This window comes from Mytilus galloprovincialis, chromosome 2 (assembly GCF_965363235.1).
Source record: "Mytilus galloprovincialis chromosome 2, xbMytGall1.hap1.1, whole genome shotgun sequence".
Taxonomy (NCBI): domain Eukaryota; kingdom Metazoa; phylum Mollusca; class Bivalvia; order Mytilida; family Mytilidae; genus Mytilus; species Mytilus galloprovincialis.
In genome coordinates this window covers 92,857,679-93,110,426 of record NC_134839.1, presented here as the reverse complement: position 1 = coordinate 93,110,426, position 252,748 = coordinate 92,857,679, and the positions used below count along the sequence as shown (strand labels likewise).

The following is a 252,748-nucleotide window of genomic DNA, read 5'->3' as shown; positions in this document are numbered from 1 at the left end:
AAAGAAAATCATATCCAATACAAACCCCGGTTGTATGCTCGGGATTATATCATTCAACATTGGATGCTACCGTAGCAGTAAACTATCTTCTTAAAACTGTCAAATATGAGGATATTATAAGGTAAACGGACATAAAGTCACAAATTTGGTAGGACAAAAAGTCACAAATAATCTGTTGACAATTGTTTGAATATATAAGAGAAATATCTTGAAATATTTACTTTTTAATACATATATTCATATTAAAGTTTAGGAAATGTGTCATTATACTTATAAAATTAAGATTTATTTAATTTTTATCATGCAAAAGAAAGATTTCTCTGCACCATGAAGCCAATTAAGTGTCAAGCCGTTTTGATATTTTGTTTATTTAACAATTATTTGATCATCTTTGTTATTTTTTTAATAAATTTTGTTTATAAAGTTGGTTTATATACAATAGTTCAAGAAAAATACAAAACTATTTTTTAGAAATAAAAATTCAAAGAAAATAATCAGAAAAAATAAATTGTGACTTTTTGTCTGTGACTTTTTGTCCGTGACTTTTTGTCCTACATTCTATTATAATAATTCAGAATTATATAACCTCACAGCGCCCAAGAGGGAAAGAGACACTGCTATCCGTTGTAAGAAAAATATTGTGTGTTCCATTGAGGCAGGGGACATAAATGCCTTATAATGAAGGAAAATAAAAACAGGAGAGACAAGTTATTTTGAGCTCTTATGCACAAACCAGAAGGTTATGAATGTGACACACATTTTCGCCATAGCGGGAAATGGTTGTCTAGAATTGACCACATACTACAAAGTAACCATCAGCTTTTCGATCGTGAATTTAGAAAGAGGTTATATGAATACATTACAACATGATCCTGTTATTGCTATTGGCAGAATATGTATCACTAAAGCTGCTATTTGAAAACGTAAACATATTAGATCGAAAAAGATAAACTGGGAAAAACTCAATTTAACACACTACCAGTCTATATTGTCTAAAAAAACTAAAACCCTTGATATTGACAATCTTGATATTAACATAAGCAACGAAAATATCTTCACGATAATGCTCTGTATCATCAAAAACACGTAAAAAAACGAAAAAGCATAAAATCCGCTCATGAAAGAGATAATTGCATGGCCAAATAAAAAAATGAATGCCATTTCTGGAATTGGAGGAAGGCTTGACGACCAAGAGAACGGGAAAACGTATATTTGAAAAGTATACAAAATTAGGTTAACCCAGAGACAAGAAGAAGCGGTAGCCAGAAAACAAATATTTGTCAACATTATGACAGCTAGGGAAGGCGACCAAAAACTCTTCTTCAAGCTGTTGAACAGTTAAAGAATCAACGAAGAACTGGTATGGAAAATACCTCGCATTTGAGGTTTACGAACAGTACCTACGACAAGCCTTAAGGGCTGATTATTTTGAAAAACTGCCTTGCTTATGCTCCAATAGTAAAGTTATATCATACAACTACAAAATGGAGCTTCGATGTCTCTCATTTGAATATATCTCAAAGTTGCAAACTAGAGAAAAAATATGTGAAGGAAGACCAGTTCGAAGAAGTTATAAGACATTAACGAATGATAAATCAGACGATTGTGGAAACTTGACGAGTGAACATTTAAAGAATGAAGGACCAATAAAAATGATATCAGCAGTAACTCATCGTATCAATATGAGTGTCTTATCGAAAAAGTATCGTAAGCAGTATTCTAAATAAAACCTTAGAAAAATCTTATTTTGATAAGAAAGATAGAAACATTCCAAAAACGTACACTAAAAAGGGGTTTCACTCGAGATATATATCTGGTCAATATGCAGCCTTCGTACAAAAGTATTTGGCTCAGTTCGACACAGCTCACTATTACGAAAGCTTCATCAAAGTGGTACTGAAAGCGACCCATGGCTTATGTTAAAGGAATTGTATAAAGATTTAACATCCAGAAAAAAAAGTGAAAGTGAGCTATCAAAATTTTTCTCTGAATATCAAGGGTAACGACAAGGTGGAGTTACCTCCCCTGCAACAGATAAACTGAAGCAAATAGATGTACCTTAGCTATGTTCGGAAATATAATTAGGAATCTACAGTGAAGTTTAAACTAGCACGGAGACAAAAATAAGGATTTACAAAGCTGCTTTATTTACATATAATATCCTTTATTTCTACCAAACCTGGACAGAAGCTTGTTTATGATCAGAAGTAAGTCTGCAGAAGTAAGTTTTGTAAAGCAATATCCTGTTAATCCGTATTTTACTCATAAATAGACTTAATTTTTCTACCAATTATCATTTTCTGTCACTCAGTGAGCGACCAACCTGCTCTCAACATTTTTCTATTTGCTTAAGGTTATTCCTAATATCTGATCCAGTCTACTCCTGGTTTTTTTACCGATTTATTTAGGACTGCTCTTCATGTTTTTAGAGTTGCCTTCAGCTACTTTCAATTTTTTAGAATTGTTATGATTAGTTGCTTTCCATCTTCTCTCTGAATTCAAATATAAGCCTATTGAATTGGTCTACCTGGTTTGATTATTTGTCATAATGTTACTGTGTCCGAAATACTCCGGCAAAATTGTTTCGATTATTGTTTCGTTCACAATGTGCTCCATCAACTTACAACAAATACAAAAGTTAGTGTCTGTTCGAAGAGATTTAATGTTGTTCTTGTGAATTAGCTTTATATCATGAGGGTCTATGGTTGACGATGATGAACGTTTTTAACGACCTTGACTAGCTATACAGCCCTTGCACGGTTGCAACAGTATACAAGACACAACTTTGAAAACTAAAGACTGACCAACACACATCAAATCAAAAGTTGGGCGGGGGTGTTCCTCGGAGTTCTGTAAGGGCGAGCAGATTTTACACGTGTCAGCCGTCGCTGAAGATAATCTTATTCAGAGATGTCAATTCGATGACCTGAGGACGGGGTTTTGGTCTAAACAGTTCGATTATGATTGAACAGATATCCAATAACGCTGAACCACTCGTGATTGCGTCCTTAAAACTTTCGAAGGGATCAACTAAACTTCATCAATATGATTCCTGTCTTTAATAGCTTTCCTGTAAGCAACAATCATATATAAATCATATCATGTTTGAACACAAAATGCTATTATATCGTACCAACATGGATATACTAGTATATATTCCATATGCAGGCGCTGTTGCTGTTGGAATGTTGCTACAAAGAAATGGAAGGTTCCCAATTTGAAAGCCTAATTCAACCCTTTTGTCTGTCATAAAGTTTTTTTGTCCAGCAATCTAGGTGCACTTTAAGAAATAAGACCGACATAACTGTAGCTTTTAAACTATTTATTTCAAGTTCGATGAAAAACAAACATAGTACCAAACATGTTACCTTGATAGCTACAAGCGCCTGATGATGTTAATTTGTTTAACGAAATATTGCATGAATATATAAGATATGTACAAAGTAAAATCACAAAAATACTGAATTCCGAGAGAAATTCTGCCTCATACGAATAGCGGAACTAGTCGGCAAGAAGAAGAGCACAGTTTTTTTCCGTTTGAATAACGATTGTTTGTTAAAAAACATCTTCTTAAAACGTAACAAATATGTTATCAATCAAACAGCCTTGGTACTACGTCAGTATCAGTACATTTTTGTAAGGATCCGAGTGGGTTTTTTTTTTACAAAGTACGATTTTTCTCTCCCTAAAATAAAGATATTTGTATCAACGTTGCCCATTCTATTTCACGAAACGAAGTAAGCCAATTATTTCAGTTTGTCTTTGATTTGAAATGGTGAATACTTGTGTGAAGGGCAGAACGTCAATTGTTTTATATAATTGCGAGAGGAAATAAACTTAGATTGTATGCATGCACAGGTCTTTGGAATGTGATACAAACTTTGCACTTTACAAACCATGCCACAATCTGGTGGTCCTAGATCTGTACCAACCGACGGAAGTTATCTAATAAACTCATAATTAGGCTTAATACTTTGTACGTAAGACTAGCTTTTCATCTACAAAGGACTTACCAGAGAAGGTCGAATTAAATTAGTAAGTCCAAATAAGGTACAAAGTTCAAGAGTTTTGCCAAATACAGCTAAAGTCATCTATTCCTAGGGTAGAAAATCTTTAGTATTTCGAAAAATTATAGCTTTGGAAACAAATGGATCTGTAAATTATTGAATAGTTTATCGACCTATAAATAAAGGCAACAGTAGTCTCATCAATCGTTTGAGAACAAAAAATCCGGGTTACAAACTAAAACTGAGGGAAACGCATCAAATATAAGAGGAGAAACACTACATTAAAATGTAAAACACAGAAACGAACTATAATACAACAATGGCCATTTTCATGACTTGGTACAGGACATTTTAAGAAAACATATGTGTTGATTGTTCTATTCCTATCAGTGGGCGATGTAGTAAAAAGATAGCTTGGGGACACTCAGCTGTTACCATCTGTGTTATGGACATTTATGAAATTTTATCACATGTTGTTTCAAAAATTTCACTCATCCTCCAAGAATTTCTGGGGATAAACTGTCAAATTTCATACAAATTCATTCCAACACCAATTCAACATCAACACTACTAGTCTTCCTCATAGCCTCCTTATAGTTTTGCTCATTGTCTCATTATAGGCTTCCTCGTAGCCTCAAAGGCATGATAGCCTTATAGGCTTCCTGATAGCCTCATGCATTTATTTTGAACCATCGTTTCAATTGGATTGGTGTGATGTCAAGCCAGGGGTCTATACTTTGCTATTTTTCAGTATGCCCATAGCTAGGCTCTTAGTTTAGGCATGTAGCAAAAATTTTTTTTTTTAGCTGAGTAGGTTCCTCAAGGGCCAAATTTATAAGTGATGTATATATATAATATAAAATAAAAGTTTCAATTATACTATGATTTATGTTTAATTCAAACATGGATACCAATGGCATTGCTACACAATATTTCCCAGGAGTTTATTTACAAGATAGGATATAGCAGGAAAATTAGGTTGATAATCTATATACTATTAAACGAGAAGACCTCATTTTGGGTGTCGCTTCTCTTCCTTCCACAATAAATCAATCATCATGCCTTTGTGTCCTATAGGTAACATGCATAGTCGCATTTGTCATCCATTCTTATGATTATTCAGACTGAGTTATTTTGGGAGAAAAACGACAAAAAAGGAATCCGGATATGATTCCGTCATCAGACTAACTTTTAGTCATAGATAAGACTTCCAGTTTGAAACATGGACAAATACAACCAATCGTATGATAGATAACAAAAATGAAAAATAGATAAGCCAATCAGAGCGTACTCCATATCATGGTGTTTAGATCGCAAGAACCACAACTATTTTACTTCCTTAAGAGATGGCAAAATAAATTTATTTTATTTTTCGTGTTTATCTACATGTAAACTACGATTATACTACTTTAATATATAGAGACTCTCTGTATTCTGTCTACTTTTTTTTAAAATGTTTACTATTTAAGGGTTCATACCAGTTGCATATATATTAAAATAAGTAAAACATGTGACACAAGTACAACCAATCGTAGAGCATTCTCCATATTATGGTGTTTAGATCGCAAGAATCACAACTATTATACCTACTAAGAGGGGACAAATATTTTTCGCGTTCATGTAAACTACGATTATACTACTTTAATATATGGAGACTCTCTGTATTCTGTCAGGGAATTTCTATGTTAGTATAGAAAGTCCCTGATTCTGTTTACTGTTTTTTTTTAAATGTTTACTATTTAAGGGGTCATACCACTTGCATATATATTAAAATAAGTAAAACATGCTCAACTTCATCTAAAACTACCTCGACCAGAATTTTTTTAATGAAGTGGGACAGGCGGACGAGACGGACGGACGGACGACCGAACAAACGAACGCACGGATGCACAGACTAGAAAACATAATGCCCATAATTGGGGCATGACAATTTATTGTTAAAAGGAAAAATAGTGATTTGGCAAAAATGAAAGTTAGGTAGAGATTAAAGGAGGCAGAACGTTTTTCGGGGTGTCGGGATCGGGTGTTTTTAAGCGGGATTTGGGATTGATCCTTACGGGATCCGAGAATATATTTTGCAATTTCGGGATAAGAATTTCTTTAAATTCTGCATCTCGGGATATCGGGATCAGAACCCATCCGACAACCCTTCAAATTAGCCTTAGTCGGTATTAGTCATTTATGTATATACATGATTCAAATCCTACCATTGGCATGTTAATAAGGCTCTCAAAAAAAAATCACTGATGGATTGTCATAGAAGCATATTTTTTAGACTAATAATGGTCTATATATCAGCTCATGTTTGAAACGGTGCAAATTTTTAATTTGATTTGACTTTTACCAAAAGAAGCAGTGTAGCAAAGGAAAAGAATAATTGTGGTCGTAGGCCAGAAACACGAATATAATTGAATTTAACAGAAAGGAAACAAATATCGGACTTTGGAAAGGGAGAGGGCTCTTGATACCTTTTATGTTATTCTCCATACATAATATCTTTTACAAAAAATCATCCTACAACAGTTCACAAGCTGTATATGTCCGCGATTTCGCGGGTGTCTTCTATCATCATGCCTTTGTGTCCTATAGGTAACATGCATAGTCGCATTTGTCATCCATTCTTATGATTATTCAGACTGAGTTATTTTGGGAGAAAAACGACAAAAAAGGAATCCGGATATGATTCCGTCATCAGACTAACTTTTAGTCATAGATAAGACTTCCAGTTTGAAACATGGACAAATACAACCAATCGTATGATAGATAACAAAAATGAAAAATAGATAAGCCAATCAGAGCGTACTCCATATCATGGTGTTTAGATCGCAAGAACCACAACTATTTTACTTCCTTAAGAGATGGCAAAATAAATTTATTTTATTTTTCGTGTTTATCTACATGTAAACTACGATTATACTACTTTAATATATAGAGACTCTCTGTATTCTGTCTACTTTTTTTTAAAATGTTTACTATTTAAGGGTTCATACCAGTTGCATATATATTAAAATAAGTAAAACATGTGACACAAGTACAACCAATCGTAGAGCATTCTCCATATTATGGTGTTTAGATCGCAAGAATCACAACTATTATACCTACTAAGAGGGGACAAATATTTTTCGCGTTCATGTAAACTACGATTATACTACTTTAATATATGGAGACTCTCTGTATTCTGTCAGGGAATTTCTATGTTAGTATAGAAAGTCCCTGATTCTGTTTACTGTTTTTTTTTAAATGTTTACTATTTAAGGGGTCATACCACTTGCATATATATTAAAATAAGTAAAACATGCTCAACTTCATCTAAAACTACCTCGACCAGAATTTTTTTAATGAAGTGGGACAGGCGGACGAGACGGACGGACGGACGACCGAACAAACGAACGCACGGATGCACAGACTAGAAAACATAATGCCCATAATTGGGGCATGACAATTTATTGTTAAAAGGAAAAATAGTGATTTGGCAAAAATGAAAGTTAGGTAGAGATTAAAGGAGGCAGAACGTTTTTCGGGGTGTCGGGATCGGGTGTTTTTAAGCGGGATTTGGGATTGATCCTTACGGGATCCGAGAATATATTTTGCAATTTCGGGATAAGAATTTCTTTAAATTCTGCATCTCGGGATATCGGGATCAGAACCCATCCGACAACCCTTCAAATTAGCCTTAGTCGGTATTAGTCATTTATGTATATACATGATTCAAATCCTACCATTGGCATGTTAATAAGGCTCTCAAAAAAAAATCACTGATGGATTGTCATAGAAGCATATTTTTTAGACTAATAATGGTCTATATATCAGCTCATGTTTGAAACGGTGCAAATTTTTAATTTGATTTGACTTTTACCAAAAGAAGCAGTGTAGCAAAGGAAAAGAATAATTGTGGTCGTAGGCCAGAAACACGAATATAATTGAATTTAACAGAAAGGAAACAAATATCGGACTTTGGAAAGGGAGAGGGCTCTTGATACCTTTTATGTTATTCTCCATACATAATATCTTTTACAAAAAATCATCCTACAACAGTTCACAAGCTGTATATGTCCGCGATTTCGCGGGTGTCTTCTAGTAATGTTGATGTGAGCACTAAATCCTTAATTTTACATATCATGAGTTCAAATGGTGTGAAATCAGGGGTAATTTAATTATTTAAATTACTCCTCCATAGACATAGAAATCTTGATTTTTTTCAATGTTTTTCTCGTTTTACTTTTTTAAACTGCACAGACATGACTTTTAGATTGTTTTATTCACGAAAAGACAATGTTATTTCTATATGGAAAGTTGACGTGACAAACGCAGACCGATGTACTTGAAAACTAAAGAAGTGAAAAATAGGTATATTTTGGGAGATTAAAACTATGTGAAACTCGGGAATTTTTTTTTAACAATATGCAGCAGAGATTAACATTTTTTTTATATTTCAGTTTCACTAGATTCTAATGCAATTATATCTTTAAATAATAGAAAAAATTAAACATCATATATTTGCATATGTGTTTCTTATAACACAGTTTAATACATACTTTCTGAAAGCTGTATGATTGTTGTTTGAAATAATTTTTGTTCAGTATCGTCATCGGCATTGTTTTACTATTTATTTTTCTGGACTTTTTCACTAGACGAGTGAATTATTATCTTTTTCCCTCATTCATCGATTTTGCACCAGCCCAGTAGTCAACACTTCGGTGTTGACATGAATATCAATAATGTGGTCATTTTTATAAATTTCCTGTTTACAAAACTTTGAATTTTTCGAAAAACTAAGGATTTTCTTATCCGTGGCATAGATTACCTTAGATGAATTTGGCACAACTTTTTGGAATTTTGGATCCTCAATGCTCTTCAACTTTGTACTTGTTTGGCTTTACAAATATTTTGATATGAGCGTCACTGATGAGTCTTATGTAGACGAAACGCGCGTCTGGCGAACTATAAATTATAATCCTGGTACCTTTGATAACTATTTACAACACTGGGTCGATGCCACTGCTGGTGGACGTTTCGTCCCCGAGGGTATCACCAGCCCAGTAGTCAACACTTCGGTGTTGACATGAATATCAATAATGTGGTCATTTTTTATAAATTTCCTGTTTACAAAACTTTGAATTTTTCGAAAAACTAAGGATTTTCTTATCCCAGGCATAGATTACCTTAGATGTATTTGGCACAACTTTTTGGAATTTTGGATCCTCAATGCTCTTCAACTTTGTACTTGTTTGGCTTTACAAATATTTTGATATGAGCGTCACTGATGAGTCTTATGTAGACGAAACGCGCGTCTGGCGTACTATAAATTATAATCCTGGTACCTTTGATAACTATTGTCACTGTCATTGTAAAAATACAATTTCAAGAAGAGCAGTACGTCAGTGCTTTTATATCCATTTCAATATCCAGTTTATTTATAGCAATTCGAATAATTTCGTGGTAACGGAAGTAAATTAGAAGTATAGGTTCCATCATGGCGACCTCCAAGCCATTTGATGGTCAGACAGAATTATTGACTTGTCAAATCTGCTATGAAACTTTCAAGATACCAAAAATATTACCATGCTTACATACATTCTGTGAACAATGCATACACGAGTTCATAATATCAACTGGACGCAAAAAAGAACCACATTCAAATAAAGAGTTTAGTTGTCCTACCTGCAAAACCCTCGTCAGGCCAACAGATGCAAAGTCGGATATTGATAAATGGGCTGCTAACCTGCCTCATAATGTAAGCATTCAGGAAATGATTGCTATGTCTAACGGAGAAAAGAGAAAGTGCAGTGCTTGCACACGACATGATGAAATATCTGAACCAAAGTTCTGGTGCGAAATATGCCAAGAAGCTCTCTGTGAAAAATGCAATGATATGCATAGTCGTATGAAACTTTCTGCTTCGCATAATGTAATTCCTGTTGAAGAAGTTGAGTCCTTTACCTACGGAATGGTTGTTCATGCGATATCTAATCATTGTTATGTTCATCCTTCAAATTTAGTAGATGTTTTTTGTTGTGATCATCAGATTATTTGTTGCGGTTCATGCGTATCTACGGGACACAGAAGATGCAAAAAAGTAATGACTATTGCCAGCCTTATGACAAGTGGTAAATACCAGTCTCTCCCAGTAAAGATAAATGAAATTAAGCAAGCGGTTGAAAATCTTTTAAACGAAAAGAACCAAGAAAAAGCTGATACCAAACTCGCAACAGAGGACACAGAAGAAGAAGCGAAAAAAATGCTGGAACAGATTAAATGTAAGCTTGATAATTTGTTTGATACATTTGTTAAATAACTACACATATTCCGCGATGAAAAATATACGAGTTTTAATGTACGAACGCGGCTGTTGGAACAATTTGGAAAGAATTTAGATCATTGGATTCGTTCAATTGATGTTGTTGAAAAATTTGGAACCAAGACACAGTTGTTCATTCTTGTTGAGAAAATAAAACATCATATTGCATCGAATGTAAGTGCAATAGCCCAAGTTACCCAGAGCAACACATTAGTTGAGCTAAGCTTTCAAAAGAAAGACATTTTCAGCCAGCTTGAAACAATGGTAGAAATTGGAACATTTGAAACATTTGAGAGACCGATATTTGGTCAGATGACTGATATTTACAAGCACTGTGCAGGATTAGGTTTGAATTGTTATCCCAAATTTAAAAATGCGTCCGTGCAGTTCGTTGAAAGTATTTGTGTTGTAGGTTCAACATTTACCTGTGGGGTATGTATAGATGAAAAATATATAGTAGTTGGAGATGCTGGACCTCAGAATAAACTGTACATCATTGAAAAACATTCAGGTTATATTGTCAGCACCACAGATATCCATAGTGATGTCAAACGTTTATGCTATGATAAAAAGTCGAAGCAGCTGTTTATATCATGTTATAGTGAAGAATTATATAAAGCAGAAGTTAAAGCTGAAGACATAATTAAAGTTACAAAAATTCCTTTTAATGAAGATCATATTAATTTTTTTGGTGCATTGTGTACTTCAAATAACGAAGTGTACGTGGTTGTCAACAGAGCAATCAAGAAATTCAGCATAAATGATGATTCGAACCAAATGAGTAAATGCTTCAACACTAACACAGGTTGTCGTGGTCTAAACGGAATGAACGTGATAGGGAAATACATTGTCTTCACAACAGCAAACAACGAGATCAAATGTTCAACATTACAGGGAAAGAGAAAATTTTGCTATAAAAACGATGAACTGGAAAGTCCTGAATGTATTGCTGTTTTGTCTTCCGGATTGACTTTAGTAGTTGACAGAGCAAATGACGGATCATTACATCTTATTTCGCAAGATGGATTAAAACACCGAAGATTACTAGAAAAGTTTGAAAATGTAAGCAATCCTACTGATATTTGGTTAGATGGCAACGAAGAACTCGTGTACTTTACAGGAGGAAAGTATATTGATACATACAGAATAGTCGCTGATCAACAAGATGATAGTACGGAAGCCTAATTTTTAACTGGTATACATTTGTAAATGAACCTTAGTTGATGAATAAAACAAGGAACTATGGTGGGGTTATCGAAAATTTCTTTTCTTTAACGTTCTAATTCCATTTAATTTTCTTTTGTTGCACGCTGCTACCTTACTTAGACAAACTGTAAGATTATTAAGTTATTACAAAAAAGACATCTTCAGAAAAGGCACGAATGACTTGACTGTGTCTTTCCTGGTCATCTAAGTGAATGGCCATTTCATATATAAAAGGATAAGAGAGAGGCGAAAGATATCAAAGGGACCTTCAAACTCATAAAGTGAAACTGAACTGACAACTTCGTGGCTAACTGAAAAAAAAGTCAAACGGACAAACAACAGTACACAATGCACTACATAGGACCTAACGACTGGGGAACACGAACCAAACACCTGGAGTTCTTCTCAGGTGCCCCTGAATGGTAATCAGATCCTGCTCAACATTTGGTACACGTTATGTTGCTCATGTTGATACGACCCGGTAAAAAGTTGAATTCGGTAGGGGCACATTCGGGGAAAAGGACGGGGTTGTAGCTACGAAATTTGATACAAATCCGCTATCATCTGTGAAATGGATGTTCCATAACGGCCGACCAATTCATAGTGGCGTCCGTAAAATGTATGAAGGGATAATTTCAACTTCACCCTTGCAATTCTTGGTTTAATAGATTCCTTGTGAACAGCAACCAACTTTCAAGGAGAAACAAGCCCTGGAATATCGTATCAACTGGCAGGCTCTGCTGGAATGTTGCTGCATAGAAATGAAAAGTTCTCAATTGGGGAGCTGAAATAATCTCTCTTTTTTGCCTTAAGTTTTGTTTTCAACAGACCCTCATTGTTAGTTTGTATATGTAAGTCAAGATATGAGACAGACCTTACAATATCGGTTGTATCCTTCATCTCAAGTTCGATGGGATAGATGCGTTCAACTTAGTCAAATTTGAATTGTTTAGTGAGAGAAAATCTGCATCTACATAGTGGAAAGTGAAGTTAAAGGATACTGCTAGCTTCTTTACTTTCTTTCTAAGAAGTTCCTATATGATTAAAGTAACAAATATGTTGTCTATCAAGAAACCAAGCATCTTGATAATGTCAATTTCGGATAATGTTGTGTTTGCTTTTATCTACGTTTGCCATTCTATTTATGAAACAAAGCATGACCAACTCTTTTAGTTAGGAAAGGGGAATACTTGTAAAGTGTACAAAAGTCAAATGTTTAATGATATTGAAATATAAAAGCGTCTTATATTGTATGTACTCTAATTGATCTTTGTAATCTATTAGTATCCACATCTGATTCACGCTCAGAGGATTCACGCCAACCTTTAGAAAAGATAGTTTCACAATATCTTTTTAATTCTGTCTTTGATTGCTGATGATTTTGATGTTAATAATTTAGAAAGAGGTAGTGTAACACTTAGAAGATCCATCAATATAATGTTGTTTGTACGGAGTAAGGACACTTATGTAGTTAATGTATTCAAAACAGTGGTGGGAGATCTAGTTCTTCATCTTTGGTTGAAATTTCAAAGGAACATAGAACAGACCTATGATTATCCAGGATTTCCTCTTTGGTAATTGTCGTCGGGTTTATGCTGAGTTTCAAAGTGAAATGTTTATACTTAATTCATTTATCAAGCAGTTTGTGTTGTAATTTACACACAATAACACAAAAACGTTGTTTAACACAACATATTTGTTATGGAGGAAGGACAAGTGTTTAACAAAATTTGGGTCTTTAAAGATTGACGAAGCATGGGTATTCACAGACCCATTCAGTTTCTTAATTCTGATTTGTATCAACGACGTCATAGCCTCAATCCATTCTGAAAGAGTATCTTCGTCTTCTTTCTTGCGATTAACCAATTGCCTGTCATAATCATCGACTGAATCCGTCGGTATTTTGAAGTTGTGTTTCCAATACATTCATCATTCATCATAGATACCAGAATTATAACGTTCCTGGATAATCCTGGATAATCATAAGTCTGTTCTATGTTCCTTTGGAATTCCAACCAAAGATGGAGAACAAGATTTCCACAACTGTTGGATTGATTTAGGCTCACGATATATCAGGCCTTTTGATAACACAGTTCACAGAGTAGAGTTATTGATAATGTTTTTAAAGTCACCAGTTATGATTGTAATAAGATAAGATATTGTTATTCCAATTAAAGGGCCCATGAAGAGCAAAGTAAATGGCAAAAGTAAAATTGTATATGAATGGGAAACCTAGCACAGGTGCAATCAGCGGACTGATATTCAAAATATGGAGGTATTTTCGAGTGAACTGATTTTTGATGAGGATGTTGCCCATGTTGATGGCATCGAGATCTCTGTTGACAATGGAAGGATATTTTCTCCTTTTCATTTTTCAATGTAAACTGGTTTGAAAAATCTGTGACGTACAATATCCGAAATGATAGCTGAAAGTTTGTATTGGTCTGAGGAGTTTGTAACAGTGGTTTCAAAACAAAAATTGTACAGAGAATGAGGTTTTGGAAAGGGTTAATAGATAAAGATTCGTGCGAATGTGAATACACGAGTCTTTTGTATTAATGATAGCAGGTAATTAATAAGAAACAGCATGAAGAGTCGGTGATGTGATAAGATATATAGTAGATATTTCCAATAGAGGACCTATTATGGGCAACATCAGTACAATATTTAGAACCTGAAGTATTTATGATACACTGTAAATATAATACTACACAGCTACTTTTGCATAGGTACTATTTCTGTACTTAAAATCTGTAGAACTGGAAATTTACTTTTACTGTTTAGTATTATTTCTTTACTTTGGAATTATTGTAATATTTAGGTACTTGTATTTCCAGTACTTGATTTGTACTTCAAATATTGGTACAAAAATAATACCAACAATGATCACAATATTCCATGTTTGAATATCCTAACTTTATGAGATTTGAAAAAGACAAACTTTCAAAATGCCGAAAATGTAACCGTGCAACCAAAAATCTGCAGTACTTAAATTTCAAGTACAAATTAAGTACTGTAAAATACAGGTACCTAATTAATACAATAATTTTAAAGTAACAAAATAGTACTGAAGATTAAAAGTAGATTTACAGTACTACAGATTTTTGGTACAGAAATAGTACCTATGCAAAAGTAGCTGTGTAGTAATATTAAAAGAAACAGTTCAAATATGAAATATAGCCCAAGTTAATAATAAGACCATCAACCAATATATGTTCAGTGTTTGTTGATTATGCAATAGAATCTTTCTTTTGTGAGTTGTCATCGTGGCTGATGAGAGAACAAATACTATTCTTATCCAAATATAGGAGTCAACCAAATACACATATATACTAATTAATTTTATTATAAGTACTCTACAAATTTTTAAAGATTTATAATCTAGTCCTTGTGGCTGATGCAGATAGAAATCTATAAGAAAACAAGTATTATTGCAATTATAATTGCAACTTAAGGTAGCACAATACAAAGATTTTTCATCCCCAATCAGACATCTTTTTTGACACAGTTTTGGAGGTCAAGCTGTGTTGTACAAGAATCTATAAAATATTTGGGGATGCTATGAAGAACAAATACGCTAAATTCATTCAAGTGTGGACATCACAATATAGCAACTTATTACATAACAATTGATTATGTAATTATTATGTCATAATAAATTTATCACAATTTGAAAGATTAATCTTTCTTCTTTCTTTTGGTACCTCATTTATAAAATATAAAGAAGGATGAAATGAATTACATCAGTTTAAAGTTGTTTGATTGGGAGTGAACAAATCTTTGTATTGTGCTACCTTAAATCAAGTTGGAGGAGTAACGCGAGGAAGATTTTGCAAATTATGTTTTTCATTTTTCACTGTTAAAAGATAAAGAAAAAAAAAATGATATTTGCGCTGAAAAAATATATAATTCATTGGTTTTGTTTTCATTCGGAAACTTTGTACATATTATTATAAAAATAACGTTTCCGAAATCGAAAATAAAATCTTGATAGCCAAAAAAAGGTTAACACGTCTGGCGTATTACATTTCAAGCCTGGTACCTTTGATAACTATTTACACCACTGGGTCAATGCCACTGCTGGTGGACGTTTCTTCCCTGATGGTATCACCACCCCAGTAGTCAGGACTTCGGTGTTGACATGAATATCAATTATACTAGAACACACCCGTGATATCGCGGGTCCGTGACTGATTTAAGTATATAACTATGCGCAAGCCTTATTTTAGTATTATTTTTTATCTGATAGTCATGCCGATTATAAGATACACAGTTTTCTCTGCTTTCAAATCTTTCTGTTTGAACCCGTCGAACTGGAACTTATCAATTATTGGTAATATTAATTATTTGGATAACAAAAGATCCTGGAATGGAGTATTTTTTAATCAACAGCATTGTCCTATGTTAGTTATAAATAAAGTTGAATTCTTTGATTCACTGTTTTATGTCATGCCCGCTAACAAATTGAAAACGGTTCATAAATGCACCTTATTTTTAGTCCAGATTTTTAGTATTCGTATTGTTATCTTGGAAAGTCTTACTGATTAAAATACTACAATAGGTAACAATTTAGTAGTGTCAACCCTGTGATTATGATCCGTGTATATAGCATAATCCCAAATACACCGTTTGGTGGTGCACCTGTTAGATGCGGAACGTACAGATAAGGTAATAGGTAACAGGTAAATATACTATTGGTATCGGTATCGGACTCGACCCGGAACTTCTTAATTATTGGCAATATTAATTGCGTGGAAAACAAAAGGGCTTGGAGTGGTGTAATTTTTAATCTACACCTTTGTACTATATTAGTTGTATATAAAGCTGAATTCTTTGATTCGTCGTTTTTACGTGATGACGGCTGACAAATTGGACCTCATAATTTTAGTATTATAGATGGTAATTTTTATACATTTACTTGCAAACTATAAGTTATTCGAAATAGCAAGGATTTTCTTATCCCAGGCATACCTTAGCCGTATTTGGCACAACTTTTTGGAATTTTATGTCATCAATGCTTTTCAAACTTTGTATTTGTTTGGCTTTCCAACTTTTTTTTATCTGAGCGTCACTGATGAGTCTTATGTATATAGATTTAACGCGCAGAGCGCGTATTAAAATGTAAGCCTGGTACCTTAGATAACTATTTACACCACTGGGTCGATACCACTGCTGGTGGACGTTTTGTCCCCGCAGGTATCACCACCCCAGTAGTCAGAACTTGGTGTTGACATGCATATCAATTATATGGTCATTTGTATAAATTTACTATTTGCAAAAGTATGAATTATAACTAAGGATTTTCTTATCGCAGGCATAGATAACCTTTGCTGTATTTGGCACAACTTTTTGGAATTTTGGGTCATCAATGCTCTTCAACTTTAAACTTGTTTGGCTTTTTAACTATTTTGACCTGAGCGTCACTGATGAGTCTTATGTAGACGAAACGTATTAAAATATAAGGCTAGTACCTTTGATAACAACCAATAAATAATGTCAATATTGACAGTTTTGTCAGATGCACACTTAAAGATCCGCAGAACCTATAAGCGAGTATTACAATATATATGCCCACTGTTATAGCGAGAGGTGAACTATTTGTCCATCATCAAGCTCATGTATATTGTGGGTAGTAAATGTAAAACGGTGTTCAGTGTTCCTTCTTATTCGCTCGCCTAATTTATTGAAGAAATATAAGGTTCGGTTTTATTGTTAAATGTTCTCTTAGACATTATTGAACTCGTAAATGTTTAATATAGGTAAACACATTCTTCCAATTCTTATTCTGATATAATGAACATTTTGCCAAGTATCCTTTATTCCTACTTCGGTTTATTGATCAATAAAATTGAATAATTTGTTATATATACACTTCTACAAAATATTTGGCATGATTTTGTACCTAACAGCTGTTTCTGAATACATAAGTATAATTTGTTGTATATATTTATATATATGTAGTGGCAGCTGTATATGTTTTGCTAGTAGTAATTCTGTGTGATATTATCAAAAGGAAGACAAGTGATCTCCTTTAGTGTATGCGTTCCCAGATGTATCAAGAGTCCTGTCGAGATGAAAACTAACTGAACGTTTTCAAACGCATCTTACTTTTTCATTTGAATTCCGATCTCTCAAATATTTTCCATTCATTATTGCTTTCGATTGTCTTTGAAATATTGTATTTGTAACGAAACCGTGTAAAATTATGTTCTAAAGGCAGATCAAGCCATTTTTATAAGGGTTTCCAACCATAAGCATTGATCGTCAAAAAGGTGTGTCAGATGTTCCCAGGTTCTATCCTCTCGGAGCCTCCCGTGTACAATAGTGTATATTTTAAAACAAGAAACAACTAAATAGGTTCGCAATTTTTATTGCAAAAAATAACAATGAACTCTTCACAGATCACTCATAAATATATCACTCAGACACTCATGTCAATTGAACCGTATGAAAGACTTTGCTTCAAAATATATTTGTGTTGTTTTGAAAAATTCGGATCACTTAAGAAAGAATGTGTTATTTCTCAATATGATCAGAATTTTGCATCTTTAACAACACCACCAACATACCCGTTGAACATGAGACAGATACGAACATTGACTCAATATTTGACTTTCGCCAATCTACTACTCTCACCAATACATAACTGTGTTTTACACTCACATTAATCTCGCACAAACAATAATAAACGTTCAGACATATGATTGCACTTTAAATGGATAAGATTCTTAAACTCCTACGAAAAGGAAGGCAACAAATCCTCCTTGTCAGCTATTTAGCAAAGAAAAAATAACAATCCACTTCCATCATGCAGTCGCTTTTAAAAAAGTGTGTAAAATATAAATATCTAAAACAGGGTGTCTCCCCCTCCACCATTCAACAGTGCAAAATTTGCTTTAATGATCTATTATTTGTTACATTAACCCTTCCTGGTCAATTGTAATATAGATAGGAGATAAAACTTGTACATATATATATATGCATTAAAGCGTGCAATAATAAATAACACATTTTGGCAAGGCGAATCTGCAACAATGGATGGGTGTTGTTTTGTCAAACTTGTCTTCTAATACTACTAATCATATATATTTATCTCTTAGAACAAACTATAGCAGATCATATCAATACATTCTCTCTAAAAATTGTAAGGCATTCCTATTTTAATATAGAAAATGTTCATTCATTGCACATGGAAAGTTCATCCACCCATTTACTGAGATCATTAATGTTCAGTCTTGTATCACAGACATCAAATATTTGTAATACAACATACTATTTTGTTTTTATATTACATCTACTTAAGATATAATCATATAAAAGCACAAATAATGAACAATGATTTTCATGACAGCACCTATAATATCTTCCACTTAAAAACTTCCGGTTACATTTTCGGTACTCTTTGTGTGATTTAAATAAATTATGAAATCAAGAAAAATAAATAATGAATGAGCATGTTGTCTCTTTGGTATGACTAGGAATTAGTGTATGAATGGCCTCATACACCAGTTTACATCACAACACAACTTTTCGCTGCTTCTTTCCGCAGATGCATTTTGGCCTCTCCAATTCCACTGAATCTTTTACGTCTGATGAAAGATCTCTGGCGACGTAAACTAGGACTTTCTGTTGATGTTTTATTTCCAGCAGACGATAATGCTGCTACTTCTATAACGTCACTTACACTTCGCTGAGAAGTCTTTGAAGAAATTTCAGAATACACTAATGCTCCTATATGCTTTGCTGTTTTCAGACCCTACAACAACAAAAACATACATATTATTTGTTAATTATAAAGTTTGGTGATTTATAACCAAAATATATAAACAAGATGTAAAAGTATACAGGCATCCTTATAAAGAACAATGAAAAATCATATCTTAAATAAAACAGACAGCAAAACTTTACATATGAAATGTGATAAATTGCCAAAAGACATTGAGTTTATTAACAACTAGATAAATGAATTACCTGATCATAATTAACTAATTTTGATCCTTCCTCTTGTTTTGGTATGTCTGGACGGACATCTGTTTTGCAACCCACTAATATAACAGGTTGTTTGGGACAATGTTCTCGTACCTCGATTATCCACTGTAATGAGAAAACACTTCAATAAGTACAGGCTTAAAATTAAAATTTTATTTTTGATTTTTTGGGTTAAATTTCAAATATACCACATCTTAATTTCCCATACCTAGACTAACCAAACTCTAGCAGAATGTGTCTGGGAGAGTCCAAAGTAAACTTTCTATGTCTGGGAGAGTCCAAAGTAAACTTTCTATATCTATCATGACGGCAAAAAAGATTTGTGTATTCCTTTCCGGTTCATCTTTAAGTGCAAATTCTATTTATTCTTAAATCATAAAGTTGAACATGGTTTATCTATCTACCTTTGAGACAACGTTGGCCATGGATTCTGGGTCTCCAACAGAAAAACATATTATGACTAAATCAGCATCACTATACGACAACGGTCTAACTCTATTGTACCCTGCATCTCCTGCAAAATAAAATAATACCGTTAAGGTTGTGTATCAACTAGGATTGTATTACTATCAACTCATATATCAGTTTGCAGACCCTGCGTTGAAGACAAAGGTCGTACATAAAAAGTCGGAAGTTATAGCAATAAGAACTCCATAAATTGGATAATTTTCAAGCCCCCTGAACGTTCTGAAAAAAATGTTGACAAAGCATGTCGATATTTCAACACAAATTGACGATAGCTGAGGCTACAAGGGTATATTTTTTGCTGATATAAATTCATGTAAGCAGATCACAATTTATCTGTGTATTGGGGCAGAAAATTAGCTGTAGTTACTGGGTGTAACCGTTATCGTCTGAGTAGGTAAAAATATCATTATCAGCTGAACATCATAAATATCCTAAAGGAAGGCACCTGTTTCTGTCAGACAGAAAACCTATTATACAACCTGTCGGATTTACGAGGTCAAAAACAGAAAAAGGTGAAATTTTAGATCTTTATCATTCACCTTACTCAACATTTTGTTAATCCAAAAATTATAATGTATTCTAAAATCCTGTAAGATTTAATCAGAAGAATAAAAGGGGAGAAGACAAACGTTTATTGATACAATCGAATGCCAGCTACTTTTTCCGGGGTTTGAAATATTTGAGTTTAAAACACAAAGTCATTCTACAAAATAGGTTGTACATAGGCAGTCTTGGGAGATAAACCTTTCATCTCCCGGAAGTTCTCGACACGAGTCTGAAACCCAATCGTATTATCTAGAAAGTTTATCTTGTACATGTTTTGTGAATAACCAGTCAATGGATGTTTCCGTCGCCAATTGACCAAGCCATCTGTTAACCCCACCCTTAAACATTTTTGCTCTTCTGTAATCCATGTAACTTTCTACCCTCATCTTCGATTTGATCACATATTGTTTGCAAGAAATATGAAAGACTACATTAAATGTATTTATAAATGTTCAATGTTCTAATTTTTTAGTCTTTTTTAAACCTTTGAAAAATCTCGTGGATTTTATTTTGACACCAATCGCTTTCGTACTGTTAAATACCAACCCGATTCGGAGAATAAACGGTTTAATGATTTTAAGGATTGTCAGATTTTTTTTTAGCATACCAGGGATTTACTATGATCTGAATGACCGGGTTTAAAATAAATCAGATTAGCATATTTGCTGGATTAACCTAATAGGATTATACAGGTTTACTGTACATAGTTGTGTCCTACGCAAATTTGCCATGGAAAGAAAAATTTGTTTGGACCTTTATAAGCAGTTATCTTCCATTTAAAACAACTTGTTCACTTAAAAGGCTTTATACATAGTTATTTTTTATTTATTCTTTATTCATATATTTAAAAAAAAATAAAGTACCTAAATGTTTTTGTTGATTCTATAAAGGAGAGTTCGTTGATCACCGTCCGTATAAGTTCATGCACTTACTAAGGCATCTCACGTTCACAAGCAAATTTCAATCATAAAGGTGTGTCTTTACTTTTAAAAAAAATCTCTTTCCAAACGGGACATTTTTGGCGTAAAATTTATTTATTGAAATCCGATGATTTTGTTTTAATCAATTGATGTCACGGGCTTGTAGAAAACACAAGAATCTTACTAGATATGATATCCTCACATATAAACCTTCCTGTTTATATTTTTTCTACGCCTTCAACTACTAATCATCCCCTATTCTGTTATGTTTGCATGTAATTTAATTCTATGCTCTGCAGATTTTAATAAATTACATAAAGGATAGAAGTTTTTTAAGGCGTTTTAGCTAACAACACTGTGATTTTTATATACAGAAATAAAACCACAAGTTATATGAGATTTATTATCAACCGTCTGCTTAAGGGGTGGAATGCGGATAGGTTTCAACTTGACAAATATTTATCTAACATTGTATGTAGTGGGAGTGTGTAAATAGATGTATTAAATTTCATTGAGAACTAGAGCTTTTTGTGTTTTATGAGTTCCCATAGCAGACGATAACGACTAAAGGTATGGATGAAATACGAAGACCTCGTCTGCTTATAAATTTTCGTGTGAAAAGACATATACAGTTCATAGATACATGCCGATATTAAAATACAAAACATTTGAAATATTAATAAACTGTCATGAACTGGAATGAAATTAGCAAATTCTAAAGACTAGATGGTCTTCGACGCTTTACAAAATGTCAAGCTCTAAATCGTTTTGAGTCTAGAAAAGTTGTCAATCGTTTTACACAGGCTACCAACAAAACTCAGCAACACAAAAACTACTTTAACTGAGACCCAAAAAAAAACCTAGTTACCACTTACTTACACTTATATGATTTTTTTATTGAAGTTTAGTTGTTGCTTCGTTGTTAATATCATTTTTTTCAGTCATGTGTCCTCTGTGGTACAAATGGTGCAGAACTAAATTCCAATGGTGTCACTTAGTTTCACATTACTCGGTGGAAACTAAGGATGGGAAACTGGTGTTTATTATTGATATGGATTTTTTAGATACGGATTCATAGTGCATATCGTTCTACATTGTAGCATAAACAATGCATGTAAAAAAAGTCTTGTCAAGTAGGCAGGGATTGAGAAAATTTCAAACGGGGTTAAGGTTTGGAAATTCTGCAAGGAAAAGATTATGAGGTCTTACTTAATTTTCATCGATTTTTAAGTCATTATAGAATAAATTCCGGAGAAGGGAGGATCCAAACTTGTACACCATTAATATACTTGCAAATGCTTGTTATAAAGTCAATTAGGGACAGACCATGAACGACATTTAGTTATAATGACGACATACGGAGATGCATGATTACTATTCTGTCTATCATATAATGCCAAATTAACACAATTTTCTTCTGGATAACAGTAATTTTGTTTTAAATAGGAAATAATTGATGGATACTCAAGTAGAACTATATGACTAATGTAAGGAGAGATCAAAGTCGTTAACAGTTAATGGGTCGAGTACCATCAAAGTGGTACTTATAAATCAGAAACATATGTAATAGTTGTGTAATGGATAGGATAGGCTAAGAATACCACTACGTTCTGCACAAAATTCTTTACGAATTCCATCGTTTGTCGTTATAATAAAGTGGGTAACCTTGATAAAGGAATTGTAATCAAATGTCTGGCAGACAAGCACACCTACTGGCATGAATCATGGTGGTATTCAAATCACAAAACATATGTTTAAAAACAATCCTCAATGTATAGATATAGAAAGATGTGGCATGAGTGCCAATGCGACAACTCTCCGTCCAAGTCACATTGTTGTTTTTGTATTGCTTGAAAAAAATGCAAAATTCTGACTTGTATTTTAGTATTTTTTAGTGTTTTATATTCATAGAAATAATGATAAAATAAAGCCTAAGGGTTTCGGCAGATGAAATGATGTATGAATTTATTAATGTCTTATATTTATTTTCTGCAAAAACTTACCCGACGTATCCCATATTGACATGTGTATCTTGTATGTGTCTGATACATGATAAGTTGATGTGTATGTATCAAAACCAGTTGGTGTGTATGTCTGAAATGTAGAAAAAAGTAGTTAAGTATGCGGTCAATGCTTAATATTTTAATCACATATGACGAATGAGCACAGAGAATATAGCAGCCAAATGACAATGATGTTGATCAACAATAGTTGGATGCATGATCAGTGCGGATATGCTCAAATTTTCAATTAATTTGTGGATTTATACAGCTTGAAATAAATGGTTGTAAAACTGCAAAGACATAGCAAAAAACAAATGTATTAGGACTACAGGGGCAAAGAAGCACACACTCGCCAAAGTAAAAGACACCTCTGTCATATGAAAACAACAGACAAAGTAACCCCAACTGACAAAGACTTGAACCCGACAATGCAAGGTTTCTAAGTCTATCTTTAACTTTTATCTATATTACTTATTTCTTTCGAATAAATTGTTCACCAAACAAACGTTTCCCACAATTTGGAAAGGATCAAGCTAGCAGGGCTTATGAAACATGTCAGAGGTATGCCATACTGAGGATTGATTGCTGGCACATGTTAAATATTCCTACAACCTGCACAAATTATATTGATATCGCAGACATAATCAAGATAATATACCGCCGTATCATCAGATAAACATTAATCTTTACCTTCTTCAAAGAATAGCTTTCATTTTCGGTATATCAAAATACCGTAAATAGTTATGTTTACCACTGAATACCCTTAGAGGACAAGGGTTGCATTTCATATCAACTGTTAGTGCAAAGATTTTGCAAAATCACCTTTGCTTTTGCCTATCATGACATTGGCATTTGCTTGTACAGAATAACTTCATTTCCGGTCTAAATTGCTTTAAAACTTCTTCATTTGACGTTTTAGGAATCGCATACAATTGTAAAATATCGTAACACAATAATTTACCGATTCTTTTTTTTTGTCGGAAATTCGTTGATTTCGTGTAATGTTTTCTCGAACTAATTTATTAGGACTCGGAGGCAAAACATTGAAATGTTCGGGACATCAATCAAAATGATAACGAATAGATTACAGAAAAGAATATTCAAGTGCAATCGTTTATTTATTCTCAGTTGATGGAGTACTACAAATGCCTGTATATTTAAAGTGGCATTCTGACAAAACATTTATTCTGAGATAACAAAACACTTTTCTTATCAATTGTATAGATAGGTATTGTCGGTCATGTTACACATGTTAAAAACTGTTTCTCATAAAACCAGAACAGCCTGATTGTATCCTTCGAACCAGTTGCTTCTAATCGGGGTCACTACAGGGAAAAAACTACAGGCACTTTTTTTTTTAACTTTTCTGGTATATATTTTTTGTTCATTCATTTGTGGATAGGATTAGAGAACAACTAATACGATTTCTATCCTTATTAATATCATTATGTGGAAAAATTAATACTAAATCACTGAAGCGTGTTAAAATCAATTCCCGTGACAGTGTATCAATGAAATTCATTATGCGAAACATTTATTCATAAGGGACATACCAGTCCAATAAATTACTATTATAAAATCTGCGGTATTAATTAGTTGTGGTTTTCAGGATTGGCCCGTAGAAACAGACAAGCGGAATAGTGTGGTCTTCATTTTCGGTGAACTATGATAATTTTAGGTGTGAAATCATGCGGTTTTTTTTAAAGCAAAGAGCCTGTACCAAACATTAAATCAAAGGAAGAATTTTCGGGTGTTTTTTTAATTCTATTCACCAAAACCGTCTAATGGACAACTTATACTTATACAACTCAAATTTGGAACCTGTCCATTATCTTCTGTTCTCCGGAATTTGACAAGAGTTTACATGTAGAAAATGCATGCCAAAACCAGCTGATTGTTCATTCATAATTCAAGTTCGCATAATGTTAAGAAAAGACTAACTGATCCGCTCAGTGGTTTTTTTTTTCTCCATTGTATTTTTTTTACAGTCTGATGAATACCCAACTCCGCTCTTTATCATATCGAGATCATTCTGACAATCATTCTACCATTAATATTAAATATTATTTCAAACATTTTGCTCAAGTCAATTCGGACTTCCCATTAAACATTTCAAACTTATCCTTAATAGTTACTCGACTCAAAAGTATTGCATAGCTTCTGAGAAAAATAATCATTCTATATATATAAACTGCATAAGAATTCCATTTCTGTTATCAAATATGTTGTACAGGCGTGTGTGATTAAAGTCAGTATGAAAGAACTCATTTGGGTATTTGTACAAGGGTAACTAACATAGTTCTCATGGAATGAGAGAAGGAAGAGGAAGGCTTCGTCATATCAATCTATTTACATGTATATTTATTTAGTAGATTACGGTTAATTGGCATCATGATAAAACAAACTTCCTCTGAAATGTGGACCAAAGTAGTATATACCATGTTAATTAACAATTGTAAAATGAATCAGAACACTAGGGTATCCTTATTAAATCTATTTGAAGTATAACAAATTACACCTACACCTACGAAAGACCGTAAAGGTTAAATTCAGTTTTATATATTTTATTTAAATGTAACAGCCCCAACATATGTAATAAATTTGTACGAAAAAAACGCTTACAGTATACTAATAGGTCGTTTCCATAGTTTTTCATCGGCATTTTCATTGCGTGCTAACGAAATTTGGGAGGGTAAACATTATTTTATAAGTTAGACAAAACATAATCAAAAGATCTGCTTTACGCACAAAGTTTGCGCCTTTTAACCGGTACTGAGTTGGGAGGTTTCTTTAATATAGATTCTGCAATTCTTAACGTATGCAATCCTGAGGAATTTAGGATCACTATCAGATTTTACCTGTTCTTATTATTGACACTTAAATACTCGACGTGCTACTTGTCAATTTTGTGAATGTAATTTCGTGGATAGATATTGAAGGTTTAATCTATTATTATCTAAAATTATCCTATAGACGACATCCCCTACCAAGCATTGTCCAAATTTAGGTCAATTTCAGCGATCTTATATTTAATTTAAATGGAATCAAATGAAATCATTTTAAATCGAAGATATATATGGTAAGATCAGGAATTCCATTTTAAAATAACAAAATAAGCTTTTTATCTTTTCTTTTTTAATAATCAGACTCATCTTTATTCTTGTGGAATTATAAGTTATGTTGTATTTTTTAAAGTTGTAAAATATTATGCAAAACTACAATTAAGTAAAGCCAAAGTTACTTATATAATAATATACATGTAACAGATTAGAAACATTCTTTCATGTCGAAAACTTAACATTTTTTTTTCAATTCCATGAATATCATGAACATATCTAAAACCATGCGCTATATAATTTTATTACAATCAAACCTACGATGCAAAATAAGTGCTACATAGCGTAAACATACTGTCAGAATGTATATGATTACAAGTGCATGGTAAACAAACAGCTGTCATTGAGTTAGATATTCTACACCCAAAATTTCAGAAACTGAGGATAAAGGTTTTATGACCAACCCCGATGTTATTATTTATTGTCCATAAATAAGGTTAGCAGGAGAATGGATAACCGAGTTGATCCATATTCGTCGGACTTCAAAATGATTCCAAAATTATATATTTATTCGATTTATATATGACTTCCTTGATTAACATGAAAAGTCCTAAACCCATTGAATATTAATTTCGTTTACTACATACAAGCAGTCAAGTTGGTTCTTATTTTTTTACACGATCGATGTCTCGAAAATTAAATATTAACATTTTAATTTTATAATTTGGAGCTCAAAATACGGTCTTCTGACAGTGGACATGGCTGGACATCATTATCTTTGCAAAATGGTGCTACTTGAATAATGTAAGCCCTTACAGTTTCAGGTTCTATTAATGAGAGCTATATAAAGACTGGATAATTATAATTGGTAGATTTTGACTGAGTTGGCAAATTTTACCCTATACATTATATCTATGTATCTTGCATTCCATCTGTCACCCTTGACATATCAAATTTAGAGCAGACGATATTCTGTCGGCCATAAAACAATGATTACATTATCACCTGTTGTGGGGATTTACTGTAGTTTAAGTATACATCTGATGTAACGTTTTGACATTCATTATACTCAGGTAAATGATCAGGTGTGTTATCAGCATACCTGTGGCTCTTTCATTTAAATCATATCAGTCTCAAAATCTCTTCAACCCAAAATATAAAATATTTGATTTCGATAAGCTTATGAAATCGAGAGAAACTATGGTCTCTTTCTTTTTATATATTCATAAAAGAAGAACGTTTTCATTTACAACTTTACTGACACTATAAAACCGTATAAAAACAAGCAAAGATGAATTATAAAGCATGTTAATTAAATAAGATTTAAAAACAAAACTAACACAAAAGAGCGTGTCTACAATGATTCACATGTGAAGGCTAGAATCTTGTAGTTAACTTTAAAATCAACAAATTTAGGATTTCCTCCTAGAAAAAAGTTTCAATCTAAATTAAAACTAGTTTATAAAACCAATCAAACTTCGGTTGAAATTTAATTTACTGTAGTTTATTTGCCACTTGGTTACCAACTTATCATATAAAAGTATAAACATGTAATGTATCAAGTTAGCCAGTGACTTTCTATAATAGTATAGAAAATCTCCGAGTTAGCAAAGCAAGAAAATAGCTTACCTCTGAAAAGTTTCCCTTCACATATCTATTGATCATAGAAGTTTTGCCGCACCCACAATCTCCGACTACCACTAATTTAGATTTTACAGTTGTCACCTCTGGTTCTTCGTTCCTCTGTCCCATGATATCATTTGAATCTATTTGTTAACACTTTTAATATGTTCTTCTTTCATAAAAAATTACTTTTAACACATGTGAATTTCTCTGTTTTCCTTGTTAAAAGAATCGTCCAGCAACACAGAAGGGGCGTAAGAAACTTAATTAATGCTAGAAAAATTCCGAGTCAGAAGACTGAGTAGTTATAGATTAAACTTTCACGAAAATCGACTATTTCTTTACGTTTCCGTCGCTTTCACAACACTATATACATTGCTTGCATGCTTTCTCACGAGTCATTCATAAACATAGATATTCAACGGAGCATATCGCGCATGTGTAGTGCAAATTACATACCCAGCCAACCAGAGTATCCAGAAATATGACGTTGCTGTCTCCACCTGAAAGTTTCAGAGGTTCGATACAGGATAGTCAGTGAAAATTAAACATTGTTTCAACTTTAAATTGAATAATAATGTAAAAAACTCATCTACCATTGCTTTATATGTACGCTTTGTGAGTTTTCAATTTTTAAACATCAACTTATCTTGTATTTGTTTTAAAAGTATGTTATTCCCTTATTTGGGACATAACTATATTGACATTCTGTCCGTATACTATTCCCAGCTTAAATGTAAATAATTCATATCCGGTGTTCATTCATGTTTAGAGATTTTGTGATGAATAGGTACAATACAGGTGTGTCAAATCGGATAATAACTTAAACAATTAAAACGAAAGATAACTTAAGATCACTTAAGGCCACTAACCTAAACTATGTTAACTTGAAGAATAAATTATACTTGTATAAGTACTGTATTCTTACTGAATCAAATCCTTGCTTTAATTTTCATTTTCTAGCATTGTAGGTGGACTGCTCTAGGGACCGCTACATTTTTCAGTATTACCAGTAGTTATAACTTCTGTACTAACAAGATTTATTATTTGTTGATAAATTTAGAATTGTGAAACACTTGATTAAAAGTAAATATTTGGTTCAACTGTTATTTTTCTTTTTAGTAGTATGCGGAGAGGTGGAAGTATCTATAAAAATATTATTATACTATTATAAATCATATCAGTCTAAAAACCTTATTACAAATAAATTCTTTATTACAAAACAAACAAAAAAGACTGCTTCATAAAAAATATTTCGATATTATAATAAAAGTTAAGCAACATTGAAATTTTAATAGATACGAAAGCTTGCACGAAAAAGTACCCTCATTTCTTGTAAATGATTCTCCTTTCTAAATCTTGTCAATTTTCAATTGGGGATATGTTCTTTTAACAGATTCATTCGCGTATGCTAACAATATCAGATTTACGTTTTCTCACTATTTTATTCATTAAACGTTTCGGTATTTTGTTAGAAATTCTATATCTAGAGAGATTTTGTTAAAATATACTTGACTGTTTCAATATTTATACATATAAAACATTTTAAGCTATATATATATATTCTTAGCAGACTTTATAAAATAATATTTCATGAATACAATTTAAGTCTCCCACAAAGTTTTATGTGCAACCTGAGTAAAATTGTTTCTTTATCATGAATGATATATTTTAAATCAAACAAGTCCGCTTTCTTCTTGATCACCGACCTAAATATTATAAAGTCATAGACGACTGGGAACGATGCTATTTATTCATGTATCAAGGTTAAACAATGATAACTTGCATCAAAGATACTGGTAAGAATTCCATGGTATCTTCCTAAAGACATTTCCACAACTGAAAACGATAGTGGAACCAATCTATTCAAGGTATAAATGATCTGAATATACGTGTACATTATCGGTAAATATTCGAATACACACATTTAGAATTTGAAGAACATATTTGTCATTTAATGTTAAAGATGGAATCTAAGTTAACAAAAATATATCTCACCCAAACTGAAGAAGACGTAAAAGCTAAACACAAATTGTACACTCTAAGGACCTTTAATCGTTTATCTGACCATCACCCATTGTAATATTTACCCCTGAAAAAACCTTCGTCTTCTGAGAGAAAATTCCTTTCTTGACACTTCTATTGAAATATGCAGTTTCATCTTATTTGCTATAAATATACCTATGAAATATGAAACCCCAGAACAATATTTAGCTAATTTAATATTTATTTTACTTGTAGATAGTGGTATTCTTCTTTCTATAGTCATATTCTTTTGACGCCTATCTTCCCTCATCGCTGTCGATCTCTGACGATACTTTGGTGAATTCAGATGGTTCCCACCTTCACCAGATGTTTCGACACTGTACCATTAAATCCTCCGGTCAGCGGGTCAGTAGAGGTGGCAAAACCTCTACTCATTAGCACTCAGCTTCCAGCTTAAATCATCTCTGCGACGCCATAACCAACAAGATGAACATTCTGCTACTTCCATTAGCTGTCTGTTTTCCTTGCTTTTACAAATACAATGTATTTCCATTGACTGTAGCATTTCCCATACTAACCGTGCAGGTAATCCTCGGCAGGCTTATTCTACTGGGAACAGCCACGCTTTCCAACATCTCTCTCTATATGTTGTCATCAGATATCTGGATAGTCTCCTTCTTCCGCTGGTATGATATGTCTCTTCTAAAGGATCTGTTAATTTTGCTGCTATTGTCATCTTTAACTCCTGCAGTGATCAAACTACAATATCGGGGCGTAAGATTGTCTATACACATTCAGGAATCAAAAACTTCTTCCCAATGCCAGCCCTGATGTTTCATTCACAGCCCTTGTCCAAGATGAAGTGTTGTTGTGACTTTGTTGCATGACCAGTATCTTCCTCTCAAACTAATCAGATCTGCTTAGCCTCTGTTGTTTTTGGTCTGATTCCTTCTATCAAAAAAGGCAGCAGTATACCCTGTTCGAAATACATAAATCGATTGAGAAAAAAAAAATGTGAGGGAAACACATCAAATATATATATAAGAGGAGAACTAGACACAAAAGAAACACAACATCAAGGATCTCTGTCAGATGTTTTAGAACCTTGTCACGCCATCGATATATTTTCTTTGTCAGCGCAACCTTACAGCCTGAAAGTAAGTGTGACATCGTACCTCTTTCTCCACATAACTCGCAGCCTGGTTCTTTTATCAGTCACAACTGATGTAAGTTTAAATAGAAAGGTAGTGTATCGTAGACTGACATAATCATGAATGAAATTATGAATGGTTCAATCCTCAATAACTCTGCCCATGTGATCTTCCTTCCTGGCAAATTCAACTCCATCCATGCTCCTTGACGGCTGAGCTCTTCTGCTTTTGTCCTTCTTTGTCTTTCTTCTTCTTGTCTTTTTTTCTGACTGTACCATGCTGTTCTCCTCTTTTTGTGTTGCCTTTGACCACTGTTGGAATTAGTTATCAAAGGTACCAGAATTATAATTTAATACGCCAGACGCGCGTTTCGTCTACATAAGACTCATCAGTGACGCTCTTATCAAAATATTTATAAAGTCAAGCAAGTACAAAGTTGAAGAGCATTGAGGACCCTAAATTCCAAAAAGTTTTGCCAAATACAGCTAAGGTAATCTATTCCTCAGTTTTAAGAAAATTTATTAAAATGACCATATAATTGATATTCATGTCAACACCGAAGTGCTGAATACTCGGCTGGTGATACCCTCGGGGAAAATGTGTCATTCTTAAGTCCTGTCTACCAGTACAGGTGTTGATCCCTATGATGAAGAATACGCTCTGCCTGGTCAACTGCAGTTCTCGTTGACCATTTTTGCCCAGTACGCGTCTGGATTCCAGTCTTACTGATCTTGCTATCCTTTGAGTCGCTGCGAGTCATAACAAATCTGCTTTTTAATACCTTGTATTCATCCAAAGTTATGGTAAAGGTATCTGAATTTTTTAAAGATCGACTGTAAAGACCTATATGGCTGCAAAACTCGCTGGTACTCCTAGTCTTCTGAAATGACTGTTTATTTTTTAATGTTAGCTAGCTTCGACTGTTGGTATATCAAAGCCCTAAACTTCCCAGACAATTCACTCTTGTCTACCTTCTTAAGCCATTCTGCAACCTGTGTTTGTACTGTCTTACATTGGTATCGTCTTTTAGGGTTTCATCAAACCAATTTCCAAGCAAACAATTTCCAAGGCATTTAATAGGGATTTCTGGTATTTGTATCCCCTTGGACCTTATCCTTGAATGTTGTTGTAGTCTGACCCTTTCTGAGTATTATTGATCTTGACTTCCTTGGCTTACATTTCATCCTGACCCACAAGACTACTAGTACCTTTTCCAGTGTTAAAAGTATCCATCTTGCTTGAATATGTGATTACTTTATAACTGTAAGGTCATTCATTCTCTTTCAGCTGCCTTCATGGTGATATTTATGCTCATATCGAATAGTATAACAGTTGTTATCCATTCGTTTGATGTGTTTGAGCTTTCAATTTTGCCCAAGCTAACTATGATTTACGTGTGCAACTTAATTGATGTGTTCTCTAAATGTTGAGATTTTATATATTTATATGTAATGCTTGTTATGTTTTCCATGAATGTTGACTTGTTTAAAAAAAAAATAACTTTGACATTGTCCTATGTGTATTTTATTTCATTATACATTATTCATTGTATATATTCTTAGACGCATTTGTAGAAACCGTCCCTGCGAGTGTCTCCGGTGTAAAGGGGTAGTTTCTTTGTAAATATAAAAAATATATATTAGGGACTTTCCGTTTTGAAATTTCCTTGAAGTTCGGTATTTTTGTTATTTTTCTTTTTATGGTACAACCTGTAACTATTTTCTTTTCTAGCTTCATGTATTAGTTTTCTCAAAACGCAAGTATGTTTTACCCCCTGAAAACCCTACAATGCCTCCTTTAACTATTTTCTTTTCTAGCTTCTGCTCTGCCATAATGTTGTCATTTTATCTACAGTAAATGACAGCTGTATTCCACCAAAGTAATTTTGAACTGTCTTTCTGATGTGATCTGGAATGTGGTAGTGACCCATTGGATCCCAATTGCCACCTCTATCAACTTATATGGTTCTGAACCATATGCATTTGCCAGGTCTAACCATACAAATGCCAAATTATTTTTTCCAGTCATCGCTTCATGTATTAGTTTTCTCAAAACGCAAGTATGTTTTACCCCCTGAAAACCCTACAATGCCTCCTTTCTGCATAGCTGTATCGATGTAACCATTATCTACCATATACTTTGTCATCCTGTTTGCCAATACCAAGAAGTATATTTTCCCCTCTATGCTCAGCAGTAAAATTGTATTTTGAATCCTTTTCCTTTGGCAAAAAGCACCCTTCTGCATTTTGTCAGCTGTCTGGAATGGTCCCCTTTTCCATTTTGTACGGAACAGCTGCCCTAGTTTCGACACTTATTGTAGACTTTGTATGGTACACCACTGTATCCTGGTGCTAATCCTGTTCTTGCCGTTTTGATTGGTCTTTTTTTCCACTCGTAGGCAATATCGCAAAGGTACCTCTCTCTCTCTTTGGCTGAGTGTGTTTCATGCAGATACTTTTCGACTTCTTCCTTACTACAATGCAGAATTCCTGTTCTTTTCACCCAATAGTGTTTTTTGTGTATTTATGTGGATTCTTGATGATTTTTTCGCTTTCTTCTTATTACTAGTTGTTCTGTCCTTCTAGTTCTTCTCGACTAATTTCTAATACTGTATGTAGGCAGGTTTTCCTGACTGTTTTATCTCAATGCGTCTCTTGTGTCGACTGTTTAGTTATTTGCGCGTCTTCCCTAGATGATTAATTTTGTATTCTCTCCCGTTAGGTTTTGGCTTGATGTGACTCCCTTCTTTCCTCTCATCAACACCAAATATCACTTTCCTGATGCTATATACTAGAGAAGGCAGTGTTTCTATCCTCGTTCTAACACATCCTGAAAGTAATGTTTCCAGAATTACTCCTAATAATCGTTCAGATCTATCCTTTTGGTTTCACCGTTCATCTTTTGCCATGCTATCCGTTCTTTCCGGAGTGAAGTCTCTTTTGTCTTTGCTGTGTAATGTGCTCGTCAAGCTTTGGCTGCTGTCGTGGGATGATTCTGCTGATGAGAGATTCCTTGAACTATGGTTTGTGTCCTTGATAGGATTCTCCTACGTATAATATCACCAGATAAATCTGTGCTCTGCTCTTTGAAAATTCCTCGACTGCATCAAGACATTGACAATAGTGAATCTTTATGCCTATTTGGTTCTTGAAGATCTTTTCACAATGGCATTTAGCATCTGCTTTCTCTCCTGTCAAAGTTGTGTGCACCATCTGTGTGGCTGTCCTTATAACCAGGTTAAGTTATGTCCCCTGTACATTGCTTTAGAGGGCGAAGGTGTTATTCACTCAATGATACTACTAAAATAAACTTACATTAATTAGGCAGTTAGTTTTCTCGTTTGAATTGTTTTACATTGTCATTTCGGGGCCTCTTATAGCTGACTATGCGGTATGGGCTTTGCTTATTGTTGAAGGCCGTACGGTGACATATTGTTGTTAATTTCTGTGTTATTTTGGTCTCCTGTGGAGAGTTGTCTCATTGACAATCATACCACATCTTCTTTTTTTTTTATATTTGTAGCATGAAGTTCACTCTTTCAGTCATATTAAGGTTATGATATGACAAAAACAAACAACTTTGAACTTGATATATTAAAAAGAAGATGTGATTTGATTGCCAATGAGACAAATCTCCACAAAAGACCAAAATGACACAGAAATTAACAACTATAGGCCACCGTACGGTCTTCAACAACGAACAAAGCCCATACTGCATACTTGTAGTCAGCTATACTTGTTAAAAGAGGAGACCGCTGTCATTTTCAGTGCTTTGCTACTAGTATTTTTTATGAACTTTACAAGCCAGCGTGGATCTCTTTATAGAAATACACTTAATCACTGGTCAGTTTCGAATTGTTGTTCCCCCCTTTTATTTGAGATATTAGACAACTTCGTTAGTATCTTCAATTCTCAATCTTAAGGAATCGTGTATCGTTGTATCGATGGCAAAAATTTGCAGTCTGATGTGTTTTCTCTTTGCAAATCCTGTCTCCTCTAATATTGGCGCACAAGCTAAGATTATGGTTGCAATCTGTAGCCTATATCTACGAGCGTTGTTTATGATTTTGGACATTATCTGTAGTTTTGCTCACATTTCTTCAGGGTGAGTTTGATCTACACTAATTTTCAACAATACATTTTTACTATTTTTGATCAAATGCAATTCTCTAATATATAAAGGCAATAGAAGAATAACGCTGTTCAATAATCATAAACCATTACCATATATATTCGTTAACCAGAAGTAACTTGAAAACCTTTACTTAATTTTTCCATGGATACAAAGATTTGGTTTTGCTGTACCTGTAGGAAACTGCTTGCAAACGGGATATCACATCCTGATTGTTACGGTAATGTTGTTTACTGATTCCGTAGACTAAGTTACGATCCGAGTGAACGTATTAAGTCCTTTACATAAACCTATTAGTCCTTTATTATATCCTCAATTACAACTTCAATTCCTTCAGTGTATGATGTGTTACCAACACCTTCAAATCTGCATAGTTTAAAACTTTCAGAAACACAAGATTATTCCCTGTGCGGATAAAGAGTACAACATGCACTTTCAGACTGCAATATCTAACACGGGGGAATATACATAGCGACTAAATCAAGCATCCCGGGAATTTGCTGAAGTGATAGCGGATCAGAGGAAAGAAGCAAAACACCTACGAAATAAACATATCAAGATCCAGTTTGTGAGGGGGAACGATGCGAGAAAAATTAACAAAATACGCCAGGAATGTTAAACCAGACAAGTGATCGGCATTTGGATAGAGATCTAGGAAATTAGCTGGAATTATCTGATATTGTCTCAACTAACAGTTACATAAGGCCTGGTATGGTTGACTGGTCTTCATGCAGTAGGAAAGTAGCAATTATAGAGCCAACAATTTCCTTGGAAAGGAGGTGTGGTGACGTCAATGAAAGAAAGAGGACAAAGCATGATGGACTATTGGAAGAGAGCAGACATAGAGAATGGTTGACATGAAACTTTCCTGTTGATCATATTGCAGAGAAAGCATTTTGCTAGAAGACGAATATATACAGTTAAGTGAGCTGGACACCCACCACCAATGCCCATTGATTGATCACCACCGGGGACCTCCATCCCGAGTGTACAACGCTACGTCGAGACACATGATGGTGGATGCATGGTTATGACCTCGGATGATTGATGGTGATTCCAGTAATTCCACCAGTACTGTGGGTAAGTAGCTGTATCAGTAACAAAAATAGTACGTCTCGGACTGGATCTTTTGGCAAACGTTTATACAATTTATAAGGCGATGTTATATAGGTACTTGAATGTTTTCCATTTTTGAAATTTCATCAGAGTTATTTTACTTTTTTTTTGTTTAAATCGTGCAATATCGGTTTAACAAGAACTGAGATTAAGTAAAATTTAATGATGGCAATATCATCAAGTTGTAAAATCTACAAAGAACTGGGTTGTCGATCTAACGATTTCATATCAGCGCACAGAGCAAATGTCACATATAGTCTGGGGTTGAGCCTGGTTTTCATTCTCTACAACAGTTCAATGCGTCATCTACCATTCAGAATTCTCCTTAAACGATTGTAAGTTTATAAACTCCATTCACTATATACACTAAAGCTTTAACTTGTCATGGTATAAAAGGTATATCGTTCCTCGGTCTAAGTTTTTAGACAAAGTTTAAATATTTGTTTAACAGATTTAATTAACCAAACATAAAAAAATGATAAAGTAAAAATTTTAATCTAGCTTTAATGGACATGAATAATGGGCATATCTATATATATTGGTATCCTATCAATATGAAAATATTTGACAAATACTACATTTATATATATAATGTATACATGTAATAATTGATATGGGGACCAACGTAAGAGAGAAAAAAATTAAGTCAAGTCTGAACAAAGCACCTTTGGTACTACTTCTACGGGGTTGTTAAACGACATCAACTACATTAACCATGCGGTACTCGCACTATCGGTAGGAGATTTAGAGTCGAGCTCGAGCTCGAGAGAGACGACGACGATGTTCAAATCTCTTGAATCTATTCAGAAGCGACACATCAAAGTAACTAGAAATATATGAGGGAGTTGATTGAACATGTTAGTCCACACTCAGTCAAAATGTCACAATTTGGCATTGTTTATCTAGTCTCTTTAACATTTACAGAAATACCACTTTTGAGATATAGGTCATTAGAGGTTAATAGTACTATTAGTCCGAAATAAAAACAAAGGATAAGATTCAGATACATTGTATTTTCAAACTGAAACCGCGAGTCAAAACGAGAAAACAAATTAAAACAAGACATAGAACATTCAGGATCACGCCAGACTAATAAAACAAAACTTTTGTGTTAAAGTAGTGTCAGCTCACATAAACAAGACAAAACGTTACACGTTATGGAGTTAGCAAATAATTTAATATTACGCCTTCTCTCTTCCTAGAACATATTGTATAACTGCGAGCCAAGAAAATCTCAAAGAAAGCACTTACAATTTCAAGTTGATATCATGAGCTCCATGACATCGTCCAACATAAAATATTACATGAAAAGAATTGTGTTAGCTTTGTATGCTTGGATTTCACCCATTAGTTATTATCATCGACTATACACGTCCTTGTGTCATCTTCACTGTAAGTTAAATCATTGTATTTTACTTATTCAATCTTATAATGATGACATAATTTGCCCATAAGAGACACTGGCATGAATACATCAACCGATAAGAATAGTTTACCAGCACTTAATTTTAAACCCTTTTACAATGATATGAGTATCTCACAGTCATCATACAAAAATAATTTTATATTCATTAATATGAATTATTTCGGTATAACTTACAACTAGCCTCAACAATTAGTTATTCAATGATTGCAATTACATGACTTTGTATTAATGACAATCGATATTTGTCAAGAGGCACTCAGTTGTTAGTTGTGATGTTAGAAACATAAAACACGACCTAAATTCTAACCTAGTTTCAAAAGATATTTTCAACACAGTAACATTTTTCCTCAGCATTTTCGTATCCGACATTTTGAACAAGAATAATCTTTTTGGAATGCTGTGGCACATATCTATAAACATTAATGAAAAGATCTCAAATTGAGACTATTTTGGCAGTACATGCGTTCATTCCTCTAAACTTCAAATAAAGGATACCAGAGATGTTGGATTGTCATGTATTAGGTAAAGGAAATGGGGATATCACAAAGCTCGCTTTGCTAAGGACATCTGATGATAGAGGGAGGCAAAAAGAGACCTAGCGTAGAAGGGTAAAAACGGAGGTGCGAGACCTTGGAAAAACCTGGAAGGAGATTGAGAAGGCAAAATAAACTGAGGAAAATGTGGCGAGTACTGGTTGAGGCAGTATGTGCTGATAGACACGAAGAGGATGAGTGAGTGAGTGAGAGGTATATCTAGTGCTTCATACTTTAAATAGAATCAACAATGTAACGGAAGATCAGAGCCTACAGAAGAAAGAAATGCCCACAATTGTCTTTGCAGAATGTAACATTTTTGGGATAAAATATACATACCAGACATCTACAGTGTACTAGACTAAGTATTTGTAGAGATTTTACAACTTACAAGTACCTAGTAGATACATTTTTAGTTAGATAAGAGACAACAACCAATCCAATTTTATAGGACATCCGATATATCATCTGATTTTACCTTTATTGAGCACATGAGATCATCCTGGTGGGTTTTATTGAGTTAAGAGTTGATCATGATTTATCTCGCGCTCTTTTTTTTGTGGACTTTGTTGTAATTGCTCTACTTCTGATTAATAATTGTCTGCTTGGCATCTTATATATTTTTTTTTAAATCAAATATTAAAGATATATAACATTTTCCGCATTTAGTGCCAGTATTTGGGTGTTAACCTTTATAAGAATGCTTTGAGTAACATTGGGAACAAAACACAGAGCAGTATAACCAAACAGGCATCAACAGAATGTTGAAAATTCAGAAATAAATGCCAAGATTTAAGTGGCTGTCCAAGTAAATATCAGGCAAATCCTATGATATAGGTGAGGCTTGTTTAGGGGGGGTATCAATATCCCATATCCCAATAAGTTTTTATCCCAATATCCCGTATCCCTATAATATATACCCCTAATATCCCAATAAATATTTTTTACAAATATCCCATATCCCTAAAACTATTTTGAAATATCCCAAAAAAACATTATAAATTCATTCCCAAGCCCATTTTTTTCCTCATCATCACAACGTCAACCATTTTGACTGGGAAAACAAACTGTGTTAAAGGAAATTTACAGTGCATACTTTCAGTGTTAAATAAGAATATATGTGTCCAAAAGGTGAAGTGTTCCATCTTAGAACCTTGTATAACGAACGTAACTACAATCTCTTTTTATGTGATCTTAAACGATAAATTTAGTTTAAGGGGTCTAATTTCAGACTTTTTTTTTAATTGTTCAAACCGTGATGCATATGACTGTAAAATTTCATTTTGATAGCATTCTTCTTTCATTGATAAGAAACTTCATCCTACACGTTAACCTATGTTGGAAAGAACAGAAGGACTCAACCCTGTCTCTTGTCCGAGATTGTTCTGACATCCAACGGCTGTTTTGCCATACAAGCTGAGACTGTGGGACGTCAGAGCACGTCCATATCAAAAAGTGGATATTCAGCATGCAAGTTCAATAACTCAAAATTGAACACAAGGAAGCTTTCTGCTAATGTATAAAATGTACCTACATTACACCTAGCTGTTGCAATATTTTTACAGCAGGCAAAATTTGCACAGCCTTGATTTGCAAAGAAATAACACAACATTTGACTCTGTGATCTTGAACTTTATGAATTACATAGATCCCAATATTTTTGTTACTTTTTTTTAATTTCCTTCCTCATAACACCAGTAATAGAAAGAAAATATATTAATTTACATTGATTATTTAGTAATTATTCGTTATTATAAACATAGTTTATACGGCAAAATATCTACTTTTTGATATGGCAAAACAGCCGTTGCACATCAGAGCAATCTGTGAAACGTGGAGACCTCTGAAGATCCTCGCCACGTAAAAAATAAGAGGTAAAACACTAGAAAATATCCTGTAATCATATAAAGCATCAAAATAAATAAAAACATTGACAACAATAAGGCTTAACTCATCAGATGGATACATCTAACAAAAATCTATGATTATTTCAAGAAAATTATCAATGCATATGAGCATATAATATAAAAAAAGATGTGGTATGATTGCCAATGAGACAACTCTTCACAAGAGACCATGTGACACAGAAATTAACAACTATAGGTCACCGTACGACCTTCAACAATGAGCAAAGCTCATACCGCATAGTTAGCTATAAAAAGTCCTGAAATGACAAATGTAGAACAATTCAAACGAGAAAACTAACGGCATAATTTATGTATAAAAAAAACGAAAAAAATAAATATGTAATACAGCAACAAACGACAACCACTGAATTAAAGACTCCTGACTTTGGACAGACACATACATACAGAATGTGGCGAGGTTAAACATGTTAAACCCTCCCCTTAACCTGGGACAGTGGTGTAACAGTACAACATACATTGTAAGAACGAACTATACAAATCAGTTGAAAAAGACTTAACTCATCAGATGGATACAATAGAAATACATCTAACAAAAACAGAGAGTGGACGTGACCGAGTACTTGTACATCCCATCAACAAAAAGACACTAAGTACAGATCTGAGAGTACTCGCAGTTACTGACAGCTAGTTCAAAACCAATTACAGCGAATAAAAAGTATTGCATCTGAGACTAAATTATCAATCATTACACATCCAGCATCCAATGGCACGTTAAACAACATCTCCGTAAAAATGAGGATGTGCTATTCCGTTTGAAATAAGTTTTCTACAGGTAGAACCAAACTTCAAAACCAAATCTAGAATTTAGTAAAGATTTTAAGTGATTTGTGGTAACGAAATCCCTGACTCAATAATTTACCAGTAATACATAGATTTCGTTCATTAAAATCCAAAACGTTACAACAGACACGGGCATGTAGCGGAGGAGTTGTGATATACAAACATCGTAAGATAGTGTCAAAGGAACATCATCATCCAAAAAAGGAAAATTAACAATAAGGAACGAAGTATGGAAAGCAAAACAAATACTTTTAAAATTATCAGTACATATGAGCATATAAATATCGAAAATAGATCAATACTTTTCGCTTGGGTTTGGATGACTTTTAAATAAAACGACCATAAACTCAATAAAAATCAACAAAACACTAAAATGACCTTTAATATTAAACTTTTTGGGGCAATTTTATTAAGTTAGACATAAATATTTCTGAACTTAACTTAAATTCCACTTATTTTTTTCCATGTTAAAAATTCAATATCCTTATAAATGCATCAATATCCCATATCCCTAAAATTAAAATGGCAAATATCCCGTATCCCAATATACCCTATACAAGCCTCATAGGTGGTACAACATAATTTTTTCCCACTGAATTTTTGGCTCCAAAGCAATGTTTACATCATACAAAGGATATATATGTCAAAGATATTTTTGAATCAACAGTGGATGGCTCAGAAAATGATTTTAAAGTTTACTAACAATACAACAAAATGTGTACAAAATGAACAGTTATCTCCCCTTTTCACTGAATATTTAGTGCTTACTATGTATTTTTTTTCTCTTTATTTGTTGCAGTAAATAAAAAAACAAAATTTAACTTTGAGAAAGAATGAACTTGTGATATGAAATTCATGAAAAAAATTTGAAAACAAAAAATGTCCTGTGCCATCCACTGCCTGGTTTTTCCATGGACACCCTCTTAATCGATAACAAGTTTACAACATATAATTCAGTATCTTGTTATTTATATTTTCGAGCCTGAGATTCTGACTCATTTTGATTGTAAACTGTACTATGATTATTTTTATTTTACCAATAATCTGATCATTTGACTAGATAGTAGAAAATCTTTTCATTGGTACAAAAAATGTAGCAGCTCAACTTTCTTTTTACATTTGGTATCATTTTGTCAGTAGTTTTGTTTTGACTATTTGACCTATAGCTGTTTATATATAGTGTTGCCTATTCTGCTAATTGGAATCTGGTTCATTCAGTTAGAATCTTATTGTTTTGTATTTCTCTGAGTCATCAGAACTTGAAATTCTGTTGACCATGCAGCTGAAAACAGTGGCGGATCCAGAACTTTTCCTAAAGGGGGAGGGGGGGCCGCTCAAGTCATGCTTCAATGATTCCCTATATAATCAACCAAATTTTTCCCACGAAAGGGGGGGCCCGGCCCCCCAGGCCCCCCCCTGGATCCGCCTATGGAAAATAACCTTTTACATATTCTCCCAATAGCTATTTTAACTGTTTGATCTTGTAGTTTAATGCATTTCCAGTAAACTATATACAGTGTAACCTGCCTAATCCGACACCTGAGTATTCCAACATCCTACTTTAACCAACACATTTTTCATGGTCCCAAAATAGGCCTATCCCTACAGAAAAACCTGAGTATTCCAACAACTTGTTTAATCTGACATTTTTTTTCTGGTCCCCAGCATGTCAGATTAGACAAGTTCCACTGTACAGATAAATAAACCAAAAAAACATTATAAAACAGTGATTTATTGTCTTTGCATCAAATAACAATATTCAACAAGATCACATTTTTTAAAGTCAGTGGATGGAATTTAATGCAGACAAATCTATCCATGTTCTTTACTTTATGGTAAATTGCACAACTGAAAAAAAATGTATAAAAACTTCTTGATTCTGTGACCAAGTGACTGTATGAGTTACTTTACTTTGTAGTATGATCGTCTCCAGAGGACAAAGGATGAGCATGAAAACAACTAAACGTCACTTCTATGATTTCTTTGTAGCAACTTTCTTTTGAAAACACCAAATTGTCAAAAGTACTATTAGGTGAGCAAAAACCTACAGAAAATAAACAACAGCATCATCAAATTATCTTTACAGCAGACATCAACTAACTTTTGAACAAGTGTACACATGGACTAAATAAAGAAAAGCGCAACACCCTGTATTTTCAGAAGGCAACATTTGAAACCACCATATCTTTCCAATAACTTTACAATTCATATATTAATTTTTAAAGGGTTCCAAAGCAAACTTAAAAGCAGAAAATAGTTTTGAGATTGCCTAATTTTAAGCTATCTAAAAACTTAAACTTGATTAAAAAAAAAAAGCTCAAAAGAGTAAAAGGGCATTGGGTAAATGTCAATAAGATATGAACCAAACAACAACAAAAACAAAAACCAACAACCAACAACAGCCATTAAGAAATCAGGATTGTTTTAATTCAGTTTTTACACCACTTTTTGTGTATTTTTTTCCAAATTAAAGTTTCATTCTCTTATCATCTTGTATCTTGTAGAGTTGAAAAAAAACCAATGATATAATTAATTAAAAAAAAAACAAATCATAAAAAATCCACAACATATTTGAAAGATAATTATAAACTTGAAGTATTTGTTATAAATTTGAAGTCAGATTACTTTAGATCAGTTAGCACTTATTTGAAATCATTTAAACCTATATCACAGATTACAGTAAACAACACAGTTGGGCATAAATGTCTAATTCAATGGCTGTCCAACATTTGGACCATGAATTTGATTAAAGATTAAAAAAAAATGTTGAAATAAATTTGTATGCACAAAATGTAGTATCAATGAATTTATAACAATACTTATCACTGTTATGAGAGCTTTGTTCAATGCATTTATGAAATGAAATATTTTGACAAACACATTTATCTAATCACTAATATGAAGAGTAAACACCATAAGTTAAATCAAGATATTCACACAACCATTTCTACTGATGATTTTTTAAATTTGTTTCGATGAAAATATGTTCAATATTATGCTAAGAAAATAAGTGCACCATGTCTAGGATAATGCCATTACACACAATAAAATTTAATATTTCATGTAAAAATATCTTGACACATAACATTTTTAAGAAAAACATGTATAAACTGTCTAAAGAAATAATTGAATTCACAGGGTCTCACATGTCTTCCATTATACCAGTTACTTATCTGATTTAATTGTCTATATTTCATACACTCAAAGTTGATAAATTATCTGTTTTTTAATCATCGAGGTGTCATTACTTGTATAAAGATAAACATCAATGCAGGAAAGTTTAACTGATTCTAATCAATTTGAAATCTCCAGAAAAATGATCAGATTTGGCTATAAAAATGCAAACACTACAGAAATTTTCATAAAGAACATTTTTTCCTGAGTTGACTGATGTCTTCTTTCCTGGCCATATCTCCTGCAGATTCTACCTTCTTCAATACTGTCTCTATATCTAAAAAAAACAAAGGTTATATGTTACAGTTTAATACTGAAACTTTACCCCAGAAATGACTTATCCAGAAATGATAAAGTAACAAATCTGGCACATTGGATTTTTATATAATACTAGAACACACCCGTGATATCGCGGGTCCGTGTTTGAATTAAGTATATAACTATGTGCAAGCCTCATCTTAGTATTAGTACTGTCATCTGATAAAGTCATGCCGATTATAAGATACACAATTTTCTCTGCTTTCAAATCTTTCTGTTTGAACCCGTCGAACTGGAACTTATCAATTATTGGTAATATTAATTATTTGGAAAACAAAAGGTCCTGGAATGGAGTATTTTTTAATCAACAGCATTGTCCTATATTAGTTATAAATACAGTTGAATTCTTTGATTCGCTGTTTTACGTCATGCCCGCTAACAAATTGAAACTTATTTTAGTCCAGATTTTCAGTATTCGTATTGTTATCTTAGAAAGTCTTACGGATTAAAATACTACAATAGGTAACAATTTGACAATTTAGTAGTGTCAACCCTGTGATTATGACCCGTGTATATAGCATATTAATCCTGAATACACTGTTTGGTGGTGCGCCTGTCAGATGCGGAACGTACAGATAAGGTAATAGGTAACAGGTGATTATACTATTGGTATCGGTATCGGACTCGACGCGGAACTTCCTAATTATTGGCAATATTAATTACGTGGAAAACAAAAGGGCCTGGAGTGGTGTAATTTTTAATCTACACCTTTGTACTATATTAGTTGTATATAAAGTTGAATTCTTTGATTCGTCGTTTTTTACGTGATGACGGCTGACAAATTGGACCTCGTAATTTTAGTATTATAGATAATGAAATAAGTGACATACTCATACATATCATGTTTTGCCTAACAATGTCTTTTTTAAATAGATGTTCTTATCATTTAAGATTATTATTTTCTGAAATATGCCATCTACCATATGTGAATGAAATCAGACTTACAGCTGATATCATTTCATTAATTATTGAGTAAATTTAATATATTATTAAAGTTCTTTTGATATCAATATAGATAAAAAAAATTGTCAGAATTACCTATGTGCCCTGTTTTCAGCCACAGTCCTTACAAAAATACTTAAAAAGTTATCCCTCAATTCAGATTTCCCTGAAATCGGTTCCATCCATGTTTTGTTTAAGAGAAAACTGTTCTCCAAATTAAAAAAGAATCGTACATAAAAATGAAGGCACAAGCAAGAGACAATAACGTGGTGGTAGCAGGACTGACATGTCAAAATCTTAATAAAATACCTTCTTCAAATTTATAATGTGGGAAATAATACATTATAGCAGTCAATGTCCTCACAGACTACTGTGTCAATATGACATTCAGTGAACAACATTTTCATAGCATCATGTAACATTACCTTTCTTTTCTTCTTTAGACATGAACATGGCAATTGTTTCAAATCTTGGCACCTTGCTCACGTTCATCAATATCTGATAACTTGTAGACAGATCATCTACAAAAGATCAAACACATTATGTAAAAACATTGAAAACGGGCAAATTAAATACAAGTCAGTTTCACAAAAAAACTTATGACTAAGATTGATTGTATATCATGAACAATTTAGTGTACTTACAATCAATCTTAGTCATAAGTTTTTTTATGGAACCACCTCAATATGTTTATTATTAAAAGTTGCCTTAGTATATGGTTTATTTAAGAAGTAGCTTATATTGTTAAAATTAATGGATTTCTATGAGACTATTCTCTATAAATATTAAAACTTTTGACAAATTATAACATTCTTTCTGAAAAAGAGACATAAACACAATGGCTAGGCTATAGGAAAATGTCTCCAGTGCTGTATAAATAAGAACATTAAGTGTGTCACTGTGTAACAATGTGTAAAAAGTAAAATCACAAAAATACTAAACTCAGAGGAAAGTCAAATCGGAAAGTCCCTAATCATGGCAAAATTCAAATGACAAAACACATCAAAAACGAATGGACAACAACTGTTATATTCCTGACTTGGTACAGGCATTTTCAAATGTAGAAAATGGTGGATTAAACCTGGATTTATAGCACTAAACCTCTCACTTTGTATGACAGTCTCATCAAATTCCGTTATATTTACAGTAATGCGTGAACTAAACGACATAATAAATAAAATAGTCAAAATCTGGGTACAGCAGTTATCATCGTGTTACAATTTTAAAAGAAACAATTGCTACATTTGGTGTCACTGTGAAACAATGTGTTATTGTGATACAAAAGTAAATTTATGGTAAAAAACCCATAAATATTCCCAAAACAAAATAGTGGTATAATGCAGTCCGTTAAACATGATGAAAATCAATCCCACCAAATATGAGAGATTTCTGTCAAATTGTCTTCACAAGGTTACACCTAAAAATACTCCTGAAAAGTAGTCAAAGTCCCATAACTCCTGTAAATTTGGTAAAATCAAAATTATGGTATAATATGGTTGACTAAACATGATGGCAAACAATCCTAGTGTGAAGTTTGAGAGCTTAGAGTTGGAGAGATTACAAATAGATTTGAAACAGTTTTTCTATCTGTTTTCTCCAAACCTCCCATTTCAGAAACATAAAGAGTCACAATGATGGCTGCCACCTATTATTTACACCTAATTAAAGTAATCAATATCACCCTTTTTCCCCCCACTCTCTACGATGTATCTTTATTCTTACCTTCACCAGTAAACTTTTCTGCAACACATTTTGCTATTTTGCTCAGCATTGCTCCATCTAATTTATTGCTGATCACTGAAAGATAATTAAACCAATGCTGACTTACATATTCAGCTGAAAATATGTTGTGTACTTTCAAATATATGTGTGATGATTTTTATTTGTAGGCAGTGTCAATGGTTATGGCTATAGGAACCTCAAAAACCTATGTTATGAATCATTTAAACTGGGATGCACATCTTTACTTCCAATAGAGAAGACAGTTTGAAGTTTAGTTGAATTCTGGTTTAACAAAATAAAATAAATTGATAACTGTTAAAAGTTTTACATTTGAAAAATCATTATACCTTTAGGGAGTTCTTTTGGTGGAATCTGTCTCAGAAGATCAGCATATGGCTGTAAATCTGTTGACTGTTTTAATGAATTCCAGGCTGTTATAAACTCATATGGTGTGGCTTTCTCTAGCTTAGGAACAGACTGTGGCAATCCAAAACTTGTTGGCTTGATTGTGGATGACTTTGTCCCACTAGAAGGCTGTGTTGATTTCTTTTCTGTTTGTTTTTCTTTCAATATTTCTGAATCTGTTTTTGTCCCTTGTGACTTTGTTTCAAGTGGCTTTTTTTGTTCCTGCTTTGAAGAAGACCCCTGTTTATCTGGCTGTTTTTCAACCTTAGTGTCTACCTTTGTTGAACTACTAGTTGATTTGGATACTTTAGGCTGGTCCTTTGAAACTGAAAGACAAGAGCAATACAATTTTGTAAATATTACAAAATTCTATAATGATATTCTTTAATTAATGTAATTAATAAAATGTTGACTAAGATATGACATATTTGCTAACTATATGTAATTTTGATACTAAAATGGCAATACTTTTAACATTTTAACTATGCAACGCATCCAAATTCAGTGTACCATGACTGAAGATTCAGAGCCAAATAATCTCAATTAAAAAGAGATGTGTTAAGCTCATACAACTGCATACAAAATATGATAAGTTTAATTGGTTTCATTTAATCTGACCCTAATCATAAATCAATTGTTGAAAATGCCACAGCAGCTAGAAATATCATGCCTAAATCTCTCTGTCATTTCAAGGAGTGACTGATTAAAAAAGTGTGATTTAGACAAAGACAACAGCACAAGTGATTCATGTGGGTCATTTCAGTTGGATTCTGTTTGGCAACACAATAAATCTACAGATTGATATTATGAATGATTATAATGTGTTTCATTGTCTTTTCATATAAAGGTTGCTGTGATATATGCGGTATGGGCTTTGCTCATTGTTGAAGGCCTTACGGTGACCTATAGTTGTTAATGTCTGTGTCATTTTGGTCTTTTGTGGATAGTTGTCTCATTGGCAATCATACCACATCTTCTTCTTTTATAATTTATGAGCTGATGTGACCCATACAATCACCTGATCAATCAATCATCGGTCTTGCCTTTTACAAAACAATTATAATTTGTTGAAACTACTTTTAATTGAGAATTTAAAAATATCTTAAAAATCATCTTTATATTGTCTAGTTTATGATATTTGAATAGACTTATTGATCTAACCTTCCTCCTCAGATTCTGAGTCTGTCTCCTCAATAACTATCCTCTTCCTAGGCTTGTTTTCTGCAGGTTTCCCCATCTCTTTCTTTAAGGAATTAAGTTCCTACAAGTTAAAAATAAAGGTTAATTTGTGCACATATTTATCATGAAGTATTAGTTAATTATCATTTTTCTTTAAAGTCTTAAGTCCTAATTCATGTATTTCTTACATTGCTCTCATCTCCTTAATATTGTAAATTCAGAAATTATTGCATGCATTTATTATTGCTAGATTAATTATTGCGATGTCAGGAAAATTTGCATACATATATATTTATCAGATATAACAATGCGATACTCACACAGTCACATTATTGCATTAATAAAAACATAGCAATAATTTCTGAATTTACAGTATCTAAGCTATTAGGATTTCTCTGCATGCATGATTACAAAGAAAAATTACATGGATAAAATATTATGTAATGTCACAATATTTCCATTCAATTCCCCCAATACTGACTTAATATTTCATTAAAAATTCATTTTAATCAGACAATTTTTTCATTAATCTCTTTCCTTTTCTCAAAGGAATTTTGATTTGATATATTTTTAGCTTGTGTCTTGAATATGTAGTATCTACCTCTCTCCATAAAGCCTTCACTAAATCCATTTCTTTTTTAGCTGCTGTATTTTTAGGATCTACTTTTAACAACTGATTTAAATCTTCTAAACTGGCTTTGTGTGTCTTCAACATCTGAAATGTATTTCTTGTTTACAACATTGATATAAAATCCTATTCTATGGAAACTTTCAATAACTGATTCATTTCTATGCAGTTTTTTTGTTCCTGAAATGCATTTTTTTATGTAAAATTGTTTTTTATAAATTGTTTTTTTAAAGCTTCTATGTTCTTGAAAATTTGGAATGATTTAGGCAACAGATTTAGAACATCTGAATAAAACTAGATTTAGCATAATATGGTTTGTTAATATTTCCATCATATTTCTGTACATTGTTTAGAAAGTTTACTAATCCTATAATTCTCATATCTGGAATTTTTTCTGTAATTTTAAAATCTAAATGTTCTCTGAGGGATCACTCTTTCATAGTTATAATGTTAATGCACAAATTCATAATTTGATTGAAATAATATTCCACATCATCATTTGTTCACAGCTATCAAATTTCAAATTGACTCTTTTTTTAATCTGATATACACACAAATACTCACAGCATTAACATATCTTTTTTAAATACAATTCTGAGAAAGGTATTTTAATTGAGAAAATATATTTCTTCACTGTATTTTACGTAGGTTGTATATATATTCATAGATCTTTTTCATAAAAACGTTATTGTATCTGTCACAGTCTAAATACTACATATATTAAAATCATTCGACATTTAGATGCAAGTTTTCAATGCATACAACATTTTATAAAAATCACATATACTTTCTAAAATTAAGATTGTTGTTTAGCTACTTTCTGGTAATCCTACCTTTCTAGCCTGAGCTCTTCTAAACAAAGCTTTCACATTATCTTTATCAAGTGACAATGCTGTTGTACAATCTATTTCTGCTTCTGTTGGCTAAAACAATAAATATCTTATCAGTGTAAAGCTACCAATTAAAACTCAACTTCGAACAACAACAAAAATAAAGGTTAGGTTAACCCTATTAGATCGCTGTACATTTAAAAAATATTCTACAGAGCAAATAATTCTTGCCTTTTATTGATAATCACTGCAGCAAGTAGAGGCTATAAGGAGCCTGTATTGTTATATCTTAAGGCATTTGTATGAAGCAAAACTGATCATTCCCTTCCATAGAAAATTTATTCCTAAAACAGTGAGTGTTTTAAAATTTCAAACCATTGGCAAACAGGAAGTGGCTGTGTGGTTGATATAAATATTGCTTACATACTACAACTCAACATTATCAAGCTCCATACAAATATAAAATCATTCCCTTCCATAGAAGATAAGGTCTAACTCAAGATTTCTACATAAGGTCTTACAGATTGGAGGATAGACTGAGTATAGCGGTTACTAGACCTGCTTTTGCCATTGGAGTCACAGATAGAAAATACTTTAAATTTTAATAGCTTAAATTCATCTCCTTTATCTTAATTTTTATGTTTTCTTATAATATTAATTTTAACATATATATCCTCATAAAGGTTTGCAATTTTCAATTTTAAATTGAACTAACAACCACCTTTAAAACCTACCTTTTGAAGTTTTAAATAACACAGAGATCTGTTTGTAAAACTGACAACCTTTTTTGGTAAAATCTCAATACATTTTGTATAACATGGCACAGCTTTCTGGTATTCACCCTTGAAAATAATACAAATGGTAATAAACTGCAATTGTTTATGTTATATGTTATATGTTAGTTTTAATGGAATTAACATCAATTAAGCTTAAACTAATGAAATAGCTAAAATCGGCATCTAGCATAGGAGTAAAGAGCTATTTCCTGAGGAAACACATGAGTGAAATCAGTATTTTTTTTAATGAACATGTATGCCCATTTTATATCAGTTGACATTGACTTGAATCAGATATTAATTTATACATATAATGCTCCTGCTGACCAAATATACATCTTGATTTATTTAGTGTATTTTGTATTCATTTGCTTAATATTTATTTGACTTTTAGGTGAATCTCATACTGGTATCTTAAAAATAAAATCTTTGTATAAAAATACCTTTTGGACATATGAATTACCCTCTGTCTTAAATTCTTCAAATTTCTCTTCTTGTGATTTATCTTTCACCTTTTCTGTTGTTTTAACACTTTGAGATGAAGATGGAACACTGTTGTTGATTGGCTGACTAGATGCTGATGATGTGAAAGATGTTTTGATAGGTTGAGATGATGCAGTGATTGGTACTGAACTGTCTATTATTTCTGGAATTTCCCATGATTGAACAGAAGAAACCCTGGGTAATTTTTCTCTCCATTTTGAACCATCAACTTCTATCAAATGTTTTGAACACCTTCATAAATAAAATAAGTAAGTTATCCAAGAAATTGCAAATAATACTTGTATGATATAATAACATAGGGTTATTTGCATGAATATTGGGGAATATTGTCCAGAGTAGAATTTTATATTGCACGAGCTTGCTAGTTCAATATATGTTCTACGAGGGACAATATTCCCCAATATTCATGCAATAACCCTTTTATTGTATAGTAATATAATATTTGAAAGTTAAAATTGGTTTAAAATAAGATTTTGTTGTTGATGACGTCATGAATTTTGTAGATGTATTGCACTAGTGCAATATTGGAATTTATTGCACGCTAACTTTTGGTTACTTTCTGTGGGAAGTATTATATTGACGTGCAATAATATCATTTATTGCTCAGAAATTCCTTATAATAAAATTTACATATTATCATTTATTCCAGCAAAACTAAGACAAGTTTTTGGATGAAATGGTGAAGTGTTCAAATTCAATTGTCAATTTAGGAAGCTGATGTGTACTTAAAAGAACATGTGTACACCGAGATTGGACCATTGTATGTATACCTAGTGTATTATGATATTTCTCCACTTGAGACAGTTAGAAGTTCCAATTAATAAAATGTCAATAGTAGAGAAATATTATATTGCACCAGATTCAGTTATGTAATCTTTTTCTCAAATGATTTCTAAACAATATAAACACAATTTTTCACTTTCTATTTCAACAAGATGTGTTCTTTATGCGTGACGCTATCAAGCATGCTCATCATTTTCATGATGTTATAATAGAAAATTCAAAGAATAGCAAGAAAAATAGCAAGAAAAAATATATGTCATAATTGAAATTGAGATTAAACAAAACCCACATTATAGATACAAAAATAATCAATAAGTTAACAAAGTATGATGTATCGGCTAAAAATGAGAGAAAAATAATATGCTTTAAGCAGATCCTGGCACATTGGAAATTTTTAAAGATAAAAAGATTTGCCGATAATTTCCCCAAAATAGTACATTCTGTGTTTCCTAGGTGACACCAAATTTGACTTTTATTATTACAATACTGATTGTATACTAAACTGATCAACAACAGGTGCAACATACCTGGCAGATCCCTGAAGTGCCATGTCCACTGAAGAGTCTATACTTAGAACATGCTTATAATCTGCATAAGCTGGTCGATATCTAAAAAACAAACATATTACATGAATTTAAATAATGTTACACTATTTTGCATAGAAGCCATATAGTTTGCTACTGAGGTTTCCTCCTTGAAAAAAAAGAAGAATGTGTCTTGGGGACACATATGCCCCAGCTATAGCTTCGTTCTTGTCCAAGTTAAAAAGGGGTAAAACTCTTGTACAGTAAAGGCCTCACTGTTGAAATTCTAACTCTGTGTTCTTATTATTGTGCATGAGTTTCATAAAATTTAGATGAGCAAAAACTTACAAGTATGCAGAAACAAAATGAGGCCGACAGACAGAGGGAAGGACAGTCAAGTGAAAGTTTAACAAAAACACTAAAATTGTTTTCCATTGAATTCAATGGATTTGCAATAACTTTCAGGAGAAAAAACTAAAACAATTTACTATTCCTGTCAAGTCCTTTTATGGCATTGATGATAGTGTAATATTAAATTAAAACCATTTTTGGCAAAGTTAACTTGTTAAAATAACATTATTTCTCGGGAAAGATGTCAATACCTAAAATCAGAAGACTAAAAATGTTTCCTTACTGTTTTTACAAGAAGCATTTTTCTTGAAATCATTTTTTGCTAATTAATAGATTTTTTTAAAAGCAGAAAACAGGTTATACTGGTTTACCGTTCCAAAATTTCATATGCATTGGCTCTTCTAAGCAAAGGTTTGATTGAGTGAGGCACCAGATCTAATGCTGTTGTACAATCTCTAATAGCATGTGGGCAGTCCCCTGTCTTCAAATAACAAGCTGCTCTGTTACTGTATATGAGAGAGATATTAACTCTCTGATCAGTTTTCTCTGAAATTGGAAAAATAAGTTCTTAAGTCATTTTAAAGAGCATGTATTCAAATGAACTTGAGAAATCATGGTCCGATAAATCTTTGGGGCACTGAATAATGATGTAAGAATTATTTTTTGTTGTTGTTCTGAATCTGTAAGACATATATGATGCCCATATGTGTTTTGAAAGGAAACAGTTGATTCTGGACAAAGTGAAATATACATCCATAGAAAAAAATCCTCTTGACAATGTGAACACATATTTTATGCATACAAACATTGTAGTAATTATTAAAACAAAACAGCTTGAAAACTGCTGGATATAAAATATACATTGGTATTTCAAGAGATTAATCAAAGTTTAAATATCTCTCATGCATGCAATCACAGAGCAAAATAAAAGTAAACAGGGCACACATACAAGCAGAACAATTGTATAGTGTTATCATTTTATATGATGTTTCTTTTGTTGATAAAATAAGATGTTTTACACAAAATATTTAAAATTATGCAAATTTTTAGACATGGTATTAATAGGATAGTTTAAATTTCAAGAGTCATCTCTGAATCCAACACAAACCACATGTGTTAAAGTTGGGATTCTTTTAGCAGCCTCTGTGATATATGGAAATATTACCTTTGAGTTCACTTATTGGTAGGGGAAACAAAATTAAACCCTCTATTTTCTTATAAAATATCAAATTTTCCATTTACAAATAACTGAAAACCCCTGCTATATGCACATTTAATAACAGATTTGCTGAGTCATTAGATATTTAACTGTATCAAATGAACAGATTCTTTAACTTCCTTGCTGAAAGCCATTTAAACTGGTTGACATTTAAAACCATGTAAGGTAAAAAAATGTTGTCATCTTTTTCTTCAAATACTAAAATATCCCAAAACCTTGGAAGTTGGAAACATGATTGTTGCATCTCAATATGTCTGGAACATATTAAACAGTTCTATAAAGAGACTTCACATTAACATAAATTTAGTATGATTGCTAGTTTAGTTTTCATAATATCAGTCCAAGGGCAGTAATCTTACAAATGTTTAAATCTGTAAGGTCACAGTTCTTACCTTTTTCCATTTTTTGAATGGCCACATTGTATTTAAGAATAGCATCACCATATTGACCTGCACGGAAAAATGTATTTCCTGACTCCCTCAGTTCTGCCACACCTTTGGATAATGGTCCTTGTACAAATTTAGGTCTTTCTGTAATTACATGTCCATTAGTTTCTTCTGTTTTAACAGTTTCTGAATTCCTATTTTGCCCACTGTTACTGGATTCTTTTCCTTTTTCCTTTTCCTTAGTCTCTCCCATATCTGATTTACTTTCACTGCTATCAGCTGTGCTTTCTGTCTGTGTTAGGGGAAAATCCAATTTATTTTCAGTTTGAGTATTACTTCCTTGTCTGGTATTTTTAGGAAGTCTACTTTCATTTTGACTTTTATTTGTTTCAGACACAGCTGAAGTTTCTACAATATCTTCTTCTTTCCAAATATTCTTATCATTATTTTTAAGAGATGTACTTTCTTTATTTTTGTTGTGTCCATTTTCAACAACTTTACCATGTTTGTTATCATCTTGCTTACTTTCACTTTTAATGCTTTTTTCACTGTCCACTGGTTTCTTATTGTCTGACTTTTCTTTTATAATTTCTGGTGTTTTTGGCTTTTGACCGCCATCAGAATGACCATAGACAATTTTTTGGCCCTCTTTTGGTGTCTTATCAACAACAATTTCATCATCAGATTCTTCATCAACTTCTTCTATCACCATTCTTCTTCCCTTTTCCTTTCTTTTCCTCTTTTCTTCCTCATGTTTCCCTTCTTCAATAGCTAAATCTTCAATAAGATCCTGTCACAAAAGCAAATGATTTCTATCTAAATAAATTTTATTTTAGGAAATCTGATATTGGAATAAGGGCATATAATACAGTGGCAGTAGCAGATTTTTACTTTCATACATTGCATTGGCAAGATTGCCAATAATATGAAGCTGAAATACCAAGAAAACCCTATGATGTTATCAATTCAGATGCAAACTGGCTTTAAAATTAAATACATTTTACATTCACCATATAAAAAAATCAAGGTAATTCAATTTTCAATGAATTCAAACAAAGTAAAATTTTGGACCTCAATATTGACCAATTTATAAACAGGGCCCAAAATCTTATATACAAAAATACCATTAGATTCAGCATATTAAAAAAAACAAGAATTCAAGGCTTTGAATTAAACCCCATTTGAAATTGGTCAAGAAAAAATTTGTAAGGGTTCCGCGGAATTGTGTCTATTTTTGCTGTAAATTGCAGGCTCAACAAAAATGAGGAAAAAAATCAATAAAAATATTCCTCTTGATACTATCTTTTGATTGTAAGAAGCTTCTGTCCAAGTTTGGAAAAAATCCTGGATAGTTTATGAATCTAATAAATGTTTTAAATACTTTAACTGCAGACTGTATGTAATGTTCACTGGAAGAAAAACTAAGTCCATTTATAAGTAAAATACAGATACACAGGTACAATATATTAACAAAATTTCCTTCTAGATACTAGCTTTTGATCATAAACATGCTTCTGTTCAAGTTTGGTACAGATTTAAAATAGTATAAGAAAAGGTATTATTTTTTTAAAAATTTAACCACAAAGTGAATGTGTTGTTTCCTGGCAGAAAATCTAAGTCCATTTATAAGTAAAATACGGGAAAAATGGATTTTTTTCTTTACAAAATTTACTTCTGGATACTATCTTATGATCATAAACAAGCTTTTGTACAAACCCAGGATAGATTAAGAAAGTTATTAAAATTTTAAAAACTTTAACCACAGAGTGATTATTTGTGGATGCCGCCGCCAACGGAATGTAGGATCAATTAGTCTTGCTTTTTCGACTTAAGTCAAAGGCTCGACAAAAAGCAATTTATATAAAGTATAAGAAACTTAGTGTTTTGACCTCTTTTTCCTAAACAGTTAACCCTTTCACCAAAATCAATCCCAAAACCCTTCCTTTTTCGTTACGAAACTTTGTGGTACAATTTCAAAGAGATCCATACACTATTACTCAAGTTAATGTCTGAAAACCAATGTCTTCAGATGACAGCAACAATGATGACACCACTGACAACGTCATAAAAAAAAACCCCAAAATTTGTATAATTTTTTTTCCATTTATCTGTGTATAATTGTACGAAAAACAAAAGAATCTGTAAGACATTGCTCACTAATTTAAATCTTCTTCAATGATGTTGACTGTATTCAATAGTATGAAAATTCTGGAATCAATCAAATTTTGGGAAGAGCAAAAGTGAGGAAAAGCCTTCTGAAAGTTGTGAAGACTAACATGAAGAGGACTGAAATATATAAGATTTACAGCAAACAGGTAGTAGATCATTGAAGAGTATTTTGCACATGGTATGACATAACTGATAAAGCTATGAAAAACAGTTGCTGAGAAATATGTCATGAAAGTTCATTTATGTGCATGACATTTCAAAGCTTCATCAAACAGGAGGTCGAACGTTAACGGAACTCAAAAATTGTCCTAATGGCATAACATGGTTCAAGCTTTGTGCTATATATTTTAAAAGAATATGTATTTTATTAAGATTATGCAAAAGACATGTTATCTTCCCAAAATCAGCTGTAAAATGCTATGTGTTTCCTTCTAAAAAATATTAAGTATTGACAAATTATATACTTGTGTTCTATTACAATTACCTGGGCTCTTTTATTCTCAGGTTCTAATTTTAAAACTTGTTTATAATCTTGTAAAGATTTACTGAACTCTTTAATTCCTTTGTAGGCTGTTCCTCTTCTTAGAAGAGCTGAAATAAATACAAAATTATTTAGATGACCTGATCTTTAATTCATTAATTAAATAAGAAAACAAAACAGTAAGCAGAGCTTACAAATTCATTCCCCTTACTTTTTTGTAAAGCTAAAACAAATATCTTTTATGTTTCTGTGTGAACCCCCAAAATTCATTAAAATAAATTCAATAAGTTGAACAGTCAGCTGTATGTACATACGTCCAAACAGTAAACCTTGCATTTATCTGATTTTTTAATAGTTGTTTCAATTAAACTAGTCGGATTTCAGTTAAAAATATGAAAGGTTAAACTAAATACAATCATAAAGATGGATTCAGGAGATACAAGGATGAACAATCATATGTGCTTACAAACCCGCACTCATAATTCAAAGTATTGGAAAACAGAAAGAGGGGTCCGACAGATCCAAAAAATCCTCATACATTACCACATGCTTTACGCCCTTGTGGAATGCAACCTTGCACATAGACATAAACTTGTCACATTGATTTATTTTTGTACATCATGAATGGCAAACACTGGAGACCAAATAACATTTACTTCTTACTCTTAGTAGAATTTAACTTGAATCAACGACTAAAGGAGTTACCTACCTTTGATGTTATCTGGTTCTAAATCTAGGACACGATTACAGTCCTCTGCTGCATTTGTCCACCCAGATATTTTCAAATCTAAATAAGAAATCAAGATAAGAAATTAGAGTCTGGAAATAACACTACCTTTTCAACAACTAAAGTCCTTTAAGAGAAAATGTGTACAATTTACAAAGTATAATTATGTTTAATTACCTGTTGGTAAAACTTTATCAAGTTTCTCAGAAGGGATTGGTATGGATAAGCTAAGATAGATAATAACTACAACTTTAGTCAAAGTTGAAAATGTTCTTTGAATTTATATTCTAATTTAAAAATTCTTGTAAGACAAAATTCAACTTTAAACACTTTATCTATACTGCTATGAAAAAATGTTCAGTAATTTTGTATATCCTCCTCTTTCCATCCTTCAAAGTAAGCCTAGATAAGGCTGTCAAAATTTAAAATGAATGTAAACACATTCATAATTACACTACCAACAATTTAACCCACATTATAACCAGCGTTAAGAATGAAACTTTATTTGTAAATGACAAACTTCTTTATCAATAAGGTATATAAAATCTACAAGATTTCAAAATAAATGACTTCCAAAAAAGTATACTAGTAAATTTCATCCTGAGATATTTAGACTTTGCCCAACAGTGTTTTAGTACATAGATTATATGAGATGATTAACAAAAAAATAGTTCAAAATTCAAAAATAAATAAAATGTACATGAGTTATTTCCCTTCTGCAATTTAAACAGTAAAATAACAAAAATACTGAACTCCAACAAAAATTCAAACCAGAAAGTTCCTTATGAAATGCTGTTATTCTGTCTTGCCATAAATATTGTTTTGTATAACTTTTTTAAAATACAATCCAAAACAAAGGGTTTCTACATTAGAGGTCAAAACATTTTTAATGTAATTCAAAAATATCTGGACATAAAATCTTAACTGAATTGAACTTGCATCCTTGAGTAAGCTAGTGAAAGTTCATAATGCGGTCCAACGATTTACAGAAAAGAGCGACGATTTACAAAAAAGAACCGAAAAGGACCAAAAAGAACCGAAAAGGACCGAAAAGAGGATACATATAAATTTATTAAATAAAGTTAAAACAATTCATATGTACACTGATTTCTTTTTATATTGTTAACAATTCTTCGTAATAATAAAATTGAATACAATGTAACTTGTTTTTTTTAGTAATATTTTTTTTAGGTCAGAGGAAAAGGAAACTGGCTGATAGGACAACTACGATAAAACGGCAACGCGTGCAGTAAATTGGTTTCAAAAAACAAACTGTGTGTAATTCAATGTATTTATATGTGTATTTCTCAGCACTAGCTACTTATACTTCTTGTTTTTCTTTTTATAGGTAAAATACACTAATAAACCTGGAGTACATGAGTCAATGTCAACACTAGTATTAATTGAATTATAGTATATTGCTATTATTTTGTTGCGTGTTTCCTGTAGTATTTTTTTTTTTATTACTCATATTACATATCTATTGTCTGTGTATTGCATATGTTATTGTTTGTATGCTATATGCCCTCCTAGGGGCCCTTATTTGGTGAATAAAACAAATCTTTTCTATTTTTCTATTCAATAAGATAGGCATCCGACCCTACCTGTAATTTTTCACAAACATGTGAGTTAAAATTAGTCCTTTCACAGTATAAGGTTTTCAATGATTTGCAATTTGCTTATTTCCTTCGATTACAAAAAAAATCGATATCCTTTTCGGTCCTTTTCGGTCCTTTTCTGTAAATCGTCGCTCTTTTCTGTAAGTCGTTGAACCCTTCATAATGGAGTACCTTACACAGTTACATGCTATAGCCCTCTGAGGCAGGTATGGAGGGCAGTTTTATACTACGAGTGTAGGTTTATAATGAAGTACTGTACACACTTACGTGCTATAGCCCTGTTATTGTATGAGGCAGCTGTTGAGTGTAGTTTTATACTACGAGTGTAGTATGCTATTGACTCCTCATAGTCTCCTGCTCTGAATGCCTGAATGAAAAAAAAAATCAGTATATCAAAATGTGTTCAAATTAGTCAAGCTTATGACATGTGATTAAGTATTCAATATACTATTTAATATTTAATTTGATTCCTATGAAGAAAATGAAGAAATCAAAATAATATCCTCACAGTAAAACAAAATAGCTATCTTTGCCAATTTTGAAATTTTAGAATTATACCAGTTCAATTCTAATCTATTTTAGATATATGAATATGCAGTCTCTACTTGAAAATTTTGAATTATACCAGGTCAAATCATACAGTGCTATTCATTAACGTTATACATCTACCCAATCAATGTTATAATAACTTAACTTTCATCACCTATGAAATTTTAGAAATGTACTAGCACAAATTGCACTAAACTATTCCTGTTGGATGCATATCTATGCAGTCTCTGTTTTAAATTCTTAACCTGTTTCAACTTTGAAATTTTAGGATAATATGAGTGTGGTTTGGTTTTAACTTATATTATGATAAAGATAGTTTCAGTTAAATAAGAACAGATTTCTGTGATTTATTTTATATCATCATAATCATACTGATTACCTATGATATCTATTATCTGAAATATTCATAGATATACTTACATTTATTAAATCCATTTTTAATATTGGTGTTGTTATATATATTTTCTAAGCACATACAAAATTTATCTATTTATCGTACAAAAGATCAGTGAATTATAACTAGATGTTAAATAGATATTTTATTACTTCTGCTACATGACAGTTTAGAAAAAAACTTTACTTCATTTCCTTTGTCCTTTTCCTTTCCTGCTCTCATTATCTTTTCCTCATCTGTCATTCCTAAAAAAATTAATGAAAAGTGTACAGTACCAACAAGGCTATGTTCAGCACTTTAGCTTCAGTTTTTTTAGGTTTGATGCTGGGCGATGTCCATGGATTTCAGATACAAATATTTTAAATTTGATTGTAATTTTTCATCAACTAAACAGTATACTTTTGTGCAAAATAGAGCAAGCTATGATAAACTTAGCATCCTTATAAAATGTTTATTTCTTATCACACTTAAAACCTCTGATTACAGAACTATCTATAACATTAATCTTAAATATCTATTATTTCAATGTTTTAAAGTGCATTGACTATTACATGTATAGAATATCCATCATTCAAATGATTACATTATTTGTGTATACTAGGAGAAAATGATTTAAAAAAGATGACATAGAAGAAACAATACCAAAAATAGAGCTGATTTTCTTTTGTCTTAAGATTGTATTTCATGCATTTTCAGAAAAGTCAGAGTCACTTCTTTAAATTGAAAGTTTCTTTTTTAATACTCTATGAGGACTTATAAATTAAATTTTTTTATAAACACCTGTTTCTCATTTAACATTTACAACATGTTTGCGAATTGGTCATGCCATCAGTCGAGAATTTTTTCATGTGACATAAGAAATTTATTTGTGTTTTGTCTTAGATACAGATAATTGAACTGTATTGAGAATCAATGTTTAGTTCGTTTCAATACTAACATACCAGCAGTATTAATGTTAGTATCTATTTGTGGAACAACTGTTGATGATTTGGTAGGTTTCTTTTCTTCCTTCTTATCCTTCTTGTCTACATCATCTAATTCTTTATCAATATCAAATCTATAAAGTAAGCAATTGCATATGTTAGTTCTGTATTTATTCTAGTGTCTATAAATTTTTCAAAGTGAATACATTAAATATAGGGACTACACTGGAACTTAAAAACTGGCTACAATAAAATCTCCAAAGTAAAGCTTTTGTCAGATATTTAAATTTTGGAGCACTGACTATGTAATTTAAAGTCATATGAAACAAGTGACTGGTTAAAAATAATGTTTAGCTAATTCTTGAACCAATGCATGTATATATCATAAACTTAGTCTTCTTTTTACTATTTTATAATTTTTTACACAAACATATCGTATAATTGTCATTTTTTTTCTCTCTGTCTGTAATGACTTTAAAGATTACAATCATTTATAAAAGTAGTTGATTTATCCGAGAAAATCTTAGATCCTTAAGATTTGCTTTATATATATTTTTATATATCTAAGCAATCTTTAAGTGTCTGTGTAAATTATGTCAATGAAACTTACTTATCCCATTCCTTGTAATCTCTTGGTGTTACTCTCTTACTTTTCTTTCCTGCATCTGCCTCATTACTCTAAAAATAGAAAAATAAACACAAATTTAAATCAAAGACAAATATCTGCCTGCTGTAGAAGTCCTCAGAAATCCCTACATCTCAAAGGAAGCAAGTAAAATTGTGTTGCTCCTGGTAAGGACTACACTTGCTCCAGAAAATTTTTCAAACATTGCAGTCAAATATTTGTTCATGAAAAGCAGCACTTTAAATCAATAATTGTATTAATAAATTAAAGTCATATGAATAAATGGAGGACTGAGGTACATATAATTGAAATATTTACCAAATTACACACAAAAATAAACAGCTGCGCCATGAGCGCATGATACGCCCGACGTCTTGTGTGGCAGTTTTATGCAATAATATACAATTACTGTCTTTTGATAAGGTAAATATGCGGTTTTATTGACTTTTGAAAAAATGATATTCACTGAGGCCGACGGCCGAAGTGAATATCAGTTTTTCAAAAGTCAATTAAACCCCATATTTACCGAAACAAAAGACAGTAATTGTTTTATTCCATATTCCGAGAAAAGAAAATGTATTTAATGACAAACATAATACCAAAACTAATTTTACACGAAACATTTTACCAATTAACGTTGCATGTAAAAGCGCGTGACGTTTAGCGCGGTGAAAAACACTTTCTCAGGTGAATATGCTTTTTTATTCAAAATGCAATTCATATAGAGAAACATACTAAAATAATACCAATATAGAATAATCATTAATATTTTCTGAGAAAGTTTTAAGCAATAACCATATATTGTTTTTGAGATACGGCGGGACATGTGACCCCCCCCCCCCCCCCACCTCTTTTTTTTTTACAAAAAAGTAAATATCACTAAAATAAATTTTTTAATCAAAACCAAAAAATGTACAGATCTTTAGATTAATATAACAAAGAAGTGTGTAAAGTTTTAAGCAATATTCATAAATTGTTTTTGAGATACGGTGTGACATGTAAAAAAAAACTCTCCCTTTTTTACAAAGTAATCAATAACTCAAAAATAAATTTTTCTAATTATCACCAAAAAGTATACAGATCTTCAGATTAATATAACAAAGAAGTGTGTAAAGTTTTAAGCCATAATCATAAATCATTTTTGAGATATGGCGCAACATGTAAAAAAACTCTCCCCCTTTTTTACAAAATACTCAATAACTCAAAAATAAAATTTTGAATCATCAACAATAAGTATACAGATCTTAAGATTAATATAACTAAAAAGTGTGTAAAGTTTTAAGCAATAATCAAAAATCGTTTTTGAGATACAGTGCGACATGTGAAAAAACACATCCCTGTTTTACATGTAGTTACAAAGTGCCATTACTCAAAAAGTTTTAATCTTATTTCCAGCAAAAAGTATACAGATCATTTGACCATCATAAGAAACAACTGTAATAAGTTTCATGAAATTTGGATAAGTCGTTCTCAAGTTACAGTGCGACATGTTTATGCTGGACAGACGGACGGACACAGGACATTTGTATACCATAATAGGTCCCGTCAAAATTTTGACGGGCATATAAAAACCCAAAAGACACTCAGATGTCAAGACATGTATAATCTTCAACAATATATAAGAATCATGTGAAATGTACAAGTGCCATGCCCTTCACTGGCACAATGCTGTTCATTGACACCTTGGTGTATCAATTTCAAGCTGGAGCACTGTCAGGCTCTTAATTACACTCCCTCATGTTTAATGATTACAATTCAGTAATAAATATCTTTAAGTTACCGGATTACTTGTGCCATTCATAAATCCTGATCTGATGGGAGGTAACTCTGGATCATCAAAACTATCAGTGTATCTTTTCTTTGAGGATTCTGTAGTTTTCATATCCATCTCCCAGGTCTGCAAGATAATTTTTTATTAGAACAATCAAATTCCATTTTATAAATCTACATTGAAATGAATTTCTGTAAAACGAATAACATTATCTATGTGTACCTAATAATTATGCAACCCATGACATGTAAAAACGCTTTTCAAAGAGAAGCTTGACAATTTAAGGTTAAATATTTTAATTTATATGACTAGAGGTAACAATTGTTTATATGCCATTATTGTGGCTAGTAGATTGAGGAATAATCTCCATCTGACCAGAAGTTCATCTTTTGTTATGGGAAACCCAAATATTACTTTGATAAAAAATGTTAATAACAGGTGCTTTATGTCCTGATGAGGAATATGTACATGTTTGGTAGAATTCTGTCAAGCAGTTTTTTAAAGAGTTGGGGATTAACAAAATTTGACATGAATGACAATGCCAGAAGTGATCCTTAAGTATTGCTGCAGTTTTCAAGCCAGGTGGCACATATAAAAAAAGATGTGGTTTGATTGCCAATGACACAATTCTCCACAAAAGACCAAATGACACAGAAATTAACAACTATAGGAACTGGACAGCCTACAACAATGAGCAAAGCCCATACCACATAGTCAGCTATAAAAGGCCCAGATACAACAATGTAAAACAATTCAAATGAGAAAACTAACTAATTTATGTACAAAAAATGAACAAAAAACAAATATGTAACACATAAACAACAGACAACCACTGAATAACAGGCTCCTGACTTGGGACAGACACATACATACAGAATATGGCAAGGTTAAACATGTAAATGGGATCCAAACCCTCCCCCTAACCTGGGAAAGTGGTGTAACAGTACAACATAAGAACGAACTCTAAAAGTCAGTTGAAAAAGGCTTAACTCATCAGATGGATACAAATAGAAGTACATCTAACAAAAACACAGAGTGGACGTGGCCGGGTACTTGTTTATATCCCAACAACAAAAAGACAATAATTACAGATCTGAGAGAACTTGCAGTAATTGACAGCTAGTTCAAAGCCACTTACAACTAATAACTAAATCATGCATCTAAGACTAAATTATCAATCAGTACACATCCAATGGATTTAGTGTAAAGCCCATTCTGCATAGTCAGCTATAAAAGGCCCGAAATGATAAATCTAAATTAATTCAAACATATTTGTTTTTCTTTTGAAACCCTTCACATATCCTCAGACCTAAACAATGCAGTAATGTTTCTGGAATGCAATTGTTTTCCCCTTTACGTTTATGAATAAAAGGAGATGTGGTGGATATGTAAATGAGACAGCATCCAGACAATTCACCTTCAAATCTGTATCTATTTTCTTCCATTCATCTTTTGCAAGATCTCCAGGTCTGCCAAGTGGCACTTCTTTCCTCAATACACGACTAAAGATAGAGAATAAAATATTCATATTTGATATGATTGCAGAGCGTAAAAAAATCTTAGTTTCTAACACTTTAACATAGCTACTGTTATTGTTTTGATAGAAATTAACCCACATTTGTACAACTTTAAAACTGTATTTAAAGTTAAGGTTTATTCTGAAAGTCATTAGCTTCTAAAATTGATGCTGTATGCTTAGGTTGTTGACATCGTAGAAAATAAAATCCATATTATAAAAAATATTTATCATCTCACTGAAAAGAAGTAAAACAATATCAGATTTAAATGAAAATGAGTTATTAGCCAGGATTTTTTCATTCTGATATATTTGTAAAATACTACATATGTATACGTACTACATACTGTTAAACATGTTGAAGAAAATAATTGTTTCGATTACTTAGTGAATGCAAAAATATGTAGGTGATATCAACAATCATTCTGAAGCATACTATTTTCAATATCAAAATTACAGTAGATAAAAAAATTAAAATGAGTGTTATTTTATAAAGATAAAAACATACCTTTTGGGATTTAATTTCTCAATCCTTTCTTCACAAAATGTCTCTAAATCTGGATAAAATCCTTCATCACCTGATCTGTTGAAGACACATGAAAAAGAAAATTTGGTGAATCTATTATCTCTATATATATATTTATATATATATATATAAACGCCTAAAAAAGTGTACACAACAACTCCAAATACAAAAAAAGGTAACTATAAATGTAATTATTTATAAATATTTCGGATAACAGATATCCTTCATCGGTATATATGATTGTGATGTTGAATGAATGAATTATCAGTCTACTTAGATTAAGCTGTTACAATCTTGAAATTTATACAATAAAAAAGTCAAACCGAACATCAGTTAAGACGCTTGCACCATTCTAAAAATTTATTAAACATGACATAGGTTATATGGCTTATTACAACAGAGAGTTCAAATATATGCTTTAAATACAAATAATAATGTATGATATGAACTAGTACAATTCTAAAACTTTAACGGGAACGACAATTATGATGGTACAAGAATGATTATGTCAATAAAATTACCAAATAGACAGCACTGAACGATCTAAATTTATAAATATTTTGAATTGACAGATTAAAGTAGCTGAAACAGACTCTGAGTATTTAAGCATCACGAACAAACAGCCGTTAAAATGTAATAATTAGTTTTGAATAGGTATAACTGGAAGAACGTGGCTTGGTACTTATATATCCCTCAAAAAATTAAGCAATTTAAATGGGTATCTTCAACAAGTTTATTTAATGGATGAAAAAGGTTAAGAAATTGAAACAGAAACTGTAATAATACGTAATATAACCTAATGTGAAGCACTACATGGAGTCGAACTACATCTTTTCATTTATCCCCTTTGGTGCCAAAGTTGTTAATTTCCTTATCCAAAACCTCTCCCGAGCGAGTCTTTCCTCCTTAGACCAAATAGAGTTGTGGTCAATGATTTTAATGGTCAGTTGATTGAGATCTGCCTTAGTGTGGCCAGGGGATCTCAAATGTCGACTGAGAGGGAGGTCTGGCTTGCATTGGTAGTCGCTACGATGGCCGTTCATTCGTTTGTGAAACGGCTGTTCTGATTGGCCAACATACTGTTTACCACATTTACACTGTAAGAGATACACAACATTTGAAGTCTTGCAATTAACATTGCAAAATATGGTGTATTCTGTACCAGTGGAGTGACTGTTAAAAGTCTGGGTATCCAGTATTTGTTTACAAGTCAGACATCGTTTATTTCCGCAACCCTTGCAAGAGCCCCCAAGAGTCTGCTTGAGAGGATACGTCAGCTCTCACTAGCAAGTCTTTAAGGCTTTTGGGCCTACGGAAAGCCAATACAGGTGGCTACATTTACAGTTACCTTTTTTTGTATTTGGAGTTGTTGTGTACACTTTTTTAGGCGTTTAATTTATTTATTGTGTACATGTATCATTACTCGTAACGATCCAGCGCCCTCGTGGGGAATATCGTTGACTACTATTCAGACGTTTTATATATATATATATATATATATATATATATATATATATATATATATATATATATATATATATATATATATATATATATATATATATATATATATATATATATATATATATATATATATATATATATATATATATATATATATATATATATATGGAACTATATATATATATATATGGAACAGATAAATGTAGTTTGATCAAAATCTTGATCCGGTATACAAATGTATACTTATTAGCATACTGAATGCTGAATTTGGTCATGTATAATCTGCTATTCTTTATTATCAATTTCAAATTGTCAGAAAGGGTAACAGTGTGAATTGTGCTAAAAAATTAAATATTACTTCAAGCAAGAAATGAAAGAAAATGTTAATTTTACAATGTTAACATTTGCTGCCAAGTTGGGGTTATTTTTGGTAAAAGAGGAGGTTGTACTAATTTCTTTTCAAATTCTTCAATTATTTTAATCTGCCTAATTAAAACATAAATTTTAATAAAAATATCAAGTATTTTACTGTTGCAAATATCCTTTTACCTAGCTCCACTATGTGTCGCCAAGTAAACTCAATTTGAGAAAGTAAAATCTACGTTTTTCGAAGGCCAAGCTTAAAATACAATAGTTATCTTCTAAATAGTAATTCAATTTTTGGTTTGTGACTAAAAAAAAAAATTTGTTTTTGTATGTGGATATTTTAGCTTAAACGTGACAGTTTCTTGTACCTTTAAAATTTTGTGAGGAGTCAAAATCATATAGTAAATGATCCCTGTTAATGATCTTTTATTCTTTTTTTGAAAAAGTAAAATCTAAATAAGTTAAAGAATTACCTAAGGATTCTAAGTATTCTCTCAAGTTCTTTGGTGTCTGTACATTTCTCTATGTATGGATAATCTAGATGAGTGAGAGGTATGTCATACTTCCTTGTTGTCTCTGACTGGAACAACACATTATCACTCACTGTTGACATGCTGACAATACCTAAATATATAAATACTTGGTGATATTTCACTGTCAATACCTTCAAATATTAATGCTTGGTGATATTTCACTGTCGATACCCTTTTCCTGTCGAATTTGTTTTGAATTTTCATAGCCTCACCGGACACAATTACAAATGATATTTGAACTGTGATTAATATTTTTTTATGTAGACTACTTTTCTTGAATTGTTTATACCATAGAATTTAAGATGTATGAAGGCTATCCATTTTGCATCATATCCCACATAATTTTTTATTCACGTTAGGATACTTTAGTAAGATTTGCGTGACCTCGTTTTACAGGTCAAGAGAGCCACATATGGACGCAATTCCGAACAGCACTATATTGATATATCTTGCAGAAGAAATCAATGACAAGTCTAGATTGATAAAGCATACATTAATCTTTATCTCAAACACATTTTCATAGGAAAATAAGATTCACAAGTTTGTTTTTTCCTTCAATTACTTCAGCAGTGGTTGCAGACGAAATGTCGGTCATGTGGAAAGGAAAGATTTCTAATTTGTTTTTGTTTTTGTGTAAGTTCCTCCTTTAAAGAAGCACTAAATTCAAGTTATCCATCTCGATTGTGTACTTATCATTCATCTATTGATTTTTTTTTTATATAGGTCAAAATTTTTTTCAGAGTTCTCTGGACTTTTCAATAAAATTAACATATTTGCTTTTTACCATAAATAGGGTCATAAGAGTCTAAAAAAACGTCAATTGTGCGGTTATTTGGGCAAGATAAAAGGCATCACGCATATGAACAGAATCAGGAGATATTTTTCTTTCTATATATTAACAAAAGAAGGTAATATGCACTTACCTTTATGCTTTTTTTATATAACTTGCAGGCCAGATTGCCGTTCTTATAATATTTTCGGAATGATTTTGTCATCGTCATCAACATTCACAAATGGCACATAAATTGTATTATCATGAAAACAAGGGAATTTTAATAGAGGGTGGTAAAGGGGGTGCTTGCACGAAAAAAAACGGGAAATAAGACATAATTTCACGTTGAACGTGAAATAGTTTCTGTAATGAACGTTGCACGAAAAATAAATACTTTTATGTGAACCTTTTGTGACTGAGTCACTGTCTTCTTGTATATATTGACTCTTTGTTTTACTTGATATTCCCGATTTAGTATACACATTTATGATATAATTGGCTTATGGCTTTTAAAAAAGTTTTTCTTGATGATCCCTGCCAAGTGTTTGAATTTTATTTGAAAAATACCGAGCACGCAAAATAAGAATTTGAAAATCATGATGCACGTAAAATCAAATAAGCAGAACACGTTGAACGAGACACCCGTCTTACACGACTGAACGTCAAATAAAAAAGTAAAAACACGTTGAACGTGAAATAAAAAACGGCGATCACGTTGCACGAAAATAACCCTTTACCGCCCTCTTAATAGGGTTTTTATTTATAAAAACATTTATTGATAAATATAAATAAATATGATCTCAGAGGGCAAACATTGGAAATCGTTCATAATTGTGTCCAGTCGTAATTGCATCCTGTGGGGCTATATAGAAAAGAATAGAATATATGTTAACAAAATCCAAGTGTGATCGAATCAACTGAGGCTGAAACGACAATAGCCGAACTGGAATTCAATTGTGGCCTAAACAACTCAGGCCAAAGTGGTATTGTGGCCAGAATTACTTGTGGACCAACTGGTTGTATAGCAGAAACGTCTAGAAATCATTGTCATTGACACAGTCAAATACTGAAAGTGAAATAGCCAAAAAAAATCATTCTTTATTGTCTAAAGGAAACTTATATTCCCTTTTTAAGTTTTATATGTCAGACTCTACCAGATATTGTTGGTATTTTTTTTTTGTTAAGGAAACTACATGTTTTTACCTGAAAGTAAATTTTAAAAGGGCAGTAACGTGTTAAGAAGTGTATCCAGCAAGTTCTAAAGCTGCTAAGGAAGCCTTTCAGTATATCTTTCGGAATCAGATCTGTCATAACAAAACGAACCTATAATTATTTAGAGTTCAATTTAACTGATATTTGTGCAAAGACAATTTGATTTTGTAGAAAGCAACTTATTTATATTTTTTTAGTGTTAATGTATTCCGGAACTATAATTTATTGTTTGAAATGAGTGCATACGCTAAGTTTAGAATATTCTTTTCTTTATTTTTTTAACAAATATATGCAAATAGTTTTCCCACGTGACAGAAAATGGCGACCTCCTGTTCATCGCAATCAGTGATATAAAAAGTTGACAAAACTTCACCAATAACTGCTATCCGACTCTTAAAACAAATCACAGGTTGAACAGTGTGTTATATAGTTATCTTAAACCTAAAATTATTATCGTCCAACAATATTCGTAAACATAATTTGTTCTAATATTTTCATAGTATCCTGATTAATTTAGCGGAATTTTTATTCTGCCAGCTAAATTTATGTCAATAATGATCTCCACAAATAAGAATCAACAAACTGATTGTATTGCTCATTTTGGTGAACATATGGATCCCATCCCAGTTCCCAAATTATTTAAATAAAGGTCATGTTTGTCACAAGAGTTTTTTACTCAGTAACTTCGAGGATACAAATTATCTCCTCAAGTTTAGGCTAAACTCAAAACTGGTAAAAAAAAAGGCAGTGTCGTTTATATTTCACGTTGTATTCCTGATTGGATTCCATTTGATTTTAAAACCCGATGCGTGTATACATAGCCTACAAACAGCACTTTCAAGTCTTTGACTATTCGTTTAAGATCCCGCATGCGGGTACGTGCAGACACTGCCCCCCCCCCCCCCCCAATTAAAAAGGAAGATAGATAATTCAATAAGCTACAACTTGACCTTGACTCAGCAGCTCGATGGGAGTCAGATTGGCTTATGGCATTTCACCCTGATAAATGTACAAACCTTTCCATCTCTCAAAAGAAAAATAACTACCGGCATAATTACATCCTCCACAATCACATTCTCGAATCAGTTACATCCACAAAATATCTAGGCATTACCTTACAATCAAATCTGAAGTGGAACAAACATATAGACAACATAGTATCAAATGGGAACAGATCACTTGGTTTTCTAAAAAGAAATTTAAAAATTACAAACACAGAAACAAAATCAAGAGCATACCAGGCACTAGTAAGACCCAAACTGGAATATAGTTGTAGTGTCTGGGACCCCCATATGAAAGAACAACATATACAATTAGAAAAGGTACAGAGACGCGCTGCTCGTTATGTACACAACAACTACGATTACACGAGCAGTGTCACAAACATGCTAAATCAGTTGAAATGGCCACCACTAGCTGAGAGACGCTTAAAAAACAGACTTATTTTATTTTATAAAGTAATACATTGTCTTGTAGCCATTCCATCGCATATTCTTGAACAAACAGACAGCAGAACAAGACAAAATCATACTCAGACATACAGACACATCCAAACTTCCAAGGACACATACAAATGGTCATACTTCCCGCGAACAATTATTCAATGGAATTTACATTTGTACTACCACAAACTGCAATTGAAACCACCACTGTTGACAGCTTTAGAAATCAGCTAACACCAGCTGTTCTCTCTAGCTTCAAATAAACAAATTCAAACAAAATATGTACATATATTTTTAATCACAATCTGTAAATACAAACACTCCAATTGTTATAAAATATTTTTATGAATTTTGTATAAATTTTTGTCAATCACGCATGCGCAACAACATGTATTCTTCAGTATTGAAGCCTTGTTGACCTTAAAGAAAAAGAAGAAGAAGATAGTTCTAATGCATGGTCAGATCACGTTTTCGTACATCATAAGAATTCATATTATGCATGCTTTTTCAATGGAAGTTGTGACGTCAAAATTTCTAAACAATTTTATGATACCTATCAATAATGTACATTTCATGAGGGACTATCATTTGCTTTTCTTTCATTTTCCTATTACATGTACATTCTGTTATTTTTTTTTTTTTTTGTCTCTCAACATGTATATATTTCTTAGTAACTCAGTCAACCATGTTTCATATAAGTTTCATATAATTACTCGCCAAAACGTAATACTAAAAATAAATTAAGGACTGAAAGTATATATACGTAATATTTATGTTATATGAATTTAAGGCGCAATTACTATATAAGTAAGCCACCTACCAAAACTGATAACAACAACGTCAAAATGCATTCATACATGTATTAGCCATGAGACGAGGATATTTTTACGTGTCCATAGCGCTTTTTCCCCAGAAAAATTTGATGATGACACATTTTCCCCCAAATGACTCCAGATCAACTAGGGCAGATCATTGAATAAATTGAGATTCGGTGTATTGTATGTAAATATTGTGTTTTTATCTATACATAGTTATACTTTTAAAATGGAAATCAAATTCTTTTTTGGGAACTTGAGTCTGGTACATGTAGTTCTTTTCACATCTGAACACAACCGCACACTGCTTTACATTGATCAAATCATACGGTATATAATACCTTTTCAGGGATTGCCTAAAGTTATGGTGGGTAAAGTTATGGGTTGTGAGGCGGTGTGAAAACACCCTTCTGAGTCTGGAAGATTTTTTTTATTAGGTTGTCCCTCCCTCCCCCCAAATCTCTGAGGGGAAGGACTCCAATGGGGATTACTGGTAAATGTATGCTTCTTTAAGCTGTGTTGTAAAACAAAAAGTCCCACTGGAAATTTATCATATCATGAAGGTATTTTAGAACCATGGTTTTTAAACCAAGTCAAGCTTTCCACCATTTTATCATCTTCCATATCCAAAGGTTAAGAGCTAGTTCCCTTCTCTCCATCATTGGTGGATTAAGATAGAATTATTGATTCCACAAGGTACAAAATGTAATGACCCTCTGCTGTTGTTTTTTATTTGGTCGGGTTGTTGTCTCTTTGACACATTCCCCATTTCCATTCTCAATTTTATTCATTGGTCTCAGTTGTAACAGGTTGCATCCAATCAGAAAGAACCTGGAAGATGACCACATGTAAATGTAGAACATGCAATAAACAATTTCCATGTGCTGATTGTCCAACAAGTCTTTAACCAAAAAACATAGGACAATATTTAGTGACAATTTGGAAGTTCTTTATCAATTAATTTGATTTCCTGGGTATGTTTCTAGTGCAACTGTTGGAATGGCAGTGTATATTTTTGATTTTTAATTTTACTTCACAAAATTTGTAAAACACTAGACACAATTATTTACACCTCCATGCTGAAGAGATATCAAATACTGTCATTGGTCGAGAATGATTTAGTCAGATTAGCCATGACTTTTATCTACTGATAGATGGCACAGTATTGTAATTTGTAATCACAAATGTTGCATTAATCTGCCAAGGGTGGAGAGGAGAAGACTGGATCATAACCATTGGCTAGTGAATATGACCATTTGTTGTAGAGCCTTCAACTTGTTGAAAAAGCGAGGCATAGTAATCCTACATTCCGTTTGTCGTGGTGGCATCCACAAATATTCACTCTGGTTTTTGAAATTTTAATAACTTTCTTAAACTATCCTGGATTTCTCCCAAACTTGGACAGAAGCTTGTTTATGATCATAAGATAGTATCCAGAAATAAATTTTGTGAAAAAAAAATTCTGTTTATCCTTTTTGTCCAGCCTTTCGACTTTAGTCGAAAAAGCGAGACTAAGCGATCCTACATTCCGTCGGCGGCGGCGGCGTCCACAAATATTCACTCTGAGGTTAAAGTTTTTGAAATTTTAATAACTTTCATAAACTATCCTTGATTTGTACCAAACTTGGACAGAAGCTTGTTTATGATCATAAGAAAGTATCCAGAAGAAAATTTTGTAAAAATAAATTTCCACTTTTCCTTATTTTACTTATAAATGGACTTAGTTTTTCTGCGAGGAAACATTACATTCACTCTGTGCTTAAAGCTTTTAAAATTTTTATAATCTTCTTTAACTATCCTGGATTTGTACCAAACTTAGACAAAAGCTTGTTTCTGATCATAAGATATTATTCAGAAGTAAATTTTGTAAAAAAAAAATTCACTTTTTCCGTATTTTACTTATAAATGGACTTAGTTTTTCTTCCAGTTAACATTACATACAGTCTGCAGTTAAAGTTTATAAAACATTTATTAGATTCATAAACTATCCTGGATTTTTTTACCAAACTTGGAAGCTTCTTTCAATCAAAAGACAGTATCGAGAGGGAAATTTTTATTGATGTTTTTCCTCATTTTTGTTGAGTCTGCGATTAACAGCAAAAGTAGAGACACTGGGTTCCGTGGAACCCTTACGAATTTTTTACTTATAAATAGACTTGTTTTCTGCCAGTTAACATTACATTCTCTCTATTATTAAAGTTTTTGGAATTTTAATCACTTTCTTAAACTATCCTGGATTTCTACCAAACTTGGACAGAAGCTTGTTAATTATCAAAAGCTAGTATCTAGAAGGAAATTTTGTAAAAATATATTTCCTGTTTTTATACCACCGCAAAAATTGAAAATTTTTTGGTCGTATATTGGTATCACCTTAGCGTCATCGTCCGTAGTCGTCCTCGTCGTTGGCTTCCGAAGACTTTTGGTTTTCGCAATATAACTTTAGTATAAGTGAATAGAAATCTATGAAATTTAAACACAAGGTTTATGACCATAAAAGGAAGGTTGGGATTGATTTTGGAAGTTTTGGTCCCAACAGTTCGGGAATTAGGGGCCAAAAAGGGCCCAAATAAGCATTTTCTTGGTTTTCGCACAATAACTTTAGTATAAGCTAATAGAAATCTATGAAATTTTAACACAAGGTTTATGACCTCAAAAGAAAGGTTTGGATTGATTTTGGGAGTGTTTGTCCTAACAAATTAGGGGCCAAAAGGGTCCAAAATTAAAGTTTGTTTGATTTCATTAAAAATTGAACTTTTGGGGTTCTTTGATATACCGAATTTAACTGTGTATTTAGATTCTTAATTTTTTGTCCCGTTTTCAAATTGGTCTACATTAAGGTCCAAAGGGTCCAAAATTAAAATTAGTTTGATTTTAACAAAAAAATAATTCTTGGGGTTCTTTGATATGCTGAATCTAAACATGTACTTATTTTTTTAATTATGGGCCCAGTTTTCAAGTTGGTCCAAATTGGGGTCCAAAATTAAACTTTGTTTGATTTCAACAAAAATTCAATATTTGGGGTTCTTCAATATGCTGAATCTAACCATGTATTTAGATTTTTAATATTTATGACCGGTTATCAAATTGGTCCACATTGAGGTCTAAAGGGTCCAAAATTGAACTTATTTGATTTCATCAAAAATTGAATTCTTGGGGTTCTTTGATATGATGAATCTAACCATGTATTTAAATTTTGGATATTGGAATACCACAAAGGGAGGGGTAATAGAACTGTCTTTGGGAGTTATGGCTCAAACCGTTAAGGAATAAGGTGCAAAAAAGGGGGGAAAAGGGTTTCCAGGTTAATGGACAAGTAAGTACAAAACATAATTTAAAAGCAGTGTAAGGTTGGTAATTGAAACTCATTTTAATATCTCACCTAAACTGCTCTTAAATTATGTATATTGGAAATTTGCTAAAAACTTTATTATTAATAAATAAATTCCATTGGAAATTTGCCAAAAACTTTAGTTTAATGAACTTCATTGGAAATTTACCAATAGAAAATGTTGCTTTGGAGTTATCTTTCTTTGTCCAGAATAGTAGTTAAATCAACTTAAATCATGACTGTATGACATTTTATATTTTATGATGTATTTAAATGAGTAGTTATTGTTGAAAACTCCGTTAGAAATTTGAATTGAGATCATTTTTGGAATACAGGAAAGGGAAAGGGGGAGGTGAAAAAAATTGGTGGGGTTCAATTTTTTTTATTTCAGATATCAGAAATGAAAAAGAAAATTTCTTCAAATATCAAAGGATTAATATTCAACAGCATAGTGAATTGCTCAAAAGCAAAAAAAAAACAAAACATTTTAACTTCATTAGACCACATTCATTCTGTGTCAGAAACCTATGCTGGGCCTAAAATAAAATATTGATTGTTTCCCCAATCCCGACCGACCGGGAAAAATCGCCGCGACCGGAATAATTTTATTGCCGATTTTGTGTAGAATTTTTTTTTATCGAAATTCATGTGGTGGTGCGGTGCTCCTATGAAATGGACAAGTCAAATACATAAGACATAAGGAGACGCTGTTCTTCAAAGCGCCTTTGAAATCGGCATTGTTGAAAACGCCTTGATGACGCGACTTGGCTTCTTATTCCACGTGGTCTCGGGTCTTTACGATATTCAGAACAATATTCTCTAGATTGTTCATACATTTACATGGACGCCGTTCTGTCAGTTTTTGTTGCCGTTTATTCGGCTGGAAACTTTTTGGAAAGATTTTCGAAGAAGGAAATATTTGAAGACATATGTGAGGACGTTATAGCCGATTTAAAATTGACTGAAGAGGAGGAGGATGCTCTTGACAAAAAACACATCCGTGTATCAAAACAAAGTGTTTCTACTGAAATATTTAGTCCACACAACGATGATGACATGAAACTTGCACTAGACTTTAATAAAGACTTTTTGTTTATGTAATTTATACATGTTTCTCGTTTCTCGTTTTTTTATATAGATTAGACCGTTGGTTTTCCCCTTTGAATGGTTTAACACTTGTAATTTTGGGGCCCTTTATACAAGCCTTTATAGCTTGTTTGGTGTGAGCCAAGGCTCCGTGTTGAAGGCCGTACTTTGACCTATAATTGTTTACCTTTATAAATTGTTATTTGGATAGAGAGTTGTCTCATTGGCACTCATACCACATCTTCCTATACCTATTTAAGTTTTGGAAATTTTGCATTGACATTAATATTGATGGGACCTCTACAGAAAAAGAAGCCTCCTCCTCAAATGTTGTCAACACCTTTGACAAAATGATGGGAGCCAGTCAAGCTGTCAACAAATTTTCTAAGGGAAAAGAAGAAGCTATTAACAACTTAACAGGTATGCATAATAAGTGACCGTCCCAACATCTACTTCTTGCAAGCAAAGGTAGACTTTTTTAGGATAAGGAGAGTCTCCTCACCTTTGTTTGCATTCCTTTTTTTGCAAATTTTCAAACCCCTTTACCTAAATTCCCTAATGATTTCCTTATGCCGTTACTTATTTAACCCGAGGCCTGAAAGCAATTGATTTAAATGATTCTTAAATTAATCATTTGGTCCCTAATAAAAGCAGATCACTCCACACTAGTCTTGTTAAAGCAGACAGCCCATGCATACTTCTCTAAATAGTGGTAACTGTTCGAGAATCCAGAGCATTTGACAGACTGCTAACCAAGTATGACTACTGTTGGGGATCTGTTATCACACCTGAAGGTTTGCTTTTATAGTATTACCAAAATATATTCTTTTCATTTTTAATATATAATAACATGGTCTTGCATAGCATGATTTTGTGACCCAACATTGAATGAGATTTCCACATTTAACAAACACTCTCAGTTGATTGTATTTTATATGCATGTTTCATTGAGTTATTCAGTGTTTGATATGGGTTCAATGTTCAAATCCTTCTTTCAGTGGAAAATTGCATACTTCAATGAACGGTTTAAACTTCATTCTACTTGAACACTCTCTGACGTTGAACTTGGACAGATTTCTGACAGATTATACTGCTTAATATAATAAACAGAAGGCTCAGTATTTTAGACATTTTCTTCCTTGAAAATTCCCAATATATATATACAAAGTACTCTAGAATATTATTTCTTATTTATTAAAGATCTATGTTGTTCTTTATTTCAGGTGATGCTGTTGAAGGCGTGGTGAATGTGCACCTACAAATAGACTGTGATGTACACATGTGGAATTTCCGTATTATGACTCTACCGTGGCACAGCCCGATATATGTGCCTCCTGTGCAGCTGTGGGGGCAACAAAGACTGTGTCATTATTGGAAAATTACCACTCAAAAGAAACCCAATTAAATAAACTATTTCAAATTATACATAGAGTTTTATTTAATAAGTCTGACATGAGGAAACTGATAGCTTAATACACTCTAGAATTTAAAATACAGCCCTATAATGATGGTTTGTAATTTCCTATTTACAAGTACCAAAAAACAAGAATGTGTCCTCAGTACACGAATGCCCCACTCGCACTATCATTTTCTATGTTCAGTGGACCGTGAAATTGGGGTAAAATCTCTAATTTGGTATTAAAATTAGAAAGATCATATCATAGGGAACATGTGTACCAAGTTTGAAGTCGATTGGACTTCAACTTCATCAAAAACTACCTCGACCAAAAACTTTAACCTGAAGCGGGACAGACGGACGAACGAACGGACGAACGAACGAACGAACGGACGCACAGACCAGAAAACATAATGCCCCTCTACTATCGTAGGTGGGGCATAAAAAAACAAATTTACCAAAAAAATAAAATAATTTACCTACCTACCTACCCTCACCTGACTTGATAGGGTCGGGTTTGGGGAAACAAACAAGTATTTATTTTTGGCCCTGTCCAATCCAAATTCAGAGCTGTATCCAGTTTAAATGTTGTGTCCATACTAGCCCCAACCGTTCAGTGTTCGATCTCTGCGGTTGTATAAAGCTGTGCCCTGCGGAGCATCTTGTTTCAGGTTGTTGTGACTTGTCTGTTTGACACATTCCCTGTTTCCTCCATTTTCTATTCTACTGATGTAATCTGTTATATAAAAATAAGAAAATGTGGTATGTTTGCCAATGAGACTACTCTCTGACAGAGACCAAATGATGCAGATGGATTGCAACTAAGGGCTGTGCATTGATTGACTCATTCCAAGCACACTAGTTTACTTTATAAAATTGTTATTTTCATAATTTAACCACCAAAGACGATTGATACAACATTGAACAATTAGTGAGATCAAAGATATAAAAGTTAATCCTAACACATGTTTGGTATTTGGTTTTGATATAGTATACATGTAGTTGCATGATAAATATGATACACTGCACAGTGGTAATCAGATGACCTGGAATTGTACTGTTATAGTCTACATGTAATTTTCTAGGGAGGAATTATAGGGGGTTAATTATTAACCAATCTTTTGCAAGAGTTTATTGATAGTTTACTAACTTATGTTTACCTACAATTAAGATTAATGTTAACATGATGTTACTCAGTTTTATAAGTTAACCAGATCTTTATGTTTTTCAGGGAGATGTCGTTAAAACCAAGAAAAGTAGACTTTGATACAACATGGTGTGTACTCCTGGAGACGGTTAAGAGTGTAATTACCTGTGCTAAGGTTAACAGAACCACATGGAATGACAGATTTTCATATCCTTTGTTATTTTTGGTCAATTTGAAACATTGAAATAAGGTCATGACTGAAAAAAGATGAGAGTTCATGTATGGTTTCTTGTTTGACCCTACTTGATGAACTTATATACATGTAATTATATATAAGGTAGAACAAAATCTCAGAGTTTTTGATATATATAATCCATATATTCTGAGAAGTCTGATTGCTTGGTATTTTGAAACGATAAAACTCCCTAAATACTTTCTAACTGACTTATAGTGTTTTGAGTTGTATATGACTCCTTAACAATGTACACAGATGTCTATGCATTGTGTGTAGCATGTCCAGAACCACTTAGTGACAGACTTTATGTAGAAACAAAACAATTCTTAGAAAACCATGTACAAGAACTTTATCAGGTATGTAGTCAAAAGATAAGTGGTCAATCTGTTGCTTTAACAACCAATTCATCTTAATTTGAAATTAAATGAAAACCTAAATTACCTGAAAATAAGTTATAGCAGTTAGATGATGACCAACCTCAAATCTGGCTTGAACCAAAATTTTGAGAAGCCAAATATATAAGACTAACTATTAGAATCTTAGGTCATTAACAGAACAGAATTCATAATTTCATCTCTCGCATACAACCAGCAAAAATGGGAAATTTTGACTGAATTATGTCATCTTGCAAATAAACAATCCTGAGAAAAGTACTGATTCCATGAAAGGTACCTATTTTGATTTCATTAATCATAACATCATATAAACATTCTTTTAACAGCTTGTGTATATATTAATTGTAATGTACAAATATTTCCCTTTCAGAATGTTATTCAACATGGTGATGAGAGTTATTTAAGCCAATACCATAAATACTGGGAGGAGTATAGTAGAGGCTCAAGTTTCCTAAATCTTTTGTATGGGTAAGTTACTTTGACTTATTGAGGTTCAACTGTTTATAGATAGAAAATTTATATTTTAGTTAAGATTCACACACCAATTTTAGATAAGTTAGATCAAAGACACATTTGGATGATAGCTATATTTATGGTCTCTGAGCATGTACAAATGTACTAGAAATCTTGAGCTATCATATGCATCCTTTAAGATTTTGAATTACCTTTGGAAATGTGCATTTATTGCAGATATTCCTCCATATTCTGCTTTTTTTGTGTGGAAGTGAGAATCAACATTTATCAAAGTAATACTGGTTGATTTTTTTTAGATTTTTTGTTTATTCATTAGAAAAATTGTATTGCAGCCTGGGAAAATTCCATTGATGGTCAATACTCAACTAAAAGGTTGCCTTTTCTTTGTGATATAGCAACAATGCATTTCAAGTATAGTTTCATTTATTCTAAATTATCATTTACATTTACATATTATTCATTTTCTTTGAATTTCATTGTAGATATTTGAATACTACATTTATAAAGAAACAGAAATATAGTGAAGCAGATCTTAGTTATGGAGGATTCTCTGTAGAGTCAGCTGATCAGAAATTAGAAATAGGAGAGGTAGGTTCTGATTGGTGGGTTCTCTGTGGAGTCAGCTGATTAGAAGTTAAAAATAGGAGAGATAGGTTCTGATTGGTGGGTTCTCTGTGGAGTCAGTTGATCAGAAGTTAGAAAGAGAAGAGGTAGGTTCTGATTGGTGGGTTCTCTGTGGAGTCAGCTGATCAGAAGTTACAAATAGGAGAGGTAGGTTCTGATTGGTGGGTTCTCTGTGGAGTCAGCTGATCAGAAGTTAGGAATAGGAAAGGTAGGTTCTGATTGGTGGGTTATCTGTGGAGTCAGCTGATCAGACATTAGAAATAGGAGAGGTACAAATGTAGGTTCTGATTGGTGGGTTCTCTGTGGAGTCAGCTGATCAGAAATTAGAAATAGGAAAAGTAGGTTCTGATTAGAGGTTAGACTTATTAGATTTGATAGTCATAGTAAAAAGATTAGAATTGCTTAACATCAAATTAAATTATAAAAAGTAATTTTGAGTTCTAATTTATAAAAGAGGTGCACCAGTTGATCTGAGGTCCATCAATATAAATTATTTTGTTCAACAATCTTTTCTTACTGTGATTAAATAAGTATTGTGACATTAAAAATGTACAGGAAAAGGCATGAATGAGAAAGTTGGCTATATAACATTTAGTTTAAAAGTATATATATAAAAATGATCAGATTCTTTTAACTTTATTACAGACTTTTCAAAAGTGTTAAAAATGTGGAGAAAAGAAGTTGAAATTATAAAATAATAAGTTGTGTCTTGCTTATTTCAGCTTGCCCTAGATACCTGGAAAAGATTTATGGTGGAACCTCTTAAGGATCCAATAGTAAAACTTTTGTTAGCAGATATTAAAAATGACAGAATGAGCAGTACTGTTCATCAAACAGTACTTCATGGTGTTATAAATTCATTTGTCAATGTGGAGGAATATAAAAAGAAACATCCATTACAACTTTATGAAGAAGTGTTTGAAGCTCCATTCAAGTTAGAAACGGGAGATTTTTACAGAGTAGAGGCAGCTAAACTCAAAGATGAATGCAACTGCTCAGAATTCATGGAAAAGGTTAATGTTCATTTCTGCAACTTTTAGACAAATTAATTTTTGTATAAATGATTTGCTAGTCTTTTTAAAAATCAAACATTGAGGGAAGGGTTATTGTTCATTATGTGAAATTGTTGGTGTTGTTATTTTGAAGCTTATATTATGATTTTGTAACTTTAAAATTAACATTTAATGTGAAACTTCAATCTAGCTACTGAGTTAAATATGAAATATAATCCTGGTGTTAAAAACATGCAAGCAATATAAAAAGTAAATGATAATAACCATCTTGCTGATTAATTTTCAGGTAATAATAAAATTAGACAATGAAGATTTTAGGAGTAGGAAATTTTTACATCCCAGCTCGTACAGCAAAGTAACACATGAATGTCAACAGAGAATGGTAGCTGATCATCTACAGTTCTTACATGGAGAGTGCAGAGAAATGGTCAGGGTAGAAAAAAGAAAAGGTTAGTATACTTTCTAAAATAAAAAAAATTGGCTTTACTTGTTACCACACATAACAGATTAAAAATTAAAAAAAACATAAATTTCTACTACTATAATCATCCATGTTTCATATGGTGCATTGCGTAACAAGACCAAATTCTGCACAAAGTTTAGAATCATTTTTTAACATTTTTTTCATTATTAACTTTAAAAACTATTTTTATGTCAGGATAGACACAGAATTAAAAAATTGAACAAAGCAGATCTTTCAGTCTTTCTGTTTCTCTAAAAAAGGAAATTGGAAGGAAATAAAATCTCCTTCTAATTTCCTATTTCTAAAAAGTTCTTTTTTTATGTGATTTTTGATTAAGTGTTATAAGTGAATATATAATGATTTTACTTGACAGATTTATCAAACATGTACCAATTGTTAAAACCAATACATGGAGGTCTTGGTGTACTGATACAGGAGATAGAAACACATATCAAAAACACAGGCTTAGAGGCTGTTAAAAATCTCAAGGGAGATAATGTAAGTGTAATGATTAGTGTCAATAACTCTGGATGATATAATGATGTTAGCACAAAGACTTGAAGTTTGTATCAGTAACACACATAAGGTTTTTATACAACCGCAAAAATTGAAAATTTTTTGGTTGTATATTGGTATCTCGTTGGCATCGTCGTCTGCGTCGTCGTCGTCTGCGTCGTCGTCGTCATCGTCGTCCGAATACTTTTAGTTTTCGCACTCTAACTTTAGTAAAAGTGACTAGAAATCTATGAAATTTAACACAAGGTTTATGACCACAAAAGGAAGGTTGGGATTGATTTTGAGAGTTTTGGTCCCAACATTTTAGGAATTAGGGGCCAAAAAGGGCCCAAATAAGCATTTTCTTGGTTTTCGCACTATAACTTTAGTTTAAGTAAATGGAAATCTATGAAATTTTGACACAAGGTTTATGACAACAAAAGGAAGGTTGGGATTGATTTTGGGAGTTTTGGTTCCAACAGTTTAGGAATTAGGGGCCAAAAAGGGCCCAAATAAGCATTTTCTTGGTTTTCGCACAATAACTTTAGTATAAGTAAATAGAAATCAATGAAATTTAAACACAAGGTTTATGACCACAAAAGGAAGGTTGGGATTGATTTTGAGAGTTTTGGTCCCAACATTTTAGGAATAAGGGGCCAAAAAGGGCCCAAATAAGCATTTTCTTGGTTTTCGCACAATAACTTTAGTTTAAGTAAATGGAAATCTATGACATTTTGACACAAGGTTTATGACAACAAAAGGAAGGTTGGGATTGATTTTGGGAGTTTTGGTTCCAACAATTTAGGAATTAGGGGCCAAAAAGGCCCCAAATAAGCATTTTCTTGATTTTCGCACAATAACTTTAGTATAAGTAAATAGAAATCAATGAAATTTAAACACAAGGTTTATGACCACAAAAGGAAGGTTGGGATTGATTTTGGGAGTTGAGGTCCCAACAGTTTAGGAATTAGGGGCCAAAAAGGGCCCAAATAAGCATTTTCTTGGTTTTCACACAATAACTTTAGTATAAGTAAATAGAAATCAATGAAATTTAAACACAATGTTTATGACCACAAAAGGAAGGTTGGGATTGATTTTGGGAGTTGAGGTCCCGACAGTTTAGGAGTTAAGGGCCAAAAAGGGGCCCAAATAAGCATTATTCTTGGTTTTCGCACCATAACATTAGTATAAGTAAATAGAAATCTATGAAATTTAAACACAAGGTTTATGACCACAAAAGGAAGGTTGGGATTGATTTTGGGAGTTGAGGTCCCGACAGTTTAGGAGTTAAGGGCCAAAAAGGGGCCCAAATAAGCATTATTCTTGGTTTTCGCACCATAACATTAGTATAAGTAAATAGAAATCTATGAAATTTAAACACAAGGTTTATGACCATAAAAGGAAGGTTGGGATTGATTTTGGGAGTTTTGGTCCCAACAGTTTAGGAAAAAGGGGCCCAAAGGGTCCAAAATTGAACTTTGTTTGATTTCATCAAAAATTGAATAATTCGGGTTCTTTGATATGGCGAATCTAAATGTATGTAGATTCTTAATTTTTGGTCCCGTTTTCAAATTGGTCTACATTAAGGTCCAAAGGGTCCAAAATTAAACTTTGTTTGATTTTAACAAAAAATTAATCCTTGGGGTTCTTTAATATGCTGAATCTAAAAATGTACTTAGATTTTTTATTATTGGCCCAGTTTTCAAGTTGGTCCAAATCGGGGTCCAAAATTAAACTTTGTTTGATTTCATCAAAAATTGAATAACTGGGGTTCTTTGATATGCCAAATCTAACTGTGTATGTAGATTCTTAATTTTTGGTCCCGTTTTCAAATTGGTCTACATTAAAGTCCAAAGGGTCCAAAATTAAACTAAGTTTGATTTTAACAAAAATTGAATTCTTGGGCTTTTTTGATATACTGAATCTAAACATGTACTTAGATTTTTGATTATGGGCCCAGTTTTCAAGTTGGTTCAAATCATGATCCAAAATTATTATATTAAGTATTGTGCAATAGCAAGAAATTTTCAATTGCACAGTATTGTGCAATAGCAAGAAATCTTCAATTGCACAGTTTTGTGCAATAGCATATATTTTCAATTGCACAGTATTGCGCAATAGCAAGAAATATCTAATTACACTATATTGTGCAATAGCAAGAAATTTTCAATTGGAGTTATCTTTCTTTGTCCAGAATAGTAGTTGAATTAACTTAAATCATTGTTTTATACAATATACAATGTATATTCACTTTTACTACCAACTGATAAATTAAAACTATCTTTACCATTCAGTGGTAACAAGCACATTATTATGCCCCACCTACGATAGTAGAGGGGCATTATGTTTTCTGGTCTGTGCCTCCGTCCGTCTGTCTGTGCCTCCATTCGTTCATCCGGTTAAAGTTTTTGGTCGAGGTAGTTTTTGATGAAGCTGAAGTCCAATCAACTTGAAACTTAATACACATGTTCCCCATGATATGATCTTTCTAATTTTAATGCCAAATTATAGTTTTGACCCTAATTTCATGGTCCACTGAACATAGAAAATGATAGTGCAAAGTTCAGGTTAAAGTTTTTGGTCAAGGTAGTTTTGATGAAGTTAAAGTTACAGCAACTTGAAACTTAGTACACATGTTCCCTATGATATGATCTTTCTAATTTTAATTCCAAATTAAAGTTTTGACCCCAATTTCAAGGTCCACTGAACATAGAAAATGATAGTGGGAGTGGGGCATCTGTGTACTATGGACACATTCTTGTTTTACATTTTAATATTTTATGATGTATGTAAATAAGAAGTTATTGTTGCAAACTCCATTAAAAATTTGAATTGAGATCAGTTTTGGAAAAAGGGAAAGGGGGATGTGAAAAAAAAATGGGTGGGAGGGGGGTTAAATTTTTCTCATTTCAGATTTCATAAATAAAAAGAAAATTTCTTCAAACATTTTTTTGAGAGGATTAATATTCAACAGCATAGTGAATTGCTCAAAGGCAAAAAAAATATTTTAAGTTCATTAGTCCACATTCATTCTTTGTCAGAAACCTATGCTGTGTCAACTATTTAATCACAATCCAAATTTAGAGCTCAATCCAGCTTGAATGTTGTGTCCATACTTGCCCCAACCGTTCAGGGTTCAACCTCTGCGGTCGTATAAAGCTGCGTCCTGCGGAGCATCTGGTTGTAAAATAATCTAAGACAATGTCATTTCACACAGCATAGGAGGCACTTAAATACAAATAGAGAATAGAAAAACAGGAAATTTTTTTTAAATAGTATAAGTACCATCTTGTCAAAAATCTCTGGGAAGTTGATCAGGTATCTCGCAATATTATGGGCTGTCTAAGTCTCAATCTTCAAAGATAGGATACAGATGTCTTTATCATATGTCAAGCTCTTTATTGCTCTGAATATAAAATAGAGGTAAATAAAGTCACATTTAGGAGCTATCAAAATAATGCCATCAACACCAAGTTTCAAGTTCTCAAAATAACAAAAAATATTTAAATGATTAAGATATAACAAATGACAACTAATAATGAGGTTCCTGTCTTTGTACAGCTCATGAATGTCATCTTAACAAAACTCCACTGTAGGATACCCTTTTTTGATTGCTAAAACATGGTGATTCAGTCTGTTTGTCCTGATAAGGGAATTTCACTCTATTTCTAGTTAATCTGAAAATTTATGAAAAATCTGAATGATTTTAAACATCCGATTATTGTACATATATATGTTACTTAGTCTTGACAAAGCAAAATAAGCATGCTATATAAAATATATATTGAAAGGTTTTATTTTACAGATACCTGGACAATTTGTAGAGTCAATCTTAGAAGTCCATGGTAAATATACAGAGCTGATCAAAGTTGTCTTTCATGCAGACCAACAATTTGTTGGGGCTTTAGATAAGGTATAAACCTGTGTGTTACAATCTCTTTCAATTATATTACTGTAAATTCAGAAATTAGTGCGAGGTTTTTATTAATGCGAATAATGCCACTGGTTGAGTATCGCAATAATAAGAACGCGCATTCTGAAATCTGATACACATCTCTGTATGCAGATGTTTCTGAAATCTCAATAACTATTCTGGCATTTTTGTCAATTTTCTCTGAAATCGCAATAATAAATGCACGCAATAATTTCTGATTTTACAGTATATAGAAATAAGAAGATGTGTTATGATTGCCAATGAGACAACTCTCCACAAGAGACCAAATGAAAGGAAATTAAAAAGTATGTGTCACAATACAGCCTTGAAAAATTTGAACCATAGCCATCACCTGGCAGCCAACAGTCTTCTGTTAATGAGAAAAATATCCTCGGAAACTAGTTGATGAATTGAAAGATTTTTCCTACCAATTTTAAAGGTTTTTAGTTTCAAAATTGGTAGACATCCCCACCAACATAGTTGCTGTAGCTATAAATAGAACTAAGGGTTAATCGGTTTTTCTGGTTGTATGTTATTTGTTTCTCTGTTTATTAATGCGTAAAATCTAAAAAGCAGGATAGTTAGGCTATCAGCAAGAAAACTAATAGTTTGAACTAAGAAAAAAAGAGTATTTAAGTTACTGGGTTAATGGATAATTGTTGAAATGGGAGACATGTGTGTCTGACACATAAGAACTTATTTTGTTATTGTATTTTCAGGCTTGTGCTGCTGCTATTAATTATAAACAGAATCCTAGACATGGTTGTAAATCCCCAGAGTTGGTAAGCTGTTCATATATTAAAGAATCTCTATTTTAAAACAACATACGTTTAATCAGTGTAGAAAGAAACATCTTTGGAGATATATTTCAATAACGTTAATGCTATGATAAACAGGGAATGTATGATTGTTTTGAAAACAGTCTGTTCAACTCTGTGTGTATTATCTAGGTTTTAGAGTTGACAGGCACACATTTATATTTATTTTTTTTGTCCATTACAGTCAAATGTAAGTCATGAGACTTTTGTAAATTAAAATCTAATTGATGGTAGATGACCAAAATCTAAATGTGCACATTCTTTTTGACTAGAAGAGAAGCTCTGCACTAATTTTGAATTGATATTTTGATAACAAAACATTATTTTGTCATTTCTTTATTGAAATATAGACACCTGAAATTAAAATTAAAGCAAAAATTATTTCATTGGTAGTATTGTATAAAATGCTTCTCAACCGAGAATGCAACATTTAGAACTAAGAGCAAATATTGGGGATTTATATACGCCCGTCAAAATTTGACAGGACATATTATGGTATACAAATGACTGTCTGTCCGTTCGTCTGTCTGTCCAGCGTAAACATGTTGCACCATAACTTGAGAACGACTTATCCAAATTTCATGAAACTTAACAAAGTTGTTTCTTATGATGGTCAAACGATCTATACTTTTTGGTGAAAATATGATTTAAACGTTTTGAGTTGCGGGACTTTGTAACTAAAACAGAGGTGTGTTTTTTCACATGTGCCATATTTCAGAAACTACTTATGATTATTGCATAAAACGTCACACACAAGACTAAGGGAGTATCATGCACTCGTGGCTCAGCTGTTTTTTTGTAGTTCGAATACTATGACAACTCTTCCTATAGACAGTTATTTTGAGAGCTAGCACATTTAAACTCTGCATGACAGTCTAGCTCGAAGCAGGGTTAATTAATATTAGTACCTTGCTATCATCTCCAATTTGGCCAGTAGGCATATTTTTGAGTTATGTGAATTAAATTTTATAATTCTTTTTGTTACAGCTTTCAAGATACTGTGATAATTTACTAAAGAAAAGTTCTAAAGGTATATCAGAGAATGAATTAGATGACAAACTAGCCAATTGTATAACTGTGTTCAAATATCTGGATGATAAAGATGTTTTCCAAAGGGTAAGAGTTACATTTACTTAATTCAAATAAGATTACAGCATAGATGCTTAAGAGAACAGCAATATTCAAATATTTGAATGAATGCTATCTTTCAATTTATCTTTCAATTTATATCTTATAGATCCCTGATAATAATAGTCATATAAAATGGAAAAGGATTAGATATTAAATGATCATTTATATAGTTCAATAACTCTCAAGTTTACACATGCTTTTCATTTTTTGCAAAAATATTGTTATTGCGATATCATCCCAATATGTGAGCTTTTGTAATTATGCAAAAGTATGTTGAACCCTATACTACTAATTTAACTTACTTTTGATACAAACAAGAATCAGATTTTCCTGCGCATTTTAAAGTTATTTACAAAACATGCACCTGAATGTTGTGGTTACTTTATTTTCTGTTTTGAATTGTTTCAGTTTTATTCTAAGATGTTGGTCAAACGTTATTTTCTGTTTTGAATTGTTTCAGTTTTATTCTAAGATGTTGGCCAAATGTTATTTTCTGTTTTGAATTGTTTCAGTTTTATTCTAAGATGTTGGCCAAATGTTATTTTCTGTTTTGAATTGTTTCAGTTTTATTCTAAGATGTTGGCCAAATGTTATTTTCTGTTTTGAATTGTTTCAGTTTTATTCTAAGATGTTGGTCAAACGTTATTTTCTTGTTTGAATTGTTTCAGTTTTATTCTAAGATGTTGACCAAACGTTATTCTCTTATTTGAATTGTTTCAGTTTTATTCTAAGATGTTGGCCAAACGTTATTTTCTTGTTTGAATTGTTTCAGTTTTATTCTAAGATGTTGGCCAAACGTTTGATATATACACAATCAGCATCAATGGATGCAGAGGAAGCCATGATAAATAAACTAAAGGTAAGAATACTAGTAATAAGCTGAATAAAAACACAAACAATCTCGATATTCCAAAGAAAAAATGCAAAAAAATCAATAGTAAATAAACAGGATATTGTGAAAAATACTACACAATGTAAGATTACAGTATATAAACAATAATTTGTCTGGTTTCAAGATTATAAGAAACACTGAACCTGACACTGAAAGAAAGACTGGATTGCAAAGGTTTTATTGATATAATGATCCTTGTGTTTGTCCTTTGAAAATACTTTTTGAACCATCCTCCTCTCTCTCCTAGTCTCTACTAAATACTTGTAGTTGTCTCATAGGCAATCATACCACATCGTCTTATTTGTTACCATTTTTATGGCCCATTTATGGGCATTATGTTTTCTGGTCTGTGTGTCGGTTTGTCTGTCGGTTCTATCTGTCCGTCCCACTTCTGGTTAAAGTTTTTGGTCAAGTTATTTTTTGATGAAGTTGAAGTCCTATTAACTTGAAACTAAGTACACATGTTTCTTAAGATATGATCTTTATAATTTTAATGCCGAGTTAGAGTTTTGACCACAATTTCACGGTTCACTGAACATAGAAAGTAATAGTGTGATTGGGGCTTCAGTATACTAAGGACACATTCTTGTCATTTTCACTGGTTTAAAATTTCAAGATTTTTATTTGATAATACGAAATATTTTGGCGGATATTATTTTGACGGAATCAAAACTTATATAGATACCTTTGCATGATGACTTTTTAAAAAGGCGAATTTATTTTGGCAATTTTGTTCTATCATCGATAATAATCAAAAATTTACACCACTCGAAAATAACAGCTATACGGTATTGTGAATTTTTTTTAAATTTGTCATTATTGAATCAAGCATTAGATGAATGATTTTTGTTGTAAAAGATTGTTTTTACTAGTTTGTTGGTTCCTATCTTTGTAATGAATACTGTTGTTCATCATTCTATGGATGAGACCAATAAATTGCATATATATAAAGTGATGACAACATTTCACTATGATATAGCGTTCTTATTTGATTTTACAATAACAATATTTTCAGCAAGCCTGTGGTTATGAATTTACAAACAAACTCCATAGGATGTTTACAGATATGAATATAAGTACTGGTTTGAATAATGACTTCAGTGATTTCCTTAAAAAACAGAATGTATCAGAACTGGGTGTTAACTTTTCTATATCAGTTTTACAGGTAAATACATTTATCATATGTAAATGTCAATCAGATGATGAAACAGCTTTTTACACAGAGATAAAGACATGATAAGACTCAAGATCAGTTAATACAGAGAAAATGAAAAGTGTGTTTAGTTTACTTTCATTTCATGCTTTATTGACTTATACTGTTTAATTAACTGATAATTAATTTATTAGATTGAGACTTAATGACCTACATTTCATGTCAGATTTAATTGAAATTATAATTGACTTCTATATTTAGTGAATAAAGATGGTTTAGAGAGGCTGTAGGATGCATCAGATTATTCCTGTTTATATAAATGTGAATATTCTTTATATATATTTTCTAGGCTGGAGCATGGCCAATTGGACAGAGTAATTTACCTACATTTGCAATACCTCAAGAGTTAGAAAAGAGTGTTAGAATGGTAATGTTATATTTAAAGTAAATTACATTAGATAACTTGCGGTCAAAATGAATAATATGAAATGCCCTTAAAGGCGTAAGCAAGGACTGACTGAGAGACTCTCATGGATAATCAAGTTTTGTAATCACCCCAGTAATAGTAGATAAGGACTGACTGAGAGACTCTCATGGATAATTAAGTTTTGTAAACACCCCAGTAATAGTAGATAATTTGTTGATTGTTATTATACAAAACTCAATAATCCTGATAGATGAATAATTTACTATTTGTGGTTCATTTTGTACATGCATAACTCATATTTTTTTCATATTTTTCAACTACAATAAATTATTATCTTTAAATCTTTGACAGTTTGAGCAGAATTTTTACCTGAAGTGTGTTAACTGTATAATTCACAAAACTAATTCTGGGCAGAATTGAAACTCATTATTCAAAAGCACATATAGAATAACAAGTAAAAATGTTTATTCTGTTAAGATATTTTTTAAAGTTTTATAATTAAATTCAATTGAATAATACTATCACCTAAAAGATTGATCTTGTTTTTTCAGTTTGAAACATTTTACAGTGGTAAATTCAGTGGTAGAAAACTTACCTGGTTGCACAGTTTTTGTAATGGTAAGTCTACAATTTTTATAACATAGACATGTGGTATAATTTCCAATCAGGCAACTGTCCACCAAAATTCAAATTAAGTGGATTTAAATTCTGCTATAAAAAAAATAGGACTTGTGGTATAATTTCCAATCATACAACTATCCACCAAAGTTCAAATTATGTGGATGTAAGCCATTACTAGCATTTAGTTTTTTTTTTGTGTTGATATTTTGATGTAAATAGTATTTTACCTGAAATGTTTGGTAAACAAATGAATTAATCATTAAGTGAATAGTGGAAATATTTTGATATTTTCTGATTAAATGTATTATTAAAATGTAGTTTGTGTGTCATTGTATAAATCATTCCATTGAAATTTGTAATGATTAAGTGCCAATCTGCCTTAGTGACAGTGGTGAAAACAAGTCAAACGAAAAACTCTTCAAGTTTACATTTATAATATAAGTTAAAATTTATAATGGTGCTCAAGTGCTCAAGTACAATATACTTTTCCTTTACCTGTTATGTTATTTCAAGATATAATTTGGTTGAAATTTAATAATTAAGGGTAGCTAACTCATTATTTTGTTATCGCTGTAAATAAACATTATCTACAGATTTTTACGAATTGCCAGACACGCAGAAAAGAAAGACCAATCATTTCTAACTCAGGATGACGGTAACTTCAAAGTATAATGGTTAGGTTGGCAGGGTTGTTTTGGTCATGTTTTGAAATTCTTCTAAATTGCCTGATTCTTACAAAGACTGACATTTAAATGTTGAATCATTAATTTTATGATCTAGATACTTGTAAAGTTAAATGAAAGTTAGTTTACATAATGTTGTAATTTCATACTTTTGGCACACAGCTTTGAGGAAAAGCTGTCACAATATTCAGCATAAAAAGAAATTACTAAAAAAAAAATGAACAATACAATAAACCACTTACCAATAACATCCGTCTCCACTTAAAAAAAAGATGCTAAAAAATGGACTCATTTTGGACTGGGTTAGATTTCATTATAGTCTTAATTTTGCCTTGGATATTGTCAAACAAAATGAAATACAGTTATAGATTCAACTACTCTACAGATTTTCATGAAAAAATTACTATATAAAAGTTTCAGTATCTATTCCAACTTGAAACACTTACAGCCTGTTGGCTGATAATTTTGCTAAAGAGAAAAAACATTAACATATTGAAGCTTATGGCATCACAACATTGTGTTGATTTGCTGTTGAAACATGGATTTATTAGCAAATTATATGTACTCACTTGCTTTCCTTAGTCTTTTTAGTTGTAAAATATTTGATTACGTTATATGTTACAAACATTCCTTATTATACCCCAAGCAACGAAGTTGCGGAGGGTATAATGTTTTTGACCCGTCCGTCCGTCCGTCCGTCAGTCCTGTTTCTTGTCATCGCAACTCCTCTCAAACCACACAACAGAATTTCACGGAACCTTTTCAGATGAAAAGGACATACTATGTAGTTGTGCATATCGACAGGAAATTGCGATTCAATTTTTTTTTATAAGAGTTACGCCCCTTTGAACTTATTTGCTTAATGTACTACTGCAACAGTTTGTCATCGCAACTCCTCTGAAACTACACAACAGAATTTCACGAAACCTTTTTAGATAATAAGGACATACTATGTAGATGTGCATATCGACAGGAAATTACGATTCAATATTTTTTCTAGGAGTTACCCCCCTTTGAACTTATTTACTTTATTGTACTACTGCAACAGTTTGTCATCGCAACTCCTCTGAAACTACACAACAGAATTTCATGAAACCTTTTAAGATAATAAGGACATACTATGTAGATGTGCATATCGACAGGAAATTACGATTCAATTTTTTTTCTAGGAGTTACATCTCTTTGAACTTATTTGCTTTAAGGTACTACTTCAACAGTTTGTCATCTCAACTCCTCTGAAACCACACAACAGAATTTCATGAACATTTGCAGATAATAAGGACATACTATGTAGATGTGCATATCGACAGGAAATTACGATTCAATTTTTTTTTCTAGGAGTTGTGCCCCTTTGAACTTATTTGCTTCAATTTACTTCTGCAACAGTTTGTCATCTCAACTCCTCTGAAACCACACAACAGAATTTCATGAAATTTTGTAGATAATAAGGACATACTATGTTGATGTACATATTGACAGGAAATTATTATTCAATATTTTTTCTTATACAATTTTTTTTTCTTACACTTATTTAATTTCTCCAATGACAATGTGGGGACGTGGGGTATGTGAGTGTGCTCACTAAGGTTCTTTAATTGCAGGTAGATTAATATATATATATATATATATATTTATCCTATGATTTATTTTATTTCAGGTGAATTGAAGTTTAATCATTTAAAAAGGCCTTATTTTGTGTCAATGGGGACATTTCACATGGCTATCTTACTGTTATTTAATTCATCAGACTCTTTAAAACTTAGTGATATAATGGAACACACCAAACTGTCAGAGGCAGAGCTCAAAAAACAATTACAAACCTTAACAGAAACCAAAATTGTAGTTTTAGAGGTAAGTCATATTAAGAATAAAAATCTAAATGAAAAACTAATCCAGTGAATAAAACAGCATTAAAATCTTAATTAATAAAAAATAAGGAGATGTGGTATGATTGTCATTGAGACAACTAGTCACCAGAAAACAAATGATATAAGTGACTACAGGTCACTGGACAGCCTTCAACAATGAGCAAAACTCTTGCTGTTTCGTCAGATGAATGGCCCCAAAATTACAAAATTTAATACATAGAGACTAATGCATTTGTCCTCAATATGCATTATATAATATAATCATATTAATGTCTGTTAATTGTAAAAACAAAATTGAAAATTTGATATTTGCAAATGTGACATTAAATATATATGATTTAATTAAAGCACAGGAAAATTTCATGTGCTACATATGACATAACCTATCTGCACCATACATTTAAAAGAATAAGATTTTTGAACGGTAACACATTAATATTTTAATTGATATTTTAACAGGATGATGCCTCTCTCGATAGTGCACTAACTTTGAATTTAAATTATAACAATAAACGTACGAAATTCAAGATTACATCTGCATCACAGAAAGAAACACCACAGGAAATAGAACAGACACATAATGCAGTGGATGAAGACAGGAAAATGTATCTACAGGCAGCCATTGTTAGAATCATGAAGGCACGAAAAATATTAAAACACACCATGTTAATACAAGAGGTATGTTACTGTTCATTTTTGGGATACGATTGCTTTCAAGCAATCTGTAGACTAATACCATTGACTCAGGGCCATGCCCTCACCTCAACTGTTTTATTCTGAACATTAATGAACATCTCAGATTCTTATGATTGTCTTGCTTTAAAAGGTAAAAACAAACAAAAGGATTGAACTTAAACAACTTTCCTATTATGTTCTTCTCATAATCTTCATGTTTGATATTTCCCTCGACTTATATGCATGTTTTTAACAACACGGAAAATCAGAATTAAGCAGTATTTATATATAGTGTTTTTTTTATAAATTTAGAAACACGTCTGAGGGAATTCTCCAGTTTTGATAAAATGCGAGAGTTCTCTGAATTCCGATAAATCTATTTCTGTCATATAAGAACTGAAGTGGAGTTTTTCTTATATGTTACCGTTATGAAACTGATATTTGATATTGTACTCTCATAAAGAAATGGAGAACTATCTAGGTCGTTTTATTATCATTTAATAAACGTTCTTGCTCCAAATCACAAGTCCAAGGTTTGTTTATGTAATTATGGGCATGCATATGGTTTTCTTGACTTCAAGGGGTATCAGATTGAATGGTAGCTCTGGATTCCCCACTCCATTGATTAATTTGAAACTCATGGGATCCTTTCTATGTCTGTCTGATATTGAGGGTTATTGTTGTTGCATAATTTTAAATCATATGCCATTTAAATTAAAATAAATGTAGTCCACATCGTAAAGGTGTAACTACAACACCCCTTCAGCCGAAATAGAGTCTTCCATATCGTTTCGAGTTGTCTCCCTTCGGTCAGTAACTTCCGTCAAAATCAAAATGCGATATATATATATGACACGTCGAGAAAAATTAACTCGTTAGATGACGATAAATGTCGTATTATATTAAAAACGATCGCAATTTAAACAGAGGAGTGTGTACGGAAAGGAGTCATGCCCACTGACCCAAAGGAAATTAAAATATTTAAAGAGTTAGAAATGGGGTTCCTCCTAGAATTAACGTAGGAGAATAGGTGATAAGGATACGAAGTGAAATACCTTCTCTCACTCTCAGTGACTGCTGTGGAAAGTAAACTTGGAATTGATAGTACAAAAATAAAACACAATAAGTACATTGCTCATACACTTGTATCCGGGATTGGCTATTTTTAAAGTTGAGTAACTATTCAGATTACGTAAATGGTAGCACGTAAAATACATTTTACATGTGCTGTTGAATTAGTTTTGAAAATAATACTAATCAGTTATACCAGGGGGGCCAAGTCTCACGCATTTAGCATGAGACTCGCGCATGTTCATGCTTTTTTGATGCATTATCCTTTGATCTATTGTTTTCTCTGATCTTTTCAATTTTGGCCAAATCTCACGCATTTGCTTTATGAAAAGTTGGCAGAACTGCTATACATGTGTCAATGAAAACAATGGCAATCGTATCCCTCAGAGCAATCTGCTCTTTGATTTTACTCTTTTTTGCCAAATCCATAAAAAAAAATCTACTGTGGATTCATTATTTTTTGTTGGATACCAATTTTCATGGATTTAATGGGTACAGGTGAACCAAATATTAAACGAATAACAAATTTTCCATAGGCTTGTATGCAAACTTTGGCAGAAACACAAAATTTAATGTCTATGAAAGTGTAAGTTTTGATCAATCCATGAAAAATTGGTACCCACGAAAATAAATGAATCAAATGGCAGATTGTAATATTAACGGCAAAATTGTCATAACATTTTGCTTATTCTCTGGAAGATTTGCATTCAATGAATTTAAGTAGTGAAGTGCTGATTGTGCAACAAGTCTTTAACCCCAAAACATAGAACCATAGTTGGTGACAATTTTAAAGATCTTAATTTAAAAAACTTATTGAAGTTCCTGGGTATGTTTCTCTTGCCAATGTTGGAATGTTAACATATATTTTCAGAGCCTGCTCCACGAAATTTCTAAACACTAGAGATACAATCATTTTAACACCTCTACATTTAAGAGTGTTCAAGTGCTGCCATTGGTAAAAAATTATGATGTTTGAATGGGCGTGACTTTTATCTACCGGTAGATGGCATAACATTGTAGTCACAAATTTTGGCTTTATCTGCCAAGTGTGGAGAGGAGGGGACTGTATTGTAACCCTTGGCTAGCGAAGATGAAATGTGTTGTGCATTTGTGATTTTGGGGCCTTTTATAGCTTGGTCTGTGTCATTTGGTCTCTTGTGGTCTTCTTTTTTATATGTACACCAAAGTTAATATTGTATGTCTTACAAAAAACTTGATTTGGTAATACATGTATACCCATGATAAAACAAAACAAATACCTTTGGTTTGTAAATTATGAATGACCCTTTACTTTGTGTATCTCACTCTTATCTTTGTGATAATTTATTAGATTTATAGTAATTACGATTTATTTCTATTTCAGGTAATCAGTCAAGCCCGAGCCAGATTTTCTCCTAATATACCCATGATCAAAAAGTGTATAGAAGCATTAATTGACAAACAGTATTTAGAAAGGACTAGCAATTCTACAGATGAATATAGTTATGTAGCATAGCATGTCTTGTGAAGACGTCATTTGGTAGTCAGCTGATTCAAAATAGTGATATTACAAGGGGGAATAACTGGATAAAATGAAAGCTAGTGTTTCAATGCAGCCTCAGGGGATCTAGTATCTATGATCCGCTGTATAAAAGTATTGTGTCAGCTGCACTTTATTTTAATATGATCTTTTGTTACAACATTTGATAATTATGAATATGACAGGAATATCTTTTAATAATTCATTACATATATCCTTCAGATAATTGAGCCTCCATAAAAACATTGAAAATAGTATGATCTGAAAAATACAAGCTTGTGGCATAATCCTTTAATATTTAGTAGTCATTTTTCTATTAAGAATAAGTTATCTGGTAGATAACAGAATGATCTAGGTCAAAAAATGATTTTAGTATGTTTTAAGAAAACTCTTATAATTTGAACTTTTTATGTTCAGAAATTTAGATTAAATTTAGACAAATATGATTTTGTGGATGTAATTATAATTTAAAAATATGTAAAGTTAATAACTGACTATGCTGAGTCAAATGATTTGTTTTGAAAACTATTATTAACATTGTAAGCAGAAATTACACATTTTCACAGTCATTTTAATACATATGTCAATACACGCAAATGTGGGATATACATAAATTACTGTGGTTGTTTACTTTTTTAAACTTTTTTTTTGTTTATTTGGTTATCAAAGATTTTGAACAATAAATCATAGACCTTTTTCCAAAACTTGTATTAATTATGTATGGGTTCAATCAAAGACCAGTATAAGCTGCTACATTTTGAGGAATATTGGTTTTAGACCTATGGACAATGACTGATGGCTCATTTAGATTAGGCCAAAAAAAAATATATGTCTGTTTCCTGTTTCCCGACCGACCCTGACTCAAACCCCCCGACCCTAGATCTTTTTATTCAAATCCGGAAAAAAATCGTTTCCGGTCCGATCCAGATCCGTATTTTACTATGCCCAAACAATCAAAATGGCTGCTCCCAGCACAAATGTGCTACAATTAAGGTTTAATAAACGTCAGCACTGGGAGGATTATTCAATTAAAGCTTCTTTAAAGGGATTAAATCATTTTGGGGTACAGGACTCTAACCAAACATGACATTTAACCGACTGCAAATCTGACAGGGAGTGCAAAAATTAAAAAAAAAAAAAAAAAAAAAAAAAAAAAAATCCCGACCTACCGACCCTGATTTATTTGCCTTGGAAGCAGGAAACAGACATATATTTTTTTTTGGCCTTAATGTGTTATTTAAGGATCTTCCTACAAACTATTGCCTTACAAGCATGTAAACTAACTAACCCAATCTGTTACACAACAGGGATGTCTTGAATTCTGTTTGTGATATTTGTAACCTGATGTTATCAATCAATTGTGTATAACTGTATAATGCAGTAAAGACCTGACTTTTATAGAAGCTGTTGGAGTCAACAGCTTGTGAATGTATCGCTCATTGGCTGCTTACAAGGACTTATAACACAACTCATTGGCTGCTTACAAGGACATATAATACTGTGGATTCATTATTATTTGTGTTATAACAATTTTTCGTTGATATCGTGGGTACAGGGAAATCATGAATTTCAATGTTCAATGATTTACAAATTTTCCATTGGTTTGTATGCATACTTTGGCAAAAACACGAAATCGAATATACATGAAAATGCAAGATTTCATCATTCCACGGAAATTGATACCCACAATAATAAATGAATCCACAGTACCAAGTATTATAAATCAATATCAAATTTACCGGTTTAGACAATTACATTTTCTGTCAGACATACACCTCTCATATAAAGAATACTAGTTACTGTATTACAAATGACTGAAATGTATAACTGACAAATGGCTGAAGTGATGTTATAGACTTAAAGGTTGTCATAGTAAATGTAGATAGTTTGCATTATTATGATTTGTATATTGTGATATACCTCATTAAGTTAATTCACTTCCTTGTATTGGACTGTTTAAAAGATGTGTATTTAAAATAAAATGACACAGAAACTCATTAAAAAGTTCTAAATATTTTCATTTCAAGAAATAATTCAGTTGCAGGGTTATTTGAATTTTTTTTAATGGCATTTTATCGACTTTCAGAAACACCACTGAGGAAGTCATCTAGTGATTTAGGTTTGTAAGGAGCTAGTGGTCTAGCAATCATGAAATTAACTGTTAAAGGACAATGAACATTTATTAGAATTTTATCACCCTTAATAAAAATTTACCTGAATATCGATGAATAAAAAGGCACCGATGTGTTTTGTTCTTTTATCCTTTCACTCAGAACAAGGACATACGCAACTAAATTGAACTCAGTTAAAAAAAAATTACTAGATTATAAAAATTAAAATATACAACATAAGATGTATCAAGCTAAAAAAAACCAACCCAGCAGTTACAACAAATATTTGCCAACATTTGAATTGCTGCATCTAAAATCTTTTCATTATATGCTAATGTAAACATTGGCAGAATATAGAGCTTATATGTTTTCACTTCAGAGTATTCATATTGTATAGTAGAGTTGTTTTTCATCAAATGTGTACACAGCTATTACACAAATACACAATGTTTATATTTACTTTCATTATTAAAATTGTAAATCATGTGATAAGTGCTTGAAATTGTTCCTTTTTATTAAAAAAAAATCTACAAACCATATTGTTTTTTTGATACTTATGCATTCAGTCAAATTCTTATAATCCACCTTTTGTCAGTTTTCCTACCAAGGTCGTGGTTTTCTCCACCAATGAAAACTGGCTGCCACAAAATTGCCTAAATGTGGTGCTTAAAAGAGGCGTTAAAACACCAAAAATCAAATCAAATATAATTGACATTTGTATTTTACCTGATTTAAGAAGTTTAGGAAGATAATGGTGTTCCGTGTTAACAGCAAATAAACATAGTCATATAATTGACTATACTGTTGCTTCTTGCATACTTATTCTATTCTAGTACCACTAGAATAGAAGTAGACATAGGTCATATGCTAAAATCAATGGTTTGATGATCTCGGAGACGATGACAATAAGATAAAGGTTACTTTACTCGTATTTCATAGTTTTAAGTGTTGACCTCATTACCAGGTAGAATTCAGTTTTTATACTATTTAAGTATCTTATTTTCTTCTCATACAACCTTGTCTAGGCCCAAAACTTTTTTATTACTTGGTATTGAATTAAGGGTGTTTTTTTGCATCAAGTTGTATACCATTAATATGTTGTGTAGGATATCTTAACTTAGACCTTTGAACCCAATTGATTTTTGCCTTGTCTATAGACTACATATCTGGCAGCTATCATATGACTTAACAATTTTAAAGGTCATATGGTCATTGTTGATTTTCTTCTGATTTTGTCTTATAAGCAATAGGTTAAATATATCGGGTGTATGGAATGATTGTAAGGAATACATTGGCATGTTCTTCTGAGCTTGACTGCATTTTCATGGGTCATTATTCATAAGATAATTCATAAGATAATGTAGTTTTTGTTGAGCATAAACTTTTATTGCGGAAAGCTGGACATAAGGATAGTGATTCTGCGGGGGCATTAATTATTTTCTTAAAAGCCTAATATTTTAGAAGGTAGAAGACCTAGATGCTTCATACTTTGTATATAGATGCTTTATGTCACAAGTTTCCGTCTGTCACATGTCCATTGTGCTTGACCTTATTTTCATGGTTCAGTGACTACTTGATATTTGTTGTATGGAAGGATTGTAAGCTGTAAATGTCTACCTGGCATGGTTCATCTGACCTTGACCTCCTTTTCATGGTTCATTGGTCAATGTTTAGTTTTCTTGGTTAAGTCAGTTTCTTAAAAATTATAAGCAATAGGTCAACTATATTTTGTGTATTGAATGTTTGTAAGGTGTACATGTTTTTCTCGTTTGGTTTATATGACCTTGACCTCATTTTATTGGATCATGTTAAGTATATGTGATAATTGTTGTAAAGCTTAATATTTAGGATAATCAACATAATATCAATGGTTAGTAAATAAGCTGAGACATTTTAGCATGTGCACTCTTTTTTAAAGAATGGATATAAATGTGATATTACCTATTGATATTTCAGTGATATATTTTTATATATTCTCCTCAAAACCATAAATTGCCTGCAATACCCTTTTTAATGCACCAAATGATCTGCGCTTTGGGTCATGCGGCACCCCTTTTATTAATAAATTGTTTATTACCAAAGATATGTTCAGATACCTACCCCTAACCCCTTGTATATTTTTAATTGATATTTCTTGTTCACTATGGGATTGTCTCATATCATTCAGGTAATTGTTAAATACATTTATGTATCTTTAAAACTTCATATTTCCACCTTTACATCATATTTTATATTTCATATACTTTTATCTCTAGTCCAATATATGGTTTTACCATACATAAAGGCTGATCTGGTTTTAGTTCATTTAAATATTTCTGGGTTTAGTATGACATCCATTATCACTGAACTAGTACATATATTTGTTTAGGGGTCAGCTGGATGTTGGATTTTATCGTTGTGTTGAAGACCCATTGGTGGCCTCCATCTGTTTTCTATTCTTTGGTTGGTTGTTGTCTCTTTCACACATTGCCCGTTTCCATTCTCAATCTTATTATCTGATGATTTATGAAGATTGTAGTAAAGTGTATTGTTTAGTGTTTTATCTTTTGTCAATACATGGAGTCATGAATAGTAACTTTCCACTAAGAACATTGGTATGAAGTAAAGAGTTTATTGTTTTCTTTTTTGGTAGCTTCTTTGAGTCTATTCTGGTCCTTGTTTTGTTTGAAATAGAAATATTACTGAATTAAAATCACTGTAACTACTGTTAATTCATAAATTATTGCATGCATTTATTATTACGATTTTGTCATTTTAGACTAAAATGTGGTTTAAATTTTTGCAATTTGAGAAGAACCCTATTTTTTCATTTGAAAAATTTCAAAATTCAAAATGCGAGTAAATTATTGCAATTCCAACCCTGTTGCATTATTCGCAATAATTTCTTAATTTACAGTAGTTGATCTTACCGTTTCTTTGACTAATAATTTGTTAAATATGACTAACACCGACAAAATCTGAGACATAATTTATTAAATGAGTTGCACTCTATCTGTGGACATACAGGTTTTACAAACCTGACAATAAATGCCTAGTCTTATCTATAATAATAAGCAATCACAATACACAATTTGTATACATATGCACACAATCCATGATTCAATGATAAACTTACACCCCAATAATCACTTATTTAAATAGGAAAATATTAAACTTAATTTGGAAAATAAGAGTAGAACCTCTCTTGAAACCCAAAAGAGAAAAAGTTGAGTTCAGGTTCTCAAATATCATGCTGAACTTATAACTATGTCAGACATTGAAATTTGTTGACTTGAGAACAATAGAAAAGTAACTTTTTTTATTAATGTTTTGTCTAAAGCAGACCACTAGAAACCATAATTTTGATGATTTTTCATCCTTTTTGATGCGTAGTTTGATGGAGCATGAATAGACAGTTGACCTCACTATACACATGGACCATTCAAATGCTTAACTTCATGGGAAAATATTCCGCAGAATTCCAGTCAAAAAAGAGGTTTTTTTATTGCAAGTTTTTCCTATTCTTGGGTGTTAGTTGTGATCTATTTACAGTAATGACAATTATGTTAGATAGATGTAAGGTAAAACATGTATAGAAATATACATCCTAAGGATGAGTCACATCAAAATTGGGTTTAATTATCAGTGTTTTCAGAGTAAATTTTATTTACTAACAAATAAGGATGACATACAAGCTCATATGGGCCTCTAAGCCAGGTGAGCTAGATTTGGATTTCCATAGTTCAACAAATTTCAATACAAGTGTGTGTATTTGTCACATTTCTTAATACTCACATTAAATATTAATCTTAAACCATAACAAAACAAAATACCCACTTACAGCTAAAAAGTATTAATCAAATAACAAAACAGCTGAACCAATAACAAAATCATATTTTGAGTTATCAAAATTTTAACGGTCATATACAGGTTTTTAAAACTTTCAAGTTTTGATCATAAAACTGCACACATTAATAACATTGGGTTCTAAGTATGTGTGTGTATAATTTTGAGTTTGCTAGTATTCTCTCTAGTATTTCTAATCTATCCATGTGAAAAACCTTTTTAATGTGAGGACAAAACATCCAGTCCAATTTTGTTTCTATTTTTCTATTTTAATAGTTTTTCATGACGAGACCATAAGATTTAAAAATTGGTCCATTGGTGTCAGTTCTAGAATAAAACAGTGCATATGACCATTCAAATCATTATGTAATTCTAACGTTAGACTTGAAGTGTTTCCATATTAAGGTATTTTTTCTAAGTGTTCGAAATTTCACTAACTGAGAAAAAATGTATGGAAAACACTAACATAATTTATATGCAAATAGATAAAGATAAAATAAACCAGTTTATATTTTGATTGTACTATTAAAATGTTATATAGAAAATGTAAAAGGTAAGGGTTTGCTTATAAATGCTGAAAAATATTCAAAACAAAAAACACATGTATGTAAAACAGTAATCAAAACATTTTAAAAGATTTAAAAAGTTGACAGTTTATAACTGATAAAAATGACTAGAATTTCAAAATAAATCATCATCTCAAAACATTTTCATTGTCAAAAATGTACACAACATATAAATATGCATCTAAAATTCATAAAAATTTGTTCTAATATGGCTATTTTTAAGAAACAGGAAGAATGCTTTCATTGGTTCATTTGGCATAGTAATTTAAAATGGTTTTGAAGAAAAAGTTCAAAATTATAGAATCCCTATATTAAAAAGACACACAATAAAAGTAAAAACCTTTGACCTCAAACTTGTACCCAATGTTCAATGGATCAGATTAACACATTATCTTGTATTTTTAACCTCAAAGGAAATGATAAAAAGATGTTTTTGATCGTAAGATGAAGTTCAGAATAAACCTCTCTAATAAGTAAAGTTAAAATCAACCCAAAAAACTTATCAATAACATTTTTCTTCCATACTTGTCACCTTTTATGTATGTCATGGTTACAGAAATTTTACACATATATATATATTTAAACAAACAAAGTATGACAGCACCTGATCACATACATGACATATATATTACAAATGTATACATGACTTATATGTGGAACATACTGAGACAGATTATACAGCACTATTATCTATGGATTGTAGAAAGTGAACAAAAAATATGGTTTTATGTTCATAAAATTCATCCTAATGTTAACATGTATTTCAGTCTAAAGTACTGTAATTCAGAACCTACTAACGTTACTATCCTTGTTCATATAAAGATCAAATATGATGGTTTTAGATGACTTGCCTCCCCTTTATAAGCTGTCCCTCAGCTATGTCTTGGGCTAATATCTAAGACAATACAGAAATCTTTTATGATAATAAACAAATCTTTTTCCTCTATGATCCTGTGAATTTGAGTTCTATTAAAATGGAATATATATATAAAAAAAAATGTAGCATTTAATGAGACAAAAAATATAAATGATCTTTTCATTTTTACATAACTAAAATGTTGATTTAGTATAAATGTTTGTTGTTACGGGCTGATATAAGCAAGATCAAAATGATTACAGAATCTGATATAAAAACTGAATTTTCAGGGTCCTGAGTTTACAAACAGGCTTTCAACTGAACAATTATAGAAAAATTATACACAAATTACAAAGATCTGAATCAAATTCGTAAAAAAACGTAAAAGTAATATGCTCCAATGACCCAAATTAAGACAAATTCCTTGTTTACATATTGTTCATAATTAATACATTGACTAGTTTATGTAACTTAAGTTACCTTTTTTCTCTGCACTATATTGGTTGCACAAAACATTAACATTATTATGTCATCTGAAACTAAACAAAAAATATTTCACTGGTATATACATACAACAGCAGTTACTGACTAGTCAAATGTGTTTCTAAACTCCTCTTTGGTGGGGGAGGAGGAACTTTTCCTTTCTTTGGAACACCTCCACCGATTCCCTCCAACAGTTCTGGTGGTGGCAGGGGAAGATCATTAATATCAATCAGTCCCTCACATTCACCCAAGTTTTCATAAAGGGGGTCATAATTTGGCACAGAATGTATATCAGCACTAGTAGTTTTGATTTCACTTGAAAGTCTTGTATTTTCACTCCGTTGAGGAGGTGGCGGTCTCGACTTATTGCCTATATTTGAATTAGGCCTTAAAGGCGAAGGTCCATTTGGGGAAGTTACTCCGAGTTCATAAGAATTAGCACCATTGTATTTTTGAATATTTTTCGGTCCACTATCAGGCTTTGGCAATGTAGCCGGAGGAACTTTGCCACCTCCTTTTTGTGGTCTCTGAGATAATTCTGATAGAAATGGTAATTGTTGTGGTAGATGATCGTCACTCGATGAGACAGATGATTGCACAGACATGTGATTTTGTGGCTGATGAGAATTTCCATAACTGTCATATATTGCACTTGATTTCCCAGACTGTGGAATCATAGAACTGTTTGATGTTGGCATAGAAGATGACATAACACGCTGTTGACCACATTGATACATTTGGTCATAAGGTCCATTAAATTGTGGTCCACTTGTTGTCATGGCATTAAAATGCTGTCCTTCAGGAGAATACATTGTCGGTGATATCACATTTTGAGAATTTTGTGAGTTGTATGCTTGTGTACTACATGATAATGGAGACGGTCTCTGTTTTTGTGTTGGCATGTTATAAGCACCTGGCTGATGATTCACTATAGGCGGTGACATCTGTGGAGCATGTGCATGAACAACAGTTTCAGGTCCACTTTTTCGTAATGGACTAATTCCTCCTATTTCCATGCTTACATAACGATTCTGCAACAAAGGCATTGCAGGAGGCATAGGTACACAACTCCGAGGGGTTGGTGGTGATGAATCATTTTGCATTGAATAACTGGATTGTATAGAAGCTGCTGTATGAACCATTGCAGGTGGAGCTGGGGAAGGTGGTGTAGCAAAGTCTGAGGAGACGGGAGGAGACATCTGTGAAGCAATCGGATGAGACAATGGCAGTGCATTCTGGGAGAAATGTTTAGACGCAGGAGGTGACATTACTAATTGGGGAGGTTGATGATGGCTGAGCATGGGAGGTGACTTTAATGCCTGTGGTAGTGTTTGCGGCATGGCTTTGTTTGACATTGCAGGTGAAGTCATGTGATGTGCAGCAGGTGAAGTCATGTGATGTGAAGCAGCCATTGACTTGTTTGACATAGTTGACATGAGTGTAGATGGAGGTTGTGGGTACGATGACATCTTGTGACACTCTCCAGGAGGGACTGGAAAATGGTCCTCAGTACTAAGATTGCTGTAATGACTAGAACTAGAACTTGACCTAGAATGTGATGTCATCTCTCGATTGACTGTAGGTGGTGACATAACTCTCTGGATAGGTGGCGGTGGTGGTGACGTCAAACGTTCTCTCATATTACAGATATTTGAATGTGTCGGGGGTGGTGGCGGTGTACAAAGCCTTTCCCTACTTGGTGTTGGTGACATTACTCTGTTTGGAGTAGGTGACAGTGGTAAACTTGAATAAGGCGGCATAACTTCCTCGATTGGTTGAATAGGTCTAGCTGGTGGTGGAGTTAGTGGTCGTTTATAATTCTGAGTTGATTGCACTTGTTTGTTTGGAGGGGGCGGAGAACCTGTTCGTTTTACATCAGTCAGTAATTGTTGCGCATGAATACCTGATATTTTGTCACAGTGATTTTGACGATTTAATGAATCTTGAGACGAGTTAGATCCCTTCCTTTCGTGATGAGATTCTTGTATGTATCTGTCATTTGGAATAGCTTGTGAGCGAACTTTTAATTCTCTTGAACCATCCGAACCTTTTCTATCATGCCGTGATTCATTAATTCCTCTTTCTGAGGGAATAATTTGAGAGCGAACCTTTAGTTCACGAGATCCATCAGAACCTTTTCTCTCATGTCGTGATTCTTTTACTCCTTCATTAGAAGCTTTACGAGAATGAATCTTAAATTCTCTTGAGTCATCAGAACTCTTTCTTTCATGCATATTTTCATAAAGTGGCTCTTTGTCTCCAGAAATTGAACGTACTTTAAATTCACGAGATGAATCTGAACTTTTCCTTTCATGTCGAGTTTCTTTCCCTTCTCCATGAATCACAGGAGCAGATTTCCTTCTGTCTTTTTCAGTAAAACTATGAGAATGAATTGGACTTGTAAGTGATGATTTCCTTTCGTGTGTTCCGTAAGATTCACAAGATGATATACTACTTCCATCCATTGTTTGTTGATACATTTCAGACATGTGTCGCGTGGTTTCAGTTGTAACTGGTATTCTAGCCCGCATTTTGCTTGCACGAGAAACACTATTGAAGCGCATTTCTCCACTTGAAATAGAATCCTCACTTGATTCTGTTGAAGAACTTGTTATTGAATCTCTGTGTCGTAAGGGGACAATTTCCTCTCCCTCAGAATTTATAACAGAATGTGTATTACTAAACGACACACGTTTAACAACAGGTCTTTGCAATTCATACATACTCTGTCCTGTAAGAGAGGATTTACGTTCATGATGTGAATTCAACTCTAAGCACATGATTTCATCTGAAGATTCACATATAGTTGTATCACTCCCCGCGCTATTTCTTACTAATGTAGAATTCTGAACGTGAACAATTGAATGACGAGATCCAGGTTCTGGCATCGACAAACGACTATCTTGTAAGCTACTTCCAGGAACAAATTCCAAAGTTTCATCAAACGTGTCTGGATCAGAAACACTTGACCTGAGTTCCCTTGAGTCCCATGTTGATACTTCAGTTCTCAGTTTCTCATAATTAGTCTGTAATTGTTTGCCATACTGAAACAAGACAAAATATAAATTAAGTCATCTTCACCAATTAAAATTAATGATGAAATTTATTCTACCTAAACTTACTTAAACAACAAAATGTTCACCTGAACTTTAAACATATTCTGTAGTTTTAACTTAAGTGAAATCCCACACTTTGACTTTGAGATGAAGAATGGCAAAAAGGCTGTTTCTTTGCTCTAGATTTTTTACATGTGTGTTTTGTGATTTTGTTTCATAAATTAATACATCAAATTCTTTCTTTTCCATTCAAAAGGAGGCTGTAATTTGTTTTGTAGTTTATTTTAATGTTTGTCCATTTTCACTTGTATTTCAATTGTACTTTACCCTTGTTTTATTATTTCAAAACAATACTGTTCTACCTTCTATCCCATACTGCCATCAAATGTTCAAGATATAGTGAAGTTGTTTCATTTAATCCTAGCGTAGTCTATTACTATAATTTCTGAAATTTTGTTTATTCATCATGGTATTTTTTTTTTACAAAATCTGAAGCTAAAATGTGATTGAAGAAAACAAAACATTACAAAATGCAATGAATTATAAATTAAGAGCTGTAATAAATGTAGTATTAAGTCTCATTTTATTTCTCAAAATTTTGAAAGTGTCAAACAAACTTCTAAATTTCACAGTTTACACAAGCCATAATGGTTTTGAACTCTGAATACAAGATTGTACAATACTATCAGTCATCCTATGTTTACCTTTGCCATTCTTATACCCATGATCCACTGGTCCAATGCAGCTTTGTTTTCTGTACAGAAGTAGCGTATGTATTTTGATGTTTTCTTTTGAATCTGAGGATGCTACAAAATATAAAGTCAATATTTTGTTAAATCATTGCTTATAGTATGCATCAGCTGTTCTAATAACATGTATAGTAAGTTACATTTATTAAAATACTCAAATCACTTCTTGTTTTACTAATTACCATTACAATGTCTTGATCAAATCTGTCATCAAACTATAACTCACACAAAATTGGTCTTTAAACTTTTAACAAAATGTTATTAAAAATGAAATTCTCTAATTTTTCATTTTTGATACCAGTAATCCACAAAATAAATGTTATTGATAATCCTGATTGCCTCCCTTAGACTTCAAATTTCTACTAACTTCTCTGACAAAAATCAAGTTTCATGTACAATTAAAATAAGGCATTGGGATTTTTTTGTATCAGATCTTTTAAAGTCATGCATTTATATTTGAATAAGAATGCTATTATCATTTGTGATCTTTGTCATCCCCATTTAAATATGATAGTAATGAAAAAGCAATACAAGAGTGCACACACTGAAATGTCTTGCCTTCTTTACTAATCATTGATATTGTGTTGATAGCCCTAAATATAAAGCTTTATTACAACTGTCCCATAAACTTAACATTAACCAACAAAACTAAACATTGACCAATGAACCATGAAAATGAGGTCAAGGTCAGATGAACCATGCCAACTCTATATATATATATCAAATATATAGTTGACCTATTGCTTATAGCTCAAGAAAAACAGACCAAAACACAAAAACTTAACAGTGAGCAATAAACCGTGAAAATGAGGTCAAGGTCAAATAAAATATGCATGACTGACATATATACCATAAAATATTTCCATACACCAAATATAGTTGACCTATTGCATATAGTATTAGAAAAAAAGACCAAAACAAAAAAAACTTAACTATAACCACTGAACCATGAAAATGAGGTCAAGGTCAGATGACACTTGCCAGCTAGACATGAACACCTTACAATCATTCCACACATTAAATATAGTAGACCTATTGCATACAGTATAAGAAAAACAGACCAAAACACAAAAACTTAACTAAAACCACTGAACCATGAAAATGAGGTCAAGGTCAGATGACACCTGCCAGTTGGAAATGTACACCTTACAGTCCTTCCTTACACCAAATATACTAGACCTATTGCTTATAGTATCTGAGATATGGAATTGACCACAAAAACTTAACTTTGTTCACTGATCCATGAAATGAGGTCGAGGTCAAGTGAAAACTGTCTGACGGGCATGAAGACCTTGCAAGGTACGCACATACCATATATTGTTATCCTATTACAATGCAAGCCCCCCCCCCCCCTCTAAATCCGCCTCTGACGGACATTGGACATGTGACTGACGGAAACTTCAAAACATGAGGCATCCATATATAAAGTATGAAGCATCTAGGTCTTCCACCTTTTAAAATATATAGCTTTTAAGAAGTTAGCTAACGCGGCTGCTGCTGCCGGAACACTATCCCTATGTTGAGCTTTCTACAACAAAAGTCGCAGGCTCAACAAAACCTAGTATGGAAACTGAAGTTAGTTAAAGAATTATATTCTATTAACTTTTGAATAATGTTACATAACCATTTTGTCTGCGAAACGCATCTTCATCTTTTTCTTAAAAAAAATTCTATAGCTTTTGCATGAGAACAATAGCTAATGATTCTTACATACAATGTTTTTTTTTAATATATCTTACTTTCAGAGCAAATCCATGATCTGTTGGAGCATGATATTTTTTCTTCCATCCGAGGCCATAGTACACATCCACATAAGCAAACTGTACCATGCATGTTAAATCTTTGGGAGCCTGCAAAGACAAAAATAAATTTGGTCTTCTGTGAAGGTCAAATGGTCAAAGAAAAGTTTCAAACAGTTCTTTTTTCACTTTTATTACGATACAACCTCTGATCTTAAACAAGATATTCTTTTAAAAGAAATTTGATTCTTACTAAACCAAACCTTCAGAACATATTACACACTGTTTACTTCATCAATTTTTACTATTACAACTGTTCACCAAAATATTGCAGGTTAGATGTTTAATCGCATTACAATTTTACAATTTTATAATGTGAAGACGTTTGGGGTTCAACTGAATTTTCTAACTAAAAATTTCCTTTCAAATCTGCATTGTGGTGAGTGTGTTCAAATAGTGCCTATCAAACTCAAAACACTTGTTTTCTGAAATTGTCCAATTATATTTATTTTAGTGTTGTTATCTTTTGTTTATTGTTAACCAAAGTTAGTTTCTATTCACGACTTACTAATCTTGCATTCTCATGTTGTGCATTTGCACCATTGTCTCAGGTTAAGGAATGCTAGAGCGCTCACAAACATGTTTAACCCAGCCACATTGTTTTTCCTTTGAAGACCAGATGGTAAATTCCACTTTTTTTTAACTCTGGTGTCTCATTGGCAATCCTTCCACATCTCCTTTTTTATATTGCAATGCATGAAAGTCAATGTCCAAAGCTAGCATTTTTTTATTATATCATTTGTACATGAAGGTATACGAATACTAACGGATAGAAACCTCACCTTACTAACTTTTCCTTTAGGATTATAGTACAGTCCAGAAGCTCGTAAAACAAAGTAAAATTTTTTCCATGCTTTCTTTCCTTCTGACTTCAGATACATCACACCTTCAACCTCTGGGACTTGAGCACTACCATTGAAGAATTCCTGTAAGACAAGAAAAAAAAATAAGACAACTTTTCCTCTGAATATTCTGACATGTCTTAAACAAATTTACCCAATAAAAATTTAGTTTGTTTCCCCCATAAAAGTTTCCTTCTATCAGGTAAAATACATGTTTGTCTTTAATCATTTTATGTCTTTGACATACTAAGAACAATCCACTTGATAATTTTTTAATGATGATCAAATAATTTGCATAAAAAAAAAAAATATTTTCTAGTGTACAAAACTACAATTTTCAGAATATGAACGAAATTTTTTTTGTTCTATTAACATCCTTCTGCCTTATAGTCTTACCTGTACAAGTTTGTGTCTCTGGTTCGGCGCCAATGAGGCACCTTTCTCTGAGGAGGAACTGACCAATAAATATTTCTGCAACAGAAATCAATATTTGTAAATATACATAACTTACCAGTTTCTTTAATTACAAGTAAAGAATAGTGATGGAAGCCATTACAAAGGTCCGCACTGCAAATTATACAACTTAACAATTAAGGTTGTTCCTTGAACATGTATATGCACAGGAATGTCTTATTGTAGCTAACTATTAAGGAATAACAGTACTATATTTGAAGAGATGTGGCCTTCAATCAGTGATTTGATGGTTGCAAATGAACAATTGGTAGCCTTCAGCTGTTTTCTGCTCTATGGTCCCCTTGTTGTCTCTATAACACATTCCCTTATTTCCATTCTCAATTTTATTCACAACATATTCTAACATTTGAAGATAAAATAGAGAACATTTGTATTTCAAACATAGTGTTTTAAATAACTATAAGATCAAATGTACCTCTGGTTGCCTAAATAAGTCAAATTTCTCTTGTCTCTCTTCAAACAGGATTCTATTTCTAGAATCCCTGGTCCACATTACCATATTCTCTACAAGACAGTCATGGTCCTCTAAAATTCTCTCTGTAATGATAAACAGGACATGATATTGCAGTCAAACAGAATAAAATGCTTTAATCATTCAATTTAGATGTAAAGAATATAATCATTCAAAGTACATGGGGGTTTACGGAGAAAAAGTAACACAACATCATTGTAGTGATGTTCTGTATAATACAGCAGAGTGGGTTTTAAATTTAAGAAATTTGCATTGATTTCAAACTATCTCAAAAGTTATATGAGGATTGAAAACATTTACTCAACAGTTCTAACTGCTTCTTTCAACATTCAGAACTGTATAAAAACAGTCTGACTAATATCTGGTACCCATATTTTAACTGTGATAGAAGATGCATAAATAAACCAGTTAACATGATTCAAATAATAATGGAATAAGCCTAAACTTTTAATGAAGATGTTAAGTTTAATCCCATATAATAGTTCCTACCAATGTTTGTTGCAGTAATTTGGCTAAAAATTGCAACGTCTGAGTTGACTATTGATTGGGTAATGAACTTCTTAATGATATCAAAAGAACTTTTTGTAATAAAATATTTACAATGTCATTAATATTTTGTATTGATTATACATTAGTTCAAAAAAATTCATGCAGAATAGCTACATTTGTCTTAAAACATATAAACAGTCAATACCGCTCAGATTGTCAATGATATAAACTTGCTGATGCAAAAATCATTATATACATTTACAATCAATTTTAAGTCCTATATCACAAAAGAAATTTAAATGCCAAAATTGCTTAAAATGTTATCAAGGCTATAAAATATCAAGTTTATTTCAATTTTTAATGAGTTATCCGATTTAAATAATAATGATCAAAAGGATCAAATGATACAGCAACGATCATTTCAATAAAACACAACAAATCCAATCAATACCTTAATATTTACTAACTTATTACCACAAAGAACAACAATACAGCCCATTGAGAATTTTATCACATTTATAAAAGAAAGATGAGAACTAGTATTGAATTAAATGATAATTAATAATTCTCACAATTTTATTATCATTTACTCAATTAATCAATACTATGACTGAATTTTAAAATTGTAAGTGATACAATGGTCTTAATATACTCATGTGTATTCTGATACAAACATTAAACGATAGAATTCTTTGTATTATGTGTGACTCATATAATATCTCTTTCTGACGAATACTCTGTAATACAGATGATAGCATAAATGTACATTTCAACTGTCTGCCTTGGCATATTTTCAACTGGGTAAATGGCAAACTACTTCAATTAAATGATTGTAAGAAAGTAAAATACATGTACTGGTAAAAGGGAAGACTATTACATGTAATTGCAAGTTCATATTTGCACAAGACAATCTTAAATTCTTATCATTGAACTTATTAGACTTCATGTCAGGAGAATTTTCCTCCAAACCAGGAAACAAATTATAAAACAATATCATCAATGTCACTGCAAAAATCAATGTTTATTTTCTGACAAAAACGTGACAACTTCAACAAAGTGTTGGAAATTAATTTACAATACAGATTTAGAAATCTTATTTCATGACTGGCTGAGTTTGATAATAAATGTCTTTAAATTTCTACTGGAATATCATGAAACCAACTAATGTGAGAACCGTCAAATTTAGCATGGCCTTAAAATTTGTCTGGAAATATAATACATTAATGTTCATTGGCAGTTTTTTATTATTGTAAAATCTCTAGAATTCCTTTCATAATGAAAATACATCTCATGCCCCAAGAAGATAATTTATTTCTACCTACATATGCCTTTTAAGATGTTCTTTTTTCTTTTTGACTTGCATATATAACTTGCTACATTTGGTCTCTTGTAAAGAGTTTTCTCATTGGCAATCATACCACATCTTCTTTTTTTATATTAGAGAAAAAAGGTTTTGTTTTGATAGACTACACACTGACACTGTATCTACTCATCTAACAAGTTGAACCAACATTTTTGTTATTGTATAAAAAGCAGCTAAATTAAGCAAGAATCCAGATACAAAACAATGAATTTTTATACACGAAACATCTGTTTTGATTTGATAGTAGTGGGTGGATACCTAACGGAAATGGGTTATGATATAATGAATAGTATAGAAATATGAAGATAACATTTTCAATAAAGCAATTGTTACAATTAATTAACATGGTAAAAAATCAAAAATGTTGTCTTCCAAATTCAGCATTTCAGGTAAAAGTTCACTTTCTGTCCTATTAGTCAGCTGACAGACAAACCTGACTTGACTATAGATCTTATAATTAACCATTTCATTGTTGTCTCCTGTCATAAAATGTTTAAAAGAAAAACACCTTCACCTACTTTCAATGTGTTATGATTCACTATTTAGAGAAAAAAACCTTTACTGTTTTTATACTATTGTCATCACAACTAGCTAATTAAATCTGTTGAATGGTTTAATTGTAAAAACTGCAATTTATGATATCATTCGTCAGCAAAAATTGTAGGTCTTTGCAATTAACCAATATAAAGTTCCAGCTTATAGTTCTTACCCATATAAAGATCAGGCATATGTTCTATCACAGCTAGTTTAGCATTCAGTCGTACATGGTTCTTGTCAGCCAGGATACTACATACTTGACCAATCGACATTTTCTCATCCACTAAAATACTTTTACTGCTTCCATCTTTAGCAAAGGCTCTAACAAACAACTGAAATAAAATACATACAATATCAAAACATATGATGCAATGTCAATTGTAACTCATTTATGTCTTGTAAATTTCTTTACTATACAAGTTTGATGTCATATTGTATTTTGATAGCTACAGCTATTATTGTTGACCTGTGTATCTATCACCTGTATTTTTGCATCTGTGACAAATCCTTGGAATTTGGAATACAATACATATATTACATAACAAAGCATACATATTGATGATTTATAGTGTCTTTCTATGTTGTGATGTTATTGTTTCAGGTAAGGGTGAGGTTGGTACCTATTAAAACATTTCAACCCGCTGCCTTTGTTTGCACCTACCCTAAATGATATAAATCTCAACCCGCTGCCTTTGTTTGCACCTACCCTAAATGATATAAATCTGGAACATGATGTTCATTGATTGATTGTTGGTTGCTTTAATCTGAAACATGATGTTCAGTGGTTGTTGTTTGTTGATGTGGTTCCTTAATGTTTCTCATTACTCGTTTTTTTATACGTATAGATTAGCCTGTTGGTTTTCCCATTTGGATGGTTTTACACTAGTCATTTTTTGGAGCCCGTTATAGCTTGCTGTTTGGTGTTACCCAATGCTTCCTGTTGAAGACCGTACTTTGACCTATAATGGTTTACTTTTACAAATTGTGACTTGGATGGAGAGTTGTCTCATTGACACTCATACCACATCTTCTAACTTCTAAATACAGTAACAGTTAACTCTGGTCTTATTTTCTTTTAAATATAAGCTTGTTAAGTATCTCTCAGATCTATCTCACATACTAAATATATCATTTATTTTCAACCCAATAAAAACATTGCCTGTACTATACAACTGCAATACCAGGATAACACACTAAAACATTTCCAGATTGCTGGCATTTACACTTCAGTAATTTTTCATTTTTAACAAACAAATTTCATGATTTAGAAACTGTCAGAAATCAATCTTCCCAAACTTTTAATAGCCATGAAATGCACCCAGTTGGAAATACAATACTTTTCTATATTAATCATCAATTTAAATCAATGTTTAATGTTTTACCATTTTGTGAATAACCAAAAAAGAATAAATGTACTATAGGGCTTTAGGTGTCGTAAACCAAAACAAAACCATTTAGGTACTAATATACACAGAGATCTATTAGTCATAGCAGAAAAATCCTGTAATCAGCAGTAAAATGATCAGCATCATATCGAAAATTGCAAAGAAAACATTAGCTTGTCATTTTTGTATGTTTTAACTTTTTGGGTTTCACTGTAGAATTAATATAAATTGAGGTTACATTCATAAATGTTTTATGTACAAATCAATGTTGGCAACATTTCAAACTAAAACATTTCTTACACCCAGGTTATAAAGTAAGGAGCATATCTTGAATTTTCAAATGTATCTATTACATCTTTATGATGCATTTTAGTTGTTACTAAATATTTGTTTTATTTCTTCATTGAAAAGTTTGTTTTTTGTTGTCCTTTACTGGGAGTGTGTGATTATATAAAATAAGAAGATGTGGTATGAACGCCAACAAGACCACTATTTATTTATTTGTTTGGAATACCAATAAAACATGTTTTAACCTATGCTAAAAATAACTGTAAATTTGAAAAGACCTTTGTATACAGTTCTTTATATATATTGAGAAAGTCAAGATTGACAGATGTAATTTCCTTAGTCTGTGATATACAGCAGTAGACTTCACTGATCAATGTCAGTTTGTTGTAATATGGAAACCCAAAATAACTCTCAATTGGACTTTTTCATCTGTTAATTTCACACCTTTGTGATGTGATCAATGATGAGACTTCCTTTTTTTTTGGAATAAATATTTATTGACAAATCTAGGTTATTATTCAACATGTTTGCTAAAATCTTTCAATACATAGAATTTTCTGATTCTCCTAGGATGAATGTTTTGAACTACCTTTCTAATTTTGGCTTCCTTGATCTTTTCTAAAGCTATTCGTATTTTCTCTGCTTTTAATCTTGCTTTCTGTTCATCCTGCAAAATAAAAGTAATGCACTGTGAAAAATCTAGTAAATGTGATTATGTTTCATAATCAGAGCGTATTTGTCTAACTTAGACTTAGTTATGCAGTGTATCAAAATCTTTTTCGAAATTAATGTAGAAGCTTAAGTTATTACCGATACCGGTACCTTATTGTCTGGTCTGAGAAACAGGAAAAAATTCAGATTTAAATAAAATGCAAAACCATAGATCATGCATGATTTTCATAAAATATATAATTGTCAACAAAAAAAAACAAGCACCAAACAAATGTTGTCAGCTTGTCCTATATATTTTTTTTTAAAGTACACTCCATAAAGGATGATTAATGGCAAGTCCTTATGTTCTAAACTATTTGGCCCAGTGGTCTGACAAGAAAAAGATTTGTTTTTAATTTTTACATCAGATGCAGGATGATAGGTGACAGACAAAAGTCCATACTAGCCCTCAAGGCAAAGTCATCCATATTTTAGAAGTTACCAATGAAAATATAATCAAAATATATCATGATGACGTTAAAGCAGTAACAGACACATCAACCTAATGGTGTAAAAAGTAGAAATGGGTGTGAAAGAAATATGATTATGCAAACATTTTAAGATTATGTTTATTGCATTGTGCAGAAAAACGTTGGCTGAAAGTAGTCTGCTAACAAAAATAAGTTGTTTTTCTTAACATGACATAAAACATGAAACTACACAAATGTCTGCATCAACTAAAATTGAAGAACTATGCTTTTTTAATTATCATCAAGTCATGGCTTTTGGCAGATGGTTTATTTTTAAATTTTAAGTACATTGAATTGCATCAATATAGTGAATGATAAAATTTTGTTTCCTTGCCCTCCAATATACATCCTATTTTTTACAGTAATATTAATAGCCTAAAATCTATTCTGAGATATGTAGAAACTCACAATAACATCCTTTGGTCTTTGGGGGGGAAATATTGTCTCAATAACAATTACACCATATATCATGTATAAAAGCTATAGTTTAAATATCCCCATTATTATGTAACGGTTCCTGATTATCTTTGCTGTAACATCTTAATGTATGTTTTTGTTTGTTTTTTATGCTGGTTTATCAATCCAATCATTTAAGGTCTACAGCTGCTTCCTAAACACCTATCAATATTCATGCATCATGCAACATTTTTTTATGAAAACGTGTGAAACTGAATGAAAAGTACATTTTCATCTGATTATTGTTGAACAAAGAAATAGTTTACAGTGAGATAAGTGTATATATATTACATGCAATGCTAATGGTGCAAAGATGCCATAAAAACTTGTAGCACCTAGTTAAATGGCTTAAAAGAATTCTGGGAAATAAACATGTAGTACAAATAATGCTAGAGTATCTAGTTGTTAGAAGTTAACTACATCACTAACAAAAGTGCCACTAGCAGTAGTGCAAACTTAGATGCCACAACTATTTACCAGGTGCTCCACAGGGCACAGCTTTATACGACCGCAGTGGTCGAACCCTGAACAGTTGGGGCAAATTTGGTCACAAGATTCAAGCTTGATACTGTCTGAATTTGGATTGTGATCAAATTTTTGACATAATCAAGTTTTTTGTCACAATATAAATGTGGTCAAAGATTTAACAAATCTATTGCACAATACTGTGCAATTGAAGATTTCTTCTTTAAACTTTTGAAAACAAGCAGTGTAAGGGAGGTAATCACGTAATCAAACATATATATAACAGTATTCTTTAAATTTTAATTGCATTACGGTTTTACCGCCCTTACACTGCTTTTAAATTGTCTAAATTGTCCTTAAACCAGAAAAACAATTGTTTTCCCCCTTTTTTTGCCCCTAATTGCTTAATAATGCGAGCCATAACCCCCATAACCATCCCTTTGTAGTATGGAAACTTGTGGTATAACTTCAGGGAGATTTATACACTTAAACACAAGTTATTGACTAAAATCTACAAAAATGCTTATTTGAGCCCCCTTTTTTGACCCCTCACTTATTGAAACCCCCTCCCACCTTGGGGCAAGAACCCCAAAACTCAATTCCATCCTTTACTTTACAGTAAGAAACCTTGTAGCATAATCTCAGAGAGATCCATTCACTTAAACCCAAGTTATTGCCTGTAAACTATAAAAATGCTTCTTTTTGGCCCTTTTTTGGCCCCTTACACCTAAATGTTCAGGGATATTAACCCCAAACTAAATCAAAGCCTTCCCTTCTTTATATGGAATCTTGTGGTACAATCTCAGAGAGATCCATACAGTTATACATAAGTTATTGTACCAAAACTACAAAAATGCTTGTTTTGGCCCCTTTTTGGCCCTCACTTATTGAAACCCCCTCCCACCTTGGAGCAAGAACCCCAAAACTCAATTCCATCCTTTACTTTGTAGTAAGAAAAACTTGTTTTGGGCCCCTTTGGGCCCCTAATTTCTAAACCGTTGGGACCATAACCCCCAAAATCAATCCCAACCTTCCTTTAGTGATATTAAACCTTCTGGTAAAAATTTATAAAGATCCGTTAACTAAAACTAAAGTTATCGTCTGGAAACTAAATGTGTCTTTGGACGACGCAGACGACAACATGATAGCATTATACGACGCAATATATAATAAAGGTCATCAGAAGATATAATAAAGGTCAATAGAAGATATAGTAAAGGTCAATAGAAGATGAAGAAGAGGTCATCAGAAGATATAGTAGAGATCAATAGAAGCTAAAGATAATTTCATTAGAATATATAGTAGAGGTCATCAAAAGATATAGTAGAGGTTAATAGAAGATATAGTAGAGGTCAACAAAGATAAACTTGCAACAGGTCAAGTGTCAAAAAAGCAGCAGCCATTACTGTTACAAATACACACAAGACAATCAACAGTTTAGCAGGATTCAGGACAGAATTAAATGTCATGAAAAGAAGTAAGAAAAGGAAAGTTTATAGAAAAGCATTAGTACAAAGTAAGGAATGTATAGTGTTAGTAGGGAATAGGTAGAGTAAGCACAACACAAGTGAACAGTGACACAGGCATCTAGACTTACAGGAGGACAATTCTCTTTATGGAGTTCTTCTTCAAACAAACTCAACTGAGACATTAAAAGTTCATGCATCTAAAAATATCCAAAAATGTCAAACATTAAAACAATAACTGTAACATATTAAAACCTGTCTTAAGAGGAAAATCTTCATGTTTATCGTTCATATTAATGTTAAAACTATGTACTACTAAACTTTCTTTTAATCTTTCTTCCTGAATGTCGGACTTTTGGTCTGACAATATACAATAGTTAAAACATTCATAAACATATCTCAGTCCTCTTAAAACAAGTTATCAAACTCTGAAATGTAAATAGGTGACACATCCACATTTCTAGTTGTAATAAAGTCATGTGCATCTTAATACCTTAATGAAATTGTAAAGGCAAACTATTAAATATGAAATGATCCTCTTGATGGGTTACATTATGTCTTGAAGCACATTATTCCAGTCAAGATGTTCATATCATATTTTCAATATGCCTTAAAAACTAAATTCATAAGCCAGATCAAAATGGTACTGTGCCATACAAATTCCAAAAATCATTACATATATCTAAATAATATAAATGACATTCAATAATGGGTGAATGTACATTATCTTGGAATTTATAGAAGACCCTCTGTCATGACTGAGTATACTTTGATGTGTGACTGATGCCTGTAGCTGTCAAATTAGTGAAGCCTATTTATTGCCTTTGTTTCTGGCAAAAATACAAAAAAATGCATTTTTTTTATGCTACACATTATGTCTGTAAGGTTTGAGTTTTTGTTCAATATTTCAGGTAGCCTACAATTCATAAATGTAGTGACCTTTTCATTTAAACTTTATTTGGCCTTATACAGACTGTTATTTTGAGCTCCTAGGGAGATTGGGAAGGTACTAATATCAAACAATAATGGTAACAAAATACATTTCTTAACAAAATAACTGAAAACTCCATCAATTTCAACACATCAATAATGTATAAAAGGATGTATTTCTAAAATGTGCAACCAAGCTGAAGCAGAGAAATTTCCATTACCAGTAGTTGCAGATTATATAATCGGATTCCCCAAGTCATTAAGGATACAGTGTTCCTGTCATTGCACTTTTAAAGCCAACAAATTACTTCCATGTTCTGAAGATTTATAGTAACAAAGAAATCTCATACAAATATGTATTTGTTTGAGTTCTCTTTCTACTATTATTCAAATTCAGTAAAAGAATATTTGTAATTTTGGTAAATCTTAAGCGATCTGAAAAATAAAGTTCAGAATAAATCCAATTAAAAAAGTCTGAGAATAAAAAAAAAATTGTTTCTTACCTAAACTGAAAATAAGCCATTTTCTTAATATCTATTTCCGAGTATTCTTGGAATAAATTGGGTACACATACACTAAACTTTGATCACAAAATTTAAAGGTAATAAAAACAAACTGGAATTATGAACAAAGAATTTTTAACAAAACTTGACACCCATCCTGCCTGTAATAAGACAGACAGGAAATCAGGTCTATACACAAATGAGAAGTTAAAGCAGGAGTTTCTAAAATTACATAGGTACTGTACAGAAGTTATAATACTGTAACTGGTAGAATTTTTTATTCTGTTCCCTAATTTTAAACCAGGGTCTAATTTTTTTCTTTCATATCTTAATTGAATCTTTTTATCTATATTTCAAGCAATTTTCATTTCAAGAGCTCTTAGATTATTTTTTCTAATTATGAAAATTAGGGTTGTTTATTTCATGCTTAATGTCCAGTGGCAAATATTTCATGAATCTTCAGGACAATGTGAATTATAAAGAAAGCAAAACATTGGCTAAGAAAGTATTTATCTCTCATCTTCTTCTATGAAAAATAAATATTAAACATATCATACAGTTTTTTGTAACAGTCCCGCAAACCTTAGACTTCATATCCAGGCAGTAAATTATCAACCAGATGCTCCGCAGGGCGCAGCTTTATACGACCGCAGAGGTTGAACCCTGAACGGTTGGGGCAAGTATGGACACAACTTTCAAGCTGGATTCAGCTCTAAATTTGGACTGTGATTAAATAGTTGACACAGCATAGGTTTCTGACACAGAATGAATGTGGTCTAATGAACTTAAAATGTTTGTTTTGCCTTTGAGCAATTCACTATGCTGTTGAATATTAATCCTCTCAAAAAAATTGAAGAAATAGCAATAACTACTCATTTAAATACATCATAAAATATTAAAATGTAAAAAAAGTGCTTGTTATCACTGAATGGTAAAGATTGTTTTAATTTATCAGTTGGTAGTAAAAGTGAATATACATTGTATATTGTATAAAACAATGATTTAAGTTGATTCAACTACTATTCTGGACAAAGAAAGTACATGCAACTCCAATCAATTGAAAATTTCTTGCTATTGCACAATATTGTGCAATTAGATATTTCTTGCTATTGCGCAATACTGTGCAATTGAAAATATTTGCTATTGCACAATACTGTGCAATTGAAGATTTCTTGCTATTGCTCAATACTGTGTAATTGAAAATTTCTTGCTATTGCACAATACTGTGCAATTGAAGATTTCTTGCTATTGCTGAATACTCTGCAAGTGAAAATTTCTTGCTATTGCACAATACTTAATATAATAATTTTGGATCCTGATGTGGACCAACTTGAAAACTGGGCCCATAATCAAAAATTTAAGTACATGTTTAGATTCAGCATATCAAAGAAGCCCAAGAATTCAATTTTTGTTAAAATCAAGCTAAGTTTAATTTTGGACCCTTTGGACCTTTATGTTGACCAATTTGAAAACGAGACCAAAAATTAAGAATCTACATACACAGTTAGAATCGGCATATCAAAGAACCCCAATTATTCAATTTTTGATGAAATCAAACAAAGTTTAATTTTGGACCCCGATTTGGACCAACTTGAAAACTGGGCCAATAATCAAAATTCTAAGTACATTTTTAGATTCAGCATATCAAAGAACCCCAAGGATTCAATTTTTGTCAAAATCAAACAAAAAGTTTAATTTTGGACCCTTTGGACCTTAATGTAGACCAATTTGAAAACGGGACCAAAAATTAAGAATCTACATACACAGTTAGATTCGGCATATCAAAGAACCCCAATTATTCAATTTTTGATGGAAATCAAACAAAGTTTAATTTTGGACCTTTTGGGCCCCTTATTCCTAAACTGTTGGGACCAAAACTCCCAAAATCAATCCCAACCTTCCTTTTATGGTCATAAACCTTGTGTTTAAATTTCATAGATTTCTATTTACTTAAACTAAAGTTATAGTGCAAAAACCAAGAAAAATGCTTATTTGGGTCCCTTTTTGGCCCCTTATTCCTAATCTGTTCGGACCTCAACTCCCAAAATCAATCCCAACCTTCCTTTTGTGGTCATAAACCTTGTGTTTAAATTTCATTGATTTCTATTTACTTATACTAAAGTTATTGTGTGAAAACCAAGAATAATGCTTATTTTGGGCTCTTTTTTGGCCCCTAATTCCTAAACTGTTGGAACCAAAACTCCCAAAATCAATCCCAACCTTCCTTTTGTGGTCATAAACCTTGTGTCAAAATTTCATAAATTTCTATTTACTTAAACTAAAGTTATAGTGCGAAAACCAAGAAAATGCTTATTTGGGCCCTTTTTGGCCCCTTATTCCTAAAATGTTGGGATCAAAACTCCCAAAACCAATCCCAACCTTCCTTTTGTGGTCATAAACCTTGTGTTAAAATTTCATAGATTTCTATTCACTTTTACTAAAGTTAGAGTGCGAAAACTAAAAGTATTCGGACGACGACGACGCAGGACGACGACGCAGGACGACGACGCTAACGTGATAGCAATATACGACGAAAAATTAAAATTTTTGCGGTCGTATATAAAAATCTGTCAGGTATATATTCAAGAAAAGAGATTCTGTATTATTAATGGGAAAAATTAAGTGCATACAAAATATTCACTTAATAATGCAAATTTTTGAATGCATTACTGTCAAACATTATGCGTCAACATTTATTAAAACAATTGATTTAAGACATCCCCTCCATTAGAAGCATGTAGTGGACTTTGATCAAGCTTATTCTCAATGTTAATTATTCATGTGAGATACAGTTAGTCATTATGTAACAGATTATTATCACTTGATTACTGATGCATGACAGAGTCGTTTTACAATAAACGGGATATAACAATACTTTATGCATGTGACGATTTCCCATCCATGACACTTTTTCTTTTGTACAAAATTCTGACAGAAAACTTTTTATAGCTTAAACTAATACATCAAGACCTTTATTGAATTGAGCCACAAAAGCTTTCTGAGAGTCATAAGTTATCAGGAACTTTTTTACATATAATCGATTACAGTTATTTTTGATAGAACATTTATTGATATTTTGGAGTTTATCACCACTTTCTATGTGCATGTGTGTCATCAATTATTAAATAGTGAATAAATGATATATATATATATATATATATAAAAGTCTATAAAAAAGACCAACCAGCAAATTTACTATGTACCGGATCGTCTAAAATAGGCGATACTATGCAGATAAGGAAAAAATTATATCAGTCTAAAGATTTGCACAACGGTACTGATATAAGATGTTATAATACGAAAATGTTGTTATTAAATCGTGTTGACAAATATTTCGGCTCAACAAATGGCCTTCTTCAAGTGTCACAAGTTTTAACTATATTGATACATAATGTATAAGGTGTAAAAAATAGATCAGTAATAATACAGGTAAGTTTTGGTCGATTGATTTTAATCCAAAATCCTGAATATCATAATATAAACAAAACACTATAATTCAATATACGTGACTGTGTATATTAACAATAAAAATGAGTGAAAAACAAAACTGTTAGTATTTCTTATTGATGCCGTTTGGATGATGTACATTAAGTTCCTTTATCCAAAAGCTTTCCCGAACCTGTCGCTGGGCATCACTCCAGTGAATGTTCTGTTCAATCACTAGAATTTTCATGCGGTTAAAGTCATCAGGTTTGTGACCCGACTGTCTGAAGTGCTGAGAAACTGGGAGAAGTGGCTTCTTAGAGATATCACTCCTATGGCCATTGAGGCGTTTGTGGAAAGGCTGCTTTGACTCACCAACATATTGGAGGCCACAAACCGAACATTCTAGTATGTAAATAACATTCATACTTTTGCAGGTAACATTGCAAAATATCTTATAGTTGTTTTCGGTTGCCTTACTGTGAAATGTTGATATATATATGATGTATATATATATATATATACGTTTTTTTAGTAAGATTTATACAAAATATTAGATTTTACTTAAATGAAGGAGAAAGGGTATGTACAAATAAAAAAAAAGTAATTTAACTTAACAATAAACAACTAAATGTTTGTAAAACATGTATAATTATGACCATAAGAGTCATTTTGGCATGATTTTGGAGACATATATCTTTAAGTTGAATTGTTCTGTAAAAATGTGATATCAATAAACTTAATTTGTTTTTGTTCACTGTTTTGTTCCATTGATTTTCACACATGTTTGCCAACTGCTCAATGAAATATATCACATTCCTACGAAAACCCCATCCAATCTACCTCCCACTCCAATCAGTGTTAACCTGATAGTAAGAGGGAAGAAATTTCAATGGTGTCACTTTTTATATTTTTATTTGTCACAAGTCTCCATTATCATTCTCAAGTGCAATGTTTATCATCACTCCATCCTCATAGAAATTTAATTAAAATCTAACCATAAATGGATCCCGAATTACCGTAGACTACATTAACATTTGTCAAGGACAGGTGTGAAAAATTTCATGTCCAAATTTCCCATTATGTACTAATCAATTATGGATGATTTTAATCAACATCAAATTTAATCAAATAATTAGGTGTGTTTTCATTAAACTTATCGTCATCCAAATTAGGAAAAAAACATACTTTGGGAAAGTTATAAAGGTTTTTAATTAAACAAAAATCAGAAAATTTCAAATTGATTATAGATAAAATAGACATTTTAAAAATACTTTGATAAGCAAAATTGAGAATGGAGGTTACAGAAAACTGTTCCAGACATTACTAAGGCTTTCTTGCATTTAAAATTATATAAAAATGTTTATGCTACCAGGTATTATTTGTAGGTAAAGTCCACTGTCGGAACAATATCAAAATTTGATTGTTTTTTTTTTTTACATGCTGCTTATTTTGTGTTTTATGAATCTATCACAATATAAAGTTCAAGTTGTGTTGGTTTTCTTTACTTGACCTGGCAAGTTTCTTTAAACAGTCACATACAAATGCCTTTAAAGGGTTTTATTTTTAACTATATCTGTGAAAAGTACCCACCTCTGAGACTTGAGCTGAGAATGGTGTTACTGTACTGGTACTAACTGTACTTCCTGAATCACCAGAGCCAGAACTGGAAGCTTCAGCAGACGACGATACTGTAACCATGGAAGTGAAGGATTCAGATGATGGAAGAGAGGCATTTTCTGAAAAAGCCGAATCTGTTTCACAAATATCGTGAGCATCAGAACATGATCCTCTGCGAGTAAGAAATTGGTCCGGTAATAATTCCAAATCACCATATGGTAAACTATGTCTAAATGATAAACTTTGTGTAATTTCTGAAGCTAAAGCATCTAATTCTGATTGAGCTAAATCATTGCCACTATCCCGATGTTCATCTTTGACGAGGCCCATGTTGTTCCGATCTAATTCATACTCTGTTGTGTTAAGTTGCATTTCCAGATCACATAATTCTCCAAGTATTGCATCGAAATTGACATCCTGATTTTCTGAAAAAATATACAAAATTTCTAATACATTAAGGCAGCTCATATAAAAAGATATTCAGCCATATCATCTATACATTAAAAGGTAATACTCTATTTTTTATATCGTAATTAAATTTTATCTCACATAAGAACTATTCCAAGATTTATTTTTTTAATTATTTATGCTGTATCAATAAGAAGTAAATACATTATAAGTTTTGGCTTCAGAAGTTTTTAAAATTAGACAGCAAATAAAGAAATTCTGTAAGATTATACAAAAGAAAAAAAAATAGACCCTATAACCATGATAACAGCTTTTGTCAAAGCCACAAATATGAATAAATATGGGAATAGAAACTCCGTAATAAGATCCAACAACTGATAATATTGGAAGAGAATTATGCCCATATTCACAACACATACAATTTTCTTGTCACTGTTCTATACAACACATTTCCACTAGAAGTCAAACCTTCTATTCTGATCAAAGGCTTTGTCTCTAATGAGAACCTTATGGAAAATTAGTAAACTTAATTAGCCTATTGGCAAACTGAAAAACATTTGTTTTAATGAGGAGGAAAAGTAAAATGATTCTCAGCCAAAAACTGGCGTCTAATATGTCTGTTTGATAGATCAAATGATTCTGTCAGGGATATGTTAACCAGGTGTAAACTACATCAAAGTTATAATCATCTTAGCTTATAAAAACTTGATGGTCAACTGAAATTTTGTTTTCTCCCTTTTTCCAAATTTTCTTGGCAATTTTACCAGCTCAAAAAACTCTCCTGTTTGAAAAAAAATCAAGTTAATTAAGTTCTGTGTTGTTGAGAGGAAAACAGATCAGACTTTTGACTTTAGAGAAGTTGATGTAGTTGCATTTGCAGAGCTCTGTAGTTTTTTTGCCTCCAGAAGCAGCAGAATCAAACCCTGTACTTGTAGCTACTTTCAGCAGAATCAAACCCTGTACTTGTAGCTACTTTCAGCAGAATCAAACCCTGTACTTGTAGCTACTTTCAGCAGAATCAAACCAATAGCTGTACTTGTAGCTACTTTCAGCAGAATCAAACACTGTACTTGTAGCTACTTTCAGCAGAATCAAACCCTGTACTTGTAGCTACTTTCAGCAGAATCAATAGCTGTACTTGTAGCTACTTTCAGCAGAATCAAACCCTGTACTTGTAGCTACTTTCAGCAGAATCAAACCCTGTACTTGTAGCTACTTTCAGCAGAATCAATAGCTGTACTTGTAGCTACTTTCAGCAGAATCAAACCCTGTACTTGTAGCTACTTTCAGCAGAATCAAACCCTGTACTTGTAGCTACTTTCAGCAGAATCAATAGCTGTACTTGTAGCTACTTTCAGCAGAATCAAACCCTGTACTTGTAGCTACTTTCCATTTTTAAGGTAGTGATCATCATGTTATAACATAACATTGGTACCAGTTTAACTGCAACAGATGGACATTACAAAATTTTGTATCTTCAATGAATGATGCTTGAGGCAAAAATATTTGAAAAACCGAAACCTTTGTACAAATGTTGTAAAACAGATATATCCATAAAGGACCAATATATGCACTGTAAAGGTTTTTTTATTGTATGTTTTTACGATATATGGTCTATTAAGATTAAGGGGGAGGTTTGTGTTTACATTAAACAGGTTTAACCCCAACATCTTTTTGTGACCTAACCAAGTCAGGCTAATTTGACCATGTGTTTTTTGTCTTTGTATGTTTGATGGAAGGGATCAGGTGTTAAGTGTTTGGTATGGTTTGTTGTACTGTGCCATATTTTTGGTGATTCCTGTTATCTGTTTAAATAGTATTGATATCTACTTGAATTCCATCACAGTGATTGCTATATTTAGACTTGGACACTACCCAAGTAAGATCTCTCATCTTCTGACAAATGACTTTTGTCTGAGTTAATAGCTTAGTATCAGCCAGGTGTTCATCTATCTTCTTAAAATACTCAGAAAACATCAAACTTTCATTTTGTCTTATAATATTCAATGCTTTTGCTGTTGTACCTTGCATTCTTAGGGAGTAATTTGACACCCCCTCTATTGCTGTAGAAATTTGTTTCTATTTGGGTAGATAATTTTTTACCCAAAGCTTTGGATTTTAAAACAAATATTTTTCTGATTTCTAAATTAGAAAGTCTGTCGTGGATTTGAGAGTAAACAGTAGCTAATGAAAAATAAAACTGTTACATAAAATTTGTGTTATAATTAAAATTCAATTACATTTACTTAAAGTATAGCAGGTGATAGAGAGCTAAAGTGGATATATCCGGGAAGTCTTTTTCAAATGAAATAAGTGCAATTGCAAGAAGCAATAGTTATAAAATCGTTAGCAAGTCTCCTTGAGTTCCATGGATAATTTTAGTTAGGAACAAAGCTTTATGCTTCAGTGATTTTAAACATAAACATTGTACAGCTGCACTCAGCAGTCAGGATGAGTCATTCAATCTAATGTCTTGAGTAAAAAGTGTTATGAAATTGATCAAGTTTGCAGAGAAACCACAAATTAGAAAATTAATGGTGCATCCCAGAAAACTGTTGCTATGACAAATTTCCACAAATGCTTGTATTTTTGATTGATTTTTAGGTAAAGTGACTGAGATCAATGCAAGTCTGGCGTCATCATGGCGATCTAGTCACAGAGATGTTTATATTGATGATTTAATCATTGAGTGACATTTTCTTGTTTTTTCACCACTGAAAAGGAAGTGATATAGTAATGTGGTCAGCTTTGTTTAGCACTGATTATATGTTTCCCATTTTAATAGTTAACACTTAAGTCTAAATAAATAATTTCTGTAAATGTAGATATATTATAATCAGGAGTACAAAAATCCATCAAATTAAGTCCATTTCCAGATTATGGGTGCATGTAGCTATGGGAATAGTATACTTGAAAGAAAGACCAACAATTATCAGTTCCTATCTTTTACTCAATTAAAATTACTAAAACATTACATATCTTTACAAATATTTTGCCAAATTTGAAAATTCACTTGTTAACACAAGTTATTTGCCACTCTTTTTATGTGTTTGTCAAATCTATGCTTTAAATTATATGTCTACACATAACAGTAATATACAGATCTCTACAAAAAATTGGAATCTTGGAACATTTATGTTGCACTTTTTTTGCCAGTTGAAATTAACATTCCAATGTTTGATATATGAACAAAGAGTTGAAGCATACTAAAATAATTATCCTCAATTTGTGTCATTATTGTGTGTCTAGGTCATGAATTATGTACACTGCTTAAGTTTAGTGTGTCAAGTAGATCAATTTCCATTTCCTAAATATGTTTATTTCAATACCATTTTCTACAGTCTACACTTAATACTAAATAAAGCCCAAAGTTGTTGGCTTTCTTTTTGTTTTGTTTGCTTTATTTTTTGCATTAAATTATGATCAGATCATGTTTTTGTACGTCATACGAATTTGTACTATGCATGCTTTTTCAATGGAAATTGTGACTTCACATGAATTCTTTAAAAACAGCATAAAAACCCATGACATTTTTTGTACAAATATATTGTTCAACAGCAAGAGAATACTAATTACAAACCATCAGAATTAAGAAAAGAGAAGCGGAAACTCTCCATGGCCATTTTAGGTGTCACAATAGTTTTGTTTCTACGTCGTACTGTATCTGTCCCATCGGAATCCAAGTTCTGAAATAAAAAAATTGAGATAAATATAACATTTAAGTTATAAATCAAGATATCAAGTTTTATTTGTCTATAATTTTAATTTGAGGGTAAGGTTGTTATTTTGTTTTTATGGGGTTACCAGAATTATAGAGACATATCCATAATCTCATGACTGCTACTGCCATTCTCAATGTAACAGCAAATCACCTCCAACCATTTGTTTCATAGCTATTAATTATACTTTCCTACCCTATTTCTTCTATTTTGCAAGTATGCAAAATACATAATCTGTAATCAATCAAGTAGTCATATAACTATTTGATTCAATCTAAACAGCCATCCACTTACAGATCAATCATACCAGCAAACCAAACTTTGTATATAGATGTAATGGAGAAACCAGGAGCTATATGATGAGGGATGACCAAGTGAACTCTAGGCCAAGGCTGTGCTCACTCCCAAGCAATTTAACATTGTTAAGTTTTATGCAAGTTTTAAGATGCCCACTAGAGTGGGTAATTGGATTGCATCTGAATATAACAATAAATCAACTCAAATGAAACCTGGTTACTATTTTAAGGCTGAGTGCTTTGATAAGAATCTTACTTTTATATCTTTTAATTACATGCTTCAATACATTTTTCAAATAGCCATGACTGACACTAAATATTAATTATTCAGAAAGATTATGACTGTCATGGACAAAAAAAGTCATATTTAGTGATAATCCATTAGCAGTAAAGGGTTCAACAGCTATATCAAGGAAAGGAAAGTTGTGTTGACAATTATTTCCAGTTATAATTTTTATACACAGATTATAAACTACAGCAAGAAATATCCTCTAATATGTAAATTTATAGTTGGAGGATTTGTTATCTGTTATTTCAGGAGTTTTATGGCTTTAACATGTTGTGGTTAAACAATACTGGAAACTGAAATACCAGTATAATAACATATATGGTAATTTGAGTGAAAATAGACAACAATGACAGAAATAGTTTATATTTTAAACAATTCTATATGCATACATACATTATATACATAAATAATTCTTACAAACACACTACAAGACAAAAAAATATCTGTAAAGCCTAAAACAACACTATCAGATTCAACCATTATGACAGGACATACCAAAGTTTATCAAAGATTAAGTGCTTCTTAACCTTCAAAAGAATTTCTTATCTGATGGAATTTCAGAAACTGTTTCAGTGATATTGTTGGCTTTTTTCAAAACTACCTCTACCTTTTTTTATTGGGAAAATATGCACAATTTTCACCAAATTGGGAAATTTAGAATAAATCATAAATTTGACTGAAACTTCAATTAACAATCCCTGCTTTGAAATAAGACCCCTTTATGTCAGTGATGATACATAAATAGACCCTTAAATCTGCACATATAGTCATTTTAGGCATGAAAAATGTATAAATGAGTGTCTTTCAGTTTGTATTCATGCACAATTACTACTGAAACTGCACTGTTTGGGAAAGAAGTCGTCTTTTTGGGAATATTTTAAGCCATTTTTTTTTAAATTGGGATTCTTCTCCAGAGGGAAAAAGCCTTTATTCTCCACTAATTTAAAGCAAACAATATCACTGTGTTTCCAGTTAGGTCACATGAACTTTCAGTCTACCAATCAGACTAAAAATAAATTATTACTGTGCTTCTTTTCACCCAATCTGACTGAATTTTCAGTCTTTTTAACAGAAAATTTTGGATATGATTGCACTTTTTGCACTGTCATCACTGTAGTCAAGAAATAAAACCATTTCTTTGCCATAGTATTGGTTCACTTTTTTGACATTCTGACTAACTTAATCATTAAAAGAGAAATTTTGTCATTAACTTATTTATTAAAGAGTTATAACATTTATGCTCAGCATTTATGACACAGAAGAACTAACAAAAAAGCATATTCACTCTGTCATACAGTCCCCTTAGAATTATCAGTACAATTTATTTTAAACTGCTATGTAAAAAAAAGATATAATTCAGTTTCTATCAAATTTAGCATCCATTTCTTTTTCACATTGCATTTCTTATAAGACATGTAATGATGTTAATCCTATATAGTCTGCCCTAGATTTCCGTTCAATATTGTCTAACTTGATAGAGACCTATCAGGCAAGGAAATATTATCTACTGAGACGTGAAATCATTAGTTTTCATTGGAAGAGATCAGGACCTCTCATTATATAATGTCTACAATCTCATCCATAAAGACAATACAATTATTTCTTACAGAGACATATACTAATGTAGGGTTTGCTTATTGTTACACTATTCACAGATAAAAATACATCCAATACATAGTCTTAATGGCACCATAAAGTTTTTACGAGACAATTCGTGTTACATGTAATTGTATTATAGCATAGAGCGCCAATGTAAATGGCTAAATATTCAGTCTTAACTTATTAAAAGAAGAGGCAATCTGTCATACATGAAATGGTATTAAAGTAAGGAGCGAGTATATAAGTAAATATGCAGTCTTGTAATAATAGGTTATAATCTCTCTCCAGAGACAGAGATTATCTGATATGAAGACTGTTAAATACTTTTAGACACATTAATTGTCTGCTCAAGTCATAAAGTTTCAATTCTCCTGATGATAATTGTTATAACTTTTCTTTTAAAACTTCAATGACATTGTCTAGCATTCAAACTTTTGAATAAAGATATCTTACTGTTTTAACATTTATTCACTTTTACAACTTGTTTTTCACTTAAGTCCCTAATTCTAAAGAAGTACTGACTTTGCAAGGTTTGTTATCCCCTGTTTAATGTCAATGGTTGTCACCAAATCCTGAGTTTGCAAGGTTTGTTATCTCCTCTTTAATGTCTATGATTGTCACTAAGTTCTGATTTTGCAAGGTTTGTTATCTCCTCTTTAATGTCTATGATTGTCACTAAGTTCTGAGTTTGCAAGGTTTGTTATCTCCTCTTTAATGTCTATGATTGTCACTAAGTTCTGATTTTGCAAGGTTTGTTATCTCCTCTTTAATGTCTATGATTGTCACTAAGTTCTGAGTTTGCAAGGTTTGTTATCTCCTCTTTAATGTCTATGATTGTCACTAAGTTCTGATTTTGCAAGGTTTGTTATCTCCTCTTTAATGTCTATGATTGTCACTAAGTTCTGAGTTTGCAAGGTTTGTTATCTCCTCTTTAATGTCTATGATTGTCACTAAGTTCTGAGTTTGCAAGGTTTGTTATCTCCTCTTTAATGTCTATGATTGTCACTAAGTTCTGAGTTTGCAAGGTTTGTTATCTCCTCTTTAATGTCTATGATTGTCACTAAGTTCTGAGTTTGCAAGGTTTGTTATCTCCTCTTTAATGTCTATGATTGTCACAAAATCCTGACTTTGCAAGATTTTATATCTCCTCATTAATGTCAATGGTTGTCACCAAGTCCTGTCTTTGCAAGGTTTGTTATCTCCTAATTAATGTATAAGTGTCAAGAAGTCCTGACTTTGCAAGGTTTGTTATCTCCTAATTAATGTATAAGTGTCAAGAAGTCCTGACTTTGCAAGGTTTGTTATCTCCTAATTAATGTATAAGTGTCTAGAAGTCCTGACTTTCCAAGGTTTGTTATCTCCTAATTAATGTATAAGTGTCAAGAAGTCCTGACTTTCCAAGGTTTGTTATTCCTTATTGTTGCATCTCACTGTCTTATAGTCATGTTTTTACAAGGTTTGTAAAAAGGTTTGTGTAAAGAAAAGTACATAAAGAAGATAACAGGAATTATAAAAAAAAAATTGACATTACAACAAATCACATCAACCACCAACAAGTCCTGATTTTACATGGTTTGTTATCTAGTTCCAACAAATTTCTCACTTGTCCTAGATTGGAAGGAAGAATAAAATTGAGAATGTAAATGGGGAATGTGCCAAAGAGACAACAACCCGACCATAGAGCAGACAACAGCAGAAGGTCACCAACAGGTCTTCAATGCAACGAGAAATTCTCGCACCCAGAGGCCTCCTACAGCTGGCCCCTGAACAAATATATACTGGTTCAGTGATAATGAACACCATACTAAACTCCAAATTGTACACAAGAAACTAAAAGTTAAAATAATACAAGACTAACAAAGGCCAGAGGCTCCTGACTTGGGACAGGCGCAAAAATGCGGCGGGGTTAAACATGTTTGTGAGATCTCAACCCCCCCCCCCCCCCCCCCCCCTATACCTCTAGCCAATGCAGAAAAGTAAACGCATAACAATACGCACATTAAAATTCAGTTCAAGAGAAGTCTGAGTCTGATGTCAGAAGATGTAATCAAAGAAAATAAACAAATTTAAATGACAATAATACATAAATAACATCAGACTACTAGCAGTTAACTGACATGCCAGCTCCGGACTTCAATTAAACTGATTGAAAAATTATGTCTTCATCATATGAATATCAGGCACAATTCTTCCCGTTAGGGGTTTAGTATCATACCATCATAACATATATGTGAAGAACATAACCCGTGTCATGCCAACAACTGGTTTATTAATAATAAATGTGTTTAGTTCCGATGCAAAGACCCTATAAGTGAATCAATATTAACGCCAAAATATGCAATCTTTAATGACCTGACAACAGTATCGTTTTCTTTGTTTATTTATTCCTTTTAATTAGTCTACTCTTTCAATTTTGTAAGTACGACTACAAACAGTAAGCATTCCCTTTCCATTGGTTTAATTGGTTTTGGGTTCCAGTAGATTAGGATCAGCAACTGCAAGTGATAATAACTACAAATTCCCCAGTAATCATCTACAATCTGTTCAGAATTTTTTAATCTTGATCTGTTTTCTATAAGAGTTTGACAAAAAAATCTTGCTTACATTTTGATTTAGTGAAGACAATTAATTCTTTTTGATGTAATATTTTGTCACCTCCTGGAAAAGATGTTAGACTGTTCCACTGAAAGTATGATGGTTTTTTTTCTTATTTTTAAGGACAAAGTCTTAACTCACTTAATTGATAACTGTTACATTATATTACTTGTTTTATTGGTCATAAATAGCATACAATCAATCAAATAAAAGTGGTAACACCCAGAGGTGTATTGACCTGATCAGGCTGGTTAATAAACCCTGGTATCTGCCCTCTGACTGATGAAATAAACCATTCTTCCCTAAGAACCCTTGGAGATCTGTCTTATCTTACTGAAGTCAGCATCAATAAACTGAACTGCCAACACAAGAGAAACACTGACCATACAATTAAACATTTTTGAATTTATATTTTCCAGATAACAAAATAACAAACAAAGAATAAAAAAAACAATCATGAAAGTTTTTAAATTACAACATCGTTGAAAATCTCTTTTGCAAGATTAAAATATATGCTGCAATGAGTTAAGTTTATCTCCAGACAAATTATTTTATTTTAGGCATTAAAAATTGCATTCTTTTACAATTTTGAATCTGTTTTGATAAAAAGTTCACAAAAATAACTTTCTTACCTTCCTTCACCTATGAAATGTCATGTTTTTTAATATATCTGAACTCTTATTTTCTCCTGTATTAAAACCAGCTTCCTGAGCCTGAGGGTACCAGTAATCACATCACAAGTATAGCACACCTACTACATAGGACAGGGTGTCAAAACACATTTTAATCTTGTTAGAAAACATCCATGTAACTCCAGGCCATAATATGGACAATTACCACTTCATAATGTTTATACTTGCTGATCATTTCCTTATCAATTTACATAAGAAAATAGTCTTAGGCCAAAACAAATGATTTTTAAGCTATATACAGTATTTTCAAACTTTCAAATTTCAAAGATAATCTTTTAAATTCATCATTTAGCACAAAACTTTAAAATCTTGGAACATTTTGGGGTTTGTCCGTTTCTGGTGACAATAGATCCAGAAATTTGCTTAAGATTCATTAAATTAATAAATTTAATTTATGGTGTTTTTAAATCAAATTGCCTTGTACAAGTAGTAGCTCATTAGCAAATCTTCTTCAAATCATGTTATGCATGCATACATGTATCACCTTTGAAAGGTTGTGTATTTGCCTAGACAAGATATTTCTAAGTGCATTTTTTTTTTGCTTTGTTTTAAAAGTGTCTTATGCCAACTTCACAAATAATTTAGATACTTGAGTCTACAAAACATTTTGAAGAGTGATAATTTTCCAAGTACCTTGTAGTAGTATGTATTTGCAGTGTTAAATTTGAAACTAACCAAAACATAGGTGTGCCCTAACTGACATACAAATGTTACATAAATCACATCATGGATTTACAGATACATGGATATGTAAAAATTTGATTGAATACATGAATATGCAATTACTGTATTGTATACTTCTTTCTAATTTTTGTTGTGAAGTGTCATTATCCACATTCCATCATTATGAGCAATCTTTTTCACAATTTTTCTGTATCAAATGAAACATTAAAAAAAAGTGCATGTAACTTTTGAGTTGCAGTTTCAGTTCTGTAAGATTTTTTTCTGTACTTGTTTGTCTCATAAAGTCCAATGTTATCTTTTATTATCTCAAGGAATTAGAACATACATTTTGGACCCTAAACCAATGCAGACGGGGACAGATAATACTAATACTGCCTGCCATTATTGTGTAATGATGGTTCAGAAGGGTAAGAAAAGAGCTGCCTATGGCCTGTTCAAGGAACAATTGCTGATTCAACATGTAAAGAGCATAGCATCCTCCATATATAAGATTTTGGTTTATTTTCCTAGTAACATTAGTTATTGATGCACATCTATACTTCCGATAAAACCAGAGACATCTCCAGCATAAGTCTAATGATCTGGAATGGAAGTAGTCCAAATAATCATAGTTTTTTACTGAAGCTACCCTTTGGGTTGATCCCAGTAGAATATCAAGTTCAAGCAGAGATGCCACAGTGATTCAGTCCAAATCATAATGATGAAACTAGTAAAAATGTTTAATTTCACATTGATGTTCAAATATAAAGAATGACAAAACTAGAAAAAATGTTACATTTTTATATACCATCAGTTTACTTTACCATCACTCAGGGCATTTTTACTAACTTATATATAGCTAGCCATTGAAATTCATAAAATTACTTTATTTACCAGACCTCCTGGTAATATTCTTTGAAGTTAAGTTTTATCTTGAAAGACCCCAGGTATTAACTAATTTAAAGTAACTTAGTTAGAGTGACCTTTTTATTGTCCAAAGGACCATGAAGTATTTTGTATTCATGTGAAGCATTAACAGTTGTGTTTTTTAATCATGCTGACTAAATATTTCAATGGTATATGCTAGCATGGCCAAGAAACAGCTTAATGTTAAAAGTAAAACACAATATGATGAACTTGACTCCTCTTAGCTGTAGCCATCAGCTGAAGCACATATATCATTGACTTTGAACCCACAAGGGAGAATATTTCATTATCATCAAACTCCCACTAAAGTCATGCTGTCCTTTGATAGATAATGTCATAGATATATAATAATGCAGTAATTGTCATCATTAACCTCCTCAGTCAGGACTACCAACATACTATTGTCTAGAAATCAATATACTTGTGTGTCATTTCTCAGTACATGTATCACTTTGCCAAAAAAAAATTAAATTTGACAAACATTTCATCTGACAATAAAGCTAAGTTAAATTTTGTATCTACCACCCATATTTATCACAACTGCTAGAGAATTCAGAAGCTTTACATTTGTAACATTTGATGAGGGACAATCTCAATTGATGCAGGAATCTTATGTGTCCACTGTCCAAGGTGCAACACCCACTGGAACACCAATTATATCTTATGGTGTGTTGTTACTCCACTGTCCTAGATGAGGGGAGGGTTGATATATCACAAGCATGATTAATTCACTCACATTCTTTAATTGCCTGTCCTAAGTTAGGAGCAAGCAATGGTTGTTTGTTGGTTTCTATCATACCTATTTTTTGTTTATTTTTTTTGACTACATCAGGTATTTTGTTTACCTTTCAATTGTTTCTCCTTTAGTCATGCTGCGGTCTTTATATAGCTAACCATATGGTATTCACTGGTTTTGCTCATGGTTGAAGGTTACTCAAGTGACCAGCTTATAGTTGTTTATATCCTCATCTTTTAGTCTCAGGTGAAAAGTTGTCATATTTGCAATCATACCACATCTCCTTATTTCTATATACAAGACAAAAAATCAGACTTACGGCAGTGTATGATAAAGTAATATCCATGACTTACGGCAGTGTATGATAAAGTAATATCCACTTTGTTTATATTCTGAATTGACTTGCCATTTGCTGCAGACAGTTCTCTATATGAATTTATGGCCAGACAAATACTCTTAAGTCAGAAATGTAAGACGTAAAACAAATAAATGTATATTTATACTTCAAAGTTATCTGTTGTCTGAAAACTTATATGTATATATGCACGGATGTATTGATTGCAGTAAAAGTCGACAGTAACAAAATTTGAACTTCATTTAAAGACAAATGCTTCAGGCTTGCAGACTTTCATACGATAATTACTTTTCAGAGTCATTTCAAAATCTAGGGATTATTTTTTTTAATACAGAGGCGGATTTAGAGGGGGCCCCCCCCCCCTTTTTGGGAAAAAATTTGGATGCTTATATAGGGAATCATTGAAGCGTGACTGGAGCGGGCCCCCTCTTAGGTCAGTCAGTGGGCCCCCACATATGAAAATTTCTGGATCCGCCACTGTAATACACACAATTAAAACATTACTCCTACCCCACTACATAGTACTGAACATTAAAACATTACTCCTACCCCACTACGTAGTACTGAACATTAAAACATTACTCCTACCCCACTACGTAGTACTGAACATTAAAACATTACTCCTACCCCACTACGTAGTACTGAACATTAAAACATTACTCCTACCCCACTACGTAGTACTGAACATTAAAACATTACTCCTACCCCACTACGTAGTACTGAATATTAAAACATTACTCCTACCCCACTACGTAGTACTGAATATTAAAACATTACTCCTACCCCACTACGTAGAACTGAACATTAAAACATTACTCCTACCCCACTACGTAGTACTGAACATTAAAACATTACTCCTACCCCACTACGTAGTACTGAACATTAAAACATTACTCCTACCCCACTACGTAGTACTGAACATTAAAACATTAGTTCTACCCCTCTACATAGTACTGAACATTAAAACATTACTCCTACCCCACTACATAATACTGAACATTAAAACATTACTTCTACCCCACTACATAGTACTGAACATTAAAACATTACTCCTACCCCACTACGTAGTACTGAACATTAAAACATTAGTTCTACCCCTCTACATAGTACTGAACATTAAAACATTACTCCTACCCCACTACGTAGTACTGAACATTAAAACATTACTCCTACCCCACTACGTAGTACTGAACATTAAAACATTACTCCTACCCCACTACGTAGTACTGAACATTAAAACATTACTCCTACCCCACTACGTAGTACTGAACATTAAAACATTAGTTCTACCCCTCTACATAGTACTGAACATTAAAACATTACTCCTACCCCACTACGTAGTACTGAACATTAAAACATTACTCCTACCCCACTACGTAGTACTGAACATTAAAACATTAGTTCTACCCCTCTACATAGTACTGAACATTAAAACATTAGTTCTACCCCTCTACATAGTACTGAACATTAAAACATTACTCCTACCCCACTACGTAGTACTGAACATTAAAACATTACTCCTACCCCACTACGTAGTACTGAACATTAAAACATTACTCCTACCCCACTACGTAGTACTGAACATTAAAACATTAGTTCTACCCCTCTACATAGTACTGAACATTAAAACATTAGTTCTACCCCTCTACATAGTACTGAACATTAAAACATTACTCCTACCCCACTACGTAGTACTGAACATTAAAACATTACTCCTACCCCACTACGTAGTACTGAACATTAAAACATTAGTTCTACCCCTCTACGTAGTACTGAACATTAAAACATTACTTCTACCCCTCTACATAGTACTGAACATTTTTTGTCTATGTTATCTGGCTGATTAAAAGTTATAAAAAAGATTTAAACATTTCAAGGATGTCTGAAACTTAAATATACACTAGGGTATTGTGTTTTATCTTTTTTAAACCATGCAAGTATGTTCCTTTTTTAAAAACTTATCAAATACATGTAGTGATGTTTTTTTTTTATATATATGTTTCCGGATCTGGTGTACTAAAAAAATATTGACACTGTTTGTTTGTGGCATAACATCGTGGTCACAAGTTAATTTTTTTCTGTTTAGTATTAAATTTATATTAAGATCCATTTTATTACATCTTGTGATCAATTTTATTTGGCAATTGCCAATGGCAGTCAGCAGGGTTAAAGAACATCAGTTGTTCGACCTGTTAGTCAAATGTGTTTTGTTTAAATATACTTTTTCACTTTTTTTGGTTTTTTGGAAAATGTTGTTTGTGCTGTTTTTAGACCCTTCTACAATGAAATTTGTTTACATGCACACGTATAAAAATTGCGGTTTTTATCCAACGCAATCATAGGTTTGAACGTAGTTTTCAATTTAGACTAGTTTATGTTTATATATATATATATATATATATCCCTTTTCAGATTATATTCACCAGGGTTTTGCTAAACTAGTTCCTGGACATTTATTTCCTTTGAATGAAAGAACATGGTAGAAAAGATGTTGAAGTCTCTGAGAACCATGAGGTTATTCTGTACAAGAGCTTATTCTTTTTTAAGTTTGAAGCAATTATGGTCAGAAATTGTTTTTGTAATATCTGTTTCAGACTTATCCTCAATCTAGTGAACAGAAGAAAACAATTTGAAATCCTTGAAAACTGCAAATTGCAAATGGTTATTCAACTCAGACAGTCAACAAACTTGTTTTCTTTTGTCTGGAAAAATGTAAAATTACCAATTTCAATTACTTCAGTCAAAATTTGAGGGCCTGGCCAGGGTTAATATCCATTTTTTTTAATCGTAATACATCTTACTGTGTTTCAAAGACATCCTTGAATTCTTTGCAGCCGAAAATAGATCATCCAAATAAACAGATCTTGAATGGTTTCAAATTTAAATTTTAATATGATAAATTACCCTAGGATTTGGCATTGATTCATACCAGAAAAAAAATCCAGAAGTGAAATTTTATCTGATACACTCAAATACCTATAATTACACCGATTTTAGTGTAATCAATATGTAATCATCAACATAGGTAATAGCATTCCTCTCCGCCAAAACATAATGTGCAGAATTACGTAATAGATCGTCTAAAACATTATATATCTCAAGAGAACATGTAATAAATGGACCATAATCACTGATGTTTTACTTTTGATCCTTTGTCTAGCTACACAGGGTTGTTGAGAACAAATGTACCTATATTAGATAGCTTAATCATAACCATCCAACAGCTGATGCTGAGGTGACAAAGAACCAATAGTATTATATAGGATGGCCATGTACTCGGAGGACTGATGCTAGTCATTTTTACCATATAATTCTCAGACTTATCTAACAGCTGAGGCTGATATATGTACTCCCAGTACAGACAGGCTTTTATGCACATAATCAAACAGCAGATCACATATGTTTTGGTGGGCAACCAATTCATTATCAAAAAGACACTTCCAAACAGTCCAAAATAAGCTGATTGATCTAAAGGTCTTAAATGGCCTCAGAAGAACCATGGAAGTAATATAATACTTCCAATGGTAGAACAAAATGATATTTTAGATATTCTGAAGACTTTTTAATATGAGGCAATGTAAAAATATATGTGAGCTTAAGTATTGTAAATTGTTTCAATAACCTTTACCAGAAACAACAAATGTTCTTGACATTTCTTTGTAAATTTATCTAAAAATCAACAAGACACCAAGCAGACAAGTTTTCATGTGAGATTATCATGATTATAGAATTCTGACTTCCAGATCTGCTATCAAATTAGCTATAAATAACATCAATACCTTTGTAATATAAACAAAACTACTGTTTTATTATTTTTAGAAATAATGTGAGTTCTTTGTAGGTCTCACTGATTATTATATGAAATGCATGCAGCTGGAATTGCCTTCACTTCAATTAACTGTCAATCAGCCTCACTTTGCTGTATGTTTAAATATGGCAGAGTTATTTCACCCCACTTTTATCCTGCATAGTTATAAATAATAATTTGAATCCAACCTCATACTTCATATTGTATCTATAATAATTCTTGACTGGAGATAGAAACAATATTTGTTTTGTTTTACTTATTGAAAATGAAGTAATTTGTTTGGATATCTACTGAAATTCTTAGATTAATTTCGATAAAGAACCAGTTTCACAGAAAGAGTTTTTTTATATATTATAATTTGATAATTCAATATTTTTTTATATCTAGAAATTCTGTAACCATGGTTTTCAGGTTTTGTCAGGTGATATATTCTGTGTATACGAAGCAAAACACTAAGATGGATGGAAACAAGAATGTCAAGTGTGTTCAAAACAATGTTTCTGATTTGTTCAGAATAATGGAGAACAATAGAAGCATTGTGAATCTTCAAAAAACACTGATAAAAGATATCCCCTTTAAAAAAAAAATCATTCAAATGAAACAACTGAAAACTTATGAATAAGCAGTGTGTATCCAGGAATGATTTCCACTATTACTGTGGGAAAAATGTCCACACATACTTTCTTGTTTAAGTATGGGTAACCTTCTAACATCTTATAAGTGATTCATTATGAGATTCACAATGTAAGTTATCAAATGGCTACAGCATCTTCTACCACATAATCATCAAAAACCAGCATACTCCAAGTTCCTGTATGTCTGAGCATTTATATATATATGAGAGATCTGATTATTCAATTAAAATTTGCACCAACCTTCTGTGATTAATATAAGTCTGCCATGTTTTTAGACAACTTCCATTAGAGAAAGATTCAAAATCTCCGACAAATTCAAAGAAAGAACATAAATAAGGAGTTGACAGTCATTAACGAACACATACATTGTAGTAATCCCCAATATAAGAATCAGTTCAACCTCATTGTTATAATCAAAGTAAGTTATAGTCCTTCTTTATTCCAATTACAGTTCTCATTTAACAAATATAGCACTGCCCTCCCCAAGTATAAATATACACTAGTGGTTTGACCTAGACATAAAGGACTTTCTTCCAATTTCCAGAAGTTTGAACTTAGACATACATTTGCAGGTCTTCAAAGTAGTTATACCCTTATTTTAGGATAACAGATAATTTATGTATTTTAGCGTTGTAACATACCTATCACTGTATATCACTTGAATTATTGTAAGTGTGTCCAAAGTCTCTTTCAAAAGACAAAACATTAAACCCCTCCTATAAGGAAGTGTATCCTCATTAATCTTATAACTATCTAATCCCATATTACAACACTGACGATATTTGTGGTGTAATATTTGTAAGATGTATTGGATATAATACATTTGTTTGTTACGATGACTAGTTCAAAATAAAAACATGTCATTAATTAAGATACTATGTACAACTTGGGAGAACTTAATTTCACTGAAATTCAAAATTTAAATTCAAGATTGTTTCACCGAGAAAACATTGTCAACCGAGGCAAGCCAAGGTTCACAATGCTTTTTCATGGGGTACCAATCTGCTCTATCACACATAATATGAATTGAACCCTCTTTAATATGCATGAGAACATTATCTCCTGTCCAAAGCCTGACAAAATTAGTTAGTGGTTAATTATTTATTGTCCTTGGCAAAATATGTTTGTTCAGTATAATGACAAGTTTCAAATAAAACATGTAATTAATTAGAATATTATGACACAGAAATGATTATTTTTTTGCAAAATTTAAAATGATGGAGTATAAGAATGACTGTCTTACCAGATAGATGATTATTCTATTTCTCTCTAAAATATTATCATAAATTACCAGAATTGTGAATATCTGTTTTAATTTTGCTTTCTTATCTCTCATGCCTTGTAAGTTTGTCTCTCTGGTTCTTAATAAATCATTCAATCTTCTATGGAAAATCAAACTAGAGCTAAACTGTAAAGATTCCATTCTAAATAAGCAGTAAAATTCCTTATCCTATTCCAAGATTCTTCAGATCTGCATTAAACTAGATTTTCCATTGTTGAACCAAAAACATCAAAAATATTAATCCTTGGTATCTCAAATTGACATGTCCACATTAACAGTACCCTTAAGCTATTAGTGATTACTTATATAAATGAGCCAAGAAAATATCTGCTGACCAAATTGATTTGGATACTTTAAGCTATGCCAGAAACTCACACCTATCATTCTACAGTTGGTATTTCCAACACTCCGCTCCCCTACTTACTGCAATCAAATGATGTCTTTGTTAGACTGGTAATTAATACTGATTAATAGCATAAACAAAGACACTGGTTTCTTGCCAGGACAAACTGTCCAGTAAATTATCAACCAACAAACTAACAAATTGATATTATTGTACTAGTATTACCCTAATGATACTTTCTCTAAAACCTGTTGAACCTTATAAACCAGTTCTTCCTTTCAAACTTCAATCTATAATTGGTACTGCTTCACTTTAGAGTCTTTTGTTCCTGTTTTGTTAAATGTAATTGGCCTTATAACTAGTTAGTGATTATTTTTCAATTAACATCATTTTAAGCTGAACCAAACAAAGAAACAAAATTTGCTCCAGCTTACCATTCAAATTTTATACCTATACCCATCAAGAACACAATATAATTTACAAAGAACTAGATATTAATACTGCAACCTACCACTGGTGTTTGGCAGTTCTTTCATAAGTCAACTTCCATTTCAAGCACTGATCTCTTCATTTAGAACACTTGTAAAACTGACTTCACCTTGCAATATAAAAATACCTTAGGAATAGAAGTGATCTGACAACATGTATCTGACGATCATACTACATGTATCTGACATGTCTAATTTTCTGTCAGTGATGATACTATCTAATAATAGGCTTAGTACATTCCAATGGTATCAACAACAATAGCCAACATCATGAAAACACATTAAATGGGTACTAAGTACAAAAGTTCACTTCTCAGTGCAATGCTAAAATCAATGACTTGCAAAACCACATCAGATACCTTGGTTTCAGTTTGGCTAGGACTTTGTTCATCATGTCCAAGGATTGTCCTCATCGTAATAAAAAAGAAAACCAACTATGAGAGTCACAAGCAAATATGTTCTAAAATATAAATGTGTATCCAATTCTCGAAATATTTCAATACATTGACTGTGACTTTTGAAGCTTTGAATAAAGATAGATTGATTGATTGGTGTATAATGCCACTTTCAATACTATTGTACTAATTTGTGGCAGGCAGTTTTTATGGGCTGAGGAAGCTGGAGTGCCCGGAGAGAACCACAACCTTTGTTAGGAAAACTGACAATCCTAGCCAATTAAGATTGGAGATGATTGCACCTGTTTCGTGCAGGGTTTGAACTCACAACCTTAGTGTTGACTGGCTACTGATACAGTAGTTTCGCTACTCAGGCCACTGGAACACCAAGGCCCCTAGAAAGATAGAAGGTATCCACAGTTTTAGACCTTTACAGATTGAGAAAAAGTATTGACAGTTTGACTTCCAAAGTACATTGATAGCTATAAGTGATGTACACTACATGTACTAAGAAATATACCAGTCATCAAAAGCAGGGATAAAGATATTTGATAAGGAAGTTCTTGTGATACATCAGAGGGATGGTCAAGTGCTTGGTCCTTAGGGTCACACTTTACTGGAATTATAAGATCATGTACTTGATGGTATAGATCTAGATCATTTGTTTTAACTTGTGAATATAAGTGAAAAACTTATTTTGTAAGGCCTGTCTTGTATGAAATTCTCTATAAAAATGTTTGAATATTAGTCTCGTGCTTATAAATCAGCAATGACCTTTGTTCATTTTTGGACCGCAGATTACATGCTGAAATACTTCATCCCTAACAGGTCTACGTCTACTTAATGGTCTAGTTTAGCTTAAATCTTATTCAACAAATGTCACTTATGAAGGAAACAAACTGTCTACTAACCTTGACATTGTACGTTTTCCCAGAGTAATTTCTACCATGTACGCTGCAAAGTGCACTGATAAGGTAATGTGTACAAGACCTTCTGGGTAAAAATCTCTTTTTAATATATCATTTAGGTAGCATACATTATAAATTATTGATGTAAACTATCACACCATTATATCATTAAACATCATATGTGTATATATAACATCTGGTAAATATTTTCCCAATGAAATGAATTCAGTGCAGTTTCATGGTTTTCTGAGATATTTGTCAACTTTGTTTACTAACATAATGTCATTAATTTTTAGTCAACCAGAATTATTTCATATTCTCTCTGTCTTGTTAACAAAATTACAAAAAGGAGCAAACTTCTAATCACAACACTGATGCTGTAAAGCTCCACTTTTCTCAAATTTGCTGAAGATTTATCCAATGCTTTTGTATATTATTCAAAAAAACCCGTATGTATGACCTTGAAGATTTCAACTGGTCTCTTCTTATATTGAAACTAATACATTTCCCTCCATACATACATAAAAAACCTTAGACCAATAAGTCTTCCATAAAAGGAATCTGACATTACACAATTTGCTTTTACTTCATCTGACCAATTCCCCCTGAAAATACCTAAACAAATCAATCTAATAAGCCTAGCATCTTTGGTTAGCAGAGTTCATGTCAAACCCCTATAAATTCCCAGCAGCCAATACTGTCTCTGCTGTAATCTAATGGCAGTCTATATTGTAAATGACAACTTAATCCTCTTGGATACAGTCTGGTCTATTCCAGGTTAATTATATACATAAGAAAAATGACAAATATTCTTCCAGTCATATTCTAGAAAAAAAACACTGGACGGTCTGTAATGGGAATACTATTTTACATGTTCTAAGATCTTGTTTTCAAGAAAATTTGGAAGTTGGATTCAGTTGGACATAATGCCACACATGACAGATTAATAAGCTGGATACAAAGATAAGTACAGAAAACTTGTCTATTCATTGAGAAGTAATCCTGAACAGTTTTGCAAAAAAAAAATATTGTATCTTAAAAGTGAACCAAGCAATTTAGAAATTACTAAAAAGGTATACCAGTAAAGATATCTGCAAGTTATCCAGTCTGAAGCAATTAAATGATTGCAAATAAAGGTATATCAGATATTATAATGGTAAAACTAGGAATCACTGCACAGATCACATATACGATCGTCTTTTTTTTAAGTTATAAAGAAAACAAACAATATCTATCTGGCTTTCGGAGAGAGAAAAAGACATTCCTAGCATAAAGATCAGTATGATCACGATAAAACTCAGATTGCTATAAATAAAATGCAAGTGTAACTAAGACATTGTCTAATCAAGTGCACCTTCTTATGATAAACCATTGCAAGGAAATAGTCTTTATCTAGGAGTATGGTAGAATGTGTTTCAAAGTAGAATTGATTTCTCAGCTGTCACTTTCTATCATTGTACTACAGGAAAAAAACGTGATAAAAGCACCTCAGAAAAATTGCCCAACAAATACAGAATATAAAGTTAAGTACTTTCTTTGTATTGTATATCAACAGCTCAGACATCTCAGGATACTACATAGTCTGAAGTACATCTGACCACTGTGATTCTCTCTCTTTAATGGATAATTTACAATATATCCATCCGATTCAACAGACAAACTGTTTAAGTCGGGTCACAAACAGGAAGCTGTTCTCAATAAATTTCCTGTGTTGTTTCTTACAGCTTGTTTGAACTAAGTCACATTTCTGAAGAGGGTTATAGTGATGTCAAAGCTTTCTTATATTATCTGTACGGTTCATTTTTCTAATACAGAATAATAAAAGCAATAAGTATGTTAAACTCTCATTAGCTTTTATCATTTTAAGAAGATACATTATGTGTCATCAGAATATCAAAATAGAAAAAATGTTTGTCCAATAAAAAAGTGAGCAATAGTTTTAAGAGTATTTTTTTTTAAATATTGAATTTTCTGGTGCAATATAATTCCTTACCTCAAATACAAATTATGTTAAATTCCAGATTAATTTTACAAAAATGATACAACCTACAGTACAACAGGAAGATCATTATCTAATACATCAACTTATTGTCAGATATATCAATGTTTTAAAATCACCCCAAGCCTTTACAACTAATATGTACATTTCTTAAGCCAATTCTTGTTTCAACAGTACAATTTTTAAGAAATATTAAACCTGTACAAAGAGAACTACATGTCTTATAATCATATTAATTAAGGATTAAGAAAATTATCTGTCTGATAAAAAATACATGTAACATGGCAAATCACTTTATTGTGATGAAGTAAGTAACGTCAATGTGTTCTCATTCAAACAACAGATTTTTTAGAACAATTCAAAATAAACTTTAAAAAAAAAATGGTACATTCAAAATTATTTCATTTGAAAAATATCAGAAGAAAAATCATTACAAGATATTTTTCAGAAACAACTATACTGTTTTTATTTTTAATGGATAAAACTATATAATCAACCAAAGTTTTCCCACAAAAGGGGGGCAGGGCCCCAAGGCCCCCCTTGATCTGCCTATGAAACATCAAAATAATCTATAAATCAAAATTTTAATTTAACTTTTGAATTCAAACACAAAAAATATGCAAATCCCTTAAATTATATATATATATATATATATATATATATATATATATATATATATATATATATATATATATATTGATTAACCATTTATTAAATTTTTGCCTGATTTGAACACCCCCTCTAATTTAATTCAACTTATTACTTTTAAAGACAATATTAAAAAACAAATATTGTGTACCCCCATTCTTAATTGAAAAAAAATTACCATTGACATACCTTGATTAACATAATGACATCAAATGAACAATTTATGACAGTATTTTTATGATTTATATTTACAATGAATTTTATGTATGAGAACTTTTTTAGAATTATCACTACATTCACACCTTCCTGACCAATTTGATAAACTTTCACCTGCTGACCCAAACTTACAAAAACTGTGAAAAATTTGTTCTTTATCTGTAAAGAACTACACCACTTGAGTCATGTCAGTGTGAACTGTAAATAGCTTTTGCCTCTTTGTAGGCTTACATTTACTTCTCACACTATACACACTATTTTCAGTTGCAGGAATTTAGACAATATTTGTCTGACAATTATCTAATCACAAACAATGTCTATAACATATCAATTTTAAGTAACCTCATGTACTGTAGGTCTGAGCAATTCAAATTCAATTCTTTAACAAGTATAATATTCTTAGTTTTCAATAATTTTAGCACATAACATAAAGAGTTTTGGGTTATAGAAGGGAGATAACTCTAACATGAAACAAAGAAAATTGTAATTTTTTGGCTGAACGTGACTGGTAGGTATAACCATTCCTTTATCAAAGACACAAAATCAGTCCATTTATTTCGACATGCAAGTTTCCGATTTTTTGAGTTCTATTAAATCGATTCAATATGGAGCATCAAAGAATGCACAATGGAGAGAAATGTAACAGTTTCTTTGTTAGCTAGAAAGCAGCATGAAAGGATATTATTGATTTTATTCAACAGTTAAGCTTACCTTTATTGTGGACATTGCCAATATCTGGATAATTTCCCTCCATTCATAAAAATATTACATGAAAATTATAAAATGTGACAGGCTAAATTCTCAAGGAATCAAATTTCCTTATCATGACTGCTACTGATGGTGATTAAAATGGCATAGTGGAAAATAAAGACATTATCTTTGGAAATGAAACTGATGCTGAAGATTAAGGCATAGCATAAGATATGGCCTTGGTGTTATATCTGTAAAGTATTTACTGAAACTGCTGATAACAAAACTCTCTTTCTAGGATTATATATACTAATATATCAGTGGCAGTGCCAATAACAAATTATAATAATTGTAATAATTGATCCTTTAAGGATAAAAAGAACAAATATTTTGAACAGACAAGTCCAACTCTACATTCCCAGGCACAAGGTTACATGAAACTTCAATTCGATCCATAAATTTTGGCAAGGAAGCAACTGAACCAATCAATATCCAATCTAAATAGCTACATGGAAATGAAAATGTTGTCAATTCTGTATTTACACAAGAAAATAAATTGTGCTGGTAAAGAAATGTTCAATGTTAAATGAATGTCTGTAAGTAAAGTCATTGTAATCAGCACTTTCTGATGTAACCTTCACATAAACTTCAAAATGTAACTCAGATTCAAAACTGTCCTTCATTTTATATCTCCAAAATTAAATTATGAGTAGATCTGATTGATATCAGGATGCCAAGCTATGATTATCCAGCTATGCTGATAAATTCCAGATGCAAGTCACTTTTAATTTAACCAAAAACTGGAGGAAAATGATACTCAAAATTTCTTATAAAAACAAGAAAGCAATACATACTTCAAACTGTGAACTTAGTACATGCCTTAGTACATGCATCTTAATGGAATATTTTTGTTCAATAAATTTCCTTCAGACAAAACAGTTTGCTTGCTCAAGGTGACATGAATTATCACTGAAGGTTAACAGAAGTTTGAATGTTTGAATTCATACAGTTTGAATTTTACCACTCACTATAGGGAATGTTGTGGCAAAAGATTTCAACATTTACAGGTCAATGTGACATTTTTTTAATTTTTTTTCATGGAACTTAATTTCTTATTCTATTTTGAGATTTTCAATGTATCATTTCTTCTGTCACTGGGGAAGAATTGGGAATTTAACCCCACAACATGTTCCTGTCCTGGTGAGAACCCTTCTCAGCAATAGTTCTTATCTCCTAGTTATTTATATTTAGGAGTTTGAAATTCAATCTTCAGTCATTAGACATTACAGCATTCTGTGGAAATTTAAGGGGGCAATAAAGGTATTTTCATTTATTGTGGGGCTTGTCTTTTGCAAAAGACACTGAAAATTCTATAAAATTTCTAATTATAAAGTCAACATTGGATAGATAAGGCTACAAAAGCATCTTTTAAAGCAACTTTTTTTTTTAAACAGCTCTGAATAAACTCTCAAAAATGCTCAAAAACAATATTGTCTTCCTCTATCTGATAAAGAAGATAAAGTAAAATAGATAAAAGTATAACACACAAACAATAGTTCCATAAATACTTATTGAGGCAAGAAGTACCTCACTTCAAACCAGAGATTACCTGAAGCATTCCCATAGAGATAGGGTTAGTAGTTCCATGGAAGTATAATATTGACCGTCAATATAATACTTCAATGGTAGTTCCTACTTCACTTGTTCACCCACTACCCACAGGGTTTGTTATGACAACTTATAATGTATTGATAAGTCATGATAGTGGAGAGAAAGAGTGTTTATGTTCATTATTTCATTTCTAATGAATTGACAGAAATTGTTACACTAATATCTTTCTTCCCAAATGAAGACAATTTTCAATTTGTTTGATCTGTAATAGTTATAAACAGTAACCAAACAAATCCTTTCCTCTGCTTTAGAAGTGCCAATAACATGTCAAATTATCCAATTTTCATCATTCTCTAGCCTGCACTGGGTTTTATTGATTATTCATTTTTTGTTCCTGAATGAATTTTAACCAAATCTGCCATCAAACTTCCTGGAGCTTTCAAACAGAAAAGTATTTTTCATCCTAATGACATTATCATCAAATACTTAACCAAGATTATCTGAAGTGAAGAGTAAAATACCTTCATCAGCCAGGGTAGATAATGAATGATCACACTGAAATCTCCTGTATTATTATAAACAAGGTTAGGAAGTGAAAACAGAGTATTTTAATTGTGAATGCAAAGTTATGACAAAAATTGGCAAAAAATAAACAGCACTGCCAGGATTTCTTATTAAACATATGCATCAAAAGCCCTTCACAAAATTACTGCTGGCATGAGTATTTTGTAAATTTATTTGAAAATATTGAATGGAGAAATTTTTAGGTCAATAACATATTTTGTCATTTGGATCTGTGTGGTTCTAAAATATTTGGAGATACATCTAATTAAAAAAAAAGACAGTTGATCTGGAATGGAGTATAAAAGAATATAAAGTATAAAGCATTGCCAGAGTCAGAATCAAAAGCAATTCTGAAGTATTTTGTTGCCAAGACAAACATCAATTTTTACATATTTTGCAACAATTATTTATTATAATAGTTACCAGCCCTAGGTTTTTGAAGCTTCTGTCACAATGGTCATGTAGGAAAAAGTTACAACGGCAATCAATGAAATATTGAAAAAACTAAAAAAAAATCATAATTTCACCTCGAAAGAATCACCCATCCCTTAGGATCCTGTACATCAGAACTTAACTAGAAAGGATGCAGAAAGAGTTGTAACTAAATATTTTGGTGAACCAGTTAAGTGCTTTTTTCATAGCAAGTACTGATTTTTCTTTTTTGTTACTTTTGGACACTAATTTGTTGATAATTATCACATTGCCTCCAATTTCAAAACTGTTATATAGCATGCAACATTTGTTTTTACATTGCTATCAATACTAATAAGCATTTGTTGTCATAGTTCATATTAATATAACTGATATTACCAATACTTCAAACATACAATATAAATAGATCAATGTAGCATAATGATTTGCAAAATGAGTTGCCCAGCAAATTATTCTCCCAATACAAACTGTAATTTTTCTCCTGTTTGGATAGAACTTATCGATGAATGAGTCATCAAGGATCCAATTCCTGTTGTTGATCTTTATATCTGGGTATAATTCAATTCATCCAATTTATTATATAACTTCTGGCAACCTGATTCATTTATTCTTTAGAATCTTTAGATTAAAAATTCCAGTTCCCAAAAGATAAAAAGTAAGCAACAGTAACTACCAGTAGACAAAGAACATTATACATTCTACAAGCTTGATATATCAGCTATATGTTAATCCCAAAGCTACTGAAGAGTGCTGATTCATCAAGATTTATAGTAAACACACAATCTATTTTATGTGTTACAAAAACATTACAAAAAGACAACTTAAAAAGAGGCACACCTGATATGTGTATACATAATTATGATGAAATTGAGAGATAGTTAAAATAGACTTTCTAAAATAAGTTAAAAATTCCCAAACTTTAAGGCTTAAAACATTTGTTGTACATTTAAGCAATGTTAAGCCCTATAAATCACTCAGTACTATTCAGTGTTGGGTTTTACCATAGTCTTGTGTTTACAATCCATATTTTACAGACTGTCGATATAAATCAACTTTATTTTGCAATTGTAAATACTTAAAACAGGTAATAAAATCTAACAATCTTGTTTTCTCAACAGTTGAACCATAATTGATTTCAACAATCATCAGGCAATAAAGGGAAAGAAAATAACTGTTAAATCATAAAAACAACCAAAAAAATACTCCATAAAAATTATATCTTCAGTTTGTTATCTACTTAAAATTTCTTTTTCAAAAATTATTTTCAAAGTTATTGGTTTAAGAAAACTATCATTGTATATTTTAGAGTGTTCTTTGGAGGTGCAAACATGTTTGTGCCACTTACCATTTTTAGAGTTTCTAATTGTCCTAACCACTGTCCCAGTTCACTCTCAGCATCTTGATCTTCATGGTCACTATCAGCCTCTATTTCACTTTCTGGTCGGTAACAATAATCCTCATCTTCCATTCTACAATAAATATATACTCTGTATTAGATCAGAAATGATTGTAGAAACATATTTTGATTACTGAAAATTCCTACTTGTTTGTATGGTACTAATTTTTATGGATTTGTTGGGTTGAAGTATTGCATTCTTCTGAGATCTCAGTGTAAAAATGTCCAGACATTTTTGTGATTCTAAGTGTTTTGATAACTGTTCAATATTCAGCCAGCTAATTCAAAGAATAATAAAAACTCGAACGATCAAACAATAATTTAGAGGCTTACAAGAGTTATTAATAAAGTGGCACCTATTTTTGTTAGCATAAAAAAGAAGATGTCGTATGATTGCCAATGAGACACAAACTGTCCACAAAACCAAAATGACACAGACATTAACAACTATAGTTCACCGTACGGCCTGCAACAATGAGCAAAGCCCATACCGCATAGTCAGCTATAAAAGGCCCCGAAGACAATATCTATACGTTTTTTCTTCGCAGAAAAATTTCTCTCCAGATTCGAAGCAATATTGATATCAATATGCTTGTAACAGTACCAATATTTTCCAAGAAATGATTTTCTCAGAAAGATCCGGATTCTTCCTTACATGTCTGGGTTCAATTAAAAAAGACTGATACAAATTATCATCACTTTAAAAGTACCTCATATTAAAGTTTTTAGTTATAATCAGTTTTCAATTGATCATTTTTACACAAATATTGAAAAGGAGTCAATTTATTAACTATCTCCATCCCTGTTGGTATATATTGGCTTATCAAAGACTCCAAAAGTTTGTAACAAGCAACTATCATGCTGTGATGGATTCAGCTAGTGGCAATTCTCCAAAATATTTGTTTCCTGATACTTTTTTTTAGCTGATTAAATGTTAAGCAATCATCAATCAATAAATAAACCCAGATATTTTTCTACACATTTCATTTATATGTCAAATAAAGTTCACAACAACTACTGTATTTAAAAGTTGCCAGATAATCCCCAAAGTAACATCATTCTTTTTAATTAAAAGAACTTTACACAGTCATTGTTGCCTTAAACATGTTAAACAAGAATGTGTGCCAAGTACACAGATATTTTCTATGTTCAGTTGACCATGAAAATTAGGTCAAATCTCTAATTTGACATTAAAATTGGAAAGATCATATCATAGGGAAGTTGATTGGACCTTTAATTCATCAAAAACTAACTGAAACCAAAAACTTTAACCAGACGGATGGATGGACGAACAAACGTACAGATGGATGCACAGACCAGAAAACATAATGCTCATAAATGGGGCACAAAAAAAAGAATACTTTCAAATTTCCAAATGATCAAAACTTGGTTAAGTTATGAACATTAATTATCTATTTGTCATATTGAATGTCAGTTGTTTCAATTGTTTAAAACAATCAGAAAAGTTTCATATGTCTCTCAGGTGGATGTGGAGGCTCTGTTTGTTTTTCGTTAAATGAACTTAAAGAAAGAAATTTTCTTTCAACTATTTAAAAAAAATCCAATTATCTGTTGTTTGAGCACTTGTAAATTTAGGAGAATAAGTTCTAAGTCCGATAGCAAGAATGCACAGTCTATAGAAATGTTTTGATTCAACAGTGTGTGCATGCTTGTGATATTAACTTCTAGGATCAATGGTCACGATGCTCAGGTTTATATTCAGTATTTAATTAGTAACACAATTTCCCACTGAAGAATTTATCTAAAAAAATAATTACACCTATGTTATCATAAGAAGAACTCATAAAGTGGCACAACTTTAATTTGTCTTCATTACAGAATATATTACTACACATGGTGTTAATTGGGGTTTATCATCATTACCTAGAGTGAAAAATAATGGCTTATGTTAGAATTATCTCTCTTTGACCTACAGCAGGATAACATGATCCAAGAAGTCATTGTGCACTCAGTTCAGTCTAAACATCCCTACCCAGTCTAAGGATAACATGATCCATGAAGACATTGTGCACTGTTCAGTCTAAACATTCCTACCCAGTCTAAGGATAACATGATCCAAGAAGTCATTGTGCACTCAGTTCAGTCTAAACATTCCTACCCAGTCTAAGGATAACATGATCCAAGAAGTCATTGTGCACTCAGTTCAGTCTAAACATTCCTACCAAGTCTAAGGATAACATGATCCAAGAAGTCATTGTGCACTCAGTTCAGTCTAAACATTCCTACCAAGTCTAAGGATAACATGATCCAAGAAGTCATTGTGCACTGTTCAATCTAATCATTCCTACCAAGTCTAAGGATAACATGATCCAAGAAGTCATTGTGCACTGTTCAGTCTAAACATTCCTACCCAGTCTAAGGATAACATGATCCATGAAGACATTGTGCACTGTTCAGTCTAAACATTCCTACCCAGTCTAAGGATAACATGATCCAAGAAGTCATTGTGCACTGTTCAGTCTAAACATTCCTACCCAGTCTAAGGATAACATGATCCAAGAAGTCATTGTGCACTCAGTTCAGTCTAAACATTCCTACCAAGTCTAAGGATAACATGATCCAAGAAGTCATTGTGCACTGTTCAATCTAATCATTCCTACCAAGTCTAAGGATAACATGATCCAAGAAGTCATTGTGCACTGTTCAGTCTAAACATTCCTACCAAGTCTAAGGATAACATGATCCAAGAAGTCATTGTGCACTGTTCAGTCTAAACATTCCTACCCAGTCTAAGGACATTGGTGAACAAATTTTTTGGTGCAAGTTATATGTTTGGACAATGATAGTATTAGTCCTACTCTACAAGTCAAGTTAGCACCTTTATACACGATTATACCAATTTTGAGTGTTTAGTACTTCAATGACTTCCGGATATAAAGTTGTATGACTTCAGAGCTAACTTAAGATTATTTAAACTTGAATACCTCTTTTAAATTATGAATAAAGTTGTGGGTTTTAAACATCATTAACAGCTTAACCTCAACATCCACAGTTTCCCTGTAAGTACCTCATTCTGTGTTGTATCATACTAGGAGCTCAATAAAAGTAATATTTCACAATTTCCTGTGCTATCTTTAAAACAATTTCTAGACAGGTGCTACTTATTTAAATCATGTCTATATATATTATAAAGATTTGGTGGGAACCTTTCATTGACTGACAGACAAGTACATGTATTTTGTAAACAATCTGACAGGACACACCATGTATAATGATAAACAACACCAGGTTTGAAGTGCTTGTGTTCCAAACTACATCCTTGTATTGATATCCTACTACTGGAAAGTTCTTATATACATAATGGATTTTAATACTCTTATTCAATCAATTTGATTGCTATACCTACTTTACAATAAAGTCTCTATTTAATAAATACTTTCTGATTGACTAGGAAAAGAAGGCAAGATTATTCCAGAACTCTAGTTTGAGAATTCCCTTGAGTAAAATAAATTAATCATACAGTTAGGTTATATGATAAACATATGGTTAGTGAATTATACAACTGTTACACACATTACACAAGCATTTCTGTGTAGACATAACCAATATATGCTTCTGCGCCTTGGTACTTTGATATTTTATGTCATGTCAAATCAAACATGATGTTTTTTCAAGTTAACTTATTCTTTTCTAAAAAGAACAAATCCACTCATGACAAATCTGAGTTTTATATCTTTTAGAGATGATATTTCAAAACACTGTTGACAAAAAGACATAGATTCTACAACCAAGTTCAAGCCATTAAATGTTGGTGTCTATAAATTGACTTCTTTGCTTATTTTTAAGGTATTGTTTCTGTATTATTGTCTATAAAAAGTACTTTTTCAAACTTACATTGTAAACAGATCCATTTATATAGTATGCAAATATAGATTCATCAATATACTTGCAATCGCAATATAATATACTTGCAATCATCCATTAAGTTCCTATTTATTTCCTGTTTTTCATCAATTTTAAAAGAGAGGGTAAAACATGACTTCCTGAGTTCATTCTACATGTATCTACACAAACAAGTAGCGCGTCATAAAAATATCATAAATATCAGACAAACTATGATCTCTCTAATTCTTAATGAATAGCAACCCCTGGACCCCCCCCCCCCCCCCCCCCCCCCCCCCCCCCCCCCCTTGAATCTGTCACTGGATTTCTCTTATTCTTAATGAATAGAGAAAAATATCATAAATATCAGACAAACTCTGACTTCTCTGATTCTTAATGGATAGCAACCCCTGGACCCTCCCCCCTGAATCTGGCACTGGATTTTTCTTATTCTTAATGAATAGAGAAAAATATCATAAATATCAGACAAACTCTCACCTCTCTGATTCTAAAAGAATAGCTTTTAGACTAGGAACCATAATGTCTCATCACTTTGACTAAATTACTGTAGAAATTTCCACTGTTTATAGCAGATATGTTTAGCCCAACATTCTCTTCTAATACTGATGGTTTTTTTTTTTTTTGTCATTTCCACAACCATTTCATTAAAATTCACAACCAATTTAAGTAAATATGAACATTCCTACCTTTTATAAGTTTAGTACTATCCAACTTATATGCAGAGAATTATAGATTTTCTTGTAAATACATTATGCAAGAAGTCCAATAAAATCATGCTAGTGTCTGTCTGTATTGACTTAATGCATGCAGCCAAAACAAAAACTTGAATTAAACTCCTGTATAATTTTAACAGATTTAAAAACGTTAATATGATGTATAAATATAAAACATGTGTTCACCAGATTGGTGTCTATCAGACATATATCACAGCAGTCACTTTTTCATTTCAAACTGTTTGAAATACATTAAAATTAGTGAATAAAATATAATATTCCCCTTTAACTGAAAGAGTCAGCTTAAAAGGAAATTATGTCCTGATCAGGATGGGAAATAATTAATCTCATCACATTAAATTCCATTTCTTTCAGTCTAAAATGTACTGTAAATTCACAAACCTGTGGTATAATTTATAATCCTTTACAGAAGAACTATTTACAATTCACTATTTCAGTCATCAATAGCAGTCCATTTAAATCTTTATTGACACCATCTGTATGCAAAGAATCAAATACCATTTACATCAATTACCTCCAATTTCATACTTTTTACCTCCACAAATGAGATTTATTTATGGAAATTATTCTCCTACCATGTCACAATGTTTCCTAATTTAAACAGGTGTAGGAGGACAATTTTAATATTTTGCAATTGATTAAGAATCAATTTCTATGTTAATTTCTTACCTTATTATGTGCAATATATATATATTTCCCTGATTAGAACATTATGGATTTTCTCCTACAGCAACCTACAGTGATCAATTAAATTTACAATAAAGTATTCAGACTCCCATTGACTAATCCACACATGTACACATGTAGGATACACAAGTTCAAGGTAACTTGAGGTCAAGCTGACTGACTGCTGTGTCTGTCATTGCATACTTTGTCATCTGTTTCTAATCAAATCCTACTTGGTTCTTGTTTTACAACATCTGTCTTCTATGCGAGGTAACTCTGTCACCACTAAACATTTGTGTACTTCAGGACAGTTCATCCTAATTAAATTTATTTACTTCATCAAAGAAAGGCAAAAGCATTCTTTTATTCCAATTTGTCTGAGTTGAAGTCACTGTTGAAATAGCATATGCAATACTATTCATATCTGGTTCCAATTTTAAAGAATAATTTGACTCTATGTCATCTACATTTACATGCAAGAAAAATCTAGCAGTTTTCTAAATAAATAAAAAGATTGCTGATGGAAACCAAATGAATCCAACTGAATTCTGTATGTTTTTATCTTTACATATGTATGCTATACATTTGACAAGCTATTTATCAACAACTGTAACTATCCATCATGTTTGACATCTAGGATTCCAAATTATATCAAATTACAACTTTACCATAGACACCATTCAGCTGCTCAAAGATAGGTTTATCTCTGAGGTTAAGAAAACACTGCTTTATATGCTTCTATTCTTTTACAAAGAAAACTATTATGACCACTTTTGTGTCTATAGGGGGTGTATGTTAGACCTCCTGGAAGGCCATTAACACCTTCTTCAGGTGTCTACAGAAACTTGTACCCACAACTTCAGGATAAAACAAAAACAATAGATTTTTGAGTGGAAAATCAAAAGATCTCATAATAAACATTCAAATCCCTACTACAAGTACAAAGCCCTCTTAAGCCAAAAGATGGCAATCAAATCTACCGTATGTGGTGACCCTATCTCCTGAACTTTATCATTAATAACTGAAATATACATGTTCATATAACCTCGAGAGAAAAGAAATATCTTTCCTGCACCTTACAGATAAATTGAAATACACTAAAATACGTCAGAAGTTAACAGGTGTTATTAAAAGAATATTTTAATATAAATTCCAATCCTCTGGCACTCAGACAGCCTGAAATTCTTCATCAAATAACTTGTAATTATTAAATGAAATAATTATAGAACGATGGACTTTAAGCATTGAATCTTGAGCGTTCAATTGAAGTATTAGATTCAGGAAGGATATATATATAACACTTCTATTCGAGCAAATATGATTGTAACTTCACCCAAAACCCAGATAGTTTTTTTTTATAATATGAAACTGGGAGGTTAGTAAAATACATATATTATGCATCCTTATTTTGCTTTTAGGTCACATCTAAAGATGTCTTTGAATACAAAACTACAAAAAAGTATGTTTTTCAATGCCGAATAAAATACAGACCAAATTTTGGATTTTGTTTAAACACTTAAATGACTTTTATACCATCTAGAAACATTTTTTTCACCAATTTCAATGACCATAAGACAACTAGCATCTGAAATCTGAACTTTGACATAAAGTTTAATATAAGTCAACAAGTATCAACATAGGTCTTATGACTAAACTAAAGGCTCCATAATGGTAAAATTTGTCATCAAAGGGCAATAGTTTCAAAACGGAGTCTTCAGATGATTTCCTGTATTTTGTCTTAATCAACATGATCAAGATCTTGTTTTGTTGATCATTTTTATTTATTTAAGTTTCTATCTATCTATCACAATTTTTAAGTTGTAAGGCCATCGCAAAATATTGGTAAAAATTGTCATCAAAGGGCAATAACTCCATTAAGGAGTTAACTGACAATTTTGACTATGTTGACTCATTTGTAGAACTTGTCTTGCTGATCATTTTTGCATTTTGAAGTTTTGATCTCTCTTTCTATTATAGTTTTCAAGATAATAAGGCAAAAATAAATAAAAATGGTAAACTAAATGTCATTTTATTTCACACTGTATTCCTTCTGACAACAACTTGGTGAGACTAGAAATCCTGACAACAACCTTGTCAGTTGTCACCTGTCTTATACTTGTTATATGTACCAGCATATTACATTCTTGTTTTCTATTGTTTGCCAACTATCAGGTAAATTACTACTACTTTTATTAATATACAATAGTAGTAGAAACATTCCTCTAGAATGTAAGTATATATATATTTAGCTGAATATTACAGATCAAAAAATATGTTTTCTTATTGTAGCTTCTGTCAAAGTCTTCTCTGAACTGCTGCCAAATAATCATTTGTGTATTCATAAATCAACTGTATTTTTTCAAATCAATTGATGTTACTTTAAACAAGAAGCTACAAGGATTCTAAAATCATCACATGACAAAGATACTCTTCCATAGCTGAAGAGTGAATTAACTTCAGGGTTGGACCAAGTCTTATCACTTAACCTTAAGCCCAGCAGTCAAGGCTTGTAAAATTACTTTTGTGCTTGTTAAAATCATTTCTACAGACCAAAACAATTAACTAAAATTTTTCAAGAGTTGAGCACTGATCCCTGAGATTAAAAGTTTATCATAAAGACTGAGCATATTCATTTTTGCATAGAGCCAAAGAAACATCACTTCGTTTATGTTCCCATTTAAGTTCATGACTGAATTTTTTTCTACTTTTTTTCAGTTAAACATTTCAGCCAAATTTGGTTTCATTCTATTCAGTGGTTCTCAAAAAGATATTATGAAACATTAACAGAAATATGATTATGGGAAGACATATTTCTCCCCTTGACATTAGCCAGATTCTGTAGAAATTGCCTAAGGTTACATGTTTTATTCAAATTCTAACATAGAAAATTGTGATCAGATTCTACATATTAAATAAGATTTGACTGATGGATTTCCAGGTTTTTAAAACATTAAATTGATCAAAAGCTGAAAGATGTTTACCAGTCAAGATACTTTCCTTCTTTTTTGTCTACACATTTTCAAACTCTTATTTTATATTCTACTGCTATTTACTTAATCAACAAAACAGACATGTTGTGTCTAAATCAATTTCCTAAAATATATATCAGACCTGTCATAATACATATACCATTAGAATTCCAAAAGGTCAATGTATTAGGCAATTTACCAACACAAGAATGAAAGTTTATATCTTCTCAAAATTGTTCCCCTCCCCTTAAAAAAAAGACTTAGCCCAAATCAAATTGAACATTCAAGTATCTCTACTTACATTAACCATATATATATATTTACTGTTATAAATTAATATTTAAAAAAAAATGTCTATTTGATTTTCCCTGCTTACAACTTTCCATATAAAAAAGAAATGTTTTAACTAATTTGCAAATTCTTTACATTTAGCAAAAAAATAAAAGGAATGCCTACACCTACTGCTAAATGGCAGCCTAATTTTGTTTCCACAAAATTTTGCTGTTGAGTTTTATTGCCAGATTTGACATTCTACTGTGCTTCCAAATTACTTGTACCTAAATAATTGATTTTTGATGAAAAGAAAGGAAGTAGTGGAAAGTTGTATTTAATAATTAAAATAAAACCAAAATACCAATATTTGTTATAAAATTAACTTACATTTTTTCAAAAAAAAAAGTACAAATGAATGTGCAGTTTATCAATCTGGAAGTTTCCTACACATAAAAAAAGTGATTTAATTTAACAAAGATTATAAAAGTTTCTGCTGCATCAACATCAATTTCAAAAAGTCTCTAAATAACAACACGGGACACTATATGACAAGATTTCTGACTTGGAACACTGGATATAAGGCTGACTACATTAGGCATACAATGAACAATAAAACCTGTGGTTAACTCTTTAGGTAACATAGGCACAAGTCTGTCAACTTCTCCACACCATTTTTAGTCCTTTTGGCATATTCTAATACAAATGACCTATCAGTAAAATTGGCTTATTGAGGATCTGCTGTTCATGTGCATTTCTTATTGCTTTCAGATGTATACATGAGTGTGGGTCAGAGTTCAGAAATTGGGGAGAACTATTGATGTTTAAGTAACAAAAGACCTGCAAACTTTTATTCTTTACATTGATGCTTACAGGTCCTTTGAATTCTTGCAGTTGGTCCTTTATCACTTTAAAATTCATAGCCACCTAGGTCTGGGACCTTTCATTCTTAAAAGCAAATCTTAACTCATTGCCCTTTTTCACTTTAAAATCACTAAACCAAAGACATACACACAAACTGTAACAATTACCTTTGGTTATTCTTCTGTATTATTGAAAATCCATAATTCATATATCAGAGAATTCTTGATATACTCAGAAGTTTATGATGGTAACATAACAATCTATCATAGCCATCCTTAGAGGATTACAGAAGTATTACACACAGAAATAATAAGTCTCTAATCATCATCTTACAGTTTTTTGTTGGGATTATTAACACATATTGATACAAGATAAATGGATTTTTTTCTTGTGATATTCATAATCAATTTTTCTTTTATTATCAATATTTTATGATGCATACTTTTAAGAAGGTGATCAAAATCTACCAGTATATAAATATTGCACAGCCAGTCTATCCATGTGGAAGTGTAATATATCACAATTATCCTCACCCTCTGGTATAGCATAATGTTAACAAGCCCTTCCATGGCCTAAAATTACAAATAACCTCTCTGGTAAAGCCACACCCTCATATTGTTGAATTGACAATTAGCATATTTCACTGTTTAAAAAAAAATTGTCCTGCTTTAGTATTTTAAAAATCATTAAAATGTGAAATTGATCAGATATAAAATAAGTTCTTGCATTACCAACCACATCAAAAGTATCCAGATATTTTTTTTTGTCATTTTTGTATCACCACTTCCCCACACCACTTCCAAAGCCAAAGTTTTCTACTCATTCATGACCCTATTTGTATTAGAATTGTTTAATTATAATTGCTGGAGGATTGTCCATATGTCTGTATTAGTCACATAACTGTATACAGTAACTGATATCATCTGTGCATTTTAGTCACCTTAGCAGGACAAAACTTGTTACAGCTTACTGGTGTAACAGATTTAGATATATTGATAATGGAATCTGTTTCTGCTTTAGACTTTCAGTAGTGAAACATTTATCCACTGGAAAGTCATGTCCTGATACCCAGTTCAATGGGGCCATCCATTAAACTTTAAGGGGGTATTCTGTATTCTGTAAAAATGAATCAGATTGAGACTCAAATAAAATTTGTCAACATGAAATTTTCATCAGAAACATTTTTTTTTTAAATCAGATTTTAAGCATCCAAACATTTAATGTGGGGTGGAAGGAACTTTTTCATGAAGTAGGGAGTATGCCTTTATTTTTGTGGGCATTGGGGACTAATATCCTTATCCAAATGATTAATTCTTCAGGAGTCATGATAGAGTGCTCTATTTTGGGGGTATTTAAGATAGGATGACACCCATCTTATATATACTCTTTAAATAATGTCTTTAAATTTTAGTTTTCAGTAAAAAAAAATATAGTCTGACATTATTTATAAAGAAAGTATGTTCTCAACACAGTAATCTCTGATTCTTCTACTCTTTTAACAACTTTTATATTAAAAACTCCGAGTTGAAAGTGAAACATGTCGCCATTTTTCTGAAACCTCTCATCATCTGTAATGTAACCTTTCCTCTGAATGTTCATGGCATGAACATGTCAACCAAAATTAATCCTATCAAATCATGAGGAAAATAGTTCCTCTATTTTCTAGGTAAAGATCAAGACCAATCATTAGTTCACATTCCAAGATGACAGACATCTGATCTGACCATATATGGTACATGTCTTAAAATTTTGTCAACCAGAACCTTATCTGTAATAAGAATTGTCTATTAGTAGCACTGCTTTCTTTAAAATCTAATTTTCAAAGACATGAGCTTATGCCATTCTATATTATTTAAAACCCACATTCCACCTTGCCGTTTATTAGCCAAGTCAATATATCTATCAAACTTACTCTCACTAGACTTTTAGGGAAGCTCAACAAATTAATAGAGACCAACTTTAATTTTCATGTGGATAAGGTTGGAGGAAAACAGTATGACATTATGAAATCAATGATAATCAAACCCTTTTACCCATGTATTCCTGAATTGAATTTCTTTCTTACATTTTGTTGACATTAAAAAATGATTGTTACACTGAAATTCATTTCATCCTTGCTACTATGACATATATTCTAGTTATTAAGTTCTACTGCTGATTGTTATCCTTTTTATGAGCAAAAAACCATGCCAAACTTTAGTGTTTTATAGTAGAACTGTAGTAACACCATCTGGTGTCGATTTTAATCAATTTTGATCTGCTGTAGCACAATGTGTTACCCTGTACCAATCTAAAGCTTCTTATTTTATAGAATTATTTCTTAAGTTGGTACAGATGTAAATTACATCTTAGTAAACATACAACCATTAAACAGGCAGTATTTTCAAAGTAGTGCTCTAAAATAAACTATTTCTCCTTGACTTTTCTATTTCAACAAGAGCTGTGGAAGTGATTTAATGTATATTTACTTGATGGAGTTCAATACGAGTCTGTAATGAGAACGGGTGTAAAAAGGACAACATACAGCGTTCAGAATAACTGCAGCACAGCAAGCACTAATTACCAATTAAGAGATGAAACAATACATGGTAACCAGTCATCAAATGGAGATTTAGGAGTGGGGGCAGGGGTTACCAGTCATCAAATGCAGATTTTGGGGGGCAGAGGGCCCTGGCTCCCTTCATGAGAAAAATTTGGTTGATTATATAGGAATCACTGGAGCATGACTGGAGCAGGCAGTCAGTGAACCCCCACTTAAGAAAAATTCTGGATACGCCACTGGTCATGGTAAAAAAATTTCATATGCTATAACAATATGACATGACACCTATTGAAACAATGGTAACCAATCATGTACACATGTTGTGCTAAAGATGGTATAACGCTATGATAAATGTAGTACCAGTTGTTAATAAACAACAGTAACTTATTTGATACATAACAAGAATAGGTCCATAGTACATGGATGCCCCACTCAGCACTATTATTTTCTACGTTCATTAGACAGTGAAATTGGAATTTGGCATTAAAATTAGAAAGATCATATCATAGGGAACATTTGTACTAAGTTTCAAGTTGATTGGAGTTCAACTTCATCAAAAACTAACTTTACCAAAAACTTTAACCTGAAGCGGCACAGAGGGACAAACGGACAAATAAAGGGACGGACCCACAGACCAGAAACATAACGCCCCTCTACTATCGTAGCTTAGGCGTGGGCAACAGTTCTGGGAAACTAGCTACTAGCAGAAAATACCAACAAACAGGGAGCACCTTTGATAAACAAGTTTTATGACAATATATATACATGATATATGTACTTTTAAAAGTATGTAAGTTCCTTGGAGCCATTGTACATACATCTAACACAGACATACATTCTCATGACATTTTGACCTGTAAAAGATCTCAAACATAATAGTGCATGTCTTTTATAGAATGCTATATTGATGAATAAAACATATTTGATCTATCCTCACATATATCTGTTGTCCTACTATGACATCATTTTAAGTAAATTTAATTTACACTGAATCAATACAATACTTTATTTGTATATCTCATATGGTATAAAATCCAAGTATCAATTAAAAATCTAGACTTTAAAACTGATGCTAAGTTCACAATCTATTTGATTTAGACACCAGCTTGATTTTATAATAGCAGCAACAAAAAAGATGTACATAAACCAGACCAGCTTAAACACAATGTAATGCAATTCACTTAAGTAAGAGAACAGAAACAAAAGATTCAGCAATTTTTCCATTTGTAAAGGGGCATAACTTTAGAACGGATTAAGTGACACCACCAAAATTAAAACTTGATCTGTGTTATGTGGTAACAAGCATTTTGCATATGATTCTAAACATTTAAGTTGAGGCAAACTTTTTGTTAGAGGTTGGATCAAACTTTGGGCATGTGTACGTACAGACAGACAGACAGACTGACAAGGGTAAAACTTAATACCCCCTCCCTTACGGCAGATCATTAAAAAATGTATTGTGTATAAGTTTCATAACATTTAATTTTGTTCAGGCAAACTAAAGTTTGAGATTGGACACTATAGATTAAATGATTAAGCAATTTTTCTATTTATAAAAAGGCATAACTTAAAAATGGTAAAGATGCTACCCAAAACTTAATCTGTGTTTTGTGGCAATACATGTATAAGCATGATGCATAAGTTCATATCATTTGGTTGAGAAACTAATGTTTCAGAATAATTTTTTCATTTGTAAAGATGCATAACTCTAGATTCTAGAACGGTAAAAGTGACGCCACCAAAATTCAAACTTGATTTTATTTTTTGTGGAACTTAGCATCGTATATAAGTTTCAAAACATTTGGTTGAGGCAAACTAAATTTAGAAAACGGAAACCAATTTTGGAACGTATGGATGTACTTACAGATAGACGGACATGGGTTAAACTTTATGCCCCCTCCGCTACAACAGGGGCATAAAAATTACACTATGCAGGCAAAAAAGTGATGATGAATGCATGCATGGACTTACAACTTGAATTTGTACAGATGGACAACAGATGGCTGATCAACAACATTAAATCCTTCTCAGCTTGGTGGCACTAGGTATAATAAAGGGACATACTTCCCAAACTAGGGTCAACATGTGTTCACCTTTAAGGTATCAAAGATAGTAATAATTTGTTTGTATACAGCAGCTAAATAATCAAAGTATTAATTTCCATTTTACATTTAAGGTTGAGTAGACCTTTATAATGGTGGATTACATTGTACTACAGAGTCCTATAATGAAATAAATGTATCATATTCATATCTCCAGACTGATAAAACCACAGGAATGTCAACTGTTTTAAAAATGTCCTACACAGATTTATTTTCTATCAAACAATAACAATGGATATGGCATGTCAAATAATGTCTTTTTCTCCTATTCATCAACCATGTTATGATTCAGTTTATAACTGGGTAGAGACACCCATTCATTTTTATAAGTTTAAATCTGAACTGTTATCTGTATACTTAGTTCAATGAGATTACCTGCAACGAACCACTATTTAAAACACAAGTATATACCAAGTGCATATTGCAATCCTTTAACATTCTTTGTGTAATTGATTTTTTGACAGTGTTATGACAGAGACATACCATGCAGTACTATAAATATGTGTTTATGTCTCTGGTTATGACTATGATCATGATGATAGTATTGGACAATTTTTTGTTGTAAGAATGATAAAACTGTAACAGGCACTTTATGAACATATCAATCTAATTTTAACCAAAATATCAAAAGAATTCTAATAAACTCAGAAAGATCTCATAAGGCAAAAAAGTGTTTTCCCTAGAAATTGTTTGAAGGAAAAGAGATTTGACAGAAAGCGGTCATGAATTTAAAAGGATTGGGGCTTCTATAGACTCAATGGGAATTTCAAATTTTCAGGACAAGCGTCTAAATTTACAGCTTTGGCACCACCACACATGACCCCTCTAGTGGAAAACACTGAGTATAGTGAGATAAAGAACATAGTATCGAATGCCATAAAGTAATTTTTCCTTAACAGCTTTAATAGTGGTATATTAAGAACCAACCCTAAAGAGGTTTATTGTGAAACTTCTATCTCACTTGGAAGAATATCGGCCATAAAATTACTGTTGTCGAAATAGGGATCTTTCTGTCGGTGTATGATAATAACCCTATTATTCACAAATTTTGCTCCATTTCTAGCTTCAGTGATAAGTATCTTTAAAAAATTCTCGAAAGTTTAATAAAATATTCCTGTCTGAAAAAATTTTCTATTGACTGTATCAAGAAAAGAAAAAACAATTTATCAGTAAAAGTTCTGCTCTGGATACAGTCTTTTGATCACGAAAAGCTACAATTTCATAACATAACATTCCATGAAGGTTTGATTTATGAATGTCTGAACAAATTTAACCACAGTTGACAAGGCAGAGGACAACAGAATGTAGGATCAAATGTTTCGCTTCTGTGAATTTCATTACAGCAGATCCACGTTTCTAGACACAACAAAAATATTACGAAAGAGAGAATGAGTGCTACATTTCTTATTTCAGGAGAAGATAATCCTGCAAATTAGAAAAACACGGGTATTTTTCCCATCTTTAATGACAATATTTTGAATTTGAAAAAAACTAAGCATTGAGGTACCTACATGTAGCTTGCATTCCTGCAAAATTAAGCAGATACGATTTAAACAGTTTATATGTGACTTCCAATATTTAAAAGATCAATAAGCCTGTATGACACATCAAGCATCATTATGAAGTCACCACTCTTGTAAGAGTTTTCAAAAACATGTACAGTTTCAATTTATATCACATTTGAATTTGAAACTCTATATTTGCCATCAATAATTATAAACATAAACATATATTGACCTACCTTCCTTCTCGCATACTTATAGAACTTGGATCACAAATATGCAAATTTATTTCCAATTACATCAGCAGAAACTATCCAATGAAGCAAATATGTCTGTTGTAACATAACTGGGTATAATCCAAAGTGTAGTCCATAATACATTAATCAAATAACAATTCTGCCAACAATGTGAAATAAACGAAGAAATGTCACATCTGTTCTTATGACACAAAGTATAATCCTAGGAAATGATATCATCAAAACGAAGTTACCTTGATTCACCTGCACAGGTAATTAACCACTGTGTTACTTGTTATTTGTCCAGATAAGAAAAGGCAGTAAATTAGGTGCTGTACCTACAATAGTTAAATCTATAATCATTTAACCTGTAAAAATTGATTCAACAACCAATCCAGCATTTAAATAAACTAACAGTGTTAAATCTAAATAAACTAAAGTATAGTGCTCAATGATTCAACTAATGTAAAAAAAAGTCATCAGAATAACAACGGGTGTGGGGAAGTATGGAGAAGTTAAATATTTATTCAGTGAGAATCTCTCGAGGTGTTCAGATCTATAACTTTGTACAAATTCTAAAAAGCATCAATTAAAAATTTCAAAGTGCTCATACAAGTGTGATTTCTTTGTTAAGATAAAATATGATCTGTACCAATTTTTCTGCTTAATTTAATATGATTTTAGCATTAAAAAGAGCATATATTATGGCAAGCTGTTTTGCTATTTATTCTTACTTCAAGATATCTCATAAACTTTATAAGACATCTTGTATAGTTTATAAGATATCTTATATAGTTTATAAGATATCTTATATAGTTTATAAGATATCTTATATAGTTTATAAGATATCTCATATAGTTTATAAGATATCTCATATAGTTTATAAGATATCTCATATAATTTATCAGATATCTTATATAATTGTCTTTATAAGATATCTCATAAACTATATAAGATATCGTATATAGTTTATCAGATATCTTATATAATTGACCTTATAAGATATCTCATAAACTATATAAGATATCTTATAAACTATATGAGATATCTTATAAACTATACAAGATATCTTATAAACTATATAAGATATCTTATAAATTATATAAGATATCTTATATATAAATTGTTTATAAGATATCTCATATACTTTATAAGATATCTTATAAACTTTAGAAGATATCTTATAAAGTATATAAGATATCATATAAACTTTATGAGATATCTTATATAACATTAAAGATATCTTATATAACATTAAAGATATCTCATATAACATTAAAAGATATCTTATATAATATACGAGATATCTTATAAAAATGAAATTATATAAGATATCTTATATTATATAAGATATCTTATATATTATAGGAGATATCTTGAAATTCGAATAAATAGTAAAACGGCTTGCCATAATATATAATTATAAGATGTGGTACGGCTGCCAATAAGACAACTCTCAATTTGAAATCAAATAAAGTAGAACAAGAATGTGTCCAAAGTACACGGATGCCCCACTCCCACTATCATTTTCCATGTTCAATGGACTGTGAAATTGGATAAAAAATATAATTAGGCATTAAAATTAGAAAGATAATATCATAGGGAACATTTGTACTAAGTTTCAAGTTGATTGGACTTCAACTTCATCAAAAACTACCTTGACCAAAAACTTTAACCTGAAACATGCACTTTCATTTTCTATGTTCAGTGGACCGTGAAATTGGGGTCAAAAGTTTAATTTGGCTTTAAAATTAGAAAGATCATATCATAAGGAACATGTGTACTAAGTTTCAAGTTGATTGGACTTCAACTTCATCAAAAACTACCTTGACCAAAAACTTTAACCTGAAGCGGGACAGACGGACGAACGAACAGACGAACGAACGAACGAACAGACGGACGGACGAACGAACGAACGGACGCACAGACCAGAAAACATAATGCCCCTCTACTATCGTAGGTGGGGCATAAAAATGGTTTTTATGTACTTGAGTTTAAAATGAAAAAATCCTCCAATGATTTTACTGGAAATAACCCCATAATATCAAATTTGTCCGACCTTTTTTTGTAGAAACTGACCATGTGCGTAAAAAATTCACGTTACAAATGTTTACAAGATATTTTACTCAAACATTTATTTACCTTGTTTCTTTCTTTTCCTTTTTTAACCCATCTTTCTATTTAAACATTACAACTAATTCAGCCATTCAAGCATATCATTTTCATACCACTTTGAACAGTCATTGTTCATCAAAATGTTCAATACAAATTATGTAAATGCCAGTCAAATCCATTTGTGATGAATTGATCAGACAATACCATCACCAGATTTTATCACAAAGTAGTTTAGCTAATTACTTGGAGATCAGGGTACTGATATTACTGTGTTGTACTGTTACGGAACCTTAGCTTATCATAATAATGTTAAATATAGGTCCTCAACTGTCTACCTATATTAAAGTGTTCATAAACCTCAATAATATTGAGTGACTTTTCATTTATCTTGATTAATGATATTATATCTATAAGAATTATTACAATCGATTAATATCAAGACAGCTGTTCTATGCACAGATTAATAACTATACAGGCATATTTAATGAATGTTTATTTATGAAGAAAGTATAACACTGGTATTCTTTAGCAAAAGGGCTTTAACTGGCCTTGAAATTCTGGAATAAATAGATGTTTTTATATATACACTAGATTTAAGAACATGCAAGAACCCACTCAATAAGTAAGCCAGCGTTTGCCCGCAATAACAAGACCTTTCTTACTATATGAATACTTTTTCATAATTGCATGTTTCCTACTCAAGAGATTTGACAAAACCAAACGATTTTTGCCATTTTTTTTTTTAAAACATTAACAATTATCTTGATGAATATGCATTTAAACTGAAATACCTAACAGTAAGACTAAATGCTTACACCGACTAAATATCTTTTGTAATATTCAAATTTTCTCTTAAATTTAAAGACCCTCATAAATGTATCTCTTTGGCAAATGTTTGGGAAAGAGGTAAAGTACAGATATTTTACTGTGGTTATGCTTTTTTTGTATTGTTTATGTGCTGTTCAGCCAGTACACTCAAACAATGAATTTCTGAAAAACAAATGAAGTCCTGCAATGATAGCTTTGCTGTTTTTATGATATATGGCTTTACTCAGAATATTCATTTACATAAATCATTAAATATACTAAGTGAAATAAGAATTGCAGGTGCATACATGTATAAGTAGTTTTTTTTATATTCTAAGGACTTGTTTCTAACAGAGACATATAATACATTATATGTCTCTGTTTCTAAGGACGAAGAGAGATGAATAATAACAGAATATTGATTCAGTCATTCATTCCATATATCTATACAATCAGTTTCTGTTAAAAAAAAGAAAGAGATATTCCAACAAAAGCTTATAATCAAGAAAACATAAACTAAAGTAGTAAGAATCAAAAATATATTTACCTGGAATTACCTGTGACTTTTATCTTGTCGCCTTAACTGTTATGTCAACATTATTCCCTATAAAGAGACAGTTTAAAATACCCTTTATAATACAGATAACACTTCAAATATTTAGCATTGATCTTTAATTAAATAACATTTATGTGAAATTCAAATAGAACAAATTCTCATACATATTTTAAGCTTTAATTTGGCTTGGTCATTTTAATTGGATGTTTACAGATAGAAACCTATTTTCCCTAACAGAAGAAAAAAATTATTTGATGCAAATACAGATTCAAGAATGGTTATGATAATAAACAAACACAGAGAAAAAAGGAGAGAATGTGGCAATTAATCTCACTTAAGAATAAAATGAACAAACAGAGTAGCCATGTATGTGTCACATAACAAATATTTTTTTACTTCCATCTGTTGCAGTAATATAAAGTTGTTGAGTGTAAGGAATGACTGATAACAACTGGAGAAAGTTGGCAACACAAGGTTACAATAAATGGCTAGCAGGAACTTATTAAAATAGCACTTCAAGTTATCCTGGCATTTGGGGAGTTTGGGAAGCCTTACCTATAGGGACATGACATATAACAATTAAGTATCAGGTGACAGATAAATAGTTCAGCAGATTGATTATGAGTCTTTTTTCCTTGAGCCTGGTGAAGAAGATAAGCAAAAGATGTTCTATAGGTATGGCATTATATCATAGGGGTCTGATGTAGCAGAGACATTATTAACTTTTGGTGTTGGTTGTCAGTGTAGGAACGGTTTTTCTACCATTATTAAAAAGCTATGAGACGGGGGTACTGCCTTGGTTTTACTATCTATTGCTGGAATTTAATATTATTGTGAATCTGTCTTATATGAAATAATTTGTATGTTTAATAAACAGTTATTATTATATAATGGAGTACCTTTATAAATATGTGAGTTAGCTATAATGAACCAAGGCAGTACCCCCGTCTCATAGCTTCTCAGTAATGGTAGAAAAAAAACGTTGCTATATCAGCTTCGCTTATATGATCATTTTCCTTTGGTTGGTTGGCATATGTTGTGTGCTTTACTTCAGATGGTCAATAATTGGCTGAAGTGATGATCTATGCTTCAGATGGTCACTAATTGACCAAATTGGTGAACTTTGCTTCAGATGGTCACTAATTTGCAAAAGTGGTGTTTTGCTTCAAAAAGTTATAAATTGGTGTAGATGGTGAGCTTTAGATGGTAATGGTTGAATGTGTATATCTTTGTTTTTTTTTAGATACATGTATGATGTAGTAAAGGTTTAATGTGTATATTTGTTTTGTTCAAGATGGTAATGATTTAATTTGTATATTTTTTTGTTTTGATTAAGATAAAATTGGTTTATTGTATGTGCTCAGTGTAGATTTCAAATTTTCATTATGGACATTATGATTCTATTATGTGGTGGAAGGTGTTTTGCATGGAATAGGGGTTTGATGTTTATGGTGGGTATTGCTTAAGATGGTTGTGGTTTGTTGTATGCAGTGAATATTGCTTTGAATGGTTGTGGTTTGGTGTATGTGATGGTATTGCTTTAGATGACAGTGGATGGGTGTATGTGGTTACTATTGCTTTTTAATGGTAGTGGTTTGGTGTATGTGGTTGTTATTGCTTTGAATGGTAGTGGTTTGGTGTATGTGATGGTATTGCTTTAGATGACAGTGGATGGGTGTATGTGGTTACTATTGCTTTTTAATGGTAGTGATTTGGTGTATGTGGTTGTTATTGCTTATGATGGTAGTGGTTTGGTGTATGTGATGGTATTGCTTTAGATGACAGTGGATGGGTGTATGTGGTTACTATTGCTTTTTAATGGTAGTGCCCCGTAGTGGTTTGGTGTATTTGGTTGGAATTACTTATGATGGTTGTGGTTTGGTGTACAAATGTATATGGTGAATATTGCTTTGACTGTCAGTGGTTTGTTGTAAGTGGTTGGTATTGCTTATGGTGCTTTTCATTAGGTGGAGGTGGTTGTTATTGCTTATGATGGTTGCAGTTTGGTGTACATACATGTATGTGGTGAATATTGCTTTGGATGGCAGAGTTTTGGTGTATGTGGTGGGTATTGCTTTGAATAGCAGAGTTTTAGTGTATGTGGTGGGTATTGCTTTGGATGGCAGAGTTTTGGTGTATGTGGTGGGTATTGTTTTGGATGGCACAGTTTTGGTGTATGTGGGGGGTATGCCTATGATGGCTGATTTTTCATGTTTTTGGTGTATATGGTGGCAGAGTTTTGCTGTATGTCATAATGTGGTAGGTATTGCTTTTGATGGCAGAGTTTTGATGCATATCGTGGCTATTGCTTTGGATGGCTGATTTTTGGTGTATGTGGTGACAGAGTTTTGCTTAATGTGGTAGGTATTGCTTTCGATGGTACTGGTTTTGTGTATGTTGTGGGTATTGCTTTGGACGGTAGTGGTTTGAAGTATGGTGGTACTAATTGCTTGTGGAGAGTGATTTGGTGTTTGGTGAGTTATTGCTTTGGATGGCAGTGGTTTGGTGTATGTGGTGGATCCAGTTTATGAGGAGAGGATCCTGGTTTGTATCAGTCCAAATTGGTTAATTAACGTCGAACATCAAAGTAAAAACATTGAAAATTTAAGCCAAAGAGTTAAATTTTCCTGATCAAAAGATCAGACACTGATAAATTTATACTTGGTAAAATTGTGATCATTTATCTGAATAAAATCAATTTTTGCGGTTCCTTTTTCTTTATGTGTACATATAAGCTGTACTTTTAAATGTAATTTGTCAATTTGTAAATGCTAACACTTTTCTTTTACTAATCTTTTCAACATATATTTAAATATTTACTTATAACGTCTTTGTTAAAGATTTTCCCCACTCAAATGTTTATCATAATAAATAAGGTATAATCAATCTTTAACTTCATTAATTCTTGACAAATTTTAATTGATCATAAACAAATATGGAAAGTTTCCAAACAAATAACACCAAAATATTGGCAATCATATCACTTTGCTGTACATTTACTTTTCCTAAAAAGAAAGAGAAACATCCACTTTTTTGTACTGTATATAGAATATAGTGCAAAGGTATATTGTATTAAAAATGTGACAAGAAATTTATATAGTCTTTCAAATTTTAAGACAATTCCGGAGAATTTTTATTTGTTTATTCATTCATACCATTGTTAAAACAAGGACTTTCGGAAGTAAAGAAAAGTCTCTGGTTAAATCAGGATCATATATACGTGTATTAAACTGCTCCCAGGTTAAATCAAGTGTTTTATTAAATAGTCTTAATAATATATTTTCAAAAGTTTTGCAAAGTTAAAATATTTTTTAAACAATTTCAAACTAAAATGTATGCATTCTAATTTTTTTTAGTCATTTGTTGCAAGGGGGTTGCTCTTGATGGTATTCATGTTTTTTATTGATAGATAAATTGGCTATTGAACACTTCGGTGCATTACGTTTGCGCGCATCACCATTACATTTGCGCGCAAAAATCATTACGTTTGCGCGCAGCTTTTGCTTACATTTGCGCGCATTTTTTTGACAGGTAAACTCAGGTAAAATACAGGTCATAATACTTATTTATTTATCAATTTGTTCAATTATTTACAATAATCAGTACCTCTTCCGTTAGTCTAAGTCTCTTCTTAGGCAGGGAAAAAAGGTGATAAAGCCGCATATTTTCTTCGATTTTCAGATACAATTCAAAAAGTCAAAGGTGTAGACAAAAGTTTAAAAAATCTGTGACATAGCCCATTTATCATAACTTGAACTTAAGATATAACGGGGTTTTAAATTGATTTTAGAATTCAATATGAACAATATATAATTTGAATTTTGAACTATTTTCAAAATTAATAATTGATAGTCATATCTAGCTATTATGAAAATACCAATAAAGTAAAGTCATTTATAATTTAATATATATGAATAATTATTTTTACCTGAGATTACCTGTAAAATGAATGCGCGCAAATGTAATCAAAAGCTGTGCGCAAACGTAAAATATTTTAATCCCCAAATGCGCGCAAACGTAGTGCGCCCGAACACTTTCTGATACATGTATATACGTTATAATTGATGAATGTGTTTCATCATTTTTTATTTCTCAGTTATGAATGTAATAATCATGATAATACTGACATTAAAAAACATACTTACTAAATACTCCTGTATTAAATTCCAGTTAACAAAATTAATAAATATTCCTAATAGCAGACCAGATTTGTTTTATGGTAAGAGATTCACACATATGGCTTCAATATTGTTTGATTTATGGCTTCATCAGTGACCTGAGTCAAATATTATCACTGACCCTAACAGGTGAAGTGATTATCTAAACATCTTATCTCAATAGCTCCAGGGTAAATATTATTTCACACAATCTTATGTGCATAACTTTACATGTTTATATACACAATGACCATTATAAACAAAGGCTAGTTGATTGCATTGATTAGATTTCATGCATGGTCAAATATCCATCACATGAATAATTAACTTTAAATTGATGTGCAAGTCTACTGAGATGATACTGATGCAGGATATTGGGTTGGACCAACGTAAAAAAAAAAACCAAATTAAGTTAGTTCCCCAGATTTTGTTGAAACTTAAACTGTTATCTTTGTTTTTATTCATTATACATGGATGATGGTTTTGATGATTGATTGTTTGTTGGTTGCCTAATGTACAGTGGCAAATATTTCATGCATGTTCAGATACATGGTATTGATACCAATGGGTACCCTTCAAATAAATTTGAAGAGGGTCAATCCAGAAATTAAAGATAACTCCAAGTAACACAAATAGTTATACATAACAAGTCTCTCCCTAGAAAATTGTTTCCCTCCTGATTTTTCTGATAATCTTCTCTCAAATGATCTAACATTATGCCATTCTTCAGAAATCAATGATTAACAACCAAAATGACAGTTAGAAAGGACAAACCTTTCACAAATTCCTTATGTATAAAAATGGTATTTTATTACTTTATTAAATTGAAAAACCTGTTTTTTTTTAATCATATCAGTCAAACTTGGTACACTTGACCTACCAGACTGACAATATAAAGTAAACATAAGATTAACACTCTCTCCCTAAAGGCTAACAATAGATAACAGTGATATAAACACATGATAAAGTCTACAACTCTAATGGAATTCAGGTCTAAAATGAGTGAACCATGTATGTTTGGTAAATATTTCTGACAACTTCAATTTAAACATCATACATTATGTAACATACTACTATAAAGAAAATTGACCCTGCATTTCTTTTTGTGATTCTCAATTTCAGATTCACTATATATTAACACAATGATTAAAGATGACTAATAATTCATTAGTTTTCCACATTACAAATCATTTGATAATATACAAAGCAACATTTAAAAGTTTTACATGTAATATATATAATAATACAACATAATTCCTAGGAATTGTTTTTTACTTTTTTATAATTTCTAGTGAATTCGCATATTACTTTCAATATTATTTTGTGGATTTAATAGTTAAGAAACTGAAAAATGATTTTTATGTGATTTTATATATAATATATGCATTTCTTTATCAAATGTTTTACTTGGAATTAATGTAACCATGCCTCACCCTCATTTGTGGTCATGAATATGAAACACCCTACCCCCATTATTTCATAGGCTTCTTTTTTTACCTTCAAATGTTGACTTTTTGTAAGCTAATTCTGGTTAAGTTTAGATTTATATCAGAGTGGAGCTGTACCATGCCAATTTTTGTGGTAAGAAATAATATAAACAAATTCAAAGAGAAGTAACTCAATATAATGTGTGCTTCCCCTCCTTGTCCCGCCTTTGTAAGCCAGAAGATTATTAAACTGATCAAACAAAAACAGCTGGTCAAGAGCAATAATCACCCACTTAACCTATAATCATTTCCTGCTCAATGTAAAGTAGCAGAAAATAACATGTTTAACTGGATAAGTGTGCCTTAACCAATAGAAAAATTGATTGAAATACATCATGTTCCTATCGACAAATTACAACATAATTAATTATTGTATAAAATTTATAGTCAGTGAAAAAAGGTTGAAAATTAAATATATATCTGCATGTTGGGCAAATAGGTTCATATCTTGAATTGTCTTGAGAGAACATTGTCTAAAAAATTATATTCTGACAATAAAAGAAATTGAGCTTTCAAGGAAATCCCAAACATTCATAAAATATTGATTTCAAAAGAAAGTGTTAGTGTTGGTGAAATCAGCAGATAAAAATAGTGTATTTTATATTAAGGACTGTATGATTAAAGATATAAACATACATAATAAACTAACACCTTGACTATATCAATAGAATAGATAGTGTCCATTAATATCAGATTACCAGATATTGATCATTAATGGTCAGTGATATGGGATTTATGAGTCACTGGACATGGCTCAATGTTTGACTCACTACTTAACAACAGAAAAACTTAAGCGAAATTGACCACAGTAATTTCACACATAGACTTGCTACATGTCCCTTCCTAATTATGTTTTTTCCTCTTTTTTCAATTTTGCCCCTTTAATAATTTTACTGCTATAACTAGGAGATTACAATTATACAGACATCTGCAGGAGAACCTTTCTCCAAGGGCAATCAGTAGGCTGGCACTTATCAGTAAACATATAAATTAGTAAGAAAGAAATAATAGAAAGGGTAGCAAGTCTATTTCACACAGTTCTCGACTTGAGACCATTGCCAACAAATTGTCCCTAATATGAAAGATTAAAATTAACAGTGGTATTAAACACATAATGGTTAAAGTTTGGATGAGGTTTTCTTGTGTCTTGTGTGAAAGGGAGGGGAATAGAATTTCAGGAAAGCAACTTCTAATGAAAATATCACCTCACAATTTATCTTAAGATTTTAAAAATACCTTCTTTGAAATATTGTTAAATTCATTACACTACACAGATTAGAATTTTATTCCACAAAGTTTTGTAAGTAAAAGCAAAGTATAGAAAATATCCCAACACTTGCAATTTTGTTACAAGCTAAATGATCCATGATGCTATGGAGGATGTTTTTCATCCCCCCTACCCTTCTCCCACAAAAAATGGTTGCTTTGAATTTTTTAAATATTTTTTTCAAGAATTTTTATACGAAATGCTTAGTACAATATAGTCCGAGATTACTCTGACGTCCAACGGCTGTCTTGCCAGACAAAACAGCCGTTGGACGTCAGAGTAATCTGGGACTAAGTACAATACCAAGTCAAATCCTAGACAAGTATTATATTTGCACTCTGAAATACATCAGTGCTCTTATATTTATATAAAAAAAAATCATGAAAAGACATGATTCACCCCTATTTAATTCTCACAAAGTTTTAAAGCCCCTTTAGTCACCATAGGGGGATCCAGGGGGTGGGGCACTGGGGGCCAGCCACGCCCCTTTTGTTGGAAACATTTGGTTGATTATATAGGGGATCACTGAAGCATGACTGGAGCAGTCCCCTAGGTCAGTCAGCGCCCCCCCCCCCCCCCTTTTAGGAAAAGTTCTTGAGCCGCCACTGATCACCCAGCGGATTTAAGGATTTTTTTTGGAGGCCAGGGCTACTCTTTTCTTGGAAAAATTTGGTTGTTTATTTAGGAATCACTGAAGCATGACTGGAGAGGACCCCCCAAAGGCCAAGGCAGTCAGTGCCCTCCCACCCCCCCCCCCCCCCCCCCCCCCCCCCCCCCTTATAATTTCATTAGTATCATGCCTATCATGACATATTACCCGTTCTTTGGGGCAAAATCTAAAATTCATAGTTTTCAACTCTTCCCCTAGATATATAGCATTTACTGGGGCGGACATGACCCTCATCTTGAGACCATATGGATAGTCAAACTCTCAGGTCAAACTAGCAACAGATAAACTTCCTTCACTTTTATGCTCCACATTTTTTTTCATGACGTCACAAATCAGTTGAAGCTAAGAAAACTGGGGCCCTGTTTGAACAATGCATGCATACAACTTTATAAAGAGAAATTTTTAAATCATCGTTTATTTAAAACACTTTGAACAAACAAATTTATGAATTTGATTTATTTTCTATAAATTGGTTAATATATGCTTTCAGGATCATTTTCAAATGTTCGCTTTCTAAAAAGATTTCCTCTCTCAGCTCATTGTTGATTATCTTTAATTTAAAAACACCTTACTTTAATACCCTAACAAAAAGTTAGTAAGTTAGTTGTCTAACATAAAGTAACTGTTTTTGTCCTGGTTGAACTATACACCCTTATCACTATTTAGTCCAATCCGCGGGAAAAATTACTTACAAACATATTTTAAGTGAAGAGTGAGTAGTTAGCTGTGTAAAAAGAGATAACTCAAAGATCTTAAAAGTAAAAAAAAATTGCCAAAAATTTGACAACGTCATAGATATAAACGAAAAAACGACGAAAAGACAAATAAATTATCCACAGATCACGTTCGAGACGTTTTGCTCACGCAACCAGGTTTCGGTCATTTGATTCAGCGTATTATTTTTTTATTGCTTTAATCTAGATCAATTTCTAACTGCTCTTTATTAAACTGAAATAATATTTGGTTAAGGCATTATTCCGTTTTCATAGCTTGCATAATGTTGATAAAAGAGACTCCTAAAAAAATCCCAAGGGTGAACAGATGTGCTCCGGAAAGGTAAGCAGTAGGTTCCATCTCAACATGTGGCTACCGTATCTATGAGTGTCTGTGGATACTATTTTAGCACTGGTATGGATAGACAACATGACACTGAAGAACGTAAATAAACAAAGCTAGCATACTAGATTGTCACAGAGTCTCACTTAAAACAGCACAGAATCGTTCCACTTCCACGACTGGTCCATTTGGCAAATCAAAGAATTCATTCTTTGTTGAAATAAAAAAAAAAGTTAAATTTTGAACACTTTGGACCTTCGTGTGATCCAGGAACACTGTTCCAGTGTGCACCAATTTGATAAGGGAACCAAAATAAACAATTAAAACACATGGAACCTTGTGTTATAATTTCATAGAGATACATAAACTTATTCTATATTAGTTATTGTCGGGAAACCAGAAATTCCTTGTTTCCCCTCATTTTGACCCCAATTCCTTAACTGTTTAGGCCACAAGAAACTAAAATTAAAAAGCATACAAGACTAACAAAGGCCAGAGGCTCCTGACTTGGTACAGGCGCAAAAATGCGGCGGGCCCCGGTTAAACATGTTTTATGAGATCTCAACCCTCCCCTATACCTCTAGCCAATATAGAAACGAAACTCACAACAATACGCACGATAAAATTCAGTTCAAGAGAAGTCCGAGTCCGGTGTCAGAATATGAAACAAAAGAAAATGAAAAAAATGACAATAATACATAAATAACAACAGACTACTAGCAGTAACTGATATACCAGCTCCAGACCTCAATTAAACTGATTGAAAGATTATGTCTTCATCATAGGAATATCAGGCACAATCCCTCCGGTTAGGGGTTTAGTATTATACCACCATAGAATATATGAGAAGAACATAACCCGTGTCATGCTAACAACTGGTTTTAAAATAAATGTGTTTAATTCCGATGCAAAGACCCTATAGTTATCAAAGGTACAAGGATTATAATTCAGTACGCCAGACGCGCGTTTCGTCTACATAGGACTCATCAGTGACGCTCAGATCGAAAAAGTTATAAAGCCAAACAAGTACAAAGCTGAAGATCATTGAGGACCCAAAATTCCAAAAAGTTGTGCCAAATACGGCTAAGGTAATATATTCTTGGGATAAAAAGAAATCCAAAAGTATTTCGAAAAATTCTAAAATATTCTGGTAAAGTTCCATTAATGTGTTCAAGTTTTGTAATAGGAAATTTATAAAAATGACCATAAAATTGATGTTCATGTCAACACCGAAGTGCTGACTACTGGGCTGGTGAGTGAATCAATATGAAAGCCAAAATATGCAATCTGTAATGACTTGACAACACTATCGTAACTATATCCCTTCTTAATTTGTCTGTTTTTAAAAAAGTTTGTTTTTGTTTTGAAATGTTCCAAATTGGTAAATCACCTGGGGATTATAAAACCTATTCCGAAAAGCTCAACATACTCATCAACATCAGATCCGAATGATTCCTTGTCGTTTCGTGGTATAACTTTGGCACCAGTTTCCTACAAACTGTACTGTTGCCTGAGTATTGAACTCACGACTATATAGTACAGTGTCTATACTATTAAAGAAACTAGGAAAAATCGTAAACAATCAACATATGTAGCATTCATTGGCTGCAAAAAAGCTTAGGATTGGATAAATAGTTTAAGGTAGAAAGTATAAATGACAAGTATGTCAAATGATAACCAGGTGCTCCGCAGGGCGCAGCTTTATACGACCGCAGAAGTTGAACCCTGAACATTGGGGCAAGTATGGACACAATATTCAAGCTTGATACAGCTCTAAATTTGGATTTTGATTAAATAGTTGACAAAACATAGGTTTCTGACACAGAATGAATGTGGTCTAAGAACTTAAAAACTTTAAATTTTAAATAGGACATTACCTATTTTGGTCCAATATCCAAAATCTAAATACATGGTGAGATTCAGCACATCAAAGAACTCCAAGAACTCAATTTTTGAAGAAATCTAATAAAGCTGATCAATTTGATAACTGGGCCCAAATATAGAACAAAATCTAAATACATATGGTTATATTCAATTTTTGTTGAAATCAATCAAAGTTTAATTTTTTACCTCGAGTTTGACTAACTTGAAAACTGTGATCATAATAAAAAATCATGAAAAATGTCAAGATTCAGCATATCAAAGAACCCCAAGAATTCATTTTTTGTTAAAATCAAACTAAATTTAATTTTGGACCCTTTGAACCTTAATGTAGACCAATTTTAAAACGGGACCAAATATTAAGATTCTAAATAAACGGTTAGATTCGGCATATCAAGGAACTCCTATAATTCAATTTTTGATGAAATCAAACAAAGTTTAATTCGGCCCTTTTGGCCCTTAATTCCTTAACTGTTCGGACCACAACTTCCAAAATCAATCCCAACCTTCCTTTAGTGGTTTTGAACCTTCTGTTAAAAATTTATAGAGATCCATTAACTAAAACTAGTTTATATTGTCCCGAAATAAATGCGTTTTCGGACGACGACGACGACATCATGCCATTACACGACGCAAAAATAAAATTTGCGGTCGTATAAAAATAAACGACGCACATATAGAATGTTCAAAAATGTATATGATGTAGAAAATTATTTGATTTCTAATATACCAGATAGATACTGGAGTGTTTTAACTTTTAGCCAAGTTGAGATGTGTTGTAGCACCCATTAGAATTGAAACTGTTCGTTTTGCAAATATCGATATTGAAAATAGATTTATGTTATACTGTACTGATGACGTTGAAGATTTTTTAAACTGTCCTGTATATTCAGATACAGTTACTTTTAACCATGTTAGTATTGTTAATGATTTTTTTTTTACTAATATCTGATAATGAAAAATTTGTATTTCTTTCACAAATTAAAATATGATATTTTATAATGCCTAGATCTGGTATGAAATTTTAATAAAGCGAAAATGTATTTTATAGTAATGACAGTTGACTTGTATTCAATTTAATTTTGTATTATAATTCAAGAAAAAATGTTTTATAGCCTTTCATAATTCTTTATAGAAAAGATATTTTACTTTATTACAATCACCTGAGCAGAGGAGGAATTTCACTCGAGTGCGTATTTCTTCTCACAGACTGAGAATCGAACAAGGTCGCTATCAGGGTACTCCCCGAAGAGACAGAATATGTCTCAGGTGCACCTCAAATCAAGTTGATGATGAAAAACATTTTTTCTATTTTCGTGTACATCATCTCAAGATAAGAGAAATTGTTTAAATCCCACTATTAACTCGTTATGCCCAAACTGTACGCATTTGATTCCAAAAAGCCAAAAAAACGTGAGATGGCTTCTTAATGTAGAGAATCTTGATATCTGATGTCTGTGAGTTAGTTAATCATAAGACAAAATATAACTTGAAAGATAAATATTTAAATCAGGCTTTCTGCACAAGACAAGAGATAGGCATGGTAGGGTACAGGACCACATCGTATAAGTTCTATTACCTTTCTGTTTGTGATATATTTTTTTTATTAAACTGGTAATATTTATTTTTTTCGTAATATGTCACACTTTGGCATGTCAATTAGCTTGGTGTCTCTTGCAGTTGTGTCACTTTAAATAGTACTGACTCCTCTGCACCAGGCACGAGGATGATATACCAGTTATGTGCAACTTCTTACAATATCTTACCATATCATTAATGTCCCGATACACATTTTAATATGCACCCACCATGTCATATAGCACCGTCCCTTGCCATTATACGGCTGCAAACTCTTTGTCTGATAAAACTGAATATAACAGTTAATTTTTGAAATGTGTATTCATAAAATAATGGAGGTCACGGAACTTGTTTGCCTGAAACAAAACAAAATATGTAATGTTCCCCTACACATTCCTTTTGAAAGTAAGGTTTTTGAGTCATCTCCCCTTCTAGGGCAACATTGATAACATTGAATCATACTATAAATGTTTATTATCTTTAAAACAGTCACATTAGGGACGACATCAAAAGATCAATGTAAGATAAAAAAAACTTAATTCAAATAGTTTGGGGGTGGGGGTGGGTGGTGTGAACTGCTGCAAGATTTTGTTATCCGACATTGATTTTTACATATATCCATATGGGTCAATCAATTTTTCCCAAATTAAGTTAATAGGGGGGTAGGGGGGTCAGTGAAAAAACTATTTGAATTAAGTTTTTTATCCTTCATTGAACTTTTGATGTCGTCCCTTAATAACACAGGCACTTCCATATATATACCTTAATATAAACATTGTATAAAATGAAGGTCACTGGGGCAAAGCTGATGACCGTAACTGCATTCACGGACATCCCAAGATGTCGGATGAAAAATTAGGTCAGTATCTGTATTGTCTGTTAAAGTGTTTCTATATCATTTATTTACAAATCATACATTTCAACGATGTAAATTTATAAAAGATTAACACGGAAATCACCAATTACTACCGACAAATATGCATAAAACAGGAATTTCGATTTGAAAAAATCGCTCAGAAGACCGTAAATCACAATCGAGATGACCGTAACAGAATCAGCGATTCATAACAAGGGTGACCGTAATTGGTTTTAAGATGACCGTAATTTGTAAATGATGACCGTAACTTTTAAAAGTTGATCGTCATTTCTAAGAAATATCCGTATTTATATAACTACCTTTTTGTATCCAATGAAGTTAATCGTGTTGGTATAAACGTATTAATATGAGAGTATTATCCTATAAGAAGAAGAAGCAACTAAGACGTGCTTCAAATTCGTAGTTCACCATATGTATCTTTTTTACAGTAGAGGGTTGAATTTTTAAAATGAATTTGCAACAAAGCATGCACATGAACAAGTAGGGAAACCATGCAACAAAAGCGCGGTAAAATGACACTTTACCAGTATGATGGGAAAAAAATGCGGTGCACAGACTCCAACTACAAGACAGAGGATTTTTTTTTTTATTTCTGGGATTCAGACTTTTAATGACGTATAATAAATACACATTTTTAAAAATGCCAATGCATGTACACCCATTGATATTATATCGTCTTCCATTTTGTCGTGCAAATAAAATAACTATTGTCTAATCGGATGTCAGGTGGAATTTTCGAAAATTCTTAAACATTTAAAAAAAATCTGATTAAATATTTCGTGGAAGGGCAGACTAAAAATTTTCAGTGGTTGAAGATTATAAACCCTAGTTATCACACACACGAACATATTTATTTTCGAAGATATGCATTTTCATCATCCAAATTAAAAGACTGTCGTCAAGTACTTTTAGAAGAAAAAAAAAAATAGCTATTCGAATACACCTACTCTGTTTTTGTGATTCATAGGGCCGAGTTCACTTGAAACTCTACAATCGACTTCAGAGTTCAGTAATAGATTTTTACGTGAACGCACAAGAGTTGCAGTCGGAAACCAGGTTGAAATAGAACAAAAGAATCGAAGCTCTTTGTAGAGAAGGCGATAAATGTTTACTGTACTGTTTACTATAGTGACAAAATTTAAAAAAGTAAATAGAAACAAACAAAATTGCAATTTTCTTCTCAATTACGAGGTGTTTTATTTTAAAAACACCATTTGCATAAGTTTTCAATTTATCTAGTACATAGTTAAGCAGAACAATTAGATATCAAGTCGACGACATGGGTATCTTTCAAGTTGGATAAAGAAAATGCATAACCTCCGATTTTTATGAAAAAATTACCACGGACGGAAAACATATCAATCTATTAGTTCAGTAATTTTCGTGTCTGCCCTTCCATTATGTGACTGAAGAAAAAAATCCAAAACATGGGTAACAATTGTATCGAAAAGAGAAAATCGAGTGCACCTTTTTATGTTAGGGCGCGTTTGAGTTGAGTATTTTGTCTTGATATCGTACAAAATAAGAATATTTCATACATCGTCTCGCTTCAGATTCTATCATTTTTACATATTAAAGCTATAGGTTGACTTTATAACACAAAAAAATCACAGTACTAAAAGATGAAATATATGGGTCAAGTGAAATACCTATCTAATGAGTCACAAAAACAGAGAAGGTGTGTTCGAATAGCTATTTTTTACTGAAAGTACTTGACGACAGTCTTTCAAGTTGGATGATGAAAATGCATATCTTCGAAAAATTCTAATTTTTTGTGTGTGATTACTAGGGTTTATAGTCTTCATAAGCTAAAAAAATCTAGTCTGCCCTTCCACGAAATATTTAATTAGAATTTTTTTTAAATGTTTATGAATTTTCGAAAATTCTACCTGACAACCGATCAGACAATAGTTTTAAGTTGAATCAATGAAGACAAGATTATTAACTGATGCTCATTAGCTAGTTGATACATTTGTCTTTTAAAATACAACTGACTTATAAGGATCGTAATGGTGCAATGTGGATAAATTTATCGGTTTCCAAGAGCAATATTGGTAGCGCGTCATCCCTACAATGGCTTCCATTTCTACGATTGTGAAAATGAAATGGCGTAATGGGGAGATAATTTTGACGAAGTAGACTCCTGACTGGTTGATATTCGGAACAACTCATTAAGTAACTCTAGGGTAAGGCCCTGACCAAGCATAAAAAATAAAATATTCTCATTGGTTTGACGTCATTCAAGAGTTTCTCGATTTTTACCCTGGCTCGGTGAGGGTTGGAACAAGGGTACGAGGGGTTAACTCGAGTGGTTCAAGTTAAATCGTTTTGTTGAAACTCGATTTAGTAAAGTTAACTCGAGAGTTTCAAGTGAACTCGGCCTAGATAGGTAGTCCACTTGACCCATATATTTCATCTTTTCGTACTGTAATTTTTTACGTTATAAAGTCAAACTGTACAGTAGCTTTCATATATAAAAATTATAGAATCTGAAGCGAGATGCTATATTAAATACTCTTGCTTTGTACGTCACAGTTTAAAGACAACATATACACATCAAACACGCCCTAACATAAAAAGGTGCACTCGATTTTCTCTTTTCGATACAATTGTTACGTATTTTTGGGAATTTTTTCTTGATTCACATAATGGAAGGGCAGACACGCAAATTTCTGAACTAATAGATTGATGTGTTATGCATTTTCTACATCCAACTTATAGTACCAAAGTCATCGACTTGATATCTTATTGTTCTGCATGACTATGTAATAGATAAATTGAAAACTTATGCAAATGGTGTTTTTAAAATTAAACATTTGTAATTGAGAAGAAAATTGTCGTTTTATTTGTTTCTAATAACTTTTAAAATTTTGATACTATAGTAAACATTACAGTAAACATTTATCGCCTTCTCTAACAAAGAGCTACGATTCTTTTGTTCTATTTCAACTGGGTTTCCGCCTGCATATAATATCAAGACAAATTAAGATTTTATTAATCTGCTTCCTCTGGAACCATACACATGGGCTCGATTACCGAATATTCATATGCATTAGTAATGTTTTTATGCTCCATTTATGAACATGTTATATTAAAATTTTGTCTTTGGCAATTCATTGCCAAAGACAAAATTTTAATATAACAAACATTATGTTTTTTCTGGTCTGTGCGTGCGTTCGTCCGTTCGTCTGTTCGTTTGTCCGTTTGTCCAGCTTCAGGTTTAATTAACTTGAAACTTAGTACACATTTTTCCTATGGTATGATCTTTTTAATTCTAATGCCAAATTACAGTTTTATCCCATTTTCACGGTCCACTAAACATAGAAAATGATAGTGTAGATGAGGCATCCGTGTACTAGGGACACATTCATGTTTCTTCAAATTTTCGTCGTATCGCTGTCAATTTGTATTAAAATTTTAATGTCGTTATCAATAAATGTTTCATTGTTTACGAGAAATATGGCATGCAATTTACTATCATTATCATAAACCCAAAATACAGCCAGTAGTTTAAAAAAAGAAATTTATGAAACATATTAATATCCCCTTACCGAGCCCCTATTGAGATCGACAAACTCAACAAAAAGCTTTGAATACAAGTACGGATATTTCTTAAAATTGACGGTCGTCCATTATAAATTACAGTCAGCCTTTACAAATTACGGTCATCCTTTACAAGTTACGGTCATCTTTTTACCAATCACGGTCATCCTTGTTATATGTTACGGTCATCTTGAAAATATTTTGATTATGATTTACGTCATCTTAACGCAGAGGCGGATTTAGAGGGGGGCCCAGGGGGCCCGGGCCCCCCCTTTTTGGGAAAAAAATTGGTTGCTTATATAGGGAATCACTGAAGCGTGACTGGAGCGGGCCCCCTCTTAGCGCAGTCAGTGGGCCCCCACTTATGAAAATTTCTAGATCCGCCAGTGTAACGATTTTTTTTCAAATCGAATTTCCCATTTCATGCACATTTCTCGGTAGTAACTTGTGATTTCCGAGTGATTCTTTTATAAATTTACGTCGTTTCAATGTATGATTTGTAAAGAAAATGACATAGAAACACTTTAACAGACAATACAGAAACTGACCTAATTTGTCATCCGACATCTTGGGATGACCGTGAATGCAGTTACGGTCATCAGCTTTGCCCCAGTGAAGGTGTTTAGGGGAAAAAATTCTAAGGCAAGTGCCTGTGATTAATAAGGCTTTTAAATATTTTACAATACGGAAAGGTAAGACCTCAATTATTCACGATCAATTGACAGCTTAATTGTCATTTTCAAGTTCTGTTTCTAATTGGAAACTATATCAAAGTTTACGACTACCCTTATGGAAATATAAGCCCTCTGGCACATAGTTGCGGCAGCAGTATGGCTATGCTGCGGCTTTGTTGCTGCAAACTGTTGCGGCTTCGATGCAGCGATAGCATATATCGTATGCAAATTAGTTTTCTGGCACCATAATTGCGGCTATATTCTGGCACCGTTGCGGCAATATTCTGGCATCATGTTGCGGCACTGATGCGGCTAAAGCGTAATTCGTATGCAAATTAGTTTTCTGGCATTATGATTGTGGCGCTGTCGCGGCGCTAATACGGCTATATTCTTGCATCATTTTAGTGACAAAACATGCGAATAGGCCGTGTTTTGTATAAAATGTATTTTGCCGGCAAAAACAAGTTGTCAATGCATATATATGACATGCATTCATGCATTATAAATTTGTAAGCACAGGCACATAAAAGAAATGTCAGCGGTATCTGCATAAAAAAAAAAATGAAAATTTTTAATGTGCCCTAAGTTTAGCAAATAATATTGTGTTATTTACCAAACTACAAGTATGCAATTAAACTGCTGCAAAAAAAAAACCAACACAAACTTCACCGATACATGTATAGTGAACTCAGATGAGGCCATGTTATTGAAATACACAATGCAAGATTGATCTTTTCTATACATGCAATTACTTGATATGAGTTTACTTACAAGTCTTCAAATCTTCCAAAAAAACCCAGCTAGAACACCAAATTCTTCAATACAATTATAATCACAAGCAACATGGTGGATTTCTAACACACTAGTACAGGGAATAGCTAAAAACGCTGGAAATGACATCATCAAATTTTCTGGCTATATTGTGGTGCTCATTAATTTTGAAAGGAATTAGTGTCGCAATGATGCCAGAACAATGCCGCTAGCAGCATCATCCGGCACTACTCCGACAACAATCCTCTGGCAACCTGATTAGGTTGCAGCTTTAAAGCCGCAACGCTGCGGCAATGCTGCAGCAACATATTAAATTTCATAAGGGTAAATAGACGATTTTCCTTTTAATAATTTTCTTTTTTTGGGTATTGGTGTTCCTTTAGGTCCATTCATAAATATTTTCCAACTCGTTCGCTATCAGGGGCGGGTCCAGGTAAGGGCGTAATGGGCGTTCGCCCCCCCTTTAAAAAAAAAAAAAAAAAAAAAAATTACGTTATAATCTGCTAGTATTGTATTGAATGATGGCAATTTATCATATTCATTAATTAAACACATACTCTGATTTCTTTTTATACGGATTCCCCAATTTGATGGGTCATCATCAACCGTAAAATTTCGTTTCTCGGAGTCCGGCGTGTTCGACTCTGCGATTAGTATCCATTGTTGTTGATGTGATAAAGAATTCGCAAAGATGTCGATGTCAAAAACAAAACGTCAAAAGACCTTAAAATCGTTCATAAAATCCTGGCCTAGGTATTGAAATGTTAAGGTTCATCATAAGGAATTGAAAAATATGGCCGTGTTTACACCTCCAAAATTACTATGAGTACAGACAAACTGGTACATCCAGGAAAGTTTTAAGGCATGGCAGGAACTAGATATATAAAAGTTATATGAAGTCTACGTTTCAGAAAATTATAAACTTACCTGGATTTTGATGTTCATTTTTTTCCAGTCTGCAGAAGATAGCAAAATAAACAAACACCCGAGTTTCATTTGATACGGTCCACTCAGTTACACAGTTTAAACCTGTTAAATCACCTATTGTTTACAGGTGTCTATTGTCCATCTATTGTCCATTTAAATCAATACTACTCACAACATTGATTATATGAGGGGAGCTTCTCAATCGTTTTCACTACTTAGTTAATTTTTGCACCTTCTGCAGGAACGGAAAAAAATGGATAGCAAAATCTAGAAAAGTTTATAATTTTCTGAAACATAAAATGCATTTAAAATTTATATATCTAGTTCCTGCCATCCCTTAAAACTGTTGCAGGTGTATAGGTTAGTCTGTACTCAGAGTAAAATTTGGGGTGTAAATACGGCCATTTTAGCCAAAAGGTTATAATGAACCTTAAGTTACTCCTTATACCCTTGAGTTTAGAATTTCTCGTTATTGGTCTACTGCTGTTAAGATCCATCCAATCATTTTAATATACCATAGACAATTAATGAAGAAAACTCGGCATAAAAAATGTCACACCCTGACACTTTAACTATAAAATATACATGCTCCAAGTCAGGAACCGTTACATTAGTGCAATTCTCTATTATTTTATGTTTTTAAGCCAAAAAAGGTCCAAAAAAATTTTCGCCTCGCAAATATTTTATTCTACGCCCCCCCCCCTTTCAAATATCCTGGACACGCCCCTGGCTATGAACGTGTCTGAAGTGACGTTTAACATTTGAATAACATTATCTATGATTAACTGGTAAACTATAAGGTCAGGGTTTAGTCACCACAAACTTGAAAGTTTGGCTGCAGTCAGAATGCAGAAATATTATTACAAACACGATATTATCACCTAATTTGTTGGTCATGGTGCTAAGTGAATTATGTAAAATCCAATAGACTTATCAATTCTTTTATATACCGGGTACTTACACTGTATACTCAAAAGAAAATCAATAAAAAAAATTGGTCCAAGATCTCAATATCATTGTTTTATACATGGCTAACAATAATTTTGGTTATAATAATTGAAAAAATAACATCAGGTCATGCTGTTCTCATACTAAACTAGTAGACTAGTTGCTTATGTAGTCCTATATAGACTTCGTAACTGCAATTGTTTGCACGTGTCCCAAGTCAGGAATTTGATGTTCAGCGGTTGTTGTCTGTTTATGTGGTTCATAAGTTTTTCACGATTTTTATATAGATTAGACCGTTGGTTTTCCCGTTTGAAGGGTTTTACACTAGTAATTTTGGGGCCCTTTATAACTTGCTGTTTGGTGTGAGCCTAGGTTCCATGTTGAAGACCGTACCTTTACCTATAATGGTTTACTTTTATAAATTGTGACTTGGATGGAGAGCTGTCTCATTGGCACTCATACCACATCTTCCTATATCTATTCGTAGGTTCATATCATTTGCATTCAACGGTTGTTTTTTCTCGGATATTGTTTGACTATCAATGTTGGTGGTTCAGCATTCATGATACTAGTAGTTGAAAAAAATATTCCGTTTAAAAAAAAACGTTGAATGCAAACGATATGAACCTACGAAGTCTTATATTATAAGACTAGTTGCTTATGAAGTCTTTGCACTTTTCCGTTGGATATGTATTGATTGGTAATTTATTCTCGGAAAACGGGGTTTATTTATTGGTTCAAGTTGGATTGTTTCAGTAACTGTGAATGCTCTTAGATCTGCACTTTGTGTTTTTTGAAATGTTCTTATTTTCATTTTTTTTGTGTGCTTATTGTCGATTTAATGAGGCAAATACCCTTTCACTCTGATCATTCAGTATAGTTTGCAGTTCTTATGTTGTTGTCCCAGGTTAGGGGTTCGTGTGTGGTTAATAAAAACGCAACATCTTTATGTGCATATGTTCCTTAGTTCAGTGGTTCGTTGGTTGCTGTCTGCCATATTTGGTTTTACCATTACAAATGTTTCCCATTTTGTCATGTCGGAATGTTTTATACCTGACTTTAAGGTATGTGGTTACTCACTGTTGAAGCCGTACGACGACCAATAGCTGTTTCATCATTGTCCTTCGGTCTCTGATTGATCGTTGTCTCCCTAGAAATCAATTCACATACGGTGGTAATCTCTTAATTTTTCATATTTGGAAGATTTGGACGAATTATTAAAGAAAATTTAGAATTGTAAATAGTGATTAATTCATTTTATTATAAATGTATTTTCAAAATAAGTTTTTTCATCATAAATTGGCATTTTCTATATCACTGCTGTTGGAACTCCATTTATTGGATGGAAACGTCCGACCTATTGGTATTCCATTTATTCAATGGATAAAGATACTATTACGACTTTCGATCCATCTTCAGTTTCTCCTCATAAGTCTTCAACTGAACCCTGAATCCATCATTAGGACGGATAGCAGGTCTCTTTTCTTTTACTAAATTGTAAGCCTCAGTTAAACTCATGTGATGGGTTTTCATCAGATAGCCAATAATTACCGTGGAACACCTAGAAACACCAGCGTTACAATGAACCAATACACATCCGTCTCTCACACCTTCATCAATAAACTCGAATGCTTGATCAAAATAGGGAAGAATTTGCACTTCTGGAAGATCATTAATTTTAATGGTTTTATATTTGATTTTGTCTGGGTATTTATTTTGCACATAAGAAGCTAGGTTCAGTATATGGGTAACTTTGAACTTTTCCAACAATGATAAGTCATGGGCTACATCCTGTGATCCTACAAAAAAAAGTTTACTATAGTTCTATAATAAGTCATATAAGAACATGTTTTATTTGTTGGGTCCTTTAATAGCTGGCTGTTCGTTGTGAGCCAATGCTCCGTGTTGAAGGCCGTAATTTGACCTATAATGGTTTACTTTTACAAAGTGTGACTAGGATGGAGAGTTGTCTCATTGGCACTCATACCACACGTCAATCTATTTCTTTGCGTTCCGTTATGTCATAAAGGGGGTTTTCCTTACTTGGTATTTTTTCCCGGGTTATGTTTTTGAAGGAGCGTTTCCGGGTGAGGGTATATAAGGAATTTGTATGGGTCTGTTTGATTAATGCGTTAGCTTTTCCTCCCTCCCCCCTCCTTTTAGTAGTAGCTTAGTACGCTTGATACTTGTGTAATTATAAAACATGTTGACATTGATACATATGTATGATGATCTTTATTGTTTTTGTTAGTCATTTGTTAATTTTATAAAATTATTGAATCTTTGTAACGCCCACAAAACCCATTTTCTTGTTTGTTGTTTATTTTAGTAAGATCAGAAAATATCTTTTTTCATAGTACGAACGAACAGAGTGAAATGATCAGTGGAAATGATGAAGAAAATAAATGATGAAGAAAATAACTTTATATCTATAAACAACAAAGTACACACAAACAAATGGATACAAGCATTAAAACTTACCAATAATTAAATGATCGGATAAAACTTCTCCAACTTGTAAATCATCTACTATTGATGCAACAAAGCCGTATGTTCTCCCTCCAACCAGCTCGTGTATTATCCGTCCGTGAGAATCCCTTTTCTCGACTATCTGTAGTCCTTCAGTGGTTGTAATTTTAGTGTCTGTTTGTTTCAATTTTGTTTTGTCAAATGACTTGAGTGAATCAAGCAATGAGTTTGCCATCCTTCGACAGTAAAACTTTATGTGCACAAATATGCAACAGTTCAAAAATTCCTGGTAAAAAAAATACAACAAAAAGCTATTCACTGAGTTTCCAGGATTCCTTGGTTTTATACTGTCTCACTCTGAGTCTGTACAGTCTGATAATATTTTATTCTTGATCTTGTTTAAACGGCTGGTAACATAAATTTTCAACCCGAACCGTGGTGAAATATTGTATCTAAACCGTTCCTGAATAATTTGTGATCTATTTTAAGTCTACACAAACCATAACAAAAGTCATGTCTAAAAATAGCCGTTCTGTGTAACAATTCGGATTCATGTCAATCTTGACCGTGTTTGGTCAGGGTTTTTTTTTAATACTTGGTGCATCCGGCATATTTTCCCTCACGTCAGTCGTCAACTTGTATTTTTTTTATAATATGGTAAAGAAATTTACATGCGTCATGTGGGGAACATCAATGTTATTTTTTTTCCACTAACGTCGTGCTAATTTAGAGTTAGCAGTTACAATTCTTGGTTTGACCAGATAGGCAACTTGTCAATTCGGCACCTGATCCAAAGACAATTCGGCACATCCTGCATTTTTATGCCCCACCTACGATAGTAAAGGGGCATTATGTTTTCTAGTCTGTGGGTCCATTCGTCCGTCCGTTCGTTCGTCCGTCTGTCCCACTTAAGGTTAAAGTTTTTGGTCAAGGTAGTTTTTTTTAAGTCCAATCAACTTGAAACTTAGTACCTGAGACTACTATAACACAATCTCTGTGTTATAGTAGTCTCAGCTTATTTTAAAAACTTTTAAAACATGTTTATTATGAAAAACTATTAAAATACATTTATTATTATAAACTATTATAATATAATAATCATTAAAGTAGGATAATCATAATAATATTCATATAATAATAGGAATAATAATGACAGCATTGAAAATAATATTTTGCTTTGTATTATTCCTTTTTAATTGAACAATTACATGTCGTCTGCTAACGGTAAAATACGAAACTATGTTAAATTAACGCAGCTAGCTTTTTTGAGTGTAGCCGGTTTAATAGGGAAATCGAGAGTGACCAATATCTGTGTTATAGTAGTCTCAGGTCCAATCAACTTGAAACTTAGTATGCATGTTATTGTCAAGGGAGTTAATGACTTATATGTATTAAGGAACAGCCTAGCTGATAAGAAAATCTAGTGGATGTAAAAAAATTATGTGACTTTTATATTTTCTTATAGTACTTGTAATGATATATTTTATAACAATTGCATTAATATGATTGTTTGTACTTGTACTTTCAAATTTGCAAAGGTATCACCTCCTCCAAAACATTTGAATATATAGTCTTATAAGAATATGAATGTTGTTTAAATTTAGATATTATATGTTTGTAATGATTGTCATGTTTGTCTTGGTAACAATCCAATATTTGGATTTTACACCAATAAAATGATTTGATTTGATTTGATTTGATTTGTTCCCTATGATATGACCTTTCTAAATTAAATGCCAAATTAGAGATTTTATCCCAATTTCACAGACCACTTAACATAGAAAATGATAGTATGAGTGGGGCATCTGTGTACTACGGACACATTCTTGTTTTAGTTATATCTCTGTCTTGTCTTTTTATTTTTCACTCTTTTTGGTCCTGCCATTTTTATTTGCAAAGTTGCTCATGATCCTGCCTATTGGTTAACTCAAAACTCTTAATCCTATCCTTATTTTTAACAGTGAGGTTTTCTCATCACTTGGCATCTGTCGTCAGTCGTTGTCTATTAACTTTTACAAAAATCTTCTCCTTTGAAACTAATGGGCCAAACTTGGCCACCATCAGCATAAATTAGTGTATCTAGTTTTAAAAATATGCCTGAAGACCCTGCCTGCAAACCAACCTGGCTATAAATAAAACGTAGAGTTTAAATGCAGTTTTTGCTTACATTTCTAAAACTAAAGCATTTAGAGCAAATTTGTCAGGAGTTAAATTGACCCTTTAAGGAGTTATAGCCCTTTATAGTCAATTTTTTACAATTTTCATCAATTTTTGTAATCTTTTACAAAAACGTTCCCCTCTAAATCTACTGAGACACATTTAACCAAACTCAATCATCTTTAGGGTATTTAGTTTTGAAAATGTGTCCGTTCACCCTGCCTGCCAACCAACATGGGTGGACATGGGTATATAGAATAGAACATAGAGGTAAAACACAGTTTTTGGTTTATATCTCTGAAACAAAAGCATTTAAAGCAAATTTGACATGGAGTTGAAAAGGTTCGTCTGGTTTAGAATTATCTGTCCTGAACATTTCAGATAATCTGTTGGTAGGTTGCTGCCCCTGAATTAGTAATTTTTAGGAAATTTTGCAGTTTTTCGTTATTGATATTATTATCTTAAATATGATTATAGTATATCTAATACTATTAATTATGATATTAACCTTATTTTACATGATTTCAAAAACAACAGTAAATACAGGTGAAAATTATATATAACTGTTAACAAATATTAATATAATAAATTAACCAAAGGCTTTGTAAGAAGTGTACTCTAAATCTGGCTGAAGATGAACAACATTTTATATAAAGTTTCATAATATTTGGTTGAGGCAAACTTAAGTTAAAGGACAAAAACAAAAAAATCAGCAATTTTTCCAGTTATAACTGGACATAACTCTAGAGCAGTAAGAGTTACGCCACCATACTCCATAATTCAAACTTGTTTTGAGTGTTGCAATCTTACTCATGTCATACAAGAGCATTTATTGATAGTCATACATCATTTTGTCTGTCCTGTTTCAATTTTCAGCTATTTAAAAAGATCTGGATAAAATTTAAAGCTTATTTTTCATTGCAATTGCAGCAAATAATGATAAATGTGTTTTTTAAGAACAAAATTTCTACATACTTTCATTCTTGGTACTGTCATAACTAGTTGTCCAGCATACAAAAATGATAGGGAGATATTTTGCAAGGAGATAAACTGTATTTGTCCTAACTTTATACATCTTTCAAATGAGGCAAAATTTGTTTGGTTATTTACTAATGAAAATTTGTCTGTACTTAAATATTTAGGGCTATATTATTACATGTCTAGATGTTAGACGAAACGTTAATTAATGTATGTAATAACAATGATAATTGTAATGATTTTATGGTTCTGATCCTGCCTGGAATTAAATGTATATGATTTTTATAGCATGAAGATAATAACATCTGTCTGAACTTTTTCTTTTAATGTTTCATTTTAGTTTATAAAAATGTTTTTCTGTTACAAATCATGATGTTTTGTTTTATGTGTACATGTTATGCTGCACATCAAGGGCCCTTGATTGGAATAATAAATATTCTTATTCTTATTCTTGTAGTAAACTAAAATAAAATGATAGAAAATGATTATATCGCTACAATATGATAGTTATTAAGGTGAGGTTGAATTCCCTCTCAATTATACATCATCAACATACTAATTTGTCTCAGTCTGTATGAATTAGTTGATGTTGGGTTTATTAGAAAGAGATAAAAAAAAAAAAGGAGGGAAAAAAAAGAAAGCTGTACATGTTGAATTGCTATCTCAAATAAAGCTGCAGGTAATTTTTAAACCATTTTTGAGAGGTATTTTTACTGTACACCATTGTAAATTGAAAACCAATCGATCTAATATACACAATGCTTATTACCACAAAACACAGATCAAGTGTGAATTTGGGGGTATCACCTATACTGTTCTAGAGTTACATGTATGTCCATTTATAAATGGAAAAAATGCTCGATTTTTGGTTTCCTTTCTCATTAATACTTAAGTTTGCCTCAACTAAATGTTATGAAACGTATACACAATGCTTTTTACCAAAAAACTCGGATCAAGTACAAATTTGGGTATCATCACTCTTACTGTTCCAGAATCATGTCCCTTTAAAACTTTATATGCAAGTGGGGACATCATCTGTGTCCCATGGACACATTCACTATTTTTTTTTTTAAATAATCCAAATATCTGCTGCCGTATTTGATGTTAAAGCAAAACAATTTGATCCACTGTAAAAAAGCTACACACCAACTTGCCTACTTTTTATCAACTCACCAACCTTGCCAACAAATCTAGAACATCTCCTTACTTTCTTTTAAATCACCGTACTAATCATACTAATGAAAAGGAGTTGAATGTAACTGAATTTCTGCTTGCCAACTTGCCCACTTTTGAATTTTAAAGGAATCATAGACCTGTCCATCACTAATAAAAATGGGTTGTATATCCTGTTAATAATCAATGATTTTATAAAACCTGCCAACTTGCCCCATTCTAATGAAAGAGAGTCAAATCCCTCTGACTTTGGCCTACCAACTTGCCGTCTGGTGAGAAGGAGTCATACTGTCTGACTTTAGGCCTACCAACTTGCCTTCTTTTGGGAAGGAGTCATATCCCTCTGACTTACGGCCTACCAACTTGCCCTCTGGTGGGAAGGAGTCATATCCCTCTGACTTAAGGCCTACCAACTTGCCCTCTGGTAGGAAGGAGTCAAATGCCTCTGACTTTAGGCCTACTAACTTGCTGTCTGGTGGGAAGGAGTTAAATCCCTCTGACTTTAGGCCTACCAACTTGCCCTCTGGTAGGAAGGAGTCAAATGCCTCTGACGTTAGGCCTACCAACTTGCCCTCTAGTGGGAAGGAGTTATATCCCTCTGACTTTAGGCCTACAAACTTGCCCTCTGGTGGGAAGGAGTTAAATCCCTCTGACTTTAGGCCTACCAACTTGCCCTCTGGTGGGAAGGAGTCAAAGGCCTCTGACATTAGGCCTACCAACTTGCCCTCTAGTGGGAAGGAGTTATATCCCTCTGACTTAAGGCCTTAATTTCCTACCAACTTGTCCTCTAGTGGGAAGGAGTCAAATGCCTCTGATTTTAGGCCTACCAACTTGCCCTCTGGTAGGAAGGAGTCATATCCATCAGATAAAGACCTGTCTTCTTTCCTCACATATTTTTAAACGAATACATATCGTGCTAAATTATGCAGAGGGATTAAACTCTTCTTCATTGGTAGGGTCTATACATTTTTACATACAGTGAGATTAAACTCCTTTTATTAAGTGGGGCAAGTTTTATTATTGGGGAGATTTGGTAGAAAGTTGAGGCAAGTTGTCATGGATTCTTTTAAAATATAGATTAATATGAATCAGATATAAACTGTGAAAGAGGACAAAGTCATCAATATTTTCATAATCATTCTGTTTCAAGTAATCAGACTATAAAATTTGCAGGAATATGGATTTTTTAACAACATGGCAGTTTCTGTCAACATAGGAATGGGCATTTAAATAAAACTGTCAAAAAAGTTAACTGTTTTCTATTTACTTTTTCTGCAGTTACATTTGATCTTAAATGCAGTTTTGATTGGAATCAGCCAGTCACAAGTGCAACCAATGAAGATAATTACCACATGGATCTGAAATACTGACTAGTACTTGATCTGCCGAGGGTGAACAGGAACTAGAGTGTAACCTTGGCTAGCAAAATTTGATTTAATATCAGTCAAATGCAACCTGATGGACTCCCTAAGATTATTGGTGCAGGTTTGTTTTATTTATTCAGTAATCAGATGTACAAATTGGAGGAAATCTTACAAAACACCTTTTCATCATGTATGTACAGTATTTAACAAAATAATTAAAAAAAATACAGGTATTAAAAGGTAACCAGCTGTCAAACACATGTTCTGACACCGATTTTAATCAAATTCTCATATTTGATTTATAATAATGTAAAACATTTAGCCAAACTTAAAAGTCTAAAATAACAATTAACAGGGCACAAGCATGCAAATATGTAGCTTAATAATTTCATATGTATTTTAGTCTAGAGGCCATTTAATTAACCTTAGAGTTGACCTCTAAAGCCATCAGATGACCATATAAGCGATGTAAACATAAATATAGATATAAATAGATTAAATAAACTCATGCTGTTGGATTTTTCTGGGTCTATTTAATTTCATATAATAGATGAAAAATAAATGTGTATCATCGTTTTTACCTGTATAAGAAAGTTTTTTGGTTGATCCTATCAGTCAATCAAATGATCTATCTTTGTTTCAATTTCAATGTTGACATTCTTTTCCTTTAAATAACTTTACACATTTAATTCATGTGTTATCCATCTCAAGCTAAGGGGTTAAATTTAAGTTCACATGAATACGGATTCAATGAGGTCGAATTATTCACTTGCAAGTGAATAATTCATAATCAACATTTTTTAGCTTATTTTGAAGAAATTAAATCATACTGGCTGCTAAAAGCAAATTATTATTTCACGATTTCCATTTCAATAATGAAATTGAGCCAAAAAAATAAATATATTAGATTTTTTATATATATATATCGTAGCTAGTGCCCCTTTAAGTGGTATATGGTACATACCACATAATAAGACAAAGAAATTGTCTGGCTGGCTCAAATATTTTTTGGATGCCCAAGTTTGAGGTCAACCTCTTGAAACCCAAAACAATTAACCTTTGTATAATGATTGATTAATTATGTATTATTGCAAATAGATATTAGAAGATGTGGTATGAGTGCCAATGAAACACTCTCCATCCAAGTCATAATTTGTAAAAGTAAACCATTATAGGTCAAAGTATGACCTTAACATGGAGACTTGGCTCATGCCAAACTGCAAGCTAAGGGCCATCAAAATGACTAACTAGTGTAAACCACTCAAACAGGAAAAACAAGGGTTTAATCTATATAAAAACCTGAGACACAGAAACACTTATGAACCACATGAACAAACGACAACCACTAAACATCAGGTTCATATCTCTTTTTAATTTAGACATTTTAGAAAGGATGGTTTCATTAGCTAACAATTTTGCAATGTTTAGTTTTTTTAATTGCAATACACATCCAAGATTGTACATGGATCATTGAATATCAAAAGTTTATACAAAGTCATCTTGTCACATTTTGTTTACATATATTTATGAATTGATTGTTAAGTTAAATAAAAATTATGTAATCTGAACAACTGATAATACATGGATGGTTTATTTTTGGACATAAGGTCATTTCATTCTCATTTCCACTTGGTCAATATAGATAAAGGCTAAAGTTGAACTAAATCATCCATGAAAGTCAACTTTAATATCTTTACATTTTTTAAAAACTCTGTTGAAATTCAGGTGAGCAAGGCATGCTTGATATTTTTACAAGATTACATTTTCTAACATTATTCTGTTTTAATTCAGTTCATTTGTATTTTACTTCCAGTTATCTAGCTTGACAGTTTGCTGAATAAATAGAGTGCTGTTACATGTCATCACTTAGAGATAAACTATCATAAAAAAATCATGTTGGTGTTCAAAAATATTCTTGCACAAGGTAAGCTGTGTTTATTTCATGAAAATTGTTTGAAAATTATCAGAAGCAATTTGTTTTAATAGCTGTGTATATATGTGAAATGAAAATTGACCTGAACGATTGCATGAACATCAATTAAATGCATATGTTAATAGTTTTTTAATAGATATATCATGTTATGGAGGGGTATTTGCGAAAAATACCAGTCAAGGTACTGTGAAATTCTGTCCCAAGACTGGTATTTTTTCGCAAATACCCCTCCATAACATGATATATCTGTTTAATTACACCAAATAGATTTGGATTAAAACTCTCTGTACATGTGCAGATAAATAGTTGTAAGCTGTAATTCATAAACATGTAAATGCATAATTTTTAGGATAGGTGGATATTAGACTGTTGGTTTTTCCTGTTTGAATGGTTTTACACTAGTAATTTCGGGGCCCTTTATAGCTTTTTGTTCGGTGTGAGCCAAGGCTCCGTGTTGAAGGCCGTACATTGACCTATAATGGTTAACTTTTATAAATTGTTATTTGGATGGAGAGTTGTCTCATTGGCACTCATACCACATCTCCCTATATCTATTGTACATTTGGATGGAGAGTTGTCTCATTGGCACTCATACCACATCTTCCTATATCTATGATCATAGAACCGCGGGAATTATACATGAACTAATACATGTAGGCTGGCTTTCAGTTTATGTAACGTCATATTTGAAATCTTTTGGCGGAAAGATGCTCGCGAGGGTAAAAAAGGAATATCCAAAATGGCAAATACCATGGTATTTGAGGCATTTTCACTGGCAGTGTTGAAAAACAGGCAAATTCGTTTGAAATGAGGAAAAAATGTTAGAATATGTGAAAAATATACTGGCTACCAACCAATCAAAATCCGGCATTATTATATGAGGTGTAATTATGTTTAATATTTCGTTTGTCATGTTTGTGTAATATGTATCTTAAAGCTTAATAATGAGTAACGTATAATATTATTTACATTTAAAATAAATTTTATTTGAAATCTTCACTGATTCCTAATTACCATACACTTTTTAAGTCATATGAAATGAGTTTCTTGTAATTTTTAAAAATTGTTATCGAAATTATGATTCCCCTTGCACTTGTGCTTTGCAATAGTTGAAGTTCTAACAAGAGGTCTGGTAGTTAAGGGTACTACATACAAGAAAAATATCTGTGAATTAGAGTATAGGAAGACAATAATTAAATAGCAGTATATTTATTACTTTGTTTATAATATATAAAGAATTTTCTTTCACAAGAAAATTTACATACACTTGTTTTATAATAAAACTTAGCCATTAAAGGATATAAAACATATTCAAATTTTAAATTTGAAGTTTCCCATGACTTTAACAGATTTTACTGTAGTATATAACACTATATCAACCAAGGGTGAGTCCAGATTTTTTTAAAGGGAAAGGACATAATTTCCAATAATTGAAGATATATTGCCAAGTGAAAGCAGGTCAACAGATTTTATGACATACTAAAAACATACATATATGATGGAAAACATAACATTTGTTTTTATTTATTTTGCAATCAAAGATAGGCATACACCCACAACACCTCCCACTCCCCCTTAATATGCCACTGCCAACATTGGTATCATATTCTTTATTAACCGGATTTTTGTGACAAAAATGTCGGTTATTGATTTGGGGATGTACGGCGGGCGGCAGGGTGGCCGGGGTGTCGGGCAGGCGGGGGGCAATCAAATGTTGTCCGTGCATTAACTCATGAACCGTTCAACCAAAGCTTTTAAAATTTTAATATGTTGTTACTGACAACTAAATGAAGGTCAAGTTCAATAATGGCAATTTTGACTTTTACCGTTCAGGAGTTATGGTTCTTGAAAGGTTGAAAAATGGAGTTTCCAGTCGTGTCCTTGCATTTACCCATGAACTATTCTACCAAAGCTTCCCAAATTTTAATATGTTGTTACCGATGACAAAATGGAGGTCAAGAACAATAATGACGATTTTGACTTTTACCGTTCAGGAGTTATGGTTCTTGAAAGATTGAAAAATGGAGTTTCCAGTCGTGTCCGTCCATTTACGCATGAACTGTTCTACCAAAGCTTCCAAAATTTTAACATATTGTTACTGATGACAAAATGGAGATCAAGTTCAATAATGACGATTTTGACTTTTACTGTTCAGGAGTTATGGTTCTTGAAAGATTGAAAAATGGAGTTTCCAGTCGTGTCCGTGCATTTACTGTTCTATCAAAGCTTCCCAAATTTTAATATATTGTTACTGATGACAAAATGGAGATAAAGTTCAATAATGACGATTTTGACTTTTACTGTTCAGGAGTTATGGTTCTTGAAAGATTGAAAAATGGTGTTTCCAGTCGTGTCCGTGCAGTTTCTCATGAACCATTCAACCAATGCTTTTGAAATTTTTATATGTTGTTACTGATGACAAAATAGAGGTCAAGTTCAATAATGACGATTTTGACTTTTACCGTTAAGGAGTTATGGTTCTTGAAAGATCGTAAAATGGCGTTTCCATTCACGTTGTTGCATTTACTCATGAACCATTCAATCTAAGCTTTTCAGACTACAAAATGGAGGTCAAATTTGATATTGACGATTTTCACTTTCACCATTCACCAGTAATGGTTCTTGTGATATTGCCAGGACACAAATAAATGTTAATAAATCCGGTTTGCTGTCGTTGTGACAGCCTTTTGTTTTTATAACCATCTGATAATCAACTGTCTTGCATCACATTATAGATAATAGACTAGCATGAATATATATATATATTTTTTTTTTTCAGGATTTGAAAAAAAGGATGTCATTTTACAACAAAAGAATTTAATCTTTCAGTAAGAAGAAAGTATTACATATGTTTTCCTGCACTTACTAAAATGGGATAGCCAATATACCTATGTGTTCTCTTGGTTAAACATATTACTTATATTTGATATTTGAGGTGCTGTGTTTGTTGTTTATTGTTCGACTAAAAATGTCATGTTAATATTTGTGATTTGGTTAATTATCAACACTAATTAACAACATACATATACTTTATTATATCTTTGTTTTTGTCAGAACTCTTTAAGTTCACTCACTATTACCACTCATATAGGCTGTTATTTTATGTGGTCTATGCAGTTAATACTCTGATCTATGCAGTTAATACTCTTATCTATGCAGTTAATACTCTGATCTATGCAGTTAATACTCTGATCTATGCAGTAGTTAATACTCTGGTCTATGCAGTTAATACTCTGGTCTATGCAGTTAATACTGTTGTTTATTTATGTTTAAGTAATATTTATTTTATAACAATGTCATATTATATAATACAATGTAATTTATGTCACTGGTCATATATTAATTGTTATTTATGTTATTAAGATTTCATATTTATGAAGTTCTTCCATTGTTAATATCAACAGTTATAGTGACTTCTAGTCTTGGTGCTGCACATAATTATTATTGCCAAATACTCAACAATTACATATTCAAGTGCTATTTTATTGTTTTGCCTTTGACATTTTGACTAATTGAAGTGATACTTATACCTGCTGTTTCTGGTGCTACTGACTTCAACAGTGGTTAAAGGTTGTGATTAGGTTACAGAGTAAGACATATATATATGTTTATATTTTATTATGAATTAATTGTTAATACTCAATTACAATAAATGTGAACTGTATGTGATTTTATAATGTATGTAGAATATTTTACTTGTTGATTGTATTTTGATTGAGGTCTTTATCTAGTCAATTAACTTTTTTTTTTTTTATTAATTTCAGTCATTTATTTATTTCGTTCAAGAGCATTAAGGCTATATTAATTAGCATTACATATATATTCAATAGTTGTGATTTATTGTACATATTTTTTTTGTTGTACTTTGTTTGTAGGAGTGTTGTATTGTTTTGTTGTGTTTTTTCTTTTCTCAAAAGATTAACGTTATCAGCATTAAATTTACAAAAAATTATTACATTCTTAAAAGCCATTATCATAGTTAGCATTATTGATAAAAAGTCAATTACAATAAAGCATTATTCATTGTTTTCAATTTAGTGTTAATTTTTAAAATTTATTGCATTTAAGAAGATTTACAGCTTAAAAAATGATATATCTTAACAAGAACTAGTCAAGTCTTAAGTCTGCCTATTGGACCATGTATACCTTAAGTCGGCCTATTGGACCATTCATACCTTTTAGGGTCTTAAGTCTGCCTATTGGACCATGTATACCTTAAGTCGGCCTATTGGACCATTCATACCTTTTAGGGTCTTAAGTCTGCCTATTGGACCATGTATACCTTAAGTCGGCCTATTGGACCATTCATACCTTTTAGGGTCTTAAGTCTGCCTATTGGACCATGTATACCTTTTAGGGTAATTTCTTGACAATTTATTTATTATATGTAACAAGATCTAGTCAGTTGGTAACTTTTAAATGTTATAATTTATATATATATATATAATAATGAGTTGATTGATTTGATTTTGTGTGTGTGTTTTAACTTAGTTTTCAATGTATGAGTATTTTTACTACTGTTTAGAGATATTGTAACCTTTCTTTGTAAACATTTTGATGTAAAGGCCTTAAGGTGGTTTACTTTTTGAAATGTAACTTGTTTTGTTAAGTGAGTCTTTAATACAGAAATGATTTATATCATGTTAGAGTGACATGTTACATAATCTTGACTTTATCATACTTAAATTAGACTGGTTTCAGTATCTAAAGAAATTGTAGGAACTGTTACTAAACCTGAAATGATGTTTGGTTCATGTACACCACTAATTAATCGAAAGCTGTTCAATGTTTTGTTTTTGACAATTTTATTTCTTTTCTCCATCAGTTATGCAAACCAACTGTCATTATTATCATCTGTACCACAGGTAAATAAACTGTCATTATTATCATCTTTACCACAGGTAACTAAACCAACGAGAACACTGTCTAAGGACTGTATAGTGCATGAAGAAGAAGTCATTGAAACTATCACTCTTACTATTTTCACTTCTTTTGATTATATTGAATCAAAGTTCATAGCAAATCAAAATGCTTTAAAGAACTGGAAGGCTATAAAAGGTGTCAAAAACTTTGTTCTTTTTACCAACTGTAGTAGAGCACGTAAACTGGGTGAATCATTGAATTATGTAGTACTACCAGTTATGGATTCAGCAATCGGCGGAGTGCCTGTTTTAAAAACATTGTACTTGATGGTTTTAGCCTTGTACCCAACAACATATGTTATGTTTTCTAATGCTGATATAATGTATGAAATCAATTTGATGAAAACAATCAGATTTGTGAACAGTTTTGTACAGGACGAAGGATTAGCAAGTAAACCTGTACTGATTGTTGGGAAGCGAACAAACTTGGACATTGACAGTGGCAAAAATGAATCATGGAAAAGTCTGATTAAAAAATCTGTAACAATGGGAACAAAGTTTAATGCAGATGCACAGGATTATTTCATCGTTGATAGAAAGTTTCCATGGAAGAAATTTCCCAAGTTTGTAATTGGACGTGTTGGTTATGACAACTGGATTGTAGCATTCTCTCGTTATAAGAACTTCACAGTAGTAGATGCTACAGATTCCATATTGGCAGTACATCAAACAATCAATGGTGCAAACTTTGAAGGATTCTCACACAATCATTACTCCTACAACCGTGACATAATAGCAGATTCACTGCCCTCATATCAGTATGCATTATGGGGTAGGACAGAATGTTGTTACTTAGCAACTGGCCTTGACAGTTGTGGTCGGCTGTTTGTCAAAAACAGGTCTTTAGTGCCACCATATTGTTTTCATCATTCCTTTCCACATGACATCAAAAAGCTTTTCAAGGCACTGTTCCAGTTAGGATGTACATAATGTTTAATAAAGCTTTTCAGCACAATTAAAAATTAGTTTGTTTGTTCAATATCTGTCACCAACAGGTTGTGTATTTGTTCATATAGTTTGGTGCTTATAATCTATTTTTATCACAGTTTTATCTGGTGTTTATTAAAAATTGCAGAATTGTATTTAATTGGTTTGATATCCAATTTAACTAATTTTTTTGTGTCTCAATATCAGACACTCATTCTGAAACATGATGATAAATTAACTTCTGTAGATTTATTTATTTTTGTGGATTAAGGAAAATTTACATGTTCCTGGATATTTAATTATGGGTTTTGCCAAACCTGCATACACACTCACAGAAAAGTTGTCAATATTTGAAAATTTAATTTCATGGTTTATTTATACTAACGAAATCCCTGAAAATTGGTATCCAACAAAAAATAATGAGTCCACAGTAATTTATAGATGTACGTAATATACCTGCCAAAATAAGTTGTATACTAAACCTCATTTTGTATACTGTTCAATAATGAAACATAATAAGTCCTCAATATTTTGCTGTATTTTGCTGAAGTTTAACATTTTATTATGAATGTTTTCTTATAATATTTTCTAAGTTTTATGAGATATGGGAAACAAATCAAACAATTACTTTAAATCTTAATTGTTTTTTCTTCATCTTTGAACTAAGTCATGTTTATCCCTGCTTAACAATAGTTAATTCATATTTGTTGTAAAATATGAGCCTTCTGTGCTTTTAACAGGACAGGTACCCTAAATTTTATCTGCTGTTTTCTTTTGCCTTAAGTCTGAATAAGAAAATGGACACTTTGTTATGTCCCTGTTAACAAACTGTTTTTTTTTAAATGGGTAAAGATTGCATGAAATGTGATCAAAACCCTATGGTAATGACTTGATATCTTTTTCTTCCACGGTTGATCACTACCTTTGATAGTTCAAACAAAATAGTGCAGGGAAGTGATGATTATTAAGACCCTATCCAGTCAATTTCATGCAATATATTGATGATATATTATACTTTAATATTAAGTTAGTTACATTTTGGTTTGTATTTGAATTACCTTATCTTTTTTTGTATAAATTACATGATTAGTACTGTAATGCATGGTGTATGAATCTGTTATAAAAATAACTTCATCATGAACTCAAATGTTTTGCCTAGCAAATTACAATTCAATGTTTTATTTAAAAATCACAAAATTGCAAAATGAAAGCAATCTTGGTCCATGTGTGCACACAAGCACTTTGTTTGATATATAGGAATCACCCTGTCAGTCTTCACGCAGGAGCCATTCACCAGATAGTTACATACTAGGTAGGATTTTTTGTTGATGTTTATTTTTTAAGGCAAACTGATTTTTTTATTTCAGATATTTGTTTATACAGTTTAAGGGAATTGACAATACATATTAATTAATATATTATTTAAACAATATATGTGATATTTTTGCCCATACAAATCTTTTCATACTCTTTTTGGGGAAAGACGGCTTCGAGCCGTCAATTCCCTAATGGGGTTGGCCAGAGTATCATTCCCTCACGTCAATCATTTTGTTTTGATAGTTTGGAAACCCCTCAAAATGTCATACTGAAATTGATTACAAGGAGAACAGATTGATTTTAAATACATTTTTTACACATTTCCCTTCTGTTTCTCGTGAAATTATCGTATATTGAGCTTTCCCGTACACTATATACGTTTCTTTTACAGTCCGGAAAATCAGTATTACGAAATATTCTAAATATATCTAACCTAGTGACGTCATTGTTGGAATGCCACACTACACAGGGATATCCTTTATTCATTATAAAAATCATTCACAGTATTTGTTTACTAATTAAAAATCCGTATTTGTTAAATGTAAACCTAATGATGTTTGCTGAGGTGTAGATGATTCACACACCAACATGCAATGCTTTAATCTGAGGCTATAATCAGATAATTTGTAGGTCAACTTTCGCGGTAAACAATGTCAATGGGGATACATGAGATTGGGGAGAGAAACGTCAGTTTTCATTGTTTCTGTAAAGTTCTGTTTTTAGAATCTTCCTCCAATTCAGGAGCACCTCAATTGATGAATACTTATACACTAAAATCAAAGTAAATGTTTCTGAACACTTAAAATGTGACAGTTAGTATATGATAAGTAGTCTTCTATATAAAAAAAAAATTGTGTACCAACATAATTATTGAAATGGTTAAAAAAAAAATTAAAAAAATAAAATGTTGCTTTTTGTAGTTTATACCTATTGAGATTGGGGAGAGCAACTGCAGTTTTCATTCTTTCTGTAAAGTTATGTTTTTAGAATCGTTCTCCAATTAAGGAGCACCTCAATTGATGAGTAATTACTCACTAAAATTAAAGTTAATGTATCTAAACACTAAAAATGTCACATTAAGTATATATATGATAAGTAGTCATCGATTAAAAAATAATTTTGCGTACCAACATAATTATTGTAGTGGTCATTTTTTTTTTTGTCTTTTTTTTTTTTTTTTAAATATTGCTTTTTGTAGTTTAAAGCTATTTATTCATGAATTTTACAGATATATCAAAATGTGGGATCTGGAAACAAACTTCACACAGCTTATATGAATCATATTTGATTTTATAAGTACATGTATTCCTGTGATGAGAGTTGTAACTGGGAACTTTATCAATGGAAAATTAAAACTGAATAGATTTTTCAGTCCTCACTTTCTTGAGAATACTGTCACAAAAAAATGAGAAAGGTCTTAGCCTGCCCTTCAGTTGTACATAATTAAAATTCTAAAATATATTGTAGTAGTTGTTAAATTCAATTGAATTTTTGATAAGTAACTCCTAACTTTAATCAAATGTTTTGATTTAGAAGGTGCAGATCTCATTGGTCCAAATTGTCTCTATGATGAATTCTTGACTAAGGAAATGAAATAACAATAAACAACAATTAGTTTCATTATTGTCAGCCTTTCTATATGTTCTAGCTGTTCTTTTGTTCATTCTTTGTATGTAGACTATCAAAAGATACCCCCCTAAAAATTGAAACAATGGCCGTCTTTTCCCTCAGAGCTCTTCAGCTCTTTGATTTGTTTGTTGGTGTTATCAATAGAGGGCAGTTCTGTTTTTTTGTTTTTTTTTCATAAATACTCAAAGTTGAAATGTAACCTTGATTTGGCAATTGTTTATTATTTTATTATTATTTTTTAACTTTACATGCCATTATATATGAACAGATGTGTTATTTTAGGAGTGATATATTTATTGCAATAAGCAATCTTGATATTTAAAATTGAATTGTGTCTTGTTGAATGTAATGAGATATCTAAATTTTGAGATTAGTTTTATTTCTTTGTTTATTGAAATTCAGATTACTTTTTAACTGATATTTGAAAAAGAAAAAAATGCTCAATAAAGCATTTGCCGGATAGATTTCATAAATGGTAGGATCATTTATCATCATATTCTATTTACCACACTAGTCATTTTGATTTGACCATTTTTGCAAGAGAAATGGAACTTGAACAATTTTCAGCTAAATTGGGGCCAAAGGGTCAAGTGAGCTTTTCATATAATTTGGCATCTATCATCGTTAACTTTTACCAAACAGTCTATGATCTAAGCCCAAGAGTAAAAAGTTAACTTAGAAAACACCATATTTTCAAATTAAACTGTCACATCAATTATATTATGTTAGATCACAGATACCACATGGGTTCTCTCTCAATTTTTAGGTGACAATTGTTGCAAGAAGGGATAAAAATGAAATACACAATACCAATCAAGAAAAGTATCTTTTTTTCAATATATATGTGATTTTGATTTTTTTACAATTTTTTTTTCTTCAATAAATTGCAAGAATACAATAATTAAAAAAAAAAACATATATAAAAATAAGTAGTTTTTAAATAAATCTTGAAAGTCAGGATACATCAAAAAATATTTCCATTTTTTTTTTTTTTAATTTCGAATTAAAAAAAAGGGGGGGAGGGTCAATCCCAAATGTGCCTGTGCAGTTTCCTAAATCTTTTTAAATTTTACAATTTTGTGTTTAAAACATCTGTTAGTTAAGTAATATTATCAGTCGCCTTATCAGTATGACTGACAGATTTATAGCACTACTTAACCATTTTATAATTGAGAGAAATATGAAATTTTCACTTTCTTGTGCATGGATCTAGGACTGCAAAATCTTATCCTCTGAAACTAATGTGCAAAATTTAATCAAACCTTACAACAATCATCTTTTGGGTATCTAAATTTTTAAAAGCATGTCTGTCAGATTACCCTCCTTTCAACCAAGATTGCTGTCCTTTTATGTAAAAAACTGTCTGATTACTACTTATATGAGTTATTGCCCTTAAATAAATTTTACCTATTTTCATGAAAACTATATTGATAAAGATAAACTGTAAATAGTAAAAATGATTAACAAAACAAGTTTTACACATAAGTTTAAAGATCAACAAACCTGAATTCTACTTTCTATGATACCTTTTGAAGGCAAGTCCTCTGAGACTGTTGTACAAAAATCTTCAAGAGTCACTGACTTGGTTGGATTGTATGTCATGTGCAGTGGATCGTTGTGTATTTTCTTTTTGATTTGGAAATGTTTCAGTTATAGAAGGTACCTATATATTTACAGAACAAATTTCTAAATATCTTGTCTTTCCCTCTGTTAAATCTATTGACCAGTACTATATGTGTCTTTCCCTCTGTTATATCTATCAACCAGTACTATATGTGTCTTTCCCCTATTGAAATATGTGTAGGCCTGTGACCGTTGGAAAAGAAAGGAGAAACAGAAATAGAAATCAAACAGTCAAATGCTATTTTTAATGATATTTTTAACCATGTTGAAGTGCTTACTTTGAATAAATTTGTATCCTTATAACATTATGTTTATTGATTAAAAGCTTATTGCCATGATAAGCTGGTCATTCTTTATCATGTATGGTTGTATTATGTGATTGGTACTAAGGTTCTAGCAAATATATTGTATATTTTTTTGGCCAAAATATTGTTATTGTTATTTGAGTTATTTCCAAATATTGAAATTATGCATTTGTTATTGTATACAGCTAATCATTTTATACCATTTTCCCTACCAAACAGATTAAGCCAGCTAAGTTAAGTATACCCACTTTTATTTGAAAATAATACATAATTTTTCTCAAAAAGATAGATTTTTTCAACATAAAAGATAATCAACAAATCTCAAGGTCCAAAAAAATCTTTGGATTCCTATTATGAAATTTAAAAAAAAAATATTCTGATTTCAACACCTTTTGAAAAAATCACTATTGACAACAAATGTCTGAGCAAAACCCTCTGAACACATGTTTGTATGTTATTTTTATCTGTAAATATATACCTGGTTTTATTGATAAATATAACAATAAACTAGTAAATCAAGACTTACATATCATTCCTATAAAGAATTTGATAAATCACCCACATCTACTTTTATTGTGGTCCTTTACTTAGCTGTTAATATCTGTTACTGGTAGGAAATTAGTATAGAGTGGAATAATTCCAATTGATTGCAATGCAATATGTATGTTATTTTTCATTAAACTTGGTTATGAGTTAAAGTTGATTTTATTTGTTTATTTTTGACACAAATATATAATACATATTTATATTGCAAGAGGGTACATATTAAAATGTAAAAAGATAGAGAGGTTTGGAATTATTGCCCATTAGATCTCTATCCACCCAATACCAAGGAAAGTAGATGTAAACAGCTAAAAGGCTGTCATATAGCTATCATACATCCTTCAACAATGAGCAAAACCCATTTCATATATTACATACTTGACTTAAGATTGGTACATAAAGAATGTGGCAGAGTTAAACTTGTGTCTGAGCTTTCAGCCCTCCTAGTCCAGTCAAACTAAGATTTAACCTCAAACTAATTGCAACAGAAAATGTTTTAGTTCTAATCTATAGCATTATGCCCTTTATATACACAGAAAAAAGTCCCATAAAATCTAACTTTTTTAGAAAACTTAAGAGGAACATCTTCACAATCTGAAACTGGAAAGGGGTTGCAAAGGTAAGGCGAAAATGAATTTTGCACCCTAGGAGTGTTCTTTTTTCAAAAAGTGAAGTTCATTAGGCATATTATTTTTCAGAAGAAGTCTTCTACAAGTATAGCATAGCACACTTTGGACTCACCAACAGTTTCGCCATCTACAATTGACTCAGTGGAGACTGCCTAGCTGAATACCACCGTACTTATCGACGACGGGATTATTTTGTGGGAAGGCTTACATCTTCACAATCTGAATCTGGAAAGGAATCCTATAGTAACGTAAACATGAATTTGGCACCCTATGAGTGCTCTTTTGTTAAAAGAGTGAAGTTCCTTGGCCACATTTTTTGACGTTTTGTTGGACTACCTGTAGCCCTTTTCACAAAACATCTTGAAGTGTAAAATTTATCGTAAGTCTAAAATATTCGTTAACAATTCAACTAAATATTTTCATCGTAAGATTAGTTTTACACTTGATTTTTTGTGAAAAGGGCAACTGCTGGATACCACCTACGCTTTATCAAGAACTTCATCCAAAAAAGCAGACTATTGTCAGACTTAATGTCAATTTCAACAGATAAGATAGGTCTAAAGAAGAAGAAACATCAGAAAGAATAGGGAGTACAACAAGATCATGCATTCAAGAAACTGATGAATCAACTGATATAGAATGGAAATAACAATGTAGTAGGCGAATTATAAGAAAGACACTTCCTAACGAGATAGCATCAGGATTTAATCAACTTTACCACTACAGATAAAGAATTTGGACTACCTTACATTTGAGCTATTCAAAGGCAGTAAAAAATAAATTCTTGTCACAACAGATCAATTTAAAAGAAGTACATAGGCAACTCGCACAAAGGTTCAAACAGCAGATAGCAACTTAATCCAGCTTTCATCATTTTTTAGCGCATAATGGAATACTAGAATGGATACATTCTTGCCAAGGGGCAAACTTCAAACCAAAGATCTGTAAGGAGCTGTGCAGGTATCATGTCTCGCACACAACAACTTATCATCCGATGACAATAATACATTGTTTATTTGTAAATTCAAACACCCCAACATCAAATATCTTTCAAGATGAGTAAGGTTTTACCTAGTTTTTTTTATAATAATTTAGTATCTATTAGGTGATTGCCTTGTACAAAAACTGCTCCAATAGAATTGTGAGGAAGAACGCCTTAAATCGACACTACCACGAGTCTTGTAAATATGAAGACGCGGTGTGGTTGCCAATGAAACAATTCTTCACAAGAGACCAAATGATGTTCACCATCACGAATTGGTTGACCGATACGATGTGTCCTTGTATAATCTTGAAAGCGCATATTTTATTAGCGTTTTACCTTGTCAACGCACCGGGTCGCACTGCTTATCCAGTTACAACAATTACCTCGGTTTTTGTATCTGTAATATCTTGATATTTCTAATTGGATTTACGAGGTTTAAACATCGGTAAACTACTGTCGCATATATATCTACGCCTGTACGTAGTCAACTATCATGGTGTTCTTTCCAATTGATAAATCCCATTTTCTTAGCAATAACACACAGTACCCTCTTTTCCATCGTTTGGTGTTTACATATCTGAATCAATACGCTACGCTCGTGACTGTATGTTTACAATACATGGAATTCATTAGCAGAGGTTTTTTGATTACACAAAACACAAAAACTGCAACAATAGAGTAATGAGGATTTTATTCGACGCAAAATGTTTGCCGCTGTCTGCATTGGTAGAAAATTGATTTTTTTTCATGTTTCTTTAAAAGTTATTAATCGAAAGATGCCTCAAACCTGGTAAATAAATTAATGTATATTCAAACTTGAGATATTATAATGACTCCACTTCCATTAACATTTGATTGTTGTTTTTTACATGGAGATGGCCGTGAGGGCGTGCCAATGTATTGCTATCTCCTATATTTGCACACGTATCTTTCGTTTTGGGTTTGTAACCGATCTTTAAACATGATAAATACGCGGATATTAACTAGTGCAGACTAACTTTCCTTATTGTATGATATAAATACATCTCTTCAATGAATACTGATAAACAATATTTTTGTTTAGAACATAAACTAACAATAAGAAAATGTTTTGTCGTTAGATATATATCTATTTATGTACATAGCTATGTATCACCATCACTGCTGGTGATCCAATGGACAAATCTGTTGTAGAGTTGTCACTGGCTCAGACGTACTTATAAATACAATTATTTTCTGTGACTGTATCTTACATTAATTTGTAGGACCCTTTACTATAGATAATTTAACTGATCTGTAAAAATAACATCTCTATGCCTTATATATCATGTACTGTAGTACGACGCTAGATTAAAACTGACGTGGAAAGGTAACACCCGGCCACCGAAAGCTTCATTTTTATGAAGCCCAGGTGTTCGTGTGGTCTAGCGGGACGGCTACAGTGCAGGCGATTTGGTGTCACGATATCTCAGTAGCATGGGTTCGAATCCCGGCGAGGGAAGAACAAAAAATTTGCGAAAGCAAATTTACAGATCTAACATTGTTGGGTTGATGTTTAGACGAGTTATATATATATATATATATTATATGTTATTCAGGTCTCAGACAGGGTATATACTGTGACATTCCCGGCTTAGAGTTTATATCCCCTGAGCCGAAGGCGAAGGGGATATAAGCCCTAAGCCGGGAATGTCACAGTATATACCCTGTCTGAGACCTGAATAACACATATATTACGGATTACCCCTGACTTAATGTTATTTTCCAGTGCAGGTATTTGTTGACAACACATATATATTGAAAAACCCAACCTGATATGTTCGGCATACGTGAAGGATTTTCTAATTTGCTGTGAACATAATTTTATCGTGTATCTAATAATCTATACTAACACTTTTAACATTAAATTTAAGTGTTAAAAGTGTAAATTGCGTGATTTTGTATCAAAAATGTATTATTGACTGAAGCACGTCATTATTTTCCCTCTGTGAGCCTCACGAATTACTAGTAATTGATTTAAACTTAACTGTTCTTTGTCGGCTGAAGCACATTGTTATTTTGTTTTCGAGTTCTGGAAGAAGGACTTGTTTCCTACAGTCGACCATTTTACTTTATAAATATACAAAATAGTATACGCATACTTATCCTGCTTCTATTTGAAGCGAACGGATGCATTTGAATCATTACCTTTCTCTCGTATTTAAATTAAAGCTTATACGAATAAATGTTGCATATTCCGACAATGAACGAATTTTGTATTTTGTAATTTTCAATGACGACTGTAAGGGAGGTTGTAACATCAGTGTGAACGGCAATCTACACTAATTATCCAAATATACAATAAGCTCCGAATTGTTAAAAATTCATTTTACATGAAATATAATATTTGCGACACATATATTACCCTTTAAGCAATTATTATGTGGTTGGTTCTCTAAATTTAGAAACAATTACTTAAGCCTACAGGTAAATTATGTAGCCTATTACATATGTTACACCTTAGCAAATTAGCTTTTGCGAAAAGACTATTTTTTAACCTCGCTGTTTTGATCCCTCGAATCTTACCCTTTTGGTCCACCGCACTACCAGCGTGAATACCATCGTACTTTAGCGAACAAACAACCATCGCACTTTAGCGTGAGACACCATCGTATTTTAGCGTAGACCATCGCACTTAAGCGTGACCATCGCACTTTAAAGTCCTATTTATATATATATATATATATATATATATATATATATATATATATATATATATATATATATATATATATGTAACACTCCCAAACGTGTCCTTTCCCCCAAACGTGTCCGATTCTCCCAAACGTGTCTTTTCTCCCTAAACGTGTCCGAAATGTACAATATTTCCCAAACGTGTCCGATTTCATAACCCCCAAACGTGTCCGATAATTGTTATTCGCCATAACGTGTCCAATATTTAACGCCAAAACGTTACACGTCTTTTAGCGCTTTTACATGTATCTCTTAAATAAAATCGCTGATAACGTTTACGGCAATTCTATGATGGGAGACACACGTGATGAAGATGTCATTTATCAGATTAAGTTAGTTCGATGTAGGTTTTTAATGATTATAATAATTGCAAAATTAATCTGTTATTATTAAGTAACTTTGACTGCAGTTGTTTATTGTCCAGTTGCAAGTATTTCATATTCGTTTAGAGCGAACACACACATAGTTCTGGAGTTGAATTAATCGTTAACTTTGTTAATTATTTTGTACTTATAAACTCCGATGATGCCTTTTATATTTATCCGAATATTGCATGGCGGGGTTTTAACAGTATTTTTTTTACTTTTGTCAATAGTTTGTGTGTATTTCAAAAGCCCATCAAATTATAAACTTGTTATCCGGGTTTTTAATAAATTTTAGGTTTCCACCACCACTAAAGACACACGATAAGAAACATAACGTCCAGTGCCAAATATTTCATGCATAAGTTTTATAGATTCTTTTTTTTATGAATATTACTGTTATGTGATCAACGCCGGTTTTAAATGCAAATTTATTTTGTAGTGTATAAATAAACTTTAGAATGTTGATTACGTATTGTCCAGTTGCAAGTACTTTATGCATATTTAGAGCGCACAATAGTTTCGCAAGTTTTAATGTTTTTGCAGTTGTACTGTACACATGCATTAACTTTAAACTAAACTTTAAACTGATGATCGCGTATTGTCCAGTTGCAAGTATGTCATGCATATTTAGAGAGAGCATACAAGTTTTAATGTTTTTGCAGTTCTATTTAGAGAGAACATAGGCTACCTGTTTTTTTTGTTTTTTTTTTTTACATTTTAACATACATGTTTTAATGTTTTTACTGTTCTTTTGTTAAGATAAACTCTAGACTGCTGGTTGCATATTGTCCAGTTGCAAGTATTTCATGCAAATTAGAGAAAACATACAAGTTTTAATGTTTTTTTCAGTTCTACTGAATAAATTAACTTTAGGCTGTTGATTGCGAATTGTCCAGTTGTCAGTATTTCATGCATAATTAGAGAGAACATTAAAGTTTTAACGCGCAGAGAAAAGGACACTTTGACCCGTTAACTGTAGTTTAACTCAACATGTTTGCTTACAATTTACAAACGAAATAGCCGAAATGACGCCCCAACTTTAAGCCAGTTTAATTCTTCCGTTTTGAAAAAGTACTAACGTGCTTATGTATATTTTAATGAAATGGTAAAATTAGTATACGTTAATGAAATAGTAATAACCAAATAACGCTTGATATGGACACGTTTTGGGGATTGGACACGTTTGGGGGTTAGTTGAGAAATGGACACGTTTGGGCGTTTATACAAATGACACGCTTTGGCGCAGTTTTCAACTAGACATGTTTGGGGGAATCGGACACGTTTGGGGGGAAGGACACGTTTCTGAGTGTTACATATATATATATATATATATATATATATATATATATATATATATATATATATATATATATATATAAACCAGTCTAAATTGAAAACTACGTTCAAAACCAAAAAAGTGAAAAAGTATATTTAAACAAGACGCATTTGACTGACAGGTCGAAAAACTGATGTTCTTTAACCCTGGTGACTGCCATTGGCGATTGCCAAATAAAATTGATCACAAGATGTAACAAAATTGATCTTAATATAAATTTAATACTAAACAGAAAACAATAAACTTGTGGCCACGATGTTATGCCACAAACATAAGGTGTCAATAGTTTTTTTGTACACCAGATCCGGATTTTGACAATAAATGTCTCTTCAGTGATGTTAGGGATCGAAACGGTATTTTGAAGGCCATATAAAAAGTACCCTCATTTTTAGAAAAAGTACCCTCATTTTTAGATAGACTCTTATATACGACGCTAGATTCAAACTGACGAGGAAAGGGAACACCCGGCCACCGAAACCTTTATTTTTGTGAAGCCAATGTGGTCGAGTGGTCTAGTGCGCCGGATACACACAGTGCAGGCGGTTTGTTCTCACGATATCTCAGTAGCATGAGTTCGAATCCCGACAAGGGAAGAACAAAACATTTGCGAAAGCAAATTTACAGATCTAACATTGTTGGGCTGATGTTTAGACGAGTTGTATATATATATATATATATATTTAAAGTAAAAAAATCATTGATAATATCTATGGACACGTACCGAAAGATTGTGTTAAAGCGTGCGGAAATATATCTGAAGAACGTTTTGCGACAATCCCGGCAAGGACCAGTAACTCTGTAATTGTTTTTGCGGGAAAATATGAATGCCTTCTCATATCCAATCTTTTAGAAAAGTCGAATTTTTACAGAAGAGTGTCCACCATGCACTTGCAATGCGCTATTATTAGCATAGTAGAATAGAATGATATACAAATTGATGAAAATTATATATACATGTAACTGTTAAATTGATATAATATATAACAACAAACCAGTCTGTATACTGATCTGTATCACTACAATATAATGGTTATTACGGTGCGGTTGAATTTCCTGTCATTTATTCATCACCCACGTACGAACTTTTCTCAGAAAAAAAATATATCTCTGTACAATAACCTCAGTTTCAGGTATAGAGATGTGATCTTTTACTGTGACAAGTGCTTTTAACCATCCACAAGAACTTGCGGTCATCCGATGTTCAGTACTTCAGTACTTTGATTATATATGCGTTCATGTATAATTTTTGGATTTAATTGCAGTTTTGAGCTCAGGTGTTTATATGATATATTAATCGATTAAAGAATAAGCCATGATGTGGTTGGACTTTAATTACACACGGATAGCTGTGCTATCTTGACTCTGTACTTTTACATCCTGTCGTTGTGGTATTGTGGTATTATAAATTTTGTATTCTTGTCTTTTATTTTTGCTTTATATGTGCTTTGTCTATATGCCAGATTCGTTACTTATTTGTTTTTATACTTTTATAGTGATAGGGATTAAGACAATGTTGACTTGTATCCACATTTGTGACAATTTTACCTATTATGTTTCTTTTGTTGACACATCGTTGTCAATATAATGGAATTTGATGCGACTGTTTCCTCGGAGTTCAGTATCTTTGTGATTTCACTTATTGGATTAAAGTAGAGATTGAATGATTTTGTTTAAATTGCTCCGATATTAAAATAAATGCAGGGAATATTTTAAAGAACCTATCGAATGTTGTTATGAAGCATTATTGACGAGCAGTATGTGAGTATTGCAAGGCAGTACATTATGGCATACTCCTTTACCGGTAAACAATGCATAGTATTGGAACAAAATTATAACTTGATCTAAAACATGTCATGTTGTAAACTATACAACAAATAACAAGTCAATATCCAACTTTGTACTTGTTTGGCTATATAAATATTTTGATATGAGCGTCACTGATGAGTCTTATGTAGACGAAACGCGCGTCTGGCGTACTAAATTATATTCAAACATGACAGAAAAAAGTTTTGAAAACATATTTATTTGATTTTCCGAAGTCCAAGGACCATAACTCTGCAAAAAACCATCAGACCGGAAACAAAATTCATAAGCATCAAAAAGATTTATTTACTCTCAATATAACAAATAAATTAAACTTTTTTAGTCCCCTACCGTCGAAGTCGAAGGGGGCTTTAGGTTTGCACTCTGCACTTTTTTGGGGTCATTCTTGAGGATATTGATTTGATAATTGGTATTAAGTTTTATTACATTTAATAGTTCACCTTCATAAATTAAGATATCAGTCCACTCGCTGCATTGTCCAACTGGAAACCAGCCAGAAAAAGAACCATGACTCCGTGACAACCTCTCCCACCTGACACATGCGCGTCCTTTACCTTCATATTTTTTTCTTTGAAATGCTAGACACTAATAAAATACCTCATCTTCATAAATTTATATAACAGAATTTAACGAAGCGCGGAATCACCCTCACTAGGAGGAAAAACAACCTGTTGAGCAGCAACTAAAGGCCCTAAAGAATAGAGGTTGTCACAATGGAGAGGCATGGACCGTAAATAATGGTTATAAAAGGCTCTATCTTACCTCCATAAACCAGCTGACATAATTTTCGACATAGAGGAGGAATTAAAAATGTTCAAAGAAGAGGCTAAAGCTCTTACTTCATGTGCTTTAACTTGATGTTTAGCTAAAACTTCAGAAGAAGCAGACGTATAAGCCAAAATGACAGTATTGCAAATCCAGGTAGAAATGGTTTTAGCAGAAATGTTAGAAATTCCCTTTTTAATAGGAATTAACAACCTAGAAGAACCAGTAGATCTTAATTTTGCTGAAGTGGCTAGGTACAAAGCAAAGTTCTCACCGGACACAAAACCTGATTATCTGCAGAGGCAGGTAAGGAAGGGATAGTAATTAAACCAGAACCTTTATCAGGTAACTGGTTCTTAGGTCAAAAAGAAGGATCAGTCAGTGAGAAGGGTAACTGAGGTCTTATCAGCCACAAAGCGGAGGCAAGGCATGAATCTACCTCCTTCTAGGACCAGTAGCCAAAGCTATAAGAAAACAACATTTATAAGATAAAAATTTGATGAAGGCTGAATGTAAAGGTTCAAAAGGCGAAAACTGCAGAACCTTCGAGACTAAGAAGGAACCAAACGCCTTTGACGAGGTCTATTAAGGCAAAAGATTTTTTTTTATCAACAACGACAAAAATCATTATCACCAAAATCAGAGCCTCCTGAAAGAGATATTGTTCTGGCTATGGCAGATCTATATCCCTTTATAATAGAAGGATTATAACCCTTTTCTTCAAAAAGATAAATGTTGGACAGTAACTGTGAGAGGATCAATATGTTTCGACAAACACCAAGTACAGACAATTGACCATTTGGAGTCATAAACTGCTCCTGTAGATTGTCTGACTGATCCTGAAATACGTTTGGTTGCTCCTTCAGAAAAGCCTCCCTTTCTGAGGGAATTCCTGACAGCAACCAAGCGTGCAGATGAAGATTATCTAGACCCTGATGAAGATTTCTTTCTTTAAATTGAGACAGTAGATCATCTCTTAGAGGAAGTCTGAAATACTGATGGATGAATTTCCCATTCTGTGTTCACTGGAACACGCGAACGGGAGAGAGCATCCGCCAGAAGATATTGATTGCCTGGAACATGTCTCACTGACAGAATTATATCGAGACTGTGACACAGAAGAAGACTTTCCTTGCTCAGATGATACAGAGAAAAGGAATGAGTTTCCCCTTGATTCTGAAGATAAGCCACTGCTGTTTAGTTGTCCGTGGCAACCAGTAGTGACTGACCCTGAACTACAGCCTGAAACTGAAGGAGAGAAAGAAACACAGCTCTCATATCTAGAAGACTGACCAAAGACATGAAGCTGTCTTGTCCTCCAGATAAGCTCCCCAACCTATCAGATTCGCATCTGTGAACAAAGTTAGTCTGGGGGCTTGAGTATCCAACAAAATTCCCTTCAGAAGATGTTTTTCGTGAAGCCACCACTGAAGATGAGGTAACAACCGAGGAAGAATTGGAACAGGTGCCTCACACAACTGAGGAATTGGGTGCCAAAACTCCGACAGATACCACTGGATTGCACGAATGTGTAGACGTCCTAGTGGAATGACGTCCATGATCGAAATCAAGAAACCCACCAGCTGAAGAAATTGACGAGCTGGGACTAATGAAAACTGGGAATTATCTCTGATTTTTCCATGAAATCAAAAAACCCAATCTCAGGAGTAAAAGGCTAGCCAAATCGGTGTGTTCCTCCAGAAGAGATCGGCAATGATTCTTGATAAGAGAATCGTCTAGGTAGGAGTGAATGAGTACTGCCTGAGTATGAAGATAAGACAACAAAGTCAGAAAAATCCTGATAAAAAGTAGGGGTGCAATAGCCAGGCCAAAAGGCATAGCCTTGAAACTGTAAACCGTGTCTACCCAAACCAGTCTCAGGAAATGACGAAACTTGTGAGAAATTGGGATGTGAAAATAGGCGTCCATCAAATCCAGAGAGGTTGTCCAAATTCCTGAATGAATTGTCGACCTGATTGACCTGTTGGTCTCCATTTTGAAATGTGGGACCACCAGATACTGATTGAGAACAGAATCTATAACTGGTCTCATTTTCCCGTTCTTCAGAACAGCCGGGAATAAAACCCTAGATGAAAAGGAGGATTTACCTCCGTCAACACACCCTTCTGAATAAGAATGTTCAATTCGTCTTGTAACAACTGATTCTTCTGAGAATCATGTCACTGCACTGACAGATTGATTGGAACAGGAGAAAGAGGAGGCTGTTCCAGAAACTGAAGCTCCAATCCCCTCCATAAAATCGAAAGTACCCACTTGTCTGAAGTTATAAATAAGAGATCATTGATCTAGAAAGTGGGACAGCCTGTCCCCCACTGAAAGGTGAGGAAGAGGAGAAGTATAATTTTCCTCTTCCAGAGGAGAACGATTCAACGGAGGGGACAACACATCACTTACCCTGCTTCTTTCCCTTAACAACTTTAGCTTTCTTCCTACCTGAATATATGGGACGAGAAAAAGCTGATCTCTTCGTAGGCTGTGAAAAAGAAGAATAGGAAGAAGCCTTGGGCTGATGAGAGGAAGAAGGATTGCTAACCTGAGTAGTCTTGACAAATCTTTTTCCATCAGTGACCTTCACATCCACCTTGACCACAGGAGGGGCCTTAATTACCTCCTCCTGTAACTGATCTAAGGAAACAGAGAACAACTTGTCCTTAGACAAAAGAGAACTGGCAAGTCTCTGCTGAAAAGCTTCAGAGACAGTTGATTTATCAAGAATCTCCAGTCTCTTAGCAAGAGTTTGTAAAGTTGGCCATAGTACCAAGAAGAAGGAATTGAGTCATTCCAAGACACTTGTCTATATATATACCTGAAGCAGCATAGACCACAAGTCTGAAAATTCCGCCCATTTGTCCTTTAAAAGAGACCCAGCTGCTGACAAAAAGTGCTCAGCTGTCTCAAAAACAAAAGTCAGACACCTCAGATTATTCTCTGACTTTACATATGAAGCCTGAGAAAGTCTGAGGCCATTCAAAGGTTTCGAACCAAGTAAACTAGAAAAAGCCTTATCACAGACAGGAGCCGACATACCCAAGGAAGATCCATGTATCTCAAAGTCCTTATATTTGCATTTCCCTGGGTAAGGGGTATGTCCGAAACCAGAGAACTTACTACCACCAGTTGTGCTAGTGTTAACAAGATTCTCAGCCAGAGAAGAGTTTACAAAAGACAAAGCGGTTGTAAAATGACCCGACTCTGGGAAAGAATGATAATCTTAAAATCTGGCTTGACTAAACCTGAGCAAGCCATAAAATCCGAAGGAGTAGATGAAACCCTAGGTGGAGACGACATGGGTATATCTGACCTATCCCTGCGAATAGAGAAGACTTGACTCCTAAGGCAACCAGAAGAGTTGCCTGAAGAAGGCTCCTTAGGAATAAAACATCTCCCTCTGTGGGACGCTAACAGGAACGTACGTAACCTTGATAAAGCGGTAATTTGTAGTTTTGTAGCTAAATATTCGGAAATGAAAGATTTCTGTGAACAGAAAGATGTTTTGAAAAGGTTCATGAGGAAACAGACAAAGTCGAATATGGATCAAATGGCTGGGGATAAGGAGGCAAGTTGGGCATACCCATAGGCATGGGAGGGTATGCAAAATTCACGGGCCACCTAGTCCTAGAAAAGGGGTCACTCCTGATGCCAGCTGGTAGAGTATCCTGCATACTTGTCGTGCAAGAAACAGGAAACTGTTGGTATCTCTGCAGGCCTAGTTACGGTATGTGTTACCCTGCTAGGCCTAGATAACCTCAACTGACTAGCACCAGAAGTGAAAGGCAAAGTCCTAACGGTTCTTCCATACAACAAATAAAGTTGACCTATTGCTTATAGATTAAGAAAAACAGACCAAAACACAAAATCTTAACACTGAGCAATGAACCGTGAAAAGGAGGTCATGGTCAAATAAAACTTGCGCAACTGACAATTAGATCATAAAATATTTCCATACACCAAATTTAGTTGACCTATTGCATATAGAATTAGAAACAGACCAAAACTCAACCAGGTGCTCCGCAGGGCGCAGCTTTATACGACCCCAGTGGTTGAACCCTGAACAGTTAGGGCAAATTTGGTCACAATATTCAAGCTTGATTCTGTCTGAATTTGGATTGTGATCAAATTTTTGACATAATATAGGTTTTTGTCACAAAATTAATGTGGTCAAAGATCTAACAAATCTATTGCACAATACTGTGCAATTGAAGATTTCTTATTGAAACTTTTCAAAATTCGAAATTTGAAAAATTTTGAAAAAAAAAGGAAGCCCTTCAAAAAATGGTAAACAAAAAATCCCCCCCCCCCCAACTTTTTGAAACCCCCTTGGAGCAATAACCCTTAAACTCAATCCTATGCTTTCCATTGCAGTATTGAACCTTGTAGTACAATTTCAGAGAGATCCATACACTTAAACACAAGTTACTGTCATGATTGTTTGGAAACTAGAAACATGCTTCTTTTTGGCCCTTTTTTGGCCCCTAATTCCTACATATTTTGGGAAATTAACCCAAAACTTAATCCCAGCCTCCCCTTCGTTATATGGTACATTGTGGTACAATTTCAGAGAGATCCATACAATTACACATAAGTTATTGTCTTGCAACTAGAAAAATGCTTGTTTTTACCCCTTTTTGGCCCTTAATTCCTAAACTTTGGCCCCATAACCCCTAAAATGAATCCAAACCGTCTACTTGTGGTTTTAAACATTGCAGTATGATTTCAGAGCAATTGAAATACTTCTACACAAGTTATTATCCTGAAACTAGAAAAATGCTTCTTTTGGGCCCCTAATTCCTAATCGGTTGGGACCATCATCCCCAAAATCAATCCCAACCTTCCTTTTGTGGTATTGAACCTTCTGAAAAAATTTCATGAAGATGTATTCACTTAAACTAAAGTTATTATCCGGAAACCAATGTGTCTTCGGACGACGACGACGCAGACGACGCCATCATACCATTATACCATCCCAAAATTATTTTGGGGTCGTATAAAAACTTAACTTTGACCACTGAACCATGAAAATGAGGTCAAGGTCAGATGACACCTGCCAGTCGAACATGTACACCTTACAGTCCTTCCATACACCAAATATACCAGACCTATTGCTTATAGTATCTGATTTATGGACTTGACCACCAGACTTAACAATATTCACTTATCAATGAAATGAGGTCGTGGTTAAGTGAAAACTGTCTGATGGACACGAGGAGCTTGCAAGGTACGCACACTCCAAATATAGTTATCCTATTACTATTCATAAGAGAGAAATTAACATATAAAAATAATCTTAACTTTTATTTCAAGTCGTCACTGAATCATGAAAATAAGGTCAAGGACAATGGCCATATGACAAACGGAAACTTCGTAACATAAGGCATTTATATACAAAGTAGAAAGCATCCAAGTATTCAACCTTCTAAAATATAAAGCTTTTAAGAAGTGAGCTAACACCGCGGCCGCCGCCGGATCACTATCCCTATGTCGAGCTTTCTGCAACTTAAGTCGCAGGCTCAACAAAAATCACATAAACTTAAAATGATCCAAGAAAATGAGGACAAGGTCATATAAAACGAAAGGAGAAATACATGTACACCTTACAATAATTCAATACACTAAATATAGTTGGGCTATTCCTTATAGTTCTAAGAAACAGACTTAACCAAGAACCAGGTGCTCCGCAGGGCGCAGCTTTATACGACCACAGAGGTCGAACCCTGAACATTTAGGGCAAGTATGGACACAACATTCAAGCTTGATACAGCTCTGAATTTGGATTGTGATTCAATAGTTGACACAGCATAAGTTTCTGACACAGAATGAATGTGGTCTAATGAGCCTAAAATTTTTTTTTTGCTTTTGAGCAATAAACTTTGCTGTTGAATATTAATCCTCTCAAAAAGAGTGTGCAATAATAACTACTAATTTAAAAACATCATAAAATATTAAAATATAAAATGTCACAGTCATGGTTATGATTAATATTAATTAATAGTAACTTCTAACATGTCTAAATATAAATTTACAGCTAATCATCTCAAGACAATCATCATTTCTTAATACATAATTTTCAAGCAGTGTAAGGGAGGTAATCACACATATATTTAACAGTATTCTTTAAATGGAATTGGCTTACTTCCCTTACACTGCTTTTAAATTGTCTAAATTGTGCGTTAACCAGAAAAACCCTTGTTTCCCCTTTTTTTACCCTAATTGCTAAATGATTTAAGTCATAACCCCCCATAACCATCCCTTTGTAGTATGGAAACTTGTGGTATAATTTCAGAGAGATTTATTCACTAAAACACAAGTAACTGACTGAAAACTACAAAAATGCTTATTTGGGTCCCTTATGTCTAAACCTTGGACCATAACCCCAAAAATCAATCCAAACCTTCTACCTGTGGTATTAAACATTGAGGTACAATTTCAGAGCAATTGAAATACTTATACAGAAGTTGATATCCTGAAAGTAGAAAAATGGTTGCATTGGGCCCCTTTTTGGCCCCTAATTCCAAAACGGTTGGGACCATCATCCCCAAAATCTATCCCAACCTTCCTTTTGTGTTATTGAACCTTCTTATGAAATTTCATAGCGATCCATTCACGTAAACTAAAGTTATTGTCCGGACACCAAATGCGTCTTCGGACGACGCAGACGACGACGACAACATCATACCATTATACGATCCCAAAATTTTTTTTGCGGTCGTATAAAAAGTTTACAATGACCAATGAACCATGAAAATTAGGTTAACACGGTCAGATGAACCAAGCCAGGCAGACATGTACAGCTTACAATCCTACCATTCAACAAATATAATTGACCTTTTGCTTATAGTTTAAGAAAAAAACCCACAAAAACTTAACACTGGGAAATGAACCAAGAAAATGAGGTCTAAGTCAAATAAAATTATCGACATTGACATCTTCATCATAAAATATTTCAATACACCAAATATAGTGGACCTATTGTGAATAGTATGCCAGTTGGACATGTACACCTTACAGTCCATCCATACACCAAATATACTAGACCTATTGCTTATAGTATCTGAGATATGGACTTGACCACCAAAACTTAACATTGTTCACTGATCCATGAAATGAAGTCGAGGTCAAGCGAAAACTGTCTGACGGGCATTAGGACCTTGCACGGTACACACATACCAAATATAGTTATCATATTACTCATAATAAAAGAGAAATTAACATTTCAAAAAATCTTAACTTTTTTTTCAAGTAGTCTCTGAACCATGAAAATGAGGTCAAGGACACACAGGTCATGTGACAGACTGAAACTTCGTAACATGAGACATCCATATACAAAGTATGAAGCATCCAGGTATTCTACCTTCTAAAATATAAAGTTTTCTTTTAAAGAAGTGAGCTAACGCCGCCGTCGCCGCCTCCGAATCACTATCCCTATGTCGAGCTTTCTGCGACAAAAGTCGCAGGCTCGACAACAACTTAACATTGACCAACGAACCATGCATTTTACAATCAATCCATACAACAAATATGGAGGAACTGCTGCTCTAGTTTCTGTGAAATGAACCTAATAAATTATTTTTTGGCCTTGACCAAGAGAGAAATTTACATGACAAAGTATTATACAATTTGTAAGCAGTCAATGAACCATGAAAAGGAGGATAACAAAATTAAAAACTTCCTAACATAAGGCATTTCCATACAAGGTTTGAAACACACAGTTCTATTACTTTCGAAAAGATTAAGTTTGTTTTAAAATTGTCGTTGTATTATTAGTTTCCCCGTGTTTCTCAATTTTTGACTTTCCTGTGAGACAATAAAATGATAATTACAACAGACAACTTAAAAGGATGCATCTCCAAGAGTCTCACGCCATGGATAAGTAGATGAAAGGAGATGTGAGGTATGCGTAGATTAAACAGAAGCACCAAGATTAAAGATACCAGTAATAATTGCATTTTCTTTGTATGATAAAATTTTACATCAAAATATTTATTAAAACAGATTTAATTTGATGTCATGTAAAATAAATGTTCAGTAATTTCATCGAAAAATTCATGTCATCAATTTTACTTTAATATTTAAAAATGGCTTTGTCTAGATCTTTCGGCATTGGCATGTTATATTTTACATGTGGCACAGAGTCTATTCTCTGTGTTTTGTCTTCTTCATCGCTATTTTCATCAGCAAACATATCACTGACCTTTTCTCCTGGGTTGATAGGTTTATTGTCAGGTTTCTTAAGTGTCATCGAAATTTTCTTAACATTTAGTTTAATTTTTGTGTCATGTGCAGTTGTTTCATTGCATGTCTCTGTTTTAAGAGCTGATTCAACTGTTTTATCCGTCGAGGATGCATTATCATTTTTCACCTTTTTCACTAAAGCGATTAAATCAAAAGCGTCCTTTTTCCGTGAAGACAATAAACTTTTCTCGTCATCTGATTTCTTTTCTAAATTAATGTATTTTTCATGACTACGATATCTATCTCGGCTTTCTTTCCGGTCTCGGTATTTATCACGCAATCGATCTCCATCTCGGCTTTCCTTCCGGTCTCGGTATTTATCACGCACTCGATCTCGATCACTACTCCTACTATGTTTCCTTCGACTGTCAGTATGTCCATATCGGTCAAAATCATCTCTGCTTCTTCTCCGTTCCCTACTTCGATCTCGATATCGGGACCGTTCATCTCTGCTATTGGATGATCGAGAATGATGTCGGTCTGGTGATCGATCACGAGCTTTGTCATCTTTTCTGTAACTTGTTATACCACTTTTCTGCGAAGAAACATCGATAGATTTTGACTTTGATCTGGATGATTTTACAGATGGAGAAGAGCTTGATGATAATATTGATTTTTTAGATCGGGAGCTAGATGATGATGACGACGAGGATGATGACGATGACGACGACGATGATGATGAACCAGAGCTACTTCTTGACCTTTTACGAGACCGAGATAACGAATGCGTCTGTATATTTGTGTCTCTACTGCTGGTATCCTGCTTTATATTTTTTCTTTCATCGAGTCGTGTTTCATGCTTCCTATCTTTTGCTTCTAAGTGCTCGTCAACATATACCTTCTCCTCATTTAATTGAATCCGGTCATCTTGACGACCCCGAACATCGTATCGGTCACGGTCATCTTGACGATCACGAACATCGTATAGGTCACGGTCATCTTGACGACCACGCACATCGTATCGGTCACGGTCATCTTGACGATCACGAACATTGTATCGGTCACGGTCATCTTGACACTCATGCACATCGTATCGATCACGGTCATAATGAGACTGATGTTGGTCGCGTTCTTGTATTTGTTTACTGTGTTCAAATGAATAACTATCATATTGGTTTCGCCTTGATAAATGTCCATCTCGATTATGATAATCGGTCGGTGAGTATCTTCGAGGATATTCGTATGCTTGGTATGCTTCCCGATTTTGATCAAACGGGTGTGTATAGTAGTCAGCAGGGTTTCGATCTAAATCACGATGTAAAATAAGGTCAAATGATTCTAACGGCTGGTGTGTTTGTAATGAACAATCAGATCTGTCATCGATGGTTGCACTATTCCGTTCTGGTAATTTGCTTGGATTTTCATCGTATAATAATTTTTCTTTAGTTTCATAATCGCGATTTATGTCAGACTCGTCATCATTTGTTTCTTTCACGTGCTGTTCTGAATTCTGTGAGGATAGATAATTGAATGTTTGATATTTCTCGGCATTTGCAGTGAAGTGTTGCATATATACCCGCTCGAGATCACCATAAGAGAAACTTGCCGTTGTGTCGGGGTCACCTTTATTATCGTAGCTTTCTTTTAACATGTCCAAACCAGGAATAGATTCAACTGGTTCAAACTCTGAAAAGAGAAAAGAAAACGCTGAGTTTACATTATTTTTTTAAGACTTCGTTGAACCTTAAAACTTTCAGTCTTCGCCAAAATTTATTAGGTATGTATTTTGAGAAAGCGAGATTGCACACTTTTAGATTCTATTTACTGTGAAAGTACTTTAATTCGTGGGTATCAATTTTCGTGGTTTGATCAATATTAACATGTTCGTGGGTTTTTAAATTCGTGGATTTTAGTTTTCTAATAAAAAAAATAATTGAAAAACTAAAGCCTTTAGAAACAAAGGTTACAAATAGTCTTGATTGAAGGAAATTGCAAAGTAAACATTGACCCGTGTAAATCGTAGTGATAACACTAATTAACCCATGATAAAGTGATCAACAGATTAAAGACCATCAAAGGTGTTAATTAGGCCATAAATATGTCACCTAAAGAAAACAGTAACATAAACAAATGCTTTAAACGTACCTTGAATTGTCAAATAATTCTTATCAAAATCAAGCCCAGCATGAAATTATTATTTCCCATATGTACGAGAACTATGAGGATATAAAATGAACACTTTATCATACTGGCATATCAATACCGGAAATCTGACTTTCGTCGATCAAAAATATCTTTTATGAGAATAAAAAGATCAACAGTTGTACAGTTTAGGTTATTAAAGATTAAATGGGTATAATCCTGCATACGGTTGTAGTTCTGTGACTGCTACTAAAGTATTCTCGGATTTGGCGTTATTCAATATTTCTCTAGATCATATCAATAGTCAAACCTACCGATGGGGATCTTTCCATGACTTGATTTGGACAATGGTTGTTTTATTTCGTTGGACACTTAAATTCGTGGATAAAGTCATCCACGAAAACCACGAAAATTGGTACCCCACGAATAAAAGTACTTTCACAGTATCTCAAAACAGTGTGACAAGATAAAATCAAAATGCTTGTGAGCACCTAAACGGTTCAGACTGCTTTTATTTTGCAATTCTGTGAATTCAAAATAACTCATTGAATTGTAATTAGACAGGCAAAAAAAATGATTTAGGGTTATCTTCCTTTGTTTGTGATTGTACATTTGTAGTCCATTTCTATAACAGATTCATACACCAAGAATTACTTATGTAATTTTTAATAAAGAAACGTTTTCTTGGCATGTAAGGTTATTCAAATACACCGTGATCATGTTGTAAATGAATATCTAAGTATAACACATCATTTATAAATTACAAGACACTGATTGCATATGACCCAAAGTATTATTACTTCACTGCACTATTTTGTTTGAACCATCAAAGATAGTGGTAAAGCTTGGAAGATTTTGATATCAAGTTAGTGCCATAGGGTTTACTGCTATTCATGCAATCTTTACCAAAAATATACTATTCATGGTAAAATGTTATAATAGGTGTACGAGGGAAAAGCATTTTACTGTCTCAGTCTAAATATAAAGCCGGTTCCTTCCTGTTAATCTTTCGAACTGATATATCTTGTTTAAATGATTAAATGGAAGAATTCGTTTGTTCCTAGTATCACTACAAGTATTTATTCAATCTGATTTAAATACAGATTATGTGCAACCAATTTGCCCATATGAAACAAGCGACGAGTCGACACGGGATCTGACTATTCATCAGATTGAGCAAACAAATATGTTGGACTCGGATGTGCGATCGGGCGATGCAGTGCGATGATCCCTTCCTTGAGATGTGTGATGGTCTAATAGACGCGTGATTATTAGTTTAAAAAAAATATAGATGTATGGCAATTGTCAAGTTGGTTTACATTTTTTTATTTTTATATATACATAAATACCGAACATTCAATATTTGCTCATGTTGCAGTAAAAAACACATGATCTACATGGTGTTCTATTTCATTTCTTGTTCCCATTCACAGCAGCTGTATTTATGACTCGGTTTTCAGTTATTGAAATTAGTATACTGGTTGTAAAGTAAAATAACCTTCGTATGTAGCTTCTATATAGTGGTTGATTTCTAAACGATTGTATGCTATTAATAATAAGTACACTACAACGTTAAAGTTACGACTTGAAATGCATGTTATGGAATATTTACCATAACTGTTTTAAATTAAACAGGGCTATACCCTTTGTGCTTTCCTTTAAAGAAAGCTACTCAGCTGACAAACAAATTGTTATCTACATTGGCATGTTAACATGAACAATACAAAATATATAGATTATGTAGTCCATCTGACATCCGCGTTACCAACCCACTGCCCTACCAAAAGTTATGTATAGCGGGACCCACAGAGATGGCTCCCATCTTTTATGATGTCTAGTTGGAGTTATTGCATATGAAACTAAACTACCTGTAGAAAAATTATTTCAAGCAGGAAAGCACATACTTATGTATGCGGTGATGTAGTTAATCTTTAATCCGTAAATTTAGAAACAATCCGGGTTAATTTATTATAAAAGTCAAACACTGTAATTAAATCTTTGAATATTGTTTTTATCGGTATAAATATTGAATTTTTTTTTGTCAATAATTTAAAACCTAACGATTATTCCTATACATATATGCACATTCATAATTCTATATTCTGTCGAGACCTGTATTTCGGCTTGCACAAGGTCATGTTTTTCTCCGACTATTAATTCGCGCTAAATTTATACAGATGTTGAATGTGTACTGATTTATTTTTATTAGTGTGGAACTAGTTTTAAGTAACTGTGTGTATTTTTAAGTTGTTTTGTGCTATGTTCCGATCTGATGAGTTAAGGCTATGCAGTCAACCGATGTTGGCAGTTTGTCAGTTTTGCACTACTGTCCAAGCTTTTATGGGTGGGTTTGACGTCCGGTCACATGTTCAACCCCGCCGCCACATTCTATATATGCCTGTCATTTAGTGATTGTCATTTGTTGCTGTATATCATATTTGTTTTCCGTTTATTGTTATCCCCCCCCCCACACACACACACACACACCGTAGTGGAGGGGGCATTTAAGTTTTACCTTTGTACGTCTGTTCGTCCGTCCGTACGCGTTGCAGGACAGAGTGTTGTTATTATTCTCAGAACAGCTTTCAACTTATTAAAAACGAACTATTTTTAAACTACATGCAGAAACAAGATTGATATTTTGAAACTAAAATGTTGATGATTAAATATCCTTATTGTCAATGGAAGCAATATTTTATATTTCGATTTCCCGTTCTATCATGAACAAATTCACTTGTTGAAAAAAATATAGAATCAAATAATTAAATTAAAATACCCCTATTACACACACACCCTTCATGTATCAATCTTCTATATCATACTTCACTCAGTTTGTATAAAATATAATATTTGAGACCTATTTATATCTATATACTAACGTTATATTGTGTGCTCATCAATTCATATAGTTGCCAAATGCCTTTTTTTAAATGTTTTCCAGTTTCGTTTTTTCTTCTTTAAATCATATATATCCCAACCACCCTCTTTGTTCATCCTTTTATGACTTTTATCCCACATTACAAAAGCATCTCATCCTCCTATGCTGAAAATGTTTTCAACTCGTTCACTTTGCAAGGTGCGTGTTTTCAATTAATTATTTAGTAGCTTTTTTTTAATGAATCGGTCACTGAGACATCTCTTTTCCGTTAATATTATTAACTATAAGGACATCTGTATAACAATTATTTTTCTGGTATACATTTGAGTGTGATAAGTCTCTGTCCATACGTAAATAGTTTCTCGTGAATCAGTAAAACACCGTACACACCCTCTGAGGTACGTTAACCTTTCTTTGTACGTTGTCACGTGACTAAAATCAATCAACACGCCATGACACGGCTCACACATACACAACACAACACTGTTGATTAGCGATTGATTTTGATTGATTAGACAATTCTGATTGGTTGAAGAGAATCACCCTGGAGGAATTACACAACAAAGACATTTTCTTTTTCGAGATAATTATTTTCTTGTCTGAATAACGGCCATACATTGTGAAAATGGAATTTAAATGTAAAATATGAAGTCGTCGAACGGGTTGTACACCTGGCAAAGTTTAAAGAAGAAATATAATGGATGCTCACACATCGACCACATTAGAAGCTTTAGAAAGAACAGCAGCTTGGGTACAGCAAGTTCAGAATAGAGTCGAGGAAATGAAAAATTCACCGAGCAGCTCTGCCCTGGTAAGGTTTTTGTTTGTATTTGTTAATGACGTATGTGTCTACATGATTTCCGCAATGTAATCATATTATTGAAGCAGTCCTGTTCCTTAGTTTTATTTAATAGTTGAAAAAATAAAATCTTTATTGATCCAGGCATTCATGGGGTAGTCTAACTAATCAATCTACAGTGTGAATACTGTAGAAGTGCACAAAAAAGGGGGGATTCATTGTTTTCGAGCAAGTACTTTTGAAACTAACCTAAATGCTAAAATGAGCACACACAATGCAGTATTGACAGTATAAATACAATGAAAAGACGATAAGATTAAGAGAGACCAAACTTGACCCCTATGGCCCATCAATTCTGTGGGAAAATTTTGGCTCCTACAGCCTACATTATTTAAGTTATAAATAATTCAACCACAGGATCCTTTTCATGAAAAATAAATAAATTTGTTAGTGACGATATGTATACAACAAGTCCAAATAATTATGAAGTTTTGAACTTCTTTAAGAAAAATTTAGACCCCTTCCTTAACAGCAAAAATCAAAAATTGCTTTAATAAGCCATAATTATTTGGACAATTATAGATAGATAACACCTCCATGGTCTTTGACAATACAATGTAGTTAGAATATTTAGCTGTCAGTTGTTAGAATATTCAGGTGTCGGCATTTATTTGGTTGTTATTGTGCATGTTTGAATTTTGCATCATGAATTAATAATACGACATCACAAGAGGTTGGATTATATTCTTCTTTTCATATTTTTTTATTTATTCCTATTTAAGTTATATGTATATATTACATGTATTATACATATATGTATTAGGAATAGATTAAAAAAAAGACAAAAAGATATTATTCAACTTCTTGTCTCATTATTAATTCATGATGCAAAATTCAAACATGCATTACTAACACAAAGGTTCCTGGTTCGATTCCCGTTTGGGATGAAAATTTCAGGAACTCAATTTTCGGCTCTCCCTTGACACCATTTGCGAGTATGGTCTTGAGGAAATGATGATAGTCCGTCGGATGGGGACGATAAATGGCTGACCCGTGTTAAGAGAGAGCCATATCTCTTGCACGTTAAAGACACCCTTGTAGATTTCGAAAAAGAGTAGGCTAATGCCGCTACAAGGCAGCACTCGCACCCGCAAAGTGGAAAGGGATTAATATAAGTTGCAAAACTTGTTTCCCAATCCACTATAAATAAATATGTTTAAACTAAACATGCATTAATACATATAAATGTACAAAATGTGTGTGTCTGTTCTTTATAATCAAAACAAGAAAGATTGAGGTTTATGTGGATATAATTTCCATCCAGTACAATATATCTATATTGTAGACATTTTCATCCAGTATAATATATCTATATTGTAGACATTTTCATACCAACAGCTATTTATTACATGAACAATAAATCATCCACCAAACTAGTTACAATATCACATTATTTATGCATGTACTAAGGAACAAGAAAGTAATCCTAACAACTTACAGAAATTCATAATAATTGTTTTGTACTATTATTGGTGTAAAGACTTACATGACCTATATTCAGCTTTATGGACTTCATATCAATAACACAAATAATGATAATCATTACTTTAATCAAAGGCAAGGACGGAGGGGGAACACTCAGTTTTCACAAAAACTTATTGAGTTATAATTACAAGCTAGAAAATATAAAGTCATAAATTACACGTATCATACATGTATACTTTTAAATGTAGGATACCAATTTAAAATTGCATCCAAATCTTAAGTATTTTTTTATACAACAAATTGGCAAAGGTTCGTTGATAACTTCATGTCAGACCAAATTTTATATTTTACAATATGCATTTAGTTCTTGCATTTTTAATTGGCTTAAACTATTTCCCATCCACAGAGTCATTATTACTGCCAAAATACATGTAAATGTATATTTACAACTTACAAGTATCGAACCTGACTGTTTTGTACAGGAATAGTACATTGAAATGTTGTGTTTAAAATAATGCAACAGATTTCTACTTGTTATTATTCTGTGTATTAATGTGATACAGAACAATTATTGTCCCTCATTCTGAAGAAAATCTTCAGTGATGAATAATGTAGTACTTCAAAGAAATATACAAGTGATGAATAATGTAGTACTTCAAAGAAATATACACATCATTAGTGCTTGTACATGTAACAGTAACAATAGATGTAGAATGGCTGCAGATATTGATTGTGCACAAAACTATTATTGATTATTTACAACTTCACACACACACACACACACTTTATATTCTCCTAGCAATACAATTGTGCCGTGGCAAGATAAGAATATTGAACAACATAAAAATGTCCATAAAAAAGTATGTGACAGTAAAAGACCAGAAACCACACTCATTGAGAGGAAGTTCAAATTTTTAAATACTTCACTAATGTTCTTCAATCAATAATATCTATTCCTTACTTTAATAAATTGGAATGATTTACAATTTTCTGTCACTGCAATTTCTGATATTTTGGTAAAGACACAGGTTAAAAAAATATTTCACGATATGTTGTTGGCAAATTATATTTGTTAAACATTTCAATATGTTACTTGTGATCAAGATCAAACCTTTTTTTTGTGAAACAAGAGCCACAGATCTTAGTACATGTACATGTAATAAAAAGTCATGTATGTTAATTTAATCAAGTAACTAATTAAGGTCTTTCCTTTTTCTAAAGGGAAAGACCTTACTGTATTTCTTCTGTTTATTATTATTCTTCCGCCAAACTTTGACGAAGTTAGCAGCCTTAACTGTAAGACGTGTCGCTTTCATGTTCACACTTTGTATCGTTGTCATGAATACCTATCTGGAACTCACCCTGTGAGTCGAAATATTTTGTCGGTTCGGAGTAATCCCTCCGAAACCCAAAAACCTTGTTACCGTTCCAACACCGTAACCGTAATAGGTAGAAAAAAAACAAAGGGTGAAATTTGTTCAGGACCAGACCCCGGTTCTTCGTCACATTTGGATCGAAAGGATTCAACAACTCATTGGTAGGGTTATGCCCCTATTAAAATTAACTGGTGTCAGTTGGCCACCCAAACTCAGAAACCGTAAGTCGTAGACACCTAGGATCTTCACCATTCATCATCAATTCATGAAAAATACCTCAAGGTCAAATGTGTATGTTGACCTTGACCTTTGACCTAACACCTTGTTACCGGATAATCTCAGCAACCATTAAACTTACAGAAGTTTTAAATAGTGGAAAATGTTTGGGTCATTACGGCGCAACTTTGTTACATTTTGACCGAAGAGATTTGACCTTTTTGTAAGGGGCATAACCCCTGTTTTAGGTTTCTGAAAAGACAAAATCAGCTTTTACTATATAACCAAAGGTCCTAGACCCATGGGGTCTTCAGCAATCACATTGGGGACTGACCTTGACAAAGGTCAAAAGGTCAAAGGTCAAGGTCATGTCCCAGATAGAGAATTTAGTGTTTTTAACCTTATATAAAGGATTTTTAGTGTGTTTTCAAGCTTTTTAAGGTTGACCTTGACCTTTGACCTTTCAACTTTTTATTGGATATCTCAAAAACGATTATACTTACAGAAATAGTAAATAGTGAAAAATGTTGAGTTGACTAAGGCGCAACTTTTTTACAGTTTGACCGAAGAGCTTTGACATACCCTTAAGGGGCATAACCCCCGTTAACGGTTTCTGAAAAGACAAAATTAGCTGTAACTCTTGAACCAAAGGTCCTTGACCCATTGGGTCTTTTATAATGACATTGTGGAGCAATGACCTTTACAAAGGTCACAAGGTCAAAAGTCAAGGTCATGTCCTAAAAAGCGAATTTGTTGTTTTTGTCATATTTTAACGGTTTTATGTGTGTTTGAGAGCTTTTCAATGCATTCTACGACTATTGGAACATGTATTTTACATTACGAAAAGGAAAGACCTCTCAATTGTTCAAGAACAATTGACATTTTAATATATATTTATAATACATTTGTACATGTGTGTGTACACCTGTAGATCATATATATAAGAAAAGAGCATAAAATTTATGTCTTTAGTAAACAATTAACTTGTTATAGATACATTCCTCAAAAGACACATGTACATGTCAAATGCATGTACATGTACAATGTACAGTACATGTATCTAAAAATGTTTATTGAGTTCCATATTACATTTTTAATTGTCTACCTAAACTTGAAGCCTTTAGATATGTACAACTTTAGTTAAATTTTTTCACATATTTTTGCTCAGTCAATTATGTACATTTTTAACATGTATAAGGCAAATGAGTATTAAAAACAATACATACATGTATGTACCCTATTTATTATGTTTATAAAGTAACACATGTGATTGATGAAATCCCAACTTAATCAATCTAATTTTAATTAGATCCTTAAAGAAAGCTCCCGTTATGATATGTTGATACATTGCCCAAGTGAGAACAGGATCAGTTAATATAAAGGATCTAATTTTATCAGATAGTAACTACATGTAAACTGAAATCGCAGTCACTACAGACACACACATAAATATATTACTACAGCTATACAGTCAAATATACTTTTTATGACATATATATATAAATACATGTATGTATGAAAACTCACACCTAATCTTTTCAATACATTGTACTTTCAGGAGAGTACAGTGGAGGAAATGAACATTGTTGATGAGGATGATGTTAAAATGGAACCATGTGAAAAAGATGATAATAGTTTGACTGACCATCATGATGAAGCTCTCAAGATGGCACAAACTTTTCCTCCTTATATACCAAAGGGCAAAAATGGAAAAGCCATTAATTATGTAAGCTTATTCAAGGGCTTAATTTTTCCTGTTTCGTAAGATTTTTTTTCCAATATAACTTTCCTATTTGTTCTTCAAAAGAAGTGCTACTTGTATTCAGTTTAATAATATCTATATATGATATCAGTTACTTGAATATAGTACTGTAACTTTTATTATTTTTATTTCTGATATATATACATACATGACATATATAAAGTGAAAAGGTCTTTTTAAAAGCCTCTGAAACTAAAAATGTACTAATGTAGCTGTACATCATGTACATGTAAAAAATATCAACATAGATGGAATATGATATTCCGATTAGCAACAAATGTCTGCTGTGTTTACAAGACCTAGGTGGATTAATAAAAATATTAAGAAGATGTGGTATGATTGCCAATGAGAATACTATCCACCAAAGATCAAATGAATTGGAAGATGTTAACAATTATAGGTAAACGTACTGCCTTTCCAACAATGAGAAAAGCCCATTCCATATAGTCGGCTATGAAAGACCCTGACATGAAAAATAAGAAACAATTCAACTGGGAAAACAAACAGCATCATTTATAACAAAATAATTTACAAAAAACAAATATGTCAGACATGAACCGACGTCAACCACTGAACTACAGGCTCTTGACTTGGGACAAGCACATACAGAATGTGGCAGGGTTAAATATGTTTGTGAGCGCTAAACCCTCCCCTAACCTCGGACAGTGGTGTTACAGGATTCAATGTAGTTGGACCAGCTGTCATAATATTCAGTGATCAGTTCATATGTTGAGTTTAATAATGTCATTAACAATTTCTTTTTTTCAGTCTCACATTGATGTCAAACAGACTGTTAAAGACTTTAAAGAAGCTTTGGAAAAGTTTGGTATTTCACAAAGGTTTGCCTGTACACATATCATGGAAAACACAAGTCAAGGCAATCTCAGTTTCTTGTTGGATAAAGGAAAGAATAAACTTTGGTCAGAGATCAGCCCGAGGGGAAGAATACCTTACATTAGAATGAGACGTTGGTTGGATAGCCCAGAGGAACAAAAAGCCACAATGGATTTATTACACAAGTCAAAAGGTAATTGTATTTCCATCAAGTTACTTTGAAATTTGTTTAATCCTGGAACATGGGTAGCTGTGACACTACAAAATACTTTTCTTATCATAATTTCATAGTAGTGAAAATATGCATATAACTTCATTCTTTTATAGGAATAGCAATATACAATGTATATAGTGGAAGTGACCAAACATCAGTAAATTCCATACAAATTGTATACCATATTTCATAAAAACAGCATTTAATCTACAGTTTTTAATTGTGTGTAAATATACAATGTAAGAAAGAAGATGTGGTATGATTGCCAATCAGACAACTATCCACATGCGACCAAACGACACAGAAATTAGCAACTAAAGGTCACTGTACGGCCTTAAACAATAAGCAAAGCCCATACCGCATAATCTGCTATAAAAGGCCCTGAAATGACAAATGTTAAACAATTCAAACAAGAAAACTAACGGCCTAATTAATGTACAAAAAAGAAAGGAAAAACAAATATGTAACACACCAACAAACGACATACACTGAATTACAGGCTCCTAACTGCATGGTTATATTTTGCAAACAAGTTTTGATTTCAAAATGGAAAGATCATACTCACAGAAAAATACATGTATTGCATTTTATTTTTACTTTTTCAGATTACAAGAAAGGAACTAGAATTAGTGGTGATACTGTATTGACAAAGAGAGAGAAGTTTTCTGTGTTTCAATTATTAGTGCTATGTAGAGTGTTTGAGGAAGATAATAATCCTAGTCTATCAACACGAGCTCTCCTTGCAGATAAACTAGAAGCTCCATTAGAGCGCATAACAATCTGGTTCCAAAACCAACGTGCAAGAGGTTTTCCAGCTAAAAAATTTCTAAAGGAGTCTAATATGGGTAAAGATCCTGTTGATATTCAGTCATTTTCAGGGTTGTCTCCCAAAAAAGACCATGGAATGAGAAAGTCAAACACACCCTTATCTAATGGACCGTCAAGTAGTAATTCAAATTCACAGTTAACACCTCAGCAAGTGGAATCAAACAAACAATCAGTTCCTCTATCCCAGGAACATGAGGCACATATACAATCATGTATCAGTTCTGTTTTAGGATCATCAATTGGTCAGAACTTGCCTACTACGTCAAGTTCTCAAATGAGCACTGCCCAGATGCCAACGTTTCCATTTCCGCTTCAACTTTTAAGTATGGCACAACAGCCAGTCAAATCTGAACAGTCAGCATTATCATTAGCAATGACAACAGGACAAACTTATTCACCTTTCTTGGGATTTCCTCCGAGTATTTTTACATCAGCACAAACAAATGTTCCACAAAATACAGTTACCGATGCTGATGCTTTGAACTTAATGAGAACGTGTCGTCCAATGACTATCAAACAGGAACCCCGTGACCCATCACCTTTTCCTGGAAATTCAGACTGAAATGTGAAAGTCTTTAAAAGATATTAAATCCAATGAAATTACAATGTATGAATATTTAATTAGTGTCAATTGTATGGTATATATGAATGTATTTTATTGTATGCACTTTTTTTTTTATATGTTTAGTGTTGCAGTGAATGAAATTTAGAAATGGTTTCTAGATTCTGCTGGGAGTGTGTGTTTGAAATGAAATTTTGATAATCCAAAAAGTATCAATAAAATTAAAGAGCTGGGAGAAAAAATGACTGGAAAATGATTATTTTTTGTTCAGCTGAAACTGAATTGAAGATGACTTTTACTTCAATCAAAAAATTGTCAAAACATACTCTTTATATTAAAGGATTATGTGTGAAAGTCACTGGTTGATGCATTAATATATGTTTAATGTTTCTGAAGAATAATTAAATTGATTAATGGTAATAAATTATGTGTCAGAGATACAATTTTGATTTTCTTCTTTTTTAATCATGAAAATTAAATTGTGAATATTATTATACGACTGCAAAAATTGAAAATTTTTTTAGTCTTATATTGGTATCACATTGGAGTAGTTGTCCGTAGACATTTGGTTTTCGCATTTTAACTGTAGTAAAAGTAAATAGAAATCTATGAAATTTAAACACAAGGTTTATGACCATAAAAGGAAGGTTGGGATTGATTTTGGGTGTTTTGGTCCCAACAGTTTAGGAATTGGGGGCCAAAAAGGGCCCAAATAAGCATTTTCTTGGGTTTTCGCACAATAACTTTAGTATAAGTTAATAGAAATCTATGAAATTTTAACATAAGGTTTATGACCACAAAAGGAAGGTTTGGATTGATTTTGGGAGTTTTGGTCCCAACGAATTAGGGGCCAAAAGGGTCCAAAATTAAACTTTGTTTGATTTCATCAAAAAATTAATTATTGGGCTTCTTTGATATGCCAAATCTGACTGTGTATTCAGATTCTTAATTTTTGGTCCTGTTGTCAAATTGATCTACATTAAGGTCCAAAGGGTCCAAAATTAAACTTTGCTTGATTTTAACAAAAATTGAATTCTTGGGGTTCTTTGATATGCTGAATCTTAACATGTACTTAGATTTTTTATTATGGGCCCAGTTTTCAAGTTGGTCCAAATCGGGGTCCAAAATTAAACTTTGTTTGATTTCATCAAAAATTGAATAATTGGGGTTCTTTGATATGCCAAATCTAACTGTGTATGTAGATCAGGGCTCAAAATTATTATATTAAGTATTGTGCAATAGCAAGAAATTTTCAATTGCACAGTATTCCGCAATATCAAGAAATCTTCAATTGCACAGTATTGTGCAATAGCAAGAAATGTTCAATTGCACAGTATTCCGCAATAGCAAGAAATCTTCAATTGCACAGTATTGCGTAATAGCAAGAAATCTTCAATTGCACAGTATTGTGCAATAGCAAGAATTTTTCAATTGCACAGTATTGCGCAATAGCAAGAAATATCTAATTGCACAATATTGCGCAATAGCAAGAAATTTTCAATTGCACGGTTTTTATGAAATATTCTTTGAAAATTGGAGTTATCTTTCTTTGTCCAGAATAGTAGCTGAATCAACTTGAATCATTGTTTTATACAATATACAATGTATATTCACTTTTACTACCAGCTAATAATTTAAAACAATCTTTACCATTCAGTGATTAGAAGCACTTTTTTACATTTTAATATTTTATGATGTATTTAAATGAGTAGTTATTGTTGCAAACGCTATTAGAAATTTGAATTGAGATCATTTTTATACGACCCCAAAAAAATTTTGGGTTCGTATAATGGTATGATGTCGTCGTCTGCGTCGTCGTCCGAAGACACTTTGGTTTCCGGATAATAACTTTAGTTTAAATGAATAGATCTTAATGAAATTTTTTCAGAAGGTTCAATACCACAAAAGGAAGGTTGGGATTTATTTTGGGGATGATGGTCCGAACCATTTAGGAATTAGGGCCCAAAAGGGGCCAAAACAAGCATTTTTCTAGTTTCAGGATAATAACTTGTTTACCAGTATTTCAATTGCTCTGAAAGTATACTGCAATGTTTAAAATCACAAGTAGAAGGTTTGGATTCATTTAAGGGATTATGGGGCCAAAGTTTAGGAATTAAGGGCCAAAAAGGGGCCAAAACAAGCATTTTTCTAGTTTCCAGACAATACCTTGTGTGTAATTGCATGGATCTCTCTGAAATTGTACCACAATGTACCATATAACAAAGGGGAGGCTGGGATTAAGTTTTGGGTTAATTTTTCTCATTTCAGATTTCATAAATAAAAAGAAAATTTCTTCAAACATATTTTTGAGAGGATTAATATTCAACAGCATAGTGAATTGCTGAAAGGCAAAAGTTTTTTTTAAGTTCATTAAACCACATTCATTCTGTGTCAAAAACCTATGCTGTGTCAACTATTTAATCACAATCCAAATTTAGAGCTGAATCCAGCTTGAATGTTGTGTCCATACTTGCCCCAGCCGTTCAGGGTTCAACCTCTGCGGTCGTATAAAGCTGTGCCCTGCGGAGAATCTGGTCAATGAGCTTACAAGTAAAATAAACAGTCTAAAGGGATTATATTCATGCAATTGTACTTTTATCCTATAGCACAGATTGATAAATGTTTATAAATTGAATTTACAATTATACAAGCTAGTCGTGCTAGTGGGAAATATCATGTTGCTTTACAATAAATGTACTTTGAAATTTTGTAAAAATAAGAATTTTCTGCACAAAAAAAAATCTTTAGGAATTTTAGGTCCTCCATTAATGCCTTCAACTTCATACTTTATTTGGCCTATTAATCTTTTTCAAGTACAAAAAAAAAATGCATTCACGTAATTAAAACCCCTTTATGTAGCTTGGGTAGCTATCAATTTTCCATTTTTTATCACTGCTTTTCATATACACAAAATATAATGCATTCAGCACAACACAAAGTTAAGTCAACTGAGCATGTGCGAAAGCGCATAAAATAGGGATCGATAAAGGTCTCAGAATTTGGATATTTTCTCAAAAATTGGCGTTTTTCTGTGATAGAAATATTGTTTGAAAGACAAATTTAGGAAGTACAAAACACTACATGTATATGTCATATCACAACTTTTTCTGACTTTGTATGGTTTCAGAGGAGTTGTGGCTCAATGAAATAGTCTCTTCCTTAAGTAGAATAGATAATATTATACAATTATATCTCCAATTCATAGTAATGAAATATGATATACATTTGTACAAGTATCACATACACTTAATAACAATATCAGTGATCAATGAAAATGAGGTCAAGGTCAAATGAACCAAACCAGACGTACACCTTACAATCATCCAACATAAAGTGGTTCTAATGCTAAAGTATATAGAAAACAAACCTAAGAACCATGAAAATGAGGTCAATGTCATATGAACCCTGCCAGACAGACTTCCACACCTTATAATTATAACATACACCAAATATAATCGACAAATTGCTTATGTTATCTGATAAACTATTGCTTATGTGATCTGATAAACTGAAAAAAATCTACATATAATGTTTTGCTGAGCGCAGCCTGGTGCAACAGCAGAGGTCGAACCCTGAACAGATTGAGCACATTTTGACACGATCTTAAAGCTTGATACTGTCTGATTCTTTTTACATAATGTAGGTTTTTTACACGAAACAAATGTGGTCAAGATCTTAAAAATCTATTGTGTAATACTGTGCAACTAGAGATTGCTTCTTGAAACTTTAGAAAATACTTGTTTTAAGTCCTTTTTTTGGTCCTAATTCCTATATGTTTTGGGCATTAGCCCAAACTCAATCCCAGCCTTCCCTTTGTGATTTTATTCCTCTTGATACTATCGTTTGATTGCAAGAAGCTTCTGTCCAAGTTTGGTAAAAATCCAGGATAGTTTATGAATCTAATAAATGTTTTAAAAACTTGAACTCCAGACTGTATGTAATGTTAACTCGAAGAAAACCAAGTCCATTTATAAGTGAAATGTAGACAAACAGGTACAAAATTTTAACAAAATTTCCCTCTAGATACTAGCGTTTGATCATAAACAAGCTTCTGTTCAAGTTTGGTACAAATCCAAAATAGTATAAGAAAATTATTAAAATTTTATAAACTTTAACCAGATTGGATGTGTTGTTTCCTTGCAGAAAATCCAAGTCCATTTAAAAATAAAATACGGAAAAAAATGGATTTATTTTTTACAAAATTTACTTCTGGATACTGTCTTATGATCATAAACAAGCTTCTGTCCAAGTTTGGTAGAAATCCAGTATAGTTTAAGAAAGATATTAAAATTTCAAAAACTTAAACCACAGAGTGAATGTAATGTTTCCCGGCAGAAAAACTAAGTCCCTTTAAAAGTGAAATACGGAAAAAATGGATTTATTTTTTTTACAAAATTTACTTCTGGATACTATCTTATGATAATAAACAATCTTCTGTCCAAGTTTGGTAGACATCCAGTAAAGTTTAAGAAAGTTATTAAAATTTCAAAAACTTTAACCACAGAGTGAATATTTGTGGACATCGACGACGACGGAATGTAGTATCGCTATGTCTCGCTTTTTCGACTAAATAAAGTCGAAGGCTAGACAAAAATCGTCATCAAATGCCAATAACAGTTATTAAGAGTCAACTGACGATTTAGACCATGTTTAGCAAATTTGTCTTATTGATCGTTTTGCAGATTTTAGTTTTTCCCTATCCATTATAGTTTTATTATAGTTTTCATGCATGATAGACAAAAAGGTATAAGCAAAGGTAAATTGACATACCAAATAGTCTTAAACTGTCTCTGAGGTTGTCTCAGTTATATTATTTAAAGGAATTTGTATATATACATGGCAAATCTTAGATAGTTTATTTTGAATAGTAAGAGTGGCGATTTAGAAGTTGACATACTGTAGTGATACATATTGAAAACCGTCTGTTGACCTCTAAAGGTCTTTTGGTCTTATCATCGCGTTGCTGTCTCATTGACGTCAGAGAAGGAGATGCACTCTTGATATTTCACTTTCTTCCAATTTACACGTGATATTCAATCGGTAGACCTTCGTGTAAAAATTAACACTGAATTCCAGTTCAAATGTCATCTATTGCTACTGTGTAGAAAAAAGACCAACAGAAAATGTGCCAAACTAGCAAACATATCATAATTCTGTCTAGAAATTCTTAGGTTATTTTATATTGACACATATAGCATGCTTATTGAACACCTTTTTGAAACTTGTAATTTTTCTAAGCTGGGACTTTATAATGAAAACTGGGCATTAAAATATTGCGGAATCGGTTGTGAATAAATAAGTTTTGAACGCGTCCATGATATCCAGCCCAAATCTTATTATACAGCAAGGGATGTTTAGTTTAACTTGAATTGAAAACTTCACCAAAATCGAAAATAGCCCATCCCATTTGGAAATCCCCTAAAATATGAAAAAAAATGAAGAACTACAAATAATTTGAAAATTGAGAATGAAAGCGTATTCATTCGAACGTATCATTATAGAAGTTCTACTTTGACAAAGTTTCACATATAATATTTAGAAATGAGTTTAGGGACGACATCAAAAGATCGATGTAGGATAAAAAAACTTAAATCGAATAGTTTGGGGGTGGGGGGTCAACATTGCTGCAAGTTTTGTTAATCTAAAATCGATTTTACATATATCCATATAGGTAAATCAATTTTTCCCAAATTAAGTTAAGAAGGGGGGTAGGGGGGTCAGCGAAAAAACTATGTGAATTAAGTTTTTTATCCTACATTGAACTTTTGATGTCGTCCCTTACGCCAATATAAAAATCAATACAATCAAAATAACTAAAGACCTTGTATCGCGCACCTTGATCTATGTGCATATCTAAAAAAAAAAAAAAAAACATTCTCAAACATTGTAGACGAAAATAGACTTCATGACAACAATCTCTATTTTGTTGATCTTGTATTACTGATAGTTTAGTCAGTTTAGTTTCTCTCTATCTTCAGTGCTCAAAAACACAAAAGAGGGTAAAAAAATCCTCATTTAAGGGCATTCATTCCTATTAAGGGTGAACGTTTACTAACTACTAGTATATCGGCAACATTGAACTTTGTAATAGGTCTTGCCTTTCTGACCATTTTTGAGATTTAAAGGGTTTATTAATCTATTTTACTTTAAATGCATGTAAGGCATAAGGGGGAAACATGATAGACAAAAAATGCAATTTACCCCTATGTTCTATATTAAGCCATGTCGACCATGTTGGTTTGCAAGCAGGGACATCGGACACATTTTTAAACAAGACACTCAAAAATTTGAAATTTGAAAACAATTCGGAAGAAAAAAAAATATGAACCCCTAAAAACATTGTGTTTTACCCCCGAACTCCATTCCAGCCTTCCCTATGTAGCATGACACCCTGTAGTACAATTTCAGAGAAATCCATATACTTAACACAAACTAGAAACTGCAATAAACAGCTGCGATATGAGCGCATGATACGCCCGTCATATTTTCAAAGAATGAAGTTCAATTACCTCTCAATGTCATATTAGAAATTTATGAAAATCAAAAGGGAGCTTTCATCAATAGATATAAATAATTCACCAAAGTTTCATGAGAATTGCTGAAAGTATTTTTGATTTTATGTCCGAAAACTGGAAAATCCCACCTTTTTTAATGAATAAAACCCCATAATTCGGAAACGTAAAATCAAGAATCTATAAAATTATAAAAGGAGCTTACATCAATAGATATAAACAATTCATCAAAGTTTCATGAGAACTGCTGAAATCATTTCTGAGTTATTGTCCGAAAACGGGAAAATCCCCCTTTTCTATGAATAAATCCCCACAATTGAAAAATTTAAAATCTAAGATTTATACAAGAGTGCACACACTGAATTGTCTTTACTAACCATTGATATTATGTTGATAGTCCTAGATATAAGGTTCTATTACAGCTGTCACATAAACTTAACATTAACCAAGAAAACTACACACTGAGCAATGAACCATGAAAATGAGGCCAAGGTCACATGAAACATGCCAGCCAGGCATGTACAGCTAACACTTTCCCCATAAAACAAAAATTGTTGACCTAATGCGTACAGTTTGAAGAATAACAGACCAAAACACCAAAACTTTAACACTGAGCAATGCATCGTGAAAATGAGGTC

General features: G+C 32.3%; 8 protein-coding genes and 1 long non-coding RNA gene across 22 annotated transcripts; 4 read left to right on the top strand and 5 right to left on the bottom strand.

Moving 5' to 3' along the window:
* Positions 1 to 9,479: 9,479 nt before the first annotated feature.
* Positions 9,480 to 11,550, top strand: LOC143064900 (E3 ubiquitin-protein ligase Midline-1-like). Its single transcript, XM_076238102.1, has one exon. It carries the CDS (start codon positions 9,481 to 9,483, stop codon positions 10,300 to 10,302), a length of 822 nt encoding a protein of 273 aa, XP_076094217.1. The 5' UTR covers position 9,480; the 3' UTR covers positions 10,303 to 11,550.
* Positions 11,551 to 18,557: 7,007 nt separating this feature from the next.
* Positions 18,558 to 28,528, bottom strand: LOC143064898 (rho-related GTP-binding protein RhoE-like). Its single transcript, XM_076238101.1, has 5 exons — positions 28,123 to 28,528; positions 23,438 to 23,528; positions 19,905 to 20,014; positions 19,483 to 19,605; positions 18,558 to 19,267 (listed from the first exon to the last, which is right to left on the bottom strand). The coding sequence occupies exons 1-5, from the start codon at positions 28,243 to 28,245 to the stop codon at positions 19,022 to 19,024; spliced, it is 693 nt and encodes a 230-aa protein (XP_076094216.1). The 5' UTR covers positions 28,246 to 28,528; the 3' UTR covers positions 18,558 to 19,021.
* Positions 28,529 to 44,202: 15,674 nt separating this feature from the next.
* Positions 44,203 to 70,643, bottom strand: LOC143064897 (sperm-associated antigen 1-like). Its single transcript, XM_076238100.1, has 23 exons — positions 70,547 to 70,643; positions 68,512 to 68,662; positions 66,191 to 66,265; positions 65,584 to 65,668; positions 64,176 to 64,292; positions 62,381 to 62,448; positions 61,789 to 61,904; positions 61,034 to 61,092; positions 60,172 to 60,271; positions 58,268 to 58,345; positions 57,562 to 57,668; positions 54,915 to 55,698; positions 53,675 to 53,849; positions 52,956 to 53,036; positions 51,585 to 51,876; positions 51,100 to 51,207; positions 50,369 to 50,458; positions 49,509 to 49,622; positions 48,890 to 48,989; positions 47,671 to 48,054; positions 47,324 to 47,398; positions 46,027 to 46,122; positions 44,203 to 44,618 (listed from the first exon to the last, which is right to left on the bottom strand). Exons 2-23 carry the CDS (start codon positions 68,649 to 68,651, stop codon positions 44,527 to 44,529), a joined length of 3,336 nt encoding a protein of 1,111 aa, XP_076094215.1. The 5' UTR covers positions 68,652 to 68,662; positions 70,547 to 70,643; the 3' UTR covers positions 44,203 to 44,526.
* Positions 70,644 to 70,855: 212 nt separating this feature from the next.
* Positions 70,856 to 100,908, top strand: LOC143064896 (cullin-2-like). Of its 3 annotated transcripts, none has more exons than XM_076238097.1 (18): positions 70,856 to 70,964; positions 79,854 to 79,977; positions 80,259 to 80,360; positions 80,770 to 80,867; positions 81,356 to 81,461; positions 82,220 to 82,510; positions 82,797 to 82,959; positions 83,347 to 83,471; positions 87,274 to 87,381; positions 88,122 to 88,184; positions 89,208 to 89,336; positions 90,124 to 90,210; positions 91,259 to 91,408; positions 91,746 to 91,823; positions 92,375 to 92,441; positions 94,785 to 94,978; positions 95,455 to 95,673; positions 98,105 to 100,908. In XM_076238097.1, exons 2-18 carry the CDS (start codon positions 79,858 to 79,860, stop codon positions 98,234 to 98,236), a joined length of 2,232 nt encoding a protein of 743 aa, XP_076094212.1. In that variant the 5' UTR covers positions 70,856 to 70,964; positions 79,854 to 79,857; the 3' UTR covers positions 98,237 to 100,908. The 3 variants fall into 3 exon arrangements, with proteins under 3 accessions (XP_076094212.1, XP_076094213.1, XP_076094214.1); XM_076238098.1 differs by having other exon boundaries at positions 70,867 to 70,972; XM_076238099.1 differs by lacking the exons at positions 70,856 to 70,964; positions 79,854 to 79,977; positions 80,259 to 80,360; positions 80,770 to 80,867; positions 81,356 to 81,461 and adding an exon at positions 81,757 to 81,766.
* Positions 100,909 to 103,324: 2,416 nt separating this feature from the next.
* Positions 103,325 to 186,821, bottom strand: LOC143064895 (uncharacterized). Of its 12 annotated transcripts, none has more exons than XM_076238088.1 (15): positions 186,805 to 186,821; positions 174,512 to 174,568; positions 171,297 to 171,380; positions 155,243 to 155,366; positions 131,588 to 131,693; positions 127,573 to 128,024; positions 121,255 to 121,323; positions 118,145 to 118,222; positions 116,055 to 116,214; positions 113,437 to 113,558; positions 112,944 to 113,018; positions 112,488 to 112,631; positions 111,646 to 111,756; positions 109,862 to 109,963; positions 103,325 to 109,145 (listed from the first exon to the last, which is right to left on the bottom strand). In XM_076238088.1, the coding sequence occupies exons 4-15, from the start codon at positions 155,363 to 155,365 to the stop codon at positions 106,200 to 106,202; spliced, it is 4,488 nt and encodes a 1,495-aa protein (XP_076094203.1). In that variant the 5' UTR covers position 155,366; positions 171,297 to 171,380; positions 174,512 to 174,568; positions 186,805 to 186,821; the 3' UTR covers positions 103,325 to 106,199. The 12 variants fall into 12 exon arrangements, with proteins under 12 accessions (XP_076094203.1, XP_076094201.1, XP_076094202.1 ...); XM_076238086.1 differs by lacking the exon at positions 186,805 to 186,821 and adding an exon at positions 182,249 to 182,377; XM_076238087.1 differs by lacking the exon at positions 186,805 to 186,821 and adding an exon at positions 178,666 to 178,760.
* An 8,776-nt stretch (positions 186,822 to 195,597) lies between these two features.
* Positions 195,598 to 197,345, bottom strand: LOC143064893 (dual specificity protein phosphatase 19-like). Its single transcript, XM_076238082.1, has 2 exons — positions 196,838 to 197,345; positions 195,598 to 196,155 (listed from the first exon to the last, which is right to left on the bottom strand). The coding sequence occupies exons 1-2, from the start codon at positions 197,058 to 197,060 to the stop codon at positions 195,752 to 195,754; spliced, it is 627 nt and encodes a 208-aa protein (XP_076094197.1). The 5' UTR covers positions 197,061 to 197,345; the 3' UTR covers positions 195,598 to 195,751.
* An 88-nt stretch (positions 197,346 to 197,433) lies between these two features.
* On the top strand, positions 197,434 to 209,974 carry LOC143064894 (uncharacterized). Its single transcript, XR_012975345.1, has 4 exons — positions 197,434 to 197,482; positions 202,412 to 202,618; positions 204,311 to 204,421; positions 207,210 to 209,974. It is a non-coding gene; the product is annotated as an uncharacterized LOC143064894 (long non-coding RNA).
* A 22,277-nt stretch (positions 209,975 to 232,251) lies between these two features.
* LOC143064891 (uncharacterized) lies at positions 232,252 to 237,865 on the bottom strand. Its single transcript, XM_076238080.1, has 2 exons — positions 237,524 to 237,865; positions 232,252 to 234,188 (listed from the first exon to the last, which is right to left on the bottom strand). Exon 2 carries the CDS (start codon positions 234,151 to 234,153, stop codon positions 232,393 to 232,395), a length of 1,761 nt encoding a protein of 586 aa, XP_076094195.1. The 5' UTR covers positions 234,154 to 234,188; positions 237,524 to 237,865; the 3' UTR covers positions 232,252 to 232,392.
* An 88-nt stretch (positions 237,866 to 237,953) lies between these two features.
* On the top strand, positions 237,954 to 246,041 carry LOC143064892 (uncharacterized). The gene is made up of 4 exons (XM_076238081.1): positions 237,954 to 238,333; positions 242,957 to 243,124; positions 243,929 to 244,187; positions 244,814 to 246,041. The coding sequence occupies exons 1-4, from the start codon at positions 238,220 to 238,222 to the stop codon at positions 245,596 to 245,598; spliced, it is 1,326 nt and encodes a 441-aa protein (XP_076094196.1). The 5' UTR covers positions 237,954 to 238,219; the 3' UTR covers positions 245,599 to 246,041.
* The last annotated feature ends 6,707 nt before the right edge of the window (positions 246,042 to 252,748 follow it).

Coding starts and splice junctions, on each gene's coding strand:
- LOC143064895 (XM_076238084.1), bottom strand. Junction 121,324..127,572: donor TCTCAGCTCAAGTCTCAGAG/GTGGGTACTTTT, acceptor GGATATTTTTAG/ATGCATGAACTTTTAATGTC. Junction 116,215..118,144: donor AGGAAGCCAAAATTAGAAAG/GTAGTTCAAAAC, acceptor ATTTTATTTCAG/TTGTTTGTTAGAGCCTTTGC.
- LOC143064891 (XM_076238080.1), bottom strand. CDS start 234,153: ATGTTAAAAGAAAGCTACGATAATAAAGGTGACCCCGACACAACGGCA.
- LOC143064893 (XM_076238082.1), bottom strand. CDS start 197,060: ATGGCAAACTCATTGCTTGATTCACTCAAGTCATTTGACAAAACAAAA. Junction 196,156..196,837: donor ATCCGATCATTTAATTATTG/GTAAGTTTTAAT, acceptor TTTTTTTTGTAG/GATCACAGGATGTAGCCCAT.
- LOC143064897 (XM_076238100.1), bottom strand. CDS start 68,651: ATGTCAACAGTGAGTGATAATGTGTTGTTCCAGTCAGAGACAACAAGG. Junction 65,669..66,190: donor GAGAAATTAAATCCCAAAAG/GTATGTTTTTAT, acceptor CTCTATCTTTAG/TCGTGTATTGAGGAAAGAAG. Junction 48,990..49,508: donor TGAAGGCTTTATGGAGAGAG/GTAGATACTACA, acceptor TTTAACTTGTAG/GAACTTAATTCCTTAAAGAA.
- LOC143064896 (XM_076238097.1), top strand. CDS start 79,858: ATGTCGTTAAAACCAAGAAAAGTAGACTTTGATACAACATGGTGTGTA. Junction 91,824..92,374: donor TAGAAAAGAGTGTTAGAATG/GTAATGTTATAT, acceptor TTGTTTTTTCAG/TTTGAAACATTTTACAGTGG. Junction 94,979..95,454: donor CCAAAATTGTAGTTTTAGAG/GTAAGTCATATT, acceptor ATATTTTAACAG/GATGATGCCTCTCTCGATAG.
- LOC143064892 (XM_076238081.1), top strand. CDS start 238,220: ATGGATGCTCACACATCGACCACATTAGAAGCTTTAGAAAGAACAGCA. Junction 238,334..242,956: donor CACCGAGCAGCTCTGCCCTG/GTAAGGTTTTTG, acceptor TTGTACTTTCAG/GAGAGTACAGTGGAGGAAAT. Junction 244,188..244,813: donor TTTATTACACAAGTCAAAAG/GTAATTGTATTT, acceptor TTACTTTTTCAG/ATTACAAGAAAGGAACTAGA.
- LOC143064898 (XM_076238101.1), bottom strand. CDS start 28,245: ATGGGACAGAGGAACGAAGAACCAGAGGTGACAACTGTAAAATCTAAA. Junction 20,015..23,437: donor GTCAATATGGGATACGTCGG/GTAAGTTTTTGC, acceptor TTTATTTTGCAG/GAGATGCAGGGTACAATAGA. Junction 19,606..19,904: donor TGGCCAACGTTGTCTCAAAG/GTAGATAGATAA, acceptor TTCTCATTACAG/TGGATAATCGAGGTACGAGA.
- LOC143064900 (XM_076238102.1), top strand. CDS start 9,481: ATGGCGACCTCCAAGCCATTTGATGGTCAGACAGAATTATTGACTTGT.